Source organism: Perna viridis, chromosome 14 (genome assembly GCF_037379345.1).
Source record: "Perna viridis isolate PV_CMFRI_1.1 ecotype Kerala chromosome 14, ASM3737934v1, whole genome shotgun sequence".
Taxonomy (NCBI): domain Eukaryota; kingdom Metazoa; phylum Mollusca; class Bivalvia; order Mytilida; family Mytilidae; genus Perna; species Perna viridis.
In genome coordinates, this window is record NC_142458.1 from 193,222 (window position 1) to 458,654 (window position 265,433).

Sequence of the window (265,433 nt, forward strand, 5' to 3'; positions counted from 1 at the left end):
AAAAAAACCAAATTATGCCATAATTTGTTTAAAAATGACAAAATCATGCCATATTTCTTTTAAAAAATGACCAAATTAAGCCATATTTCTTGAAAAAAATGACCAAATTATGCCATAATTTGTATAAAAATGACAAAATTATGCCATATTTCTTTAAAAAAATGACATAATTAAGCCATATTTGTTTAAAAAATGACCAAATTATGCCATATTTCTTTAAAAAATAACCAAATTATCCCATATTTCTTTAAAAAATGACAAAATTAAGCCATACTTCTTTAAAAAGATGAAAAATTATGCCATAATTTGATTAAAAATGACCAAATTATGCCATATTTCTTTAAAAAATGACCAAATCATGCCATATTTCTATAAAAATTACCATATTATGCCATATTTTGTTTAAAAATGACCAAAATATGCCATAATTCTTTTAAAAAAAATGACCAAATTATGCCATATTTCTTTAAAGAATGACAAAATTATGCCATATTTTGTTTAAAAATGACAAAATTATGCCATATTTCTTTAAAAAATGACCAAATTATGCCATATATTGTCTAAAAATGACCAAATTATGCCATATTTCTTTACAAAATGACCAAATTATGCCATATTTCCTTCAAAAATGACCAAATTATGCCATATATTGTCTAAAAATAACCAAATTATGCCATATTTCTTTACAAAATGACAAAATTATGCCATATTTCCTTCAAAAATGACACAATTATGCCATATATCGTCTAAAAATGACCAAATTATTGCATATTTCTTTACAAAATGACCAAATTATGCCATATTTCCTTGAAAAATGACCAAATTATGCCATATATATTGTCTAAAAATGACCAAATTATGCCATATATATTGTCTAAAAATGACCAAATTATGCCATATTTTGTTCAAAAATGACCAAATTATGCCACATATTGTTCAAAAATAAACAAATTATGCCATATTTTGTTCAAAAATGACAAAATTAAGCCATACTTCTTTAAAAAAATGACCAAATTATGCCATATTTCTTTCAAAAATGACCAAACTATGCAATATTCCTCTAAAAAAATGACCAAATTATGCCATATTTCTTCACAAAATGTCCAAATTATGCCAAATTTTGTTCAAAAATGACCAAATTATGCCATATATTGCTCATAAATAACCAAATTATGCCATATTTTGTTCAAAAATGACCAAATTATGCCATATATTGTTCACAAATAACCAAATTATGCCATATATTGTCTAAAAATGACCAAATTATGCCATATTTTGTTTAAAAATGACCAAATTATGCCATATATTGTCTAAAAATGACCAAATTATGCCATATTTCTTTACAAAATGACCAAATTATCCCATATATTGTCTAAAAATGACCAAATTATGCCATATTTCCTTCAAAAATGACCAAATTATGCCATATATTGTTCAAAAATAACCAAATTATGCCATATATTGTCTAAAAATGACCAAATTATGCCATATATTGTTTAAAAATGAGCAAATTATGCCATATTTCTTTAAAAAATGACCAAATTATGCCATATATTGTTCAAAAATAACCAAATTATGCCATATTTTGTTCAAAAATGACCAAATTATGCCATATATTGTCTAAAAATGACCAAATTATGCCATATTTCTTTCCAAAATGACCAAATTATGCCATATTTCTTTAAAAAAATGACCAAATTATGCCATATTTCTTTAAAAAATGACCAAACTATGCAATATTCCTCTAAAAAAATGACAAAATTATGCCATATTTCTTTAAAAAATGACCAAATTATGCTATAATTTGTTTAAAAATGACCAAATTATGCCATATTTCCTTAAAAAATGACAAAATTATGCCCTATTTCTTGAAAAAATGACAAAATTATGCCATATTTTGTTCAAAAATGATCAAATTATGCCATATATTGTCTCAAAATGACCAAAGTATGCCAGATTTCTTTCAAAAATTATCAAATTATGCCATATATTGTTCAAAAATAACCAAATTATGCCATATTTTGTTCAAAAATGGCCAAATTATGAAATATTTCTTGAAAAAATGACCAAATTATGCCATATTTCTTTAAAAATGACCAAATTATGCCATATCCTGTTTAAAAATGACAAAATTCTGCCATATTTCTTTAAAAAAATGACCAAATCATGCCATATTTCTTTCAAAAATGACCAAACTATGCAATATTCCTCTAAAAAAATGACCAAATTATGACATATTTCTTTAAAAAATGACCAAATTATGAAATATTTCTTAACAAAAATGACCAAATTATGCCTTATTTCTTTAAAAAAATGACCAAATTATGCCTTATTTTGTTTAAAAATGAACAAATTACGCCATCTTCCTTTAAAAAATGACAAAATTAAGCTATATTTCTTTTAAAAATGACCAAATTATGCCATAATTTGTTTAAAAATGACAAAATTATGCCATATTTCTTTAAAAAAATGACATAATTAAGCCATATTTGTTTAAAAAATGACCAAATTATGCCATATTTCTTTAAAAAATAACCAAATTATACCATATTTCTTTAAAAAATGACAAAATTAAGCCATACTTCTTTAAAAAGATGAAAAATTATGCCATAATTTGATTAAAAATGACCAAATTATGCCATATTTCTTTAAAAAATGACCAAATTATGCCATATTTCTTTAAAAAATGACAAAATTATGCCATATTTTGTTTAAAAATGACCAAATTATGCCATATTTCTTTAAAAAATGACCAAATTATACCATATCTCTTTAAAAAATGACAAAATTATGCCATATTTCTTTAAAAAATGACAAAATTATGCCATATTTTGTTTAAAAATGACAAAATTATGCTATATTTCTTTAAAAAATGACAAAATTATGCCATATTTTGTTTAAAAATGACCAAATTATGCCATATTTCTTTAAAAAATGACCAAATTATGCCATATTTCTTTAAAAAATGACCAAATTATGCCATATTTTGTTCAAAAATGACCAAATTATGCCATATTTCTTTACAAAAAGACAAAATTATGCCTTTTTTACTTCAAAAATGACCAAATTATGCCATATATTGTCTAAAAATGACCAAATTATGCCATATTTCTTTACAAAATGACCAAATTATGCCATATCTTGTTTAAAAATGACAAAATTCTGCCATATTTCTTTAAAAAATGACCAAATTATGCCATATTTCTTTAAAAAATAACCAAATTATCCCATATTTCTTTAAAAAATGACAAAATTAAGCCATACTTCTTTAAAAAGATGAAAAATTATGCCATAATTTGATTAAAAATGACCAAATTATGCCATAATTCTTTAAAAAATGACCAAATCATGCCATATTTCTATAAAAATTACCATATTATGCCATATTTTGTTTAAAAATGACCAAAGTATGCCATAATTCTTTTAGAAAAAAATGACCAAATTATGCCATATTTTTTTAAAAAATGACAAAATTATGCCATATTTCTTTAAAAAATGACAAAATTATGCCATATTTTGTTTAAAAATGACAAAATTATGCCATATTTCTTTAAAAAATGACAAAATTATGCCATATTTTGTTTAAAAATGACCAAATTATGCCATATTTCTTTAAAAAATGACCAAATTATGCCATATTTCCTTCAAAAATGACCAAATTATGCCATATATTGTCTAAAAATGACCAAATCATGCCGTATTTCTTTACAAAAAGACAAAATTATGCCATGTTTCCTTCAAAAATGACACAATTATGCCATATATTGTCTAAAAATGACCAAATTATGCCATATTTCTTTACAAAATGACCAAATTATACCATATCTTGTTTAAAAATGACAAAATTCTGCCATATTTCTTTAAAAAATGACCAAATTATGCCATATTTCTTTAAAAAAATAACCAAATTATGCCGTATTTTGGAAAATTAAGCCATATTTTGTACAAAAATTACAAAATTATGCCATATTTATTACAAAAATTACAAAATTATGCCATATTTTGTGCAAGAATTACAAAATTATGCCATATTTCTCTAAAAAATGACCAAATTATGCAATATTTCTTTAAAAAATGACAAAATTATGCCATATTTCTTTAAAAAATGACCAAATTATGCCATATTTTGTTTAAAAATGACCAAATTATGCCATATTTCTTTAAAAAATGACAAAATTATGCCATATTTTGTTTAAAAATGACAAAATTATGCCATATTTCTTTAAAAAATGACCAAATTATGCCATATTTCTTGAAAAAATTACAAAATTATGCCATATTCCTTTCAAAAACTACAAAATTAAGCCATATTTCTTGATAAAAATGACCAAATTATGCCATAATTTGTTTTAAAATGAAAAAATTATGCCATATTTCTTGAACAAATGACAAAATTGAGCCATATTTCTTTAAAAAATCACCAAATTAAGCCATATTACTTTAAAAAATGACCAAATTATACCATTTTCCTTTAAAAGATGACCAAATTATGCCATATTTCTTTAAAAAATGTAAAAATTATGCCATATTAAATTAAAAAATTTCAAAATTAACCCATATTTCTTTAAAAAATGACCAAATTATGCCATATTTTGTTTAAAAATGACCAAATTATGCCATATTTCTTTAAAAAATGCCCAAATTATGCCATATTTCTTTAAGAAAATAACCAAATTATGCCGTATTTTGGAAAATTAAGCCATATTTTGTACAAAAATTACAAAATTATGCCATATTTATTACAAAAATTACAAAATTATGCCATATTTTGTGCAAGAATTACAAAATTATGCCATATTTCTCTAAAAAATGACCAAATTATGCAATATTTCTTTAAAAAATGACGAAATTATGCAATATTTCTTTAAAAAAATGACCAAATTAAGCCATATTTCTTTTAAAAAATGATAAAATTAAGCCATATTTCCTAAAAAAATGACCAAACTATGCCATATTTTGTTTAAAAATGACCAAATTATGCCATCTTCCTTTAAAAAATGACCAAATTAAGCCATATTTCTTAAAAAAAAATGACCAAATTATGCCATAATTTGTTTAAAAATGACCTATTATCCCATATTTCTTTATAAAATGACAAAATTATGACATATTTCTTTAAGAAATGACCAAATTATGCCATAATTTGTTTAAAAATGACCAAATTATGCCATATTCCTTTCAAAAATGACCAAATTAAGCCATATATCTTTAAAAAATCACAAATTATGCCATATTTTGTTTAAAAATGACCAAATTATGCCATATTTCCTTAAAAAATGACCAAATTATGCTATAATTTGTTTAAAAATGACCAAATTATGCCATATTTCCTTAAAAAATGACAAAATTATGCCATATTTCTTGAAAAAATGACAAAATTATGCCATATTTTGTTTAAAAATGACCAAATTATGCCATATTTCTTTAAAAAATGACCAAATTATACCATATTTCTTTAAAAAATGACAAAATTATGCCATATTTTGTTTAAAAATGACCAAATTATGCCATATTTCTTTAAAAAATGACCAAATTATGCCGTATTCCTTTAAAAAATGACCAAATTTAGCCATATTTCTTTAAAAATTGACCAAATTATGCCATATTTTGTTTAAAAATAACAAAATTATGCCATATGTCTCTAAAAAATGACAAAATTAAGCCATATTTCTTCATAAAATGACCAAATTATGCCATCTTTCTTTAAAAAATGACCAAATTATGCCGTATTTTGGAAAATTAAGCCATATTTTGTACAAAAATTACAAAATTATGCCATATTTATTACAAAAATTACAAAATTATGCCATATTTTGTGCAAGAATTACAAAATTATGCCATATTTCTTTAAAAAATGACCTAAGTATGCAATATTTCTTTAAAAAATGACCAAATTAAGCCATATTTCTTTAAAAAAATGACCAAATTATGCCATAATTTGTTTAAAAATGACAAAATTATAAGATATTTCTTTAATAAATGACAAAATTATGCCATATTTCTTTAAAAAATGACAAAATTAAGCCATATTTCTTTAAGAAAATGACCAAATTATGCCATATTTCTTTAAAAAAATGCCCAAATTATGCCATATTCCTTTCAAAAATGACCAAATTAAGCCATATATCTTTAAAAAATCACAAATTATGCCTTAATTTGTTTAGAAATGACCAAATTATGCCATATTTCTTTATAAAAATGCCCAAATTATGCCATATTCCTTTCAAAAATGACCAAATTAAGCCATATATCTTTAAAAAATCACAAATTATGCCTTAATTTGTTTAGAAATGACCAAATTATGCCATATTTCTTTAAAAAATGACAAAATTATGCCATATTTTCTTTAAAAATGACCAAATTACGCCATCTTCCTTTAAAAAATGACCAAATTAAGCCATATTTCTTAAAAAAAAATGACCAAATTATGCCATAATTTGTTTAAAAATGACCTATTATCCCATATTTCTTTATAAAATGACAAAATTATGACATATTTCTTTAAGAAATGACCAAATTATGCCATAATTTGTTTAAAATTACCAAATTACGCCATAATTTGTTTAAAAATGACCAATTATGCCATACTTCTTTAAAAAATGACAAAATTAAGCCATATTTCTTTAAGAAAATGACCAAATTATGCCATATTTCTTTAAAACAATGCCCAAATTATGCCATATTCCTTTCAAAAATGACCAAATTAAGCCATATATCTTTAAAAAATCACAAATTATGCCTTAATTTGTTTAGAAATGACCAAATTATGCCATATTTCTTCAAAAAATGACAAAATTATGCCATATTTTGTTTAAAAATGACCAAATTATGCCATATTTCTTTAAAAAATGACCAAATTATGCTATATTTCTTTACAAAATGACAAAATTATGCCATAATTTGTTTAAAAATGACCAATTATGCCATACTTCTTTAAAAAATGACAAAATTAAGCCATATTTCTTTAAGAAAATGACCAAATTATGCCATATTTCTTTAAAAAAATGCTCAAATTATGCCATATTTCTTTAAAAAATGACAAAATTATGCCATATTTCTTTAAAAAATGACAAATATATGCCATATTTTGTTTAAAAATGACCAAATTATGCCATATTTCTTTAAAAAATGACCAAATTATGCCATATTTCTTTAAAAAATGACAAAATTATGCCATATTTTGTTTAAAAATGACCAAATTATGCCATATTTCTTTAAAAAATGACAAAATTATGCCATATTTTGTTTAAAAATGACCAAATTATGCCATATTTTGTTTAAAAATGACCAAATTATGCCATATTTCTTTAAAAAATGACAAAATTATGCCATATTTCCTTAAGAAATGACCAAATTATGCCATATTTTGTTCAAAAATGACCAAATTATGCCATATTTTGTTTAAAAATAACAAAATTATGCCATATGTCTCTAAAAAATGACAAAATTAAGCCATATTTCTTCATAAAATGACCAAATTATGCCATATTTCTTTAAAAAATGACCAAATTATGCCGTATTTTGGAAAATTAAGCCATATTTTGTACAAAAATTACAAAATTATGCCATATTTATTACAAAAATCACAAAATTATGCCATATTTTGTGCAATAATTACAAAATTATGCCATATTTCTTTAAAAAATGACCTAAGTATGCAATATTTCTTTAAAAAATGACCAAATTAAGCCATATTTCTGTAAAAAAATGACCAAATTATGCCATAATTTGTTTAAAAATGACAAAATTATGAGATATTTCTTTAATAAATGACAAAATTATGCCATATTTCTTTAAAAAATGACACAATTATGCCATATTTTGTTTAAAAATGACAAAATTATGCCATATTTCTTTAAAAAATGACCAAATTATGCCATATCTTGTTTAAAAATGACAAAATTCTGCCATATTTCTTTAAAAAATGACCAAATTATGCCATATTTCTATAAAAAATGACCAAATTATGCCATATTTCTATAAAAAATGACCAAATTATGTCATATTCCTTTAAAAAATTGACAAAATTATGCCATATTTTGTTTAAAAATGACAAAATTTAGCCATATTTCTTTAAAAAATGACCAAATTATGCCATATCTAGTTTAAAATTGACAAAATTCTGCCATATTTCTTCAAAAAAAATGACCAAATTATGCCATATTTTGTTTAAAAATAACAAAATTATGCCATATTTCTTTAAAAAGTGACAAAATTAAGCCATATTTCTTTAAAAAATGACCAAATTATGCCATATTTCTTTAAAAAATGACCAAATTATGCCATATTTCTTGAAAAAATGACCAAATTATGCCATATTTTGTTCAAAAATGACCAAATTATGCCATATTTCTTTAAAAAATGACCAAATTATGCCATATTTCTTTAAAAAATGACCAAATTATGCCATATTTCTTTAAAAAATGACAAAATTATGCCATATTTCTTTAAAAAATGACCAAATTATGCCATATTTTGTTTAAAAATGACCAAATTATGCCATATTTTGTTCAAAAATGACCAAATTATGCCATATTTCTTTAAAAAATGAGCAAGTTATGCCATATTTCCTTAAAAAATGACCAAATTATGCTATAATTTGTTTAAAAATGACCAAATTATGCCATATTTCCTTAAAAAATGACCAAATTATGCCATATTTTGTTTAAAAATGACCAAATTATGCCATATTTCCTTAAAAAATGACCAAATTATGCCATATTTTGTTCAAAAATGACCAAATTATGCCATATTTCTTTAAAAAATGACAAAATTATGCCATATTTCTTCAAAAAATGACCAAATTATGCCATATTTCTTTAAAAAAATAACCAAATTATGCCGTATTTTGAAAAATTAAGCCATATTTTGTACAAAAATTACAAAATTATGCCATATTTATTACAAAAATTACAAAATTATCCCATATTTTGTGCAAGAATTACAAAATTATGGCATATTTCTCTAAAAAATGACCAAATTATCCAATATTTCTTTAGAAAATTACCAAATTATCCAATATTTCTTTAGAAAATTACCAAATTATGCAATATTTCTTTCAAAAATAACCAAATTATGCCATATTTCCTAAAAAAAAATACCAATTTATGCCTTTTTTCTTTAAAAATGACCAAATTATGCCATATTTCTATAAAAAATGACCAAATTATGTCATATTCCTTTAAAAAATTGACAAAATTATGCCATATTTTGTTTAAAAATGACAAACTTTAGCCATATTTCTTTAAAAAATGACCAAATTATGCCATATCTAGTTTAAAATTGACAAAATTCTGCCATATTTCTTCAAAAAAAATGACCAAATTATGCCATATTTTGTATAAAAATAACAAAATTATGCCATATTTCTTTAAAAAGTGACAAAATTAAGCCATATTTCTTTAAAAAATTACCAAATTATGCCATATTTCTTTAAAAAATGACCAAATTATGCCATATTTCTTTGAAAAAATGACCAGATTATGGCATATTTTGTTCAAAAATGACCAAAGTATGCCATATTTCTTTAAAAAAAATGACCAAATTATGCCATATTTCTTTAAAAAATGACCAAATTATGCCATATTTGTTTAAAAAATGACAAAATCATGCCATATTTCTTTAAAAAATGACCACATTATGCCATATTTTGTTTAAAAATGACCAAAGTATGCCATATTTCTTTAAAAAAATGACCAAATTATGCCATATTTCTTTAAAAAAAATGACCAAATTATGCCATAATTTGTTTAAAAATGACCTATTATCCCATATTTCTTTATAAAATGACAAAATTATGACATATTTCTTTAAGAAATGACCAAATTATGCCATAATTTGTTTAAAATTACCAAATTACGCCATAATTTGTTTAAAAATGACCAATTATGCCATACTTCTTTAAAAAATGACAAAATTAAGCCATATTTCTTTAAGAAAATGACCAAATTATGCCATATTTCTTTAAAACAATGCCCAAATTATGCCATATTCCTTTCAAAAATGACCAAATTAAGCCATATATCTTTAAAAAATCACAAATTATGCCTTAATTTGTTTAGAAATGACCAAATTATGCCATATTTCTTCAAAAAATGACAAAATTATGCCATATTTTGTTTAAAAATGACCAAATTACGCCATATTTCTTTAAAAAAATGACCAAATTATGCTATATTTCTTTACAAAATGACAAAATTATGCCATAATTTGTTTAAAAATGACCAATTATGCCATACTTCTTTAAAAAATGACAAAATTAAGCCATATTTCTTTAAGAAAATGACCAAATTATGCCATATTTCTTGAAAAAAATGCTCAAATTATGCCATATTCCTTTCAAAAATGACCAAATTAAGCCATATATCTTTAAAAAATCACAAATTATGCCATAATTTGTTTAGAAATGACCAAATTATGCCATATTTCTTCAAAAAATGACCAAATTATGCCATATTTCTTTAAAAAATGACAAAATTATGCCATATTTTGTTTAAAAATGACCAAATTACGCCATATTTCTTTAAAAAATGACCAAATTATGCCATATATTGTCTAAAAATGACCAAATTATGCCATATTTTCTTTAAAAATGGCCAAATTATGCCATATTTCTTTAAAAAATGACCGAATTATGCCGTATTCCTTTAAAAAATGACCAAATTAAGCCATATTTCTTTAAAAATTGACCAAATTATGCCATATTTTGTTTAAAAATAACAAAATTATGCCATATGTCTCTAAAAAATGACAAAATTAAGCCATATTTCTTCATAAAATGACCAAATTATGCCATATTTCTTTAAAAAATGACCAAATTATGCCGTATTTTGAAAAATTAAGCCATATTTTGTACAAAAATTACAAAATTATGCCATATTTATTACAAAAATCACAAAATTATGCCATATTTTGTGCAATAATTACAAAATTATGCCATATTTCTTTAAAAAATGACCTAAGTATGCAATATTTCTTTAAAAAATGACCAAATTAAGCCATATTTCTGTAAAAAAATGACCAAATTATGCCATAATTTGTTTAAAAATGACAAAATTATGCCATATTTCTTTAAAAAATGACAAAATTATGCCATATTTCTTTAAAAAATGACAAAATTATGCCATATTTTGTTTAAAAATGACAAAATTATGCCATATTTCTTTAAAAAATGACCAAATTATGCCATATTTTGTTTAAAAATGACAAAATTATGCCATATTTCTTTAAAAAATGACCAAATTATGCCATATTTCTATAAAAAATGACCAAATTATGTCATATTCCTTTAAAAAATTGACAAAATTATGCCATATTTTGTTTAAAAATGACAAAATTTAGCCATATTTCTTTAAAAAATGACCAAATTATGCCATATCTAGTTTAAAATTGACAAAATTCTGCCATATTTCTTCAAAAAAAATGACCAAATTATGCCATATTTTGTATAAAAATAACAAAATTATGCCATATTTCTTTAAAAAGTGACAAAATTAAGCCATATTTCTTTAAAAAATTACCAAATTATGCCATATTTCTTTAAAAAATGACCAAATTATGCCATATTTCTTTAAAAAAATGACCAAATTATGCCATATTTTGTTCAAAAATGACCAAATTATGCCATATTTCTTTAAAAAATGACCAAATTATGCCATATTTCTTTAAAAAATGACCAAATTATGCCATATTTCTTTAAAAAATGACAAAATTATGCCATATTTCTTTAAAAAATGACCAAATTATGCCATATTTTGTTTAAAAATGACCAAATTATGCCATATTTCTTTAAAAAAATGACCAAATTATGCCATATTTCCTTAAGAAATGACCAAATTATGCCATATTTCCTTAAAAAATGACCAAATTATGCTATAATTTGTTTAAAAATGACCAAATTATGCCATATTTCCTTAAAAAATGACCAAATTATGCCATATTTTGTTTAAAAATGACCAAATTATGCCATATTTCTTCAAAAAAAATGACCAAATTATGCCATATTTTGTTTAAAAATAACAAAATTATGCCATATTTCTTTAAAAAATGACAAAATTAAGCCATATTTCTTTAAAAAAATTACCAAATTATGCCATATTTCTTTAAAAAAATAACCAAATTATGCCGTATTTTGAAAAATTAAGCCATATTTTGTACAAAAATTACAAAATTATGCCATATTTATTACAAAAATTACAAAATTATCCCATATTTTGTGCAAGAATTACAAAATTATGGCATATTTCTCTAAAAAATGACCAAATTATCCAATATTTCTTTAGAAAATTACCAAATTATCCAATATTTCTTTAGAAAATTACCAAATTATGCAATATTTCTTTCAAAAATAACCAAATTATGCCATATTTCCTAAAAAAAAATACCAATTTATGCCTTTTTTCTTTAAAAATGACCAAATTATGCCATATCCCTTTAAAAAATTACCAAATTAAGCCATATTTCTTCAAAAAAAGACCAAATTATGCCATATTTTGTTTAGAATTGATCAAATTATGCCATATTTCTTTAAAAAAGGACAAAATTATGCCATATTTCTTGAAAAAATGACCAAATTATGCCATATTTCTTTGAAAAATGACCAAAGTATGCCATATTTTGTTTAAAAATGACAAAAATTATGCAATATTTCTTTAAAAAATGACAAAATTAAGCCATATTTCTTTATAAAATGACCAAATTATGCCATATTTCTTCAAAAAATGACCAAATTATGCCGTATTTTGGAAAATAAAGCCATATTTTGTACAAAAATTCCAAAATTAAGCCATATTTTGTGCAAGAATTACAAAATTATGCCATATTTCTTTCAAAAAATGACCAAATTATGCCATTTTTCCTAAAAAAATGACCAAATTATGCCATATTTTTTTGAAAAAATGACCAGATTATGCCATATTTTGTTTAAAAATGACCAAAGTATGCCATATTTCTTTAAAAAAAATGACCAAATTATGCCATATTTCTTTTTTAATCAATATATGGCATAATTTGGTCATTTCTTAAAGAAATATCGCTTAATTTGGTCATTTTTTAAAGAAATATGGCATAGTTTGGTCATTTTTAAAAGAAATATGGCTTAATTTTTATTTATTAATTAATTAATTAATTAAGAAATGACCAAATTATGCCATATTTTGATTAAAAATGACAAAAGTATGCCATGTTGTTTTTAAAAAATGACCAATTAAGCCATATTTCTTTAACAAATGACCAAATTATGCCATATTTCTTTCAAAAATGACCAAATTATGCCATATTTCTTTCAAAAATGACCAAATTATGCCATATTCCTTTAAAAAATGACCAAATTATGCCATATTTCTTTAAAAAAATGACCAAATTATGCCATATTTCTTTCAAAAATGACTAAATTATGCCATATTTCTTTCAAAAATGACCAAATTATGCCATATTCGTTTAAAAAAAATGACCAAATTATGCCATCTTTCTTTAAAAAATGACCAAATTATGCCATATTTTGTTTAAAAATGACCAAATTATGCCATATTTCTTTAAAAAATGACCAAATTATGCCATATTTCTTTAAAAAATGACAAAATTATGCCATATTTTGTTTAAAAATGACAAAATTATGCCATATTTCCTTACGAAATGACCAAATTATGCCATATCTTGTTTAAAAATGGCAAAATTGTGCCTTTTTTGTACAAAAATTTCAAAATTATGCCATATTTTGTACAAAACTGACAAAATTATCCATCATATTGTACAAAAATGACAAAATTATCCATCATTTTGTAGAAAAATTTCGAAATTATGGCATATTTTGGACAAAAATTTCAAAATTATCCATCATTTTGTACCAATATTACAAAATTATCCCATATCTTGTTTAAAAATGACAAAATTGTGCCATGTTTTGTACAAAAATAACAAAATTATGCCATATTTTGTAAAATAAAAAATATATAATTATGCCATATTTTGTACAAAAATTACAAAATTATCCATCATTTTGTACGAAAACTGAAAAATTATGCAATATTTTGTACAAAAATTACAAAATTGTGCCATATTTCTAACAAAAGTGAAAAGTTATGCCGTATTTGATAAAAATAACAAAATTATGCCATATTTCTTTAAAAAATGACAAAATTAAGCCATATTTCTTTAAAAGAATTACCAAATTATGCCATATTTCTTTAAAAAAATAACCAAATTATGCCGTATTTTGAAAAATTAAGCCATATTTTGTACAAAAATTACAAAATTATGCCATATTTATTACAAAAATTACAAAATTATCCCATATTTTGTGCAAGAATTACAAAATTATGGCATATTTCTCTAAAAAATGACCAAATTATCCAATATTTCTTTAGAAAATTACCAAATTATCCAATATTTCTTTAGAAAATTACCAAATTATGCAATATTTCTTTCAAAAATAACCAAATTATGCCATATTTCCTAAAAAAAAATACCAATTTATGCCTTTTTTCTTTAAAAATGACCAAATTATGCCATATTTCTATAAAAAATGACCAAATTATGTCATATTCCTTTAAAAAATTGACAAAATTATGCCATATTTTGTTTAAAAATGACAAAATTTAGCCATATTTCTTTAAAAAATGACCAAATTATGCCATATCTAGTTTAAAATTGACAAAATTCTGCCATATTTCTTCAAAAAAAATGACCAAATTATGCCATATTTTGTATAAAAATAACAAAATTATGCCATATTTCTTTAAAAAGTGACAAAATTAAGCCATATTTCTTTAAAAAATTACCAAATTATGCCATATTTCTTTAAAAAATGACCAAATTATGCCATATTTCTTTGAAAAAATGACCAGATTATGCCATATTTTGTTCAAAAATGACCAAAGTATGCCATATTTCTTTAAAAAAAATGACCAAATTATGCCATATTTCTTTAAAAAATGACCAAATTATGCCATATTTGTTTAAAAAATGACAAAATCATGCCATATTTCTTTAAAAAATGACCACATTTTGTTTAAAAATGACCAAAGTATGCCATATTTCTTTAAAAAAATGACCAAATTATGCCATATTTCTTTAAAAAATGACCAAATTATGCCATATTTCCTTAAAAAATGACCAAATTATGCCATATTTTGTTTAAAAATGACCAAATTATGCCATATTTCCTTAAAAAATGACCAAATTATGCCATATTTTGTTCAAAAATGACCAAATTATGCCATATTTCTTTAAAAAAATGACCAAATTATGCCATATTTTGTTTAAAAATAACAAAATTATGCCATATTTCTTTAAAAAATGACAAAATTAAGCCATATTTCTTTAAAAAAATTACCAAATTATGCCATATTTCTTTAAAAAAATAACCAAATTATGCCGTATTTTGAAAAATTAAGCCATATTTTGTACAAAAATTACAAAATTATGCCATATTTATTACAAAAATTACAAAATTATCCCATATTTTGTGCAAGAATTACAAAATTATGGCATATTTCTCTAAAAAATGACCAAATTATCCAATATTTCTTTAGAAAATTACCAAATTATCCAATATTTCTTTAGAAAATTACCAAATTATGCAATATTTCTTTCAAAAATAACCAAATTATGCCATATTTCCTAAAAAAAAATACCAATTTATGCCTTTTTTCTTTAAAAATGACCAAATTATGCCATATCCCTTTAAAAAATTACCAAATTAAGCCATATTTCTTCAAAAAAAGACCAAATTATGCCATATTTTGTTTAGAATTGATCAAATTATGCCATATTTCTTTAAAAAAGGACAAAATTATGCCATATTTCTTGAAAAAATGACCAAATTATGCCATATTTCTTTGAAAAATGACCAAAGTATGCCATATTTTGTTTAAAAATGACAAAAATTATGCAATATTTCTTTAAAAAATGACAAAATTAAGCCATATTTCTTTATAAAATGACCAAATTATGCCATATTTCTTCAAAAAATGACCAAATTATGCCGTATTTTGGAAAATAAAGCCATATTTTGTACAAAAATTCCAAAATTAAGCCATATTTTGTGCAAGAATTACAAAATTATGCCATATTTCTTTCAAAAAATGACCAAATTATGCCATTTTTCCTAAAAAAATGACCAAATTATGCCATATTTCTTTGAAAAAATGACCAGATTATGCCATATTTTGTTTAAAAATGACCAAAGTATGCCATATTTCTTTAAAAAAAATGACCAAATTATGCCATATTTCTTTTTTAATCAATATATGGCATAATTTGGTCATTTCTTAAAGAAATATCGCTTAATTTGGTCATTTTTTAAAGAAATATGGCATAGTTTGGTCATTTTTAAAAGAAATATGGCTTAATTTTTATTTATTAATTAATTAATTAATTAAGAAATGACCAAATTATGCCATATTTTGTTTAAAAATGACAAAAGTATGCCATATTACTTTAAAAATGACAAAATTATGCCATATTTCTTTAAAAAATGACAAAATTAAGCCATATTTCTTTAAAAAATGACCAAATTATGCCATATTTCTTTAAAAAATGACAAAATTATGCCATATTCCTTTAAAAAATTACAAAATTAAGCCGTATTTCTTTTAAAAAAATGACCAAATTATGCGATATTTCTTTACAAAATTATGCCATATTTCCTTACAAAATGACCAAATTATGCTATAATTTGTTTAAAAATGACCAAATTATGCCACATTTCCTTAAAAAATGACAAAATTATGCCATATTTTGTTCAAAAATGACCAAATTATGCCATATTTCTTTAAAAAATGACCAAATTATCCCATATTTCTTCAAAAAATGACAAAATTATGCCATATTTTGTTTAAAAATGACAAAATTATGCCATATTTTGTTTAAAAATGACCAAATTATGCCATATTTTGTTTAAAAATGACAAAATTATGCCTTTTTTGTACAAAAATTTCAAAATTATGCCATATTTTGTACAAAACTGACAAAATTATCCATCATATTGTACAAAAATGACAAAATTATCCATCATTTTGTAGAAAAATTTCGAAATTATGGCATATTTTGGACAAAAATTTCAAAATTATCCATCATTTTGTACCAATATTACAAAATTATCCCATATCTTGTTTAAAAATGACAAAATTGTGCCATGTTTTGTACAAAAATAACAAAATTATGCCATATTTTGTAAAATAAAAAATATATAATTATGCCATATTTTGTACAAAAATTACAAAATTATCCATCATTTTGTACGAAAACTGAAAAATTATGCAATATTTTGTACAAAAATTACAAAATTGTGCCATATTTCTAACAAAAGTGAAAAGTTATGCCGTATTTGATAAATATAACATAATTACGCCATCTTTTGTATAAAAATAACAAAATTATGCCATATCTATCACAAAAATTACAAAATTATGCCATATTTTGTACAAAAATCACAAAATTATGCCATAATTATTACAAAAATTAAAAAATTATGCCATGTTTTGTACAAAAATTACAAAATTATGCCATATTTTGTTAAAAAAAAATAGAAAATTATGCCATATTTTGTACAAAAATTACAAAATTATGCCATATTTTGTACAAAAATTTCAAAATTATCCATCGTTTTGTACAAAAATTACAAAATTATCCCTTATCATTTTTAAAATGACAAAATTGTGCCATGTTTTGTACAAAAATTACAAAATTTTGCCATATTTTGTAAAAAAAAAATACAGAATTATGCCATATTTTGTACAAAAATTACAAAATTATCCATCATTTTGTACAAAAATTACAAAATTATGCCATATTTTGTACAAAAATTACAAAATTATGCCATATTTATTACAAAAATTTCAAAATTATGCCATGTTTTCTACAAAAATTACAAAATTATCCATCATTTTGTAGAAAAATTACAAAATTATGCCATATCTTGTTTAAAAATGACAAAATTATTCCATGTTTGTTTCCAAAATAACAAAATTATGCCATATTTTGTAAACAAATACCAAAATTATGCCATTATTTGTACAAAAATTACAAAATTATGCCATACTTTTTCAAAAATTATAAAATTATTCCATCTTTTGTTCAAAAATGACAAAATTATGCCATATTTTGTACAAAAATTACAAAATTATGCCATATTTTGTGCAAGAATTACAAAATTATACCATATTTTTACCAAAATTTCAAAATTATCCCATATTTTGTACAAAAATTTCAAAATTATGCCATATTTTACCAGATAAAGAGCGGTGGTACTTACCGCTTTTCGGTGTTTATCACCCACACAAGTTAGACAGAATACGCGGGGTATTCGACTCGTCTGCTACGTACCAAGGCATCTCACTTAACTCTCAACTTCTACAAGGGCCAGATCTTATAAATTGTCTCTTGGGCATACTCATCAGGTTTAGAAAAGAAATGATCGCCATAGTCGCAGATATTGAACAAATGTTCCATTCGTTCTTGGTCAACGAGCAAGATCGTGATTACCTCAGGTTTTTGTGGCAACAGCCCCTCTCCGGCAATCGCAATGTATGGTCTTAGACGCATAGGCAGCTTAGCAGAGGAGACACATGGAAGCGATGTTAAGGACTTTATTATCAACCATTTTTACGTTGATGATGGACTGGTGTCTTTTTCAACAGCTGACGAAGCTATCGACTTAGTTTCTAGGACACAGGATGCAATGAAAGTACATGGACAATTAATACTCCATAAATTCGCCTCAAATAGTGGAGAAGTAATGAGCTCATTCAAATCCGAAGACATCGCTAAAGGCTTGGTAAATCTTGACTTTGAAAAGGACACTCTCACTCAGCGTAGTCTAGGACTATTGAGGGATTTAGGCTCAGATACCTTTAAGATCAGTATATCGACAGACGAAAAACCTGCAACTCGTCGAGGCATTCTGTCTGTAGTGAATAGTCTCTTTGACCCTCTTGGGTTCATATCACCTGTCACCATTAGTGGAAAGATAATCTTGAGGAAAATAGTAGCAATTACGGTTGATTGGGACGAACCGTTAACCGAAGATCAACTTCAAGAGTGGTACAAATGGAAGGAAAACTTACATTATCTTGAATCGCTTCAAATTCCAAGAGTAATAGTTCCTTACCTTAGTGAAACCGTAAGTCGAGAGTTACTTACTTATTGTGATGCGTCAGAACTTGCAATTCCTGCTGTTTCATACTTACATGTTACTTATCGGAACAACTCAACCAAAGTTGGATTCGCATTAGGAAAATCCAAAGTCACACCCCGCAGTGGACACACGATACCAAGATTAGAGCTGTGTGCAGCTGTGCTCGCTATAGAGGTTAGTCAGATAGCGATCGATCAATTACAACTCGAACTCGACCAGGTTAAATTCTTCAGTGATAGTCGTGTGGTCTTGGGGTACATAAACAACAATCAGGGACGATTTTTCGTTTACGTCGGAAACCGTGTTGCACACATCAGAAAGCTCAGTGATCCATCTCAGTGGTTTTATGTTCGTAGTGAGGAAAATCCAGCAGATGTTGGAACAAGAGGGATCAACCCAATTGACATGCAACATAGTACTTGGTTATGTGGACCGAAGTTGGCAAATTCTGATCAGGACACTCACCGCCTAATTAATCCGGACGAGGATTCTGAGATTCGTTGTAACAAGGTGACATCAAGGCGGATGTAACAGATCCAGTTCAAGGTTTTAATGATGACTTGTATTCTAGATTTTCTGATTGGGATAGACTTGTAAGATCATTAGTGACGATTCGTAAATTCATAAAGAAACACAAGGATGAGCACTCTGGTAAATGCAATGATATTGATTTGATTCGCAGTACTGAATGTGTTATAATCGTGGACGTTCAAAGGAAGTTCTTTTCTACTGAGATCGAGAATCTGACACTCTCAAAACCAATTGATAAAAACAGCAAAATCTATCAGTTGGACCCGTATTTGAACAAGGATGGACTTTTGTGCGTAGGAGGTCGACTAAGGAAAGCGAGTGGTTTAGAAGGTCAACTCAAACATCCGATCATTCTTCCTGGAAAACATCCAGCAACTACATTGATTGTCCGTAAATTCCACATTGAAGTCAAACATCAAGGACGTCACACGACAGAGGGTCGAGTCAGATCAGCTGGATATTGGATTTTAGGCGGGAAGAAACTTGTTTCGTCAATTATCTTCAAATGTGTCACATGTCGTAAGTTAAGGTCAGAACCGAGTAGTCAGAAAATGTCTGATCTCCCAGAAGAAAGGTTGAGTTATGGGGAGCCACCGTTCTCATACGTAGGTGTGGATATCTTTGGATCTTTCGAAGTAGTAACCCGACGCACACGTGGAGGATCGGCTAATAATAGTAAGAGATGGGGTGCTTTGTTTACATGCTTAACGACTAGAGCGACACACATAGAGGTAGTCGAGGAAATGACTACATTGTCATTTGTCAACGCACTCAGAAGGTTTACATCTATCCGAGGCAGTGTTAAGGTCATTCGTTCTGATAAAGGAACTAACTTTGTGGGTACGGTAAACGAGCTGAGATTGAGTTGCATCAACGTTGATGACACTCACATGCGCAAGTATTTGAACACACAAGGAACGACTTGGATTTTCAATTTTCCCCATTCTTCCCACATGGGAGGAGTGTGGGAAAGAATGATAGCTATTACACGTCGAATATTTGAGTCTATGATGTTGGAATATGGATCACGTAATCTAAGTCATGAGGTTCTTACTACCTTCTTCGCAGAAGCTTCAGCTATAATGAACTCTAGACCACTCATCCCGATATCAACAGATCCAGAAAATCGATACGTTTTATCTCCTTCAATGATACTTACCCAGAAATCACCAGTTCCACCAAGCGTTGTCGATGGAATGGATAATTCTGCAGATGTAGATTATGATATGAAAGTCGATCGTGTTTCATTGTTTCGTAAACAGTGGGAACGTGTTAAGCATCTTTCTGCAATCTTTTGGAAGCGATGGAAAGTGGAATACATAAATACTCTTCAGAAGCGTCGTAGGTGGAATTTATAAGTAGAAAACATAAAATTAGGAGATTTAGTTCTAGTGCGGGACAAAGAATTATCTAGATCAGCTTGGCCTATGGGTCTCATTGTGAAATCAATTCCTAGTGATGATGGATTAGTTCGCAAAGTCGTAGTTCGTGTAGTCGTCAATGGAGAAGCAAAGACATACACGCGTCCAATTCATGAAGTCATTCTTTTGTTGCCAGAATAACTACATTGTCAATCTTTTGTTAATGCCATTTGTCATGTTATATGCCTTTTGACGGTTTATACATTCAAGTTTTGTATTTGTACTTTGAACTATAAGGGTATCAAGTTCAATTTTTGAATTTATTTTTCTTTATCATTTTTTCTTTGATGAAAAACTCATTTTGAGACCAAATTATGGTTATATAGCCTAACTTTTAAATTCACTCTGAATATTGTTATTTTGAAAAGAGTGATATTTTTAATATCAGGCGAGGAGTGTGCTGTATCTTATTTGATACATTTTTATTAAATTTTACTAATTAAGTTTAATTCCAAAAAATGCTTCACACATTATTTAAATTTTGTGCTATATGTTATAATCGAATTTTGTCTTCCGGGTTTTAGTATTTTCATTCGATTATTTACATTTCCTGTTGACATCCACGTGAAATTTTTTGTAGCACTTTGTGCTTTTTTAGCCATAATGGGACACAGTGTAAGTAATCATTTGTTTCTTTATCATATTTGAGTAATGTTTTATCCATTCAACAAGCCCCACCCTTCAAAGTCAACGATAAAGTAGTTTTTCAAAACTTTGAAATTGTCAGAATCAAGGTTGACCGAAAAGTTGGTATGCATTTCCGATCTTGGACCCTTTTGTCCATGATGGTAAAATTTATAAGAAATTATTTTTGAGAAATTTTGAGGTTTATTCTTTATGATAAATTGTTGAAATATATTTGCAAGTGTGTCATGATATTTGGTAGAGTTTATTCCACATAATTCATATAATTATTGATTTTTTATGACATGTTTGTTTAACCTTTATTTGAGTGAAACTTCCTTCACTTTTACATGTATATGTACATATAGATATTTTATGCATTTTTCAACTTGTAAAATAGAGTAGAGTGTTATCCTTATCTGACCATTGCAGGGCTACTTTGCTGCTCATAATTAACCAATCCAAAGTTTGTATGGAATTTCATGACTGCTTACACATACATGTATGTCCAATTACATATAACTGCGAGTTTATTTACAGTAACAAGTCTCATATGCGTCACCAAATTATTGCGTGGTAAGTCTCATATGTGTTCACCAAATTAATAGGTTATCTCGACTAGCATAGATTAGATAAGCTTCTTTGTATAGTGGATATGGAATATTTGCCTACCGAAACCAATCAAAACATGCAATACAAACACATTCACTTCGACATGTTTTTTTTATGATTATAATATTGTACATGTATGTTTTATTGTGCTTTTTCTAATGTTTATAGAGCTTTTGTCATTCATACATGTCACATGGTCTAGATTACATGAGTTTTTTCTCTTTTCTTTTGTAGCTTTTCACCACATACACATACAATTTGAGTACAATAAACTATTCAACAATTGTATTGGTTAGCTATCTGCAAATACATATACATTCAACCGAATACACATGTTAAAGACAGAACACCTTTTAAGGGCTACCTAATATATTTCCAAAAGTAAAAAAATGGCATAAAAAGGGTCCCCTTACTGTAGTTTTGTCCCTTCAAACTAATAAATCGCATGTACCATACATGTATCATCTCCGAATTTCTGAGGGAAAACACTGAAAGCCTTTTTATTAGTCAATGGAAGTATGTTAATTCGAACTTACTATACTAGTAACTTTTCTTCATGTATAAACTACATGTACATGTACCAGGTTGAAATTTGAGCCCAATCCAATAATTTTAATGTGTCGATATGCACAGGCACATAATGTAATACTGACCGAATTGTGTATTATGCTTTTACTGCACGACTCATTTTCAAAGCACAAGCTTGGTACATGTGCTTCTTACAATCATACATGTATGTTAATGTAGGAGGAATAGGGCATATTCTGTAAAGAGCCTTATATTATTTGTTTACATTTTGTTTTGTTTCCATATTACCCAACAATACCGTTAAACAACTCATATACACGTAATCAATGTGTATAGATCTTTTGGAGTCGTGAACACTGCTCACTTTCTGTCCCGTCCATTTTATTAGATCTCTAACTATCATCAATAAAAGCTAAGCCCTGCCCAAGTTCAAATGTATCTCAAAATATCCGCCTTTTGCATATAAAGTATATCAAACTAGCTCGATTCATTATATATATGGGCCGTTATGAGGGAAAAAGCAACATACGTAGATACGTGTAACGGTGGTCAACGATGTACATGTACAACACTATAACGCTCTTGGAAACTTCACCTGCAGCCTACTTTTATCACGGCCTTGATTGTAAACATATTGTGTTTTGTTTTTTTCGTCGGTCCTGATCGCCATACAGTTAAGGAAGCAGTTAGCTGGTGCACGGGGATGCGTCACCAGGTGAGTGAAGGAACTAATGTTTTAGGAAAACGAAGCAAAAGACACATCAAGAAAATGATTCGTGGTAAAATCCATGGTGCATCCGTAAAATCCGTGGAGAGACCAAACCAGCAGATTTCCAAACAGCGTCACTTTTTATGACAGAATCATCGAAATATTTCAAAAACATTCTTAAATTGATAGTTCCAATAAAACTCATAAGGAGAGTAGCCCCGCTTTATACAAGTTTCTAGTTACATGTATGTGCACTAGCACTGATAATTACAAAAGACCCCACATTACTTTTTGAAATTTTTTATGCTGCAATCACATCTTAAATCATTAAAAAACAAATAAATAAGTGAATAAATTCTATTTGCTTCAGAGCTTCAGAGAAACACTTAAATTACAAATTCCTTCACTTAGGCAAATCGGCACATTTTCTGTCCATTCAACGGCGAATGTTACACCTTTTTTTTTTAATCAGTACAGATAGCCGCTTTACGCTGGTTTACTTATAAAGCAAACAATTGTACTAGTATCTTTGTATTTACAAGCCCAGAAGTACTATATTAGAAGTAAGTTGCCGCCAAATTACTCTTTACTCTACATGATAGAACAGTATTTCTGTTTAGTTGAAATTTCCACTGAAATTTCAATCCGTGGTATAAAAGAAAGAAACTGTGCATAGACAGTGTTCAATGTCATACAGAGAATGAATTGGTAAAGCAGTCTCCAGAGGTGGAAAACGAGAGAAACCAACTCCTAGATTCTCGTACCTGAATACTCTTGAGGGAAGTCAATTAGCTCGGAGTGGTGAACTACCAGCTTTTGTGCCATACAAACCAAGAAGAGATATTTACTTAGATGCCAAAGAACATCCATTCAGTCAGAAGGTCGCAGACTCCGAGAACATGCCAGATTTTCATACATAAAACAGCCCTTTTAAGGGCTACCTAATATATTTCAAAAAGATTCTTAAATTGAAAAAAAAAACCAAAGTAAAAAAATGGCATAAAAAGGGTCCCCTTACTGTAGTTTTGTCCCTTCAAACTAATAAATCGCATGTACCATACATGTATCATCTCCGAATTTCTGAGGGAAAACACTGAAAGCCTTTTTATTAGTCAATGGAAGTATGTTAATTCGAACTTACTATACTAGTAACTTTTCTTCATGTATAAACTACATGTACATGTACAAGGTTGAAATTTGAGCCCGATGCATTAATTTTAATGTGTCGATATGCACAGGCACATAATGTAATACTGACCAAATTGTGTATTATGCTTTTACTGCACGACTCATTTTCAAAGCACAAGCTTGGTACATGTGCTTGTTACAATCATACATGTATGTTAATGTAGGAGGAATAGGGCATATTCTGTAAAGAGCCTTATATTATTTGTTTACATTTTGTTTTGTTCCCATATTACCCAACAATACCGTCAAACAACTCATATACACGTAATCAGTGTGTATAGATTTTTGAGTCGTGAACACTGCTCACTTTCTGTCCCTTCCATTTTATTTATTTTTTTATTTTTTTTTTTTACTTACTTACTTTTATTTAGAAAAACACTCAGCCGTAGTTCATGCTACGGAACAGGAGCGAATATATATATACAATTTACAATGGAAACGAAATGAGTAGACAACAGACAATATTTTTAAATACACAAAAACAAAATACACTAATTCATTGTCACACAAATGTATTGAAATTCAAAAGTACATTTAGCCTTATCATCACCGGAAATTATATCACGTGGTTTGTATTTTACAACACGTTTATAAAAGAAAGTCAAACTCTCATATAGGTTTAGCGGATTAATGTGACAATATGTGTACTAGTATACAATTTAAAAAAATATATTTATATATGGGATTACTGTGTGCCTACAAAAGTTTTGCAACTTTTGCGATGAAGATAGAAAGGTTAGTCAATACATTTGTGTTACAATACATTATCATTCCATACAATTTATTAACATTCGGATTGGCTGTATAGTAACCTGGAATATACTTATTTCTAAGTTCGGTTACAAGATCATGATTGCACAAAGCAACATAATGAAACTCATCCCCCAGACCTGTTCGACATAAAGTGCAGACCCGTTCATGTTGTGGTGTTCCGTACCATCTTCCTGTTTCCATAGGAAATTTTATATTACATGTTCGAAGTTTACATATAACTGTTCTGTGATATTTTTTGAGTCTCAGTAAGTATGGCTCGAGACGAAACTCAACTTTAAACTTCGAATAAAAATTTCCTCTGGACGAAACATCAATATCAGAATACCATTTCTGTATGAACTGGTCTTGCAAGATCTGTTTCACAAGAAGTTTAAGAAAATTGATATTAACATTCCCTTGTATATTCCAAATTTCACTATATCCAATATCATCAAAAATTGATTTTATGTAACATATCCATTTGAAAGATCGATCACCGTTTTCATACATATTGAACATAAGATTATACAATTTACCAGATAATTTATCTGTGTTATTTACAAGTTTAAACCAGAAATATATCATTTTAAGCTTGATGCTGATTTCAATAGGATATCGTCCTAACTCTTCATACACCATAAAATTTGGAGTAGATGAACGGAGATTTAGGATTTTCTTGCAAAATTGAAGTTGAATTTTTTCTATATTTGACTTATTTTCAAAGCCCCATATTTCTGAAGAATAGGTTAAAATAGGGGCTACTAATGAGTCAAATAATTTCAATTGCAAATCTATGGGAATACTTATGTTATTTACCTTGTAATAAAGAGCATAAAGAGCTTTTTGTGCCTGCTCTACGAGTTTGTTTCTGGACTTATAAAAATTACCATTATAATTGAATATAAGACCCAGATATGTATACGAATCACATATTTCTATATTCTGCTCAAAAATATTAAAATGTACCCTTCTAGTAGATTTCCGCTTAGAAAAAATTATAATTTTTGTTTTTGAAACGTTCACAGTCAGCTTCCAAGTTGCACAATATTGTTCAAATACATCTAAAGCAGTTTGTAATTCCTCAGGTGTATCCGCAAAAATTACAGTGTCATCTGCATATAGAAGTATAAACAATTTAATATAAAATCCTATATTTTCTAAACTTTTTGTATCTAGATATTGTAAACTTGAAATAGAGTTTTCGGTAAAAAACTCTTCCAGATCGTTTAGATACAAGGCAAACAGAAATGGAGAGAGTTTTTCCCCTTGACGGACCCCTATTTCACATGGGAAATATTCTGTTTTAAGTTCTCCCATTTTAACACATGATTTAATATTAGTGTACATGTTCAAAATGACATTAAACACTTTCCCACTAATATTATTTTTTAATAATTTTTGAAATAATCCAACTCTCCAAACTGTGTCAAAAGCTTTCCTGAAATCAATGAAAGCACAGTACAATTTTTTACCTGATGAAAGATATAGAGAAATGAGGGAGTGAAGAATAAATATATTGTCCTGTGCACTATAACCTTTCCTGAAACCACCTTGAGAGTCAGATATAAGTCGAAATTCATCAGACATCTTATTGAGTCTAGTATTTATCACAGAGGTAAACACTTTACCCAAGTTGGATGTAAGACAAATTGCTCTATAATTATCTAAATCATCCCGATCACCTTTGTTTTTGTATATGGGTTTAATAATTCCAGACAACCAAGTATCAGGTATCAAGCCCGTATCTAAAACAATATTGAACAATTTTACATATATTGGCAACATATTGGCAATAGAACTTTTTATAAATTCATTGACAATGTCATCGTCACCTGACGCTTTACCATTTTTTAAAGATTTAATTGCCAACTTGATTTCATCTTCAGTAATAGGACAATCCAAAATGGCAATCACATCTTCATCAACATTAAAACTATCAGCATCAGGATCAAACTCCGTATCATCGTCATTTTTATTTAACGATTTAAAGTATTCGTACAATTGCTCAATAGTGATTTTATTATGAGCATTTGTTCCTCCTTTTCTTACTCGATTCAAAATTTTCCAAAGTTTTTTTGAATCTTTCTTGGAGGTTAGACGTAAATCTTGTTCGAATCTGTGCTGATAATTTTGGTAACTCGTATTCATTTGCGATTTGTACTGTTTACTCGCATTTTTAAGAGCCTCCCGGTTTTCTCTATTCTTAATAAAACTATACCGATTCCGTGCCTTATGAAATTTTGCACGTGATTCGGCACACTTTTTATCGAACCAAACTTTATGATTTTCTTTTTCGGTACTACGGCGCTTTGGTTTGCCAAATGAAGACAATGCCGATTTTTTAAACAAAGCAGCAATTTGACGGACAACTTCGTTTAAACTATCAACAGACACTTCACCTTGACCCTGTGACCGAATTTCTTCCAATTTTGTTTGTAACTCAGTTAGACATGTGACGTCATTATTAATCGATTCAATAAACCGGTTCTCCTTATTACTCACCCATCTAGGGACATGCGTAGGTGAGTTATAAGGTGGAGGCGTGGGATTTATAGTAACTGTGCGCACTGAAGCATTGAGACAAAACGTAATACAATTATGTACGTCAGAAAATAACGGATCAAAGTCATTCACATTAAAAAAACTAAACAATTCAAAACAATGCGAAGACAATAATACATAGTCAATTAATGAAACATTTTTACAAGTTTTAATACCGACTTGGTTGTCATTTCCTGGTAATCTACCATTACCTATATACAAATTATTTCTTTTACAAAACTCAATCAATTTATACCCAAAATTATTTGGAGCTGACTGATCTGTAGAATACCTTTGTAAAGGAATATTATTTTGTACTAACACCTGATAATCATATACATAAGACAATAGGTCATCATCATCTACAATTTCATCTAATATTTCAAAGAGAGAGTCTTCTGGTATAACCACATCATTCAGAAGCTTAGTTTTAGCATTAAAATCACCAACAAGACAGACATTACAATCTGTTTTACTGTTTAACACCAACATTTCATTTTCTATATCTGTAAATGCTTCATTAGAAGCATACTTAGTATTTTCAGGAGGTATATAAATTCCATCCAATAATAAATTTTTGTCACTACTCAAAATTTCTGATTGGATTTCCACCCACTGAACAAAATCACAATTTGTAATATGAAATTTTAAAAAATCTTTTAGCCCTTCTCGATAAACAATTACAATTCCACCTGATTTCTTTACAAATTTCGACCTATATTTTGAAAAACATAAATAACCTTTTGGCAAATTGCCTTCAATATCATCATAACTATCAGTTTTTGTTTCTACAAAAATTAAAATGTCATTTGTCTTTATTAAATTACAAAATTCTGGACACAACAATTTGGACTTGAGCCCACAGACATTTAAACACGATACGTGTATGTTTTTTAACACATCACTACCAACGTTCACAGTTCGACTCCTGTTAGCGAGTTCCTAGCTACCCCCAGCGGGAGGGGGGATGCAAAAGTCACCACGTTGGTTTCCGGGCTGACCAAAGAATTGCGGAGGTGGTTCCCTGGACACTTGAGTTGGAGGAGGTATAGTAGGTTGTCTACTAGTAGATGGACGTTGATTGTCCATAGGAAATGCCTGTTCATTAAGGGGGTTGTTGAATAACTGGTTCCCAACGTACAGTTTATCCAATACTAGTCGTACATTACGATTACCCTGCTGCTTAAGCTCAATCATTTTCGGGATAAGTTCTTTTCTCCTGTTGCTTATTTCAGTGGGGTATTGTTGGAAAACTGCAACGCCCCTTCTCCCTTTGAGTTTATCAATGGCAGCTGACCTTACCCGTTCATGGTCACTATACTTAGCAAACTTGGCAATAATGTTCCTGGGCTTTCTGTCAACCCTTTGTCTAAGCCTATGAACATTACAGAATTCAATATTTTGAGCATTGTCAATACCAAGTTCAGTATGTATAAAGTTTTTAACAACCTATTAGATCTCTAACTATCATCAATAAAAGCTAAGCCCTGCCCAAGTTCAAATATATCTCAAAATATCCGCCTTTTGCATATAAAGTATATCAAACTAGCTCGATTCATTATATATATGGGCCGTTATGAGGGAAAAAGCAACATATGTAGATGCGTGTCACAGTGGTCAACGATGTACATGTACAACACTATAATGCTCTTGGAAACTTCACCTGCAGCCTGCTTTTATCACGGCCTTGATTGTAAACATATTGTGTTTTGTTTTTTTCGTCGGTCCTGATCGCCATACAGTTAAGGAAGGAGTTAGTTGGTGCACGGGGATGCGTGACCAGGTATGTGAAGGAACTAATGATATAGGAAAACGAAGCAAAAGACACATCAAGATGATGCATGGTACAATCCATGGTGCATCTGTAAAATCCGTGGAGAGACCAAACCAGCAGATTTCCAAACAGCGTCACATTTTATCACAGAATCATCGAAATATTTCAAAAACATTCTTAAATTGATAGTTCTAATAAAACTCATAAGGAGAGTAGCTCCGCTTTATACAAGTTTCTAGTTACATGTATGTGCACCAGCACTGATAATAACAAAAGACCCCACATTACTTGTTGAACTTTTTATGCTGCAATCACATCTTAAATCATTAAAAAACAAATAAATAAGTGAATAAATTCTATTTGCTTCACAGCTTCAGAAACACACTTAAATTACAAATTCCTTCACTTTGGCTAATTGGCACATTTTCTGTCCATTCAACGGCGAATGTTACACCCTTTTCTTTTTGTTTTTTTTATCAGTACATCCGGCGATTCACGATGGTTTACTTATCAAGCAATTAATTGTGCTAGTATCTTTGTATTTACAAGCCCAGAAGTACTATATTAGAAGTAATTTGCCGCCAAAATACTCTTTACTCTACATGATAGAACAGTAATTCTGATTAGTTGAAATTCCCACTGAAATTTCAATCCATGGTATAAAAGAAAGAAACTGTGCATAGACAGTGTTCCATGTCATACAGAGTATGAATTGGTAAAGCAGTCTCCAGGGGTGGAAAATGAGAGAAACCAACTCCTAGATTCTCGTACCTGAATACTCTTGAGGGAAGGCAATTAGCTCGGACTGGTGAACTACCAGCTTTTGTGCCATACAAACCAAGAAGAGATATTTACTTAGATGCCAAAGAACATCCATTCAGTCAGAAGGTCGCAGACTCCGAGAACATGCCAGATTTTCATACATAAAACAGCCCTTTTAAGGGCTACCTAATATATTTCAAAAAGATTCTTAAATTGACAAAAAAAAACCGAAGTAAAAAAATGGCATAAAAAGGATCCCCTTACTGTAGTTATTTCCCTTCAAACTTATAAACTACATGTACCATACATGTATCATCTCCGAATTTCTGAGGGAAAACACCGAGAGCCTTTTTATCAGTCAATGGAAGTATGTAAATTCGAACTTACTATACTTTTAACTTTTCTTTATGTATAAACTACATGTACATGTACAAGGTTGAAATTTGAGCCCGATGCATTAATTTTAATGTGTCGATATGCACAGGCACATAATGTAATACTGACCGAATTGTGTATTATGCTTTTACTGCACGACTCATTTTCAAAGCACAAGCTTGGTACATGTGCTTCTTACAATCATACATGTATGTTAATGTAGGAGGAATAGGGCATATTCAGTAAAGAGCCTTATGTTATTTGTTTACATTTTTTTTTTGTTTCCATATTACCCAACAATACCGTTAAACAACTCATATACACGTAATCAGTGTGTATAGATCTTTTGGAATCGTGAACAATACTCACTTTCTGTCCCTTCCATTTTATTAGATCTCTAACTATCATCAATAAAAGCCAAGCCCTGCCCAAGTTCAAATGTATCTCAAAATATCCGCCTTTTGCATATAAAGTATATCAAACTAGCTCGATTCATTATATATATGGGCCGTTATGAGGGAAAAGGCAACATACGTAGATACGTGTAACGGTGGTCAACGATGTACATGTACAACACTATAACGCTCTTGGAAACTTCACCTGCAGCCTGCTTTTATCACGGCCTTGATTGTAAACATATTGTGTTTTGTTTTTTTCGTCGGTCCTGATCGCCATACAGTTAAGGAAGGAGTTAGTTGGTGCACGGGGATGCGTGACAAGGTGAGTGAAGGAACTCTAATGTTATAGGAAAACGAAGCAAAAGACACATCAAGATGATGCATGGTACAATCCATGGTGCATCTGTAAAATCCGTGGAGAGCCCAAACCAGCAGATTCCCAAACAGCGTCACATTTTATCACAGAATCATCGAAATCTTTCAAAAACATTCTTAAATTGATAGTTCTAATAAAACTCATAAGGAGAGTAGCTCCGCTTTATACAAGTTTCTAGTTACATGTATGTGCACTAGCACTGATAATTACAAAAGACCCCACATTACTTTTTGAACTTTTTATGCTGCAATCACATCTTAAATCACTAAAAAAACAAATAAATAAGTGAATAAATTCTATTTGCTTCAGAGCTTCAGAAAAACACTTAAATTACAAATTCCTTCACTTTGGCTATTCGGCACATTTTCTATCCAATCAACGGCGAATGTTACACCTTTTTTTTTGTTTTTTTTAATCAGTACAACCGGCGATTTACGGTGGTTTACTTATCAAGCAATTAATTGTGCTAGTATATTTGTATTTACAAGCCCAGAAGTACTATATTAGAAGTAAGTTGCCGCCAAAATACTCTATACTCTACATGATAGAACAGTAATTCTGATTAGTTGAAATTCCCACTGAAATTTCAATCCGTGGTATAAAAGAAAGAAACTGTGCATAGACAGTGTTCCATGTCATACAGAGTATGAATTGGTAAAGCAGTCTCCAGAGGTGGAAAATGAGAGAAACCAACTGCTAGATTCTCGTACCTGAATACTCTTGAGGGAAGTCAATTAGCTCGGAGTGGTGAACTACCAGCTTTTGTGCCATACAAACCAAGCAGAGATATTTACTTAGATGCCAAAGAACATCCATTCAGTCAGAAGGTCGCAGACTCCGAGAACATGCCAGATTTTCATACATAAAACAGCCCTTTTAAGGGCTACCTAATATATTTCAAAAAGATTTTTAAATTGAAAAAAAAACAAAGTAAAAAAATGGCATAAAAAGGGTCCCCTTACTGTAGTTTTTTCCCGTCAAACTTATAAACTACATGTACCATACATGTATCATCTCCGCATTTCTGACGGAAAACACCGAGAGCCTTTTTATCAGTCAATGGAAGTATGTAAATTCGAACTTACTATACTTGTAACTTTTCTTTATGTATAAACTACATGTACATGAACAAGGTTGAAATTTGAGCCCGATGCATTAATTTTAATGTGTCGATATGCACAGGCACATAATGTAATACTGACCGAATTGTGTATTATGCTTTTACTGCACGACTCATTTTCAAAGCACAAGCTTGGTACATGTGCTTGTTACAATCATACATGTATGTTAATGTAGGAGGAATAGGGCATATTCTGTAAAGAGCCTTATATTATTTGTTTACATTTTGTTTTGTTTCCATATTACCCAACAATACCGTTAAACAACTCATATACACGTAATCAATGTGTATAGATCTTTTAGAGTTGTGAACACTACTCACTTTCTGTCCCTTCCATTTTATTAGATCTCTAACTATCATCAATAAAAGCCAAGCCCTGCCCAAGTTCAAATGTATCTCAAAATATCCGCCTTTTGCATATAAAGTATATCAAACTAGCTCGATTCATTATATATATGGGCCGTTATGAGGGAAAAAGCAACATACGTAGATACATGTAACGGTGGTCAACGATGTACATGTACAACACTATAACGCTCTTGGAAACTTCACCTGCAGCCTGCTTTCATCACGGCTTTGCTTGTGTTTTGTTTTTTCGTCGGTCCTGATCGCCATACAGTTAAGGAAGGAGTTAGCTGGTGCACGGGGATGCGTGACCAGGTGATTGAAGGAACTCTAATGTTATAGGAAAACGAAGAAAAAGACACATCAAGAAGATGATGCGTGGTAAAATCCATGGTGCATCCGTAAAATCCGTGGAGAGACCAAACCAGCAGATTTCAAAACAGCGTCACTTTTTATGACAGAATCATCGAAATATTTCAAAAACATTCTTAAATTGATAGTTCTAATAAAACTCATAAGGAGAGTAGCCCCGCTTTATACAAGTTTCTAGTTACATGTATGTGCACTAGCACTGATAATTCCAAATGACCCCACATTACTTTTTGAACTTTTTATGCTGCAATCACATCTTAAATCATTAAAAAACAAATAAATAAATGAATAAATTCTATTTGCTTCACAGCTTCAGAGAAACACTTAAATTACAAATTCCTTCACTTTGGCTAATCTGCACATTTTCTGTCCATTCAACGGCGAATGTTACACCTTTTTTTTTTAATCAGTACAGATAGCCGCTTTACGCTGGTTTACTTATAAAGCAAACAATTGTACTAGTATCTTTGTATTTACAAGCCCAGAAGTACTATATTAGAAGTAAGTTGCCGCCAAATTACTCTTTACTCTACATGATAGAACAGTATTTCTGTTTAGTTGAAATTTCCACTGAAATTTCAATCCGTGGTATAAAAGAAAGAAACTGTGCATAGACAGTGTTCAATGTCATACAGAGAATGAATTGGTAAAGCAGTCTCCAGAGGTGGAAAACGAGAGAAACCAACTCCTAGATTCTCGTACCTGAATACTCTTGAGGGAAGTCAATTAGCTCGGAGTGGTGAACTACCAGCTTTTGTGCCATACAAACCAAGAAGAGATATTTACTTAGATGCCAAAGAACATCCATTCAGTCAGAAGGTCGCAGACTCCGAGAACATGCCAGATTTTCATACATAAAACAGCCCTTTTAAGGGCTACCTAATATATTTCAAAACGATTCTTAAATTGAAAAAAAAAGAACCAAAGTAAAAAAAATGGCATAAAAAGGGTCCCCTTACTGTAGTTTTGTCCCTTCAAACTTATAAACTACATGTACCAGACATGTATCATCTCCGATTTTCTGGGGAAAACACCGACTAGGACTGTTTAACGTCATATATATATAATAGCGAAATATGAGATTAAAGCCCAATAAAGAATATAGATAAACGATATTCTGTTTTTCGGAGCAGATTAGCTAAAAAGTCAGCCTCATTAGAGAGAAGGAATAGATCAGCAAATAGAGGAGCACAATTTATTTGCATTGTAATTCCGAACGATTGTTCAAAAACGCGTCCACTACATAGGACGATCCAAAATTACAGCACTTTGCAAACATCTTAGAACTTCTGTATATTTGGAAGATGATTTAGAATTATTTTTAACAAAATATTAGGAATCTCTACCAAGAAATATATATATATGTGTGTATTCAAACAACAATGTATAACGTTTTTAAACAACGATGTATAAAGTCGGGATTTTAACTTAGTATGGGGAATAGACGTACTGAAAGAGATTTTGTAGTACATGTACATTTAACTTGCTCGGCTGAAGTCAATTCATCTACAATGTATTTTTAGATATTATATGTACATGTCCCATTTAATTCGGTGTGCTGCATGACCACACAGATATGCGAGAAAATTACAATAGTTAGTTTTAATTAGATTGCATTTACATGTAATTAGGCAACTACTGCATTTTATAAATAGAATCGATTACTAAGATCAGTAATGGCTATAAATATCTTATGACGTTTGTTATATTTAAAAAGACCTGCCGTTATATTATTGGATGTTTAAAATATATCCGTTATAAATATCAATACACGTCATGGTGATTCCCTATAATGTATATAAACAAATCTACTGAAGTATTTCATCATTACTTTTAAATCAATGAGAAACAGAGAGGGATCATACCGCTAGACAACCGAGCCACCCACCGATGACTAATTCACAGCCACCACACCGTACACACCACCGACGATCGCCCATGAAGCGGTCCTCGCGTCGACATCGTTTTTTCACTCACTCGCCGCACCACCGGGTCTCCCCTAAATGCCGGCCTCAACACGAAGAGAGGGACTTTATGCCGCTCCTCATTGCATGGAGGAATAACCCTCGAATTGGAAAAGAAAAATCATACTTACCAAAAGCAGAAAAGTGTTGAACATGAGCCGTTTAATATGTATATAGGAGAAAATTTCAATGTTTCATTTCATCAAAATTTTTACTTCTGGAAGTACCTCGACAATAAAATTACTGGGGGATTGATTCACTCAGAGTTCATTCCTAACAAACTATTCGCCAACATGATGATTTCTGACTCTGCGCAAAAGATTATGGATGTACCAAACGCGGGAGGGAATTCTGTAATATCAGAAGTATTATCGTTCGAATTCCTCAACAAGACTTTCAAAGCCGAGCTTGTGAAGGTAGGTACCAAAGGTTAAACAAAGAGGGGGTCAACGCTATTATTTATTCATTGTTTTGACACATTTTTCACAGAATTGACAAAATTTTCCAATGAAAGGGGGTTCAACCCATGCAACACCCGACCTGGAAATAGACCCGCCACTGATCTAAATAACTGGTCTATATCCAAAACTCAAACTGTATTGAATTAATTTTGAAATCTTTACGAACGTCACTATAAAAGGGGAGGTTTGACTAACTACAGCCTTATCAAGTTCGAAGACAGAAACTTGTTTGATACATAGCTTCGCTTTTTGTATGCAGGTGTTGTTTAATTTATATAAATATCACTTTCAGCAAGGGTCCCTGTTTTCAGTGAAAGACCGATATATCGCTGTGGATTCCCACTATGGGAAAACCCTTGGATTTAGTCAGTCGTAGGCAAAATTATCTATAGTTTCATTTTTCAGACTGAGATGGAGGTTTCATATTTTCCTGAAGGGGGCTCAATAACAGACTATGTATGCAGAATCTCTGACAAAAAAGTGGGCGTGTCTGTGACACGTGCAATGAAATATCAGGCAGCTTTTACTGAAGAGGATGCCCATCACCTCCTTTCCAAGAAATTAAGAGGTTTGTATTTGTATGGTCATAGTAAATGAGAGTTGGCCATAAGAAGACGACGTACCTTTTAATATTGAAAGAGTGATTGGAAGATTTCTTTGTATAAAATCAGTTTTTTTCACCGTGTTGACGGTTATTATTAGAATATTTATTTTTGCATTCTCGAATCGATATTTTTGTTGTTGTATATGTAAGAGTATAATGTTTAGATCAGGATTCTATGATATGATCAACATATTTTTTTGCCATTCTTCAAAATCAAAATATATACTTTTATCAAGGTTTGAGTCAAATTAGTTTATCAATCCTCTCAAAATCAAATTTATTTCAATACATATGACTTTGTGTATATAATTTTTGTGGATCTGGCTAAATGATTAATTGCGAGTTTTTTCTATGAAGTTGATATATTTATTATGGTTATCTTTCATTTCCTATAAAATATTTTTGTTAACTTTGCTATCTCATTTTAAAGTTGTACTGTTTGAGTTTTGCCTCTTCATAATAATCGATTATGCAAGGGGATCCAGAATACTTTTATTAGGGGAGGGTTCAAAAAAAGAATTTCATGCTAATATTTCGCTCAATTTTGCAAAAAATACGCATCAACGAAATTTTCCAACAAAATTTGGGTGTCCGATTCGCCCCCTGCTTATGCTACTATAATATCATACATTTGTAACTTTGGGTCATTTGTATTGTATAATAAGTTAATACATCAGAAGAGGGTGTCTTAAAAATTAGTTTTCAATGCTTAATTGTTTATAGGTGTTAATCAGTCATCACGAAATACACTGGAGAAATGGAGCAAGCAAATTCTACATATATGGGCGCCAAATAGCCACACAGCCAATGTTATTACCATGGTATACTATCAGCTGCCAGATGACATCCGGTCTAATACAATCGTCATGGTTACCAAGTCATCTCGGTCACCTTTTATTTACAGAAACAAATGAGAAGAAAAAGTTAAAATGGAATCTTAAAACCACTTTGTCTTAATGAAATAAATGTGTAACTGGATGAGCAATAGATAATTGATAGTAGACGTTTATCTATACAACCAGCATAAAACTAGTGATGGAGGTATTTAATTATTAAACCACATTTCTATAAATTATATATATTTTGAATGTTCTTAATTGAGGTATTTCATGTGTATTCTAAAAAAAGTCACTAAAGGTCTTTGAATGCATACATTGAAAGTGACAGCTTTCAGAGTGTAACATTATGTGCTACATGTATTTCCGACGTGTGAATTAATGCAAATCAATTCAAACGCCAGTTGATCTTTTCATTCTCTTTCATGATACTTTCTTAATACAACAAAAGGCATAAGCATCTATAAACAATGAAACAACGTGTCTGTGAATTATAGCCGTGAGGTGTTGTGAGCACTTCTCACCCCTATCCCCCTATAAGTATTTTAACTGAAAGACTTGTCCATTTGGTAAACTCTCTGTCAGCTACCCGGAACGTTGATATCTTCCATAGCATCGATTCATTACTAATACGAAAAGTCGCAGACGGCAATGAATTAAATATCTGCACGTGCAATACTTAGTGATATCATATGCACCATGCACAACTTGAAGGTCCGACTCAAATAAAATCAAACTTGACCGATTAAAACTTTCTTACATGTATGTATAATGCAAAGGAGAACCGAAAACACGCGGAGTGTACATTTTCCTGCATATACGTTCTGTTAGATTACCTTGCATACAAGTACATGTATATGCACGATAAGGAAATTTCAGATAATGGAGTTTTGATAAAAGAATTCGGTTCATTTCATAAAAATATCAATATTGCTTACATGTAAAGGAGAAAGGAGAAAGGAATTGTTTTTTTTTTCAAAACGTACGTGCGCCTCCGTCATTTGCTGGAAATAAAAACAATCGTGAAGTCAAATTCACTGATCAACGTCATAGAAATTGTGTATTCATATTAGTACATGTAATGCCGCTCCCGTTGGGTTCGTTGGTAATTAAGTATTGTTTGCACTGTGTACTTTTTATTTTTATTATTTAATTTGTAGTTTTTAGACTAAGTTCATACCACCCCTATATATCTTTTAATTTTTAATTTATATATAAATGTAAAAAAACCGCTCTAATTTTGTTCTAATATTTGTTTTTATTTTTTCTTAAAACATAAAATAAATATCCGCCATAAATCGCATTTATTTTGATTAATATTTTCTTTCTTTCAAAACAGGAGATTTGATCATTTTTTTATTAATTGATTATTAATTATGGCTAGTCTTAAAAGAAAAGACAGAAGCCCAACAGGCACTTCACCAGAAATGCCTATCAAAAAGGCCAATTTCAACGGCTACAATAAAAAGAAGTTTGAACTGCTTCCCAGAAGAAGAAGCAATAATTCTTAGCTCAAAGGCTAAGAAGTGTATTACCTTGACAGTACAAACTTTGCACTATCTCCTTGTTTTGGCTCTGGGAGATATAAACAAAGAAGCAATATCTATCAACTCTCTCAAAAAGAGTTTCTTGCTACATGTGCCTTCTAAAACTAAAAGATCAAAACTCTTATTTTTAAATAAATTAGGTTCATTTACGGTAAACTTTTCCAAATATGATAAGGATCATAAACATATAGTTCAAACTCGCACCACACTTCAAGGTGATAAAATTAACTCTCATAAAAGCATAATTAAAGTCATTTGGAATCCCATTCAGGTACAATTTTTAAACTTTAAACAGCAAGAAAACTTGTTGAGACAAACTGGAGTTGACATTAAACTTAACATTGGCAGTAATCCAAAATTTATTTTGGCTAGTCTGGATTACAAGCACAAGGATTTGTCTACTATACCATTAGGACACTTTCAAGATTACACGCTCAGCCCCTATAAACCTAATCCAAAATTCTGTACTTCTTGTGCTAAGTTGGGACATTTTAAAAAGGAATGCAACAAGACCAGCCCTACTTGTATTAAATGTGCAGGAAAACATATAACATCTATGCACTAGTCAAATAATAAAATGCACCACTCCTTATTTCAACATGTAAGACCCCTGTAAAAACTACACCACAGGCAGACAGAAAAACATTAAAAGGCAGCTGAAAGCTTATTACAAAGGATAGCACAAAAAAACAATATCTGACCACTGCCAACAGTTAATTACACAGTTACTTGAAATAGACGATTCTGGTATAGACAGATTCCTTGTGCAAGTTTTAGTAACTTTTTTGCAAAACATGGGTGTCAAAATTCAGCTTCAGCAGTAAGCACCTTTGTGCATGCTTTTTTTATTCTATTTTAACAAATTATTTTTAATATAATTTTTTTAATGATCAATGGGTCTAAAAATTCTACTAAAAACAAGGGTAAAAGAAAACAAAAAGGCGGCAGTGTTGCCATATATGTAGCAAAAGATTTAAATTTTACTTAACTATCTCTTAGCACAAATTTTATCGAATCCATTGGTATTGCAGTTAACTGTCAAGATAAAATTATCAATATTATTATTATTTATAGACCCCAGATCAAGATCTTAAATTAGAAGATTATGCAAATGTTATTGATAAGGCTAAAGACAATATTGTCATTGTTGGAGATTTTAATTCCAAATCCTCGTTATGGGGGTCAACATCAACCGATAAAAATGGTAACATTTTAGAAAATCTTATTGAACATAATAGTTTTGAATGACGGTACAGACACACACTGCTGCCATGATGGTTCACTTTCACATATTGATTTAAGCTTAACATCTCCTCTTTTGGCGAACAATTCACCTTTTTATGTGCATTCTGACTCCTTAGGTTCAGATCATTTTCCTATTTTGACCACTTTATATGCCAAACCTATCAAGACAAATATATGCACAGCCAAACGTTGGCAATTTCATAAAGCAGATTGGCAACTTTTTTCAACTTTATGTCAAGATGTCGATCCTAATGACATCATCAGTCAAAACATTGACTTCTTTAATCAAAACTTATGTCAAGCAATTACAAATATAGTAGATGCTGCAATACCAAAAACCAACGGCACTGTTCATGAAAGGGTAAACTGTCCGTGGTGGACTCACGCTAAAAAAAGAAAAACGTAATAAAGAACGTATTTTCAATAAGTCAAAATCCGAAAATGATCACCAAGAATATAAAAAAGAACTTAAGTCGTTTCAAAAACTATAGAAAATGCTAGAAAAGACTATTGGCAAAACTTTTGTTCCAAATTGAACCACAAGTCCAACGTATAACAAGTATGGACTGTGGTTAAGGGCCTAAAAGGTAACAGGATAGCAATATTCCTACACTTCCTGTTGATAACTTTCAAGCAGTTTCCAATAAGGACAAAGCAAATCTTTTGGCTCGCACATTCGCTATCGCATCAAGCGACCAAAACCTTGATCCAGAATTCAAAGTTCACAAGAACAATTTTGAAGCTTCAAATACAATTCATAAGGATAACTGTCATGCTAACAATCAATCAAAATACAATCTACCCTTTAGAATAGAGGAGATGTGTAACATAATTAGAAATAAAAAAGCGTCAGCACCAGGTGATGACAGAATATCATATGAAAACATATGTCCGAAAATATGCAAAAATTGTTTTTAGATTTGATAAATACAATTTTGAAAAGTGGTAAATTACCAGATTCATGGAAGCAAGCCAACATTATTCCTGTTCCTAAGCCTAACAAAAATAAATCTGATCCAAAATCATACTGTCCTATTTCTTTAACTTCTAATCTTTGTAAACTTATGGAAGGTATGGTTAATGAAAGACTCAAATTTCTTCTCGAAGAGAAAAATATAATTAAAGATACACAAAGCAGCTTTAGGCTGGGTCGGTCTACTCTAGACCATTTGTTAACGCTTGAGGATGATATCAAAAAGGCTGAAGTTACAAAAAAAAAATCTTTTAGCAGCTTTCCTAGACATTGAAAAGGCATTTGACCTAGTTTGGAAACCAGGATTGTTATGTAAATGCAAATCATATTGCATCAATGGGCATATGTTTAACTTCATAGCTAATTTTCTCCAAGATAGAAAAATCAAAGTAAAAGTTAATCAAGAAGAATCAGATCAATTTGAGTTAGAAAATTGTATTCCCCAAGGTACCGTTATAAGACCTACACTTTTTAATATCATGATAGATGACTTGGTTTCCCAATCTCAAACCACCACTTAATCACAATTTGCCGACGACAGTGCCATGTGGTTAAGGGGTTATGATCTTAAAGCTCTTACTCAAAAATTGCAGCTAACCCTTAACAGCATTAGTAAGTGGTCAGAAAAATGGGGCTTTAAAATATCCCAAAGCAAAACAGTGGGAATTATATTTGGCGATAAAAAAGTGACCTCTGTCAGCTTATTTTTAGACAATAAACCAATCTCATTTCAAACACATATCAAATTTTTAGGTCTCATTTTTGACAAACATCTTACATGGAATAAGCATGTGCTATATATACCAATATAAACCAATTTTGAACTTACTGACATATGTTAAAGCAAATAATTTTGGCATGGGAACAGATTCCTTACTATTACTTAACCGGTCTCTATTAAGGTCAATTCAAGACTACGGGTGTTTAGCATTTAATTTTGCCCTTCCAAATGTTAAAGAAAAATTAGACCGCATTCAATCTAGGGGACTTAAAATTGTTTAGATTGATTGATTGATTGTTGGGTTTAACGTCCGAGCAGCAATATTTCAGCTATATTCAGACGATGAACATGAAACGGATGATAAAATGAACATGAAATGATGATGAAATGAAAAACGGGATGGGACACAAGGACAGTAGGGTCGACAAATTTTGATTGCCACTAGCAAAAGGGAGGGATGGGTAAGGTCGGGCAATTTAGCCTCCTGTGGCGGAGCGAAAGGTTCCTACTCCTATCGAATACCACAGCAGGGTTCTTTAACGTGCGAGGAACGTGGCATCTTTCCCAACACGGTGCACTACTAGAAAAAGTTTAGAAAAAATTCTAGCAGAAGCAGGTGAACTCCCTTTACAGCTCAGAAGAGATCAACTGAGTCTTAAATATTATGCTAGATGTAAACAAAATTCTTCAAATCCAGCCAATAAGATAACCGAACAATGCTCGGAATATACTAAAAGATATTCACATAAGTGGAAAAAAATGACTGCTCATATGAGTACGTCAATTTCTCTCAGAGACTGATTTAGACACAATAGATATCGTTCAAAACAAATAACCAGAACATGCCCCCTGGATAATTGGTACGGCTAACACATCTGAGTGTATTAAAATAAAACAGGCGGACAAAGAAGACAATCCGCATTTGATTTAATCAACTGTTATGCAAATTATAGATGAAAAATATAGAAACTTTTTAAAAATATATACAGATGGCTCCAAGGATCCTGCTTCTGGTAAAACGTCAAATGGATGCTTTATCCCTGGTAAAAAGAAGTATCATTATCTACTCGATTGACTGATAATATTTCCGTTTATTCAACAGAAATGACTGTAATAAATCGCTTTCGTTAAAATGGATAATTGATCAAAATTATCAAGACAAAAACATTGTCATCCTCACGGATTCTTCTAGTTATTTTCAATCTATTAATAACAATAAATCTAGCAGACCAGACTTGTTAAATTCTATTCAACTATACGCAACATTTCTAAAACAGAAAAATAAAAGTGTAATTATAGAATGGATTCCGGCACATGTCGGTATTCCGGGTAATGATATAAGCGACAGACTGGCAAAACAAGCTCTATCAAACCTTACTAGTGGTGTCATAATTAGGTTAAGTTCAAAAGAATTTATTTCTATTATTTCCAAAATCTTTAAACAGACAAGCTGGGACAATTCGAATCACATTTGGTATAGACAGCTAAAACCTAATGTTAATGTAAAACCAGCATTTTACAGTGGTAAAAGGCATCACGCAAAAACAATTACTAGACTCAGACTGGGCACAACCATGCTACCAGGTCAAATAGGATAGTATGTTAAAGATATATCGCCTTTATGCCAAAAATGTGGAGTTTCAGAGGACATTAAGCACGTCCTTATAAGTTGTTTAGAACACCATCAAGCATGTTTGGAACTTTAAAAAAATATCCACAAATTAGGTCTCCACACTCTTTCGGAACTAAACCTTAACCCACCAAAATCAGTTCAGCAACAAGTCTGGTCAGCATTAGCGCAATTTATTTCTGTCATTGGTTATCATAATAAAATATAGCATACTTTTGTTTAAATTCGGTAATTGTCCATAAAAAAAGCCCTATATATATTTTTTTCTTTTTATTTCAAGTTGGATAATCCACACCCTATATATCAAGTGTAGTTGCACTGATTTCAGCCGAGCAGTTTCAGGTGGTCGTGCGACACACTTATAAATATGTAGGGTCAATATCTAACGTAATAAAACCATAACCAACATATTCATACAGTACCATTTATCTAAAATAATATCATCTTTCATTTTTCAATAAAAAAAACAATAATATACAATTGAATTAAAATAAAATTAATCACCTGATATGGTGTTCCACAGTGCAATACATTTATACACATAGTCTCTCATTTTATTTATTTATTTTATACTATTATTATTTATCATTTTTTTACTTTTGTTAATCATATACGCATATGCTTATGAAACATATCTACCGCGCCGATAGCTCCAGCCGTGTGTAGTGTAATGTCGCGTGCGTTCTTCTTCTAAAAATTCCGGTTTATACATAGTCATAAAGCTAAACTCCAAAATAAAAAAAATATTTTATTTTTTATATTATTTTCCTTATTTTACTATCTTTTATCTGACTACTTTGGCTTATAAATACATTTTTTATTTGTTTCTTTGGCTAAACTTTTGGCTGTTGTTAAGTCCACGTGTAAATTTTGTATCTACATTTACACTTGTAATATTCTATTGATCCCAATCTAACCAATGATAAACAATCCAGTTTCCAAACTTATTAAAAAAATTGGTCAACCCATTCACCAGAAGCATGAGCTGGAACGGTCTCGTGTGGCGTTATTAAAACTGCGTAATAACGTTGTGTGCTAGCACGGTAAAATCCGGGAACTGCGCCCGGCTAGAGAAGGCAGTCTAAATTTACATACACTTTTGGCTCGGCATAAACTTTTCGGAATTAAAAAAAAAAGCATACACCTTTGGTAACTAAAACTCTAACATTATCAATTATTAAATTTGCACTTCGCCTTTGGATATTCAACAAACCACACCCATTCATCTTATATAACTTATATACCTTTGAGAGTCGCCATCCCGGCTGTGACGAAGACTAGAATCCCTAGACAGTGAACATGTACATGTGCCTCAGATGTCAGTTTCCACATATTTAAACGGCCCTTTTGAGGGCCATCAAGATATTTCAAAAAGATTCTTAGGTCTGAATTATGTTTTAATAACACAAAATTAAAAACAAATACATTCTTGCCCCTATGTAATTACCCACCTATACATGTACATGTACATGAACATGCAGGTCAGAATAACATATTTACTACTTGCATATTCTAAAAAAGTCACTAAAGGTCTTTGAATGCATACATTGAAAGTGACAGCTTTCAGAGTGTAACATTATGTGCTACATGTATTTCCGACGTGTGTATTAATGCAAAGCAATTCAAAGGCCAGTTGATCTTTTCATTCTCTTTCATGATCCTTTCTTAATACAACAAAAGGCATAAGCATCTATAAACAATGAAACAACGTGTCTGTGAATTATAGCCGTGAGGTGTTGTGAGCACTTCTCACCCCTATCCCCCTATAAGTATTTTAACTGAAAGACTTGTCCATTTGGTAAACTCTCTGTCAGTTACCCGGAACGTTGATATCTTCCATAGCATCGCTTCATTACTAATACGAAAAGTCGCAGACGGCAATGAATTAAATATCTGCACGTGCAATACTTAATGATTTCATATGCACCATGCACAAAATGTAGGTCTGACTAAAATAAAATCAAACTTGACCGATCAAAACTTTCTTACATGTATATATAATGCCAATATGGTTAGTACTATATGTACATGTGTATCTGTTCGACTGTCCACAATTTTGGCCACTACTATAACCGTATCTTACCTGAATATAATCTTCATACATTAGTCACTGGCCAAGTCAGTATTTCTTCAATCATTTAATATGGAGCTAAAATATAAAAATATTGAAATGAGTATTGTAATTTTTTCATGCCTAGATCTTATTTGCTGTTCATGCTGTTGTTGTTGTTATATTTATCTTATTTATTCTATCAAATGTAAGCTATAGTTTCTGAATACGGCAATTGTTTTCTACAAACAGTGCCTAAAATTGCAAAATACACTTGACCCGTTATGACATAATCTCTTTTTTTAAATCAAGTTACTAAAGGGTTTTTGACTGTTTTCTATGAATTCAGAACAGAACCACTGAAAAATCAGTAAAGCAACTAGTTATTAACTTTAAAAACGGAAGGAATTGAAAATCTCACATGTAAATGTTGTATTCTATGCTTAAAAACTGACAATATACAAAAACTTGAAAAGAACTTAAGGAATACTTAATTAAAATATCTAGCATTACACAATTAACATTTTATATATTCCTGAACATGAAATGAAATTGAAAGATTGATAGAATGAAGTTGAAAATACTGGATCTTTATGCTCACAGTCGCCAAAACAACAACCTGCGGTAATGTGTTTAATTATTCTAACGCCTACACAAACTAACGCCTACACCAACTAACGCCTACACCAATCAGTTATTTCTCTTTCCCCAATACATGCCTAGAAGAGTAACATTTTCTACAAATACAAAAAACGTCCACAATCAAGGTGAGCTTCCTACCAGGAGGTTCATCATCTAAACTGAAAGAAGAATAGTTTAAAATGTAATAATAAAAATATACGTTCAAAAAATCAGCTTATCTCTTCTTTGTGCATTAAAATTGAAATATAATTCTCAGTAACAGTAACTAGTCTAACTATAAAACAATAAAGTGTAAACAGAAGAAATTGAAACTGTCACATGAAAATGTGATAAAAAAGTAAACAAAAAGTAGACTGCAAATGCCATCCATGATGATGTTAGCTAAGCTCAATAAAGTGTTCTTGATACAATGATTCTGATAAGCATACACAACGACTGAGCGTTTTAGGAATGTCAAAGTGGACAAAAAATTATAATGGAACATTGAAGCTGTACTTGGACACATGTGTAAAAACAGCCCATTTAAAAAAATCACTTTTGGTGAAATGACGAACATATGGTAGTTTTAGACTAGTTGTTTAAGCTCTAGTAAGTGATTTGGAAAACTGGTCAATTTACAGCCAATTGGATCTTATCATCACAAATAGTTTTAACATTATATTTATTTACATTTGTTCAAACGGTTTCCAACAGGTCAGAATATAGGCCCTGTTCCACACACTTTGAAAACTTGGAATGCGAGTCCAATTTGTAAGTTTTATATGTAGAGAATTCAGAACTTTATATAGAACATCAGATGTTAAATAAAAAATAACATACCTATTAACCTTTTATATGTTCAATAGTAGGGAGATCACCCTTTTCTCAGCTTTTTCTGAGATTTAGTGTAACGACCTTTTTCGAAAATAAAAAGGATAATTTTGCTAGAAATCCAAGTACAATATACAAAGATGAGACAAAATATAAAATCTATGATAATCTCATTAATCTATTAAGGGTTTTAATAATAGTTTGAGTAATTAGTACAAAAAAGGACCACATATTTGTTGATAGGTTCTCAATGCTTATGTTACATGTACATCAACATTGTATTTATAACCATTTAATACGCCATTTAGAACATGATTTGTGCAATATATCTGCTAAGAGGGAGATTCTTTTTTTTTGGGGGGGGGGGGGGGTGGGGGTAGAATGTTGGGAAAGAGGGAGATCTGTGTCCCCCATATGGGAGACTTTCTCAGAGGAAGATTAAAAAAGAAAACTACATTTAAAACAATATTTTTGGCACATTATTTTGATTTTTCACAATTTCTACCCTCCATAATTTCTTGCCTTGTTTCACCCATCCTGTAGTTCTTGGATTATGCAGAGAGAAATGTTATCCAGATTATGTAAATAATCATGGCGATTGCCGAGGCATTTCTAAACACGTTTTTTTAACAGATTAAAAGCCTATGCTATAAGAAAAAAATACATTTTCGTCTTCCTTGACTCGTGGAGAAAACCATTATATACCCTTCGCTGCCGTTCTTACAAGTTACATGTTACAGAACAGCTAAATCCATTGACCTGAATATTGTTCCGATCCCATACCTGCAGATTGCAGTATTATATTTAAAGTTGATATTCCCATAAGATAATGAAAGGATTGATTGATTGATTGATTGATTGATTGGGTTTAACGTCCGAGCAGAAATATTTCAGCTATATTCAGACGATGAACATGAAGTGGATGATAAAATGAACATGAAATGATGATGAAATGAAAAATGGGATGGGACACAAGGATAATGGGGTCCACAAATTTTGATTGCCACTGGAAGTAGGGAGAGGTGGGTAGGGTCGGGCACCTATGGCGGAGCCCTATGGTTCCTACTCCGAGAGAATACCACAGTAGGGTTTTTTAACGTGCGAGGAACGTGGCATCTTTCCCAACACGGTGCAGGTTTTCCGTATCATAGCCTGACAACCCCAGCATGTAACACACCAGGGGTACCCCATTCCACCACCTGGGGCACACAACCCAGTTGCTCTGTGGGCAGAGCGCCCTAGCCCCCGGCTAAGGTTTTAAGCACTGTTTAGTCGCCTTTTACGAAAAGCTTAGCGCTGCTGCAGGCCTATTCTTTTAGCACCCGGACCTGCACGGGTATATAATGAAAGGAATCTTCAAAAATAAAATTTTAACCTTTTAATACGATATTTATTGTCGGATTGCTAGATCGGGTAAATGTAAACAAAAAGAAAAGAAAACATGCACAGTGGCGAGTCCAGAGGGAGGGGCTTGCGGAGTGATCCCCTCTTTAGAAAAGAAAAATGTTGAAAAATTGTCTGTGTTAAATCATGAAAAACGCTCACTTCCAGGGGCGGATCCAGGATTTTAGATTGGGGGCGCACAGTTAAAATTTCGCGGAGCGGAGCGAGGCGAAAATTTCTTTTTGTGGATAATATTTTGGCATATCCTTCGAGTGTGGGTGCAACCCATGTTTTAATAATTCTAGGGGGGGTGCACGCCCGCAACGCCCCCGCCTGAAGCTGCCCCTGACTTCGTAATCCTCACCGGTGATTTTTTTTTTTTTTTTGGGGGGGGCACCCTTACATAAAACTCTAAATCCGGCTTTTGGTATATTTTTAGTTTGACATGTGTTCTGGAAATGGTTTTTCGTTTTTATTTAAATTGAAATGGATATTACTTTTACTTGGTAACTCCAAGGACATAAATATACAAAAATGTGAACATTTTAATTGAAAATTTTGCATTAGAGGTAATGGAAATCTTTTTTTTTCATTTTTTGATAAAAAGTTTTGGGTATTTTAAAGTTCTACGTTAAGCAGAGATATAAATATACAATTATGTCTCTGATGTTAAACTAACCACGGACTGAGTAAATTTTTTAAGATGTATATGTTCACTTTCATGCACGTACAATACGGAGAATAATTAAGAAAAAAAACATGAAGCGACTGGATTGTTACTTCTATCACAATGTCCATGCAGGGTGTGTATTTTACAAAACCGTATCCATAGGCCTCTTGTGAATTCAGTTGACACTCCTGTGTAATGGTGTCTTCCTCGAATGCCAACATTTCATATGTTACCTATTCCTTGAATGCCAATAAAAATATTTCAATAGATGTTTATATTATAATACATTATAACAATTAAAATGTTTTTTTTATAAGTGTTTAACTGTTGAGATTAATTAGTGAAGTTGATAAATGGAACATTGTATACATTTCTTATATGGAAAACAGCAGATTTAAAAAAAAAATGTAAGAATATAATAAAATTGAATTATTAAAAAAATGTAAATGTAATGAAATTTTAACATTTCTTAACTTTTATTTTAAGAAATGTATAAATTATATACAAAAATATTACAGAAATTCAGAAATTTAACATCAATAAACATTATTCCAAACTCTGAACTTTATGTTAATGATTTAGTTCATTCTTTATCATTCTAACGTTTTAACTAATTAATATGAATATATTTATTAAGTATAAAATTGGATAGTTATCAAATCATAGAAATAATCCTTACAAAACAACCAAGACCAAACACAATATACCACGAACCAATCGTAAAAAAAGCAACAGAATATTATTACATATACCAAAAACAAAACTATTCTGAACAAAAAATATAAACCACTTACAGGAAAAACAGAAATTTCTACAGTGTGTAGCAATTACAAACATTTTATTAAACTGAACAAATACCTTATATTTAGTCACTATACTAATACTATTATTCCTACGTAAAGAAGAATGATAATTTGAAATATCTTCAAATTATTGAAATATAAAAATAATTCAAAAGTCTATTGTGCTATATATGTACATGTATGATTTTGTAAAGAAATGCTTAAATAGAAACAGCCAAAAAAAAAAGATTTTAACAACTGGAATAACTACCTGAAATATTAACAGAAATAAGTCACCTGTAATTTACCTATCTGTTAATTAGTATGAACGCTTTGATACCTTTGTTGTGGTAACCATTGACACCTATTCTTTACAGGTAAACTGTCCAGATTCTTATAAATGAATTATTCTTGTTTCGTCGGAAGTTTGAACTCATTCCAAAGGCACAGGCAGGGTTTAGAAAAGGATATAGTACTGTTGATAATATTGTTGTACTGCAAAGGCACAGGCAGGGTTTAGAAAAGGATATAGTACTGTTGATAATATTGTTGTACTGCAAAGGCACAGGCAGGGTTTAGAAAAGGATATAGTACTGTTGATAATATTGTTGTACTACAAAGGCACAGGCAGGGTTTAGAAAAGGATATAGTACTGTTGATAATACTTTTGTACTACAAATGCTTATAGAATTCAATTTTCATAATCATAAAAAAATCTAGTGTACTTTTGTAGATTTCCGTAAAGCGTTCGATACTGTTTGGAGGTTGGGGTTGTGGAAAAAACTTATTGATAGTAAAATTACTGGTAAAATTTTGAGAGTTATACATAATATGTATGGAAGTATAAAGTCGTGTGTTAAAAATGGGAATGATTTATCTGGATTTTTTGCTTGTGAAGTTTGGGTCAGGCAGGGGGAAAATTTATCTCCTTTTCTTTTTTCGGTGTTTTAGGCAGATCTAGAGTCATTTTTTTTAATAATATTTCAGGTCTCCAAACATTATCCAAAGAACTTTTAGAAGACATTAATTGTTTCTTACTTATATTCATTCTTTTATATGCAGATGATACAATAATTATAGCAGAATCTGTTGAAAATATGCAAAATTGTTTGAAAGTTTTTGAAGAATATTGTAACATATGTACTTGTAAGAGATAAACACTTCATTGACGGCAAGTTGTACCATCCACCAGATGAAAGAACAAACACTACTCCACAGCGGACAATTAGCTACCGTGATACATTATTAAAAACACCGAGAGAACATGAGAGGCCTTTCAAAAGACAACGACCAAGTTCGGACTCTTCACCCCAGACTAGTGGGACAAATAGTTACTAGGACCGCCTTGGAACACAAGACAATTTAAATTTGCAAAACACTGAATTGCAAATCTTGCGCCGCTTTTTCTTCAACCTACCATGTCATGTGAGTAACCATTGGATGCAGATTCGCATGGGATTTAATGAAATGCATTTTATTTTACAATTTTTGATAAAATAAACTCATAGTTTCAATTTAAAAATCATGGAATTTTTTTATCTCATGGGATTCTTCATTATCCCATGGGATTTTTTTTCTCCCATGGGAATTTTTTTGTCCCATGGGATTTTTTGTTTGTAAATCAATACAGTTAGAAACATATAAAAATGGGTACATGTGTATGAAGAGGTATTATGATAAGATACCAGAAAGTACAAATGTGTGTCTAGATTGAATGAAGCTATAGAATTTAAATAATTTTACATCTCTATTATTTATAAGCAAGTAATAACCAATGCGTTCTCACTTTTAGTAAGTATATTTACTACTATATTAAATTTTATAAGGAATATGCATGTTTTATGTATTAAATTATTCAACTTAAAAAAGAATTGAAGCTAAATTATCTTGATAAGTGTTATTTCTTGAACATGCTTTATAACAAAATATAGTTCATTTTTTTTTGCATTGCAAAAGTACTGATATTGTTGATAAACTAAAAAAAGGTTAGTCTTTCATAACATTTCATAACCATATCCACATTCAACACAAAAGTATCTGTTTTTTTTTTGGGCATTTTATGTCCATTCTTAAACAAAAAGTGTTAAAATGCAAAATCAACTTTAATTTAATACACCCCCCCCTTTTGTGTAAAACCTGGGTTGATTTTGTGCAGAAGTTTGGCACAAATGAGCAAATTAACGCCTAAACCTTCTTTCATAATTTCTAAGGATATGAAATAGATGCCCATGCAATTTGACAGGAATTAAATGTCTGAAATAAAGTCTAACTTATCATTTTGAACCTTATATCATGGGCAGGAATCACAGTTCATATAAACTATTCCAATCTGGCTAACATAGACATAATAAAAACACCTAATATTGTCATGAATGTAAACAGATATAAAATTACTTTAACAGAAAATGAATGCTTGATACATATTACAGCACAACAAATCATAGTAAGGTACAATAATGTATGTTCCAAGTTTTTCCTGAATCGACAGACATTTATTAATGATTATTTAAAAAAAAATAAAATCTTTTTTGCAATGGTAGGGTTTTGAATAAAATGAATTGATTTCTTCTGATGAATAAACGTGTAACTACATTCCTATTTCAAAATTTACATGTTTGTTGCTTATGTCTAAACCCCTATAGTTTCCTCCAATTTTACCCTTCTGTGAAGAAGGCTGATACATCTAAACTATTTCTTGAATGTCAACACTTTAGCTTCAGTGGGAATAATATTAGCAGTCACAAGTACATGTATGTACATATATCATATTTAGGTAGCAATGATGATTTATTTACAACTGTACTCCAGTATCACCAAAAGAATATTCTCAATTTCTCATTTGATGGTAATAATAGTAAAAGCTCATGTTATGAACTGTACACTTTGTAGTGATGATCTGATCATGATAGTGTTGCTCTTAAATATAATGTGAAAATCCTCCTAAAATTTTGCAGGAATTTCTTGCTGTATACCAGTAGCTATTCTGACCATAGAATCCCAACCAATAATGATACCTAAAAAATAGTTAAGAACTAAAAATGTCATGGTATTGGGTGGATTTTTAATTAAAAAAAATGCAAACAAAGCACAAAAATGTGATGTCAAGGTCAATGGTAATTAACCCTAGAGCATGTAGAAGGCTATACATCTTACAACTGCTTAACAACTTGCCAATTATCAAAAACCTACCTTGAAAGATAATAAAGTAACAACCTAGTGTAAACATGATTTGTGTTACTGGCTGACTAATTACTGAGGGTGATTGGTCAGTTTCAGCAGGCAACAACCACCCCCTCACTTTTCAAAGCCATGCAAAGCATAATCTGTAGGTCTTCAACTCTTAAAGGTTTCTTACAAATATTTATAACTTGTTAATGTATTCTGATTTATATGGAACTCATTCATGTATAAAGACAGAACTTAATGTGCTAAGTTGAAAAACTAACTACAAGTAATATGCTTCTTGTGCTCAATTAACTAACAGAGTGCACAACATTAATAACAATTTGAAGTAAACTGATTACCTAAAAAAAACATCAAAATCATGTACAAGTAATGCTTTACCATGCATATATAGGAATACCTGTAATTACAAGTTATCACATGTTGCTCTCACTACAGGATCCAAACCCAATCCATCAGGTTGGTCAATGTATTGATAGTCATTTGGCATTATCAGCTTGTCCCTACAACATACAAAGCTAAAAGTACTGCATTGAATCTCTACTGATGCATTTCTTCACATAATTATTTTTTAAAAATACCTTGAGTGGTTTTGGAGGAGCTGTGCTAACAAGGTTTTCACATTAAAAACCAATCAGTTTAATTATCTCCCTTTATGGGTCTAGTGCATATTTTATATCTTTACATAAAGCCTAACTTTCCAATTTTAATAATATAAAAAATTAGATGACTTTTTAATCATTCAAACAGTATGTGTGAAAGTTTCTGATAGTCTGTGAAACGAAAAACAAAATCAAACATCTCCACTACTATTTTGCGAGTTTAAGTGTGCTTTCCATTAAAATGTGCGTCATGAAAGCTTCATGTGTATTCAAAGCAAAACTGTTTCAGCCTATTGACAATGTCATCAAGATTATGTTAAAAAATGCATATCTGTGGATGAAAAAAAATTGTTTAATTATTTAATAATCACTGAGTATTGCATGTATAAGTACTTACTGCTACAGTAATTGTGTCAACTGATAATCACCCTTTTTAATTGGTCAATATTCTTCTCTAAGAAGTGTGTAAGTGTCTCTCTTTTAAATACAAGTCTTCACTTAAAGTTCTGAAAAAACAAAAATACAGCTAGACAAATTTAGTTGTACAAGTATTAAAATGCCAGCCACATGTGTAAAGATTGAGTTAAATATGGTTCTGTTGAAAAATTTCTGTTGGTATTGAACCCTCCCCCTCCAAAAAAAAAAACCCAAAAAAAAACAAAAAAACAAATGCCAATCAACATATTTCAATCTTTGCACACAGCATATCTTATCTTAAGTTCTATTTAAGAACTTTTAAGAACTAACATGTATTAGGAACACATACTAAGCAACAAATCCAGTTAAAACTTTTTGCAGGATTGTCAGGAAGTGCCTGTTTTGTACTATAAGTAAACAAATTGTAAGTCTATTCTACTGACTGAAAACTCGTGACTTGTTCTTGTAATTAATGTTCAAATGAGGTTGAATTGATTACAAATACTTTAATTCTTCTTTGACAGATAAGTAGCTATATGCTGGGCAGATCCAGAAATTTGTAAAAAGGACTGGGTGTTCTTTTTATCACTAAATAAGTATAGCTGAAAAAAAACTCCCCATTAATTAACAAGACATATTTTCAAATAGAAATATTGATTTTGCTTGCTGGTTAAATATAAATAAAAATATTGCACTTGCGAAGCAAAAATTATCATCCGGGTCGTCCCCCCCCCCTTCCCCCCGCTTTGTAATGTCCATTATTATTTTTATCAGACCTGCACAGACGGTACATATACAGTAAAGCTCATGGTGCTCGCTGACTTAGGCAATGCCTACTCCATATTATAAACTTGGTAAAGAGTGACCAGTCCCTGTAATATAAATTCCCAGACCACGGTAACTTTAATCATTAAATATTACAATTACAGTGAACCTAATTCAAAAAAGGATTCTTCAGATACAATAAATATTCCCCCTTCAAATAAAATACTAAAAAAAATCTAATTTTATAATGGGTAAACACCGCACGAGAATTCAGCTGTAGTTCCCAACTTGTGACTGTGGAGGGAGGAGACTGTTTCAGGAGCAGAGTAGTCAGAGCAAATCATGCAGATTTTCTGGAGCAGTACAACTCCTAACTTACTGTAGTCGGAACTTGACGTATGCATTCATTGCTGTATTGGATTCGTTAGTTTCTGAACGACTGCAGCATCAAGGTACCAGTATCGTATTGCATATCCCTGAGCAGGTGTACGTCAAAAGATGGATGCTATAAAAATATAGTGCATTTTCTTTTTGCCTCTCTACAAACTAATATTTTGTCAAAAGATATGAACAATGACTTATAAAATAGAGCAAACATCACACTGTAAGATGAAGAACTTTTTTAAAAAAAAATCTAACATAATATCATAAAAATGTTCCACTGAAAAGGTTGGTTTGGTGAGTGCAAAACGAAAGTGAAAGTAGGGAAAATGGCTATTTATAGTTCGAGACTACTTTTCTGTCCGATCTTCGTGGACTCACCCTATTTTCTTTGCGGGAAATTATTTTTTCACATGTCCTTAGAAATGCTACATAAGTGAAAGTTTTATTGAATCAATTTACATATTTTTTTAAAAATCCTAAAAATATGCACTTCACTATAGAAGTCTATGGGAAAATTAATACGATACTGAGACCTAGTAAGCCAGTTTTTCAAGTAAAGTTGGATATTCAGCAAGTGGTCTTTACCAGCTGAAAAAGTAGTACCCCAATGCAGGTAACACTTTTAAGATGAATTAGCCAACTTTTGAACCTGATTTTTTATGGTAGCTCTGGTTTTTTGCATTTATGGTTAATCTTTACCAAATTTGGAAATGCATTTTGTTTTCATGAATTTGTATAATATCAGTTCAATAAAATTATTATCTTGACTGTTTATGATGAGCATATCTATATTCATGTAACCTAAAGCAAGTAATACTCCTGCATAAAGGATAGTTTTTAAGTTACAACACATTTTTAAGTATGTGGTTAGGACTTGAAAATAGTCATTTTCCATACATTGCCTCTTATATATGAAAAAATGAATATTTTTTTTATTTTTTGTTTTTCTTTCAAATAAATAGCTAAAGTGAGTTGCCATATAACTGTGTGGTTGATTTAAACACAGAAATGTCACAAAAGTCAACAGCCAATTTTTCAGTGGACTTTTTTTAGTGGTTCAAATGGACAGATTCTAATGCGGCAAGAAAAATAAAGGTGTTTTTTCATATAAAAACTGAATTTTTTCAAAAAGTATCTAAAGCAGACAGTTGTTATTATAATATTTATACCACAAAACTATTTTTCTTGCATCATAGCTATCTGTTTTAAAGAAAAAGTCCTTTTCCTGTCATATTGAGGTCCTTTTGTATCTGCCTGGGGTACCAAAATGGCTTAAAATCTGTATTTTCTGCATATGAAAAGCTATATTTTTTTAAAACTATGATATTGGTATAATTTTTTTTGGATTTATTATAATTGAAATGACCATATCTATAGTTTAAAACAGTTGGTTGTACCAGTCATTATACTTTACTTTAAACAAGAGGCTCCCTTGAGTTAAAGACAAAAAGGGAGGTTCGAATATTAATATTTCCATATATGGAAGTCACAAGTGGGGATTAAATAATGATTTGGAACTCATAGTACAGCTCATGTATCTACCATGTCAGAATAAACCACAAATTTGCTTAGCTTGACTAATGCAGCAGCTTTTTATCAAACGTAATATTTTCTGGCTAACACTGAGATATTAGTCTCATGCCTGGAATAGGGTACCTATATAAAAATTTTAACAGAAAACTCATGTTTATAGTAGAGCAATGATGTTCTGAATTTTCAGTATGAAAATGAATACTCTAGCAGAAAAACAACAACTTTTATGATTATATTGAAATGTTTATTAGTAATAGGTACCAGTATCGTATTGCATATCCCTGAGCTGGTGTACGTCAAAAGATGGATGCTATAAAAATATAGTGCATTTTCTTTTTGCCTCTCTACAAACTAATATTTTGTCAAAAGATATGAACAATGACTTATAAAATAGAGCAAACATCACACTGTAAGATGAAGAACTTTTTTAAAAGAAAATCTAACATAATATCATAAAAATGTTCCACTGAAAAGGTTGGTTTGGTGAGTGCAAAACGAAAGTGAAAGTAGGGAAAATGGCTATTTATAGTTCGAGACTACTTTTCTGTCCGATCTTCGTGGACTCACCCTATTTTCTTTGCGGGAAATTATTTTTTCACATGTCCTTAGAAATGCTACATAAGTGAAAGTTTTATTGAATCAATTTACATATTTTTTTCAAAATCCTAAAAATATGCACTTCACTATAGAAGTCTATGGGAAAATTAATACGATACTGAGACCTAGTAAGCCAGTTTTTCAAGTAAAGTTGGATATTCAGCAAGTGGTCTTTACCAGCTGAAAAAGTAGTACCCCAATGCAGGTAACACTTTTAAGATGAATTAGCCAACTTTTGAACCTGATTTTTTATGGTAGCTCTGGTTTTTTGCATTTATGGTTAATCTTTACCAAATTTGGAAATGCATTTTGTTTTCATGAATTTGTATAATATCAGTTCAATAAAATTATTATCTTGACTGTTTATGATGAGCATGTCTATATTCATGTAACCTAAAGCAAGTAATACTCCTGCATAAAGGATAGTTTTTAAGTTACAACACATTTTTAAGTATGTGGTTAGGACTTGAAAATAGTCATTTTCCATACATTGCCTCTTATATATGAAAAAATGAATATTTTTTTTATTTTTTGTTTTTCTTTCAAATAAATAGCTAAAGTGAGTTGCCATATAACTGTGTGGTTGATTTAAACACAGAAATGTCACAAAAGTCAACAGCCAATTTTTCAGTGGACTTTTTTTAGTGGTTCAAATGGACAGATTCTAATGCGGCAAGAAAAATAAAGGTGTTTTTTCATATAAAAACTGAATTTTTTCAAAAAGTATCTAAAGCAGACAGTTGTTATTATAATATTTATACCACAAAACTATTTTTCTTGCATCATAGCTATCTGTTTTAAAGAAAAAGTCCTTTTCCTGTCATATTGAGGTCCTTTTGTATCTGCCTGGGGTACCAAAATGGCTTAAAATCTGTATTTTCTGCATATGAAAAGCTATATTTTTTTAAAACTATGATATTGGTATAATTTTTTTTTTGGATTTATTATAATTGAAATGACCATATCTATAGTTTAAAACAGTTGGTTGTACCAGTCATTATACTTTACTTTAAACAAGAGGCTCCCTTGAGTTAAAGACAAAAAAGGAGGTTCGAATATTAATATTTCCATATATGGAAGTCACAAGTGGGGATTAAATAATGATTTGGAACTCATAGTACAGCTCATGTATCTACCATGTCAGAATAAACCACAAATTTGCTTAGCTTGACTAATGCAGCAGCTTTTTATCAAACGTAATATTTTCTGGCTAACACTGAGATATTAGTCTCATGCCTGGAATAGGGTACCTATATAAAAATTTTAACAGAAAACTCATGTTTATAGTAGGGCAATGATGTTCTGAATTTTCAGTATGAAAATGAATACTCTAGCAGAAAAACAACAACTTTTATGATTATATTGAAATGTTTATTAGTAATAGGTACCAGTATCGTATTGCATATCCCTGAGCTGGTGTACGTCAAAAGATGGATGCTATAAAAATATAGTGCATTTTCTTTTTGCCTCTCTACAAACTAATATTTTGTCAAAAGATATGAACAATGACTTATAAAATAGAGCAAACATCACACTGTAAGATGAAGAACTTTTTTAAAAGAAAATCTAACATAATATCATAAAAATGTTCCACTGAAAAGGTTGGTTTGGTGAGTGCAAAACGAAAGTGAAAGTAGGGAAAATGGCTATTTATAGTTCGAGACTACTTTTCTGTCCGATCTTCGTGGACTCACCCTATTTTCTTTGCGGGAAATTATTTTTTCACATGTCCTTAGAAATGCTACATAAGTGAAAGTTTTATTGAATCAATTTACATATTTTTTTAAAAATCCTAAAAATATGCACTTCACTATAGAAGTCTATGGGAAAATTAATACGATACTGAGACCTAGTAAGCCAGTTTTTCAAGTAAAGTTGGATATTCAGCAAGTGGTCTTTACCAGCTGAAAAAGTAGTACCCCAATGCAGGTAACACTTTTAAGATGAATTAGCCAACTTTTGAACCTGATTTTTTATGGTAGCTCTGGTTTTTTGCATTTATGGTTAATCTTTACCAAATTTGGAAATGCATTTTGTTTTCATGAATTTGTATAATATCAGTTCAATAAAATTATTATCTTGACTGTTTATGATGAGCATGTCTATATTCATGTAACCTAAAGCAAGTAATACTCCTGCATAAAGGATAGTTTTTAAGTTACAACACATTTTTAAGTATGTGGTTAGGACTTGAAAATAGTCATTTTCCATACATTGCCTCTTATATATGAAAAAATGAATATTTTTTTTATTTTTTGTTTTTCTTTCAAATAAATAGCTAAAGTGAGTTGCCATATAACTGTGTGGTTGATTTAAACACAGAAATGTCACAAAAGTCAACAGCCAATTTTTCAGTGGACTTTTTTTAGTGGTTCATATGGACAGATTCTAATGCGGCAAGAAAAATAAAGGTGTTTTTTCATATAAAAACTGAATTTTTTCAAAAAGTATCTAAAGCAGACAGTTGTTATTATAATATTTATACCACAAAACTATTTTTCTTGCATCATAGCTATCTGTTTTAAAGAAAAAGTCCTTTTCCTGTCATATTGAGGTCCTTTTGTATCTGCCTGGGGTACCAAAATGGCTTAAAATCTGTATTTTCTGCATATGAAAAGCTATATTTTTTTAAAACTATGATATTGGTATAATTTTTTTTTTGGATTTATTATAATTGAAATGACCATATCTATAGTTTAAAACAGTTGGTTGTACCAGTCATTATACTTTACTTTAAACAAGAGGCTCCCTTAAGTTAAAGACAAAAAAGGAGGTTCGAATATTAATATTTCCATATATGGAAGTCACAAGTGGGGATTAAATAATGATTTGGAACTCATAGTACAGCTCATGTATCTACCATGTCAGAATAAACCACAAATTTGCTTAGCTTGACTAATGCAGCAGCTTTTTATCAAACGTAATATTTTCTGGCTAACACTGAGATATTAGTCTCATGCCTGGAATAGGGTACCTATATAAAAATTTTAACAGAAAACTCATGTTTATAGTAGGGCAATGATGTTCTGAATTTTCAGTATGAAAATGAATACTCTAGCAGAAAAACAACAACTTTTATGATTATATTGAAATGTTTATTAGTAATAGGTACCAGTATCGTATTGCATATCCCTGAGCAGGTGTACGTCAAAAGATGGATGCTATAAAAATATAGTGCATTTTCTTTTTGCCTCTCTACAAACTAATATTTTGTCAAAAGATATGAACAATGACTTATAAAATAGAGCAAACATCACACTGTAAGATGAAGAACTTTTTTAAAAAAAAATCTAACATAATATCATAAAAATGTTCCACTGAAAAGGTTGGTTTGGTGAGTGCAAAACGAAAGTGAAAGTAGGGAAAATGGCTATTTATAGTTCGAGACTACTTTTCTGTCCGATCTTCGTGGACTCACCCTATTTTCTTTGCGGGAAATTATTTTTTCACATGTCCTTAGAAATGCTACATAAGTGAAAGTTTTATTGAATCAATTTACATATTTTTTTAAAAATCCTAAAAATATGCACTTCACTATAGAAGTCTATGGGAAAATTAATACGATACTGAGACCTAGTAAGCCAGTTTTTCAAGTAAAGTTGGATATTCAGCAAGTGGTCTTTACCAGCTGAAAAAGTAGTACCCCAATGCAGGTAACACTTTTAAGATGAATTAGCCAACTTTTGAACCTGATTTTTTATGGTAGCTCTGGTTTTTTGCATTTATGGTTAATCTTTACCAAATTTGGAAATGCATTTTGTTTTCATGAATTTGTATAATATCAGTTCAATAAAATTATTATCTTGACTGTTTATGATGAGCATATCTATATTCATGTAACCTAAAGCAAGTAATACTCCTGCATAAAGGATAGTTTTTAAGTTACAACACATTTTTAAGTATGTGGTTAGGACTTGAAAATAGTCATTTTCCATACATTGCCTCTTATATATGAAAAAATGAATATTTTTTTTATTTTTTGTTTTTCTTTCAAATAAATAGCTAAAGTGAGTTGCCATATAACTGTGTGGTTGATTTAAACACAGAAATGTCACAAAAGTCAACAGCCAATTTTTCAGTGGACTTTTTTTAGTGGTTCAAATGGACAGATTCTAATGCGGCAAGAAAAATAAAGGTGTTTTTTCATATAAAAACTGAATTTTTTCAAAAAGTATCTAAAGCAGACAGTTGTTATTATAATATTTATACCACAAAACTATTTTTCTTGCATCATAGCTATCTGTTTTAAAGAAAAAGTCCTTTTCCTGTCATATTGAGGTCCTTTTGTATCTGCCTGGGGTACCAAAATGGCTTAAAATCTGTATTTTCTGCATATGAAAAGCTATATTTTTTTAAAACTATGATATTGGTATAATTTTTTTTTTTGGATTTATTATAATTGAAATGACCATATCTATAGTTTAAAACAGTTGGTTGTACCAGTCATTATACTTTACTTTAAACAAGAGGCTCCCTTGAGTTAAAGACAAAAAAGGAGGTTCGAATATTAATATTTCCATATATGGAAGTCACAAGTGGGGATTAAATAATGATTTGGAACTCATAGTACAGCTCATGTATCTACCATGTCAGAATAAACCACAAATTTGCTTAGCTTGACTAATGCAGCAGCTTTTTATCAAACGTAATATTTTCTGGCTAACACTGAGATATTAGTCTCATGCCTGGAATAGGGTACCTATATAAAAATTTTAACAGAAAACTCATGTTTATAGTAGGGCAATGATGTTCTGAATTTTCAGTATGAAAATGAATACTCTAGCAGAAAAACAACAACTTTTATGATTATATTGAAATGTTTATTAGTAATAGGTACCAGTATCGTATTGCATATCCCTGAGCAGGTGTACGTCAAAAGATGGATGCTATAAAAATATAGTGCATTTTCTTTTTGCCTCTCTACAAACTAATATTTTGTCAAAAGATATGAACAATGACTTATAAAATAGAGCAAACATCACACTGTAAGATGAAGAACTTTTTTAAAAGAAAATCTAACATAATATCATAAAAATGTTCCACTGAAAAGGTTGGTTTGGTGAGTGCAAAACGAAAGTGAAAGTAGGGAAAATGGCTATTTATAGTTCGAGACTACTTTTCTGTCCGATCTTCGTGGACTCACCCTATTTTCTTTGCGGGAAATTATTTTTCACATGTCCTTAGGAATGCTACATAAGTGAAAATTTTATTGAATCAATTTACATATTTTTTTAAAAATCCTAAAAATATGCACTTCACTATAGAAGTCTATGGGAAAATTAATACGATACTGAGACCTAGTAAGCCAGTTTTTCAAGTAAAGTTGGATATTCAGCAAGTGGTCTTTACCAGCTGAAAAAGTAGTACCCCAATGCAGGTAACACTTTTGAGATGAATTAGCCAACTTTTGAACCTGATTTTTTATGGTAGCTCTGGTTTTTTGCATTTATGATTAATCTTTACCAAATTTGGAAATGCATTTTGTTTTCATGAATTTGTATAATATCAGTTCAATAAAATTATTATCTTGACTGTTTATGATGAGCATATCTATATTCATGTAACCTAAAGCAAGTAATACTCCTGCATAAAGGATAGTTTTCAAGTTACAACACATTTTTAAGTATGTGGTTAGGACTTGAAAATAGTCATTTTCCATACATTGCCTCTTATATATGAAAAAATGAATATTTTTTTTATTTTTTGTTTTTCTTTCAAATAAATAGCTAAAGTGAGTTGCCATATAACTGTGTGGTTGATTTAAACACAGAAATGTCACAAAAGTCAACAGCCAATTTTTCAGTGGACTTTTTTTAGTGGTTCAAATGGACAGATTCTAATGCGGCAAGAAAAATAAAGGTGTTTTTTCATATAAAAACTGAATTTTTTCAAAAAGTATCTAAAGCAGACAGTTGTTATTATAATATTTATACCACAAAACTATTTTTCTTGCATCATAGCTATCTGTTTTAAAGAAAAAGTCCTTTTCCTGTCATATTGAGGTCCTTTTGTATCTGCCTGGGGTACCAAAATGGCTTAAAATCTGTATTTTCTGCATATGAAAAGCTATATTTTTTTAAAACTATGATATTGGTATAATTTTTTTTTTGGATTTATTATAATTGAAATGACCATATCTATAGTTTAAAACAGTTGGTTGTACCAGTCATTATACTTTACTTTAAACAAGAGGCTCCCTTGAGTTAAAGACAAAAAAGGAGGTTCGAATATTAATATTTCCATATATGGAAGTCACAAGTGGGGATTAAATAATGATTTGGAACTCATAGTACAGCTCATGTATCTACCATGTCAGAATAAACCACAAATTTGCTTAGCTTGACTAATGCAGCAGCTTTTTATCAAACGTAATATTTTCTGGCTAACACTGAGATATTAGTCTCATGCCTGGAATAGGGTACCTATATAAAAATTTTAACAGAAAACTCATGTTTATAGTAGGGCAATGATGTTCTGAATTTTCAGTATGAAAATGAATACTCTAGCAGAAAAACAACAACTTTTATGATTATATTGAAATGTTTATTAGTAATAGGTACCAGTATCGTATTGCATATCCCTGAGCTGGTGTACGTCAAAAGATGGATGCTATAAAAATATAGTGCATTTTCTTTTTGCCTCTCTACAAACTAATATTTTGTCAAAAGATATGAACAATGACTTATAAAATAGAGCAAACATCACACTGTAAGATGAAGAACTTTTTTAAAAGAAAATCTAACATAATATCATAAAAATGTTCCACTGAAAAGGTTGGTTTGGTGAGTGCAAAACGAAAGTGAAAGTAGGGAAAATGGCTATTTATAGTTCGAGACTACTTTTCTGTCCGATCTTCGTGGACTCACCCTATTTTCTTTGCGGGAAATTATTTTTTCACATGTCCTTAGAAATGCTACATAAGTGAAAGTTTTATTGAATCAATTTACATATTTTTTTCAAAATCCTAAAAATATGCACTTCACTATAGAAGTCTATGGGAAAATTAATACGATACTGAGACCTAGTAAGCCAGTTTTTCAAGTAAAGTTGGATATTCAGCAAGTGGTCTTTACCAGCTGAAAAAGTAGTACCCCAATGCAGGTAACACTTTTAAGATGAATTAGCCAACTTTTGAACCTGATTTTTTATGGTAGCTCTGGTTTTTTGCATTTATGGTTAATCTTTACCAAATTTGGAAATGCATTTTGTTTTCATGAATTTGTATAATATCAGTTCAATAAAATTATTATCTTGACTGTTTATGATGAGCATATCTATATTCATGTAACCTAAAGCAAGTAATACTCCTGCATAAAGGATAGTTTTTAAGTTACAACACATTTTTAAGTATGTGGTTAGGACTTGAAAATAGTCATTTTCCATACATTGCCTCTTATATATGAAAAAATGAATATTTTTTTTATTTTTTGTTTTTCTTTCAAATAAATAGCTAAAGTGAGTTGCCATATAACTGTGTGGTTGATTTAAACACAGAAATGTCACAAAAGTCAACAGCCAATTTTTCAGTGGACTTTTTTTAGTGGTTCAAATGGACAGATTCTAATGCGGCAAGAAAAATAAAGGTGTTTTTTCATATAAAAACTGAATTTTTTCAAAAAGTATCTAAAGCAGACAGTTGTTATTATAATATTTATACCACAAAACTATTTTTCTTGCATCATAGCTATCTGTTTTAAAGAAAAAGTCCTTTTCCTGTCATATTGAGGTCCTTTTGTATCTGCCTGGGGTACCAAAATGGCTTAAAATCTGTATTTTCTGCATATGAAAAGCTATATTTTTTTAAAACTATGATATTGGTATAATTTTTTTTTTTTGGATTTATTATAATTGAAATGACCATATCTATAGTTTAAAACAGTTGGTTGTACCAGTCATTATACTTTACTTTAAACAAGAGGCTCCCTTGAGTTAAAGACAAAAAAGGAGGTTCGAATATTAATATTTCCATATATGGAAGTCACAAGTGGGGATTAAATAATGATTTGGAACTCATAGTACAGCTCATGTATCTACCATGTCAGAATAAACCACAAATTTGCTTAGCTTGACTAATGCAGCAGCTTTTTATCAAACGTAATATTTTCTGGCTAACACTGAGATATTAGTCTCATGCCTGGAATAGGGTACCTATATAAAAATTTTAACAGAAAACTCATGTTTATAGTAGGGCAATGATGTTCTGAATTTTCAGTATGAAAATGAATACTCTAGCAGAAAAACAACAACTTTTATGATTATATTGAAATGTTTATTAGTAATAGGTACCAGTATCGTATTGCATATCCCTGAGCTGGTGTACGTCAAAAGATGGATGCTATAAAAATATAGTGCATTTTCTTTTTGCCTCTCTACAAACTAATATTTTGTCAAAAGATATGAACAATGACTTATAAAATAGAGCAAACATCACACTGTAAGATGAAGAACTTTTTTAAAAGAAAATCTAACATAATATCATAAAAATGTTCCACTGAAAAGGTTGGTTTGGTGAGTGCAAAACGAAAGTGAAAGTAGGGAAAATGGCTATTTATAGTTCGAGACTACTTTTCTGTCCGATCTTCGTGGACTCACCCTATTTTCTTTGCGGGAAATTATTTTTTCACATGTCCTTAGAAATGCTACATAAGTGAAAGTTTTATTGAATCAATTTACATATTTTTTTAAAAATCCTAAAAATATGCACTTCACTATAGAAGTCTATGGGAAAATTAATACGATACTGAGACCTAGTAAGCCAGTTTTTCAAGTAAAGTTGGATATTCAGCAAGTGGTCTTTACCAGCTGAAAAAGTAGTACCCCAATGCAGGTAACACTTTTAAGATGAATTAGCCAACTTTTGAACCTGATTTTTTATGGTAGCTCTGGTTTTTTGCATTTATGGTTAATCTTTACCAAATTTGGAAATGCATTTTGTTTTCATGAATTTGTATAATATCAGTTCAATAAAATTATTATCTTGACTGTTTATGATGAGCATATCTATATTCATGTAACCTAAAGCAAGTAATACTCCTGCATAAAGGATAGTTTTTAAGTTACAACACATTTTTAAGTATGTGGTTAGGACTTGAAAATAGTCATTTTCCATACATTGCCTCTTATATATGAAAAAATGAATATTTTTTTTATTTTTTGTTTTTCTTTCAAATAAATAGCTAAAGTGAGTTGCCATATAACTGTGTGGTTGATTTAAACACAGAAATGTCACAAAAGTCAACAGCCAATTTTTCAGTGGACTTTTTTTAGTGGTTCAAATGGACAGATTCTAATGCGGCAAGAAAAATAAAGGTGTTTTTTCATATAAAAACTGAATTTTTTCAAAAAGTATCTAAAGCAGACAGTTGTTATTATAATATTTATACCACAAAACTATTTTTCTTGCATCATAGCTATCTGTTTTAAAGAAAAAGTCCTTTTCCTGTCATATTGAGGTCCTTTTGTATCTGCCTGGGGTACCAAAATGGCTTAAAATCTGTATTTTCTGCATATGAAAAGCTATATTTTTTTAAAACTATGATATTGGTATAATTTTTTTTTTTTGGATTTATTATAATTGAAATGACCATATCTATAGTTTAAAACAGTTGGTTGTACCAGTCATTATACTTTACTTTAAACAAGAGGCTCCCTTGAGTTAAAGACAAAAAAGGAGGTTCGAATATTAATATTTCCATATATGGAAGTCACAAGTGGGGATTAAATAATGATTTGGAACTCATAGTACAGCTCATGTATCTACCATGTCAGAATAAACCACAAATTTGCTTAGCTTGACTAATGCAGCAGCTTTTTATCAAACGTAATATTTTCTGGCTAACACTGAGATATTAGTCTCATGCCTGGAATAGGGTACCTATATAAAAATTTTAACAGAAAACTCATGTTTATAGTAGGGCAATGATGTTCTGAATTCTCAGTATGAAAATGAATACTCTAGCAGAAAAACAACAACTTTTATGATTATATTGAAATGTTTATTAGTAATAGGTACCAGTATCGTATTGCATATCCCTGAGCTGGTGTACGTCAAAAGATGGATGCTATAAAAATATAGTGCATTTTCTTTTTGCCTCTCTACAAACTAATATTTTGTCAAAAGATATGAACAATGACTTATACAATAGAGCAAACATCACACTGTAAGATGAAGAACTTTTTTAAAAGAAAATCTAACATAATATCATAAAAATGTTCCACTGAAAAGGTTGGTTTGGTGAGTGCAAAACGAAAGTGAAAGTAGGGAAAATGGCTATTTATAGTTCGAGACTACTTTTCTGTCCGATCTTCGTGGACTCACCCTATTTTCTTTGCGGGAAATTATTTTTTCACATGTCCTTAGAAATGCTACATAAGTGAAAGTTTTATTGAATCAATTTACATATTTTTTTAAAAATCCTAAAAATATGCACTTCACTATAGAAGTCTATGGGAAAATTAATACGATACTGAGACCTAGTAAGCCAGTTTTTCAAGTAAAGTTGGATATTCAGCAAGTGGTCTTTACCAGCTGAAAAAGTAGTACCCCAATGCAGGTAACACTTTTAAGATGAATTAGCCAACTTTTGAACCTGATTTTTTATGGTAGCTCTGGTTTTTTGCATTTATGGTTAATCTTTACCAAATTTGGAAATGCATTTTGTTTTCATGAATTTGTATAATATCAGTTCAATAAAATTATTATCTTGACTGTTTATGATGAGCATATCTATATTCATGTAACCTAAAGCAAGTAATACTCCTGCATAAAGGATAGTTTTTAAGTTACAACACATTTTTAAGTATGTGGTTAGGACTTGAAAATAGTCATTTTCCATACATTGCCTCTTATATATGAAAAAATGAATATTTTTTTTATTTTTTGTTTTTCTTTCAAATAAATAGCTAAAGTGAGTTGCCATATAACTGTGTGGTTGATTTAAAAACAGAAATGTCACAAAAGTCAACAGCCAATTTTTCAGTGGACTTTTTTTAGTGGTTCAAATGGACAGATTCTAATGCGGCAAGAAAAATAAAGGTGTTTTTTCATATAAAAACTGAATTTTTTCAAAAAGTATCTAAAGCAGACAGTTGTTATTATAATATTTATACCACAAAACTATTTTTCTTGCATCATAGCTATCTGTTTTAAAGAAAAAGTCCTTTTCATGTCATATTGAGGTCCTTTTGTATCTGCCTGGGGTACCAAAATGGCTTAAAATCTGTATTTTCTGCATATGAAAAGCTATATTTTTTTAAAACTATGATATTGGTATAATTTTTTTTTTGGATTTATTATAATTGAAATGACCATATCTATAGTTTAAAACAGTTGGTTGTACCAGTCATTATACTTTACTTTAAACAAGAGGCTCCCTTGAGTTAAAGACAAAAAAGGAGGTTCGAATATTAATATTTCCATATATGGAAGTCACAAGTGGGGATTAAATAATGATTTGGAACTCATAGTACAGCTCATGTATCTACCATGTCAGAATAAACCACAAATTTGCTTAGCTTGACTAATGCAGCAGCTTTTTATCAAACGTAATATTTTCTGGCTAACACTGAGATATTAGTCTCATGCCTGGAATAGGGTACCTATATAAAAATTTTAACAGAAAACTCATGTTTATAGTAGGGCAATGATGTTCTGAATTTTCAGTATGAAAATGAATACTCTAGCAGAAAAACAACAACTTTTATGATTATATTGAAATGTTTATTAGTAATAGGTACCAGTATCGTATTGCATATCCCTGAGCAGGTGTACGTCAAAAGATGGATGCTATAAAAATATAGTGCATTTTCTTTTTGCCTCTCTACAAACTAATATTTTGTCAAAAGATATGAACAATGACTTATAAAATAGAGCAAACATCACACTGTAAGATGAAGAACTTTTTTAAAAGAAAATCTAACATAATATCATAAAAATGTTCCACTGAAAAGGTTGGTTTGGTGAGTGCAAAACGAAAGTGAAAGTAGGGAAAATGGCTATTTATAGTTCGAGACTACTTTTCTGTCCGATCTTCGTGGACTCACCCTATTTTCTTTGCGGGAAATTATTTTTTCACATGTCCTTAGAAATGCTACATAAGTGAAAGTTTTATTGAATCAATTTACATATTTTTTTCAAAATCCTAAAAATATGCACTTCACTATAGAAGTCTATGGGAAAATTAATACGATACTGAGACCTAGTAAGCCAGTTTTTCAAGTAAAGTTGGATATTCAGCAAGTGGTCTTTACCAGCTGAAAAAGTAGTACCCCAATGCAGGTAACACTTTTAAGATGAATTAGCCAACTTTTGAACCTGATTTTTTATGGTAGCTCTGGTTTTTTGCATTTATGGTTAATCTTTACCAAATTTGGAAATGCATTTTGTTTTCATGAATTTGTATAATATCAGTTCAATAAAATTATTATCTTGACTGTTTATGATGAGCATATCTATATTCATGTAACCTAAAGCAAGTAATACTCCTGCATAAAGGATAGTTTTTAAGTTACAACACATTTTTAAGTATGTGGTTAGGACTTGAAAATAGTCATTTTCCATACATTGCCTCTTATATATGAAAAAATGAATATTTTTTTTATTTTTTGTTTTTCTTTCAAATAAATAGCTAAAGTGAGTTGCCATATAACTGTGTGGTTGATTTAAACACAGAAATGTCACAAAAGTCAACAGCCAATTTTTCAGTGGACTTTTTTTAGTGGTTCAAATGGACAGATTCTAATGCGGCAAGAAAAATAAAGGTGTTTTTTCATATAAAAACTGAATTTTTTCAAAAAGTATCTAAAGCAGACAGTTGTTATTATAATATTTATACCACAAAACTATTTTTCTTGCATCATAGCTATCTGTTTTAAAGAAAAAGTCCTTTTCCTGTCATATTGAGGTCCTTTTGTATCTGCCTGGGGTACCAAAATGGCTTAAAATCTGTATTTTCTGCATATGAAAAGCTATATTTTTTTAAAACTATGATATTGGTATAATTTTTTTTTTGGATTTATTATAATTGAAATGACCATATCTATAGTTTAAAACAGTTGGTTGTACCAGTCATTATACTTTACTTTAAACAAGAGGCTCCCTTGAGTTAAAGACAAAAAAGGAGGTTCGAATATTAATATTTCCATATATGGAAGTCACAAGTGGGGATTAAATAATGATTTGGAACTCATAGTACAGCTCATGTATCTACCATGTCAGAATAAACCACAAATTTGCTTAGCTTGACTAATGCAGCAGCTTTTTATCAAACGTAATATTTTCTGGCTAACACTGAGATATTAGTCTCATGCCTGGAATAGGGTACCTATATAAAAATTTTAACAGAAAACTCATGTTTATAGTAGGGCAATGATGTTCTGAATTTTCAGTATGAAAATGAATACTCTAGCAGAAAAACAACAACTTTTATGATTATATTGAAATGTTTATTAGTAATAGGTACCAGTATCGTATTGCATATCCCTGAGCAGGTGTACGTCAAAAGATGGATGCTATAAAAATATAGTGCATTTTCTTTTTGCCTCTCTACAAACTAATATTTTGTCAAAAGATATGAACAATGACTTATAAAATAGAGCAAACATCACACTGTAAGATGAAGAACTTTTTTAAAAGAAAATCTAACATAATATCATAAAAATGTTCCACTGAAAAGGTTGGTTTGGTGAGTGCAAAACGAAAGTGAAAGTAGGGAAAATGGCTATTTATAGTTCGAGACTACTTTTCTGTCCGATCTTCGTGGACTCACCCTATTTTCTTTGCGGGAAATTATTTTTTCACATGTCCTTAGAAATGCTACATAAGTGAAAGTTTTATTGAATCAATTTACATATTTTTTTCAAAATCCTAAAAATATGCACTTCACTATAGAAGTCTATGGGAAAATTAATACGATACTGAGACCTAGTAAGCCAGTTTTTCAAGTAAAGTTGGATATTCAGCAAGTGGTCTTTACCAGCTGAAAAAGTAGTACCCCAATGCAGGTAACACTTTTAAGATGAATTAGCCAACTTTTGAACCTGATTTTTTATGGTAGCTCTGGTTTTTTGCATTTATGGTTAATCTTTACCAAATTTGGAAATGCATTTTGTTTTCATGAATTTGTATAATATCAGTTCAATAAAATTATTATCTTGACTGTTTATGATGAGCATATCTATATTCATGTAACCTAAAGCAAGTAATACTCCTGCATAAAGGATAGTTTTTAAGTTACAACACATTTTTAAGTATGTGGTTAGGACTTGAAAATAGTCATTTTCCATACATTGCCTCTTATATATGAAAAAATGAATATTTTTTTTATTTTTTGTTTTTCTTTCAAATAAATAGCTAAAGTGAGTTGCCATATAACTGTGTGGTTGATTTAAAAACAGAAATGTCACAAAAGTCAACAGCCAATTTTTCAGTGGACTTTTTTTAGTGGTTCAAATGGACAGATTCTAATGCGGCAAGAAAAATAAAGGTGTTTTTTCATATAAAAACTGAATTTTTTCAAAAAGTATCTAAAGCAGACAGTTGTTATTATAATATTTATACCACAAAACTATTTTTCTTGCATCATAGCTATCTGTTTTAAAGAAAAAGTCCTTTTCATGTCATATTGAGGTCCTTTTGTATCTGCCTGGGGTACCAAAATGGCTTAAAATCTGTATTTTCTGCATATGAAAAGCTATATTTTTTTAAAACTATGATATTGGTATAATTTTTTTTTTGGATTTATTATAATTGAAATGACCATATCTATAGTTTAAAACAGTTGGTTGTACCAGTCATTATACTTTACTTTAAACAAGAGGCTCCCTTGAGTTAAAGACAAAAAAGGAGGTTCGAATATTAATATTTCCATATATGGAAGTCACAAGTGGGGATTAAATAATGATTTGGAACTCATAGTACAGCTCATGTATCTACCATGTCAGAATAAACCACAAATTTGCTTAGCTTGACTAATGCAGCAGCTTTTTATCAAACGTAATATTTTCTGGCTAACACTGAGATATTAGTCTCATGCCTGGAATAGGGTACCTATATAAAAATTTTAACAGAAAACTCATGTTTATAGTAGGGCAATGATGTTCTGAATTTTCAGTATGAAAATGAATACTCTAGCAGAAAAACAACAACTTTTATGATTATATTGAAATGTTTATTAGTAATAGGTACCAGTATCGTATTGCATATCCCTGAGCAGGTGTACGTCAAAAGATGGATGCTATAAAAATATAGTGCATTTTCTTTTTGCCTCTCTACAAACTAATATTTTGTCAAAAGATATGAACAATGACTTATAAAATAGAGCAAACATCACACTGTAAGATGAAGAACTTTTTTAAAAGAAAATCTAACATAATATCATAAAAATGTTCCACTGAAAAGGTTGGTTTGGTGAGTGCAAAACGAAAGTGAAAGTAGGGAAAATGGCTATTTATAGTTCGAGACTACTTTTCTGTCCGATCTTCGTGGACTCACCCTATTTTCTTTGCGGGAAATTATTTTTTCACATGTCCTTAGAAATGCTACATAAGTGAAAGTTTTATTGAATCAATTTACATATTTTTTTCAAAATCCTAAAAATATGCACTTCACTATAGAAGTCTATGGGAAAATTAATACGATACTGAGACCTAGTAAGCCAGTTTTTCAAGTAAAGTTGGATATTCAGCAAGTGGTCTTTACCAGCTGAAAAAGTAGTACCCCAATGCAGGTAACACTTTTAAGATGAATTAGCCAACTTTTGAACCTGATTTTTTATGGTAGCTCTGGTTTTTTGCATTTATGGTTAATCTTTACCAAATTTGGAAATGCATTTTGTTTTCATGAATTTGTATAATATCAGTTCAATAAAATTATTATCTTGACTGTTTATGATGAGCATATCTATATTCATGTAACCTAAAGCAAGTAATACTCCTGCATAAAGGATAGTTTTTAAGTTACAACACATTTTTAAGTATGTGGTTAGGACTTGAAAATAGTCATTTTCCATACATTGCCTCTTATATATGAAAAAATGAATATTTTTTTTATTTTTTGTTTTTCTTTCAAATAAATAGCTAAAGTGAGTTGCCATATAACTGTGTGGTTGATTTAAACACAGAAATGTCACAAAAGTCAACAGCCAATTTTTCAGTGGACTTTTTTTAGTGGTTCAAATGGACAGATTCTAATGCGGCAAGAAAAATAAAGGTGTTTTTTCATATAAAAACTGAATTTTTTCAAAAAGTATCTAAAGCAGACAGTTGTTATTATAATATTTATACCACAAAACTATTTTTCTTGCATCATAGCTATCTGTTTTAAAGAAAAAGTCCTTTTCCTGTCATATTGAGGTCCTTTTGTATCTGCCTGGGGTACCAAAATGGCTTAAAATCTGTATTTTCTGCATATGAAAAGCTATATTTTTTTAAAACTATGATATTGGTATAATTTTTTTTTTGGATTTATTATAATTGAAATGACCATATCTATAGTTTAAAACAGTTGGTTGTACCAGTCATTATACTTTACTTTAAACAAGAGGCTCCCTTGAGTTAAAGACAAAAAAGGAGGTTCGAATATTAATATTTCCATATATGGAAGTCACAAGTGGGGATTAAATAATGATTTGGAACTCATAGTACAGCTCATGTATCTACCATGTCAGAATAAACCACAAATTTGCTTAGCTTGACTAATGCAGCAGCTTTTTATCAAACGTAATATTTTCTGGCTAACACTGAGATATTAGTCTCATGCCTGGAATAGGGTACCTATATAAAAATTTTAACAGAAAACTCATGTTTATAGTAGGGCAATGATGTTCTGAATTTTCAGTATGAAAATGAATACTCTAGCAGAAAAACAACAACTTTTATGATTATATTGAAATGTTTATTAGTAATAGGTACCAGTATCGTATTGCATATCCCTGAGCAGGTGTACGTCAAAAGATGGATGCTATAAAAATATAGTGCATTTTCTTTTTGCCTCTCTACAAACTAATATTTTGTCAAAAGATATGAACAATGACTTATAAAATAGAGCAAACATCACACTGTAAGATGAAGAACTTTTTTAAAAGAAAATCTAACATAATATCATAAAAATGTTCCACTGAAAAGGTTGGTTTGGTGAGTGCAAAACGAAAGTGAAAGTAGGGAAAATGGCTATTTATAGTTCGAGACTACTTTTCTGTCCGATCTTCGTGGACTCACCCTATTTTCTTTGCGGGAAATTATTTTTTCACATGTCCTTAGAAATGCTACATAAGTGAAAGTTTTATTGAATCAATTTACATATTTTTTTCAAAATCCTAAAAATATGCACTTCACTATAGAAGTCTATGGGAAAATTAATACGATACTGAGACCTAGTAAGCCAGTTTTTCAAGTAAAGTTGGATATTCAGCAAGTGGTCTTTACCAGCTGAAAAAGTAGTACCCCAATGCAGGTAACACTTTTAAGATGAATTAGCCAACTTTTGAACCTGATTTTTTATGGTAGCTCTGGTTTTTTGCATTTATGGTTAATCTTTACCAAATTTGGAAATGCATTTTGTTTTCATGAATTTGTATAATATCAGTTCAATAAAATTATTATCTTGACTGTTTATGATGAGCATATCTATATTCATGTAACCTAAAGCAAGTAATACTCCTGCATAAAGGATAGTTTTTAAGTTACAACACATTTTTAAGTATGTGGTTAGGACTTGAAAATAGTCATTTTCCATACATTGCCTCTTATATATGAAAAAATGAATATTTTTTTTATTTTTTGTTTTTCTTTCAAATAAATAGCTAAAGTGAGTTGCCATATAACTGTGTGGTTGATTTAAACACAGAAATGTCACAAAAGTCAACAGCCAATTTTTCAGTGGACTTTTTTTAGTGGTTCAAATGGACAGATTCTAATGCGGCAAGAAAAATAAAGGTGTTTTTTCATATAAAAACTGAATTTTTTCAAAAAGTATCTAAAGCAGACAGTTGTTATTATAATATTTATACCACAAAACTATTTTTCTTGCATCATAGCTATCTGTTTTAAAGAAAAAGTCCTTTTCCTGTCATATTGAGGTCCTTTTGTATCTGCCTGGGGTACCAAAATGGCTTAAAATCTGTATTTTCTGCATATGAAAAGCTATATTTTTTTAAAACTATGATATTGGTATAATTTTTTTTTTGGATTTATTATAATTGAAATGACCATATCTATAGTTTAAAACAGTTGGTTGTACCAGTCATTATACTTTACTTTAAACAAGAGGCTCCCTTGAGTTAAAGACAAAAAAGGAGGTTCGAATATTAATATTTCCATATATGGAAGTCACAAGTGGGGATTAAATAATGATTTGGAACTCATAGTACAGCTCATGTATCTACCATGTCAGAATAAACCACAAATTTGCTTAGCTTGACTAATGCAGCAGCTTTTTATCAAACGTAATATTTTCTGGCTAACACTGAGATATTAGTCTCATGCCTGGAATAGGGTACCTATATAAAAATTTTAACAGAAAACTCATGTTTATAGTAGGGCAATGATGTTCTGAATTTTCAGTATGAAAATGAATACTCTAGCAGAAAAACAACAACTTTTATGATTATATTGAAATGTTTATTAGTAATAGGTACCAGTATCGTATTGCATATCCCTGAGCAGGTGTACGTCAAAAGATGGATGCTATAAAAATATAGTGCATTTTCTTTTTGCCTCTCTACAAACTAATATTTTGTCAAAAGATATGAACAATGACTTATAAAATAGAGCAAACATCACACTGTAAGATGAAGAACTTTTTTAAAAGAAAATCTAACATAATATCATAAAAATGTTCCACTGAAAAGGTTGGTTTGGTGAGTGCAAAACGAAAGTGAAAGTAGGGAAAATGGCTATTTATAGTTCGAGACTACTTTTCTGTCCGATCTTCGTGGACTCACCCTATTTTCTTTGCGGGAAATTATTTTTTCACATGTCCTTAGAAATGCTACATAAGTGAAAGTTTTATTGAATCAATTTACATATTTTTTTCAAAATCCTAAAAATATGCACTTCACTATAGAAGTCTATGGGAAAATTAATACGATACTGAGACCTAGTAAGCCAGTTTTTCAAGTAAAGTTGGATATTCAGCAAGTGGTCTTTACCAGCTGAAAAAGTAGTACCCCAATGCAGGTAACACTTTTAAGATGAATTAGCCAACTTTTGAACCTGATTTTTTATGGTAGCTCTGGTTTTTTGCATTTATGGTTAATCTTTACCAAATTTGGAAATGCATTTTGTTTTCATGAATTTGTATAATATCAGTTCAATAAAATTATTATCTTGACTGTTTATGATGAGCATATCTATATTCATGTAACCTAAAGCAAGTAATACTCCTGCATAAAGGATAGTTTTTAAGTTACAACACATTTTTAAGTATGTGGTTAGGACTTGAAAATAGTCATTTTCCATACATTGCCTCTTATATATGAAAAAATGAATATTTTTTTTATTTTTTGTTTTTCTTTCAAATAAATAGCTAAAGTGAGTTGCCATATAACTGTGTGGTTGATTTAAACACAGAAATGTCACAAAAGTCAACAGCCAATTTTTCAGTGGACTTTTTTTAGTGGTTCAAATGGACAGATTCTAATGCGGCAAGAAAAATAAAGGTGTTTTTTCATATAAAAACTGAATTTTTTCAAAAAGTATCTAAAGCAGACAGTTGTTATTATAATATTTATACCACAAAACTATTTTTCTTGCATCATAGCTATCTGTTTTAAAGAAAAAGTCCTTTTCCTGTCATATTGAGGTCCTTTTGTATCTGCCTGGGGTACCAAAATGGCTTAAAATCTGTATTTTCTGCATATGAAAAGCTATATTTTTTTAAAACTATGATATTGGTATAATTTTTTTTTTGGATTTATTATAATTGAAATGACCATATCTATAGTTTAAAACAGTTGGTTGTACCAGTCATTATACTTTACTTTAAACAAGAGGCTCCCTTGAGTTAAAGACAAAAAAGGAGGTTCGAATATTAATATTTCCATATATGGAAGTCACAAGTGGGGATTAAATAATGATTTGGAACTCATAGTACAGCTCATGTATCTACCATGTCAGAATAAACCACAAATTTGCTTAGCTTGACTAATGCAGCAGCTTTTTATCAAACGTAATATTTTCTGGCTAACACTGAGATATTAGTCTCATGCCTGGAATAGGGTACCTATATAAAAATTTTAACAGAAAACTCATGTTTATAGTAGGGCAATGATGTTCTGAATTTTCAGTATGAAAATGAATACTCTAGCAGAAAAACAACAACTTTTATGATTATATTGAAATGTTTATTAGTAATAGGTACCAGTATCGTATTGCATATCCCTGAGCAGGTGTACGTCAAAAGATGGATGCTATAAAAATATAGTGCATTTTCTTTTTGCCTCTCTACAAACTAATATTTTGTCAAAAGATATGAACAATGACTTATAAAATAGAGCAAACATCACACTGTAAGATGAAGAACTTTTTTAAAAGAAAATCTAACATAATATCATAAAAATGTTCCACTGAAAAGGTTGGTTTGGTGAGTGCAAAACGAAAGTGAAAGTAGGGAAAATGGCTATTTATAGTTCGAGACTACTTTTCTGTCCGATCTTCGTGGACTCACCCTATTTTCTTTGCGGGAAATTATTTTTTCACATGTCCTTAGAAATGCTACATAAGTGAAAGTTTTATTGAATCAATTTACATATTTTTTTAAAAATCCTAAAAATATGCACTTCACTATAGAAGTCTATGGGAAAATTAATACGATACTGAGACCTAGTAAGCCAGTTTTTCAAGTAAAGTTGGATATTCAGCAAGTGGTCTTTACCAGCTGAAAAAGTAGTACCCCAATGCAGGTAACACTTTTAAGATGAATTAGCCAACTTTTGAACCTGATTTTTTATGGTAGCTCTGGTTTTTTGCATTTATGGTTAATCTTTACCAAATTTGGAAATGCATTTTGTTTTCATGAATTTGTATAATATCAGTTCAATAAAATTATTATCTTGACTGTTTATGATGAGCATATCTATATTCATGTAACCTAAAGCAAGTAATACTCCTGCATAAAGGATAGTTTTCAAGTTACAACACATTTTTAAGTATGTGGTTAGGACTTGAAAATAGTCATTTTCCATACATTGCCTCTTATATATGAAAAAATGAATATTTTTTTTATTTTTTGTTTTTCTTTCAAATAAATAGCTAAAGTGAGTTGCCATATAACTGTGTGGTTGATTTAAACACAGAAATGTCACAAAAGTCAACAGCCAATTTTTCAGTGGACATTTTTTAGTGGTTCAAATGGACAGATTCTAATGCGGCAAGAAAAATAAAGGTGTTTTTTCATATAAAAACTGATTTTTTTCAAAAAGTATCTAAAGCAGACAGTTGTTATTATAATATTTATACCACAAAACTATTTTTCTTGCATCATAGCTATCTGTTTTAAAGAAAAAGTCCTTTTCCTGTCATATTGAGGTCCTTTTGTATCTGCCTGGGGTACCAAAATGGCTTAAAATCTGTATTTTCTGCATATGAAAAGCTATATTTTTTTAAAACTATGATATTGGTATAATTTTTTTTTTGGATTTATTATAATTGAAATGACCATATCTATAGTTTAAAACAGTTGGTTGTACCAGTCATTATACTTTACTTTAAACAAGAGGCTCCCTTGAGTTAAAGACAAAAAAGGAGGTTCGAATATTAATATTTCCATATATGGAAGTCACAAGTGGGGATTAAATAATGATTTGGAACTCATAGTACAGCTCATGTATCTACCATGTCAGAATAAACCACAAATTTGCTTAGCTTGACTAATGCAGCAGCTTTTTATCAAACGTAATATTTTCTGGCTAACACTGAGATATTAGTCTCATGCCTGGAATAGGGTACCTATATAAAAATTTTAACAGAAAACTCATGTTTATAGTAGGGCAATGATGTTCTGAATTTTCAGTATGAAAATGAATACTCTAGCAGAAAAACAACAACTTTTATGATTATATTGAAATGTTTATTAGTAATAGGTACCAGTATCGTATTGCATATCCCTGAGCTGGTGTACGTCAAAAGATGGATGCTATAAAAATATAGTGCATTTTCTTTTTGCCTCTCTACAAACTAATATTTTGTCAAAAGATATGAACAATGACTTATAAAATAGAGCAAACATCACACTGTAAGATGAAGAACTTTTTTAAAAGAAAATCTAACATAATATCATAAAATGTTCCACTGAAAAGGTTGGTTTGGTGAGTGCAAAACGAAAGTGAAAGTAGGGAAAATGGCTATTTATAGTTCGAGACTACTTTTCTGTCCGATCTTCGTGGACTCACCCTATTTTCTTTGCGGGAAATTATTTTTTCACATGTCCTTAGAAATGCTACATAAGTGAAAGTTTTATTGAATCAATTTACATATTTTTTTCAAAATCCTAAAAATATGCACTTCACTATAGAAGTCTATGGGAAAATTAATACGATACTGAGACCTAGTAAGCCAGTTTTTCAAGTAAAGTTGGATATTCAGCAAGTGGTCTTTACCAGCTGAAAAAGTAGTACCCCAATGCAGGTAACACTTTTAAGATGAATTAGCCAACTTTTGAACCTGATTTTTTATGGTAGCTCTGGTTTTTTGCATTTATGGTTAATCTTTACCAAATTTGGAAATGCATTTTGTTTTCATGAATTTGTATAATATCAGTTCAATAAAATTATTATCTTGACTGTTTATGATGAGCATATCTATATTTATGTAACCTAAAGCAAGTAATACTCCTGCATAAAGGATAGTTTTTAAGTTACAACACATTTTTAAGTATGTGGTTAGGACTTGAAAATAGTCATTTTCCATACATTGCCTCTTATATATGAAAAAATGAATATTTTTTTTATTTTTTGTTTTTCTTTCAAATAAATAGCTAAAGTGAGTTGCCATATAACTGTGTGGTTGATTTAAACACAGAAATGTCACAAAAGTCAACAGCCAATTTTTCAGTGGACTTTTTTTAGTGGTTCAAATGGACAGATTCTAATGCGGCAAGAAAAATAAAGGTGTTTTTTCATATAAAAACTGATTTTTTTCAAAAAGTATCTAAAGCAGACAGTTGTTATTATAATATTTATACCACAAAACTATTTTTCTTGCATCATAGCTATCTGTTTTAAAGAAAAAGTCCTTTTCCTGTCATATTGAGGTCCTTTTGTATCTGCCTGGGGTACCAAAATGGCTTAAAATCTGTATTTTCTGCATATGAAAAGCTATATTTTTTTAAAACTATGATATTGGTATAATTTTTTTTTTGGATTTATTATAATTGAAATGACCATATCTATAGTTTAAAACAGTTGGTTGTACCAGTCATTATACTTTACTTTAAACAAGAGGCTCCCTTGAGTTAAAGACAAAAAAGGAGGTTCGAATATTAATATTTCCATATATGGAAGTCACAAGTGGGGATTAAATAATGATTTGGAACTCATAGTACAGCTCATGTATCTACCATGTCAGAATAAACCACAAATTTGCTTAGCTTGACTAATGCAGCAGCTTTTTATCAAACGTAATATTTTCTGGCTAACACTGAGATATTAGTCTCATGCCTGGAATAGGGTACCTATATAAAAATTTTAACAGAAAACTCATGTTTATAGTAGGGCAATGATGTTCTGAATTTTCAGTATGAAAATGAATACTCTAGCAGAAAAACAACAACTTTTATGATTATATTGAAATGTTTATTAGTAATAGGTACCAGTATCGTATTGCATATCCCTGAGCTGGTGTACGTCAAAAGATGGATGCTATAAAAATATAGTGCATTTTCTTTTTGCCTCTCTACAAACTAATATTTTGTCAAAAGATATGAACAATGACTTATAAAATAGAGCAAACATCACACTGTAAGATGAAGAACTTTTTTAAAAGAAAATCTAACATAATATCATAAAAATGTTCCACTGAAAAGGTTGGTTTGGTGAGTGCAAAACGAAAGTGAAAGTAGGGAAAATGGCTATTTATAGTTCGAGACTACTTTTCTGTCCGATCTTCGTGGACTCACCCTATTTTCTTTGCGGGAAATTATTTTTTCACATGTCCTTAGAAATGCTACATAAGTGAAAGTTTTATTGAATCAATTTACATATTTTTTTAAAAATCCTAAAAATATGCACTTCACTATAGAAGTCTATGGGAAAATTAATACGATACTGAGACCTAGTAAGCCAGTTTTTCAAGTAAAGTTGGATATTCAGCAAGTGGTCTTTACCAGCTGAAAAAGTAGTACCCCAATGCAGGTAACACTTTTAAGATGAATTAGCCAACTTTTGAACCTGATTTTTTATGGTAGCTCTGGTTTTTTGCATTTATGGTTAATCTTTACCAAATTTGGAAATGCATTTTGTTTTCATGAATTTGTATAATATCAGTTCAATAAAATTATTATCTTGACTGTTTATGATGAGCATATCTATATTCATGTAACCTAAAGCAAGTAATACTCCTGCATAAAGGATAGTTTTTAAGTTACAACACATTTTTAAGTATGTGGTTAGGACTTGAAAATAGTCATTTTCCATACATTGCCTCTTATATATGAAAAAATGAATATTTTTTTTATTTTTTGTTTTTCTTTCAAATAAATAGCTAAAGTGAGTTGCCATATAACTGTGTGGTTGATTTAAACACAGAAATGTCACAAAAGTCAACAGCCAATTTTTCAGTGGACTTTTTTTAGTGGTTCAAATGGACAGATTCTAATGCGGCAAGAAAAATAAAGGTGTTTTTTCATATAAAAACTGAATTTTTTCAAAAAGTATCTAAAGCAGACAGTTGTTATTATAATATTTATACCACAAAACTATTTTTCTTGCATCATAGCTATCTGTTTTAAAGAAAAAGTCCTTTTCCTGTCATATTGAGGTCCTTTTGTATCTGCCTGGGGTACCAAAATGGCTTAAAATCTGTATTTTCTGCATATGAAAAGCTATATTTTTTTAAAACTATGATATTGGTATAATTTTTTTTTTGGATTTATTATAATTGAAATGACCATATCTATAGTTTAAAACAGTTGGTTGTACCAGTCATTATACTTTACTTTAAACAAGAGGCTCCCTTGAGTTAAAGACAAAAAAGGAGGTTCGAATATTAATATTTCCATATATGGAAGTCACAAGTGGGGATTAAATAATGATTTGGAACTCATAGTACAGCTCATGTATCTACCATGTCAGAATAAACCACAAATTTGCTTAGCTTGACTAATGCAGCAGCTTTTTATCAAACGTAATATTTTCTGGCTAACACTGAGATATTAGTCTCATGCCTGGAATAGGGTACCTATATAAAAATTTTAACAGAAAACTCATGTTTATAGTAGGGCAATGATGTTCTGAATTTTCAGTATGAAAATGAATACTCTAGCAGAAAAACAACAACTTTTATGATTATATTGAAATGTTTATTAGTAATAGGTACCAGTATCGTATTGCATATCCCTGAGCTGGTGTACGTCAAAAGATGGATGCTATAAAAATATAGTGCATTTTCTTTTTGCCTCTCTACAAACTAATATTTTGTCAAAAGATATGAACAATGACTTATAAAATAGAGCAAACATCACACTGTAAGATGAAGAACTTTTTTAAAAGAAAATCTAACATAATATCATAAAAATGTTCCACTGAAAAGGTTGGTTTGGTGAGTGCAAAACGAAAGTGAAAGTAGGGAAAATGGCTATTTATAGTTCGAGACTACTTTTCTGTCCGATCTTCGTGGACTCACCCTATTTTCTTTGCGGGAAATTATTTTTTCACATGTCCTTAGAAATGCTACATAAGTGAAAGTTTTATTGAATCAATTTACATATTTTTTTCAAAATCCTAAAAATATGCACTTCACTATAGAAGTCTATGGGAAAATTAATACGATACTGAGACCTAGTAAGCCAGTTTTTCAAGTAAAGTTGGATATTCAGCAAGTGGTCTTTACCAGCTGAAAAAGTAGTACCCCAATGCAGGTAACACTTTTAAGATGAATTAGCCAACTTTTGAACCTGATTTTTTATGGTAGCTCTGGTTTTTTGCATTTATGGTTAATCTTTACCAAATTTGGAAATGCATTTTGTTTTCATGAATTTGTATAATATCAGTTCAATAAAATTATTATCTTGACTGTTTATGATGAGCATATCTATATTCATGTAACCTAAAGCAAGTAATACTCCTGCATAAAGGATAGTTTTCAAGTTACAACACATTTTTAAGTATGTGGTTAGGACTTGAAAATAGTCATTTTCCATACATTGCCTCTTATATATGAAAAAATGAATATTTTTTTTATTTTTTGTTTTTCTTTCAAATAAATAGCTAAAGTGAGTTGCCATATAACTGTGTGGTTGATTTAAACACAGAAATGTCACAAAAGTCAACAGCCAATTTTTCAGTGGACTTTTTTTAGTGGTTCAAATGGACAGATTCTAATGCGGCAAGAAAAATAAAGGTGTTTTTTCATATAAAAACTGATTTTTTTCAAAAAGTATCTATAGCAGACAGTTGTTATTATAATATTTATACCACAAAACTATTTTTCTTGCATCATAGCTATCTGTTTTAAAGAAAAAGTCCTTTTCCTGTCATATTGAGGTCCTTTTGTATCTGCCTGGGGTACCAAAATGGCTTAAAATCTGTATTTTCTGCATATGAAAAGCTATATTTTTTTAAAACTATGATATTGGTATAATTTTTTTTTTGGATTTATTATAATTGAAATGACCATATCTATAGTTTAAAACAGTTGGTTGTACCAGTCATTATACTTTACTTTAAACAAGAGGCTCCCTTGAGTTAAAGACAAAAAAGGAGGTTCGAATATTAATATTTCCATATATGGAAGTCACAAGTGGGGATTAAATAATGATTTGGAACTCATAGTACAGCTCATGTATCTACCATGTCAGAATAAACCACAAATTTGCTTAGCTTGACTAATGCAGCAGCTTTTTATCAAACGTAATATTTTCTGGCTAACACTGAGATATTAGTCTCATGCCTGGAATAGGGTACCTATATAAAAATTTTAACAGAAAACTCATGTTTATAGTAGGGCAATGATGTTCTGAATTTTCAGTATGAAAATGAATACTCTAGCAGAAAAACAACAACTTTTATGATTATATTGAAATGTTTATTAGTAATAGGTACCAGTATCGTATTGCATATCCCTGAGCTGGTGTACGTCAAAAGATGGATGCTATAAAAATATAGTGCATTTTCTTTTTGCCTCTCTACAAACTAATATTTTGTCAAAAGATATGAACAATGACTTATAAAATAGAGCAAACATCACACTGTAAGATGAAGAACTTTTTTAAAAGAAAATCTAACATAATATCATAAAAATGTTCCACTGAAAAGGTTGGTTTGGTGAGTGCAAAACGAAAGTGAAAGTAGGGAAAATGGCTATTTATAGTTCGAGACTACTTTTCTGTCCGATCTTCGTGGACTCACCCTATTTTCTTTGCGGGAAATTATTTTTTCACATGTCCTTAGAAATGCTACATAAGTGAAAGTTTTATTGAATCAATTTACATATTTTTTTAAAAATCCTAAAAATATGCACTTCACTATAGAAGTCTATGGGAAAATTAATACGATACTGAGACCTAGTAAGCCAGTTTTTCAAGTAAAGTTGGATATTCAGCAAGTGGTCTTTACCAGCTGAAAAAGTAGTACCCCAATGCAGGTAACACTTTTAAGATGAATTAGCCAACTTTTGAACCTGATTTTTTATGGTAGCTCTGGTTTTTTGCATTTATGGTTAATCTTTACCAAATTTGGAAATGCATTTTGTTTTCATGAATTTGTATAATATCAGTTCAATAAAATTATTATCTTGACTGTTTATGATGAGCATATCTATATTCATGTAACCTAAAGCAAGTAATACTCCTGCATAAAGGATAGTTTTTAAGTTACAACACATTTTTAAGTATGTGGTTAGGACTTGAAAATAGTCATTTTCCATACATTGCCTCTTATATATGAAAAAATGAATATTTTTTTTATTTTTTGTTTTTCTTTCAAATAAATAGCTAAAGTGAGTTGCCATATAACTGTGTGGTTGATTTAAACACAGAAATGTCACAAAAGTCAACAGCCAATTTTTCAGTGGACTTTTTTTAGTGGTTCAAATGGACAGATTCTAATGCGGCAAGAAAAATAAAGGTGTTTTTTCATATAAAAACTGAATTTTTTCAAAAAGTATCTAAAGCAGACAGTTGTTATTATAATATTTATACCACAAAACTATTTTTCTTGCATCATAGCTATCTGTTTTAAAGAAAAAGTCCTTTTCCTGTCATATTGAGGTCCTTTTGTATCTGCCTGGGGTACCAAAATGGCTTAAAATCTGTATTTTCTGCATATGAAAAGCTATATTTTTTTAAAACTATGATATTGGTATAATTGTTTTTTTGGATTTATTATAATTGAAATGACCATATCTATAGTTTAAAACAGTTGGTTGTACCAGTCATTATACTTTACTTTAAACAAGAGGCTCCCTTGAGTTAAAGACAAAAAAGGAGGTTCGAATATTAATATTTCCATATATGGAAGTCACAAGTGGGGATTAAATAATGATTTGGAACTCATAGTACAGCTCATGTATCTACCATGTCAGAATAAACCACAAATTTGCTTAGCTTGACTAATGCAGCAGCTTTTTATCAAACGTAATATTTTCTGGCTAACACTGAGATATTAGTCTCATGCCTGGAATAGGGTACCTATATAAAAATTTTAACAGAAAACTCATGTTTATAGTAGGGCAATGATGTTCTGAATTTTCAGTATGAAAATGAATACTCTAGCAGAAAAACAACAACTTTTATGATTATATTGAAATGTTTATTAGTAATAGGTACCAGTATCGTATTGCTTATCCCTGAGCTGGTGTACGTCAAAAGATGGATGCTATAAAAATATAGTGCATTTTCTTTTTGCCTCTCTACAAACTAATATTTTGTCAAAAGATATGAACAATGACTTATAAAATAGAGCAAACATCACACTGTAAGATGAAGAACTTTTTTAAAAGAAAATCTAACATAATATCATAAAAATGTTCCACTGAAAAGGTTGGTTTGGTGAGTGCAAAACGAAAGTGAAAGTAGGGAAAATGGCTATTTATAGTTCGAGACTACTTTTCTGTCCGATCTTCGTGGACTCACCCTATTTTCTTTGCGGGAAATTATTTTTTCACATGTCCTTAGAAATGCTACATAAGTGAAAGTTTTATTGAATCAATTTACATATTTTTTTAAAAATCCTAAAAATATGCACTTCACTATAGAAGTCTATGGGAAAATTAATACGATACTGAGACCTAGTAAGCCAGTTTTTCAAGTAAAGTTGGATATTCAGCAAGTGGTCTTTACCAGCTGAAAAAGTAGTACCCCAATGCAGGTAACACTTTTAAGATGAATTAGCCAACTTTTGAACCTGATTTTTTATGGTAGCTCTGGTTTTTTGCATTTATGGTTAATCTTTACCAAATTTGGAAATGCATTTTGTTTTCATGAATTTGTATAATATCAGTTCAATAAAATTATTATCTTGACTGTTTATGATGAGCATATCTATATTCATGTAACCTAAAGCAAGTAATACTCCTGCATAAAGGATAGTTTTCAAGTTACAACACATTTTTAAGTATGTGGTTAGGACTTGAAAATAGTCATTTTCCATACATTGCCTCTTATATATGAAAAAATGAATATTTTTTTTATTTTTTGTTTTTCTTTCAAATAAATAGCTAAAGTGAGTTGCCATATAACTGTGTGGTTGATTTAAACACAGAAATGTCACAAAAGTCAACAGCCAATTTTTCAGTGGACTTTTTTTAGTGGTTCAAATGGACAGATTCTAATGCGGCAAGAAAAATAAAGGTGTTTTTTCATATAAAAACTGATTTTTTTCAAAAAGTATCTATAGCAGACAGTTGTTATTATAATATTTATACCACAAAACTATTTTTCTTGCATCATAGCTATCTGTTTTAAAGAAAAAGTCCTTTTCCTGTCATATTGAGGTCCTTTTGTATCTGCCTGGGGTACCAAAATGGCTTAAAATCTGTATTTTCTGCATATGAAAAGCTATATTTTTTTAAAACTATGATATTGGTATAATTTTTTTTGGATTTATTATAATTGAAATGACCATATCTATAGTTTAAAACAGTTGGTTGTACCAGTCATTATACTTTACTTTAAACAAGAGGCTCCCTTGAGTTAAAGACAAAAAAGGAGGTTCGAATATTAATATTTCCATATATGGAAGTCACAAGTGGGGATTAAATAATGATTTGGAACTCATAGTACAGCTCATGTATCTACCATGTCAGAATAAACCACAAATTTGCTTAGCTTGACTAATGCAGCAGCTTTTTATCAAACGTAATATTTTCTGGCTAACACTGAGATATTAGTCTCATGCCTGGAATAGGGTACCTATATAAAAATTTTAACAGAAAACTCATGTTTATAGTAGGGCAATGATGTTCTGAATTTTCAGTATGAAAATGAATACTCTAGCAGAAAAACAACAACTTTTATGATTATATTGAAATGTTTATTAGTAATAGGTACCAGTATCGTATTGCATATCCCTGAGCAGGTGTACGTCAAAAGATGGATGCTATAAAAATATAGTGCATTTTCTTTTTGCCTCTCTACAAACTAATATTTTGTCAAAAGATATGAACAATGACTTATAAAATAGAGCAAACATCACACTGTAAGATGAAGAACTTTTTTAAAAGAAAATCTAACATAATATCATAAAAATGTTCCACTGAAAAGGTTGGTTTGGTGAGTGCAAAACGAAAGTGAAAGTAGGGAAAATGGCTATTTATAGTTCGAGACTACTTTTCTGTCCGATCTTCGTGGACTCACCCTATTTTCTTTGCGGGAAATTATTTTTTCACATGTCCTTAGAAATGCTACATAAGTGAAAATTTTATTGAATCAATTTACATATTTTTTTAAAAATCCTAAAAATATGCACTTCACTATAGAAGTCTATGGGAAAATTAATACGATACTGAGACCTAGTAAGCCAGTTTTTCAAGTAAAGTTGGATATTCAGCAAGTGGTCTTTACCAGCTGAAAAAGTAGTACCCCAATGCAGGTAACACTTTTAAGATGAATTAGCCAACTTTTGAACCTGATTTTTTATGGTAGCTCTGGTTTTTTGCATTTATGGTTAATCTTTACCAAATTTGGAAATGCATTTTGTTTTCATGAATTTGTATAATATCAGTTCAATAAAATTATTATCTTGACTGTTTATGATGAGCATATCTATATTCATGTAACCTAAAGCAAGTAATACTCCTGCATAAAGGATAGTTTTCAAGTTACAACACATTTTTAAGTATGTGGTTAGGACTTGAAAATAGTCATTTTCCATACATTGCCTCTTATATATGAAAAAATGAATATTTTTTTTATTTTTTGTTTTTCTTTCAAATAAATAGCTAAAGTGAGTTGCCATATAACTGTGTGGTTGATTTAAACACAGAAATGTCACAAAAGTCAACAGCCAATTTTTCAGTGGACATTTTTTAGTGGTTCAAATGGACAGATTCTAATGCGGCAAGAAAAATAAAGGTGTTTTTTCATATAAAAACTGATTTTTTTCAAAAAGTATCTATAGCAGACAGTTGTTATTATAATATTTATACCACAAAACTATTTTTCTTGCATCATAGCTATCTGTTTTAAAGAAAAAGTCCTTTTCCTGTCATATTGAGGTCCTTTTGTATCTGCCTGGGGTACCAAAATGGCTTAAAATCTGTATTTTCTGCATATGAAAAGCTATATTTTTTTAAAACTATGATATTGGTATAATTTTTTTTGGATTTATTATAATTGAAATGACCATATCTATAGTTTAAAACAGTTGGTTGTACCAGTCATTATACTTTACTTTAAACAAGAGGCTCCCTTGAGTTAAAGACAAAAAAGGAGGTTCGAATATTAATATTTCCATATATGGAAGTCACAAGTGGGGATTAAATAATGATTTGGAACTCATAGTACAGCTCATGTATCTACCATGTCAGAATAAACCACAAATTTGCTTAGCTTGACTAATGCAGCAGCTTTTTATCAAACGTAATATTTTCTGGCTAACACTGAGATATTAGTCTCATGCCTGGAATAGGGTACCTATATAAAAATTTTAACAGAAAACTCATGTTTATAGTAGGGCAATGATGTTCTGAATTTTCAGTATGAAAATGAATACTCTAGCAGAAAAACAACAACTTTTATGATTATATTGAAATGTTTATTAGTAATAGGTACCAGTATCGTATTGCATATCCCTGAGCTGGTGTACGTCAAAAGATGGATGCTATAAAAATATAGTGCATTTTCTTTTTGCCTCTCTACAAACTAATATTTTGTCAAAAGATATGAACAATGACTTATAAAATAGAGCAAACATCACACTGTAAGATGAAGAACTTTTTTAAAAGAAAATCTAACATAATATCATAAAAATGTTCCACTGAAAAGGTTGGTTTGGTGAGTGCAAAACGAAAGTGAAAGTAGGGAAAATGGCTATTTATAGTTCGAGACTACTTTTCTGTCCGATCTTCGTGGACTCACCCTATTTTCTTTGCGGGAAATTATTTTTTCACATGTCCTTAGAAATGCTACATAAGTGAAAGTTTTATTGAATCAATTTACATATTTTTTTAAAAATCCTAAAAATATGCACTTCACTATAGAAGTCTATGGGAAAATTAATACGATACTGAGACCTAGTAAGCCAGTTTTTCAAGTAAAGTTGGATATTCAGCAAGTGGTCTTTACCAGCTGAAAAAGTAGTACCCCAATGCAGGTAACACTTTTAAGATGAATTAGCCAACTTTTGAACCTGATTTTTTATGGTAGCTCTGGTTTTTTGCATTTATGGTTAATCTTCACCAAATTTGGAAATGCATTTTGTTTTCATGAATTTGTATAATATCAGTTCAATAAAATTATTATCTTGACTGTTTATGATGAGCATATCTATATTCATGTAACCTAAAGCAAGTAATACTCCTGCATAAAGGATAGTTTTCAAGTTACAACACATTTTTAAGTATGTGGTTAGGACTTGAAAATAGTCATTTTCCATACATTGCCTCTTATATATGACAAAATGAATATTTTTTTTATTTTTTGTTTTTCTTTCAAATAAATAGCTAAAGTGAGTTGCCATATAACTGTGTGGTTGATTTAAACACAGAAATGTCACAAAAGTCAACAGCCAATTTTTCAGCGGACTTTTTTTAGTGGTTCAAATGGACAGATTCTAATGCGGCAAGAAAAATAAAGGTGTTTTTTTCATATAAAAACTGAATTTTTTCAAAAAGTATCTAAAGCAGACAGTTGTTATTATAATATTTATACCACAAAACTATTTTTCTTGCATCATAGCTATCTGTTTTAAAGAAAAAGTCCTTTTCCTGTCATATTGAGGTCCTTTTGTATCTGCCTGGGGTACCAAAATGGCTTAAAATCTGTATTTTCTGCATATGAAAAGCTATATTTTTTTAAAACTATGATATTGGTATAATTTTTTTTGGATTTATTATAATTGAAATGACCATATCTATAGTTTAAAACAGTTGGTTGTACCAGTCATTATACTTTACTTTAAACAAGAGGCTCCCTTGAGTTAAAGACAAAAAAGGAGGTTCGAATATTAATATTTCGAGATATGGAAGTCACAAGTGGGGATTAAATAATGATTTGGAACTCATAGTACAGCTCATGTATCTACCATGTCAGAATAAACCACAAATTTGCTTAGCTTGACTAATGCAGCAGCTTTTTATCAAACGTAATGTTTTCTGGCTAACACTGAGATATTAGTCTCATGCCTGGAATAGGGTACCTATATAAAAATTTTAACAGAAAACTCATGTTTATAGCAGGGCAATGATGTTCTGAATTTTCAGTATGAAAATGAATACTCTAGCAGAAAAACAACAACTTTTATGATTATATTGAAATGTTTATTAGTAGTAAGCCAGTTTTTCAAGTAAAGTTGGATATTCAGCAAGTGGTCTTTACCAGCTGAAAAAGTAGTACCCCAATGCAGGTAACACTTTTAAGATGAATTAGCCAACTTTTGAACCTGATTTTTTATGGTAGCTCTGGTTTTTTGCATTTATGGTTAATCTTTACCAAATTTGGAAATGCATTTTGTTTTCATGAATTTGTATAATATCAGTTCAATAAAATTATTATCTTGACTGTTTATGATGAGCATATCTATATTCATGTAACCTAAAGCAAGTAATACTCCTGCATAAAGGATAGTTTTCAAGTTACAACACATTTTTAAGTATGTGGTTAGGACTTGAAAATAGTCATTTTCCATACATTGCCTCTTATATATGAAAAAATGAATATTTTTTTTATTTTTTGTTTTTCTTTCAAATAAATAGCTAAAGTGAGTTGCCATATAACTGTGTGGTTGATTTAAACACAGAAATGTCACAAAAGTCAACAGCCAATTTTTCAGTGGACTTTTTTTAGTGGTTCAAATGGACAGATTCTAATGCGGCAAGAAAAATAAAGGTGTTTTTTTCATATAAAAACTGAATTTTTTCAAAAAGTATCTAAAGCAGACAGTTGTTATTATAATATTTATACCACAAAACTATTTTTCTTGCATCATAGCTATCTGTTTTAAAGAAAAAGTCCTTTTCCTGTCATATTGAGGTCCTTTTGTATCTGCCTGGGGTACCAAAATGGCTTAAAATCTGTATTTTCTGCATATGAAAAGCTATATTTTTTTAAAACTATGATATTGGTATAATTTTTTTTGGATTTATTATAATTGAAATGACCATATCTATAGTTTAAAACAGTTGGTTGTACCAGTCATTATACTTTACTTTAAACAAGAGGCTCCCTTGAGTTAAAGACAAAAAAGGAGGTTCGAATATTAATATTTCCATATATGGAAGTCACAAGTGGGGATTAAATAATGATTTGGAACTCATAGTACAGCTCATGTATCTACCATGTCAGAATAAACCACAAATTTGCTTAGCTTGACTAATGCAGCAGCTTTTTATCAAACGTAATATTTTCTGGCTAACACTGAGATATTAGTCTCATGCCTGGAATAGGGTACCTATATAAAAATTTTAACAGAAAACTCATGTTTATAGCAGGGCAATGATGTTCTGAATTTTCAGTATGAAAATGAATACGCTAGCAGAAAAACAACAACTTTTATGATTATATTGAAATGTTTATTAGTAATAGGTACCAGTATCGTATTGCATATCCCTGAGCAGGTGTACGTCAAAAGATGGATGCTATAAAAATATAGTGCATTTTCTTTTTGCCTCTCTACAAACTAATATTTTGTCAAAAGATATGAACAATGACTTATAAAATAGGGCAAACATCACACTGTAAGATGAAGAACTTTTTTAAAAGAAAATCTAACATAATATCATAAAAATGTTCCACTGAAAAGGTTGGTTTGGTGAGTGCAAAACGAAAGTGAAAGTAGGGAAAATGGCTATTTATAATTCGAGACTACTTTTCTGTCCGATCTTCGTGGACTCACCCTATTTTCTTTGCGGGAAATTATTTTTTCACATGTCCTTAGAAATGCTACATAAGTGAAAGTTTTATTGAATCAATTTACATATTTTTTTAAAAATCCTAAAAATATGCACTTCACTATAGAAGTCTATGGGAAAATTAATACGATACTGAGACCTAGTAAGCCAGTTTTTCAAGTAAAGTTGGATATTCAGCAAGTGGTCTTTACCAGCTGAAAAAGTAGTACCCCAATGCAGGTAACACTTTTAAGATGAATTAGCCAACTTTTGAACCTGATTTTTTATGGTAGCTCTGGTTTTTTGCATTTATGGTTAATCTTTACCAAATTTGGAAATGCATTTTGTTTTCATGAATTTGTATAATATCAGTTCAATAAAATTATTATCTTGACTGTTTATGATGAGCATATCTATATTCATGTAACCTAAAGCAAGTAATACTCCTGCATAAAGGATAGTTTTCAAGTTACAACACATTTTTAAGTATGTGGTTAGGACTTGAAAATAGTCATTTTCCATACATTGCCTCTTATATATGAAAAAATGAATATTTTTTTTTATTTTTTGTTTTTCTTTCAAATAAATAGCTAAAGTGAGTTGCCATATAACTGTGTGGTTGATTTAAACACAGAAATGTCACAAAAGTCAACAGCCAATTTTTCAGTGGACTTTTTTTAGTGGTTCAAATGGACAGATTCTAATGCGGCAAGAAAAATAAAGGTGTTTTTTCATATAAAAACTGAATTTTTTCAAAAAGTATCTAAAGCAGACAGTTGTTATTATAATATTTATACCACAAAACTATTTTTCTTGCATCATAGCTATCTGTTTTAAAGAAAAAGTCCTTTTCCTGTCATATTGAGGTCCTTTTGTATCTGCCTGGGGTACCAAAATGGCTTAAAATCTGTATTTTCTGCATATGAAAAGCTATATTTTTTTAAAACTATGATATTGGTATAATTTTTTTTGGATTTATTATAATTGAAATGACCATATCTATAGTTTAAAACAGTTGGTTGTACCAGTCATTATACTTTACTTTAAACAAGAGGCTCCCTTGAGTTAAAGACAAAAAAGGAGGTTCGAATATTAATATTTCCATATATGGAAGTCACAAGTGGGGATTAAATAATGATTTGGAACTCATAGTACAGCTCATGTATCTACCATGTCAGAATAAACCACAAATTTGCTTAGCTTGACTAATGCAGCAGCTTTTTATCAAACGTAATATTTTCTGGCTAACACTGAGATATTAGTCTCATGCCTGGAATAGGGTACCTATATAAAAATTTTAACAGAAAACTCATGTTTATAGCAGGGCAATGATGTTCTGAATTTTCAGTATGAAAATGAATACTCTAGCAGAAAAACAACAACTTTTATGATTATATTGAAATGTTTATTAGTAGTAAGCCAGTTTTTCAAGTAAAGTTGGATATTCAGCAAGTGGTCTTTACCAGCTGAAAAAGTAGTACCCCAATGCAGGTAACACTTTTAAGATGAATTAGCCAACTTTTGAACCTGATTTTTTATGGTAGCTCTGGTTTTTTGCATTTATGGTTAATCTTTACCAAATTTGGAAATGCATTTTGTTTTCATGAATTTGTATAATATCAGTTCAATAAAATTATTATCTTGACTGTTTATGATGAGCATATCTATATTCATGTAACCTAAAGCAAGTAATACTCCTGCATAAAGGATAGTTTTCAAGTTACAACACATTTTTAAGTATGTGGTTAGGACTTGAAAATAGTCATTTTCCATACATTGCCTCTTATATATGAAAAAATGAATATTTTTTTTATTTTTTGTTTTTCTTTCAAATAAATAGCTAAAGTGAGTTGCCATATAACTGTGTGGTTGATTTAAACACAGAAATGTCACAAAAGTCAACAGCCAATTTTTCAGTGGACTTTTTTTAGTGGTTCAAATGGACAGATTCTAATGCGGCAAGAAAAATAAAGGTGTTTTTTCATATAAAAACTGATTTTTTTCAAAAAGTATCTAAAGCAGACAGTTGTTATTATAATATTTATACCACAAAACTATTTTTCTTGCATCATAGCTATCTGTTTTAAAGAAAAAGTCCTTTTCCTGTCATATTGAGGTCCTTTTGTATCTGCCTGGGGTACCAAAATGGCTTAAAATCTGTATTTTCTGCATATGAAAAGCTATATTTTTTTAAAACTATGATATTGGTATAATTTTTTTTGGATTTATTATAATTGAAATGACCATATCTATAGTTTAAAACAGTTGGTTGTACCAGTCATTATACTTTACTTTAAACAAGAGGCTCCCTTGAGTTAAAGACAAAAAAGGAGGTTCGAATATTAATATTTCCATATATGGAAGTCACAAGTGGGGATTAAATAATGATTTGGAACTCATAGTACAGCTCATGTATCTACCATGTCAGAATAAACCACAAATTTGCTTAGCTTGACTAATGCAGCAGCTTTTTATCAAACGTAATATTTTCTGGCTAACACTGAGATATTAGTCTCATGCCTGGAATAGGGTACCTATATAAAAATTTTAACAGAAAACTCATGTTTATAGCAGGGCAATGATGTTCTGAATTTTCAGTATGAAAATGAATACTCTAGCAGAAAAACAACAACTTTTATGATTATATTGAAATGTTTATTAGTAGTAAGCCAGTTTTTCAAGTAAAGTTGGATATTCAGCAAGTGGTCTTTACCAGCTGAAAAAGTAGTACCCCAATGCAGGTAACACTTTTAAGATGAATTAGCCAACTTTTGAACCTGATTTTTTATGGTAGCTCTGGTTTTTTGCATTTATGGTTAATCTTTACCAAATTTGGAAATGCATTTTGTTTTCATGAATTTGTATAATATCAGTTCAATAAAATTATTATCTTGACTGTTTATGATGAGCATATCTATATTCATGTAACCTAAAGCAAGTAATACTCCTGCATAAAGGATAGTTTTCAAGTTACAACACATTTTTAAGTATGTGGTTAGGACTTGAAAATAGTCATTTTCCATACATTGCCTCTTATATATGAAAAAATGAATATTTTTTTTTATTTTTTGTTTTTCTTTCAAATAAATAGCTAAAGTGAGTTGCCATATAACTGTGTGGTTGATTTAAACACAGAAATGTCACAAAAGTCAACAGCCAATTTTTCAGTGGACTTTTTTTAGTGGTTCAAATGGACAGATTCTAATGCGGCAAGAAAAATAAAGGTGTTTTTTCATATAAAAACTGAATTTTTTCAAAAAGTATCTAAAGCAGACAGTTGTTATTATAATATTTATACCACAAAACTATTTTTCTTGCATCATAGCTATCTGTTTTAAAGAAAAAGTCCTTTTCCTGTCATATTGAGGTCCTTTTGTATCTGCCTGGGGTACCAAAATGGCTTAAAATCTGTATTTTCTGCATATGAAAAGCTATATTTTTTTAAAACTATGATATTGGTATAATTTTTTTTGGATTTATTATAATTGAAATGACCATATCTATAGTTTAAAACAGTTGGTTGTACCAGTCATTATACTTTACTTTAAACAAGAGGCTCCCTTGAGTTAAAGACAAAAAAGGAGGTTCGAATATTAATATTTCCATATATGGAAGTCACAAGTGGGGATTAAATAATGATTTGGAACTCATAGTACAGCTCATGTATCTACCATGTCAGAATAAACCACAAATTTGCTTAGCTTGACTAATGCAGCAGCTTTTTATCAAACGTAATATTTTCTGGCTAACACTGAGATATTAGTCTCATGCCTGGAATAGGGTACCTATATAAAAATTTTAACAGAAAACTCATGTTTATAGCAGGGCAATGATGTTCTGAATTTTCAGTATGAAAATGAATACTCTAGCAGAAAAACAACAACTTTTATGATTATATTGAAATGTTTATTAGTAGTAAGCCAGTTTTTCAAGTAAAGTTGGATATTCAGCAAGTGGTCTTTACCAGCTGAAAAAGTAGTACCCCAATGCAGGTAACACTTTTAAGATGAATTAGCCAACTTTTGAACCTGATTTTTTATGGTAGCTCTGGTTTTTTGCATTTATGGTTAATCTTTACCAAATTTGGAAATGCATTTTGTTTTCATGAATTTGTATAATATCAGTTCAATAAAATTATTATCTTGACTGTTTATGATGAGCATATCTATATTCATGTAACCTAAAGCAAGTAATACTCCTGCATAAAGGATAGTTTTCAAGTTACAACACATTTTTAAGTATGTGGTTAGGACTTGAAAATAGTCATTTTCCATACATTGCCTCTTATATATGAAAAAATGAATATTTTTTTTATTTTTTGTTTTTCTTTCAAATAAATAGCTAAAGTGAGTTGCCATATAACTGTGTGGTTGATTTAAACACAGAAATGTCACAAAAGTCAACAGCCAATTTTTCAGTGGACTTTTTTTAGTGGTTCAAATGGACAGATTCTAATGCGGCAAGAAAAATAAAGGTGTTTTTTCATATAAAAACTGAATTTTTTCAAAAAGTATCTAAAGCAGACAGTTGTTATTATAATATTTATACCACAAAACTATTTTTCTTGCATCATAGCTATCTGTTTTAAAGAAAAAGTCCTTTTCCTGTCATATTGAGGTCCTTTTGTATCTGCCTGGGGTACCAAAATGGCTTAAAATCTGTATTTTCTGCATATGAAAAGCTATATTTTTTTAAAACTATGATATTGGTATAATTTTTTTTGGATTTATTATAATTGAAATGACCATATCTATAGTTTAAAACAGTTGGTTGTACCAGTCATTATACTTTACTTTAAACAAGAGGCTCCCTTGAGTTAAAGACAAAAAAGGAGGTTCGAATATTAATATTTCCATATATGGAAGTCACAAGTGGGGATTAAATAATGATTTGGAACTCATAGTACAGCTCATGTATCTACCATGTCAGAATAAACCACAAATTTGCTTAGCTTGACTAATGCAGCAGCTTTTTATCAAACGTAATATTTTCTGGCTAACACTGAGATATTAGTCTCATGCCTGGAATAGGGTACCTATATAAAAATTTTAACAGAAAACTCATGTTTATAGCAGGGCAATGATGTTCTGAATTTTCAGTATGAAAATGAATACTCTAGCAGAAAAACAACAACTTTTATGATTATATTGAAATGTTTATTAGTAGTAAGCCAGTTTTTCAAGTAAAGTTGGATATTCAGCAAGTGGTCTTTACCAGCTGAAAAAGTAGTACCCCAATGCAGGTAACACTTTTAAGATGAATTAGCCAACTTTTGAACCTGATTTTTTATGGTAGCTCTGGTTTTTTGCATTTATGGTTAATCTTTACCAAATTTGGAAATGCATTTTGTTTTCATGAATTTGTATAATATCAGTTCAATAAAATTATTATCTTGACTGTTTATGATGAGCATATCTATATTCATGTAACCTAAAGCAAGTAGTACTCCTGCATAAAGGATAGTTTTCAAGTTACAAGACATTTTTAAGTATGTGGTTAGGACTTGAAAATAGTCATTTTCCATACATTGCCTCTTATATATGAAAAAATGAATATTTTTTTTTATTTTTTGTTTTTCTTTCAAATAAATAGCTAAAGTGAGTTGCCATATAACTGTGTGGTTGATTTAAACACAGAAATGTCACAAAAGTCAACAGCCAATTTTTCAGTGGACTTTTTTTAGTGGTTCAAATGGACAGATTCTAATGCGGCAAGAAAAATAAAGGTGTTTTTTCATATAAAAACTGAATTTTTTCAAAAAGTATCTAAAGCAGACAGTTGTTATTATAATATTTATACCACAAAACTATTTTTCTTGCATCATAGCTATCTGTTTTAAAGAAAAAGTCCTTTTCCTGTCATATTGAGGTCCTTTTGTATCTGCCTGGGGTACCAAAATGGCTTAAAATCTGTATTTTCTGCATATGAAAAGCTATATTTTTTTAAAACTATGATATTGGTATAATTTTTTTTGGATTTATTATAATTGAAATGACCATATCTATAGTTTAAAACAGTTGGTTGTACCAGTCATTATACTTTACTTTAAACAAGAGGCTCCCTTGAGTTAAAGACAAAAAAGGAGGTTCGAATATTAATATTTCCATATATGGAAGTCACAAGTGGGGATTAAATAATGATTTGGAACTCATAGTACAGCTCATGTATCTACCATGTCAGAATAAACCACAAATTTGCTTAGCTTGACTAATGCAGCAGCTTTTTATCAAACGTAATATTTTCTGGCTAACACTGAGATATTAGTCTCATGCCTGGAATAGGGTACCTATATAAAAATTTTAACAGAAAACTCATGTTTATAGCAGGGCAATGATGTTCTGAATTTTCAGTATGAAAATGAATACTCTAGCAGAAAAACAACAACTTTTATGATTATATTGAAATGTTTATTAGTAGTAAGCCAGTTTTTCAAGTAAAGTTGGATATTCAGCAAGTGGTCTTTACCAGCTGAAAAAGTAGTACCCCAATGCAGGTAACACTTTTAAGATGAATTAGCCAACTTTTGAACCTGATTTTTTATGGTAGCTCTGGTTTTTTGCATTTATGGTTAATCTTTACCAAATTTGGAAATGCATTTTGTTTTCATGAATTTGTATAATATCAGTTCAATAAAATTATTATCTTGACTGTTTATGATGAGCATATCTATATTCATGTAACCTAAAGCAATTAATACTCCTGCATAAAGGATAGTTTTCAAGTTACAACACATTTTTAAGTATGTGGTTAGGACTTGAAAATAGTCATTTTCCATACATTGCCTCTTATATATGAAAAAATGAATATTTTTTTTATTTTTTGTTTTTCTTTCAAATAAATAGCTAAAGTGAGTTGCCATATAACTGTGTGGTTGATTTAAACACAGAAATGTCACAAAAGTCAACAGCCAATTTTTCAGTGGACTTTTTTTAGTGGTTCAAATGGACAGATTCTAATGCGGCAAGAAAAATAAAGGTGTTTTTTCATATAAAAACTGAATTTTTTCAAAAAGTATCTAAAGCAGACAGTTGTTATTATAATATTTATACCACAAAACTATTTTTCTTGCATCATAGCTATCTGTTTTAAAGAAAAAGTCCTTTTCCTGTCATATTGAGGTCCTTTTGTATCTGCCTGGGGTACCAAAATGGCTTAAAATCTGTATTTTCTGCATATGAAAAGCTATATTTTTTTAAAACTATGATATTGGTATAATTTTTTTTGGATTTATTATAATTGAAATGACCATATCTATAGTTTAAAACAGTTGGTTGTACCAGTCATTATACTTTACTTTAAACAAGAGGCTCCCTTGAGTTAAAGACAAAAAAGGAGGTTCGAATATTAATATTTCCATATATGGAAGTCACAAGTGGGGATTAAATAATGATTTGGAACTCATAGTACAGCTCATGTATCTACCATGTCAGAATAAACCACAAATTTGCTTAGCTTGACTAATGCAGCAGCTTTTTATCAAACGTAATATTTTCTGGCTAACACTGAGATATTAGTCTCATGCCTGGAATAGGGTACCTATATAAAAATTTTAACAGAAAACTCATGTTTATAGCAGGGCAATGATGTTCTGAATTTTCAGTATGAAAATGAATACTCTAGCAGAAAAACAACAACTTTTATGATTATATTGAAATGTTTATTAGTAGTAAGCCAGTTTTTCAAGTAAAGTTGGATATTCAGCAAGTGGTCTTTACCAGCTGAAAAAGTAGTACCCCAATGCAGGTAACACTTTTAAGATGAATTAGCCAACTTTTGAACCTGATTTTTTATGGTAGCTCTGGTTTTTTGCATTTATGGTTAATCTTTACCAAATTTGGAAATGCATTTTGTTTTCATGAATTTGTATAATATCAGTTCAATAAAATTATTATCTTGACTGTTTATGATGAGCATATCTATATTCATGTAACCTAAAGCAAGTAGTACTCCTGCATAAAGGATAGTTTTCAAGTTACAAGACATTTTTAAGTATGTGGTTAGGACTTGAAAATAGTCATTTTCCATACATTGCCTCTTATATATGAAAAAATGAATATTTTTTTTTATTTTTTGTTTTTCTTTCAAATAAATAGCTAAAGTGAGTTGCCATATAACTGTGTGGTTGATTTAAACACAGAAATGTCACAAAAGTCAACAGCCAATTTTTCAGTGGACTTTTTTTAGTGGTTCAAATGGACAGATTCTAATGCGGCAAGAAAAATAAAGGTGTTTTTTCATATAAAAACTGAATTTTTTCAAAAAGTATCTAAAGCAGACAGTTGTTATTATAATATTTATACCACAAAACTATTTTTCTTGCATCATAGCTATCTGTTTTAAAGAAAAAGTCCTTTTCCTGTCATATTGAGGTCCTTTTGTATCTGCCTGGGGTACCAAAATGGCTTAAAATCTGTATTTTCTGCATATGAAAAGCTATATTTTTTTAAAACTATGATATTGGTATAATTTTTTTTGGATTTATTATAATTGAAATGACCATATCTATAGTTTAAAACAGTTGGTTGTACCAGTCATTATACTTTACTTTAAACAAGAGGCTCCCTTGAGTTAAAGACAAAAAAGGAGGTTCGAATATTAATATTTCCATATATGGAAGTCACAAGTGGGGATTAAATAATGATTTGGAACTCATAGTACAGCTCATGTATCTACCATGTCAGAATAAACCACAAATTTGCTTAGCTTGACTAATGCAGCAGCTTTTTATCAAACGTAATATTTTCTGGCTAACACTGAGATATTAGTCTCATGCCTGGAATAGGGTACCTATATAAAAATTTTAACAGAAAACTCATGTTTATAGCAGGGCAATGATGTTCTGAATTTTCAGTATGAAAATGAATACTCTAGCAGAAAAACAACAACTTTTATGATTATATTGAAATGTTTATTAGTAGTAAGCCAGTTTTTCAAGTAAAGTTGGATATTCAGCAAGTGGTCTTTACCAGCTGAAAAAGTAGTACCCCAATGCAGGTAACACTTTTAAGATGAATTAGCCAACTTTTGAACCTGATTTTTTATGGTAGCTCTGGTTTTTTGCATTTATGGTTAATCTTTACCAAATTTGGAAATGCATTTTGTTTTCATGAATTTGTATAATATCAGTTCAATAAAATTATTATCTTGACTGTTTATGATGAGCATATCTATATTCATGTAACCTAAAGCAAGTAATACTCCTGCATAAAGGATAGTTTTCAAGTTACAACACATTTTTAAGTATGTGGTTAGGACTTGAAAATAGTCATTTTCCATACATTGCCTCTTATATATGAAAAAATGAATATTTTTTTTAGTTTTTGTTTTTCTTTCAAATAAATAGCTAAAGTGAGTTGCCATATAACTGTGTGGTTGATTTAAACACAGAAATGTCACAAAAGTCAACAGCCAATTTTTCAGTGGACTTTTTTTAGTGGTTCAAATGGACAGATTCTAATGCGGCAAGAAAAATAAAGGTGTTTTTTCATATAAAAACTGAATTTTTTCAAAAAGTATCTAAAGCAGACAGTTGTTATTATAATATTTATACCACAAAACTATTTTTCTTGCATCATAGCTATCTGTTTTAAAGAAAAAGTCCTTTTCCTGTCATATTGAGGTCCTTTTGTATCTGCCTGGGGTACCAAAATGGCTTAAAATCTGTATTTTCTGCATATGAAAAGCTATATTTTTTTAAAACTATGATATTGGTATAATTTTTTTTGGATTTATTATAATTGAAATGACCATATCTATAGTTTAAAACAGTTGGTTGTACCAGTCATTATACTTTACTTTAAACAAGAGGCTCCCTTGAGTTAAAGACAAAAAAGGAGGTTCGAATATTAATATTTCCATATATGGAAGTCACAAGTGGGGATTAAATAATGATTTGGAACTCATAGTACAGCTCATGTATCTACCATGTCAGAATAAACCACAAATTTGCTTAGCTTGACTAATGCAGCAGCTTTTTATCAAACGTAATATTTTCTGGCTAACACTGAGATATTAGTCTCATGCCTGGAATAGGGTACCTATATAAAAATTTTAACAGAAAACTCATGTTTATAGCAGGGCAATGATGTTCTGAATTTTCAGTATGAAAATGAATACTCTAGCAGAAAAACAACAACTTTTATGATTATATTGAAATGTTTATTAGTAGTAAGCCAGTTTTTCAAGTAAAGTTGGATATTCAGCAAGTGGTCTTTACCAGCTGAAAAAGTAGTACCCCAATGCAGGTAACACTTTTAAGATGAATTAGCCAACTTTTGAACCTGATTTTTTATGGTAGCTCTGGTTTTTTGCATTTATGGTTAATCTTTACCAAATTTGGAAATGCATTTTGTTTTCATGAATTTGTATAATATCAGTTCAATAAAATTATTATCTTGACTGTTTATGATGAGCATATCTATATTCATGTACCCTAAAGCAAGTAATACTCCTGCATAAAGGATAGTTTTCAAGTTACAACACATTTTTAAGTATGTGGTTAGGACTTGAAAATAGTCATTTTCCATACATTGCCTCTTATATATGAAAAAATGAATATTTTTTTTATTTTTTGTTTTTCTTTCAAATAAATAGCTAAAGTGAGTTGCCATATAACTGTGTGGTTGATTTAAACACAGAAATGTCACAAAAGTCAACAGCCAATTTTTCAGTGGACTTTTTTTAGTGGTTCAAATGGACAGATTCTAATGCGGCAAGAAAAATAAAGGTGTTTTTTCATATAAAAACTGAATTTTTTCAAAAAGTATCTAAAGCAGACAGTTGTTATTATAATATTTATACCACAAAACTATTTTTCTTGCATCATAGCTATCTGTTTTAAAGAAAAAGTCCTTTTCCTGTCATATTGAGGTCCTTTTGTATCTGCCTGGGGTACCAAAATGGCTTAAAATCTGTATTTTCTGCATATGAAAAGCTATATTTTTTTAAAACTATGATATTGGTATAATTTTTTTTGGATTTATTATAATTGAAATGACCATATCTATAGTTTAAAACAGTTGGTTGTACCAGTCATTATACTTTACTTTAAACAAGAGGCTCCCTTGAGTTAAAGACAAAAAAGGAGGTTCGAATATTAATATTTCCATATATGGAAGTCACAAGTGGGGATTAAATAATGATTTGGAACTCATAGTACAGCTCATGTATCTACCATGTCAGAATAAACCACAAATTTGCTTAGCTTGACTAATGCAGCAGCTTTTTATCAAACGTAATATTTTCTGGCTAACACTGAGATATTAGTCTCATGCCTGGAATAGGGTACCTATATAAAAATTTTAACAGAAAACTCATGTTTATAGCAGGGCAATGATGTTCTGAATTTTCAGTATGAAAATGAATACTCTAGCAGAAAAACAACAACTTTTATGATTATATTGAAATGTTTATTAGTAGTAAGCCAGTTTTTCAAGTAAAGTTGGATATTCAGCAAGTGGTCTTTACCAGCTGAAAAAGTAGTACCCCAATGCAGGTAACACTTTTAAGATGAATTAGCCAACTTTTGAACCTGATTTTTTATGGTAGCTCTGGTTTTTTGCATTTATGGTTAATCTTTACCAAATTTGGAAATGCATTTTGTTTTCATGAATTTGTATAATATCAGTTCAATAAAATTATTATCTTGACTGTTTATGATGAGCATATCTATATTCATGTAACCTAAAGCAAGTAATACTCCTGCATAAAGGATAGTTTTCAAGTTACAACACATTTTTAAGTATGTGGTTAGGACTTGAAAATAGTCATTTTCCATACATTGCCTCTTATATATGAAAAAATGAATATTTTTTTTTATTTTTTGTTTTTCTTTCAAATAAATAGCTAAAGTGAGTTGCCATATAACTGTGTGGTTGATTTAAACACAGAAATGTCACAAAAGTCAACAGCCAATTTTTCAGTGGACTTTTTTTAGTGGTTCAAATGGACAGATTCTAATGCGGCAAGAAAAATAAAGGTGTTTTTTCATATAAAAACTGAATTTTTTCAAAAAGTATCTAAAGCAGACAGTTGTTATTATAATATTTATACCACAAAACTATTTTTCTTGCATCATAGCTATCTGTTTTAAAGAAAAAGTCCTTTTCCTGTCATATTGAGGTCCTTTTGTATCTGCCTGGGGTACCAAAATGGCTTAAAATCTGTATTTTCTGCATATGAAAAGCTATATTTTTTTAAAACTATGATATTGGTATAATTTTTTTTGGATTTATTATAATTGAAATGACCATATCTATAGTTTAAAACAGTTGGTTGTACCAGTCATTATACTTTACTTTAAACAAGAGGCTCCCTTGAGTTAAAGACAAAAAAGGAGGTTCGAATATTAATATTTCCATATATGGAAGTCACAAGTGGGGATTAAATAATGATTTGGAACTCATAGTACAGCTCATGTATCTACCATGTCAGAATAAACCACAAATTTGCTTAGCTTGACTAATGCAGCAGCTTTTTATCAAACGTAATATTTTCTGGCTAACACTGAGATATTAGTCTCATGCCTGGAATAGGGTACCTATATAAAAATTTTAACAGAAAACTCATGTTTATAGCAGGGCAATGATGTTCTGAATTTTCAGTATGAAAATGAATACTCTAGCAGAAAAACAACAACTTTTATGATTATATTGAAATGTTTATTAGTAATAGGTACCAGTATCGTATTGCATATCCCTGAGCAGGTGTACGTCAAAAGATGGATGCTATAAAAATATAGTGCATTTTCTTTTTGCCTCTCTACAAACTAATATTTTGTCAAAAGATATGAACAATGACTTATAAAATAGAGCAAACATCACACTGTAAGATGAAGAACTTTTTTAAAAGAAAATCTAACATAATATCATAAAAATGTTCCACTGAAAAGGTTGGTTTGGTGAGTGCAAAACGAAAGTGAAAGTAGGGAAAATGGCTATTTATAATTCGAGACTACTTTTCTGTCCGATCTTCGTGGACTCACCCTATTTTCTTTGCGGGAAATTATTTTTTCACATGTCCTTAGAAATGCTACATAAGTGAAAGTTTTATTGAATCAATTTACATATTTTTTTAAAAATCCTAAAAATATGCACTTCACTATAGAAGTCTATGGGAAAATTAATACGATACTGAGACCTAGTAAGCCAGTTTTTCAAGTAAAGTTGGATATTCAGCAAGTGGTCTTTACCAGCTGAAAAAGTAGTACCCCAATGCAGGTAACACTTTTAAGATGAATTAGCCAACTTTTGAACCTGATTTTTTATGGTAGCTCTGGTTTTTTGCATTTATGGTTAATCTTTACCAAATTTGGAAATGCATTTTGTTTTCATGAATTTGTATAATATCAGTTCAATAAAATTATTATCTTGACTGTTTATGATGAGCATATCTATATTCATGTAACCTAAAGCAAGTAATACTCCTGCATAAAGGATAGTTTTCAAGTTACAACACATTTTTAAGTATGTGGTTAGGACTTGAAAATAGTCATTTTCCATACATTGCCTCTTATATATGAAAAAATGAATATTTTTTTTATTTTTTGTTTTTCTTTCAAATAAATAGCTAAAGTGAGTTGCCATATAACTGTGTGGTTGATTTAAACACAGAAATGTCACAAAAGTCAACAGCCAATTTTTCAGTGGACTTTTTTTAGTTGTTCAAATGGACAGATTCTAATGCGGCAAGAAAAATAAAGGTGTTTTTTTCATATAAAAACTGAATTTTTTCAAAAAGTATCTAAAGCAGACAGTTGTTATTATAATATTTATACCACAAAACTATTTTTCTTGCATCATAGCTATCTGTTTTAAAGAAAAAGTCCTTTTCCTGTCATATTGAGGTCCTTTTGTATCTGCCTGGGGTACCAAAATGGCTTAAAATCTGTATTTTCTGCATATGAAAAGCTATATTTTTTTAAAACTATGATATTGGTATCATTTTTTTTGGATTTATTATAATTGAAATGACCATATCTATAGTTTAAAACAGTTGGTTGTACCAGTCATTATACTTTACTTTAAACAAGAGGCTCCCTTGAGTTAAAGACAAAAAAGGAGGTTCGAATATTAATATTTCCATATATGGAAGTCACAAGTGGGGATTAAATAATGATTTGGAACTCATAGTACAGCTCATGTATCTACCATGTCAGAATAAACCACAAATTTGCTTAGCTTGACTAATGCAGCAGCTTTTTATCAAACGTAATATTTTCTGGCTAACACTGAGATATTAGTCTCATGCCTGGAATAGGGTACCTATATAAAAATTTTAACAGAAAACTCATGTTTATAGCAGGGCAATGATGTTCTGAATTTTCAGTATGAAAATGAATACTCTAGCAGAAAAACAACAACTTTTATGATTATATTGAAATGTTTATTAGTAATAGGTACCAGTATCGTATTGCATATCCCTGAGCAGGTGTACGTCAAAAGATGGATGCTATAAAAATATAGTGCATTTTCTTTTTGCCTCTCTACAAACTAATATTTTGTCAAAAGATATGAACAATGACTTATAAAATAGAGCAAACATCACACTGTAAGATGAAGAACTTTTTTAAAAGAAAATCTAACATAATATCATAAAAATGTTCCACTGAAAAGGTTGGTTTGGTGAGTGCAAAACGAAAGTGAAAGTAGGGAAAATGGCTATTTATAGTTCGAGACTACTTTTCTGTCCGATCTTCGTGGACTCACCCTATTTTCTTTGCGGGAAATTATTTTTTCACATGTCCTTAGAAATGCTACATAAGTGAAAGTTTTATTGAATCAATTTACATATTTTTTTAAAAATCCTAAAAATATGCACTTCACTATAGAAGTCTATGGGAAAATTAATACGATACTGAGACCTAGTAGGCCAGTTTTTCAAGTAAAGTTGGATATTCAGCAAGTGGTCTTTACCAGCTGAAAAAGTAGTACCCCAATGCAGGTAACACTTTTAAGATGAATTAGCCAATTTTGAACCTGATTTTTTATGGTAGCTCTGGTTTTTTGCATTTATGGTTAATCTTTACCAAATTTGGAAATGCATTTTGTTTTCATGAATTTGTATAATATCAGTTCAATAAAATTATTATCTAGACTGTTTATGATGAGCATATCTATATTCATGTAACCTAAAGCAAGTAATACTCCTGCATAAAGGATAGTTTTCAAGTTACAACACATTTTTAAGTATGTGGTTAGGACTTGAAAATAGTCATTTTCCATACATTGCCTCTTATATATGAAAAAATGAATATTTTTTTTATTTTTTGTTTTTCTTTCAAATAAATAGCTAAAGTGAGTTGCCATATAACTGTGTGGTTGATTTAAACACAGAAATGTCACAAAAGTCAACAGCCAATTTTTCAGTGGACTTTTTTTAGTTGTTCAAATGGACAGATTCTAATGCGGCAAGAAAAATAAAGGTGTTTTTTTTTCATATAAAAACAGAATTTTTTCAAAACGTATCTAAAGCAGACAGTTGTTATTATAATATTTATACCACAAAACTATTTTTCTTGCATCATAGCTATCTGTTTTAAAGAAAAAGTCCTTTTCCTGTCATATTGAGGTCCTTTTGTATCTGCCTGGGGTACCAAAATGGCTTAAAATCTGTATTTTCTGCATATGAAAAGCTATATTTTTTTAAAACTATGATATTGGTATAATTTTTTTTGGATTTATTATAATTGAAATGACCATATCTATAGTTTAAAACAGTTGGTTGTACCAGTCATTATACTTTACTTTAAACAAGAGGCTCCCTTGAGTTAAAGACAAAAAAGGAGGTTCGAATATTAATATTTCCATATATGGAAGTCACAAGTGGGGATTAAATAATGATTTGGAACTCATAGTACAGCTCATGTATCTACCATGTCAGAATAAACCACAAATTTGCTTCGATTGACTAATGCAGCAGCTTTTTATCAAACGTAATATTTTCTGGCTAACACTGAGATATTAGTCTCATGCCTAGAATAGGGTACCTATATAAAAATTTTAACAGAAAACTCATGTTTATAGCAGGGCAATGATGTTCTGAATTTTCAGTATGAAAATGTATACTCTAGCAGAAAAACAACAACTTTTATGATTATATTGAAATGTTTATTAGTAATAGGTACCAGTATTGTATTGCATATCCCTGAGCAGGTGTACGTCAAAAGATGGATGCTATAAAAATATAGTGCATTTTCTTTTTGCCTCTCTACAAACTAATATTTTGTCAAAAGATATGAACAATGACTTATAAAATAGAGCAAACATCACACTGTAAGATGAAGAACTTTTTTAAAAGAAAATCTAACATAATACCATAAAAATGTTCCACTGAAAAGGTTGGTTTGGTGAGTGCAAAACGAAAGTGAAAGTAGGGAAAATGGCTATTTATAGTTCGAGACTACTTTTCTGTCCGATCTTCGTGGACTCACCCTATTTTCTTTGCGGGAAATTATTTTTTCACATGTCCTTAGAAATGCTACATAAGTGAAAGTTTTATTGAATCAATTTACATATTTTTTTAAAAATCCTAAAAATATGCACTTCACTATAGAAGTCTATGGGAAAATTAATACGATACTGAGACCTAGTAAGCCAGTTTTTCAAGTAAAGTTGGATATTCAGCAAGTGGTCTTTACCAGCTGAAAAAGTAGTACCCCAATGCAGGTAACACTTTTAAGATGAATTAGCCAACTTTTGAACCTGATTTTTTATGGTAGCTCTGGTTTTTTGCATTTATGGTTAATCTTTACCAAATTTGGAAATGCATTTTGTTTTCATGAATTTGTATAATATCAGTTCAATAAAATTATTATCTTGACTGTTTATGATGAGCATATCTATATTCATGTAACCTAAAGCAAGTAATACTCCTGCATAAAGGATAGTTTTCAAGTTACAACACATTTTTAAGTATGTGGTTAGGACTTGAAAATAGTCATTTTCCATACATTGCCTCTTATATATGAAAAAATGAATATTTTTTTTTATTTTTTGTTTTTCTTTCAAATAAATAGCTAAAGTGAGTTGCCATATAACTGTGTGGTTGATTTAAACACAGAAATGTCACAAAAGTCAACAGCCAATTTTTCAGTGGACTTTTTTTAGTGGTTCAAATGGACAGATTCTAATGCGGCAAGAAAAATAAAGGTGTTTTTTTCATATAAAAACTGAATTTTTTCAAAAAGTATCTAAAGCAGACAGTTGTTATTATAATATTTATACCACAAAACTATTTTTCTTGCATCATAGCTATCTGTTTTAAAGAAAAAGTCCTTTTCCTGTCATATTGAGGTCCTTTTGTATCTGCCTGGGGTACCAAAATGGCTTAAAATCTGTATTTTCTGCATATGAAAAGCTATATTTTTTTAAAACTATGATATTGGTATAATTTTTTTGGATTTATTATAATTGAAATGACCATATCTATAGTTTAAAACAGTTGGTTGTACCAGTCATTATACTTTACTTTAAACAAGAGGCTCCCTTGAGTTAAAGACAAAAAAGGAGGTTCGAATATTAATATTTCCATATATGGAAGTCACAAGTGGGGATTAAATAATGATTTGGAACTCATAGTACAGCTCATGTATCTACCATGTCAGAATAAACCACAAATTTGCTTCGATTGACTAATGCAGCAGCTTTTTATCAAACGTAATATTTTCTGGCTAACACTGAGATATTAGTCTCATGCCTGGAATAGGGTACCTATATAAAAATTTTAACAGAAAACTCATGTTTATAGCAGGGCAATGATGTTCTGAATTTTCAGTATGAAAATGTATACTCTAGCAGAAAAACAACAACTTTTATTATTATATTGAAATGTTTATTAGTAATAGGTACCAGTATCGTATTGCATATCCCTGAGCAGGTGTACGTCAAAAGATGGATGCTATAAAAATATAGTGCATTTTCTTTTTGCCTCTCTACAAACTAATATTTTGTCAAAAGATATGAACAATGACTTATAAAATAGAGCAAACATCACACTGTAAGATGAAGAACTTTTTTAAAAGAAAATCTAACATAATATCATAAAAATGTTCCACTGAAAAGGTTGGTTTGGTGAATGCAAAACGAAAGTGAAAGTAGGGAAAATGGCTATTTATAGTTCGAGACTACTTTTCTGTCCGATCTTCGTGGACTCACCCTATTTTCTTTGCGGGAAATTATTTTTTCACATGTCCTTAGAAATGCTACATAAGTGAAAGTTTTATTGAATCAATTTACAGATTTTTTTAAAAATCCTAAAAATATGCACTTCACTATAGAAGTCTATGGGAAAATTACTACGATACTGAGACCTAGTAAGCCAGTTTTTCAAGTAAAGTTGGACATTCAGCAAGTGGTCTTTACCAGCTGAAAAAGTAGTACCCCAATGCAGGTAACACTTTTAAGATGAATTAGCCAACTTTTGATCCTGATTTTTTATGGTAGCTCTGGTTTTTTGCATTTATGGTTAATCTTTACCAAATTTGGAAATGCATTTTGTTTTCATGAATTTGTATAATATCAGTTCAATAAAATTATTATCTTGACTGTTTATGATGAGCATATCTATATTCATGTAACCTAAAGCAATTTATACTCCTGCATAAAGGATAGTTTTCAAGTTACAACACATTTTTAAGTATGTGGTTAGGACTTGAAAATAGTCATTTTCCATACATTGCCTCTTATATATGAAAAAATGAATATTTTTTATATTTTTTGTTTTTCTTTCCAATAAATAGCTAAAGTGAGTTGCGATATAACTGTGTGGTTGATTTAAACACAGAAATGTCACAAAAGTCAACAGCCAATTTTTCAGTGGACTTTTTTTAGTTGTTCAAATGGACAGATTCTAATGCGGCAAGAAAAATAAAGGTGTTTTTTCATATAAAAACTGAATTTTTTCAAAAAGTATCTAAAGCAGACAGTTGTTATTATAATATTTATACCACAAAACTATTTTTCTTGCATCATAGCTATCTGTTTTAAAGAAAAAGTCCTTTTCCTGTCATATTGAGGTCCTTTTGTATCTGCCTGGGGTACCAAAATGGCTTAAAATCTGTATTTTCTGCATATGAAAAGCTATATTTTTTTAAAACTATGATATTGGTATAATTTTTTTTGGATTTATTATAATTGAAATGACCATATCTATAGTTTAAAACAGTTGGTTGTACCAGTCATTATACTTTACTTTAAACAAGAGGCTCCCATGAGTTAAAGACAAAAAAGGAGGTTCGAATATTAATATTTCCATATATGGAAGTCACAAGTGGGGATTAAATAATGATTTGGAACTCATAGTACAGCTCATGTATCTACCATGTCAGAATAAACCACAAATTTGCTTAGCTTGACTAATGCAGCAGCTTTTTATCAAACGTAATATTTTCTGGCTAACACTGAGATATTAGTCTCATGCCTGGAATAGGGTACCTATATAAAAATTTTAACAGAAAACTCATGTTTATAGCAGGGCAATGATGTTCTGAATTTTCAGTATGAAAATGAATACTCTAGCAGAAAAACAACAACTTTTATGATTATATTGAAATGTTTATTAGTAATAGGTACCAGTATCGTATTGCATATCCCTGAGCAGGTGTACGTCAAAAGATGGATGCTATAAAAATATAGTGCATTTTCTTTTTGCCTCTCTACAAACTAATATTTTGTCAAAAGATATGAACAATGACTTATAAAATAGAGCAAACATCACACTGTAAGATGAAGAACTTTTTTAAAAGAAAATCTAACATAATATCATAAAAATGTTCCACTGAAAAGGTTGGTTTGGTGAGTGCAAAACGAAAGTGAAAGTAGGGAAAATGGCTATTTATAGTTCGAGACTACTTTTCTGTCCGATCTTCGTGGACTCACCCTATTTTCTTTGCGGGAAATTATTTTTTCACATGTCCTTAGAAATGCTACATAAGTGAAAGTTTTATTGAATCAATTTACATATTTTTTTAAAAATCCTAAAAATATGCACTTCACTATAGAAGTCTATGGGAAAATTAATACGATACTGAGACCTAGTAAGCCAGTTTTTCAAGTAAAGTTGGATATTCAGCAAGTGGTCTTTACCAGCTGAAAAAGTAGTACCCCAATGCAGGTAACACTTTTAAGATGAATTAGCTAACTTTTGAACCTGATTTTTTATGGTAGCTCTGGTTTTTTGCATTTATGGTTAATCTTTACCAAATTTGGAAATGCATTTTGTTTTCATGAATTTGTATAATATCAGTTCAATAAAATTATTATCTTGACTGTTTATGATGAGCATATCTATATTCATGTAACCTAATGCAATTTATACTCCTGCATAAAGGATAGTTTTCAAGTTACAACACATTTTTAAGTATGTGGTTAGGACTTGAAAATAGTCATTTTCCATACATTGCCTCTTATATATGAAAAAATGAATATTTTTTTTATTTTTTTGTTTTTCTTTCCAATAAATAGCTAAAGTGAGTTGCCATATAACTGTGTGGTTGATTTAAACACAGAAATGTCACAAAAGTCAACAGCCAATTTTTCAGTGGACTTTTTTTAGTTGTTCAAATGGACAGATTCTAATGCGGCAAGAAAAATAAAGGTGTTTTTTCATATAAAAACTGAATTTTTTTCAAAAAGTATCTAAAGCAGACAGTTGTTATTATAATATTTATACCACAAAACTATTTTTCTTGCATCATAGCTATCTGTTTTAAAAAAAAAGTCCTTTTCCTGTCATATTGAGGTCCTTTTGTATCTGCCTGGGGTACCAAAATGGCTTAAAATCTGTATTTTCTGCATATGAAAAGCTATATTTTTTTAAAACTATGATATTGGTATCATTTTTTTTGGATTTATTATAATTGAAATGACCATATCTATAGTTTAAAACAGTTGGTTGTACCAGTCATTATACTTTACTTTAAACAAGAGGCTCCCATGAGTTAAAGACAAAAAGGAGGTTCGAATATTAATATTTCCATATATGGAAGTCACAAGTGGGGATTAAATAATGATTTGGAACTCATAGTACAGCTCATGTATCTACCATGTCAGAATAAACCACAAATTTGCTTAGCTTGACTAATGCAGCAGCTTTTTATCAAACGTAATATTTTCTGGCTAACACTGAGATATTAGTCTCATGTCTGGAATAGGGTACCTATATAAAAATTTTAACAGAAAACTCATGTTTATAGCAGGGCAATGATGTTCTGAATTTTCAGTATGAAAATGAATACTCTAGCAGAAAAACAACAACTTTTATGATTATATTGAAATGTTTATTAGTAGTAAGCCAGTTTTTCAAGTAAAGTTGGATATTCAGCAAGTGGTCTTTACCAGCTGAAAAAGTAGTACCCCAATGCAGGTAACACTTTTAAGATGAATTAGCCAACTTTTGAACCTGATTTTTTATGGTAGCTCTGGTTTTTTGCATTTATGGTTAATCTTTACCAAATTTGGAAATGCATTTTGTTTTCATGAATTTGTATAATATCAGTTCAATAAAATTATTATCTTGACTGTTTATGATGAGCATATCTATATTCATGTAACCTAAAGCAAGTAATACTCCTGCATAAAGGATAGTTTTCAAGTTACAACACATTTTTAAGTATGTGGTTAGGACTTGAAAATAGTCATTTTCCATACATTGCCTCTTATATATGAAAAAATGAATATTTTTTTTATTTTTTGTTTTTCTTTCAAATAAATAGCTAAAGTGAGTTGCCATATAACTGTGTGGTTGATTTAAACACAGAAATGTCACAAAAGTCAACAGCCAATTTTTCAGTGGACTTTTTTTAGTGGTTCAAATGGACAGATTCTAATGCGGCAAGAAAAATAAAGGTGTTTTTTCATATAAAAACTGAATTTTTTCAAAAAGTATCTAAAGCAGACAGTTGTTATTATAATATTTATACCACAAAACTATTTTTCTTGCATCATAGCTATCTGTTTTAAAAAAAAAGTCCTTTTCCTGTCATATTGAGGTCCTTTTGTATCTGCCTGGGGTACCAAAATGGCTTAAAATCTGTATTTTCTGCATATGAAAAGCTGTATTTTTTTAAAACTATGATATTGGTATAATTTTTTTTGGATTTATTATAATTGAAATGACCATATCTATAGTTTAAAACAGTTGGTTGTACCAGTCATTATACTTTACTTTAAACAAGAGGCTCCCTTGAGTTAAAGACAAAAAAGGAGGTTCGAATATTAATATTTCCATATATGGAAGTCACAAGTGGGGATTAAATAATGATTTGGAACTCATAGTACAGCTCATGTATCTACCATGTCAGAATAAACCACAAATTTGCTTAGCTTGACTAATGCAGCAGCTTTTTATCAAACGTAATATTTTCTGGCTAACACTGAGATATTAGTCTCATGCCTGGAATAGGGTACCTATATAAAAATTTTAACAGAAAACTCATGTTTATAGCAGGGCAATGATGTTCTGAATTTTCAGTATGAAAATGAATACTCTAGCAGAAAAACAACAACTTTTATGATTATATTGAAATGTTTATTAGTAATAGGTACCAGTATCGTATTGCATATCCCTGAGCAGGTGTACGTCAAAAGATGGATGCTATAAAAATGTAGTGCATTTTCTTTTTGCCTCTCTACAAACTAATATTTTGTCAAAAGATATGAACAATGACTTATAAAATAGAGCAAACATCACACTGTAAGATGAAGAACTTTTTTAAAAGAAAATCTAACATGATATCATAAAAATGTTCCACTGAAAAGGTTGGTTTGGTGAGTGCAAAACGAAAGTGAAAGTAGGGAAAATGGCTATTTATAGTTCGAGACTACTTTTCTGTCCGATCTTCGTGGACTCACCCTATTTTCTTTGCGGGAAATTATTTTTTCACATGTCCTTAGAAATGCTACATAAGTGAAAGTTTTATTGAATCAATTTACATATTTTTTGAAAAATCCTAAAAATATGCACTTCACTATAGAAGTCTATGGGAAAATTAATACGATACTGAGACCTAGTAAGCCAGTTTTTCAAGTAAAGTTGGACATTCAGCAAGTGGTCTTTACCAGCTGAAAAAGTAGTACCCCAATGCAGGTAACACTTTTAAGATGAATTAGCCAACTTTTGAACCTGATTTTTTATGGTAGCTCTGGTTTTTTGCATTTATGGTTAATCTTTACCAAATTTGGAAATGCATTTTGTTTTCATGAATTTGTATAATATCAGTTCAATAAAATTATTATCTTGACTGTTTATGATGAGCATATCTATATTCATGTAACCTAAAGCAATTTATACTCCTGCATAAAGGATAGTTTTCAAGTTACAACACATTTTTAAGTATGTGGTTAGGACTTGAAAATAGTCATTTTCCATACATTGCCTCTTATATATGAAAAAATGAATATTTTTTTTATTTTTTGTTTTTCTTTCCAATAAATAGCTAAAGTGAGTTGCCATATAACTGTGTGGTTGATTTAAACACAGAAATGTCACAAAAGTCAACAGCCAATTTTTCAGTGGACTTTTTTTAGTTGTTCAAATGGACAGATTCTAATGCGGCAAGAAAAATAAAGGTGTTTTTTCATATAAAAACTGAATTTTTTCAAAAAGTATCTAAAGCAGACAGTTGTTATTATAATATTTATACCACAAAACTATTTTTCTTGCATCATAGCTATCTGTTTTAAAGAAAAAGTCCTTTTCCTGCCATATTGAGGTCCTTTTGTATCTGCCTGGGGTACCAAAATGGCTTAAAATCTGTATTTTCTGCATATGAAAAGCTATATTTTTTTAAAACTATGATATTGGTATAATTTTTTTTGGATTTATTATAATTGAAATGACCATATCTATAGTTTAAAACAGTTGGTTGTACCAGTCATTATACTTTACTTTAAACAAGAGGCTCCCTTGAGTTAAAGACAAAAAAGGAGGTTCGAATATTAATATTTCCATATATGGAAGTCACAAGTGGGGATTAAATAATGATTTGGAACTCATAGTACAGCTCATGTATCTACCATGTCAGAATAAACCACAAATTTGCTTAGCTTGACTAATGCAGCAGCTTTTTATCAAACGTAATATTTTCTGGCTAACACTGAGATATTAGTCTCATGTCTGGAATAGGGTACCTATATAAAAATTTTAACAGAAAACTCATGTTTATAGCAGGGCAATGATGTTCTGAATTTTCAGTATGAAAATGAATACTCTAGCAGAAAAACAACAACTTTTATGATTATATTGAAATGTTTATTAGTAGTAAGCCAGTTTTTCAAGTAAAGTTGGATATTCAGCAAGTGGTCTTTACCAGCTGAAAAAGTAGTACCCCAATGCAGGTAACACTTTTAAGATGAATTAGCCAACTTTTGAACCTGATTTTTTATGGTAGCTCTGGTTTTTTGCATTTATGGTTAATCTTTACCAAATTTGGAAATGCATTTTGTTTTCATGAATTTGTATAATATCAGTTCAATAAAATTATTATCTTGACTGTTTATGATGAGCATATCTATATTCATGTAACCTAAAGCAAGTAATACTCCTGCATAAAGGATAGTTTTCAAGTTACAACACATTTTTAAGTATGTGGTTAGGACTTGAAAATAGTCATTTTCCATACATTGCCTCTTATATATGAAAAAAAATGAATATTTTTTTTATTTTTTGTTTTTCTTTCCAATAAATAGCTAAAGTGAGTTGCCATATAACTGTGTGGTTGATTTAAACACAGAAATGTCACAAAAGTCAACAGCCAATTTTTCAGTGGACTTTTTTTAGTTGTTCAAATGGACAGATTCTAATGCGGCAAGAAAAATAAAGGTGTTTTTTCATATAAAAACTGAATTTTTTCAAAAAGTATCTAAAGCAGACAGTTGTTATTATAATATTTATACCACAAAACTATTTTTCTTGCATCATAGCTATCTGTTTTAAAGAAAAAGTCCTTTTCCTGCCATATTGAGGTCCTTTTGTATCTGCCTGGGGTACCAAAATGGCTTAAAATCTGTATTTTCTGCATATGAAAAGCTGTATTTTTTTAAAACTATGATATTGGTATAATTTTTTTTGGATTTATTATAATTGAAATGACCATATCTATAGTTTAAAACAGTTGGTTGTACCAGTCATTATACTTTACTTTAAACAAGAGGCTCCCTTGAGTTAAAGACAAAAAAGGAGGTTCGAATATTAATATTTCCATATATGGAAGTCACAAGTGGGGATTAAATAATGATTTGGAACTCATAGTACAGCTCATGTATCTACCATGTCAGAATAAACCACAAATTTGCTTAGCTTGACTAATGCAGCAGCTTTTTATCAAACGTAATATTTTCTGGCTAACACTGAGATATTAGTCTCATGTCTGGAATAGGGTACCTATATAAAAATTTTAACAGAAAACTCATGTTTATAGCAGGGCAATGATGTTCTGAATTTTCAGTATGAAAATGAATACTCTAGCAGAAAAACAACAACTTTTATGATTATATTGAAATGTTTATTAGTAGTAAGCCAGTTTTTCAAGTAAAGTTGGATATTCAGCAAGTGGTCTTTACCAGCTGAAAAAGTAGTACCCCAATGCAGGTAACACTTTTAAGATGAATTAGCCAACTTTTGAACCTGATTTTTTATGGTAGCTCTGGTTTTTTGCATTTATGGTTAATCTTTACCAAATTTGGAAATGCATTTTGTTTTCATGAATTTGTATAATATCAGTTCAATAAAATTATTATCTTGACTGTTTATGATGAGCATATCTATATTCATGTAACCTAAAGCAAGTAATACTCCTGCATAAAGGATAGTTTTCAAGTTACAACACATTTTTAAGTATGTGGTTAGGACTTGAAAATAGTCATTTTCCATACATTGCCTCTTATATATGAAAAAAATGAATATTTTTTTTATTTTTTGTTTTTCTTTCAAATAAATAGCTAAAGTGAGTTGCCATATAACTGTGTGGTTGATTTAAACACAGAAATGTCACAAAAGTCAACAGCCAATTTTTCAGTGGACTTTTTTTAGTGGTTCAAATGGACAGATTCTAATGCGGCAAGAAAAATAAAGGTGTTTTTTCATATAAAAACTGAATTTTTTCAAAAAGTATCTAAAGCAGACAGTTGTTATTATAATATTTATACCACAAAACTATTTTTCTTGCATCATAGCTATCTGTTTTTAAAAAAAAGTCCTTTTCCTGTCATATTGAGGTCCTTTTGTATCTGCCTGGGGTACCAAAATGGCTTAAAATCTGTATTTTCTGCATATGAAAAGCTGTATTTTTTTAAAACTATGATATTGGTATAATTTTTTTTGGATTTATTATAATTGAAATGACCATATCTATAGTTTAAAACAGTTGGTTGTACCAGTCATTATACTTTACTTTAAACAAGAGGCTCCCTTGAGTTAAAGACAAAAAAGGAGGTTCGAATATTAATATTTCCATATATGGAAGTCACAAGTGGGGATTAAATAATGATTTGGAACTCATAGTACAGCTCATGTATCTACCATGTCAGAATAAACCACAAATTTGCTTAGCTTGACTAATGCAGCAGCTTTTTATCAAACGTAATATTTTCTGGCTAACACTGAGATATTAGTCTCATGTCTGGAATAGGGTACCTATATAAAAATTTTAACAGAAAACTCATGTTTATAGCAGGGCAATGATGTTCTGAATTTTCAGTATGAAAATGAATACTCTAGCAGAAAAACAACAACTTTTATGATTATATTGAAATGTTTATTAGTAATAGGTACCAGTATCGTATTGCATATCCCTGAGCAGGTGTACGTCAAAAGATGGATGCTATAAAAATGTAGTGCATTTTCTTTTTGCCTCTCTACAAACTAATATTTTGTCAAAAGATATGAACAATGACTTATAAAATAGAGCAAACATCACACTGTAAGATGAAGAACTTTTTTAAAAGAAAATCTAACATAATATCATAAAAATGTTCCACTGAAAAGGTTGGTTTGGTGAGTGCAAAACGAAAGTGAAAGTAGGGAAAATGGCTATTTATAGTTCGAGACTACTTTTCTGTCCGATCTTCGTGGACTCACCCTATTTTCTTTGCGGGAAATTATTTTTTCACATGTCCTTAGAAATGCTACATAAGTGAAAGTTTTATTGAATCAATTTACATATTTTTTGAAAAATCCTAAAAATATGCACTTCACTATAGAAGTCTATGGGAAAATTAATACGATACTGAGACCTAGTAAGCCAGTTTTTCAAGTAAAGTTGGACATTCAGCAAGTGGTCTTTACCAGCTGAAAAAGTAGTACCCCAATGCAGGTAACACTTTTAAGATGAATTAGCCAAACTTTTGAACCTGATTTTTTATGGTAGCTCTGGTTTTTTGCATTTATGGTTAATCTTTACCAAATTTGGAAATGCATTTTGTTTTCATGAATTTGTATAATATCAGTTCAATAAAATTATTATCTTGACTGTTTATGATGAGCATATCTATATTCATGTAACCTAAAGCAATTTATACTCCTGCATAAAGGATAGTTTTCAAGTTACAACACATTTTTAAGTATGTGGTTAGGACTTGAAAATAGTCATTTTCCATACATTGCCTCTTATATATGAAAAAATGAATATTTTTTTTATTTTTTGTTTTTCTTTCCAATAAATAGCTAAAGTGAGTTGCCATATAACTGTGTGGTTGATTTAAACACAGAAATGTCACAAAAGTCAACAGCCAATTTTTCAGTGGACTTTTTTTAGTTGTTCAAATGGACAGATTCTAATGCGGCAAGAAAAATAAAGGTGTTTTTTCATATAAAAACTGAATTTTTTCAAAAAGTATCTAAAGCAGACAGTTGTTATTATAATATTTATACCACAAAACTATTTTTCTTGCATCATAGCTATCTGTTTTAAAGAAAAAGTCCTTTTCCTGCCATATTGAGGTCCTTTTGTATCTGCCTGGGGTACCAAAATGGCTTAAAATCTGTATTTTCTGCATATGAAAAGCTATATTTTTTTAAAACTATGATATTGGTATAATTTTTTTTGGATTTATTATAATTGAAATGACCATATCTATAGTTTAAAACAGTTGGTTGTACCAGTCATTATACTTTACTTTAAACAAGAGGCTCCCTTGAGTTAAAGACAAAAAAGGAGGTTCGAATATTAATATTTCCATATATGGAAGTCACAAGTGGGGATTAAATAATGATTTGGAACTCATAGTACAGCTCATGTATCTACCATGTCAGAATAAACCACAAATTTGCTTAGCTTGACTAATGCAGCAGCTTTTTATCAAACGTAATATTTTCTGGCTAACACTGAGATATTAGTCTCATGTCTGGAATAGGGTACCTATATAAAAATTTTAACAGAAAACTCATGTTTATAGCAGGGCAATGATGTTCTGAATTTTCAGTATGAAAATGAATACTCTAGCAGAAAAACAACAACTTTTATGATTATATTGAAATGTTTATTAGTAGTAAGCCAGTTTTTCAAGTAAAGTTGGATATTCAGCAAGTGGTCTTTACCAGCTGAAAAAGTAGTACCCCAATGCAGGTAACACTTTTAAGATGAATTAGCCAACTTTTGAACCTGATTTTTTATGGTAGCTCTGGTTTTTTGCATTTATGGTTAATCTTTACCAAATTTGGAAATGCATTTTGTTTTCATGAATTTGTATAATATCAGTTCAATAAAATTATTATCTTGACTGTTTATGATGAGCATATCTATATTCATGTAACCTAAAGCAAGTAATACTCCTGCATAAAGGATAGTTTTCAAGTTACAACACATTTTTAAGTATGTGGTTAGGACTTGAAAATAGTCATTTTCCATACATTGCCTCTTATATATGAAAAAAATGAATATTTTTTTTATTTTTTGTTTTTCTTTCAAATAAATAGCTAAAGTGAGTTGCCATATAACTGTGTGGTTGATTTAAACACAGAAATGTCACAAAAGTCAACAGCCAATTTTTCAGTGGACTTTTTTTAGTGGTTCAAATGGACAGATTCTAATGCGGCAAGAAAAATAAAGGTGTTTTTTCATATAAAAACTGAATTTTTTCAAAAAGTATCTAAAGCAGACAGTTGTTATTATAATATTTATACCACAAAACTATTTTTCTTGCATCATAGCTATCTGTTTTAAAAAAAAAGTCCTTTTCCTGTCATATTGAGGTCCTTTTGTATCTGCCTGGGGTACCAAAATGGCTTAAAATCTGTATTTTCTGCATATGAAAAGCTGTATTTTTTTAAAACTATGATATTGGTATAATTTTTTTTGGATTTATTATAATTGAAATGACCATATCTATAGTTTAAAACAGTTGGTTGTACCAGTCATTATACTTTACTTTAAACAAGAGGCTCCCTTGAGTTAAAGACAAAAAAGGAGGTTCGAATATTAATATTTCCATATATGGAAGTCACAAGTGGGGATTAAATAATGATTTGGAACTCATAGTACAGCTCATGTATCTACCATGTCAGAATAAACCACAAATTTGCTTAGCTTGACTAATGCAGCAGCTTTTTATCAAACGTAATATTTTCTGGCTAACACTGAGATATTAGTCTCATGCCTGGAATAGGGTACCTATATAAAAATTTTAACAGAAAACTCATGTTTATAGCAGGGCAATGATGTTCTGAATTTTCAGTATGAAAATGAATACTCTAGCAGAAAAACAACAACTTTTATGATTATATTGAAATGTTTATTAGTAATAGGTACCAGTATCGTATTGCATATCCCTGAGCAAGTGTACGTCAAAAGATGGATGCTATAAAAATGTAGTGCATTTTCTTTTTGCCTCTCTACAAACTAATATTTTGTCAAAAGATATGAACAATGACTTATAAAATAGAGCAAACATCACACTGTAAGATGAAGAACTTTTTTAAAAGAAAATCTAACATAATATCATAAAAATGTTCCACTGAAAAGGTTGGTTTGGTGAGTGCAAAACGAAAGTGAAAGTAGGGAAAATGGCTATTTATAGTTCGAGACTACTTTTCTGTCCGATCTTCGTGGACTCACCCTATTTTCTTTGCGGGAAATTATTTTTTCACATGTCCTTAGAAATGCTACATAAGTGAAAGTTTTATTGAATCAATTTACATATTTTTTGAAAAATCCTAAAAATATGCACTTCACTATAGAAGTCTATGGGAAAATTAATACGATACTGAGACCTAGTAAGCCAGTTTTTCAAGTAAAGTTGGACATTCAGCAAGTGGTCTTTACCAGCTGAGAAAGTAGTACCCCAATGCAGGTAACACTTTTAAGATGAATTAGCCAACTTTTGAACCTGATTTTTTATGGTAGCTCTGGTTTTTTGCATTTATGGTTAATCTTTACCAAATTTGGAAATGCATTTTGTTTTCATGAATTTGTATAATATCAGTTCAATAAAATTATTATCTTGACTGTTTATGATGAGCATATCTATATTCATGTAACCTAAAGCAATTTATACTCCTGCATAAAGGATAGTTTTCAAGTTACAACACATTTTTAAGTATGTGGTTAGGACTTGAAAATAGTCATTTTCCATACATTGCCTCTTATATATGAAAAAATGAATATTTTTTTTATTTTTTGTTTTTCTTTCCAATAAATACCTAAAGTGAGTTACGATATAACTGTGTGGTTGATTTAAACACAGAAATGTCACAAAAGTCAACAGCCAATTTTTCAGTGGACTTTTTTTAGTTGTTCAAATGGACAGATTCTAATGCGGCAAGAAAAATAAAGGTGTTTTTTCATATAAAAACTGAATTTTTTCAAAAAGTATCTAAAGCAGACAGTTGTTATTATAATATTTATACCACAAAACTATTTTTCTTGCATCATAGCTATCTGTTTTAAAGAAAAAGTCCTTTTCCTGCCATATTGAGGTCCTTTTGTATCTGCCTGGGGTACCAAAATGGCTTAAAATCTGTATTTTCTGCATATGAAAAGCTATATTTTTTTAAAACTATGATATTGGTATAATTTTTTTTGGATTTATTATAATTGAAATGACCATATCTATAGTTTAAAACAGTTGGTTGTACCAGTCATTATACTTTACTTTAAACAAGAGGCTCCCTTGAGTTAAAGACAAAAAAGGAGGTTCGAATATTAATATTTCCATATATGGAAGTCACAAGTGGGGATTAAATAATGATTTGGAACTCATAGTACAGCTCATGTATCTACCATGTCAGAATAAACCACAAATTTGCTTAGCTTGACTAATGCAGCAGCTTTTTATCAAACGTAATATTTTCTGGCTAACACTGAGATATTAGTCTCATGCCTGGAATAGGGTACCTATATAAAAATTTTAACAGAAAACTCATGTTTATAGCAGGGCAATGATGTTCTGAATTTTCAGTATGAAAATGAATACTCTAGCAGAAAAACAACAACTTTTATGATTATATTGAAATGTTTATTAGTAATAGGTACCAGTATCGTATTGCATATCCCTGAGCTGGTGTACGTCAAAAGATGGATGCTATAAAAATATAGTGCATTTTCTTTTTGCCTCTCTACAAACTAATATTTTGTCAAAAGATATGAACAATGACTTATAAAATAGAGCAAACATCACACTGTAAGATGAAGAACTTTTTTAAAAGAAAATCTAACATAATATCATAAAAATGTTCCACTGAAAAGGTTGGTTTGGTGAGTGCAAAACGAAAGTGAAAGTAGGGAAAATGGCTATTTATAGTTCGAGACTACTTTTCTGTCCGATCTTCGTGGACTCACCCTATTTTCTTTGCGGGAAATTATTTTTTCACATGTCCTTAGAAATGCTACATAAGTGAAAGTTTTATTGAATCAATTTACATATTTTTTGAAAAATCCTAAAAATATGCACTTCACTACAGAAGTCTATGGGAAAATTAATACGATACTGAGACCTAGTAAGCCAGTTTTTCAAGTAAAGTTGGACATTCAGCAAGTGGTCTTTACCAGCTGAAAAAGTAGTACCCCAATGCAGGTAACACTTTTAAGATGAATTAGCCAACTTTTGAACCTGATTTTTTATGGTAGCTCTGGTTTTTTGCATTTATGGTTAATCTTTACCAAATTTGGAAATGCATTTTGTTTTCATGAATTTGTATAATATCAGTTCAATAAAATTATTATCTTGACTGTTTATGATGAGCATATCTATATTCATGTAACCTAAAGCAATTTATACTCCTGCATAAAGGATAGTTTTCAAGTTACAACACATTTTTAAGTATGTGGTTAGGACTTGAAAATAGTCATTTTCCATACATTGCCTCTTATATATGAAAAAATGAATATTTTTTATATTTTTTGTTTTTCTTTCCAATAAATAGCTAAAGTGAGTTGCGATATAACTGTTTGGTTGATTTAAACACAGAAATGTCACAAAAGTCAACAGCCAATTTTTCAGTGGACTTTTTTTAGTGGTTCAAATGGACAGATTCTAATGTGGCAAGAAAAATAAAGGTGTTTTTTCATATAAAAACTGAATTTTTTCAAAAAGTATCTAAAGCAGACAGTTGTTATTATAATATTTATACCACAAAACTATTTTTCTTGCATCATAGCTATCTGTTTTAAAGAAAAAGTCCTTTTCCTGTCATATTGAGGTCCTTTTGTATCTGCCTGGGGTACCAAAATGGCTTAAAATCTGTATTTTCTGCATATGAAAAGCTATATTTTTTTAAAACTATGATATTGGTATAATTTTTTTTGGATTTATTATAATTGAAATGACCATATCTATAGTTTAAAACAGTTGGTTGTACCAGTCATTATACTTTACTTTAAACAAGAGGCTCCCTTGAGTTAAAGACAAAAAAGGAGGTTCGAATATTAATATTTCCATATATGGAAGTCACAAGTGGGGATTAAATAATGATTTGGAACTCATAGTACAGCTCATGTATCTACCATGTCAGAATAAACCACAAATTTGCTTAGCTTGACTAATGCAGCAGCTTTTTATCAAACGTAATATTTTCTGGCTAACACTGAGATATTAGTCTCATGCCTGGAATAGGGTACCTATATAAAAATTTTAACAGAAAACTCATGTTTATAGCAGGGCAATGATGTTCTGAATTTTCAGTATGAAAATGAATACTCTAGCAGAAAAACAACAACTTTTATGATTATATTGAAATGTTTATTTGGTAAAGCAGTCTCCAGAGGTGGAAAATGAGAGAAACCAACTGCTAGATTCTCGTACCTGAATACTCTTGAGGGAAGTCAACTAGCTCGGACTGGTGAACTACCAGCTTTTGTGCCATACAAACCAAGAAGAGATATTTACTTAGATGCCAAAGGACATACATTCAGTCAGAAGGTCGCAGACTCAGAGAAGATGCCAGATTTTCATACATAAAACAGCCCTTTTAAGGGCTACCTAATATATTTCAAAAAGATTCTTAAATTGAAAAAAAGCCAAAGTAAAAGAATGGGATAAAAAGGGTCCCCTTACTGTAGTTTTGTCCCTTCAAACTTATAAACTACATGTACCATACATGTATCATCTCCGAATTTCTGAGGGAAAAAACTGAAAGCCTTTTTATCAGTCAATGGAAGTATGTAAACTCAAACTTACTATACTTGTAACTTTTCTTTATGTATAAACTACATGTACATGTACAAGGTTGAAATTTGAGCCCGATGCATTAATTTTAATGTGTCGATATGCACAGGCACATAATGTAATACTGACCGAATTGTGTATTGTGCTTTTACTGCACGACTCATTTTAAAAGCACAAGCTTGGTACATGTGCTTGTTACAATCATACATGTATGTTAATGTAGGAGGAATAGGGCATATTCTGTAAAGAGCCTTATATTATTTGTTTACATTTTGTTTTGTTTCCATATTACCCAACAATACCGTTAAACAACTCATATACACGTAATCAGTGTGTATAGATCTTTTAGAGTTGTGAACACTGCTCACTTTCTGTCCCGTCCATTTTATTAGATCTCTAACTATCATCAATAAAAACTAAGCCCTGCCCAAGTTCAAATGTATCTCAAAATATCCGCCTTTTGCATATAAAGTCTATCAAACTAGCTCGATTCATTATATATATGGGCCGTTATGAGGGAAAAAGCAACATACGTAGATACGTGTAACAGTGGTCAACGATGTACATGTACAACACTATAACGCTCTTGAAAACTTCACCTGAAACCTGCTTTTGTTTTATCACGGCTTTGATTGTAAACATATTGTGTTTTGTTTTTTTCGTCGGTCATGATTACCATACAGTTAAGGAAGGAGTTAGCTGATGCACGGGGATGCGTGACCAGGTGAGTGAAGGAACTCTAATGTTATAGGAAAACGAAGCAAAAGACACATCAAGAAGATGATGCATGGTAAAATCCATGGTGCATCGGTAAATTCCGTGGAGAGACCAAACCAGCAGATTCCCAAACAGCGTCACATTTTATGACAGAATCATCGAAATCTTTCAAAAAGATTCTTAAATTGATAGTTCTAATAAAACTCATAAGGAGAGTAGCCCCGCTTTATACAAGTTTCTAGTTACACGTATGTGCACTAGCACTGATAATTACAAAAGACCCCACATTACTTTTTGAAGTTTTTATGCTGCAATCACATCTTAAATCATTAAAAAAGAAACAAATAAATAAATAAATAAATAAATAAATTCTATTTGCGACACAGCCTCAGAGAAACACTTAAATTACAAATTCCTTCACTTTGGCTAATCGACACATTTTCTGTTCATTCAACGGCGGACGTTACACCTTTTTTTGTTTTTTTTGTTAATCAGTACACATAGCCGCTTTGCGGTCGTTTACTTATAAAAGAAACAATTGTGCTTGTATTCTGTAATGTTCTTAGGCTTAGACAAAGGGTTGACAGAAAGCCCAGGAACATTATTGCCAAGTTTGCTAAGTATAGTGACCATGAACGGGTAAGGTCAGCTGCCATTGATAAACTCAAAGGGAGAAGGGGCGTTGCAGTTTTCCAACAATACCCCACTGAAATAAGCAACAGGAGAAAAGAACTTATCCCGAAAATGATTGAGCTTAAGCAGCAGGGTAATCGTAATGTACCACTAGTATTGGATAAACTGTACGTTGGGAACCAGTTAGTCAACAACCCCCTTAATGAACAGGCATTTCCTATGGACAATCAACGTCCATCTACTAGTAGACAATCTACTATACCTCCTCCAACTCAAGTGTCCAGGGAACCACCTCCGCAATTCTTTGGTCAGCCCGGAAACCAACGTGGTGACTTTTGCATCCCCCCTCCCGCTGGGGGTAGCTAGGAACTCGCTAACAGGAGTCGAACTGTGAACGTTGGTAGTGATGTGTTAAAAAACATACACGTATCGTGTTTAAATGTCTGTGGGCTCAAGTCCAAATTGTTGTGTCCAGAATTTTGTAATTTAATAAAGACAAATGACATTTTAATTTTTGTAGAAACAAAAACTGATAGTTATGATGATATTGAAGGCAATTTGCCAAAAGGTTATTTATGCTTTTCAAAATATAGGTCGAAATTTGTAAAGAAATCAGGTGGAATTGTAATTGTTTATCGAGAAGGGATAAAAGAGTTTTTAAAATTTCATATTACAAATTGTGATTTTGTTCAGTGGGTGGAAATCCAATCAGAAATTTTGAGTACTGACAAAAATTTATTATTGGGTGGAATTTATATACCTCCTGAAAATACTAAGTATGCTACTAATGAAGCATTTACAGATATAGAAAATGAAATGTTGGTGTTAAACAGTAAAACAGATTGTAATGTCTGTCCTGTTGGTGATTTTAATGCTAAAACTAAGCTTCTGAATGATGTGGTTATACCAGAAGACTCTCTCTTTGAAATATTAGATGAAATTGTAGATGATGATGACCTATTGTCTTATGTATATGATTATCAGGTGTTAGTACAAAATAATATTCCTTTACAAAGGTATTCTACAGATCAGTCAGCTCCAAATAATTTTGGATATAAATTGATTGAGTTTTGTAAAAGAAATAATTTGTATATAGGTAATGGTAGATTACCAGGAAATGACTACCAAGTCGGTATTAAAACTTGTAAAAATGTTTCATTAATTGACTATGTATTATTGTCTTCGCATTGTTTTGAATTGTTTAGTTTTTTTTAATGTGAATGACTTTGATCCGTTATTTTCTGACGTACATAATTGTATTACGTTTTGTCTCAATGCTTCAGTGCGCACAGTTACTATAAATCCCACGCCTCCACCTTATAACTCACCTACGCATGTCCCTAGATGGGTGAGTTATAAGGAGAACCGGTTTATTGAATCGATTAATAATGACGTCACATGTCTAACTGAGTTACAAACAAAATTGGAAGAAATTCGGTCACAGGGTCAAGGTGAAGTGTCTGTTGATAGTTTAAACGAAGTTGTCCGTCAAATTGCTGCTTTGTTTAAAACATCGGCATTGTCTTCATTTGGCAAACCAAAGCGCCATAGTACCGAAAAAGAAAATCATAAAGTTTGGTTCGATAAAAAGTGTGCCGAATCACGTGCAAAATTTCATAAGGCACGGAATCGGTATTGTTTTATTAAGAATAGAGAAAACCGGGAGGCTCTTAAAAATGCGAGTAAACAGTACAACTCGCAAATAATACGAGTTACAAAAATTATCAGCACAGATTCGAACAAGATTTACGTCTAACCTTCAAGAAAGATTTAAAAAAACTTTGGAAAATTTTGAATCGAGTAAGAAAAGGAGGAACAAATGCTCATAATAAAATCACTATTGAGCAATTGTACGAATACTTTAAATCGTTAAATAAAAATGACGATGATACGGAGTTTGATCCTGATGCTGATAGTTTTAATGTTGATGAAGATGTGATTGCCATTTTGGATTGTCCTATTACTGAAGATGAAATCAAGTTGGCAATTAAATCTTTAAAAAATGGTAAAGCGTCAGGTGACGATGAAATTGTCAATGAATTTATAAAAAGTTCTATTGCCAATATGTTGCCAATATATGTAAAATTGTTCAATATTGTTTTCGATACGGGCTTGATACCTGGTACTTGGTTGTCTGGAATTATTAAACCCATATACAAAAACAAAGGTGATCGGGATGATTTAGATAATTATAGAGCAATTTGTCTTACATCCAACTTGGGTAAAGTGTTTACCTCTGTGATAAACACTAGACTCAATAAGATGTCTGATGAATTTCGACTTATATCTGACTCTCAAGGTGGTTTCAGGAAAGGTTATAGTGCACAGGACAATATATTTATTTTTCACTCCCTCATTTCTATATATCTTTCATCAGGTAAAAAATTGTACTGTGCTTTCATTGATTTCAGGAAAGCTTTTGACACAGTTTGGAGAGTTGGATTATTTCAAAAATTATTAAAAAATAATATTAGTGGGAAAGTGTTTAATGTTATTTTGAACATGTACACTAATATTAAATCATGTGTTAAAATGGGAGAACTTAAAACAGAATATTTCCCATGTGAAATAGAGGTCCGTCAAGGGGAAAACTCTCTCCATTTCTGTTTGCCTTGTATCTAAACGATCTGGAAGAGTTTTTTACCGAAAACTCTATTTCAAGTTTACAATATCTAGATACAAAAAGTTTAGTAAATATAGGATTTTATATTAAATTGTTTATACTTCTATATGCAGATGACACTGTAATTTTTGCGGATACACCTGAGGAATTACAAACTGCTTTAGATGTATTTGATCAATATTGTGCAACTTGAAAGCTGACTGTGAACGTTTCAAAAACAAAAATTACAATTTTTTCTAAGCGGAAATCTACTAGAAGGGTACATTTTAATATTTTTGAGCAGAATATAGAAATATGTGATTCGTATACATATCTGGGTCTTATATTCAATTATAATGGTAATTTTTATAAGTCCAGAAACAAACTCGTAGAGCAGGCACAAAAAGCTCTTTATGCTCTTTATTACAAGGTAAATAACATAAGTATTCCCATAGATTTGCAATTGAAATTATTTGACTCATTAGTAGCCCCTATTTTAACCCATTCTTCAGAAATATGGGGCTTTGAAAATAAGTCAAATATAGAAAAAATTCAACTTCAATTTTGCAAGAAAATCCTAAATCTCCGTTCATCTACTCCAAATTTTATGGTGTAAGGAGAGTTAGGACGATACCCTATTGAAATCAGCATCAAGCTTAAAATGATATGTTTCTGGTTTAAACTTGTAAATAACACAGATAAATTATCTGGTAAATTGTATAATCTTATGTTCAATATGTATGAAAACGGTGATCGATCTTTCAAATGGATATGTTACATAAAATCAATTTTTGATGATATTGGATGTAGTGAAATTTGGAATATACAAGGGAATTTTTATTCGAAGTTTAAAATTGAGTTTCGTCTCGAGCCATACTTACTGAGACTCAAAAAATATCACAGAACAGTTATATGTAAACTTCGAACATGCAATATAAAATTTCCTATGGAAACAGGAAGATGGTACGGAACACCACAACATGAACGGGTCTGCACTTTGTGTCGAACAGTGCTGGGGGATGAGTTTCATTATGTTGCTTTGTGCAATCATGATCTTGTAACCGAACTTAGAAATAAGTATATTCCGAATGTTAATAAATTGTATGGAATGATAATGTATTGTAACACAAATGTATTGACTAACCTTTCTATCTTCATCGCAAAAGTTGCAAAACTTTTGTAGGCACACAGTAATCCCATATATACATATATTTTTTTAAATTGTATACTAGTACACATATTGTCACATTAATCCGTTAAACCTATATGAGAGTTTGACTTTCTTTTATAAACGTGTTGTAAAATACAAACCACGTGATATAATTTCCGGTGATGATAAGGCTAAATGTACTTTTGAATTTCAATACATTTGTGTGACAATGAATTAGTGTATTTTGTTTTTGTGTATTTAAAAATATTGTCTGTTGTCTACTCATTTCGTTTCCATAGTAAACTGTATATATATATTCGCTCCTGTTCCGTAGCATGAACTACGGCTGAGTGTTTTTCTGAATAAAGTTGTTGTTGTTGTTGTATCTTTGTATTGACAAGCCCAGTAGTACTATATTCTCGTACTGAATACTCTTGAGGGAAGTCAACTAGCTCGGTCTGGTGAACTACCAGCTTTTGTGCCATACAAACCAAGAAGAGATATTTACTTAGATGCCAAAGAACATCCATTCGGTCAGAAGGTCGCAGACTCCGAGAAGATGCCAGATTTTCATACAAAAAACAGCCCTTTTAAGGGCTACCTAATATATTTCAAAAAGATTCTTAAATTAAATAAAAACCAAAGTAAAAAAATGGGATAAAAAGGGTCCCCTTACTGTAGTTTTGTCCCTTCAAACTTATAAACTACATGTACCATACATGTATCATCTCCGAATTTCTGAGGGAAAAAACTGAAAGCCTTTTTATCAGTCAATGGAAGTATGTAAACTCGGAACTTACTATACTTGTAACTTTTCTTCATGTATAAACTACATATACATGTACAAGGTTGAAATTTGAGCCCGATGCATTAATATTAATGTGTCGATATGCACAGGCACATAATGTAATACTGACCGAATTGTGTATTATGCTTTTACTGCACGACTCATTTTCAAAGCACAAGCTTGGTACATGTGCTTGTTACAATCATACATGTATGTTAATGTAGGAGGAATAGGCCATATTCTGTAAAGAGCCTTATATTATTTGTTTACATTTTGTTTTGTTTCCATATTACCCAACAATACCGTTAAACAACTCATATACACGCAATCAGTGTGTATAGATCTTTTAGAGTTGTGAACACTGCTCACTTTCTGTCCCTTCCATTTTATTAGATCTCTAACTATCATCAATAAAAGCTAAGCCCTGCCCAAGTTCAAATGTATCTCAAAATATCCGCCTTTTGCATATAAAGTCTATCAAACTAGCTCGATTCATTATATATATGGGCCGTTATGAGGGAAAAAGCAACATACGTAGATACGTGTAACAGTGGTCAACGATGTACATGTACAACACTATAACGCTCCTGAAAACTTCACCTGAAACCTGCTATTGTTTTATCACGGCTTTGATTGTAAACATATTGTGTTTTGTTTTTTTCGTCGGTCCTGATCGCCATACAGTTAAGGAAGGAGTTAGCTGATGCACGGGGATGCGTGACCAGGTCAGTGAAGGAACTCTAATGTTATAGGAAAACGAAGCAAAAGACACATCAAGATGATGCGTGGTAAAATCCATGGTGCATCGGTAAAATCCGTGGAGAGACCAAACCAGCAGATTCCCAAACAGTGTCACTTTTTATGACAGAATCATCGAAATCTTTCAAAAAGATTCTTAAATTGATAGTTCTAATAAAACTCCTAAGGGGAGTATCCCCGCTTTATACAAGTTTCTAGTTACATGTATGTGCACTAGCACTGATAATTACAAAAGACCCCACATCCTAGTAAAAACTGTACCAGTTACATTTTTACATAGTGACCATCTAAGCAGTAATCATTTAAAACCTATTTCTCTCAAAGGAAATTTTAAAATAAGCATCGATTTAAAATTTCCTATTAGGAAAAAGTGTTTCCTTAAGGAGATATATGAAATTTAAATTTCGTTTGAGGAAATTCTATCACTTTAAATTTCCTTAAAGGAAAAACTAGGGAAGAACTTTTTCCTGAAGGAAAGTTATTGTGTACAAATTTCCTAAAGGAAATTTCATCTCGTTTAGTTTCCTGTGCGGAAATTTCCTAACTTGGAATTTCGTTAAAGGGAAAAAATAGGTCTTCAGAAAATGCACCATAACAAAATGTCTTTTGCAAAAATTCTATTTGTGGAAAATTCAAATGAAATTTTAGAGTAACAAGCTTCAAGAAGAAGTTTTATTTTAAGAAAGATGTTTAAATTTTTTACATTATGTATATCAATACTTTATATTTTTATGAGCTGAGCAGCAAATTTCAGAGTATTTTTTGTAGTATTTATACACTAAAACTCAAAGTTTACCTTTTCATTGAAATTTATTAGTTGTACTGGTTACATCAAAACAAGGAATCATTTTGATTTTGTTATAAGTGATCTGTCTATAAATGGATTTTACATATAAACTATAAATTCTAATAAGCATTCAAACAAATGTCCTGCTGGGTTTGATGGTTAGCAGGTTAATGACTGGGCTTGATCATTTTAGCTGGTGTGTCCTCTGAAATTGTTTAAGATAGAGCTGTAACAGTGGATGAGTGGAGATCAATCAGGTGATGGAATTAGCTTGGCCTTGGAAACACTGTATTTCAGGTAATTGGTTTGATCAATATCTGATGCTGGTTTGTGTCAGATGTTATAACACAGTCACCTGTTTACAACAAATTCCTGTAAAGTAATGAAGTCGTGGTTTTAAATTATTTGGAAGAGTGTAATTTTAAGACATGATTTGAATAATGATATGTTTAAGTCACTTGTTTTAGTTATAGATACAAATTACAATAAACAACTTTCTGGAATTTTCAGAATGTAATGGGAGCCTAAAACAACAAAACCAACAATTCAAAGTTCCATTTCCTTTTTATCTTAAAAGGCATACAGAGGGAATACATAAAAACTCTCTGTTCCTCATTACATTGCATCTCACAAAGTTTGATGAAACACAAAACATGACTTCAGGATATTCAATGAAAGTAATATAAATTCAAAAACTGATGAACACTAATACATGTATTCAAACTGATAAACACTAATACATGTATTCAAACAGCAATAATTCTGCGTAAAAATGTTCTGTTAGATTTGCTTTCTCTCTTCAAAGTACTAGTACTATTTTGGTTTGTCAAATGATTAAAATAAATGCATGAAACACCAGAACAACTGCAAGAAGCCTTGAACAAGTTTATAAACTATTGGGAGACATGGAAGATGAAAGTTAATGTTAACAAAACTAAGATAGTTATTTTCTCAAAAGGAAGAACAAATTATCCAAATTTCTACTACAACGGAGGTCAAATCAAAGTATTAAACAACTTTAATTATTTAGGAATCACCTTTAGTAAATTTGGCAGTTTTAAACAATGCAAACAGCAACTCAAGGACAAAGCAACTTGTGCTATGTATGAAGTTCTAATTCTAATGGAAGTCTAAATTCAGGTCCATAATCAGCTTTTTGGCACTTCTTTTTCTTCTTGGTCAGCTTCAACCCATGAAACATGCTTCCTTTCTCGTCTCTGTAGAATAAAACAAGTAAAAATCTTTATGCAAACAAAATATATAAAATATTTTACAATATCATTTTATTTGTAATTAAAGTGATCGTATTTTTTCTTACTTGATATATGTTCATTTCTAATATCAACAGCTGAAATTACTTGCAATCAGACATCTAAAAGATAACATGAACAGACAGACACGCAGATAAAGTGCTTTCTAGATAAGTTGGTGGCAGCACTTTTGATTTATTGTGCAAAGTATGAAGAACAGATGGACGGACACCAGTATGCCATAATATGTCCCTTCTCAAAAAGCATTAGCTATCAAGTTTGCATATACTGAATTAGTCATTCACCATAGAGGCAAGCAGGTGGCTGGTCCCTGAAATGGTGAAAAACAATTCTGCATGATAATACATATGGTACATTTAAATTTAGTTGAATTAATTTTCATTGCAAGCATCCTTAAAGCAGTTAACATTTCAAAATATCCATAGAAACAAGATGGTGGATAAACAATACATTCAATGAAAAATTCTAGTAGGAAAAATAATTTTTTTTCAATCTCGGAGGTAAGAACGAAAAATAATTGTAAGGAAATCGTAGTACAGAACGACATGAATAAAATGGCAAGTTTTTGAAAGGAACTGTCGAGTAATTACAAAAATAAACTAAAAAAACCGCAAACAATCTAAGCTGACTTGGAGTACTCGGGGATGAATGATACAAACCTGTTTCTATTTTGGAAAGAACGAGTTTAAAATATTAATTGCATCCAAGATTTTGAATGCAGTGAAAGTTCTTATCCTCGCGTGCTTATTTGAAGTTATTCTCATGCGAAGAGTTGGTACCAGTATCGTATTGCATATCCCTGAGCGGGTGTACGTCAAAACATGGATGCCATAAAAATATAGTGCATTTTCTTTTTGCCTCTCTACAAACTAATGTTTTGTCAAAAGACATGAACAATGACTTAAAAAATAGAGCAAACATCACACTGTAAGATGAAGAACTTTTTTAAAAGAAAATCTAACATAATATCATAAAAATGTTCCACTGAAAAGGTTGGTTTGGTGAGTGCAAAACGAAAGTGAAAGTAGGGAAAATGGCTATTTATAGTTCAAGACTACTTTTCTGTCCAATCTTCGTAGACTCACCCTATTTTCTTTGCGGGAAATTATTTTTTCACATGTTCTTAGAAATGCTACATAAGTGAAAGTTTTATTGAATCAATTTACATATTTTTTTAAAAATCCTAAAAATATGCACTTCACTATAGAAGTCTATGGGAAAATTAATACGATACTGAGACCAGTTTCTCAATGAGTTTGGAAATACAGGGGAAAGAAACGAATTATGGCGTAATGTGACAAGTTATGATTTGACCACGGACCAAAAGGTAACAACACATGGAAACGTTCTATCGTGCACCACATTTCACACTCCTAGTATTTTAATCGAAAGTACATTTTTTTATCAGGCTTTCTGAGAATCAGACAGCACGTCAAAAAAACAACCCAATTTAATTTTACTTCTTGTTTAGAAACAGTTACTGATCACATAACCAGTCTTAGTTTTTTATTTGTTTGTTGCGCTCAGTAGAGAAAAAGTATGTACAAAAATGTAGATTGTAAATGAAATTTGCACAGAAGCATCGTTTGTTTGGTAGGTTTTTCTTCACCGTGAATTACTTTTTATCCAACATGAACCACTTCTCCATTAGCAGTGTCTGAATTTTATGTTGACTGGTACTCAACATTTGATCTAAACGGAACCTTTCAGGGCTGTCCTAAGTGTTATTTGTAGAACTTTGTTGTTGAATTTGTACCAAGTCTGCAAAAATATTTAACAAAACGGACTTGTTACAAAAAATGCCTTACTAGATGTAAACTAAGATAATCATCACATTCCTTGTTTATTGAAACTGGGGGTTACTATGGTATAGAGATGTCAAATAGATAGTGTGCTTTGTGCGCAATGAAAAGTGTCGAGGATGAATTTCATTTTGTATCGAGTTGTGACGCCAGTATGTCTAGCCTTATTATTTTAGAAGCCCCTCTTCTTTCAAAATATAGTACATGCATATATTTCAAAATCACTGGAAATTTCAAGGTGATGCGTAATTTATGTAGGTTCCTATTCCATGCATTTTACAATCTTAACTTATAAATACTTTAATTATGATTGTGTATTTGCAATTGTAACGTGTATATCTTCTGTTCAGTTGTTAGAATACTTGAATATGTACTGTTGTTTGTTGTAACATTGTACTGGTGAGCATGATTGCCTTACTTAACTTATACAGAAATTGATTTTAATTGATCTTTACAATTAACTTAAAAAATCAAAATCTGCAGTCAAAATGTATACGTAAAACTCAAATTTTCGTTTATTACGAGAAAATGACTACAGGTATTAAGGTTACAGACCACCAATTCAACCAATGAGCATTTGGAACGTACGCAAAAATAGTCCTACGCAGAAATTACCCCTGTTCCTCATAGTGCTGTGAAAAACGTTCTCATCTCATTTAAAAAAATTAAACAGTTTCTGAAAGGAAAAACATTTCTGTGTATTTTATAGGTGCATTTTGCTTCTTGTGATGTGAAGCCTAATCTCCATAATAATTTCTAAATATACTCCTATCTTGTGAAAACGCTGGGATTTCCCATGCTATTTATAGACACTTCACTTCCAGTGAACAGTACTGCACTGCAAGTCTGCTAACCCCACATGCCATTCTGAGGATTGTGAGCTGACATATGTAGAATCATGCTGATATATAGTCCTCTGCAGGTTAAAGTTAAGGTAAAGTCCAGAGAAGCCATTGAATATTGTGAAATTAGCATAGAAGCCTATGGGAAGTGGAATTAGTGGTTTCTAGCCTTAACAGCTCGATATTCCGTTTTACTGTTAATTAAGTACAATATACAGGAAGTGGTCGGTTTAGCTGGGGGCACTTATAATCTAGGTAACAAATACATCCCGTAATATGGCTTCGTACGTGTTTCGTGTGGCAGATCAAGAGATTTACAAAATAGGAGCTGACATAGGACTCTAAATTTACCCCAAAAAATTATGAAAATGATGCATTCTATTCACTTTTGTCGAAGCAACTATTTGTTTGATTATTTCTTATGCACAAATGTCACATTAAAAAATCAATTGATAAGGGGACCAAGGACAGCCACGATGACCATTGCAATGGTTGCAAACTTTCCGGTTGTACTTTGATAATACCATTTAAATTTTATGCAGACTTTTCATTTTGACTCTTGTATAGAGTTTATCACTTCGATACCTTTGTTAATAACCATTCATTTGGTATGGACAAATATTCATGTATGCCTCTCACCTTCTGTTTTACGGTAATATCCTACACATGGCACAGAAAGCTCGATACTCGCCCAATAAATAAACTAAACTGTTGAATAGGCTTATTCGTAATGGATATAATGTTATGATATTCTTGTCAGATCTTTAAGGATGACATTGTTTTTGGTTTTTCATTGATTCGCTCATGGAGTATTTAAATAGAAATTGGACCACTATAGGAGAGTTCGCCAATCTCATTAGTGATGTCATATTCACTAATTTTCATATCATTAAGTGTCAAATTGGTTGGCAAATGAACAACGAAATTAGCAAATTCATGATTAGAATCCCAATTTTCAAAACTTTATCACTTTGTTATTTTATATCCAATTTTGGTTCCGTAAAATGTTTCATTTAAATCAAATAATTTATATTTTGTGTGTAAATTTTTTACTCTTTTACTTAAAAAATAAATTTGAAATGATATTTATATGTAAACCTCTATTATCATTAAAATTATTCTAAATTTTTTATGCTCACATAGTCTAATTACTGAATATTTATTTTACAATTCTGTGGATAAAAAGAGTATTATTGGCAATGTAGAGAACCAACAGAATTTTTCAATTATCTTAAAGGACGAAAACGTTATGATGATGTAAAGTTGATGACCCATGCCACTCTAGAGATTTTTTGCCAACCAAATCCAAATCACGAAGAACTCTCCTATATTTCAAAACAGTTTTTGGCATGACATGGGTTGTGTCCTTACTGTATGACGTGTGAATCACCGTGGCTCAGCTGCGCATGGGAAGAATTGAAATTGATTTTACATATGATAGGGACATCCAGACTTGGGACCGGCGAGTTATCCGGGCAGAGTTAATGTTCATTTAAAAGATTTTTCAATACTAGATCCGATACAAGGTAAATCTATTTAAGTGTAGATTACATCTTTTTGGCATTTTTTGGATATATATATTCTTAACTTCTATTTTATTTTCATATTTTTATGAAATATTTGATATCACTACCTTTTACAGATAAACTAACACAATCAATGCCAGTCTTTTTAAGCACAATTCAACCACGGGGAAATATGTTGGGACAATTAAACTAGTTTTTATCCATTTGGCGCAAAAGTTGAATCGTAAAACGCGCAATGTACACTTTCCTTGAACTTCAAAGTGTAGACACTTGGTAACCAATATGAACTGTACAAATAGTATGTTCAGTGTACACCAGGTATAGATTGTACATATAGATTCCACCGTATAGTGTTTCGAAAAGTAGAATGGGTGAATCTAATTAAACGTATGTACAATACAGTTTAATGCATATCATATAAATTATAGCTATCACCAGAGGTATGACAAACTTTAGAGCTTCAGTTTCCCTACATGTATGTAGGCTATTTTGAAAGTATACAATTAAGGATTTTTACTGTAATGTTGGAATATACTAGTATACCTTTGTCATCATCTCATCTGTAAAAGCTTCTTGTATATAACAGGAACGCACTTTTGTACACAATATACACACGGATGATCAGAACTGTAAGGGAACGAACATCTTGCATACTGCAATATTGGACAGGTAAATCCTGTCATCTGTTGAGTCACCTGTTCTGTCTGAGCCATAAAACAATTATTTTTTTTAAAAATTACCTAAGGGCGATTCTATTCGTCATCTGGCCTGTGTAGTGTCGTACGTAAACTTTAGTGGGTTCTAAAAGGGGTGGGGGTCTAGAAAAAAGGGGTATGTCATAGTATAATATTCCCTCATTTTCACCAAAATATTGCATGAAATTATCCACATTAATCCAATTATATCATTTTTAATACTTCTTTTTTGGATATAACACCAAAGGATTTTGATAGGCTATTATAAAAGTCCTTGTATATAATTATATTTACTGAAAGGATCTGCTTACTAGTGAATGATTTTTTTCTTTTAATATATGTAAGGTTTTTATAATTTTACTAGCGAATTAAAACCGTACATGTAACAGGGAGTTATAATGAATTACAGGTCTATGCGTGTAACTGTCACCAATGATTTTACAGTACATGCTTTAATTTACATTGCAAAACCGAATTACTGCAGCCCGTGAAAGAGGTTCGCTTGCATGGAAGTTATTTTCTGATATGGCACCATCCTATGGACGAACGAAAATGCCAGCATCTTAGTAGTCTGGGTATTAAAATGTACACGTACTATGTTTAATCAAGAAAGTGCAGTTTCATTCGTTAGCCCAATGATTTATATTTTATATAGCATTTACCTAAATTTAACTCTTTCGCTAGCTATGAAATAACTTTTTGTACAACTATTTACTACGTTACTGGAATGCTCATCTTATGCGTTCCTGCATCGATAAAACAACAAGTGTTATACGAAAGGATAATTACAGAGAAAACCTCGGATATGTATTGTCAGTCAGTGGCGAAATCACGCATGACACAAGACGCTTTTGTATACGGTTCATTCCCCGCTATGACCTCGTCCAAGCAGCAAGATAAGTGTTGATGCTGCAGTCGTTCAGAAACTAACGAATTCAATACAGCAATAAATGCATACGTCAAGTTCCGACTACAGTAAGTTAGGAGTTGCACTGCTCCAGAAAATCTGCATGATTTGCTCTGACTACTCTGCTCCTAAAACAGTCTCCTCCTGTCCACAGTCACAGGTTAGGAACTACAGCTGAATTCTCGTGCGGTGTTTACTTATTATAAAATTAGATTTTTTTTTAGTATTTCATTTGAAGGGGGAATATTTATTGTATCTGAAGAATCTTTTTTGAATTAGGTTCACTGTAATTGTAATATTTAATGATTAAAGTTACCCGGATGAAAATTTTTGCTTCGCAAGTGTAATATTTTTATTCATATTTAACCATCAAGCAAAATCAATATTTCTATTTGAAAATATGTCTTGTTAATTAATGGGGAGTTTTTTTCAGCTATACTTATTTAGCGAAAAAGTGAACACCCAGCCGTTTTTACAAATTTCTGGATCTGCCCAGCATATAGCTACTTATCTGTCAAAGAAGAATTAAAGTATTTGTAATCAATTCAACCTCATTTGAACATTAATTACAAGAATAAGTCACAAGTTTTAAGTCAGTAGAATAGACTTACAATTTGTTTACTTATAGTACAAAACGGGCACTACCTGACAATCCTGCAAAAAGTTTTAACTGGATTTGTTGCTTAGTATGTGTTCCTAATGCATGTTAGTTCTGAAAAGTTCTTAAATAGAACTTAAAATAAGATATGCTGTGTGCAAAGATTGAAATATGCTGATTGGCATTTGTCTTTATTTTTTTTTTACCAACAGAAATTTTTCAACAGAACAATATATAAACTCAATCTTTAACTCAATCTTTACACATATGGCTGGCATTTTAACACTTGTACAAACTAAATTTGTCTAGCTATATTTTTATTTTTTCAGAACTTTAAGTGAAGACTTGTATTTAAAAGAGAGACACTTACACATTTCTTAGAGAAGAATATTGACCAATTAAAAAGGGCGATTATCATTTGACACATTTACTGTAGCAGTAAGTACTTATACATGCAATACTCAGTGATTATTAAATAATTAAACATTTTTTTTCATCCACAGGTATGCATTTTTTAACATAATCTTGATGACATTTCCAATAGGCTGAAACAGTTTTGCTTTGAATACACAGGAAGCTTTCATGACGAGCATTTTAATAGAAAGCACACTTAGTAGTGGAGATGTTTGATTTTGTTTTTCGTTTCACAGACTATCAGAAACTTTCACGCATACTGTTTGAATGATTAAAAAGTCATCTAATTTTTTATATTATTAAAATTGGAAAGTTAGGCTTTATGTAAAGATATAATATATGCACTAGACCCATAAAGGGAGATAATTAAACTGATTGGTTTTTAATGTGAAAACCTTGTTAGCACAGCTTCTCCAAAACCACTCAAGGTATTTAAAAAAAAATATGTGAAGAAATGCATCAATAGAGATTCAATGCAGTACTTTTAGCTTTGTATATTGTAGGGACAACCTGATAATACCAGATGACTATTAATACATTGACCAACCTGATGGATTGGGTTTGGATCCTGTAGTGAGAGCAACATGTGATAACTTGTAATTACAGGTATTCTTATATATACATGGTAAAGCATTAGTTGTACATGATTTTGATGTTTTTTTTAGGTAATCAGTTTACTTCAAATTGTTATTAATGCTATGCACTCTGTTAGTTAATTGAGCACAAGAAGCATATTACTTGTAGTTAGTTTTTCAAGTTAGCACATTAAGTTCTGTCTTTATACATGAATGAGTTCCATATAAATCAGAATATATTAATAAGTTATAAATATTTGTAAGAAACCTTTAAGAGTTGAAGACCTACAGATTATGCTTTGCATGGCGTTGAAAGTTGTCTGCTGAAACTGACCAATCACCCTCATAGTAATTAGTCAGCCAGTAACACAAATCATGTGTACACTAGGTTGTTACTTTATTATCTATCATGGTAGGTTTTTGATAATTGGCATGTTGTTAAGCATTTTTAAGATGCATAGCCTTTTACATGCTCTAGGGTTAATTACCATTGACCTTTACATCACATTTTTGTGCTTTGTTTGCATTTTTTTTTATTATTATTTTAGTTCTTAACTGTTTTTTAGGTATCATTATTGGTTGGGATTCTATGATCAGAATAGGTACTGGTATACAGCAAGAAATTCCTGCAAAATTTTAGGAGAATTTATTTTCACATTATATTTAAGAGCAACACTATCATGATCAGATCATCACTACAAAGTGTGCAGTACATAACATGAGCTTTTACTATTATTACCATCAAATGAGAAATTGAGAATCTTCTTGGTGATACTGGAGTACAGTTGTAAAGAAATCATCATTGCTACCTAAATATGATATATGTACATACATGTACTTGAGACTGCTAATATTATTCCCACTGAAGCTAAAGTGTTGACATTCAAGGAATAGTTTATATGTATCAGCCTCATTCCCAGAAGGGTAAAACTTGACGAAACTATAGGGGTTTAGACATAAGCAACAAACATGTAAATTTGGAAATAGGAATGTAGTTACACGTTTATTCATGAGAAGAAATCAATTCATTTTATTCAAAACCCCACCATTGCAAAAAAGGTTTTAATTTTTTTGAATAATCATTAATAAATGTCTGCCGATTCAGGAAAAACTTTGAACTTACATTATTGTACCTTACTATGGTTTGATGTGCTGTAATGTGTATCAAGCATTCATTTTCTGTTAAAGTAATTTTATATCTGTTTACATTCATGACAATATTAGGTGTTTTTATTAAGTTTATGTTAGCCAGATTGGAATAGTTTATATGAACTGTGGTTCTTGCCCATGATATAAGGTTCAAAATGATGAGTTAGACTTTGATTCAGACATTTAATTCCTGTCAAATTGCATGGGCATCTATTTCATATCCTTAGAAATTATGAAAGAAGGTTTAGGCGTTAATTTGCTCATTTTTGCCAAAAGTTTACACAAAATCAACCCAATTTTTACACAAAAGGGGTATGTATTAAATGAAGTTGATTTTGCATTTTAACACTTTTTGTTTAAGAATGGACATAAAATGTAAAAAAAAATACAGATACTTTTGTGTTGAATGTGGATATGGTTATGAAATGTTATGAAAGACTAACCTTTTTGTAGTTTATAGTTTGTATATCAGTACTTTGAAGTTCAGTAAGTTGAATAATTTAATACATAAAAACATGCATATTCCTTATAAAATTTAATAAAATAATAAATATACTTCCTAAATGTGAGAAGCATTGGTATTACTTGCTTATAAATAATAGAGATGTAAAATTATTTAAATTCTATAGCTTCATTCAATTTACACATACATTTGTACTTTCTGGTATCTTATTATAATATCTCTTCATACACATGTACCCATTTTTACATGTTTATAGCTGTATTGATTTACAAACAAAAAATCCTATGGGTAAAAAAAATCCCATGGGACAAAAATAATCCCATGGGAGGGAAAAAATCCCATGGGATTCTATGAAAATCCCATAGGATAATTAAGAATCCCATGGGATAAAAAAATCCCATGATTTTTAAATTGAAACTTTAAGTTTATTTTATCAAAAATTGTAAAATAAAATGCATTTCATTAGATCCCATGCAAATCTGCATCCAATGGTTACTCACATGACATGGTAGGTTGAAGAAAAAGCAGTGCAAGATTTGCAATTCAGTGTTTTGCAAATTTAAATTGTCTTGTGTTTATTACTATATGGATATGAAATATGGGGATTTGAAAATATTGACATTTTGGAAAGAGTACAATTAAAATTTTATAAGATCCTCTTACACCTAAAATCATCGACTCAGAATGATGTGATTTATGGAGAATTGGGTTGTTTTTCGTTATACATAGACATACAAACCAAAATGATGTCGTTTTGGACAAAACTGATAAAAGGAAAAGAAAAGAAAATTGCTTCAATTATATTTAAATACCTATTTAGATTAACACAAATATCTACATTTAGATCCCGACTTCTAGACAAGATGAAAAATATTCTTGATATTTGTGGATTTTCGTATCTTTGGACTTTTCAAAATACAACTAATATAAAACACGTAATAAAACAAAGACTAGAGGACCAGTATAAGCAGAAATGGGCAGGAAACATCAACAATTCACCAAAAACTATTAACTATCGGTTATTCAAGAATTCACATAACTACGAACAATATTTTAACATACTAAATGACAAAGATTTATTACATTTTCGAAGTTTAGGACAACGAACCACAAACTATCAATAGAAAGCAGCAGATGGCAAAATATAGAGCGTAATCAAGGAACATGCCCTGTATGCAGAGGCCATTGGTGATGAATACCATTACCTGATGGAATGTCCAAATTTTCGAAACGATAGAAAGCTTTACATTGATAAAGAAATCATATCTAACTGTAATATTTTAAAATTAAGTGCTGTTATGAATAAACAACAGCAATTCAAACTAAGAAAATTGTGCAAATTCATTAGAATTATAAATGACACTCTGGATTCTCTCTAGCCTCTAAAAACTATGATTGTATTTCCCTCCGCAACTGCACAACTTTGTATTACATTGGTTTTATCAGAATAAATTATATATATAGAAGTTATCTCCCTTATGTCAAAGTTCATAATGCTAGAAAGACTTCTCACTGCAAACTACAGGCCTTGATATTGAGAAAACAGTAAGAAATAAGTGCATACATACAGCATATGAAATGAACCTCTCGATAAGCCCTACATTTTGAGACAAAATTTCAACGGTCAGACCGTCTGTTCAAATGTTATGACAATTTAAATGATTTGAAGAATCTGGTTTGTGACCTTGCCCTTGTAAGTTTTTTTTTAAGGTCGGGTAATCCTAAGATGTATGGTGGTAGTTTCATGTCTCTAGGACTTCCGGTTCTGGAGTTTGTTATTGCATCATATTTTAATAATCATTGGGCTCAAAATGGGCTCCAATATTGCCCAAATTATTTTGTAATTTTGTTGTATATGTTCTGGAAATTATCATGCAGTTTTCTGATTTGACACATCTTGTCTAGTTTTAGATCTATTGAAATTTTAAGTTTTAAGAGCGGGGGGTACATATTTTAAAATCCACAGCAGACACACAAATGGTCATTCTACAGAATGAAAGATCTGCACAAGTACAACTGTTTCATAAAATACCAAGAACCAATATAAAAAACCAATGATACTACAACAACTTCAAATTTTCATATTTTCCAATGGTTTCATATATTTCATCAATACCTATTTATTGATTTGATATTGCATCATTTTTTCAACTTTGTCAAAGGGGGTCATGTGACATATCATTTTGAAAGTCTAAATGAGCACATATCGAAAATGAAAGTTTCAACCATGGTAAGTAATACATGTTAAAATAGTAGGGTCATTAAGTGCAAAAATTTAAAGTTCTTAGAGGGTAAGGTTGTTGCATATCAAATGAAAGGTCTTAAAGCTACATCTGAAATATCAATGTTTTGTCTCGAAATAAATGACTTGGTGAGGTCATAATGTGTACATCTCAAATTTCAATTTATTTATATAGAAAAAGAACCCAGTTGGGGTTAATGAGTGCAAAATTCAAAAGTTCTCAGAAAGTAGGGTTGTTGTATATCTAATGAAAGGTTGTCGAGTTGACATTACAAAAGTCATGATGGGAACATCGACAATTGCATTTGACAAGGTCACCAAGTGCAAAAAGTCAAACTGTTGTAGATGTTTTAATGTGTATTTTACAAAGAGAAAGTATTCAAAGGAAAGACCTTTCAATTGTTTAACAAACAATTGACATACTAGTTTTTGTTGTTTTGTTAATCTTTTAATGTTAAATTGATAAATTAAGTCGAAAAGGGATGTTTTTTCGGGCCAATTAGCTGTTTTTCCCCAACAACATTGATATACTTCTATTAAAGCCATGTTCCCCACTAAAACCACTCATTGTCTATAAGATTGTAAATTTGTTAAAATATTATATTGGTTGAACAGAATGAATGCTTTTAGTTTTGTTAGAAAAAATCTCTCTTTATGTTGTACTTATTATAAAACTGAGCTTCTAGAATGTACACAAAAATGGTGCTCAAGACTAAACAATTTTTTGTGCATTTGTGTAATATCACTGTGGAAAAAGTCAAATCTACAATAGTGAACCTATTTTAAGACGTAAATTACACTTTCTTTACTTGTATAGCATAATTAAAGGTGCATTAGCTGCCAAATTTGTCCAGTTTTGATTCTTAGAACTGAATTTTGTTGATTCAATGAAATAAGTTAGTAGTAATGCAATTGAAGCAATAAATGTTAATAATACCTACAAAATATGGTGAAAACAACATTTTTAATATCAGAGAAGATCGATAGCTCTGATCTCATTATTTTTGGCCATTACTTACTAAGATCGCCAACAAGACATTCACCTGGGTTAAAAATACTTTAACATTTGTAAAAAAAATAACAATAAGGGATACACAGGTAAGCATGTGTCATGTTTTCATTTCATTTTATCTACTTCTTGATTAGTTTTCAAATAAAAAATGACCATATTTGAGCCACATTATGTCACAATAGGTAAATTTCAAAAGGATCCTTGCGTTATATATTCAAACTTTTTTCTTTTACTGCTTGAGTCCGTCGGTCTTCCTTACCATTGAAAAACCACTTTAACTTTGCAATCAGATTTGTTATGAGAGAGGCAACTCTTACAGCACATGCGCGGATTAAGGTCACACGAAGTCACATGAATACAGATTTTTTGTCTTGCAAGACAATAAATATATAGACACCTATTCCATGTATTTAATGCATTTTATTTGTGGATATCAAATGAAGTTATACAGGAAAAGTACAGTTTAGTAGAAATAATTCAAAGTTAAGGTATATTTCAACAGAAACAAAAATTTACGAAAATGACAGCTAATGCAGCTTTAATGGCCACTGCAATGTACTGAATTTAATTTTTTTTTAGTTTTGCTAGTTCTATAGCATAAAACCACGCATTTTATGTTTATCTTTCATGTTTTCATCGGATATTTTCATTTTTTGTTTATAGTTTGTTTGTTTGTTTGTTTGTTGGGGTTTAACGTCCGAGCAGTAATATTTCAGCTATATTCAGACGATGAACATGAAATGATGAAATGGAAAAGGGGTGGGACACAAGGAAATGGGGTCGACAAATTTTGATTGCCAATGAAAATGGGGAGAGGTGGGTAGCGTCGGGCAATTTAGCCTCCTGTGGCGTAGCCCGATGGTTCCTACTCCGGGAATACCACAGTAGGGTTCTTTAACGTGCGAGGAACGTGGCATCTTTCCCAACACGGTGCACCACTATGGTTTGGGTCAGGTTTTCCGTATTATAGCCTGACAACCCCAGCATGTAACACGCCAGGGGTACCCCATTCCACCACCTGGGGCACACATCCCAGTTGCTCTGTGGGCAGAGCGCCCTAGCCCCCGGCTAGGGTTCTGAGCACTATTTAGTCGCCTTTTACGACAAGCTTAGCGCTGCTGCAGGCCTATTCTTGTAAAAAAACATGAAAGATAAACATAAAATGCAATGTTTTATATTATAGAACTACAGTTTTGCATGAAGACCTATTTTTTTTAAAGAAATGTAGGGGAATTTCTGTTTTATTTTTAGCTCACTGACTACGGCACTTCAAGGTTGTAAACCTTCTATGATATTTTACAGAGTTAGTTAGTTAGTTATTTTACAGCATATTGATACATACATATGTGAATTTACTTCGTTTTGCAGAAAAAAAGATGCTCCATGGACCCTAAATAGCTCACCTAGTTATTTTTTTTTTCAAGGACAACAACTCTAACAAGGAGCTGTCCAACAATTTTCACTCAATGAACACTTTGGTAGGACTTATCAATTGAAAGTTTCATTCTATCTATTATAGTTTTCAAAATATTGGCTGAAAACTGCTAAAGACATATTCTTTTGTCTTTCAAGGGCACAAAATTTAACAAGGAGTCATGCAACAAGTTTGATCCCCACAAACATTTGTAGGTCGTGTCATAAGGATCATTTAAACAATTTAAAGTTTTATTTCATCTATCGTAGTTTTCAAGATATTGGCTAAAATTTGTAAAAAAAATCATTTTTCACCTTTCAAGTGCAATAACTCTAACAAGGAAACGTTTTCTCCCTGGATACTTTAGTAAGCCTTATAATAAGGATCATTTCAGCAATAAAAAGAATTTGGCAAACCCTAACGGTTTTGGGGATATATGCAAAAAAAATATTGTCTGACCTCTATGTACTATTATTAGTAACGGCGGCCATGTTTTTCGACGAAACAAGAATCCCAATTTCGGTTCTATGGAGAATACCACAAGAAACATTCATACCAAGTTTGGTTCTAATTGGTTGAGTAGTTTCAGAGGAGAAGAGTTTTGTATAATTGTAAACGACGACGGACGGCGACGGACGCCAAGTGATGGCAATAGTTCACATGGTCTTTGGACAGGTGAGCCAAAATTTTTTTTGTCTCAACGAGGTATAAAAAGTAGCCAAAAATACTAAAAAAGTATTGTTTTGAATTGAGCAGATATGTTGAGTAAATCATTATCTTAATTATGAATGTATAAAATATGAGTTTCACAATGTCGGTATGCTATGAATGAAAATTATGTTTGATACTGGGACCAGTTTTCTAGGGGTAGGGGTAATATTTTTAACATTTTTTGAAAATTCTTTCTTGAAAATTAATTTTGGTGGTTTATTAATGTAGAAAATTAAATTTATTCACGCAATAACTTGTAGAGTCGAATGTTTATGGAATTAAAAAATATGTTCTGACTACGAAAATCGTCACAAGTCATCAAAAGAGTCCCAGGTGTATCAATTGTGATGATATTGAACGTAAATAACAAATAAGCTATTTTTTTACAATAAAATAAATACTCTAGGGTGACTGGATAGACTACCCAAGTGTATTTCGTTCAGCATTTTTCTAATAGGCGTTGTGACGTCTATTTTGCCTTTTACGGACTGATTTGAAGTTTACACCGGATCGAAAAGTTCCGGGGTCACACGTCATCATGGAATTTTTGTCCACATCACGTAAAGAAGAAACCACATCACGTAAAGAAGAAATCACTGCACGTAAAGAAAAGAAAATGCACATAAAGTATTTAGAGATCGACATAACGTAAAGATGAAACGACCTCACGTTATAAGAAAACCACTGCGCGTAAAGATAAATCCACATAATATAAATATATGTTGACATAACGTAATCATAAAACGACAGAATGTAAAGACGAAATGGCAGAACGTAAAGACAAAACGACATAATGTAAAGATGTTCCTACATAACGTAAATACAAAATGACCACATGTAATTATAAAACCACAGCAAGTAATATAAAGTTGACAACATGTAAACAAATGTGTATGTCATCAGACAGTTTAGGCATTCCATAGAATTCGCTTCCCGGTATATTTACTTCAATTGTCTATTATTGACAACAGACGTGAATGTGTAGATTCCCTTTGAGATGATTAAGGCTTCACCTGATCTCGAATTTGAAGAGTATGCTAAAGGGTTTACAGCTAGTTGAAATTAACCAGTTCCAATTTCAATACAAGTCTAGCTAGGCTAGTTAGTATTTTAAATAGCTCTCTAGTTAAAGAAATCTGCTCCAAATTATACTGATGTGTCCTACCTAACTACAACAGAACACCTGTGTGATCTCTTAGACACTGTCTTTTAATTTTGTGTCGTTATCCGTATGATGACCTTCACCTTTAAATTTTCCATCCACCATCATAATTGGAGCTATTCAAAATTATAAGACATTTGGTGTCCAAAAGATCACACAGGTGTTCTGTAGTAGTTAAGTGGGACACAATGGTATAATGTAGGGCAGATTTGTACCTAGAAAGCTATTTAAATTACTCACTAGCCTACCAAAATTTGTATTGAAATTGGAACTGGTCTATATCAGCTAGCTGGGAATCATCGGGGCCTTTTTGTGTATGATACATAATTCTAGTCTACATTATCGAGTACATGTTGTGTGCTTGAAACGTGCTGAGCCACTGTTCAGATAATGCACATATATCAACTCGTAATTTCGAAAGTTGTTTATGAAAGAAAATACTGGAATACAGTTCCAGCACATCAAAATCAATTCAGATTCAGTATTACCGTATTCATAGTAGTAGTTTGAACCTCTTTCATTCTAAATTTTTCCCACGGTAGCCATGGTTTCATGAAAATTCCTTCCGGATAAAAGTTCCGTTGGACGACTAGTTGTTCGTCTTCCATCTGTATATGCAATTGAACCGCTGCCGTCAGTTTACCAGGGCGACAAAACTATTTCATGTTGAAAACGCATCATGGACACTAGATGAGCATGTCTCGTCTATTCCACCTGTGTAAAATTTTCTTATTTGTTTTTGTTTCTGCTTACGTACGACATATTTAAAATCTAGGTTTGTTTGATTGCATACAGACGACCAAAAATGACTAGAGGTTTATTATCAATCCATTGGCGAATTCAGGCGGGGCGTGGTGGGCGTGCCCCCCCCCCCCAAAAAAAAATCGTAAAGCATGCGTTGCAGGGGTAGATTTAGGCGGTTTAAGGTTGAAACATTAGTTTCTCGCAAATTTTACCACAAAAGATAACTTTGTTGCACCAACTCTAGGACAATATTTAAAAAAATTAATATCAATGTATTGGCCCCTGATGTAGGGTGTATGAGGGTTATATTCGACTGGGAAAATTTCTTAGAATATAACGGGCCAGAGACCTATGATATAATTACATTAATTTAATTACTGGTCTATGAACGGGCAGATCCGGGATTTCGGGTTAACGGGCGTGTATAGAATAATGCCGGTACAAGAAAATTTGGGTGTGTGTATAAAAAGAGATTTCATGCAAAAAACAAATCCCACACTTTATGTCCGTCCTTGGATTAGCGCTTGGAAATGTGAAATAACGGATATAGGGATGTTAACACTTTCCTGGATTTTGATATTTATTGTGGTGTTCTCTGAAAATATATATATTTCTTTTTCCTGTAAAATTGTTATACGCTGGTGCATTTTTTTTTTTGCGAGTTACCCAGGAGTTAAATATATTATAAAGATCTTCGGTCTTACCATAGACCTGTAATTAACTACAGGTCTATGGTTTTACCACATCCGTTCTTTTTTCTATTGATAGTATAAGGTGTGTAGTTCGAAGCATTTTAATTGCTGAATGTCATTCAATACGGTCCGTCTATACACCGCAAAGACCGGTCTTAGTGCACTAAGAACATAATAGTTGCACTATGACCAATAAAATGACATATTTCTGGAGTAAAAGTACTACCATTGGTTCGTTTTTAATCTCAAGAACAAGTAATTACGCAACGCAATTTGTGTCTGTTTGTTGTTTTCTAGTTATACCCCATAAACCTGATTTGTCATATATCGCTACAGTTCAGTGAATAGTCGAACACTACTCAAATGATATTGTTGTTGGTCATGTTAGAAATTGTTGCGTGGTTTGACGAAAAATTGTTAGTACAGTTGACGGCTACAGATGATAACTTAAAAAAGCAAAAGTTAGAAAAAGAAAAACGGAAACTTAAAGAAGAGCTCAGCAAGAAGCAGTTAGAGTTACAGAAAGACCAAGATGTTTTGAATCCTGTTTGTAAGAGAGTTTTGGTTTTCACAGACTCTATTGGAAAATATTTGGAACACATTTTTTTACATGGATCTACTTGCTATCAGGGGAGCTAAGATAAACACTAAGAAGCATATGATTAAGAATAGAGAGATTTCTTTGTCCAATTATTCTCATGTCATTGTTCACTTTGGCATTAATGATGTTGTTAATAATCCTGTTGATAAGATTTTAGCAGATTTTCGAGAATTATTTTTTTTGATTAAATCCTCCTCAGGTTGTATTCGTATATTCTTTTCATCTATTTTACCTAGACCAAAATTATTAATTCACAGCTATGTAATTTTTGTAGTTCGTACAGTGTTCATTTCGTTCGTTCTTATGAGATTTTTTTTACAATATTCCTATCGGGTCTTTATTTGCTATCAAGGATGGTGGGCTCCACCTTAATGAAGCTGGCCAGTATGAGCTTCGTAGACGTTTTCAACATGTCATCAATCATATGTAGATGTATGTTTTATTATATTATCTTTATGTTTTATTATATTATCTTTATGTTGTTTTATTATATTATCTTTATGTTTTATTATATTATCTTTATTTTTTATTATATTTTTCTTTTCATTTTGTCTTATCCATTTATTTATTTGCTCATAAACCTTTACGAGTTCAATTCCTTAGGTTTGTAGAACTCTCAGGGGAGTGTTTCATCCCTTGGATTCTATTTGGTGGCTGTTTTAGGGTCACTACTGTCAGGAAAGTATTTGCGCCTCATTTCCTGGGTAGTTGAGGCAGTTGAAGAAGTGTTCTATTCTTTCTGATTGGAGACTAATTTTCAAGAAATCGAGTGTCTCATCTTTGGATTTGTCCTTCCTCAGTTTGATGTTATTCTTGTTATTTACTATATTTATTTATTGCTCGTTTGGTGGATTTTTTATTATGTGGCCCGCCAGAAGCTTGTAATTTGTCGTATGTACTTGTATGTATACATGTATTTCTGCTTTTGTCCTTATGTGATATCTTGTACATGTATGTTATTCTTTTTCGGCCAAAATAAATATTTTTTGTTGTATCTAATTTCTATTAAGCCTAGTAATTACATAAAATACACTAAATTTAGTGTCAGTCTTTGTATCGATAGATTTGTAGTCTTTTGTGCTAAAATTTGCGGCACGTGTCAGCAATCCTATGTGTAACTGACCATGACCGACTGAGTGAACACTGTCGTGGTTAACATTGTATTTATGTGTGATTACTAAGTAGTATTCTGTTGGTATTTCTATAGACAATGAAGTGTGCACTTATCGTAGAAAATTATTAAATAAACAAATTTAATATCATGTATTTATAAGATTAGAAAGAAGATTATTTGTCAATTTATAGTAGTAACGATATTTTCTTTCCTGTATTACATCAAATTTACAACGAAAACATTTTCATAAATTTCACACAATTAATAGAAATACATGTATATGTACTTCTATTATAAAAAAAAGGTGTTACCCAGTCAGCAACAATTGACACAAAATATTATTTTTTCTATTCTTTTAAATAAGTAATAATAAATATGTCTATTGAACAATTTTTTTACCCGAACAACATTGGGACAATCATCTATGAACTTTCAAAATTGAGACAATTGAGAGATTTGGTAATTACGCAAATCAACCTGGTGGAATGTTGCTCTAATTAATCATTTCGCCCCTCGGCTGGGATTAACTATACATTACATTACACAGGGTTTATTCCTCGAATGCCAACATACTTTCATCTACCAAGATTTTCAAGATTTCAAGATTTATTTATTCACTCTGACAGTATAAACTGTTGCAAGAGGCAAATACATATAACATATATTACAATGGCGAACTAGGTAAAAAATTTACCATATAATGCAATACAAAGATTTACAAATCGAACACACCTAACAAAACTAGAGTAGTGAAACTGCATAGATATGTTATATTTTGTGTAGTTCATAATGTTTATAATATAATGATACAAACAAGAACCAAGTTGGTAAGTATATAATTAAAAGGTATTTCATAAGTTTTTTTAACATATACTGATAAATTACGTAATATTTTGACATTACAAAATCGTATCATTCCTTGAAGTTTGGGTAAAGATGGATAGGTAAAATAGTATTTTGGAATATATAATTATCTTCGCCTCACAATATCTGCATTACAACAAATAAACATATAATGAAATTCATCACCCACTAAACCCATCTGACTCAAATTACAAACACGGTTTTCTCTTACAATACCCATCCATCTCCCAACTTCGATCGGAAATTTTATGTTCGAACACCTAAGTTTTGTTATGTATAACCTGTGACCTCTGTCTAATTTAAGTAAATATTTTTCACAACAAAAATCTTTTTTGAAGAGTGAATTTAACTGACCTCTAGACGAGTTATCTTTTTCACTATGCCATCTTTGTACAAACTGATCTTGTAATATTTGCTTTACAACTGTTTTTATTTCCAGTTTACTCAAAACTGACTGACTCTCCCATACATACAAAACTGACAGACTCTCCCATACATACAAAACTGACTGACTATCCCATACATACGATAAGCCTGACTGACTATCCCATACATACAAAACTGACTGACTATCCCATACATACGATAAGCCTGACTGACTATCCCATACATACAAAACTGACTGACTATCCCATACATACAAAACTGACAGACTCTCCCATACATACAAAACTGACTGACTATCCCATACATACGATAAGCCTGACTGACTATCCCATACATACAAAACTGATTGACTATCCCATACATACGATAAGACTATGTTATTTAGTATAGATTGTATAAAAACTATCCATTGTGAATGAAATATATCAGAACAATGCATATTGTACATTAATTTATACATAATACCAGACAGTTTGGATTCATTTAACAGATTTTTTATCCAAAAATTTAACATTCTAAGTTTTACATCAGTTTCTAATGGATACTTTCCAGTTTCGCCGTACACCATGAAGTTTGGTGTACTTGATCTTACAGAGAGCACTTGTTTCAAAAATTTTAAATGTACCCGTTTCAAAACTTGCAAATTTTCGAAACCCCGGATTTCACACCCATATAATAATATCGGTTAAACTAATGTATCACATAAATGTAACTGTAAATCCACTGGAAAAATTTCTTATTTTTCTTTGTAATGCAAACAGTGCTTTCTGTTCTTGCTCTGCAAGTTTTTTTTTTGGCTACAGTGAATTTACCATTATAGTTAAAAAGTAAACCTAGATTTGAATGCATATCAACTATTTCAATATTAGAGTCATATAATCTAAATATATCATTATCCTTGTATTTTCTCTCAGAAAACACCATAACTTTTGTTTTATCAACATTGACAGAAAACTTCCTATTATATATCTTTATTTCTCACATATCCAATGCATTGCACTGGTACAGAGACAACATACAAATACAAACAAGACTATTTACAATATATACAAACAAATAACACAAAAAGGATGAGAGAGGTTCTGCAGATATCTAGCCAGGAGGGTAAACACATGAGTTTGTACATCTAATTAATTTCCAAAGCTTCAACAGGACTGGTTTTCGTTTGTTTGTAAAAAGTAAAAAAATTAAGTATATTCGGTCTGTTAGTAAAAGTTTTCGAAATATGTTCTGTGCGTTTATCAGAGAAATAATTACATTCTAAAATGTAGTGGAATTCATCCCCAATACTGTTAGTATTACATAATAGACATATACGGTTTTGTCGCATTACATTTTGCCATCTCCCAGTTTCGATCGGTAGCTTATGATTAGTAGTTCTAAATCTACAAAAAACAATAGCATTTTTGATATCTAAAATATTGAAATATTCCTCAAATTTCAATTCGGTTTTAAATATTCGATAATTAGTAGACTTTGGAGAATTTTGAACAGGAGAATACCAATCCTGTAGAAATTGGTCAATTAACCTTTGTTTAACTATTGATTTCAACCAGTTTTAATTTATAAAATTCTGTGTTTCCCATACATGATTAAAACCACAAGTATTAAATATATTTTTCACATTTTCAATCCATTTGATTCGTACATTTTGATTTGTATTCAGACAAGATAATAGATTATATAAAACACGAGAAAAATTTTCTTGTTTACTGTTTAATAATCTAGCCCAAAACATCACTGTTCTGACCTTAATATCAATGTCAATAGGATGTCGGCCTAGTTCCCCATATACCATAAAGCTGGGTGTTGGTTGTTTCAAGTTCAAAAGTACTTTACAAAACTTTAAGTGAATTTTCTCTAATAGCTGATTATCACCAAACCCCCATATCTCGCAACCGTATAGTAATATCGGCAAAATCATTTTATCGAATAAGTCAAGTTGAAGTTTTACAGACAGGTTATACGTCCTTCCGAATTTTAAAATTTCATACATAGCTATTAAAGCCTTGTCTGCTAGATATTTCTTATTTAGTCCAAAATTTCCAGTTTCCAGACGCCAAGATAATTAAACTCCTTAACAATTTCTATTTCTATGTTATTATAGCTAAAGTTAATGTTTGGTAGAATTCTACCCATACCAAATATCATGACTTTTGTTTTACCTACATTAATCTTTAATTTCCATTTAGTACAATATTCATAGAAGTAATTGAGTTGGTCTTGGAGATCTGTGGGCGTCTCTGCTAATAGAACGGTATCGTCAGCATATAACATAATGAAAATTTTAATGTATGTATCTAATTCATGTTCTATGTTTTCAGTAATGATATTTAATCCAACAATATTTTTACTGATTAAATAATCTTCCAAGTCATTTAGAAAAATGGAGAATAGAAAAGGAGACAAATTTTCTCTCTGTCTGACGCCATTTTCACAAGGAAAGTAATCTGATTTAAAATTATTATCTGAAATACAAGATTTTATACTACTATACATGCTTAGAATCACATTGTACATTTATCCATGAATATTATTAAGTAACATCTTGTAGAAAAGGCCTTCTCTCTACACGGTATCGAAGGCCTTTTCAAAATCTATAAAAGCACAGTACAGTTTCTTTTTCTTACATTTCATAATTTCAAATAACATATACAAAGTAAATATACTGTCAAGAGTTGAATAGTTTTGACGAAATCCACATTGGTTTTCTTTTATAATACAATACTCATTTGAAAATTCATTTAGTGTATTACACAAAACGGAAGTGAAAAGTCTTCCCAGACAACTAACAATAGTGATTGGTCTGTAATTCTTCGGGTCATTGAAATCACCCTTATTTTTATAAATAGGTTTTATGGTTCCAATAACCCAACTTTTTGGGATCAGTCCTGTGTCAAATATAATATTGAAAAGTTTTTCATATATTCCAATAAACTGGTCCGATGTGGATTTAATATATTCATTAACAATGTGGTCTTCTCCACAAGCCTTGTCATTTTTAAGTTTTCTAATACAATTGTAAATTTCGTCTCGTATAATATATGAATTAAGGTCGTTATTAATACGATCTACATCAGGAATATCGATATCGGGTAATTCATCTCTGTCATCATATTGAGGAGCGGTATTCAAATTTTTGAAGAATTCATAAAGTTTTGAAATGTCAATATTTGGTTGACATTTCTTTTTAGAATTTTTCAAAAACCTCCAGAATTCTTCCGAATTGTTAGACTTCATATCATTAATATTTTTTGATAAATTTTTACAATACAACTTATATTTTTCATCCAGAGTCTTTTTATAACGTGCTTCTGCTTGTTTCATATTATTATAATTACTACGAGACCTATTAGTCTTAAATTTTCTCTTAAGTTTACGAAAATTCTTACGGGCAAATTTACAATCCACGTCGAACCATGGTTTATTATCCCTCTTATGTTTTTCTTGGGTACTTTTACTACTTCTTATGGGTGTTGTACCAAAAGTAACCTTTCCAGATGAGATAAAAATACCACATAACTCATCTAACAAAGCATCAACTGACATTTGATTTATTACATCTACATTATCATTCACTACACTTAGATTTGATTCTAATTCTCTTACTTTTACACTATCAATATTGTTGAAAAATTCTCCACACTTCAAAGGGTCCTTTTTTTTTATTTTAAAGTCATCCTTGACTGTAGCATTACCAATATTTTCATGATTTATTATTTGTATAGAGCCATTTTCACCAAGGAGAGACAAAGAAAGAGGCGAATGAACGTCCGACAGTAATTTACTAGACTCCAGTATATCAAAATATACAATTGATCTAAATAAATGTGCAGAACTTATACAATAATCTACTTCGCTAGATTCTCTACAAGTAAATTTCCCAATATCTTTATCACCGCCTACTCTACCGTTAACAATAAACAATTTATTACTCTTACATAGATTTAGCAAAAGGCCACCGTACCGGTTTTTGCCACTGTCCATACTCTTTCTGTGTACAGGGATCGACACAGATTTTAATACATCTATTATCATTATCAACAAATTCTGTAATATTATTATCCCCGTGCTATCTTTCATTTAATTCGACAAAATCAGCGTCTGTACCTGTTCTAGCATTAAATTCCCCTAAAAGGCAGAAATATTCCGTAGAGTTTTGAAAGGATACTCTCTTTCAATTTCAGTAAAAGCTTCATCAGAAGTGTATTTGGTGTATTCTGGGGGTATATAAACAACTCCAACTATTACCGGTTGATCTAACTGAAATTATTTACCATCACACTTAAACCAGAGTACAAATTTACAGTCAGTGTTTTTAAATTCTATCAAATTAGACAGCTCATTCTTGTAACCAACCATAATACAACCAGACCGCCTATTTGAAATATTTTTCCTATTGTTCATTTTGAATTGATACCCAGAAAAATCTATTGAGTCCAGGTCATCGGTTTTAGTCTCTAATAAACAAATAATATCGTGTTTTCGTATCATATTACCAAATTCCGGATAGTTAAGTCTGGTCCTAATACCACAGCAAATCAAACAGACATAATTTACAGGATCTAAACTCAAATTTCTATTAAAAGGTCTATCCACACTACTACTAATACATGTACTATCAGTAACACTATTACATTCAGTACAATTAGAACTATTTAAATTAACACTTTCGTGACTTGTGTCCTCCACAGGTTCTGTGTTATTACTATTGAGATTACTAACATAAAATTCATATGTAACATTATAATATTCACATACTTCATTTAGAACTAGAAAATAATCATGTAAATTTTCCTCAATCCGCGAACTACATGTCATATAATCAGATTTTGTTCTAAATAAAGCCTGATAAAAATCAAAAATACATTTATTATATTTTTCTTCAGCGTTTACTACATCATTATGATCTGATAATATATAGTTGTTTGAAGAATTCGCATTTTCATTTAAAGAATTATTAATACAAAAACAGTTTTTACTCTTAGGATATGTTTCATTTACACCTGGATTTAATAGCTTTTTATTAGTGTCCTTTAAAGAATTTTCATTTAATTCCACACACAAATATTGATCATTCACATTGTCATACTTATTTGAAATAATATTTCCAAGTTTCTGTTTCCCCCCAAGAACACAGGACAATTTAAATTTGCAAAACACTGAATTGCAAATCTTGCGCCGCTTTTTCTTCACCCTACCATGGCATGTGAGTAACCATTGGATGCAGATTTGCATGGGATTTAATAAAATGCATTTTGTTTTACAATATTTACTAAAATAAATTTGTAGTTACAATTTGAAATTCATGGGATTTTTTTATCCCATGGGATTTTCATAGAATCCCATGGGATTTTTTTGTGTCCCACGGGATTTTTTTTCTCCCATGGGATATCTTGTGTTAAAATACAATGATAGTCATAGAGAGTGTATGCCTTACATATTCACTTAGTGCATTTTTCTTCTGTGCAGTATGAATAAAAAAGCTGAATGACTAAAAGAGAGAGGTTTTTTGTATTGTTTTGGGATGTTTTTGAAGTTTTTAATCTTTTATAGCTTTGAAATGAAATCACTTTGAAAATTCACTTATCAACCACAAATGTAAAACAACGAAATAGAAAAAAATATTCAAAGACATTCTGACTATAAATATGCTGGTTAAGAATATAAACTTAGAATGCTATATGAGCAGTACTTTTATCTTAGTATTTAAATAAATTATAAAAATTCTAATGGAAGTCTAAATTTAGGTCCATAATCAGCTTTTTGGCACTTCTTTTTCTTCTTGGTCAGCTTCAACCCATGAAACATGCTTCCTTTCTCGTCTCTGTAGAATAAAACAAGTAAAAATCTTTATGCAAACAAAATATATAAAATATTTTACAATACCATTTTATTTGTAATCACAGTGATCTTATTTTTTCGTACTTGATATATGTTCATTTATAATATCAACAGCTGAAATTACTTGCAATCAGATATCTAAAAGATAACATGAACAGACAAACAGACACACAGATAAAGTGCTTTCTATATAAGTTCATGGCAGCACTTTTGATTTATTGTGCAAAGTATGAAGAACAGATGGACGGACACCAGTATGCCATAATATGTCCCGTCTCAAAAAGCAGGAGTACAAAAATTCTGAAGAACAGTGTATACCTGATATGATAAGCTATCAAGTTTGCATATACAGAATTAGTCATTCACCATAGAGACAAGCAGGTGGCTGGTCCCTGAAATGGTGAAAAACAATTCTGCATGATAATACATATGGTACCTTTCAATTTAGTTGAATTAATTTTCATTGCAAGCATACTTAAAGCAGTTATCTTGTAATGCACATAAGTAACATTCAATGTTAAGTCCAACATGCTGGGGGTAAGTTTAATCAAAATTAATTAAGAGATTGTGGAGAAAGCTGTCCTTGAACTTTCAAAAAAATGTAACAAGTTTAGTGTATTCTGAGTTGCTCATTTGCTTTTGTTACTTTGTATGTATGATTTTAGTTACTTTATGTTCTTTGTTGTGTATGTCTGTTTTCCATGTCTGGTCTTTGTCCCTGAATTACATTCCTTTGATTGCCGCTATTACCTTGGTTCCCTTGATTACCTTTGAAACACAAGGTATGTTAGTGGTGCAAAGAGAAGAGCTTAAAAAATAATGGTCCAGTTCAACTATAATTTTAGAATAGGACTTGACAAACTCTATTTGCAGTTGAATCTTCACACAATAAAGATATTTGTTTTTGGCTTAATCATATAACAAAAGCATCTGTATATAAAAAGAGATATCTCCTGATAGCAAGTAATAGTGATTTTTACCAGAACTTAACATCTAGCTAGAGCTTGTTTATCTTTCCTCAGACATAGTTGGTTTAATATTTAATTTTGCAAGTTCTTTATACGTCACTCACCTTTTACGAGTCATTACTAAGAATCCTTTCATGCATCCTCTAATCTCTCTTGAGCAACATAGAGCACCTTCAAAACAAAATTATACTCATTATGCATTATTTCAAAATTAGATAACTTTCAGATTCTGTATATAGACAGTAAAATGGAGTTATAAACATGTAAATGAAACAGGGGCTGCACTGGCTTCCAAAATTCTGTCACCATTTTTTTTTATCAATGTTCAGAAATAAGAGCAAAAAGTGGTGCCAAAAACAAATATTCCAATTTTTTAAAATATGACAGTACTAAGTCCCCTGATGAAAGTCCATGAGAAGAAAAAATGAAATCAGTACAACTTATATGCCATATATATACAATTTCCAAATCGTAACACAATCTCTCTTCAAACACAAGAAATCTGACACCCCAATTCCCACTAATGAAAACTTGCATCCAATCTTCAGTGTGTGATGGACAGGTTGAAAAACTAAACTAGTATTTTCATAATTAAAATGCTAAAATCAAAACTCTGTACTACATTAGGGTCTAGAAGCACTGAATCTATTATGGTTTCAAATGATCATATCTATATTGTTAATTTCAAATTTAAAGCCTTTCTGAATTGTTAATACAGAAGATTAACAACATAAACAAGTTACATTTGTACCCATAACTATCCATATCTACATTTTAACAAAGAAAAAAACAACATTTGTACAGTATCTTATGTGAGACAGTACCTACCTCTATCTAGTTTGTCTTACTGTGTGCACAGATAAACTTATGGAACATATACAAAATGTATTATTCCAGCATTCAAAAATGGTCATTGCTTATACTGTTTTAGTCACATTTTTCACTCAATATTTATTCCATCACTTGTAGAAGAATTACCATTGCAGTACATAAATAAAAAATCATTGCTTAAAATATGCAAACTATGAAGTTTGACTCTGCCACATTTGCCCAAAAAATGGCAAAATATTGAAAAAAAAATCCAACAAAAAAAAAGGGGTGTCTAATCCAGACCATACCCTTTGAAAAGCCATCATGTTTACATGGCTTTAGTAAACATTATCTGGAAATGAGACCTGCTGTTGTTGTCCAGTACATGCAGCCCCACTTGTAGCAGTAAAATGGTTATGACTGACTGATCCTTCAACTCGCGTTTATTTCCGTTTAGTAAACGACAATATTGAATACTCGGGAATGAATGATACTAACCTGTTTCTATTTTGGAAAGAACGAGTTTAAAATATTAATTGCATCCAAGATTTTGAAAGCAGTGATAGTTCTTATTCTCGCGTGCTTATTCTCATGCGAAGAGTTTCTCAATGAGTTTGGAAATACAAGGGAAAGAAACGAATTATGGTGTAATGTGACAAGTTATGATTTGACCACGGACCAAAAACGTAACAACATATGGAAACGTTCTACCGTGCACCACATTTCACACTCGTAGTATTTTAATCGCAAGTACATTTTTTATCAGGCTTTCTAAAAATCAGACAGCACGTCAAAAACCAACCCAATTTAATTCTATTTCTTGTTTAGAAACAGTTACTGACCACATAACCAGTCTTAGTTTTGTATTTGTTTGTTGCGCTAAATAGAGAAAAAGAAGCATCGTTTGTTTGGTAGGTTTGTCTTCACCGTGAATTACTTTATATCCAACATGAATCACTTTTCCATTAGCAGTGTCTGAATTTTATGTTGACTGGTACTTAACATTTGATCTAAACGGAACCTTTCAGGGCTCTCCTAAGTGTTATTTGTACAAATTTGTTGTTGAATTTGTACCAAGTCTGCAAAAATATTTAACAAAACGGACTTATTACAAAAAATGCCTTACTAGATGTAAACTAAGATAATCATCACATTCCTTGTTTGTTGAAACTGGGGGTTACTATGGTATAGAGATGTCAAATAGATAGTGTGCTTTGTGCACAATGGAGGATGAATTTCATTTTGTATCGAGTTGTGACGCCAGTATGTCTAGCCTTATTATTTTAGAAGCCCCTCCTCTTTCAAAATATAGTGCATGCATATATTTCAAAATCACTGGAAATTTCAAGGTGATGCGTAATTTATGTAGGTTCCTTTTCCATGTATTTACAGTCTTAACTTAATTACTTTAATTATGATTGTGTATTTGCATTTGTAACGTATATCATCTTCTGTTCAGTTGTTAGAATACTGGGATATGTACTGTTGTTTGTTGTAACATTGTACTGGTGAGCATGATTGCCTTACTTAACTTATACAGATATTGATTTGACTTGATCTTCATAATGAATTTAAAAAATCAAAATCTGCCGTCAAAATGTATCCGTAAAACTTAAATTTTCGTTTATTACGAGAAAATGACTACAGGTATTAACAGCTCGATATTCCGTTTTACTGTTAATTAAGTACGATATACAGGAAGTGGTCGGTTTAGCTGGGGGCACTTATAATCTAGGTAATAAATACATCCCGTAATATGGCTTCGTATGTGTTTCGTGTGGCAGATCAAGATATTTACAAAATTGGAGCTGACATAGGACCCTAAATTTACCCAAGAAAATCATGAAAATGATACATTCTATTCACTTTTATCGAAAATATGTGAAGCAACTATTTGTTTGATTATTTCTTATGCACAAATGTCACATTAAAAAAATCAATTTATAAGGGGACCAAGGACAGCCGCCATAAAACCTGGTTTAATCCTCAATGTCCAAAGGAAATGCCTGTACCGAGTGACGATGACCATTGCAATGGTTGCAAACTTTCCGGTTGTACTTTGATAATACCATTTAAATTTTATGCAGACTTTTCATTTTGACTCTTATATAGAGTTTATCACTTCGATAACTTTGTTAATAACCATTCATTTGTTATGGACAAATATTCATGTTTGTCTCTCACCCTTTGTTTTACGGTAATATTCTACACATAGCACGGAAAGCTCGATACTCGCCCAATAAGTAAACTAAACTGTTGAATAGGCTTATTCGTGAGGGATATGTTATGATATTCTTGTCAGATCTTTAAGGATGACATTTTTTTGGTATTTCATTGATCCGCTCATGGAGTCTTCAAATAGAAATTGGACCACTATAGGAGAGTTCGCCAATCTCATTAGTGATGTCATATTCACTAATTTTCATATCATTAAGTGTCAAATTGGTTGGCAAATAAACAACGAAATAAACAATTAGCAAATTCATGATTAGAATCCCAATTTTCAAAACTTTGTAACTTTGTTATTTTATATCCAATTTTGGTTCTGTAAAATGTTTCATTTAGATAAAATAATTCATATTTTGTGTGTAAATTTTTTCCCTCTTACTTAAAAAATAAATTTGAAATGATATTTATATGTAAACCTCTATTATCGTTAAAAAATATTTTAAATTTTGTATGCTCACATAGTCTAATTACTGAATATTTATTTTAAAATTCAGTGGATAAAAAGAGTATCATTGGCAGTGTAGAGAACCAAAAGAATTTTTCAATTATCTTAAAAAACGAAAACGTTATGATGATATTAAGTTGATGCCCCATGCCACTCAAGGGATTTTTTGCCAACCAATTCCAAATCACAGGTAAGTGATGACATCACGAAGAACTCTCCTATATTTTAAAACAGTTTTTGGCATGACATGGGTTGTGTCCTTACTGTATGGCGTGTGAAGCACCGTGGCTCAACCGCGCATGGGAAGAATTGAAATTGATTTTACATATGATAGGGACATCCAGACTTGGGACCGGCAAGTTATCCGGGCGGAGTTAATGTCCATTTAAAAGATTTTTCAATATTAGATCCAATACAAGGTAAATCTATTTAAGTGTAGATTACATCTTTTTGGCATTTTTTGGATATATATATTCTTAACTTCTATTTTATTTTCATATTTTTATGAAATATTTGATATCACTACCTTTTACAGGTAGACTGACACAATTAGTGCCAGTCTTTTTAAGCGCAATTCAACCACGGGGAAATATGTTGGGACAATTAAACTAGTTTTTTATCCAGTTGGCGCAAAAGTTGAATCGAGAAACGCGCAATGTACACTTTCATTGAACTTCAACGTGTAGACACTTGGTAACCAATATGAACTGTACAAAATAGTATGTTCAGTGTACACTAGGTATAGATTGTACATATAGATTCCACCGTATAATGTTTCGAAAAGTAGAATGGGTGAATCTTATTACACGTATGTACAATGCAGTTTAATGCATATCATATAAATTGTAGCTATAACCAGAGGTATGACAAACTTTAGAGCTTCAGTTTCCCTACATGTATGTAGGCGATTTTGAAATTATACAATTAAGGATTTTTACTGTAATGTTGGAATATACTAGTATACCATTATCATCATCTCATCTGTAAAAGCTTCTTGTATATAACAGAAACGCACTTTTGTACACTATATACACGCGGATGATCAGAACTGTAAGGGAACGAACATCTTCTACTGCAATATTGGACAGTTGAATCCTGTCACCCGTTGAGTCACCTGATCTGTCTAAGCCATAAAACAATTAATTTTTTAAAAAATACCTCAGGGCGATTCTATTCGTCACCTGGCCTGTGTAGTGTCGTACGTAAACTTAACCGAGATTTTGAAAGTGGGTTCTAAAAGGGGTGGGGGTCTAGAAAAAGGGGCATATCATAGTATAATATTTCCTCATTTTCACCAAAATATTGCATGAAATTATCCACATTAATCCAATTATATCATTTTAATACTTCTTGTTTGAATATAACAACCAAACGATTTTGATAGGCTATTATAAAAGTCCTTGTATATAATTATATTTACTGAAAGGATCTGCTTACTAGTGAATGAGTTTTTTTTTCTTTTAATTTATATAAGGTTTTTATAATTTTACTAACGAATTAAAACCGTACATGTAACAGGGAGTTAAAATTAATTACAGGTCTATGCGTGTAACTGTCACCAATGATTTTACAGTCCATGCTTTAATTTAAATTACACTACTGAATTACTGCAGCCCGTGAAAGAGGTTCGCTTGCATGGAAGTTATTTTCTGATATGGCACCATCCTATGGACGAACGGAAATGCCAGCATCTTAGTATTCTGGGTATTAAAGTCTCGAGGAAGTGCAGTTTCATTCGTTAGCCCAAGGATTTATATTATATATAGCGTTTACCTAAATTTAACTCCTTCGCTAGCTATGAAATAACTTTTTGTACAACTATTTACTACGTTACTGGAATGCTCATCTTGTGCGTTCCTGCATCGATAAAACAACAAGTGTTATACGAAAGGATAATTACAAAGGAAACCTCGGATATGTATTGTCAGTCAGTGGCGAAACGGGGTGCCGAAATCACGCATGACACAAGACGATTTTGTATACGGTTCATTCCCCGCTATGACCTCGTCCTAGCAGCGAGATAAGTGTTGAGGTCTCAGTATCGTATTAATTTTCCCATAGACTTCTATAGTGAAGTGCATATTTTTAGGATTTTTAAAAAAATATGTAAATTGATTCAATAAAACTTTCACTTATGTAGCATTTCTAAGGACATGTGAAAAAATAATTTCCCGCAAAGAAAATAGGGTGAGTCCACGAAGATCGGACAGAAAAGTAGTCTCGAACTATAAATAGCCATTTTCCCTACTTTCACTTTCGTTTTGCACTCACCAAACCAACCTTTTCAGTGGAACATTTTTATGATATTATGTTAGATTTTCTTTTAAAAAAGTTCTTCATCTTACAGTGTGATGTTTGCTCTATTTTATAAGTCATTGTTCATATCTTTTGACAAAATATTAGTTTGTAGAGAGGCAAAAAGAAAATGCACTATATTTTTATAGCATCCATCTTTTGACGTACACCTGCTCAGGGATATGCAATACGATACTGGTACCTATTACTAATAAACATTTCAATATAATCATAAAAGTTGTTGTTTTTCTGCTAGAGTATTCATTTTCATACTGAAAATTCAGAACATCATTGCCCTGCTATAAACATGAGTTTTCTGTTAAAATTTTTATATAGGTACCCTATTCCAGGCATGAGACTAATATCTCAGTGTTAGCCAGAAAATATTACGTTTGATAAAAAGCTGCTGCATTAGTCAAGCTAAGCAAATTTGTGGTTTATTCTGACATGGTAGATACATGAGCTGTACTATGAGTTCCAAATCATTATTTAATCCCCACTTGTGACTTCCATATATGGAAATATTAATATTCGAACCTCCTTTTTTGTCTTTAACTCAAGGGAGCCTCTTGTTTAAAGTAAAGTATAATGACTGGTACAACCAACTGTTTTAAACTATAGATATGGTCATTTCAATTATAATAAATCCAAAAAAAATTATACCAATATCATAGTTTTAAAAAAATATAGCTTTTCATATGCAGAAAATACAGATTTTAAGCCATTTTGGTACCCCAGGCAGATACAAAAGGACCTCAATATGACAGGAAAAGGACTTTTTCTTTAAAACAGAGAGCTATGATGCAAGGAAAATAGTTTGTTGGTATAAATATTATAATAACAACTGTCTGCTTTAGATACTTTTTGAAAAAAATCAGTTTTTATATGAAAAAAGACCGTTATTTTTCTTTCCGCATTAGAATCTGAAAAAAAGTCCACTGAAAAATTGGCTGTTGACTTTTGTGACATTTCTGTGTTTAAATCAACCACACAGTTATATGGCAACTCACTTTAGCTATTTATTTGAAAGAAAAACAAAAAATAAAAAAAAATATTCATTTTTTCATATATAAGAGGCAATGTATGGAAAATGACTATTTTCAAGTCCTAACCACATACTTAAAAATGTGTTGTAACTTGAAAACTATCCTTTATGCAGGAGTATTACTTGCTTTAGGTTACATGAATATAGATATGCTCATCATAAACAGTCAAGATAATAATTTTATTGAACTGATATTATACAAATTCATGAAAACAAAATGCATTTCCAAATTTGGTAAAGATTAACCATAAATGCAAAAAACCAGAGCTACCATAAAAAATCAGGTTTAAAAGTTGGCTAATTCATCTTAAAAGTGTTACCTGCATTGGGTACTACTTTTTCAGCTGGTAAAGACCACTTGCCGAATATCTAACTTTATTTGAAAAACTGGCTTACTTCTAATAAACATTTCAATATAATCATAAAAGTTGTTGTTTCGCTGCTAGAGTATTCATTTTCATACTGAAAATTCAGAACATCATTGCCCTGCTATAAACATGAGTTTTCTATTAAAATTTTCATATTGGTACCCTATTCCAGGCATGAGACTAATATCTCAGTGTTAGCCAGAAAATATTACGTTTGATAAAAAGCTGCTGCATTAATCAAGCTAAGCAAATTTGTGGTTGGTAGATACATGAGCTGTACTATGAGTTCCAAATCATTATTTAATCCCCACTTGTGACTTCCATATATGGAAATATTAATATTTCGAACCTCCTTTTTTGTCTTTAACTCAAGGGAGCCTCTTGTTTAAAGTAAAGTATAATGACTGGTACAACCAACTGTTTTAAACTATAGATATGGTCATTTCAATTATAATAAATCCAAAACAAATTATACCAATATCATAGTTTTAAAAAAATATAGCTTTTCATATGCAGAAAATACAGATTTTAAGCCATTTTGGTACCCCAGGCAGATACAAAAGGACCTCAATATGACAGGAAAAGGACTTTTCCTTTAAAACAGAGAGCTATGATGCAAGGAAAATAGTTTGTTGGTATAAATATTATAATAACAACTGTCTGCTTTAGATACTTTTTGAAAAAATTCAGTTTTTATATAAAAAAGACCGTTATTTTTCTTTCCGCATTAGAATCTGAAAAAAAGTCCACTGAAAAATTGGCTGTTGACTTTTGTGACATTTCTGTGTTTAAATCAACCACACAGTTATATGGCAACTCACTTTAGCTATTTATTTGAAAGAAAAACAAAAAATAAAAAAAATATTCATTTTTTCATATATAAGAGGCAATGTATGGAAAATGACTATTTTCAAGTCCTAACCACATACTTAAAAATGTGTTGTAACTTGAAAACTATCCTTTATGCAGGAGTATTACTTGCTTTAGGTTACTTGAATATAGATATGCTCATCATAAACAGTCAATATAATAATTTTATTGAACTGATATTATACAAATTCATGAAAACAAAATGCATTTCCAAATTTGGTAAAGATTAACCATAAATGCAAAAAAACAGAGCTACCATAAAAAATCAGGTTCAAAAGTTGGCTAACTCATCTTAAAAGTGTTACCTGCATTGGGGTACTACTTTTTCAGCTGGTAAAGACCACTTGCTGAATATCCAACTTTACTTGAAAAACTGGCTTACTACTAATAAACATTTCAATATAATCATAAGAGTTGTTGTTTTTCTGCTAGAGTATTCATTTTCATACTGAAATTTCAGAACATCATTGCCCTACTATAAACATGAGTTTTCTGTTAAAATTTTTATATAGGTACCCTATTCCAGGCATGAGACTAATATCTCAGTGTTAGCCAGAAAATATTACGTTTGATAAAAAGCTGCTGCATTAGTCAAGCTAAGCAAATTTGTGGTTTATTCTGATATGGTAGATACATGAGCTGTACTATGAGTTCCAAATCATTATTTAATCCCCACTTGTGACTTCCATATATGGAAATATTAATATTTCGAACCTCCTTTTTTGTCTTTAATTCAAGGGAGCCTCTTGTTTAAAGTAAAGTATAATGACTGGTACAACCAACTGTTTTAAACTATAGATATGGTCATTTCAATTATAATAAATCCAAAACAAATTATACCAATATCATAGTTTTAAAAAAATATAGCTTTTCATATGCAGAAAGTACAGATTTTAAGCCATTTTGGTACCCCAGGCAGATACAAAAGGACCTCAATATGACAGGAAAAGGACTTTTTCTTTAAAACAGATAGCTATGATGCAAGAAAAATAGTTTTGTGGTATAAATATTATAATAACAACTGTCTGCTTTAGATACGTTTTGAAAAAATTCTGTTTTTATATGAAAAAACACCTTTATTTTTCTTGCCGCATTAGAATCTGTCCATTTGAACAACTAAAAAAAGTCCACTGAAAAATTGGCTGTTGACTTTTGTGACATTTCTGTGTTTAAATCAACCACACAGTTATATGGCAACTCACTTTAGCTATTTATTTGAAAGAAAAACAAAAAATAAAAAAAATATTCATTTTTTCATATATAAGAGGCAATGTATGGAAAATGACTATTTTCAAGTCCTAACCACATACTTAAAAATGTGTTGTAACTTGAAAACTATCCTTTATGCAGGAGTATTACTTGCTTTAGGTTACTTGAATATAGATATGCTCATCATAAACAGTCAACATAATAATTTTATTGAACTGATATTATACAAATTCATGAAAACAAAATGCATTTCCAAATTTGGTAAAGATTAACCATAAATGCAAAAAACCAGAGCTACCATAAAAAATCAGGTTCAAAAGTTGGCTAATTCATCTTAAAAGTGTTATCTGCATTGGGGTACTACTTTTTCAGCTGGTAAAGACCACTTGCTGAATGTCCAACTTTACTTGAAAAACTGGCTTACTAGGTCTCAGTATCGTATTAATTTTCCAATAGACTTCTATAGTGAAGTGCATATTTTTAGGATTTTTAAAAAAATATGTAAATTGATTCAATAAAACTTTCACTTATGTAGCATTTCTAAGGACATGTGAAAAAATAATTTCCCGCAAAGAAAATAGGGTGAGTCCACGAAGATCGGACAGAAAAGTAGTCTCGAAATATAAATAGCCATTTTCCCTACTTTCACTTTCGTTTTGCACTCACCAAACCAACCTTTTCAGTGGAACATTTTTATGATATTATGTTAGATTTTCTTTTAAAAAAGTTCTTCATCTTACAGTGTGATGTTTGCTCTATTTTATAAGTCATTGTTCATATCTTTTGACAAAATATTAGTTTGTAGAGAGGCAAAAAGAAAATGCACTATATTTTTATAGCATCCATCTTTTGACGTACACCTGCTCAGGGATATGCAATACGATACTGGTACCTATTACTAATAAACATTTCAATATAATCATAAAAGTTGTTGTTTTTCTGCTAGAGTATTCATTTTCATACTGAAAATTCAGAACATCATTGCCCTGCTATAAACATGAGTTTTCTGTTAAAATTTTTATATAGGTACCCTATTCCAGGCATGAGACTAATATCTCAGTGTTAGCCAGAAAATATTACGTTTGATAAAAAGCTGCTGCATTAGTCAAGCTAAGCAAATTTGTGGTTTATTCTGACATGGTAGATACATGAGCTGTACTATGAGTTCCAAATCATTATTTAATCCCCACTTGTGACTTCCATATATGGAAATATTAATATTCGAACCTCCTTTTTTGTCTTTAACTCAAGGGAGCCTCTTGTTTAAAGTAAAGTATAATGACTGGTACAACCAACTGTTTTAAACTATAGATATGGTCATTTCAATTATAATAAATCCAAAAAAAATTATACCAATATCATAGTTTTAAAAAAATATAGCTTTTCATATGCAGAAAATACAGATTTTAAGCCATTTTGGTACCCCAGGCAGATACAAAAGGACCTCAATATGACAGGAAAAGGACTTTTTCTTTAAAACAGAGAGCTATGATGCAAGGAAAATAGTTTGTTGGTATAAATATTATAATAACAACTGTCTGCTTTAGATACTTTTTGAAAAAAATCAGTTTTTATATGAAAAAAGACCGTTATTTTTCTTTCCGCATTAGAATCTGAAAAAAAGTCCACTGAAAAATTGGCTGTTGACTTTTGTGACATTTCTGTGTTTAAATCAACCACACAGTTATATGGCAACTCACTTTAGCTATTTATTTGAAAGAAAAACAAAAAATAAAAAAAAATATTCATTTTTTCATATATAAGAGGCAATGTATGGAAAATGACTATTTTCAAGTCCTAACCACATACTTAAAAATGTGTTGTAACTTGAAAACTATCCTTTATGCAGGAGTATTACTTGCTTTAGGTTACATGAATATAGATATGCTCATCATAAACAGTCAAGATAATAATTTTATTGAACTGATATTATACAAATTCATGAAAACAAAATGCATTTCCAAATTTGGTAAAGATTAACCATAAATGCAAAAAACCAGAGCTACCATAAAAAATCAGGTTTAAAAGTTGGCTAATTCATCTTAAAAGTGTTACCTGCATTGGGTACTACTTTTTCAGCTGGTAAAGACCACTTGCCGAATATCTAACTTTATTTGAAAAACTGGCTTACTTCTAATAAACATTTCAATATAATCATAAAAGTTGTTGTTTCGCTGCTAGAGTATTCATTTTCATACTGAAAATTCAGAACATCATTGCCCTGCTATAAACATGAGTTTTCTATTAAAATTTTCATATTGGTACCCTATTCCAGGCATGAGACTAATATCTCAGTGTTAGCCAGAAAATATTACGTTTGATAAAAAGCTGCTGCATTAATCAAGCTAAGCAAATTTGTGGTTGGTAGATACATGAGCTGTACTATGAGTTCCAAATCATTATTTAATCCCCACTTGTGACTTCCATATATGGAAATATTAATATTTCGAACCTCCTTTTTTGTCTTTAACTCAAGGGAGCCTCTTGTTTAAAGTAAAGTATAATGACTGGTACAACCAACTGTTTTAAACTATAGATATGGTCATTTCAATTATAATAAATCCAAAACAAATTATACCAATATCATAGTTTTAAAAAAATATAGCTTTTCATATGCAGAAAATACAGATTTTAAGCCATTTTGGTACCCCAGGCAGATACAAAAGGACCTCAATATGACAGGAAAAGGACTTTTCCTTTAAAACAGAGAGCTATGATGCAAGGAAAATAGTTTGTTGGTATAAATATTATAATAACAACTGTCTGCTTTAGATACTTTTTGAAAAAATTCAGTTTTTATATAAAAAAGACCGTTATTTTTCTTTCCGCATTAGAATCTGAAAAAAAGTCCACTGAAAAATTGGCTGTTGACTTTTGTGACATTTCTGTGTTTAAATCAACCACACAGTTATATGGCAACTCACTTTAGCTATTTATTTGAAAGAAAAACAAAAAATAAAAAAAATATTCATTTTTTCATATATAAGAGGCAATGTATGGAAAATGACTATTTTCAAGTCCTAACCACATACTTAAAAATGTGTTGTAACTTGAAAACTATCCTTTATGCAGGAGTATTACTTGCTTTAGGTTACTTGAATATAGATATGCTCATCATAAACAGTCAATATAATAATTTTATTGAACTGATATTATACAAATTCATGAAAACAAAATGCATTTCCAAATTTGGTAAAGATTAACCATAAATGCAAAAAAACAGAGCTACCATAAAAAATCAGGTTCAAAAGTTGGCTAACTCATCTTAAAAGTGTTACCTGCATTGGGGTACTACTTTTTCAGCTGGTAAAGACCACTTGCTGAATATCCAACTTTACTTGAAAAACTGGCTTACTACTAATAAACATTTCAATATAATCATAAGAGTTGTTGTTTTTCTGCTAGAGTATTCATTTTCATACTGAAATTTCAGAACATCATTGCCCTACTATAAACATGAGTTTTCTGTTAAAATTTTTATATAGGTACCCTATTCCAGGCATGAGACTAATATCTCAGTGTTAGCCAGAAAATATTACGTTTGATAAAAAGCTGCTGCATTAGTCAAGCTAAGCAAATTTGTGGTTTATTCTGATATGGTAGATACATGAGCTGTACTATGAGTTCCAAATCATTATTTAATCCCCACTTGTGACTTCCATATATGGAAATATTAATATTTCGAACCTCCTTTTTTGTCTTTAATTCAAGGGAGCCTCTTGTTTAAAGTAAAGTATAATGACTGGTACAACCAACTGTTTTAAACTATAGATATGGTCATTTCAATTATAATAAATCCAAAACAAATTATACCAATATCATAGTTTTAAAAAAATATAGCTTTTCATATGCAGAAAGTACAGATTTTAAGCCATTTTGGTACCCCAGGCAGATACAAAAGGACCTCAATATGACAGGAAAAGGACTTTTTCTTTAAAACAGATAGCTATGATGCAAGAAAAATAGTTTTGTGGTATAAATATTATAATAACAACTGTCTGCTTTAGATACGTTTTGAAAAAATTCTGTTTTTATATGAAAAAACACCTTTATTTTTCTTGCCGCATTAGAATCTGTCCATTTGAACCACTAAAAAAAGTCCACTGAAAAATTGGCTGTTGACTTTTGTGACATTTCTGTGTTTAAATCAACCACACAGTTATATGGCAACTCACTTTAGCTATTTATTTGAAAGAAAAACAAAAAATAAAAAAAATATTCATTTTTTCATATATAAGAGGCAATGTATGGAAAATGACTATTTTCAAGTCCTAACCACATACTTAAAAATGTGTTGTAACTTGAAAACTATCCTTTATGCAGGAGTATTACTTGCTTTAGGTTACTTGAATATAGATATGCTCATCATAAACAGTCAACATAATAATTTTATTGAACTGATATTATACAAATTCATGAAAACAAAATGCATTTCCAAATTTGGTAAAGATTAACCATAAATGCAAAAAAACAGAGCTACCATAAAAAATCAGGTTCAAAAGTTGGCTAACTCATCTTAAAAGTGTTACCTGCATTGGGGTACTACTTTTTCAGCTGGTAAAGACCACTTGCTGAATATCCAACTTTACTTGAAAAACTGGCTTACTACTAATAAACATTTCAATATAATCATAAGAGTTGTTGTTTTTCTGCTAGAGTATTCATTTTCATACTGAAATTTCAGAACATCATTGCCCTACTATAAACATGAGTTTTCTGTTAAAATTTTTATATAGGTACCCTATTCCAGGCATGAGACTAATATCTCAGTGTTAGCCAGAAAATATTACATTTGATAAAAAGCTGCTGCATTAGTCAAGCTAAGCAAATTTGTGGTTTATTCTGATATGGTAGATACATGAGCTGTACTATGAGTTCCAAATCATTATTTAATCCCCACTTGTGACTTCCATATATGGAAATATTAATATTCGAACCTCCTTTTTTGTCTTTAACTCAAGGGAGCCTCTTGTTTAAAGTAAAGTATAATGACTGGTACAACCAACTGTTTTAAACTATAGATATGGTCATTTCAATTATAATAAATCCAAAACAAATTATACCAATATCATAGTTTTAAAAAAATATAGCTTTTCATATGCAGAAAATACAGATTTTAAGCCATTTTGGTACCCCAGGCAGATACAAAAGGACCTCAATATGACAGGAAAAGGACTTTTTCTTTAAAACAGATAGCTATGATGCAAGAAAAATAGTTTTGTGGTATAAATATTATAATAACAACTGTCTGCTTTAGATACATTTTGAAAAAATTCTGTTTTTATATGAAAAAACACCTTTATTTTTCTTGCCGCATTAGAATCTGTCCATTTGAACCACTAAAAAAAGTCCACTGAAAAATTGGCTGTTGACTTTTGTGACATTTCTGTGTTTAAATCAACCACACAGTTATATGGCAACTCACTTTAGCTATTTATTTGAAAGAAAAACAAAAAATAAAAAAAATATTCATTTTTTCATATATAAGAGGCAATGTATGGAAAATGACTATTTTCAAGTCCTAACCAATACTTAAAAATGTGTTGTAACTTGAAAACTATCCTTTATGCAGGAGTATTACTTGCTTTAGGTTACATGAATATAGATATGCTCATCATAAACAGTCAAGATAATAATTTTATTGAACTGATATTATACAAATTCATGAAAACAAAATGCATTTCCAAATTTGGTAAAGATTAACCATAAATGCAAAAAACCAGAGCTACCATAAAAAATCAGGTTCAAAAGTTGGCTAATTCATCTTAAAAGTGTTACCTGCATTGGGGTACTACTTTTTCAGCTGGTAAAGACCACTTGCTGAATATCCAACTTTACTTGAAAAACTGGCTTACTAGGTCTCAGTATCGTATTAATTTTCCCATAGACTTCTATAGTGAAGTGCATATTTTTAGGATTTTGAAAAAAATATGTAAATTGATTCAATAAAACTTTCACTTATGTAGCATTTCTAAGGACATGTGAAAAAATAATTTCCCACAAAGAAAATAGGGTGAGTCCACGAAGATCGGACAGAAAAGTAGTCTCGAACTATAAATAAGCATTTTCCCTACTTTCACTTTCGTTTTGCACTCACCAAACCAACCTTTTCAGTGGAACATTTTTATATTATGTTAGATTTTCTTTTAAAAAAGTTCTTCATCTTACAGTGTGATGTTTGCTCTATTTTATAAGTCATTGTTCATATCTTTTGACAAAATATTAGTTTGTAGAGAGGCAAAAAGAAAATGCACTATATTTTTATAGCATCCATCTTTTGACGTACACCTGCTCAGGGATATGCAATACGATACTGGTACCTATTATTAATAAACATTTCAATATAATAATAAAAGTTGTTGTTTTTCTGCTAGAGTATTCATTTTCATACTGAAAATTCAGAACATCATTGCCCTGCTATAAACATGAGTTTTCTGTTAAAATTTTTATATAGGTACCCTATTCCAGGCATGAGACTAATATCTCAGTGTTAGCCAGAAAATATTACGTTTGATAAAAAGCTGCTGCATTAGTCAAGCTAAGCAAATTTGTGGTTTATTCTGACATGGTAGATACATGAGCTGTACTATGAGTTCCAAATCATTATTTAATCCCCACTTGTGACTTCCATATATGGAAATATTAATATTCGAACCTCCTTTTTTGTCTTTAACTCAAGGGAGCCTCTTGTTTAAAGTAAAGTATAATGACTGGTACAACAAACTGTTTTAAACTATAGATATGGTCATTTCAATTATAATAAATCCAAAAAAAATTATACCAATATCATAGTTTTAAAAAAATATAGCTTTTCATATGCAGAAAATACAGATTTTAAGCCATTTTGGTACCCCAGGCAGATACAAAAGGACCTCAATATGACAGGAAAAGGACTTTTTCTTTAAAACAGATAGCTATGATGCAAGAAAAATAGTTTTGTGGTATAAATATTATAATAACAACTGTCTGCTTTAGATATTTTTTGAAAAAATTCAGTTTTTATATGAAAAAACACCTTTATTTTTCTTGCCGCATTAGAATCTGTCCATTTGAACCACTAAAAAAAGTCCACTGAAAAATTGGCTGTTGACTTTTGTGACATTTCTGTGTTTAAATCAACCACACAGTTATATGGCAACTCACTTTAGCTATTTATTTGAAAGAAAAACAAAAAATAAGAAAAATATTCATTTTTTCATATATAAGAGGCAATGTATGGAAAATGACTATTTTCAAGTCCTAACCACATACTTAAAAATGTGTTGTAACTTGAAAACTATCCTTTATGCAGGAGTATTACTTGCTTTAGGTTACTTGAATATAGATATGCTCATCATAAACAGTCAAGATAATAATTTTATTGAACTGATATTATACAAATTCATGAAAACAAAATGCATTTCCAAATTTGGTAAAGATTAACCATAAATGCAGAAAACCAGAGCTACCATAAAAAATCAGGTTCAAAAGTTGGCTAATTCATCATAAAAGTGTTACCTGCATTGGGGTACTACTTTTTCAGCTGGTAAAGACCACTTGCTGAATATCCAACTTTACTTGAAAAACTGGTTTACTACTAATAAACATTTCAATATAATCATAAAAGTTGTTGTTTTTCTGCTAGAGTATTCATTTTCATACTGAAAATTCAGAACATCATTGCCCTGCTATAAACATGAGTTTTCTGTTAAAATTTTTATATAGGTACCCTATTCCAGGCATGAGACTAATATCTCAGTGTTAGCCAGAAAATATTACGTTTGATAAAAAGCTGCTGCATTAGTCAAGCTAAGCAAATTTGTGGTTTATTCTGATATGGTAGATACATGAGCTGTACTATGAGTTCCAAATCATTATTTAATCCCCACTTGTGACTTCCATATATGGAAATATTAATATTTCGAACCTCCTTTTTTGTCTTTAATTCAAGGGAGCCTCTTGTTTAAAGTAAAGTATAATGACTGGTACAACCAACTGTTTTAAACTATAGATATGGTCATTTCAATTATAATAAATCCAAAACAAATTATACCAATATCATAGTTTTAAAAAAATATAGCTTTTCATATGCAGAAAATACAGATTTTAAGCCATTTTGGTACCCCAGGCAGATACAAAAGGACCTCAATATGACAGGAAAAGGACTTTTTCTTTAAAACAGATAGCTATGATGCAAGAAAAATAGTTTTGTGGTATAAATATTATAATAACAACTGTCTGCTTTAGATACGTTTTGAAAAAATTCTGTTTTTATATGAAAAAACACCTTTATTTTTCTTGCCGCATTAGAATCTGTCCATTTGAACAACTAAAAAAAGTCCACTGAAAAATTGGCTGTTGACTTTTGTGACATTTCTGTGTTTAAATCAACCACACAGTTATATGGCAACTCACTTTAGCTATTTATTTGAAAGAAAAACAAAAAATAAAAAAAATATTCATTTTTTCATATATAAGAGGCAATGTATGGAAAATGACTATTTTCAAGTCCTAACCACATACTTAAAAATGTGTTGTAACTTGAAAACTATCCTTTATGCAGGAGTATTACTTGCTTTAGGTTACTTGAATATAGATATGCTCATCATAAACAGTCAACATAATAATTTTATTGAACTGATATTATACAAATTCATGAAAACAAAATGCATTTCCAAATTTGGTAAAGATTAACCATAAATGCAAAAAAACAGAGCTACCATAAAAAATCAGGTTCAAAAGTTGGCTAACTCATCTTAAAAGTGTTACCTGCATTGGGGTACTACTTTTTCAGCTGGTAAAGACCACTTGCTGAATATCCAACTTTACTTGAAAAACTGGCTTACTACTAATAAACATTTCAATATAATCATAAGAGTTGTTGTTTTTCTGCTAGAGTATTCATTTTCATACTGAAATTTCAGAACATCATTGCCCTACTATAAACATGAGTTTTCTGTTAAAATTTTTATATAGGTACCCTATTCCAGGCATGAGACTAATATCTCAGTGTTAGCCAGAAAATATTACATTTGATAAAAAGCTGCTGCATTAGTCAAGCTAAGCAAATTTGTGGTTTATTCTGATATGGTAGATACATGAGCTGTACTATGAGTTCCAAATCATTATTTAATCCCCACTTGTGACTTCCATATATGGAAATATTAATATTCGAACCTCCTTTTTTGTCTTTAACTCAAGGGAGCCTCTTGTTTAAAGTAAAGTATAATGACTGGTACAACCAACTGTTTTAAACTATAGATATGGTCATTTCAATTATAATAAATCCAAAACAAATTATACCAATATCATAGTTTTAAAAAAATATAGCTTTTCATATGCAGAAAATACAGATTTTAAGCCATTTTGGTACCCCAGGCAGATACAAAAGGACCTCAATATGACAGGAAAAGGACTTTTTCTTTAAAACAGATAGCTATGATGCAAGAAAAATAGTTTTGTGGTATAAATATTATAATAACAACTGTCTGCTTTAGATACATTTTGAAAAAATTCTGTTTTTATATGAAAAAACACCTTTATTTTTCTTGCCGCATTAGAATCTGTCCATTTGAACAACTAAAAAAAGTCCACTGAAAAATTGGCTGTTGACTTTTGTGACATTTCTGTGTTTAAATCAACCACACAGTTATATGGCAACTCACTTTAGCTATTTATTTGAAAGAAAAACAAAAAATAAAAAAAATATTCATTTTTTCATATATAAGAGGCAATGTATGGAAAATGACTATTTTCAAGTCCTAACCAATACTTAAAAATGTGTTGTAACTTGAAAACTATCCTTTATGCAGGAGTATTACTTGCTTTAGGTTACATGAATATAGATATGCTCATCATAAACAGTCAAGATAATAATTTTATTGAACTGATATTATACAAATTCATGAAAACAAAATGCATTTCCAAATTTGGTAAAGATTAACCATAAATGCAAAAAACCAGAGCTACCATAAAAAATCAGGTTCAAAAGTTGGCTAATTCATCTTAAAAGTGTTATCTGCATTGGGGTACTACTTTTTCAGCTGGTAAAGACCACTTGCTGAATGTCCAACTTTACTTGAAAAACTGGCTTACTAGGTCTCAGTATCGTATTAATTTTCCAATAGACTTCTATAGTGAAGTGCATATTTTTAGGATTTTTAAAAAAATATGTAAATTGATTCAATAAAACTTTCACTTATGTAGCATTTCTAAGGACATGTGAAAAAATAATTTCCCGCAAAGAAAATAGGGTGAGTCCACGAAGATCGGACAGAAAAGTAGTCTCGAAATATAAATAGCCATTTTCCCTACTTTCACTTTCGTTTTGCACTCACCAAACCAACCTTTTCAGTGGAACATTTTTATGATATTATGTTAGATTTTCTTTTAAAAAAGTTCTTCATCTTACAGTGTGATGTTTGCTCTATTTTATAAGTCATTGTTCATATCTTTTGACAAAATATTAGTTTGTAGAGAGGCAAAAAGAAAATGCACTATATTTTTATAGCATCCATCTTTTGACGTACACCTGCTCAGGGATATGCAATACGATACTGGTACCTATTACTAATAAACATTTCAATATAATCATAAAAGTTGTTGTTTTTCTGCTAGAGTATTCATTTTCATACTGAAAATTCAGAACATCATTGCCCTGCTATAAACATGAGTTTTCTGTTAAAATTTTTATATAGGTACCCTATTCCAGGCATGAGACTAATATCTCAGTGTTAGCCAGAAAATATTACGTTTGATAAAAAGCTGCTGCATTAGTCAAGCTAAGCAAATTTGTGGTTTATTCTGACATGGTAGATACATGAGCTGTACTATGAGTTCCAAATCATTATTTAATCCCCACTTGTGACTTCCATATATGGAAATATTAATATTCGAACCTCCTTTTTTGTCTTTAACTCAAGGGAGCCTCTTGTTTAAAGTAAAGTATAATGACTGGTACAACCAACTGTTTTAAACTATAGATATGGTCATTTCAATTATAATAAATCCAAAAAAAATTATACCAATATCATAGTTTTAAAAAAATATAGCTTTTCATACGCAGAAAATACAGATTTTAAGCCATTTTGGTACCCCAGGCAGATACAAAAGGACCTCAATATGACAGGAAAAGGACTTTTTCTTTAAAACAGATAGCTATGATGCAAGAAAAATAGTTTTGTGGTATAAATATTATAATAACAACTGTCTGCTTTAGATACTTTTTGAAAAAATTCAGTTTTTATATGAAAAAACACCTTTATTTTTCTTGCCGCATTAGAATCTGTCCATTTGAACAACTAAAAAAAGTCCACTGAAAAATTGGCTGTTGACTTTTGTGACATTTCTGTGTTTAAATCAACCACACAGTTATATGGCAACTCACTTTAGCTATTTATTGGAAAGAAAAACAAAAAATATAAAAAATATTCATTTTTTCATATATAAGAGGCAATGTATGGAAAATGACTATTTTCAAGTCCTAACCACATACTTAAAAATGTGTTGTAACTTGAAAACTATCCTTTATGCAGGAGTTTTACTTGCTTTATGTTACATGAATATAGATATGCTCATCATAAACAGTCAAGATAATAATTTTATTGAACTGATATTATACAAATTCATGAAAACAAAATGCATTTCCAAATTTGGTAAAGATTAACCATAAATGCAAAAAACCAGAGCTACCATAAAAAATCAGGTTCAAAAGTTGGCTAATTCATCTTAAAAGTGTTACCTGCATTGGGGTACTACTTTTTCAGCTGGTAAAGACCACTTGCTGAATGTCCAACTTTACTTGAAAAACTGGCTTACTAGGTCTCAGTATCGTATTAATTTTCCCATAGACTTCTATAGTGAAGTGCATATTTTTAGGATTTTTAAAAAAATATGTAAATTGATTCAATAAAACTTTCACTTATGTAGCATTTCTAAGGACATGTGAAAAAATAATTTCCCGCAAAGAAAATAGGTGAGTCCACGAAGATCGGACAGAAAAGTAGTCTCAAAATATAAATAGCCATTTTCCCTACTTTCACTTTCGTTTTGCACTCACCAAACCAACCTTTTCAGTGGAACATTTTTATGATATTATGTTAGATTTTCTTTTAAAAAAGTTCTTCATCTTACAGTGTGATGTTTGCTCTATTTTATAAGTCATTGTTCATATCTTTTGACAAAATATTAGTTTGTAGAGAGGCAAAAAGAAAATGCACTATATTTTTATAGCATCCATCTTTTGACGTACACCTGCTCAGGGATATGCAATACGATACTGGTACCTATTACTAATAAACATTTCAATATAATAATAAAAGTTGTTGTTTTTCTGCTAGAGTATTCATTTTCATACTGAAAATTCAGAACATCATTGCCCTGCTATAAACATGAGTTTTCTGTTAAAATTTTTATATAGGTACCCTATTCCAGGCATGAGACTAATATCTCAGTGTTAGCCAGAAAATATTACGTTTGATAAAAAGCTGCTGCATTAGTCAAGCTAAGCAAATTTGTGGTTTATTCTGACATGGTAGATACATGAGCTGTACTATGAGTTCCAAATCATTATTTAATCCCCACTTGTGACTTCCATATATGGAAATATTAATATTCGAACCTCCTTTTTTGTCTTTAACTCAAGGGAGCCTCTTGTTTAAAGTAAAGTATAATGACTGGTACAACCAACTGTTTTAAACTATAGATATGGTCATTTCAATTATAATAAATCCAAAAAAAATTATACCAATATCATAGTTTTAAAAAAATATAGCTTTTCATATGCAGAAAATACAGATTTTAAGCCATTTTGGTACCCCAGGCAGATACAAAAGGACCTCAATATGACAGGAAAAGGACTTTTTCTTTAAAACAGATAGCTATGATGCAAGAAAAATAGTTTTGTGGTATAAATATTATAATAACAACTGTCTGCTTTAGATACTTTTTGAAAAAATTCAGTTTTTATATGAAAAAACACCTTTATTTTTCTTGCCACATTAGAATCTGTCCATTTGAACCACTAAAAAAAGTCCACTGAAAAATTGGCTGTTGACTTTTGTGACATTTCTGTGTTTAAATCAACCACACAGTTATATGGCAACTCACTTTAGCTATTTATTTGAAAGAAAAACAAAAAATAAAAAAAATATTCATTTTTTCATATATAAGAGGCAATGTATGGAAAATGACTATTTTCAAGTCCTAACCACATACTTAAAAATGTGTTGTAACTTGAAAACTATCCTTTATGCAGGAGTATAACTTGCTTTAGGTTACATGAATATAGATATGCTCATCATAAACAGTCAAGATAATAATTTTATTGAACTGATATTATACAAATTCATGAAAACAAAATGCATTTCCAAATTTGGTAAAGATTAACCATAAATGCAAAAAACCAGAGCTACCATAAAAAATCAGGTTCAAAAGTTGGCTAATTCATCTTAAAAGTGTTACCTGCATTGGGGTACTACTTTTTCAGCTGGTAAAGACCACTTGCTGAATGTCCAACTTTACTTGAAAAACTGGCTTACTAGGTCTCAGTATCGTATTAATTTTCCCATAGACTTCTATAGTGAAGTGCATATTTTTAGGATTTTTAAAAAAATATGTAAATTGATTCAATAAAACTTTCACTTATGTAGCATTTCTAAGGACATGTGAAAAAATAATTTCCCGCAAAGAAAATAGGGTGAGTCCACGAAGATCGGACAGAAAAGTAGTCTCGAACTATAAATAGCCATTTTCCCTACTTTCACTTTCGTTTTGCACTCACCAAACCAACCTTTTCAGTGGAACATTTTTATGATATTATGTTAGATTTTCTTTTAAAAAAGTTCTTCATCTTACAGTGTGATGTTTGCTCTATTTTATAAGTCATTGTTCATATCTTTTGACAAAATATTAGTTTGTAGAGAGGCAAAAAGAAAATGCACTATATTTTTATAGCATCCATCTTTTGACGTACACCTGCTCAGGGATATGCAATACGATACTGGTACCTATTACTAATAAACATTTCAATATAATAATAAAAGTTGTTGTTTTTCTGCTAGAGTATTCATTTTCATACTGAAAATTCAGAACATCATTGCCCTGCTATAAACATGAGTTTTCTGTTAAAATTTTTATATAGGTACCCTATTCCAGGCATGAGACTAATATCTCAGTGTTAGCCAGAAAATATTACGTTTGATAAAAAGCTGCTGCATTAGTCAAGCTAAGCAAATTTGTGGTTTATTCTGACATGGTAGATACATGAGCTGTACTATGAGTTCCAAATCATTATTTAATCCCCACTTGTGACTTCCATATATGGAAATATTAATATTCGAACCTCCTTTTTTGTCTTTAACTCAAGGAAGCCTCTTGTTTAAAGTAAAGTATAATGACTGGTACAACCAACTGTTTTAAACTATAGATATGGTCATTTCAATTATAATAAATCCAAAAAAAATTATACCAATATCATAGTTTTAAAAAAATATAGCTTTTCATATGCAGAAAATACAGATTTTAAGCCATTTTGGTACCCCAGGCAGATACAAAAGGACCTCAATATGACAGGAAAAGGACTTTTTCTTTAAAACAGATAGCTATGATGCAAGAAAAATAGTTTTGTGGTATAAATATTATAATAACAACTGTCTGCTTTAGATACTTTTTGAAAAAATTCAGTTTTTATATGAAAAAACACCTTCATTTTTCTTGCCACATTAGAATCTGTCCATTTGAACCACTAAAAAAAGTCCACTGAAAAATTGGCTGTTGACTTTTGTGACATTTCTGTGTTTAAATCAACCACACAGTTATATGGCAACTCACTTTAGCTATTTATTTGAAAGAAAAACAAAAAATAAAAAAAATATTCATTTTTTCATATATAAGAGGCAATGTATGGAAAATGACTATTTTCAAGTCCTAACCACATACTTAAAAATGTGTTGTAACTTGAAAACTATCCTTTTTGCAGGAGTATAACTTGCTTTAGGTTACATGAATATAGATATGCTCATCATAAACAGTCAAGATAATAATTTTATTGAACTGATATTATACAAATTCATGAAAACAAAATGCATTTCCAAATTTGGTAAAGATTAACCATAAATGCAAAAAACCAGAGCAACCATAAAAAATCAGGTTCAAAAGTTGGCTAATTCATCTTAAAAGTGTTACCTGCATTGGGGTACTACTTTTTCAGCTGGTAAAGACCACTTGCTGAATGTCCAACTTTACTTGAAAAACTGGCTTACTAGGTCTCAGTATCGTATTAATTTTCCCATAGACTTCTATAGTGAAGTGCATATTTTTAGGATTTTTAAAAAAATATGTAAATTGATTCAATAAAACTTTCACTTATGTAGCATTTCTAAGGACATGTGAAAAAATAATTTCCCGCAAAGAAAATAGGGTGAGTCCACGAAGATCGGACAGAAAAGTAGTCTCGAACTATAAATAGCCATTTTCCCTACTTTCACTTTCGTTTTGCACTCACCAAACCAACCTTTTCAGTGGAACATTTTTATGATATTATGTTAGATTTTCTTTTAAAAAAGTTCTTCATCTTACAGTGTGATGTTTGCTCTATTTTATAAGTCATTGTTCATATCTTTTGACAAAATATTAGTTTGTAGAGAGGCAAAAAGAAAATGCACTATATTTTTATAGCATCCATCTTTTGACGTACACCTGCTCAGGGATATGCAATACGATACTGGTACCTATTACTAATAAACATTTCAATATAATCATAAAAGTTGTTGTTTTTCTGCTAGAGTATTCATTTTCATACTGAAAATTCAGAACATCATTGCCCTGCTATAAACATGAGTTTTCTGTTAAAATTTTTATATAGGTACCCTATTCCAGGCATGAGACTAATATCTCAGTGTTAGCCAGAAAATATTACGTTTGATAAAAAGCTGCTGCATTAGTCAAGCTAAGCAAATTTGTGGTTTATTCTGACATGGTAGATACATGAGCTGTACTATGAGTTCCAAATCATTATTTAATCCCCACTTGTGACTTCCATATATGGAAATATTAATATTCGAACCTCCTTTTTTGTCTTTAACTCAAGGGAGCCTCTTGTTTAAAGTAAAGTATAATGACTGGTACAACCAACTGTTTTAAACTATAGATATGGTCATTTCAATTATAATAAATCCAAAAAAAATTATACCAATATCATAGTTTTAAAAAAATATAGCTTTTCATATGCAGAAAATACAGATTTTAAGCCATTTTGGTACCCCAGGCAGATACAAAAGGACCTCAATATGACAGGAAAAGGACTTTTTCTTTAAAACAGATAGCTATGATGCAAGAAAAATAGTTTTGTGGTATAAATATTATAATAACAACTGTCTGCTTTAGATACTTTTTGAAAAAATTCAGTTTTTATATGAAAAAACACCTTCATTTTTCTTGCCGCATTAGAATCTGTCCATTTGAACAACTAAAAAAACTCCACTGAAAAATTGGCTGTTGACTTTTGTGACATTTCTGTGTTTAAATCAACCACACAGTTATATGGCAACTCACTTTAGCTATTTATTTGAAAGAAAAACAAAAAAATAAAAAAAATATTCATTTTTTCATATATAAGAGGCAATGTATGGAAAATGACTATTTTCAAGTCCTAACCACATACTTAAAAATGTGTTGTAACTTGAAAACTATCCTTTATGCAGGAGTATAAATTGCATTAGGTTACATGAATATAGATATGCTCATCATAAACAGTCAAGATAATAATTTTATTGAACTGATATTATACAAATTCATGAAAACAAAATGCATTTCCAAATTTGGTAAAGATTAACCATAAATGCAAAAAACCAGAGCTACCATAAAAAATCAGGTTCAAAAGTTAGCTAATTCATCTTAAAAGTGTTACCTGCATTGGGGTACTACTTTTTCAGCTGGTAAAGACCACTTGCTGAATATCCAACTTTACTTGAAAAACTGGCTTACTAGGTCTCAGTATCGTATTAATTTTCCCATAGACTTCTATAGTGAAGTGCATATTTTTAGGATTTTTAAAAAAATATGTAAATTGATTCAATAAAACTTTCACTTATGTAGCATTTCTAAGGACATGTGAAAAAATAATTTCCCGCAAAGAAAATAGGGTGAGTCCACGAAGATCGGACAGAAAAGTAGTCTCGAACTATAAATAGCCATTTTCCCTACTTTCACTTTCGTTTTGCACTCACCAAACCAACCTTTTCAGTGGAACATTTTTATGATATTATGTTAGATTTTCTTTTACAAAAGTTCTTCATCTTACAGTGTGATGTTTGCTCTATTTTATAAGTCATTGTTCATATCTTTTGACAAAATATTAGTTTGTAGAGAGGCAAAAAGAAAATGCACTATATTTTTATAGCATCCATCTTTTGACGTACACCTGCTCAGGGATATGCAATACGATACTGGTACCTATTACTAATAAACATTTCAATATAATCATAAAAGTTGTTGTTTTTCTGCTAGAGTATTCATTTTCATACTGAAAATTCAGAACATCATTGCCCTGCTATAAACATGAGTTTTCTGTTAAAATTTTTATATAGGTACCCTATTCCAGGCATGAGACTAATATCTCAGTGTTAGCCAGAAAATATTACGTTTGATAAAAAGCTGCTGCATTAGTCAAGCTAAGCAAATTTGTGGTTTATTCTGACATGGTAGATACATGAGCTGTACTATGAGTTCCAAATCATTATTTAATCCCCACTTGTGACCTCCATATATGGAAATATTAATATTCGAACCTCCTTTTTTGTCTTTAACTCAAGGGAGCCTCTTGTTTAAAGTAAAGTATAATGACTGGTACAACCAACTGTTTTAAACTATAGATATGGTCATTTCAATTATAATAAATCCAAAAAAAATTATACCAATATCATAGTTTTAAAAAAATATAGCTTTTCATATGCAGAAAATACAGATTTTAAGCCATTTTGGTACCCAAGGCAGATACAAAAGGACCTCAATATGACAGGAAAAGGACTTTTTCTTTAAAACAGATAGCTATGATGCAAGAAAAATAGTTTTGTGGTATAAATATTATAATAACAACTGTCTGCTTTAGATACTTTTTGAAAAAATTCAGTTTTTATATGAAAAAACACCTTTATTTTTCTTGCCGCATTAGAATCTGTCCATTTGAACCACTAAAAAAAGTCCACTGAAAAATTGGCTGTTGACTTTTGTGACATTTCTGTGTTTAAATCAACCACACAGTTATATGGCAACTCACTTTAGCTATTTATTTGAAAGAAAAACAAAAAATAAAAAAATATCCATTTTTTCATATATAAGAGGCAATGTATGGAAAATGACTATTTTCAAGTCCTAACCACATACTTAAAAATGTGTTGTAACTTGAAAACTATCCTTTATGCAGGAGTATTACTTGCTTTAGGTTACATGAATATAGATATGCTCATCATAAACAGTCAAGATAATAATTTTATTGAACTGATATTATACAAATTCATGAAAACAAAATGCATTTCCAAATTTGGTAAAGATTAACCATAAATGCAAAAAAACAGAGCTACCATAAAAAATCAGGTTCAAAAGTTGGCTAATTCATCTTAAAAGTGTTACCTGCATTGGGGTACTACTTTTTCAGCTGGTAAAGACCACTTGCTGAATGTCCAACTTTACTTGAAAAACTGGCTTACTAGGTCTCTGTATCGTATTAATTTTCCCATAGACTTCTATAGTGAAGTGCATATTTTTAGGATTTTTAAAAAAATATGTAAATTGATTCAATAAACTTTCACTTATGTAGCATTTCTAAGGACATGTGAAAAAATAATTTCCCGCAAAGAAAATAGGGTGAGTCCACGAAGATCGGACAGAAAAGTAGTCTCGAACTATAAATAGCCATTTTCCCTACTTTCACTTTCGTTTTGCACTCACCAAACCAACCTTTTCAGTGGAACATTTTTATGATATTATGTTAGATTTTCTTTTAAAAAAGTTCTTCATCTTACAGTGTGATGTTTGCTCTATTTTATAAGTCATTGTTCATATCTTTTGACAAAATATTAGTTTGTAGAGAGGCAAAAAGAAAATGCACTATATTTTTATAGCATCCATCTTTTGACGTACACCTGCTCAGGGATATGCAATACGATACTGGTACCTATTACTAATAAACATTTCAATATAATCATAAAAGTTGTTGTTTTTCTGCTAGAGTATTCATTTTCATACTGAAAATTCAGAACATCATTGCCCTGCTATAAACATGAGTTTTCTGTTAAAATTTTTATATAGGTACCCTATTCCAGGCATGAGACTAATATCTCAGTGTTAGCCAGAAAATATTACGTTTGATAAAAAGCTGCTGCATTAGTCAAGCTAAGCAAATTTGTGGTTTATTCTGACATGGTAGATACATGAGCTGTACTATGAGTTCCAAATCATTATTTAATCCCCACTTGTGACTTCCATATATGGAAATATTAATATTCGAACCTCCTTTTTTGTCTTTAACTCAAGGGAGCCTCTTGTTTAAAGTAAAGTATAATGACTGGTACAACCAACTGTTTTAAACTATAGATATGGTCATTTCAATTATAATAAATCCAAAAAAAATTATACCAATATCATAGTTTTAAAAAAATATAGCTTTTCATATGCAGAAAATACAGATTTTAAGCCATTTTGGTACCCCAGGCAGATACAAAAGGACCTAAATATGACAGGAAAAGGACTTTTTCTTTAAAACAGATAGCTATGATGCAAGAAAAATAGTTTTGTGGTATAAATATTATAATAACAACTGTCTGCTTTAGATACTTTTTGAAAAAATTCAGTTTTTATATGAAAAAACACCTTTATTTTTCTTGCCGCATGAGAATCTGTCCATTTGAACCACTAAAAAAAGTCCACTGAAAAATTGGCTGTTGACTTTTGTGACATTTCTGTGTTTAAATCAACCACACAGTTATATGGCAACTCACTTTAGCTATTTATTGGAAAGAAAAACAAAAAATATAAAAAATATTCATTTTTTCATATATAAGAGGCAATGTATGGAAAATGACTATTTTCAAGTCCTAACCACATACTTAAAAATGTGTTGTAACTTGAAAACTATCCTTTATGCAGGAGTATAAATTGCTTTAGGTTACATGAATATAGATATGCTCATCATAAACAGTCAAGATAATAATTTTATTGAACTGATATTATACAAATTCATGAAAACAAAATGCATTTCCAAATTTGGTAAAGATTAACCATAAATGCAAAAAACCAGAGCTACCATAAAAAATCAGGTTCAAAAGTTGGCTAACTCATCTTAAAAGTGTTACCTGCATTGGGGTACTACTTTTTCAGCTGGTAAAGACCACTTGCTGAATATCCAACTTTACTTGAAAAACTGGCTTACTAGGTCTCAGTATCGTATTAATTTTCCCATAGACTTCTATAGTGAAGTGCATATTTTTAGGATTTTTCAAAAAATATGTAAATTGATTCAATAAAACTTTCACTTATGTAGCATTTCTAAGGACATGTGAAAAAATAATTTCCCGCAAAGAAAATAGGGTGAGTCCACGAAGATCGGACAGAAAAGTAGTCTCGAACTATAAATAGCCATTTTCCCTACTTTCACTTTCGTTTTGCACTCACCAAACCAACCTTTTCAGTGGAACATTTTTATGATATTATGTTAGATTTTCTTTTAAAAAAGTTCTTCATCTTACAGTGTGATGTTTGCTCTATTTTATAAGTCATTGTTCATATCTTTTGACAAAATATTAGTTTGTAGAGAGGCAAAAAGAAAATGCACTATATTTTTATAGCATCCATCTTTTGACGTACACCTGCTCAGGGATATGCAATACGATACTGGTACCTATTACTAATAAACATTTCAATATAATCATAAAAGTTGTTGTTTTTCTGCTAGAGTATTCATTTTCATACTGAAAATTCAGAACATCATTGCCCTGCTATAAACATGAGTTTTCTGTTAAAATTTTTATATAGGTACCCTATTCCAGGCATGAGACTAATATCTCAGTGTTAGCCAGAAAATATTACGTTTGATAAAAAGCTGCTGCATTAGTCAATCTAAGCAAATTTGTGGTTTATTCTGACATGGTAGATACATGAGCTGTACTATGAGTTCCAAATCATTATTTAATCCCCACTTGTGACTTCCATATATGGAAATATTAATATTCGAACCTCCTTTTTGGTCTTTAACTCAAGGGAGCCTCTTGTTTAAAGTAAAGTATAATGACTGGTACAACCAACTGTTTTAAACTATAGATATGGTCATTTCAATTATAATAAATCCAAAAAAAATTATACCAATATCATAGTTTTAAAAAAATATAGCTTTTCATATGCAGAAAATACAGATTTTAAGCCATTTTGGTACCCCAGGCAGATACAAAAGGACCTCAATATGACAGGAAAAGGACTTTTTCTTTAAAACAGATAGCTATGATGCAAGAAAAATAGTTTTGTGGTATAAATATTATAATAACAACTGTCTGCTTTAGATACTTTTTGAAAAAATTCAGTTTTTATATGAAAAAACACCTTTATTTTTCTTGCCGCATTAGAATCTGTCCATTTGAACAACTAAAAAAAGTCCACTGAAAAATTGGCTGTTGACTTTTGTGACATTTCTGTGTTTAAATCAACCACACAGTTATATGGCAACTCACTTTAGCTATTTATTGGAAAGAAAAACAAAAAATATAAAAAATATTCATTTTTTCATATATAAGAGGCAATGTATGGAAAATGACTATTTTCAAGTCCTAACCACATACTTAAAAATGTGTTGTAACTTGAAAACTATCCTTTATGCAGGAGTATTACTTGCTTTAGGTTACATGAATATAGATATGCTCATCATAAACAGTCAAGATAATAATTTTATTGAACTGATATTATACAAATTCATGAAAACAAAATGCATTTCCAAATTTGGTAAAGATTAACCATAAATGCAAAAAACCAGAGCTACCATAAAAAATCAGGTTCAAAAGTTGGCTAATTCATCTTAAAAGTGTTACCTGCATTGGGGTACTACTTTTTCAGCTGGTAAAGACCACTTGCTGAATATCCAACTTTACTTGAAAAACTGGCTTACTAGGTCTCAGTATCGTATTAATTTTCCCATAGACTTCTATAGTGAAGTGCATATTTTTAGGATTTTTCAAAAAATATGTAAATTGATTCAATAAAACTTTCACTTATGTAGCATTTCTAAGGACATGTGAAAAAATAATTTCCCGCAAAGAAAATAGGGTGAGTCCACGAAGATCGGACAGAAAAGTAGTCTCGAACTATAAATAGCCATTTTCCCTACTTTCACTTTCGTTTTGCACTCACCAAACCAACCTTTTCAGTGGAACATTTTTATGATATTATGTTAGATTTTCTTTTAAAAAAGTTCTTCATCTTACAGTGTGATGTTTGCTCTATTTTATAAGTCATTGTTCATATCTTTTGACAAAATATTAGTTTGTAGAGAGGCAAAAAGAAAATGCACTATATTTTTATAGCATCCATCTTTTGACGTACACCTGCTCAGGGATATGCAATACGATACTGGTACCTATTACTAATAAACATTTCAATATAATCATAAAAGTTGTTGTTTTTCTGCTAGAGTATACATTTTCATACTGAAAATTCAGAACATCATTGCCCTGCTATAAACATGAGTTTTCTGTTAAAATTTTTATATAGGTACCCTATTCCAGGCATGAGACTAATATCTCAGTGTTAGCCAGAAAATATTACGTTTGATAAAAAGCTGCTGCATTAGTCAATCTAAGCAAATTTGTGGTTTATTCTGACATGGTAGATACATGAGCTGTACTATGAGTTCCAAATCATTATTTAATCCCCACTTGTGACTTTCATATATGGAAATATTAATATTCGAACCTCCTTTTTTGTCTTTAACTCAAGGGAGCCTCTTGTTTAAAGTAAAGTATAATGACTGGTACAACCAACTGTTTTTAACTATAGATATGGTCATTTCAATTATAATAAATCCAAAAAAAAATTATACCAATATCATAGTTTTAAAAAAATATAGCTTTTCATATGCAGAAAATACAGATTTTAAGCCATTTTGGTACCCCAGGCAGATACAAAAGGACCTCCATATGACAGGAAAAGGACTTTTTCTTTAAAACAGATAGCTATGATGCAAGAAAAATAGTTTTGTGGTATAAATATTATAATAACAACTGTCTGCTTTAGATACTTTTTGAAAAAATTCAGTTTTTATATGAAAAAAACACCTTTATTTTTCTTGCCGCATTAGAATCTGTCCATTTGAACCACTAAAAAAAGTCCACTGAAAAATTGGCTGTTGACTTTTGTGACATTTCTGTGTTTAAATCAACCACACAGTTATATGGCAACTCACTTTAGCTATTTATTTGAAAGAAAAACAAAAAATAAAAAAAATATTCATTTTTTCATATATAAGAGGCAATGTATGGAAAATTACTATTTTCAAGTCCTAACCACATACTTAAAAATGTGTTGTAACTTGAAAACTATCCTTTATGCAGGAGTATTACTTGCTTTAGGTTACATGAATATAGATATGCTCATCATAAACAGTCAAGATAATAATTTTATTGAACTGATATTATACAAATTCATGAAAACAAAATGCATTTCCAAATTTGGTAAAGATTAACCATAAATGCAAAAAACCAGAGCTACCATAAAAAATCAGGTTCAAAAGTTAGCTAATTCATCTTAAAAGTGTTACCTGCATTGGGGTACTACTTTTTCAGCTGGTAAAGACCACTTGCTGAATATCCAACTTTACTTGAAAAACTGGCTTACTAGGTCTCAGTATCGTATTAATTTTCCCATAGACTTCTATAGTGAAGTGCATATTTTTAGGATTTTTAAAAAAATATGTAAATTGATTCAATAAAACTTTCACTTATGTAGCATTTCTAAGGACATGTGAAAAAATAATTTCCCGCAAAGAAAATAGGGTGAGTCCATGAAGATCGGACAGAAAAGTAGTCTCGAACTATAAATAGCCATTTTCCCTACTTTCACTTTCGTTTTGCACTCACCAAACCAACCTTTTCAGTGGAACATTTTTATGATATTATGTTAGATTTTCTTTTAAAAAAGTTCTTCATCTTACAGTGTGATGTTTGCTCTATTTTATAAGTCATTGTTCATATCTTTTGACAAAATATTAGTTTGTAGAGAGGCAAAAAGAAAATGCACTATATTTTTATAGCATCCATCTTTTGACGTACACCTGCTCAGGGATATGCAATACGATACTGGTACCTATTACTAATAAACATTTCAATATAATCATAAAAGTTGTTGTTTTTCTGCTAGAGTATTCATTTTCATACTGAAAATTCAGAACATCATTGCCCTGCTATAAACATGAGTTTTCTGTTAAAATTTTTATATAGGTACCATATTCCAGGCATGAGACTAATATCTCAGTGTTAGCCAGAAAATATTACGTTTGATAAAAAGCTGCTGCATTAGTCAAGCTAAGCAAATTTGTGGTTTATTCTGACATGGTAGATACATGAGCTGTACTATGAGTTCCAAATCATTATTTAATCCCCACTTGTGACTTCCATATATGGAAATATTAATATTCGAACCTCCTTTTTTGTCTTTAACTCAAGGGAGCCTCTTGTTTAAAGTAAAGTATAATGACTGGTACAACCAACTGTTTTAAACTATAGATATGGTCATTTCAATTATAATAAATCCAAAAAAAATTATACCAATATCATAGTTTTAAAAAAATATAGCTTTTCATATGCAGAAAATACAGATTTTAAGCCATTTTGGTACCCCAGGCAGATACAAAAGGACCTCAATATGACAGGAAAAGGACTTTTTCTTTAAAACAGATAGCTATGATGCAAGAAAAATAGTTTTGTGGTATAAATATTATAATAACAACTGTCTGCTTTAGATACTTTTTGAAAAAATTCAGTTTTTATATGAAAAAACACCTTTATTTTTCTTGCCGCATTAGAATCTGTCCATTTGAACCACTAAAAAAAGTCCACTGAAAAATTGGCTGTTGACTTTTGTGACATTTCTGTGTTTAAATCAACCACACAGTTATATGGCAACTCACTTTAGCTATTTATTTGAAAGAAAAACAAAAAATAAAAAAAATATTCATTTTTTCATATATAAGAGGCAATGTATGGAAAATGACTATTTTCAAGTCCTAACCACATACTTAAAAATGTGTTGTAACTTGAAAACTATCCTTTATGCAGGAGTATTACTTGCTTTAGGTTACATGAATATAGATATGCTCATCATAAACAGTCAAGATAATAATTTTATTGAACTGATATTATACAAATTCATGAAAACAAAATGCATTTCCAAATTTGGTAAAGATTAACCATAAATGCAAAAAACCAGAGCTACCATAAAAAATCAGGTTCAAAAGTTGGCTAATTCATCTTAAAAGTGTTACCTGCATTGGGGTACTACTTTTTCAGCTGGTAAAGACCACTTGCTGAATATCCAACTTTACTTGAAAAACTGGCTTACTACTAATAAACATTTCAATATAATCATAAAAGTTGTTGTTTTTCTGCTAGAGTATTCATTTTCATACTGAAAATTCAGAACATCATTGCCCTACTATAAACATGAGTTTTCTGTTAAAATTTTTATATAGGTACCCTATTCCAGGCATGAGACTAATATCTCAGTGTTAGCCAGAAAATATTACGTTTGATAAAAAGCTGCTGCATTAGTCAAGCTAAGCAAATTTGTGGTTTATTCTGACATGGTAGATACATGAGCTGTACTATGAGTTCCAAATCATTATTTAATCCCCACTTGTGACTTCCATATATGGAAATATTAATATTCGAACCTCCTTTTTTGTCTTTAACTCAAGGGAGCCTCTTGTTTAAAGTAAAGTATAATGACTGGTACAACCAACTGTTTTAAACTATAGATATGGTCATTTCAATTATAATAAATCCAAACAAAATTATACCAATATCATAGTTTTAAAAAAATATAGCTTTTCATATGCAGAAAATACAGATTTTAAGCCATTTTGGTACCCCAGGCAGATACAAAAGGACCTCAATATGACAGGAAAAGGACTTTTTCTTTAAAACAGATAGCTATGATGCAAGAAAAATAGTTTTGTGGTATAAATATTAACAACTGTCTGCTTTAGATACTTTTTGAAAAAATTCAGTTTTTATATGAAAAAACACCTTTATTTTTCTTGCCGCATTAGAATCTGTCCATTTGAACCACTAAAAAAAGTCCACTGAAAAATTGGCTGTTGACTTTTGTGACATTTCTGTGTTTAAATCAACCACACAGTTATATGGCAACTCACTTTAGCTATTTATTTGAAAGAAAAACAAAAAATAAAAAAAAATATTCATTTTTTCATATATAAGAGGCAATGTATGGAAAATGACTATTTTCAAGTCCTAACCACATACTTAAAAATGTGTTGTAACTTGAAAACTATCCTTTATGCAGGAGTATTACTTGCTTTAGGTTACATGAATATAGATATGCTCATCATAAACAGTCAAGATAATAATTTTATTGAACTGATATTATACAAATTCATGAAAACAAAATGCATTTCCAAATTTGGTAAAGATTAAACATAAATGCAAAAAACCAGAGTTACCATAAAAAATCAGGTTCAAAAGTTGGCTAATTCATCTTAAAAGTGTTACCTGCATTGGGGTACTACTTTTTCAGCTGGTAAAGACCACTTGCTGAATATCCAACTTTACTTGAAAAACTGGCTTACTACTAATAAACATTTCAATATAATCATAAAAGTTGTTGTTTTTCTGCTAGAGTATTCATTTTCATACTGAAAATTCAGAACATCATTGCCCTACTATAAACATGAGTTTTCTGTTAAAATTTTTATATAGGTACCCTATTCCAGGCATGAGACTAATATTTCAGTGTTAGCCAGAAAATATTACGTTTGATAAAAAGCTGCTGCATTAGTCAAGCTAAGCAAATTAGTGGTTTATTCTGACATGGTAGATACATGAGCTGTACTATGAGTTCCAAATCATTATTTAATCCCCACTTGTGACTTCCATATATGGAAATATTAATATTCGAACCTCCTTTTTTGTCTTTAACTCAAGGGAGCCTCTTGTTTAAAGTAAAGTATAATGACTGGTACAACCAACTGTTTTAAACTATAGATATGGTCATTTCAATTATAATAAATCCAAAAAAAAATTATACCAATATCATAGTTTTAAAAAAATATAGCTTTTCATATGCAGAAAATACAGATTTTAAGCCATTTTGGTACCCCAGGCAGATACAAAAGGACCTCAATATGACAGGAAAAGGACTTTTTCTTTAAAACAGATAGCTATGATGCAAGAAAAATAGTTTTGTGGTATAAATATTATAATAACAACTGTCTGCTTTAGATACTTTTTGAAAAAATTCAGTTTTTATATGAAAAAACACCTTTATTTTTCTTGCCGCATTAGAATCTGTCCATTTGAACCACTAAAAAAAGTCCACTGAAAAATTGGCTGTTGACTTTTGTGACATTTCTGTGTTTAAATCAACCACACAGTTATATGGCAACTCACTTTAGCTATTTATTTGAAAGAAAAACAAAAAATAAAAAAAATATTCATTTTTTCATATATAAGAGGCAATGTATGGAAAATGACTATTTTCAAGTCCTAACCACATACTTAAAAATGTGTTGTAACTTGAAAACTATCCTTTATGCAGGAGTATTACTTGCTTTAGGTTACATGAATATAGATATGCTCATCATAAACAGTCAAGATAATAATTTTATTGAACTGATATTATACAAATTCATGAAAACAAAATGCATTTCCAAATTTGGTAAAGATTAACCATAAATGCAAAAAACAAGAGCTACCATAACAAATCAGGTTCAAAAGTTGGCTAATTCATCTTAAAAGTGTTACCTGCATTGGGGTACTACTTTTTCAGCTGGTAAAGACCACTTCCTGAATATCCAACTTTACTTGAAAAACTGGCTTACTACTAATAAATATTTCAATATAATCATAAAAGTTGTTGTTTTTCTGCTAGAGTATTCATTTTCATACTGAAAATTCAGAACATCATTGCCCTGCTATAAACATGAGTTTTCTGTTAAAATTTTTATATAGGTACCCTATTCCAGGCATGAGACTAATATCTCAGTGTTAGCCAGAAAATATTACGTTTGATAAAAAGCTGCTGCATTAGTCAAGCTAAGCAAATTTGTGGTTTATTCTGACATGGTAGATACATGAGCTGTACTATGAGTTCCAAATCATTATTTAATCCCCACTTGTGACTTCCATATCTGGAAATATTAATATTCGAACCTCCTTTTTTGTCTTTAACTCAAGGGAGCCTCTTGTTTAAAGTAAAGTATAATGACTGGTACAACCAACTGTTTTAAACTATAGATATGGTCATTTCAATTATAATAAATCCAAAAAAAATTATACCAATATCATAGTTTTAAAAAAATATAGCTTTTCATATGCAGAAAATACAGATTTTAAGCCATTTTGGTACCCCAGGCAGATACAAAAGGACCTCAATATGACAGGAAAAGGACTTTTTCTTTAAAACAGATAGCTATGATGCAAGAAAAATAGTTTTGTGGTATAAATATTAACAACTGTCTGCTTTAGATACTTTTTGAAAAAATTCAGTTTTTATATGAAAAAACACCTTTATTTTTCTTGCCGCATTAGAATCTGTCCATTTGAACCACTAAAAAAAGTCCACTGAAAAATTGGCTGTTGACTTTTGTGACATTTCTGTGTTTAAATCAACCACACAGTTATATGGCAACTCACTTTAGCTATTTATTTGAAAGAAAAACAAAAAATAAAAAAAATATTCATTTTTTCATATATAAGAGGCAATGTATGGAAAATGACTATTTTCAAGTCCTAACCACATACTTAAAAATGTGTTGTAACTTGAAAACTATCCTTTATGCAGGAGTATTACTTGCTTTAGGTTACATGAATATAGATATGCTCATCATAAACAGTCAAGATAATAATTTTATTGAACTGATATTATACAAATTCATGAAAACAAAATGCATTTCCAAATTTGGTAAAGATTAACCATAAATGCAAAAAACAAGAGCTACCATAAAAAATCAGGTTCAAAAGTTGGCTAATTCATCTTAAAAGTGTTACCTGCATTGGGGTACTACTTTTTCAGCTGGTAAAGACCACTTGCTGAATATCCAACTTTACTTGAAAAACTGGCTTACTACTAATAAACATTTCAATATAATCATAAAAGTTGTTGTTTTTCTGCTAGAGTATTCATTTTCATACTGAAAATTCAGAACATCATTGCCCTACTATAAACATGAGTTTTCTGTTAAAATTTTTATATAGGTACCCTATTCCAGGCATGAGACTAATATCTCAGTGTTAGCCAGAAAATATTATGTTTGATAAAAAGCTGCTGCATTAGTCAAGCTAAGCAAATTTGTGGTTTATTCTGACATGGTAGATACATGAGCTGTACTATGAGTTCCAAATCATTATTTAATCCCCACTTGTGACTTCCATATATGGAAATATTAATATTCGAACCTCCTTTTTTGTCTTTAACTCAAGGGAGCCTCTTGTTTAAAGTAAAGTATAATGACTGGTACAACCAACTGTTTTAAACTATAGATATGGTCATTTCAATTATAATAAATCCAAAAAAAATTATACCAATATCATAGTTTTAAAAAAATATAGCTTTTCATATGCAGAAAATACAGATTTTAAGCCATTTTGGTACCCCAGGCAGATACAAAAGGACCTCAATATGACAGGAAAAGGACTTTTTCTTTAAAACAGATAGCTATGATGCAAGAAAAATAGTTTTGTGGTATAAATATTAACAACTGTCTGCTTTAGATACTTTTTGAAAAAATTCAGTTTTTATATGAAAAAACACCTTTATTTTTCTTGCCGCATTAGAATCTGTCCATTTGAACCACTAAAAAAAGTCCACTGAAAAATTGGCTGTTGACTTTTGTGACATTTCTGTGTTTAAATCAACCACACAGTTATATGGCAACTCACTTTAGCTATTTATTTGAAAGAAAAACAAAAAATAAAAAAAAATATTCATTTTTTCATATATAAGAGGCAATGTATGGAAAATGACTATTTTCAAGTCCTAACCACATACTTAAAAATGTGTTGTAACTTGAAAACTATCCTTTATGCAGGAGTATTACTTGCTTTAGGTTACATGAATATAGATATGCTCATCATAAACAGTCAAGATAATAATTTTATTGAACTGATATTATACAAATTCATGAAAACAAAATGCATTTCCAAATTTGGTAAAGATTAACCATAAATGCAAAAAACCAGAGCTACCATAAAAAATCAGGTTCAAAAGTTGGCTAATTCATCTTAAAAGTGTTACCTGCATTGGGGTACTACTTTTTCAGCTGGTAAAGACCACTTGCTGAATATCCAACTTTACTTGAAAAACTGGCTTACTAGGTCTCAGTATCGTATTAATTTTCCCATAGACTTCTATAGTGAAGTGCATATTTTTAGGATTTTGAAAAAAATATGTAAATTGATTCAATAAAACTTTCACTTATGTAGCATTTCTAAGGACATGTGAAAAAATAATTTCCCGCAAAGAAAATAGGGTGAGTCCACGAAGATCGGACAGAAAAGTAGTCTCGAACTATAAATAGCCATTTTCCCTACTTTCACTTTCGTTTTGCACTCACCAAACCAACCTTTTCAGTGGAACATTTTTATGATATTATGTTAGATTTTCTTTTAAAAAAGTTCTTCATCTTACAGTGTGATGTTTGCTCTATTTTATAAGTCATTGTTCATATCTTTTGACAAAATATTAGTTTGTAGAGAGGCAAAAAGAAAATGCACTATATTTTTATAGCATCCATCTTTTGACGTACACCTGCTCAGGGATATGCAATACGATACTGGTACCTATTATTAATAAACATTTCAATATAATAATAAAAGTTGTTGTTTTTCTGCTAGAGTATTCATTTTCATACTGAAAATTCAGAACATCATTGCCCTGCTATAAACATGAGTTTTCTGTTAAAATTTTTATATAGGTACCCTATTCCAGGCATGAGACTAATATCTCAGTGTTAGCCAGAAAATATTACGTTTGATAAAAAGCTGCTGCATTAGTCAAGCTAAGCAAATTAGTGGTTTATTCTGACATGGTAGATACATGAGCTGTACTATGAGTTCCAAATCATTATTTAATCCCCACTTGTGACTTCCATATATGGAAATATTAATATTCGAACCTCCTTTTTTGTCTTTAACTCAAGGGAGCCTCTTGTTTAAAGTAAAGTATAATGACTGGTACAACCAACTGTTTTAAACTATAGATATGGTCATTTCAATTATAATAAATCCAAAAAAAAATTATACCAATATCATAGTTTTAAAAAAATATAGCTTTTCATATGCAGAAAATACAGATTTTAAGCCATTTTGGTACCCCAGGCAGATACAAAAGGACCTCAATATGACAGGAAAAGGACTTTTTCTTTAAAACAGATAGCTATGATGCAAGAAAAATAGTTTTGTGGTATAAATATTATAATAACAACTGTCTGCTTTAGATACTTTTTGAAAAAATTCAGTTTTTATATGAAAAAACACCTTTATTTTTCTTGCCGCATTAGAATCTGTCCATTTGAACCACTAAAAAAAGTCCACTGAAAAATTGGCTGTTGACTTTTGTGACATTTCTGTGTTTAAATCAACCACACAGTTATATGGCAACTCACTTTAGCTATTTATTTGAAAGAAAAACAAAAAATAAAAAAAATATTCATTTTTTCATATATAAGAGGCAATGTATGGAAAATGACTATTTTCAAGTCCTAACCACATACTTAAAAATGTGTTGTAACTTGAAAACTATCCTTTATGCAGGAGTATTACTTGCTTTAGGTTACATGAATATAGATATGCTCATCATAAACAGTCAAGTTAATAATTTTATTGAACTGATATTATACAAATTCATGAAAACAAAATGCATTTCCAAATTTGGTAAAGATTAACCATAAATGCAAAAAACCAGAGTTACCATAAAAAATCAGGTTCAAAAGTTGGCTAATTCATCTTAAAAGTGTTACCTGCATTGGGGTACTACTTTTTCAGCTGGTAAAGACCACTTGCTGAATATCCAACTTTACTTGAAAAACTGGCTTACTACTAATAAACATTTCAATATAATCATAAAAGTTGTTGTTTTTCTGCTAGAGTATTCATTTTCATACTGAAAATTCAGAACATCATTGCCCTACTATAAACATGAGTTTTCTGTTAAAATTTTTATATAGGTACCCTATTCCAGGCATGAGACTAATATCTCAGTGTTAGCCAGAAAATATTACGTTTGATAAAAAGCTGCTGCATTAGTCAAGCTAAGCAAATTTGTGGTTTATTCTGACATGGTAGATACATGAGCTGTACTATGAGTTCCAAATCATTATTTAATCCCCACTTGTGACTTCCATATATGGAAATATTAATATTCGAACCTCCTTTTCTGTCTTTAACTCAAGGGAGCCTCTTGTTTAAAGTAAAGTATAATGACTGGTACAACCAACTGTTTTTAACTATAGATATGGTCATTTCAATTATAATAAATCCAAAAAAAAATTATACCAATATCATAGTTTTAAAAAAATATAGCTTTTCATATGCAGAAAATACAGATTTTAAGCCATTTTGGTACCCCAGGCAGATACAAAAGGACCTCAATATGACAGGAAAAGGACTTTTTCTTTAAAACAGATAGCTATGATGCAAGAAAAATAGTTTTGTGGTATAAATATTATAATAACAACTGTCTGCTTTAGATACTTTTTGAAAAAATTCAGTTTTTATATGAAAAAACACCTTTATTTTTCTTGCCGCATTAGAATCTGTCCATTTGAACCACTAAAAAAAGTCCACTGAAAAATTGGCTGTTGACTTTTGTGACATTTCTGTGTTTAAATCAACCACACAGTTATATGGCAACTCACTTTAGCTATTTATTTGAAAGAAAAACAAAAAATAAAAAAAAATATTCATTTTTTCATATATAAGAGGCAATGTATGGAAAATGACTATTTTCAAGTCCTAACCACATACTTAAAAATGTGTTGTAACTTGAAAACTATCCTTTATGCAGGAGTATTACTTGCTTTAGGTTACATGAATATAGATATGCTCATCATAAACAGTCAAGATAATAATTTTATTGAACTGATATTATACAAATTCATGAAAACAAAATGCATTTCCAAATTTGGTAAAGATTAAACATAAATGCAAAAAACCAGAGTTACCATAAAAAATCAGGTTCAAAAGTTGGCTAATTCATCTTAAAAGTGTTACCTGCATTGGGGTACTACTTTTTCAGCTGGTAAAGACCACTTGCTGAATATCCAACTTTACTTGAAAAACTGGCTTACTACTAATAAACATTTCAATATAATCATAAAAGTTGTTGTTTTTCTGCTAGAGTATTCATTTTCATACTGAAAATTCAGAACATCATTGCCCTACTATAAACATGAGTTTTCTGTTAAAATTTTTATATAGGTACCCTATTCCAGGCATGAGACTAATATCTCAGTGTTAGCCAGAAAATATTACGTTTGATAAAAAGCTGCTGCATTAGTCAAGCTAAGCAAATTTGTGGTTTATTCTGACATGGTAGATACATGAGCTGTACTATGAGTTCCAAATCATTATTTAATCCCCACTTGTGACTTCCATATATGGAAATATTAATATTCGAACCTCCTTTTCTGTCTTTAACTCAAGGGAGCCTCTTGTTTAAAGTAAAGTATAATGACTGGTACAACCAACTGTTTTTAACTATAGATATGGTCATTTCAATTATAATAAATCCAAAAAAAAATTATACCAATATCATAGTTTTAAAAAAATATAGCTTTTCATATGCAGAAAATACAGATTTTAAGCCATTTTGGTACCCCAGGCAGATACAAAAGGACCTCAATATGACAGGAAAAGGACTTTTTCTTTAAAACAGATAGCTATGATGCAAGAAAAATAGTTTTGTGGTATAAATATTATAATAACAACTGTCTGCTTTAGATACTTTTTGAAAAAATTCAGTTTTTATATGAAAAAACACCTTTATTTTTCTTGCCGCATTAGAATCTGTCCATTTGAACCACTAAAAAAAGTCCACTGAAAAATTGGCTGTTGACTTTTGTGACATTTCTGTGTTTAAATCAACCACACAGTTATATGGCAACTCACTTTAGCTATTTATTTGAAAGAAAAACAAAAAATAAAAAAAATATTCATTTTTTCATATATAAGAGGCAATGTATGGAAAATGACTATTTTCAAGTCCTAACCACATACTTAAAAATGTGCTGTAACTTGAAAACTATCCTTTATGCAGGAGTATTACTTGCTTTAGGTTACATGAATATAGATATGCTCATCATAAACAGTCAAGATAATAATTTTATTGAACTGATATTATACAAATTCATGAAAACAAAATGCATTTCCAAATTTGGTAAAGATTAACCATAAATGCAAAAAACCAGAGCTACCATAAAAAATCAGGTTCAAAAGTTGGCTAATTCATCTTAAAAGTGTTACCTGCATTGGGGTACTACTTTTTCAGCTGGTAAAGACCACTTGCTGAATATCCAACTTTACTTGAAAAACTGGCTTACTACTAATAAACATTTCAATATAATCATAAAAGTTGTTGTTTTTCTGCTAGAGTATTCATTTTCATACTGAAAATTCAGAACATCATTGCCCTACTATAAACATGAGTTTTCTGTTAAAATTTTTATATAGGTACCCTATTCCAGGCATGAGACTAATATCTCAGTGTTAGCCAGAAAATATTACGTTTGATAAAAAGCTGCTGCATTAGTCAAGCTAAGCAAATTTGTGGTTTATTCTGACATGGTAGATACATGAGCTGTACTATGAGTTCCAAATCATTATTTAATCCCCACTTGTGACTTCCATATATGGAAATATTAATATTCGAACCTCCTTTTTTGTCTTTAACTCAAGGGAGCCTCTTGTTTAAAGTAAAGTATAATGACTGGTACAACCAACTGTTTTAAACTATAGATATGGTCATTTCAATTATAATAAATCCAAAAAAAATTATACCAATATCATAGTTTTAAAAAAATATAGCTTTTCATATGCAGAAAATACAGATTTTAAGCCATTTTGGTACCCCAGGCAGATACAAAAGGACCTCAATATGACAGGAAAAGGACTTTTTCTTTAAAACAGATAGCTATGATGCAAGAAAAATAGTTTTGTGGTATAAATATTATAATAACAACTGTCTGCTTTAGATACTTTTTGAAAAAATTCAGTTTTTATATGAAAAAACACCTTTATTTTTCTTGCCGCATTAGAATCTGTCCATTTGAACCACTAAAAAAAGTCCACTGAAAAATTGGCTGTTGACTTTTGTGACATTTCTGTGTTTAAATCAACCACACAGTTATATGGCAACTCACTTTAGCTATTTATTTGAAAGAAAAACAAAAAATAAAAAAAATATTCATTTTTTCATATATAAGAGGCAATGTATGGAAAATGACTATTTTCAAGTCCTAACCACATACTTAAAAATGTGTTGTAACTTGAAAACTATCCTTTATGCAGGAGTATTACTTGCTTTAGGTTACATGAATATAGATATGCTCATCATAAACAGTCAAGATAATAATTTTATTGAACTGATATTATACAAATTCATGAAAACAAAATGCATTTCCAAATTTGGTAAAGATTAACCATAAATGCAAAAAACCAGAGCTACCATAAAAAATCAGGTTCAAAAGTTGGCTAATTCATCTTAAAAGTGTTACCTGCATTGGGGTACTACTTTTTCAGCTGGTAAAGACCACTTGCTGAATATCCAACTTTACTTGAAAAACTGGCTTACTAGGTCTCAGTATCGTATTAATTTTCCCATAGACTTCTATAGTGAAGTGCATATTTTTAGGATTTTGAAAAAAAATATGTAAATTGATTCAATAAAACTTTCACTTATGTAGCATTTCTAAGGACATGTGAAAAAATAATTTCCCGCAAAGAAAATAGGGTGAGTCCATGAAGATCGGACAGAAAAGTAGTCTCGAACTATAAATAGCCATTTTCCCTACTTTCACTTTCGTTTTGCACTCACCAAACCAACCTTTTCAGTGGAACATTTTTATGATATTATGTTAGATTTTCTTTTAAAAAAGTTCTTCATCTTACAGTGTGATGTTTGCTCTATTTTATAAGTCATTGTTCATATCTTTTGACAAAATATTAGTTTGTAGAGAGGCAAAAAGAAAATGCACTATATTTTTATAGCATCCATCTTTTGACGTACACCTGCTCAGGGATATGCAATACGATACTGGTACCTATTACTAATAAACATTTCAATATAATCATAAAAGTTGTTGTTTTTCTGCTAGAGTATTCATTTTCATACTGAAAATTCAGAACATCATTGCCCTACTATAAACATGAGTTTTCTGTTAAAATTTTTATATAGGTACCCTATTCCAGGCATGAGACTAATATCTCAGTGTTAGCCAGAAAATATTACGTTTGATAAAAAGCTGCTGCATTAGTCAAGCTAAGCAAATTTGTGGTTTATTCTGACATGGTAGATACATGAGCTGTACTATGAGTTCCAAATCATTATTTAATCCCCACTTGTGACTTCCGTATATGGAAATATTAATATTCGAACCTCCTTTTTTGTCTTTAACTCAAGGGAGCCTCTTGTTTAAAGTAAAGTATAATGACTGGTACAACCAACTGTTTTAAACTATAGATATGGTCATTTCAATTATAATAAATCCAAAAAAAATTATACCAATATCATAGTTTTAAAAAAATATAGCTTTTCATATGCAGAAAATACAGATTTTAAGCCATTTTGGTACCCCAGGCAGATACAAAAGGACCTCAATATGACAGGAAAAGGACTTTTTCTTTAAAACAGATAGCTATGATGCAAGAAAAATAGTTTTGTGGTATAAATATTATAATAACAACTGTCTGCTATAGATACTTTTTGAAAAAAATCAGTTTTTATATGAAAAAACACCTTTATTTTTCTTGCCGCATTAGAATCTGTCCATTTGAACCACTAAAAAATGTCCACTGAAAAATTGGCTGTTGACTTTTGTGACATTTCTGTGTTTAAATCAACCACACAGTTATATGGCAACTCACTTTAGCTATTTATTTGAAAGAAAAACAAAAAATAAAAAAAATATTCATTTTTTCATATATAAGAGGCAATGTATGGAAAATGACTATTTTCAAGTCCTAACCACATACTTAAAAATGTGTTGTAACTTGAAAACTATCCTTTATGCAGGAGTATTACTTGCTTTAGGTTACATGAATATAGATATGCTCATCATAAACAGTCTGTAGTATGGCCTGTAATACATGTAATAGGAGTATGATTTTAATCAACTCAAAAAGCTAAATAATTTTCATAATGAGGGTTTCTCTACTATAAATGGGAAAAAACAATATTTTAATTGTGAAAACTTTTTTATTGATGCAGACCATATATAATGCATATACAACATGAACATGTATGAGATTATTGAAGAAAAAAAACAAAATACATACAAAAAAATTCAGTCACATTCATGTAAGTTATTATATTTTACTATTTGTTGTGTTTTAGGCAGAAAGATTTGCTAATTTCTTGAAAAGTGAGTTTTAAATTAAGATATATGTGGAAACTTATGGTTACAATACATTTTTATTCAAATTGTCTACCCTTTGAAAGAGAGAAGACCTAATTTCACTGAAGTTTAGAGGAGTTATCAACAAGACAGAAATAAAATCTTGAGCTATTCTCAATCCAAATGTTCTTGTTTATTTTTGTTTGAAGATTGGCACTATTTGGTAGTTATTTCCCTTAAAGTGCAACTTAAAGTTAGTTATATTTTTGTTCAGACATAGATATTTGATACATTTATAAAGTTATAACCTTTGATTACCTTGTTTTTCATCAGGAACATTTCAATATGAATGGTGTCGAAATTATGTGATTTTTAGAAATTTTGATGAATTTCAGGGGCCAAAGAGGGGGACCAAGAGATGGTCCTCATTTTAGCCTCTTATTATTGAGAAGAATAAAAAATGAAATGTTACCCAAGCTTTGCTTAATTTAGGTACTATTTGGTGAAATTCAGTATACCTTGATGTATCGACTTCTACCTGGGCCTATTATAGAATGTCGATCGGCGACCAGGTGATTCAATATGTAAAATGCACGCTATATACAGCGTTGTATAGACTACAGTAGCATTTGCTGAATCTTTGACCCAGCAAAAATACTTTTTTGGGATAAAATCAGCACTTTCCGGTGCATGTAAGACTGATATTGGTGCATGCCAGTCAATTGACGAGAAATTTCCCAGGCAGAAAAAATAATGTTATGTTTTCGAGAACTATTCTAAAATTTAGTAGGGTCGGTATGTAGGAATTTTTATTTTCATTTGATATTTTTGAAATGACATAAGTCATACAGATACAATGAAAACTAAATATGCAAAGACTAAACATATGATAGACTCAGTCCACAGTCTAATCGCTTTAGGGATTTGGCCCATGAGTAATTTTTTTCTGTTTTGACGGAGGTGGTAAAAACAAAAAATATCTATAGTGCCGAATTACGAAACAGGGATTATCCACGACCAAGAGTACACTTATGGCACGGGTGTTTTCAATTTTCTTCTTTTTTCTGGAAGACAATCGGCAGAATTTTTACGTAATTTTTTTCTTCAAAATTTCAAATCAAAATTTATGAGTTGGGGGCCTGAAAGAGGGTCAGTAGGCCTAGGGCGATCGGAAACATTTTTAGGTCTAAACGGATGGTCTGTTTATTACTCCAGTAGTGCTAGAGGTTGCCTGGCAAGCTTTTTTTCTGACTTGATAAATGATATTGGCAGTGCCTCTTGAAATATTTTATACAGCTGCATAACAAGTATAGTTTTCCTCCAAGGAAACATTTTTCAGACTACTAATGTATGTGACTATTTAGAATTAGATAAAATTGTTTGATACAAGATTTAGTTGAAAGTTTGATTTTGAAGTGTTAAATTTGAGTCAGTACCCATGGATTTAGCCTTGAAGTCCTTTATATACCAGTATTTTATTTTTGTTTCATAAGAATTTCTAATATATATGCGTGTGTGTTTAATATAATAGAGTTACCGAAATAGTGCTGACAGCGTCGTCATCGTCGTCGTCGTCCATATTCACTTGATTTTCGTGCGATGACTTTATGGTTATGGTTGTCTAATTGTTATGAAATTTTGATATGATTTTACTAAATATTAATTAATGATTGCGTCTATTTAATTTTTTAGTTTATGGCCCCTACCATTTTTAAAATAGGGCCATCCATGTAACTGACACACCACACTGTCGGTTTCTGTTAATAAAAAAAAACAAAACAAAACAAAAAAACTGAGAGCCCAGAATTTTACCAAGCTAACCTATAGCTACATAAAGTAAATGTCCAATCATTATTAACATGACATAGCAAGTTAATTCTACACATCCATGCAAGTACACCTTCAAGGAAGAATATGTATATGACATGTCCTATGGTTGTGGCATGTCATATTGTGTAATGCTATTTTTCTTTTAAAATTTAAATTAGACCGGTAAAATCAATCCAGCAATGAAATTTTAAAAAAGAAACATGCAAAAAAGTTTGAATAGAAGCAATGTGAAGTCTAAACTAGTGGATACCCGACATAAATTCAACATAGTAGATTTGTTCCTTTTCAGTTCATCTTGATTGGCTATAAACAAACTAAAAAGGTAACAGTTTCAGTCAATGATATTTTATTTGTTGTCATTAAACAAACTAACATTCCATATACATTTTTAATTGATTTTTAATTGCTATTCGATAAATTCATCACAAAATGCAGGGAAAAAAGAAACAATGCTTTTGTTTTGAAAAGAATGAAAGTTTTAAGTTAAAGGAGCAAAAAAATAATTATATCTTCTCTTCGTTATTTTTTTCCCTTTTTTGTGATTCTTTCTTTTTTCTTTTTTTTTTGTTAAAGTTTTCACATGAATGAAAATACACTCTTTCATTGGCGATGAATGCCACCCAGGAAAAACCACGCTAAAAAACAATTCGATTTTTAAAAAAAGCGATGGAAACCTGTGACTCGAGGTAATGCCGACACCGCCTCCAGAGTAGGCGTTCAAGTCCTACGCCTTGGAAAAAAAAATAACAGAAATATAACAATAACTTCAACAACAATAACAATAACAATAATTATAACTTCACACATATTTACAAATCTTGTTCCATTTCACCTTTTGCTCAATTTTTTTTTAAAAAACCTGTCCAAAATTTAATTTGCCGTCACATCCATCACTATTTCAATGTAGTATTATCCCACACTGTAATTACATACTTATATGGAACCAATTTCAGCCCAAGAAAATAATTCCCACGATCAATATAACATTTTCATACCTCGACACTTTTTATCAATTTGAATGTTCCCACAAATTTTACTTGCTTGAACTCCCTGTTTATTAATCATAAAACATTAATGATATGATGGAGATTTAAACATCTTTCTAGGCTGAAAGGAGTCCTTCAAATCTTCAGCTCATTATTAAGCTTGAGCTAAACAATTGCCAGAAATTATTTAGACAAGATCATATTGAGCTGAATAATTGCCAGAAACATATTTAGACTAGACCTTATTCAGCTGAATAATTGCCAGAAAAATATTTAGACTGCGTCTTGCTGAGTTATTGATCTTATTGAGCTGAATAAGTGCCAGAAACATAGACTAGGTCTTGCTGAGCTTAATGATTGCTAGAAACATATTTACAGGTTACAAAGATGTATTCAATGATATAAAAGAATTATATTTTTGTGTAGTGTTCAGAAACAGTAGGAAAGTTCCTGGCATGAACCAGAAACATAAGGTATTTTGATACTAAAGGATCAATAACCAAAAAATAATGTAAAAAATATCTTTTTTCCTTCTTTTCTCTTCTATTTCTATTGCTTTACTTTTCTGAACTTTTGAATTCATTTGTCTTTTATCTTATTTTTGTTGTTGCTTTTTTGTACATTGATCATCATCATTTAACAATGTCAATTCCAGTGTCTTAATTCTGATCACAAATTAACTCGTTCTTTTATCGCCAAGTTCATGCTCCAGTCGCCACTTGTTGACCTGCAGCTTCTGTCTATTGCTTTTGACCTGCAGTTTATTTCATTTCACCGCTTTTTGACCCACAGTGTGTTTTTCCTGTAAATGACTGAAAAAAAAAATAAAAAGAAATAAAACAGACAAGGAAGAATATGAACATTTACTGTTATAATCAACAAATAATAAACTAGTGAAAGCATCAAAAAAGGGCAATAGCTTAATAGATTTACATGAAAAATTAACCACAAAATTTTGATTAAGGTTTATTAAGTTTTATTAAGTTTTGGAGATATATATTGGCCAATCAAAAACTAATACAGCCTCTGGCAGCCTTCTTGTTAAATCAAGTTTAACAAAAATCATCTAAGTTGTCCCTTTTATTATTTCTGCCAAGTATGGTCTCCATTGGCTAAAAGAATGCAAAGATACATCGTTTTTCAGTGACTTTCAGTGGCCACAGCCACCCGATGAGCCACTCAAGCCACACAAAAAGTGGACCTTTGTACAAAGCATTCAGGTCATTAACCCTATCAAGTTTGGCACATGTGATTTCTGAGGAGTTGATCTTTGAAAATTGGCCGATCAGAAGCTTAAATAGTCTCTGGGGACCATCTTGTTTAATCAAGAGGAACCAAAAGTGGATCCTGCATATATCCTATTTGCCAAGTTAGGTTAAAGTTGGTCAAGGGGTTTTCATGTAATTTAGCAAAATGTGAAAAGTTGACAACAGATGCAATAATGAAATAATCCTTTGAGCTACATGAGCTTAAAAGCATGTATGACCTCTTTCATTGTACATTAGTATACATACCTTCTGAAGATGTGACTATGTATACTGGAGCTATCTTTTGTGATCTTTCCCCAAGGACAGACATCCACTGATTACCCCCGCCAAATATAGATATGCCAAAGTCCTCACAAGAAATCTCCCCAGATTTCTTGCAAGAAGTCTCCCTCTCATTCAGGGTTAAGTGCATGTGAATTAGTAAGGGGTTAAATGTGAGTTACATTAGTCTTATGAGTATTTTTTAGTACTTGTTAGGGTCGTTAGGGTTGAATGATATTATGGAAGACAAATTTGAATGGATTTTGAATATTTACTTCCCTCCCAAAAAATCCCCAAAAAGAAAAAAATTAGATCAAGAACCAGTTTCCGAATGTCCTGGGCTTCAGCTGGAAGTTTTGCTGTTCTGAGTAAAGCTGTTCTGAAATCACAAAAAGTTTATCATAGAGAAAAGCATATTAGAAAAGGTACATCTGCTATAAGTATTCAGTTGCTTTGAAATTTATGTATATAATAACTAGAGATGTCAAAGAATACTCGAGTATTCAAGTATTGCTCGATAGGTCCGAGAATCAAGCAGCAATTTAGCTACCAGGGTACTCTTATAAAAGTACGTGTTTTCGTGTTTTTCCCCATCCTTGCTACAGCTATAAGTATTCAAGAGCTTTGAAATTTAATTTCTATCTAAAGTCAAGTTTGTTCCATTGATTAAAATTTCTCAAATATGTGATCTGCCATTTTACCTCAATCAATCAACATGATTTCAGAGGAAATGTATTCAAAAGGTTGTAAAATGTAGAGAAACTCAGATGGAAAGATTCAAACAATGGAGCAATAAAGGTGGTGCATTTGTTTTTGGCAGATGCACTAGATTCTTGGACAGGGTTAATGGTGATATATGATTACCTTCAAACTTATTAAATTTATTACTTACCTTACCAATTTGGAAGGACTACATCACCTCTGTAATTCCTGCTGGGTACCTATAGCAGTGAGGCTACTGCCTGTTTGTGTATACAAGCCCTTCACAAAACTGAAAGAGTACAAAACAAAGAGCTAATTTTTCATTGCCCTTGAATAATTTGCATTTGACAAAGAGTATTTTTAACTAGAAATATGTGAGCAAGCTCACAAAAAGAATAATGTTAGACATTTGTTGGATTATCTCCTTTGGCTTCATCCAACAATAATTATATTCCTTCATGCCTTTCTGCATATGAGACCCAGCCTTCATATAAAAATATCCCTTGAGAAGTTCAGGTGGAGTTAGGCCTGAGGTCTTAACCTTGATTTGGATTATCTCCCTTTGGAGAAATCTGAGAGTTATGACTTTCCTGCACCATGAAGTTTAATAGTCATCATGAACTTCTGAATCAATACAGTGTATCCATCTGCACCATGAAAATCGATTTGTTCAACTTGTCTTAGAAAAGCTGAGGATGCTTTCCCTATCAGTGCATGTGGTCCATGCTCTCAGTTTTTAGTGGAGTCTGTGTTGCTCATTTACTTTCGTTCCTTTATATAAATTTTGGTTATTTTGTTTGTTGTGGGTGTTTTTTTTTGCCATGCCTGAGTTTTGCCCCTGCCCTTTCAATTTCCGCTCGAATCTAGGTCCTTGGATTACCTTTCATGCTCATCTACATGTGATACCCAACCTTCCTCCCTTGATTGGTTTAGTTGTGCTTACAAGAAATGTAGACAGACGGACGGATGGACAGACAGAGCGATTTGTATACACCCCCTTTAAACTTTGTTTGCGGGTGTATAAAAATATACAAACTCAGCCTGAATAGTATTGTGTATTATTTTCAGTGTCTTTCAATTTAAAATAGCAGAAAAATATACCTAGGTGATACATCTTTGAGCCAATCCATATTCTGCAAATAAATGCCCCATAAAAATCAAATGCAGTGGAACATTGTTCAATTTTATTTTTATCAAGGCAGAATTCATTTTTAAAACAACAACTGTACCTTCCATAAACTGGGAAATACTTCCAAATACATGTTCCAAAATGATACATGTATGTACTGTTCAGTGTTGACCTTTACATAAACAGCCTTTAGTTCTTTACCTGTAAAAATTACACAATTAATTCAAGCTGACAAAATTACACCTCATAAAATAATACATTGCTGGAAAATTCATGACCTCTATCAAATCTTAATGTTTAAAACTGTCATCTGGTAAATGGGCAGATCTTTGGGTGTTTTCAGGCTGTTATTTGACCATTCTTTGTACAAAATAAACAAAATTCTAGGAGCAATGGCACTGTACATCGTAAAAACTGTGACCGAAAAAAAGGGTTCAAAACACACAGTAACACAGACAAGGGTAAAACAGTATACCTCACTCTCCTTTTGAGCAGGGGTATAAGGGGGTAGTAACACCTCTGGAACCCCCATTGGAACCGCCACTATGGTATTGTTAATATAAAAATATCTACACGTCCTGGATATTAAAAAAAACTATCATTATAAATACTATCAATAAAAGAACAGAGTGAAAGTAGAAACCTTCTACTAGGTTGAACTCTTCTTCATACAATACATTCTGTTTACTGTTTCTTGACCTTCAGTAAACATCCATTGGTTCTGGTGACCTGTAAAACATACACAATATCTAAATAAAGTACACAATTTTGGTTATATACAGTGGATTCCGCTTAATTGCATAGCCTATTTGCCAGTCAAAATTATGCAAATAACCGGGCTATTCTTATAACCGAAATTACGATTTTACCGGAAGTGTGAGTTCAGGTAAGACGACGATACTGTGGATCAACCAGGGATATCACTGTTCAACATTTCTGATCTGGTATTTAATTGTTATAGAGCTTCTCATTGTATTGTTCTTTTATCAATAAATAATAATATGTATTGTGTTTGTCTTATTGACCTTCTTTACGTTGTGTGTATTTATAAGTAAAACCACGTGTTTCTCATCTATTAATAGTCAAGTAATTTCCTGACCTTTCTACGAAAGAAAATCCCATATTTCATATTTCAGCCAGGATTCAGTGTAATATTCATCAATGTTTGCAGTTTGTGGGCTTTTGAAATGGTCTGTGTGTTTTTATTCCTCTGTTCATTGTACACTGATAGTTGTGTATTATACGCATCATTGACCTCGATATATTCCTATGAAGTGTGGATAGTATGGGGCACCTTAGGGTAGTTGAATTTCATTAGACATTGTACTGAATGAATGACTTTTAATTTTCGTATGATATTTATGCCTAGTAACCCAAGCTCACTCAAAACTGCTCAGCTCATTAAATAAAATTAAATTTATATTGATAATCATTTGTAGTCAGAAGAATTTAAATAGGGACAAAAAATACCCCAAGCCGAACCTCAAGCCGCATCATAAGGTGATGTTCGGCATGTTGTCAGAAGTCATTGTTCACCTAGGTGCTTGGGTGTTCTATTTTAATGTAATTAGAAATCATTTATATTGTCTTTTATGTCAATTATTTTTTTAATCCATTATTAACACCTCCTGATTGATGATAATCTAGTTTTTACAACAATAAATATGATTGACATATTTATGACCCAAAGGCTTAAAATAGAATTTGGGAAAACCTGTCTTTACCTGGACGAGGCAAAATTCTCTATGCAATAAACCGAAATGCACCTCCAAGGCCTATGCAAATAAGCGATTTTTTCCCTAATAGAATAATAGGAAATGGTTTTGTGCAGGAGAAAATTATGCTAATAACCGAAATATGCAATAAAGCCATATGCGATTAAGTGGAGTCGACTGTATAATAAGCCTAGGATGACAAATATAACAGATTGTTACATTACAATTGCATTTGGTAGCAATGTACTGGATTTAATTCTGCAACCAGAATTTAATTCTTTGTATCAATTTCTGTCTAAACTTCTTCTATGGCTTTCTAAACAAAGATCATAGATTTTTTTAAACCATTAGTTCTTGTCCAACCTCCTAATGTTAAATCTGACTTGGAAGGATTCATGAAAATAAAATGCTTTCTACTGGATACTTATTGTAAACAGACTGGTAGACACCAATTTCCTTGTTAGGCTTGTATAAATCAAAGATTACTTACGTCTTGACCAATGTAAAGTATCTGTAATCGTGTTGCTCCTGCTTTGTGATATATTGACCAGTATCCTCTGGAGGCCTTGTTGAGAGGTTATATCACATTGAGCAGGGTACCTTGGTATGTAGTTAAGCTTTACTACATACAGAAGGGCAGTATCACTGAAATCTGTGGACCATAATTTCAGTGAAGATAGCCAATCATTTGAGGTATTGTGTTGGCAGAAATCCTTCCTTGCTTTACTCGGGCAACACGATTTTCCCCCTCAAGCACAACATGGAAGATATAGCCTGCAGCAAATTAAAGTGAAGTGTTAGTGCATTTTTTTGGTTTTTGTTTGCATCATTGAATGACAACTCAAAAGTGATAAAGAACATTTATTTGAATACATATCTGTTATTTTATATTTATTTTTTCAATATGAACTTTAATCTTAATGATTGTTTTCTCATTATCAATTATTAAAACAAAAACTTGTTTTGTGGAAAAAAATTAATATAAGCACAATATCACATACAATATGTACTCAAATTTTACAAAACACTTCCAAGACTAATGTTAACTGACCCAACGTGGTGACATACTGTGTATCTTCTTCATTTGTCTTTTTATCTTTATTTTGTATTTTTTTTGTACAATGATCAGTTAACAATGTTTATTCAATTGTCTTAGTTTGATCACAAAATAAGTTGGTTTTTTACCTCCATGTTCATGCTCCAGTAGCCACTTGTTGACCGGAGGCTTCTCTACACTGCTTTTGACCTACAGTTCATTCCATTTCACCACTTTAAACCTAGTTTTCTTCCTTTTCTTTCTGCTTTTGACCTGCAAATTTTCATTTTTATACTATACATATACCTTCTGATGATTTAACTTCACTTATACTGGAGCTATCTTATTTTATCTTTTCCCAAGGACAGACATCCACTGATTACCCCCGCAAAAGATGGTTTTGGAGATATATGCAAAAAAACTACTGTACGACCCCTATGTTCTATCATGCTGAGTATTAACTATTATCCGATATCAAAATTTGGCTAAAGCTAACGGTTTTGGAGATATATGCAAAAATCTGCTCTCTGACCCCTATGTTCTATTTTCAGTAACGGCGGCCATGTTTTTTAACCGATCAAAAATCTAAAGTCATTTTGTTAAGGATACCCTAAAAAACAAAAATACCAACTTCAATTGAATTTTGTGCAGTAGTTTTTGAGAAAAAAAACTCAGGAAACTTTACCTAGGTTTCACATTCCATCCAAACAAATGCAAACCTAGCTGTAAACAGTTAAGTAGATAAACAATTAAGTTAAGTGTAATAATAATAACTCCTGATGTTTAATCTATACATAAGTGGAACAACTCATGCTGAATTACATACATACTGACTTTGAAATTATTTACATGAATTTCTAACTTTAAGCTGACAAAATGTGAAAGGTGGGTATTGGCCTTAATTGACATATTACAATTGAATTATGATTAAATATGAAATCACTGAGCACATATATTATTAAAACAAGTACTGTACCTTCCATAAACTGGGAAATACCTAAAATACATGTACCAAAATGATACATGTATGTACTGTTTAGTGTTGACCTTCTCATAAACAGCCTTTGTTCTTAACCTGTAAAAAAGTACATACAACTGTCCTTACACAAACACTTTTTTTTCAAAATAAGAGGCTCCCAGGAGCTTGAATGGCTCACCTGTTTTTCTTGTCTTTCAAGGGCAATAAATTTAACAAAGAGTTGTCCAACAATTTTGATTCAAGAAGACTTGGGTAGAACTATCATAAGATCATTTCAGTGATAGAAAGTTTCTATCTATTATAGTTTTCAAGATATTGGCTGAAAACTGTAAAAAAAACCTGTCATCTTTCATCTTTCAAGGGCAATAACTCTTAAAAGGAGTCATCTGACAACTTTGATTCCTGAGGACTTTTGAAGGCCTTATAATAAGGGTCATTTCAACTATAGAAATAATTTTGCTAAACCTAACTGTTTTGGAGATACATGCAAAATACTACTGTCTGACCCATTTGTTCTATTTTTAGTAAAAGCGGCCATGTTTTTCGAAAAATCAAAAATCCCCACATCAGTTCTATGCAGGAAACCAAAAGGAACATTCATACCAACTTCAATAGTGACAGAGGAGAAGATTTTTGAAAGAGATTACATTAAAAACAACAAAAAAAAAAAAAAAAACCATCAAAAAAGGGCAATAGCATGGCTTCACAGATTACATTGAAGAAGTGACCACAGATAGATCTCATCATGCTGAACACAGTCAGAATTTGGCTAGACCTAACGGTTTTGGAGATATATGTGAAAAACTATTTTCTGACCCCTATGTTCTATTTTTTAGTAACGGCAGCCATGTTTTTTAGACAAATAAAAAATCCCAACACTCAGTTCTATGCAGGATACCCGAAGGAACTGTCATACCACCTTTGGTTCCAATTGGTCTAATAGTGTCAGAGAAGAAGATTTTTTAAATAAATAACAAAAATTAGCAAAAAATGTTTATAAAGGGCAATAACTCCAACATGGGTTAATGGATTAGAATGAAAATTTGACTACAGATAGATCTCATCATGCTGAACAGTTTTACCCTGTCAGAATTTAGCTAAACCTAACAGTTTTGGAGATATATGTGAAAAACTACTGTCTGATTGTTCTATTTTTAGTAATGGTGACCATGTTTTACAACACATCAAAAATCCCCACAACAGTTCTATGCAAGATATCCCAAGGAACATTCATATCAAGGTCGGTTCCAACTGGTCAAGTAGTGTAAGAGGTGAAGACTTTTTTTGAAAAATTGTTAACGACGATGACAACGGACGCCAAGTGATGGCAATAGCTCACATGGCCTTCAGCCAGTTGAGCTAAAAAAACAAATAAATCAAGCCAACAAATTACACCTTATGAAATAATACATTCATTGCTAGAACATTCTATGGGTTTATTTATGTTTAGGACTTACCTCAAATAAATATGACGTACATGGGCAGGTCTTGGAGGGGTCCCATTTTCCCATTTATGCTCAAATTTTGCACAATTGCACAAAATGAACAAAATATTTGAAAGAAGGGGGTCCACCATTGCAGTATTATTGATTTAAATATCTACACTTCCTTGATTTCAAAAAAACTTTTATCATTATAAACACTATCAAAAAAGGAAAATAGGTAAAGTAGAAACCTTCTGCTAGGTTGAACTGCTCTCCATACAATAAATTCTGTTTACTGTTTCTTGACCTTCAGTAAACATCCATTGGTTCTGGTGACCTCTGAAATATACACAATACCTAAATAAAGTATACTTTTTTGGTTGTATAAATTACAACTAGGATTATAAGCAAAACAGATTGTTACATTACAGTTGCATTTGGCAGCCAAACTGCTGTCTATGGCTTTCTAAACCATGATCATGGTTTTTTTTAACCATTAGTTCTTGTCCAATCTCCTTATTTTAAGATAGCCAATCATTTGAGACATTATTTCTGCAGAAATCCTTCCTTGCTTTACTCAGGCAACACAATTTCCCCCCTCAAGCACAACATGGAAGATTTAGCCTGCAGCAAATTAAAGTGAAGTGGAAGTGCACTTTTGTTTGTTTGCTTCACTGAATGACAACTCTGAAGTGCTATAGAAAATTTATTTTTTAATATAAACTTTAATCTAAATTACCGTCTTCCTTTGACAATTATTAAAACAAAAACTTGCTTTATGAGGAGAAAAAATCAAAATAAGATTTGACAACATAACCAAATGTAAGTACAATATAACATACAATATGTACTCACATTTTACAGAACACTTCTAAGACTAATGTTAACTGATCCAACGTGGTGACATGCTATGAATCTTCCTCATTTGTCTTTTTATCTGTATTTTCTATTTTTCTTTTTGTACATTTATCATTATCATCAGTTAACAATGTTTATTCTATTGTCTTAGTTCTGATCACAAATTAACTTGGTTTTTGACCTCCAAGTTCATGCTCCAGTAGCCACTTTTTGACCGGAGGCTTCTTGCCACTGCTTTTTGGTTTATTTCATTTCAACCATTTTTGACCTACAGATTTCTTCCTTTTTTCCTCTTTTTTGGGGTTCTTTTGTCCCTTTCTCATCATCAGATTAACTTGTCAATTCTAATGTCACAATTCTGATCATAAAACAACTTGGTTTCTGGCTCCCAAGTCCTGCTCAAGTGACCACTTTTTGACATACAGTTTATTTCATTCCACCATTTTTCACCAAGGCTTATCTCTACTGCTTTTGACCAGCAGTTTATTTAATTTCACCTCCTCTTGACCAATGGTAGCTTTTCTTTTAATTGACTGAAAACAATAAAATAGGCAAGAATAAATGGGAATACATCCTGTTGCATGCAGTAAATAATTAACCAGAATTAACTGCGTTTCATATTAAGTGAAACAAGCATTCTGACAGTATTGCTGATGCAACACAGTGTCCCCTTTCGGCCTTTGAACTCATTGCCTTTGTGAGATTTTTTTTATATACATGTATGTGAACTAAAATGGATGGCGTTATTTTTTTAACAGTCAAGAGAAAATGACTCTTGAACAGCAAAAGCAAATTCCATCAAAATCAAACCTGAGCTTCATTTTACAGTAATAACATTTTTGCATTACAGAAAGCTGCATAAAGACATTCTCTTTCTATCACCTGGAAAGTTGAAAAAAACTTCGTTATTATGAATTAAAGGGCAAATAACTCTAGAATGACAGCAGCAATTTGCATCAAAATGACGAAACATAAAATTTTATGTAATTTTCTATGTCAAAGGGCCACAAGTTCCATATAACCATTTTACCCAATGATATTTAAATTTAATTTGTCACTTGTCAAGATAAGACTAGCTAACAAATATGAAATCAATTGGATGAGGCATTACAAAGGAAAGTCTGGAAAACATAAACTTTAATGAAATTTTCTATGTCCAAGGGACACAACTTCTGTAAAAATCATTCAACCGTAACATCATTCGAACTTAACTTGTCATGATAAGACTATATACCAAATATGAAATCAACTGGATAAGGCATTACAAAAAAACCAAGTGTGAGTGATGGACTGACAGACTGACGTACAGCAAATCTAAGTTCCCTTCGGCATTTGCCGAAAGGGGACAAAAAAACATTTCTCTTTCATCAGTTAGCGAAAGAGTAATCAAGGGAACCAAGGTTATAGCGGTAATCAAAAGAATGTAATCCAGGGACAAAGACCAGACATGGAAAACAGACATACACAACAAAGAACACAAAGTAACTAAATTCATACATACAAAGTAACAAAAGCAAATGAGCAAATCGTAATCCACTTAAAACTGGGAGCATGGACCAGGTGCACCGGTAGTGTAAGCGTCCTCTGCTTTTCTAGAAACATCCGCAGTGATGAAAATAAAGTGATGAAATAAGTGTAGTTCAGAAATATAAAAGGGGGCATCCCAATAGGATCCACCTAATTTTCTGATTACTATAGGTCCGGGTGTTAAAAGAATAGGCCTGCAGCAGCGCTAAGTTTGTCGTAAAAGGCGACTAAATAGTGCTCAGAACCCTAGCCGGGGGCTAGGGCGCTCTGCCCACAGAGCAACTGGGATGTGTGCCCCAGGTGGTGGAATGAGGTACCCCTGGCGTGTTACATGCTGGGGTTGTCAGGCTATAATACGGAAAACCTGACCACAAACCATAGTGGTGCACCATGTTGGGAAAGTGCCACGTTCCTTGCACGTTACAGAACCCTACTGTGGTATTCTTCCGGAGTAGGTACCATAGGACTCCACCACAGGAGGCTAAATTGCCCGACCCTACCCACCTCTCCCTATTTCCAGTGGCAATCAAAATTTGTTTACCCCATTGTCCTTGTGTCCCATCCCTTTTTCATTTCATCATCATTTCACATTCATTTTATCATCCATTTCATGTTCATCGTCTGAATATAGCTGAAATATTGCTGCTCGGACGTTAAACCCCAACAAACAAACAGATTACTACAACAAAAAGAGGGAGGTAAAAGCAATAATGTAAAGCCAATTAAGATTTATTTTTAGAATAAAAACATAGATAGATCTGGTCATGTTGAAACTTTCACCAAGGCCGGATTTTCAAAAAACCTTACAGTTTTAAACATATGTGCGAAAAATGTCTGCCATTTTAAGAAATGATGGCCGTATTTTTTGTGGGATCATACATCTCCATATAGTTCTATGCAGAATTCCTTCAGGAACATCCATACTGTTTGGTTCTAATTGGTAAGTTGTGTCAGGAGATTATTTTAATTTAATAACATCAAAATAGGGAAAAAAAACATTAAAAAAGGCTCCAACATGGCTTAACAGATTTACATGAAAATTTTACAAGATAGATCTCATCATAGTAAAAGTGTTAAGCCTGATGAGATCTATGTCAAAATTTTGATAAACCTAATGATTTTGGAGATATTATCCTTTGGGCTAAGTGAGCTAAAAGCGTATCTGATCTGTTTCTTTATAAAATAATATACATACCTTCTGATGATTTGACTTTACACAAACTGGAGCTATCTTTTGTGATCTTTCCCCAAGGACAGACATCCACTGATTACCCCCGCCAAAGATAGATATGCCAAAGGCCTCACAAGAAATCTCCCCAGATTTCTTGCAAGAAGTCTCCCTCTCATTCAGGAGTTAGTAAGGGGTTAAATGTGAGTACATTAGTTTTATGAGTATTTTTTAGTACTTGTTAGGGTTGTTAGGGTTGAATGATATTATGGAAGACAAATTTGAATGGATTTTGAATATTTACTTCCCTCCCAAAAAATCCCCAAAAAGAAAAAAATTAGATCAAGAACCAGTTTCCGAATGTCCTGGGCTTCAGCTGGAAGTTTTGCTGTTCTGAGTAAAGCTGTTCTGAAATTACAAAAAGTTTATCATTGAGATAAGCCAATAAGAACATGTGATATATGAAGTTTCTTATGTATACAATGTATGTAATTTCAGGAGTCAATCTTAGAAATTTTCAAAAGATCACTTGTATTTGCTTAGTATTGCAAGATACAGCAACATGTCCCTAGTGTTGATGTCACCCAAATTCCATAACTCTTGCAAAATTTGTTAAAATTCTATTGAGTCCAAATATGTCTCAGTGGATTAAATAATGTTACACTGAATTTTCATCAACATCATTCAACTGAGGAGACCATGCTTACTATATAAACCAAATATTATTGAAATCAAAGATATAATAAAAATTAGCCGGGAAGTGGCAGACTTTCAAGACTATTATCTGAATATAATAGCATTAAAACCTATGATTTTTCAACACTGTATACTTCTATTCCCCATACTCAGTTAAAATCCTGACTTAAAAACATTATACATTGTTGTTTTTCCAAAAACGATGGTACACCTAGATACAAATATATAGTTCTTGGTAGAGATTTCTCGTACTTTGTAAGAAATAATTCCGAATCATCTTCCAAATATAGAGGAAGATGTTTACAAAATGCTGGAATTTTTAATCAACAACATATTTGTCCAGTGAGGACGTGTTTTTCAACAAACGGTCAGCATTCCAATGGGAACAAAATGTGCTCCTTTACTGGCTCTGATCCGAAATATGTTCTACAGAAGTTTTATAGTCATCATGAACTCATGGATTGTTATGGTGTATCCATCTGCACCATGAAAATTGATTTATTCAACGGGTCAAAGTTTTCCTTTCCTCGTTTGTCTACCCCGGACTTGACTTTTTATGAGCAACTTGGCGGGAGTTTCTATAAAAACAGAGGACATTTACCCTACCAGTGCACTTGGTCCATGCTCCCAGTTTTTAGTGGTCTGAGTTGCTCATTTGCTTTTGTTACTTTGTAAGTATGATTTTAGTAACTGGTGAATTTGGTCACAAAATGGCAGCAATTTTAAAAATAGCCACCTAAAAAACATTTCAATGTTGCCAGTCTACTCAGAATATCAAGATTATTTTATTAATGGCGCTCATCTTCAATATTCTTCTATGGTGGAGGAAATAATAACAAAATAGCAAAAATAGTATTTTGACCCCAATGTTCTATTTTTAGTAATGATGGATATGTTTTTTGACTGAAGAAAATGTTTTGTGTAGGATACCCTAAAAAACAATTAGGCAAAATTTCATTAAATTTTGTCGTATTGTTTCAGGAGAAGATTTTTGAAGTTGTACTCATGAAATACGACAAAAAATCTGTTTCACGGGCCATTACTCCTACATCATGCAACAAATCATTTTGAAAATTTTGGCATAGGTCCGTCTGATGGGGAATAATATGTAGCTCATCAAAATTTTGTACAATTCATTATTTTTTTTAATTATTTGCAGAAAAATTGTTTGATCCCTATGTTCTATTTTTAGTAACGGGGGCATGCTTTTCCCTGTGTCGAAACAGAATACCCTAAGAAACATTCAAATAAAGTTTCATCTGATTCTGAATAGTAGTTTCAAATAACAGGAGGATCCCAGGAGCCTTAATTGCTCACCTGGTTGAATTTTGTCTTTCAAGGGCAGTAAATTTAAGAATTTCTATCATAGTTTTCAAGATGATAGGTGAAAACTGTAAAAAAAAAACCTGTCATTTTTCTCTTTTCAAGGGCAATAACTCTAACAAGGAATCATCAGACAAATTTTATCCTTCAAGACTTTTTTAGCCCTAATAATATGAATCATTTCAGATATTAGAAGAATTTGGCTAAACCTAACGGTTTTGGAGATATATCCAAAAAACTATTGTCTGACCCCTGTTCTATTTTTTGTAACAGCAGCCATGTTTTTCAACATATCAAAAATCCCCACATCAGTTCTATACCCTAAGGAACATTCAACCAAGTTTGGTTCCAATTGGTCAAGTAGTGTCAGAGGAGAAGATTTTTGAAAGAAATAACATGAAAAATTGCAAAAAATGTTTATAAAGGGCAATAACTACAACATGGCTTACCGGATTAAAGTGAAAATTTAGATAGATCTAATAATGCTGAACACTTTAACCCAGTCAAAATTTAGCCAAACCTAACAATTTTGGAGATATATGCGAAAAAACTATTGTCTGACTGTTCTATTTTTAGTAATGGCAGCCATGTTTTTCAACAAATCAAAAATCCCCACATCAGTTCTATGCAGGATACCTCAAGGAACATTCACACCAAGTTTAGTTCAAATTGGTCAAGTAGTGTCAGAGGATAAAAGTTTTGAAAAATTGTTAATAACGACGGAGACGGACGCCAAGTGAGCTAAAAATGTCGAAAAAAGGGCAATAACTCACACATCAGTAGACATATTTTCATGAGAATAACAACTCAGACAGCTCTCATCATGCTGAATACTTTTATCCTGTCAGAATTTGGCTTAACATACGGTTTCGAAGATATATGTGAAAAACTGCTGTCTGACCCCTATCTTCTATTTTATTTATGGCAGCCATGTTTTTCAGCAGAGTCTAAATCAAAGCAAAAACTTTGTGCAGGATACCCTACGGAACAATCGTTTTAAGTGTCATCCTAATCCATTCAGTTGTCTCAGATGATAAGACTTTTGAGAAATTGTTAACGATGACAATGACGGTGGACGCCAAGTGAAGGCAATAGTTCACATGCCCTACTAATTTATTACTTACCTGACCAATAAGGAAGGACTGCATCACCTCTGTAATCACTGCTGGGTACCTATAGCAGTGAGGCTACTGCCTGTATATATACTGTATACAAGCCCTTCACAAAACTGTAAGATGCAAAAAAAAAAGCTTTAATATTTCAGTGTCCTTGAATGAAAAAAAAACTCAGGAAACTTTAAGCTGACAAAATGTGAAAGGTGGGTAGTGGCCTTAATTGACATATTACAATTGAATTAAGATTAAATGTGAAATTACTGAGCACATACTGAGTATTTTCCGGACTATAAGTCGATATTTTTTTTTCAGCAAAGTGTCAGCCATGACTTATCGTCCACTTATAAGGATTTTTCAAGAAAAAATGTTCATTTACAATGCATTTCATTAGATTTGTTCAGTTCACTTTTGATTGCTTTAATTCAAAATTTTGAGTAAACTGCAATCAACGAAAGCTGTCACTCAAACTGTCAAACCGGCAATCGAACTTTAAGATCAGTGCTGCTTTCCATTTTGAATGAATACCATGATAAATAATAAAAACTTTGAAACCGTAAAAATATATAAAATATTAACAAACACAAGATGATACGTTTTTTAACTGGAAAGACATTATTGAGTGTTCCGGAGTTATCCGTCCTTTGATATGCAAATTTATACCCATTTACGGTATGTCGTAACACATAAGTAACATCGCTAGAATATATACTGTTAAAAACAAACTACTCAACTCGGATCACAGCTAACACCTACAATATACATGTACATGTCTGACCCTCGATTTATCTGCCGAATTCGACTTTTTTTCGTTGATTTTGGTCAAAATGAGGCAATTCGACTTGTACTCCACATTGACTTATAGTCCGGAAAATATGGTATATTATTAAAACAAGTACTGTACCTTCCATAAACTGGGAAATACTTCCAAATACATTTTCCAAAATGATACATGTATGTCCTGTTTAGTGGTGACCTTCACATTAACAGCCTTTAGTTCTAAACCTGTAAAAAAAATACATACAATTGTCCATACACAAACATCATTTTTCATAAAAACAAATAAATCTAGCCAACAATAACATTTTATCAAATAATACATTCATTGCTAGAAAATTCTTATGGGCAGGTCTTGGAGGGGGGCCCATTTGCCCATTTATACCCAAATTTTGCAGTATTATAAATATAAAAAAAAATTCCACTTCCTTGATTTTAATCAACTTTTATCATTATAAACACCATAAAAAAAGGAAAATATGAAAAGTAGAAACCTTCTACTAGGTTGAACTGTTCTTCAAACAATAACTTCTGTTTACTGTTTCTTGACCTTCAGTAAACATCCATTGGTTCTGGTGACCTGTAAAATATACACAAAACCTAAATAAAGTACACACTTTTATATCAATTAAGCTTAGGATTATAAGTAAAACTGATTCTTACATTACAATTACAATTACAATTGTTAGCAATGTACTGGATTTAATTCTTTGTATCAATTTCTGTCAAAACTGCTGTCTATGGCTTTCTAAAAAGGGATCATAGTTTTTGTTTTAACTATTAGTTCTTGTCCAACTTCCTTATTTTGAATCTGACTAGGAAGGATTCATGAAAATAAAATACTCTCTACTTGATACTTGTTGTGAACAGACTGGGAGACACCAATTTCCTCGTTAGGTTTTTATAAATTTAAGATTACTTACGTATTGACCAATGTAAAGAATCTGTAATCGTGTTGCTCCTGCTTTGTGATATATTGACCAGTATCCTCTGGGGGCCATGTTGAGAGGTTATATCACATTGAGCAGGGTACCTTGGTATGTAGTCAAGACTTACTACATACAAAAGGGCAGTATCACTGAAATCTGTGGACCATAATTTCAGTGAAGATAGCCAATCATTTGAGGCATTGTTTCCGCAGAAATCCTTCCTTGCTTTACTCTGGCAACACGATTTTCCCCCTCAAGCACAACATGAAAGATATAGCCTGCAGCAAAGGTAAGTGAAGTGTAAGTGCATATTTTTGTATTAATTACTTTCATTGAATGATCATTCAGAAGTGATATAGAATGCTGATTGATTTTTAATTTGAATACATGTCTGTCAAGCTAAATTATACTTTAATCTTGAAAAAAAATTAAAAAGCAGAGGACGCTTACCCTACCGGTGCACCTGGTCCATGCTCCCAGTTTTTAGTGGAGTCCAAGTTGCTCATTTGCTTTTGTTGCTTTGTATGTATGGTTTTGGTTACTTTATGTTCTTTGTTGTGTATGTCTGTTTTCCATGTCTGGTCTTTGTCCCTGGATTACATTCTTTTGATTACCACTATAATATTGGTTCCCTTGATTACTCTTATATCTAATAATTATTTTATCATTGGCGGCATAACTGTAAGATTAAGAACAATATCACATACAATAAATACTCACATTAAACCGTATTTTGGTGTGCATTGTGCGCACTTTTTTTTACCAGGAAACTAACTTCAGAACACGGGGTGTGTATAATACACCCATACATCGTTTCAACACATTTTTACAGACCTTAGATCAGTCCAAAATTAACGACCTCGAGGGAGTCAATATTGAATCAGAGACCAGTTATGAGCTGCAAAAGCATATTTATGGATTTTTCATGAGTTTTTCGTTGACTTGTTACCTTTGTAAGCATTGATTGTCAATAAAATCTTCTTGAACAAAATCTGGTTTTGATTTATAACCTCCCAAAAGAACATGGCAGACTATGTTTACAACTGCCATACTTTTATTTTTGTGTATCGAATAACAATATAATATGTATATAATTATGTCTTTACGATGTATACGACTATTCCTGACTTGTGGACCAACATTTTGTCAACATTTATCTCCCTTTGGAGCGGGTGACTATTTGGAACATGCAAGGTTTTCCATCCGATATCAACGATACTTTAGAAAATCTCGAAAGTCAAAAGGGAATTTCTCATTCTACTGACCCTGCCATAAATTTTCTTTACCCGGAATACAAATGAAAATCATCCTTATGTAACCTACCAACAAAATGAAACACCCTGTAAATTTTAGAAACACTGTTGTGTTTGTTTGCTGGGGATTCCATTTTCATTTCAGTTACCTCTTTTTTCTGCACCCGAATCCAAACATCGATTAGAGAGACTTCGAAATTATACCTGCTCTTACGGGAGGTAATTCTGCAAAAACAGGATAAAATATGCCTGCATCCCCAGCTCCATAATAGGGAATACAACTTGTTAACGATTTGAAATAAGTAATTAAAATACACACAAGTTTTAACAATTTAATTACTAAATAACAAAATCTTCGGCACATTGCTCATAGAGCCCTAAAATATTTCCATTGGACAAAGTAGTCGGTTATAAAAATATATTGTTATTTACGCATAGTATTGAACTCTACTTCATAGTTATTGGATATTCTACTTTTTGAAAACATTGACTTTCTTTTTTCATTGAACTAATATCAAAATCCTTATCCAGTGTAAATACTATAATTTTTTAACACAAACCCTTTATGTATCCCCGACACACATCAGAGAAAATCCTGCATCTCATTATCACGCTTGGCCGAGCTATCAACACACATGCCCTATTTGATGACCGTCTGCATTGTTCACTCAGACCCCTTAATTGATTGTAGTAAAAACAGTCCTTTTTCTAGAATTAGCAATTTTCAGAAATTGATTACTCTCAATAGAAACTTTTCAAAGGTAATCAAAACGTATGTCCAAGACAATTTCAGCTATTGTCTACGTTACGTATTTCTTACTCGAACAGTAAATGAATACACATAAACACTGACAAAACAGATAAATACAAAAGTAACAAAAACAATATTCTTTAATGAAATAAATACACAAAACAGACGAAATGGTCCCTTCTATTTAAAAATAAAATAAAGCCAGTAATGTTCGTGGTTCTATACATACATCGGTAAAAAAGTTTTTTACATCAACTTTTAAAGGAAAACAACCCTGCGCATTATACACAAATGCGCACTATACACACCAAAATACCGTAAAACACATCTAAGACTAATGTTACCTGATCCAATGTTGTGACATGCTGTATATCTTCATCTGTGTCTTCATCTGTTTCTTCATCTGTGACTTCATCTATTTCTTCTGGCTGTATCATAAAACTTTGGTGTTATGCTCAGGAAAACAAAATCATTTTTACAAAGTACAAATTCGAAGTGTATAATTCTACCTACAAATCATGCAGGGAACCAAGCAAGTAGTCCTGCTGGAGCTTTCAGTCCCTTTATAAGACCAAATAAAGGCGGCTAATGAAAGAAACACTACAAAGTACCAGAAACTTGTAGATTGTTGCATGCAGCAGGATGGAGTCCATGGTGACTTGAAATAGAAGTTGTATAAAGAGGCTTTGCAGGGCAGTCATTGTGGACCTTGGTATTGGTAGGGACTGATTATAGAAATGTGCAGAGAGACATCCCAATGGACTTGGAGGAAGAAAGAAAATGTGTGGGAAAGTGCAGAGTACTGATGAACAGTTATAGTAAAAAGAAAGTGCAGTGTACAAGTGAACAGTTATAGTAAAGAGAAAATATGTGAGAAAGTGCAGTGTAATTGTGAACAATTATGGTAAAATGAAAATGGAAAAAAACACTCAGTAACTTAAGAACATAATAGCAATTACACCAGGAGAATCAGAATCATGTAGGCCATCCAGTTCCAGGTTCAGACTGGTCACCTGAGCAGGCGCACCTCTGGATGTTGTGGAATATCACTGAACAGCCAAGGAAGAAGGACGCTATCTGGTGATGGAATAGGATTAGCATCCATAAGTAGTTATAAAGGTAGAGGAAGACAATAAATGATTCACGTTTACCAGTGTAACACAATATTTTGACAGAACTCTATAGATCCCAGGTTTTTTTTCCTGGATTTTGAATGCTTTAGTCACTTTAACGTGAGAAAATGAGGCCCATTTTAATGGTATATTTTTAAAGTAGTATTTGACATAAGATATTTCAGTATCATCTGTTATTTACAGCACTGTGAAAAGACATTAAATAAAACTTAAATATACATTACATATGAGTAAAGCACATTATTTTTTTTTACTATCATGTAAGCATGTTTTCCAGACAATCCAAATAGCAAATATACCTGAGACTAAAAAAAAAACCAAACTCCCCACCCTTTAAGAATCATCAAAAATAGAAATCATTTTAGGACACTCTTACACTTAATCGGGGACTATATATGCGACGAGACTATTCACTACACTGCTCCATCGGATCAAATTGATATAGCCTAGCTGGCCGAGTGGTCTAGGGCGCTGAGCTTTGTGCAGGCGGTGTTGCCATAGATGTCACAGCGGTATATATATAGCAAGATTTCAACTGTGCTTTTGGGATCCAGAGCGAGTTATATGACAATTTCACAGTTATATTCAGTATTGGTCTCTGAGGAGTTTATTGATATTGCCAATATGTAACTACAAAATGGAGTAACACCTGAGTACTCGTCATTATTGTCATTCTGAAATCTTTCATCAATGACAGTAATGACGAGTACTAGAAAAATCACTGAATCTTTTAAACCACGTTTTCAGCAGTTTAAGTAGTACATGTATTAAATTTAGCAGAAATATAAAAAAATTAAGACCAGTCACAAATTACCTGCATATCTATACATGGATAATTATATTTATTAAAAAGAATTATTTTTAAGTGTTGTTTAGTCAAACTTATCTTCAATACTTAAAGCTAAATATCTAATAGGCAACAAATCACAAATTTGGGACTTTTCCCCTATAATTTCAACCCAAAATAAATAGAAGAAACTGAGGCACAACATGCAAGCAAATGTCAGACATCATTGACGAACAACGGGATTTGCAGCCAGATGACTAGTATTGTAAGGAAAATCTTATGGCTACTTCCGAAGAATGTTCATGTTGCTGGTAAAAAAAATTATAGAACATTTCGTGCAATTGCAAGCTTGACAAGTCATCACGTTTTGGTGATTAGATAAATATGATCGTAGAAATATTCACGGAATATTCTTTGTTTATATATTATTTGCAGTACTTGTATAAGTACCAAACCAACGTCACGAGCCAATCGGAATCTATTGGAAAAAAATAAATAAACTCTGGCTATGGTCTTCCTGCAAATAGGAGAGTTCTAGAAGATGGCTATCCACTTAAATTTCAAGGATTTCAAACTTTGCATAGCCTTGAGCATTTTATAAAAGCGCATTTTGTATTTAAGGTTATTTATTTTTGTTTACGTGGGTATGATTTAGCATAAGAGTCTAATTTAATGCAAAGGTGGTCTTTCCCTTCAAGTTTTGAGAACTTTAGGTTTGTGTGAAATGATCCGTAAAAATCAGCTTTAAGGTTTCTGAGAATTCCAACCAAATCTGAGCATTTAAAATTTTTGGCAAAAAAAATCAGTTGCCATGGCAACTGGCAACATATCTTTCCATTTTTTTGCATAAATTGTTCAGCATGCAAAACACTATCTTTGTACCAAATTTCTGGTTCCTAACCAAATATTTTTCCAAAATAATGCAATGTCCTATATTTCATACATGTGAACCTACATTGGTAGGAAAATCTACCGCACCATAAACAAAGTGTCCCAAATTGTCAAATTCATGTTTTTCCTAATTATTGCACTTGATCCTAATAATTGTTTTGTAATTCGAGATTATCCCCGTACTAGTGAATTTTTATGATTTGGTTTGTCTAGGTTCACTTACAAATTCACAAGTTCAATACGTAAGTACATATACTTTTAAAGTTTGTAATAAATCAATAGACCATGACTACAGGGGCATATACATGAAAATGATATGGAATTTTAATTTTCTTTGTGATGCTAATGCAACTTAACAAAATACCATTGACCTGGCATGAGGAGTTAACCGACCTAATAAAAAAACTTAACATTAAAATTTTAACATGAAATTTCAACGTCAATAAAACATCAAAAAGATATGCAACTGTATACCTAGCAAAAGTTATACAGTGATTCATGTTTAACTGACTTAAAATGTATGAGAAATCTTACCCTAAAATTTTAACAGACTCTGACTGGGGCATAAAAATTGATTACAAGAGACAGATTGTGATGTAATGACACTGACACTAAAAAACCATACTTTAGTCCATAAGTGATACAAAAATTCCTAATATAAGAAAATCAATAGACAAATAATGGTACCTGTATGTATATATTCTACCTAAAGAATTTGTGAAATTCTGAATTAATTAATTTGAGACAAATACTGTAATCTGATTGGTTAAAATAATTTTGTTATATCTCAATGGATAAAAAAAATATTGACACGCCCCTATTCAGTTAAATTCAGAGACACTTTTCTCATGTTTAAAGATAAAAATATGTTTTAAAATTAATTTATAAGAATTGGCTATGAAAAAAATTTTGTCTATTGAAAAAGAACAAATTTTCCATGTGCATATTTTGTTTATTGCACTTCCTGCAATAAACAATATGTACATGTATTTACGTTATTTTTCAATAGACAAATTTTTTATCATAGGCAATTCTCAAATAGCTCTGAGTTATCCAGCAACATTGTTTATTTCTTATAACCTAACTAAAAATTTCTGACATCAGTCTAGATACTTCATGGAGCGAAATGAAAATAAATAGTATTACTCTGATATGGTTGAATATAAATTTTCTGACCCTCCTCAGAATCAGATCGTCATCCCAAAGTTTGCACAGATCCATTCTGTCAGGCATGACAAGAAGCATCATTATTGTTTGTTGTGTGATATAAAAATTATTTGTAATTAAGTTTCACTTACTGGCACAAATCCACCTAAGTGCAGTTCCCCCGTCTTCTCAATGTGGTTCAGCTATAAATTAAAAGAAAAAAATGGATACATATGTCATAAAAAGCCAGGAAATCTGATGCTACAATATACCAGATAAAAACATTATTTGTACACATACAATGTATGTACTTGGCTTAACATGTACTTAATTACAAATCTAATGTCTTATGTCACTTGCACCGAACACCCTGGCTACTCTTCGTGAAAGGATAGAATTATCTTCCTTGTATCTTATTACTTTCAATATCTTCAAACATGACCTCTTTTAAGCAAAATTAAGATTTACGAGGGCCTAAACATGCTTTAAAAACCTGCTAATCCCATGTCTTTCTTAGGAAAACATTGTCACAGTTATTACAATCTTGATTCTATCATCCCCATCTGCATACATGTATTTATATTGCCTAGCAGTTTGATATTGATGTAATGATAAAAAAAAAAATATTTCAGAGGTTTATTACCAAAATGAATAGATGGACAAATCTATATGGTAATTTCTTCTACCCCTAACTTAGAAGGGTATTAAAAAATAATATATGTAGTTAATAAACTGTTACTGAACATATTCATATATAATAACTGACAAAACAAGCTTAGCAGCATTGTTACTAACCTTGACCTGCTGGTATCCACACCAGTGTTTCCACAGTGTCAGAACCACTGTGTAAGAATTGCATCAACCTATCATAAAAAATAGAACTTCATTACCTTTTAATTGAGAACAGCAGACATGTGATCCTTTAGAAAACAAAAATAAAACAAGTGTGCATGTATACATGTATATTAAACAGCTGATAGAGAATACAAATTGATTTATATTTATGTATCAATAAATATCAACAAACCTTTTTATGAAAGGGTCTACTCTTTCAGCAATTATGATGATTTGCTGTCTTTGGAACCGTGGGATGCAATTCTGTAGCTGTCTTTCCCCAGGAATCAGACTGAATCTTCTCCCGCCAAAGACCTCACAAGAAATCCCCCCAGATTATCTTGCAAGTAGGCTCACCACCCCATTCAAGGTTAGTGGTTTTAGTAGTATTAGTTGAATGAGAATGGACGAGTGTTTTGAAATGAAGAATTCAGTCAGAGGGTCCTGTAACCTATGGGAACTTGGCTTCCGAAGCTTGCTGTTCTGAGTACAGCTGCCATTTTCTGAAATAAATAAATCATCTTGTAATTTTGGAAAACCATTCAATAACATGATTGTTGGGGTTCAAAGCCCGAGCAGCAATATTTCAGCCATATTCAGGTGATCATTCAACAACATGTATTAATTGTAAATGAAATGATGCAAATTCAAATGTTACCTTAAATATATATATATATATAAGCTGGTACATTTATATTTTAAGGTCAAAAATTCTAATAGGGAGACAAACAACCTCAACTCAATGAATATCTTACTTAGTATAATCATATGGATATTTTTTTCAATTAAAAGCTTTTTTCTAAAACTACAAGATTTTAAATTATACACATTAGAAGCAGCTTAAAAGTGCTAATTGCTACATTTAGCCTCTTCACAGGCAATAACTCAAATTTGGAGTTGCCACACAAGTTGGACTCAATAATGAATACAAATGTATTTCAAGGGCTTAAGCTGAAAAAGCATTTGTCACATTTTATTTTCCAGAATTGATAATTTTTATTGATAAAAGTTGTCATCAGCATACTAATGACACAGTTTAAGTACATACCTTGATACATTTGGTGACAATCCACTGAGTAGTTAGAAATGAAAATAATTTAAAGTAGGTTAACTACAACAGATGATGACAATACATGTACATTTAGCTCAGGTGGACTGTAAGCTGAAAAATGCAACAGTGAATACTTTACCTGACGTATAAGCTTCTTTGACCATAAGACAATGGCTGACCTACAGGAGGGTAGGCTGACCCTTTCTATTGTACATGGTGGACTGCAGGGGCTTCCACCTCACACCACTCAGAATGTACCTTTAAAACAAAAAAAAACTTTTTCAATTTACAAGGTGTAAAAATCAGTATTATGAATGCACTGCTGTGTGAAGTGAGCTCCACAGACTGAAAACATACGTTTGTGAACATGTACATCTGACAGCACAATTTGTGGAACCAACAAAAATAGAATAAAATACACACATGTAGCCATCCACACATGCATGTGCCGGTACATGTAGTAGTATTTGTTCATGTTTACTCCTAATGTACATGTAAGTTTTTGTAATGTACTATGCCATGACAATTTAATGAAAATGTGTGTCAGCAAATAAAATATTCAATATTAAATACAATAACTTCATGCTTATTTTCTATGACAAGTTCACAATTATGTGTGCATGTGTGTATGTGGTGGGAGCTATGCTCTAAAAGTCTTGATAATAAACAATTTGTATCATATTATAAATTGGAAAGAAAACTGGAGTGCCCCCTTTTGGGCATTTTCAGATTATTTATCATACAAGGATTTTTACAGTCTACTGTAAAAATCCTTGGTACATACATGTACATGTATAGATGTATACATTTACATAAAGTAGGGTCTACTAAAATTTCTTCAAGTACATATGTAGTTAGGGAATTTATATTAATACACACTCCCTGATGAAGTCAAGATTAGAAATTTCATATCACCAAATACCCAGTAAAAATTTGTTTTATTAAGCTATTGAGCCATGAAATAAATATGATCTTACTTCATGCTAGTGACAAAAAAAATTAAATTAACCACTTGGAAGGAGTGATTTAAATTTCTGTTAGCGATAGCTCACCAATTAAAATTTTCAAAGTTATCTATACATACATGTATTTCATGGGAGAAACCGGCTCTCCTGAAGCAAATTTCTTTTTGTTTTTAATGATTGAAAAATAAATGTTACAGTTTCCAAACTTTCAACTTTACATTATACATTAATCTGTATTTTGAGTGCCATAGCCGGGCCAAAGCAATGTGGAAGTCTTTCATAGCACAGAAAAGGGGGAATGACTTCTCGAAATTGAAATTTTAACTTACTAAATAACCAATACTCACAGTGACATCGCCTTAAAACAAATCATTTATAAATATAAACAAACAAGTGACAGATAAAATCACTTACCTTTGAAGCCAAGTGACAGCGCTGTAAATTTCTTTTTTATACAACATGTTTCCTACTCCTTTAATTACTACTGCCTTGTACGATAGCAGATGGCCAACTGACATAATAGCGGGAAATTTGTAGATAGAAATTACAGGAGCCAATAGAATTGCAACAGTGCTAGTGCGGTCCAATAAGAATTAAGATTATTTGAAATAAGGCCCGACATAAACCGAAAATGACCGAATTAAGACGATAGGTTCAGTTGTTTTCCTACGGAAACTGATACGAATTCGTGGCCTGGAGATAAATTAAATATTGCCCGAAATCAGGTCATAAAAAATCCAACTCAACATAACCCCCAACAGGCAAAAATGACCTGCAGATAGTAGCCTGACGGACGTATTGCTTTTCCGAAAATTTTGGGAGAGTCAGTTTTTTTGGCTTTTCCGAAAATTCTGGTTTTTGTTTTACTTTTCCGATTTTTGTTTTGTTTTTGTTTTTTTGTTTTTTGTTTTTGTTTTTGTGAAAATTATTTGCAGGTGAGATACATGTATTGGCAATACGAATTTTTATAGAAATTCCATTTATCTTTTCATCAAGATGTTACGAAATGGTTGAATATTACATATACTATAACACATATTACCAATGGCAGCATTTATTATTGTAACATGAATCTTCTTTTTTCCTTTGATCTTTTTATGGAATAACATAGAGACGACAAGCATGTACCAAAATGTATGCTCTAAATTGAAGCAACCAAATAATATTGCATGAAAGGTCACATGGGCCTATATAATGCAATGAGGAAACAGCCATGAAATAACCAAAACACTAAAACCAATATTGCATGGGTAAGCTCCGCCTCTTTGGGAAAAGATTACGCCTACAAAAAAGCACACATACAAATGTCAATTTTATTAGGTTTCATATAATAAAATACAAATCTTTAAATCTCTGCAGGTTTTCTTTGCCAGACAGTGTTTGCGTTCGTTTGAGACGATATCAGCTTTTCTATATCCTCATCTGAAACGGGTGCGATGAAACGCTCCGGTTCGACATTCTCATCTTTGAAGTCGGTTAGTAAGAAATCTCCAAGCCCAAACGTGCCCAAGTGGTAATAATCCACAGCTTGCGAAACACTCATGTCATAAAATGGTTCAATATTTTGATGAATTTGCGACAATCTAATATTCTCCTCTATTGTTGCCAACGCATCTGCTAATGATATATCTTCCTCGACATCTTGAAGAACCTGCAAAACAGTAAACAATCGTTTTAAAAAAATGAAATATCTATATTTCCAAAAATTAAGGGCCAATATAGGGCATATAAATGACATCACATCGGAGAAAAATTTCACCGATTTCCGATCAAAAGCACAGGTATTTTGGGCATGGACCCTCCCCCCTTTTTGGGTCCCAAGGTAAAACAATAAAATCTTTTCACTTGCGGATCGTGTGGATAGTAGAAAAGGTATTGTAATCGACTGGTTATGGAGTTTTGAGACTTGTTATATGCCTACATATTGTAGAAAATTGTAAATATGGAAAAATAAATAGATTTTTTTTACATTTGGGCCTAAAAAGGGGGTCCATGCCCCGAATAGTTGTGTTTAAAAGCCTTCAAAAAGACAATAAGCGTAAATCTGTCTAATTCAATTAAAAAATACACACCTGAGAGAGAACCAAATCATCGCTTTCTACATTTTCAATGTCAAGCCAATCTGGTAGAGAGAATGCGTCTGCCATACTGCCTACTGTGCGGGTTATTAGATTTTCCCGCCAAACGTTATTTTTTTTCTGCACGGACTGTCATGGGCGTGTCATTCATGTTATAAATCATTTATAGCAACGCCTTCCTCGTTAGCCAAATGAACTTCTCACGCTGCGCGTTCGAAAGTTTATTTGTCTAACTCGGAATACTATGCTATAAATATAACGTTCATACAAAGTAAACTACTATATCATTAACCACAAAAAAAAAGACGGGATATTTTGACATTCGAATCTATTTACTGATTAATTACGTTTCCTCACCGTAACCGTAACATTATTAGTTTATTTATCTGGTCGCCATTTTGAACAGTCTACGAGTAGAAATACGTCCTCCAAAAATCATGTTTAAATTTGAAAAAAATAGACACGTTAATTTAATAAAATAACTTTGAATCATAACAAGTTATATACCATCCATCATTGCTTTTGTTTATTTAAATGCAAATAAATAGCTATTTAACTCCTTCACATCACCAGACTTTGCGAACTGATCGCGCGACAATGTCTAGATGCAGATCTATGAATAAATATCCAGAATAGTAGTTGATATATTATTTTCAATGGTCACATAGAAAAATAAACACTATATAGATACTAAGAAACATTTATTTACTCAAATAATTCCAAATTACGTGCTCTCTACCACTCTTTGTGTAGTAGGACCGTTTTGAAATGTTAAGTCAATGGACTTGTGTGCCCAAGTCTAAAGTACACTCTAAAAATGACCAAAATCCCGAGTCAAAATGGGGATGATACCCTAATAAAATAACCGTGTTAAAATGATACGTGTTACTTTTGCGATTTCAGGAAGTAAACTTAGTGAGTATTGTACGCATGCGTACATGCCTTTCATTTTTTTTAACGGGAGGCTTTTAAACTACTTTATTTAAATGAAAAACCCCGTGCAGGTCCGTGTGTTCAAAGAATAGGCCTGCAGCAGCTCTAAGCTTGTCGTAAAAGGCGACTAAATATTGTTCAGAACCCTAGCCGGGGGCTAGGGCGCTCTGCCCACAGAGCAACTGGGATGTGTGCCCCAGGCCGTGGAATGGGGTACCCCTGGCGTGTTACATGCTGGGGTTGTCAGGCTATAACACGGAAAGCCTGACCGCAAACCATAGTGGTGCACCGTGTTGGGAAAGATGCCACGTTCCTCGCACGTTAAAGAACCCTACCGTGGTGTTCTCCCGGAGTAGGAACCATAGGGCTCCGCCACAGGAGGCTCAATTGCCCGACCCTACCCACCTCTCCCTATTTCCAGTGGTAATCAAAATTTATCGACCCCATTGTCCTTGTGTCCCATCCCTTTTTCATTTCATCATCATTTCATGTTCATTTTATCATCAATTTCATGTTCATCGTCTGAATATAGCTGAAATATTGCTGCTCGGACGTTAAACCCCAACAAACAAACAAACAAACATTTAAATGAAAAACTGATAAATTTGTCAGATATTTGTTCAACTGGTAACAGTCATGGATGAAATGGGAAAGCTGAAAGTCGGTGTCAAAGTCGACATTCAAAGAACGGACGGTAATCTGCACTTATCCATATGACCTAAAGCGGTTGCTAATAACTCCCCAGCATGACTGGGCTTTTCGTCATTTACCATTTAAGCTAAGCATGTTGATTTATGTGCACTGTACAGTAGACTTGTTATAGAAACGAATGTGACGAACGTGTCTATTTGTTTCGTTGGTTTAAATTAAACAGGTTGGAGTAACTTTCAATTTATGATGCATCAGCCTGATGGGCCTTCAGGGATTTGATGTTACAGCTAATACTAGATACTGGGACTGGTCACTCCTTACAAAGTCTATATAATGTACAAAAGTAAATATGGCTCCCGGTCTAAATACTGGGTCAACTTAAAACATGAGATTTATATTTGACTTAAGCATACTGGGGAGATAGAAATTATTCAGGATTTTAGTTACAGAAGTTAATTATATTAGGAAGGCAATGACCTTGGCTTAAGTGCAAGCGAAGTCTGAAGCAAAAGTATCTGGTTCCCTTTTTAACAAATTTGAAATTTATGCCTTTTATCATTTTGCCACCTTTTGTTAGGAATTTTTCATCAGTAATAAATGGGAGACGGCAAAGGGAATTCCAAATATTTGTAAAATAATTGGAAGAACCAGGAATGTCAATAGAAGCCATCAACCAGCAAAAATGGAAGGTTACTAGTTCATCTATTGACTGCTACTCTATTTTTAAAAATGGGTGAACTCTTACAAAAGTTTCATCAGTTTACTTCCTACTTATTATATTATTCATGCTACTTAAAATACTACTGATATCCCACAGAACTGTTCCCGGTTCAGTGTAAATTGCAGGGTTTTATCAAGATCCAACTTGAAGTAGCTTTTCTAGATGTCTTTTAAACTATTATCTAGCCTACATTTTTACTATTTCTGACGCTTTAATAATACAGTATGTATCCCGATAAAGTGTTTTGCTTAGACAAAAGTTTCTCAGGTGTCAGTATAATGAATTTTAGACAAATTTCTATACATTTATGAGCTGGCTTATAGAATTAACAAACTTATTATGACAAAGTTATGATGGAAATACTGAGGTAGGGTGTGTCCACAAAACACTAAAATATAATAAAAATTTCAAAATTTTCCTGTAAAAATCAATAATTACTTATTAGTTTTCAGTAATTGCCCCTGAGAAAATTAATGAAATTAGTCGCCTTCTAACTTAATAATCCTCTTACTGACAAGCAGACATATGTGTCCATCACCAGCTCGTTGCCAAGCAGATATATATATCCTTTTTAAATGAAAAGGAACTTGTATCTTTAAATCTCTTTCTTTCCTTGCTATCAATGCATTAAGGTGTAGTGAAATGCACGTATGACTGTTTAAATATATAATAGAGTAATCAAGGGAACCAAGGTTATAGCGGTAATCAAATGTAATCCAGGGACAAAGACCAGACATGGAAAACAGACATGCACAACAAAGAACATAAAGTAACTAAAATCATACATACAAGGTAACAAAAGCAAATGAGCAACTCGGACTCCAACATAAACTGGAATCATAGACCAGGTGCACCTGCAGGGTAAGCGTCCTTTGCTTTTTCTAGAAACATCCGCCGAGTTGCTCATAAAAAGTCAAGTACATAAACATGATTACATAATTTCATTAATTACGTCATGAACGCTGACTTCCAAAGATCTACAAAGTATTGACACTTTCAGAATTTAAACTTGACAATGTCTGACTTTGATGACTGATGGTTTTTGACTTAGGACAACAGAAAAGGTGGTGAGGTTGATGTTGATGAGCCAGGCAATAAGACCTGAGTCACTCACCTTTGGAAATCAGACAAACTTATATGATGATTAATCCATTCAAAGTGCAGATGTCAGTCCACATCTGAAAAAATCCTTGTGCAGAGATAAAGCCTTCTTCATATGGGTATTATGAAAAAACCGACGTTGAATCAAATCATAGTTTCATACATGTGTACTGGCAGAAAGGATATAAATTTCAATTATTCAACATGCCAGCGCGTGGCTTGGTATTGAGAGAAAATCAACACATTTCAGAATATGTGTAATAAAAATTTGCCCTTATATACTCAAGTATAAGTTGATCCCTCCAAAAATTGGACCCCCTTTCAGTCTCAAATTTCTGGAACTTAGTCTTGTCCCGCTTATAAGTCGGGCTGATATTTGGCAGTTGCATTGCTAATATTCCTGAGTTACAATGAGTATACCTGTTTGTTTTGCTAACTTCAATAAATGTTGAAATAAATTAAATGGTCAATTGTTACAGAACAATTGAAAGGTCTTTCCCACCAATTCTCTCTTGACAACTATCATGTTCATGAGAAATGATCTTTGTTTCACGGCTAATGGCTTATTGTGTTCTAGCCGGCTCGATCTATTTCTTGTATATGTTCTAAAAGGCGAGGTTTTTGACAATTATTAAATTTGCAAAACAGCTCTGATTCTTATAAGAACGATGAATTCTGCAGTAACTGTGTTGTAATAAACTATTTTTTCCTGTCAATTCCATCAATACAATCAGTTGAGAACAAAATGAACTTGTGATTTTCATGAAAATAGATAAATTCAAAGGGAGATAATTATAAAGTATTGCAAAGCAAAAGGTCTCAATCGTCACTTCCAGGTCAAATGGCCACCCCTCTATGAAGTACTAAAACACACTTAACCTAGAATTATGCATTGTAAAGGTATTACTTGAGTGTGTATTGAACAAATGTGGTCAAAATTAAACTCAGATTGTAAACTCTTATTTCGTACTATTAAGTCTCTACAAAAGTATGAGTATTTTGTATAAGTGTGAATAATGTGCCTCCATTGTGTAAGTTGGAACAACAATATCGGAAGAAAGTGATTTTACAAAATTACTGTCCAATAACTGTTTAAATATTTTGATAACCAAGAAGTCGGTCTCTGTTCTTGCTATTTTAAGGCAACTTACAGAGTAAATGAAAATTGATTCAGTACAGGAGTACTTTGATTTTCCTATTTAAATGACAATTGAAAATTATTAATACATATTTATTTGTCGTGATATTCTCGCTATGCTGTTGTTTAAATGTTAGGCCATACATGGGATTGTTTTGCATTTAATGATCGTAAATAGTGGTTTTTACTGTTAAATAGCTGGACACTCCCGATTTAGGTGCCCATGATATGTCTAAGGCCACTTTTTAAAATTAATCCATTAAGCCTTGTTGGAGTTATTGCCCATTTTTTGACATTTTTTACTATTTTATAATGTTATTCCTTTCAATTTCCTTGACCAATTAGAATCAAACTTGGTATGAATATTCCTTGAGACAAAAGCTGTGTTTAGATTTTTGATTCACCTAAAGACATGGCTGCTGTCACTAAAAATAAAACATAGGGGTTAGATAGCAGTTTTTTGCATATATCTCCAAAACCGTTTGGTTTAGCCAAATTCTTTCAATTGCTGAAATGATCCTTATTATAAGGCCTAGAAAAGTCTCCAGGGATCAAATTCATCAGGTGACTACTTGTAAGAGTTATTGCCCTTGAAAGATTAAAAATGTCTTTTTACAGTTTAAAGCCAATATCTTGAAAACTATAGTTGCTGTTTTATGAGATAATGAGGTACGAAGTGATGCATGAATGCACCCTGAACCAAACCTTATATACCTTAATTGAATTTTAAGATATTGTGTCCAAATGAGTTGTTGTGTCCATTATAAAATGGGATTCCCTATGTTTAGTATGTCAAAATCTTGCCTGAAATAAACAGAGAACAGCAGAACTGCAGTTGTGTCGAGCTTGGCTCGTCAAAGCTTTGTATGTGACATTGTTGTTCTTCATCTTAAGACATTTTGGTGTCTGGACAATTACTTGAGTATAAATTTTACCAAGAGATCTACATGAAATTCTTCCACAGGGGCCATTCACCAATAACAGATTGACTGGCAAGTTTTAGGAATAATGGCCAAAAAAGGGACCACTTCAATGCCGGTCAAAGTTGTATTCTGTGCCAAATGTCTGATTGCAATATAAAGTCAAAGCCATATCAAGCCATACTCTCCTCAACTATTCATTATTCAACCTCTGTAGTTTTGTTAAGCTGTGCCCTGCTTAGAATTGTTTTGGCTTCTACTTTAGGTAAGAAGTTCATAGAAGGAACTATTGCTGTAGTCCTCGCAGAAATAACTTCAAAAGTTACAGAAACAGAAACTGTTGAATACTTCTAGCAGAGTACAGCAACTTGAACAAGTAAGAATTCTAATAGAATCAAGAGAAATTTTTATATAAGAATATTCAGGAGAAGTTACTTAAAAGGTTACTTCAGATAATCCCTTTACAACAAACAATGCAAGTGAGATGCTTTGTTCATTTGTTTAACCATTTACCTCACAGCACTTTCTGAGCTCTGCAATGGAGTTTACTTTGAAAAACCAAACAGAAAGATTACATGCAAATGACTGATTCGGAACGAAGAATATCTGAATGTACAAGGATTATTTTGAAAGTAGCCACTAGTAAATTAAAAATTAGCCAAAATAATGTATCAGTGTACTTAACTTGCCCCTACTGCCCCCACTAAAAAAAATAAGAATTATGACCGACCCGTTAAAATCTAGGGAGTTTTATGCACAGCAACATTGGAGAGATTACTTTTATATTTAGTGTATTGTATTGACATCATGGCTTGCACTGTTTCTCCTTTTTCCAGATTTCTCACACACATCTATTTCCTGTTTACCATATCAGTGCCTTACAGCAGGTATCAAAGACGCAGATTTAATCCCAATAAACGGAAACATCGTAATAACAATATAATAACCTGATTATAATTTCTAAAAACAATGGCCGTCATCAACTGCTAACCAAATTATGTTCAATACCAGTCACTAAATTACACACTAGAGGAATGTTCAATACCAGTCGCCAAATTACACACTAGAGAAATGTTCAATACCAGTCACCAAATTACACACTAGAGAAATGTTCAATACCAGTCACCAAATTACACACTAGAGGAATGTGATAATCTTTAGTTCAGCAGCACAAAATATAAAATTGTTCAAATTAGAATATCTTTCTTTTATTATAATAAATTGATTGTCCAGAAAATCACAAACAGTACTTTCTACAAATATAAATATTTTAATAAAGGTTTTAATTTTATTAACATTGCCGGTGTCATATGATATTTTGACCCCACACGAAATATTGACCCCAGGGTTAAAATGTCAAGTGATATCTTAACCCTGGGGTAAATATATTGTATGAAATATTGACCCCGGGGGTTATTTCATCATAACCCCCTTATATTTTAACCCCCTAGAGGATGTTTATATATCACAGCAGGAGGTAAAAATATCATTATGGGGGGGGTTAAAATATCGCAGCAGGGGGGTTAAATATCATAATTGTGGTTAATTTATCGCAGCAGGGGGTTAAAATATTGCAGCAGAGGGTGAAAATATAACAAGGGTTCTAATTTATTGTAGCAGGAGGGATAGAACATTGCAGCAGGGGGTTAATTTATCACACCAGTTTGGGTTAAAATATCACAGCAGGGGGACTTCTATAGATATGCTTACAGCACAAGAATTTCTGCTAGACAATATTTCTATTTGCTTTGGCAATACTATTTTACTCATATTTGTAACAATGCTTTGGATTTCAACAACAGTATTTTTTTTTTTAAATAACTGAGAAATTACTGCATTAACTTTTTTGACAAATATCACAAGCTCAAAAATAACATTCACAATTTTGTTTAACCAGTACAAGGTACTCATTCTCAAAAACAGATGTAAACAATTGTAATGTGGGGGAATCAATTCTCACATGATATTTTATGGTCATATTATTCATAAAACACAAAAAGCTGAGTACTCACCCAATTAGTTTACTAAACCGTTGAGTAGGATCTTCATACCCGCTGCAGGCTGCAAACGATGTTTGGGGCCAAATTGGGGGTATATTTCACCCTGTCTGTCTGCCCACAGCTTTTTTCTAAGAAGCCTGCAACACTTATGAAACTTTGTGGGATGTAATATAACCACATGGAGATGTGCATACTATCAGAATTTGAGTTGGGCAAAAATATAGAAATGTTGGCTGATAGATTTTTTTCAGCAAAACTCGGTCTGAAGCTTTGTCATCAACACCCCCTCAGTGACTTGCAGGGTTGTTATGAAACTTGGTGTTATGTAAAATTACCATATTGGGATGTGCATATTGTCAGGAATTTATGTTTGGGCAAAAATTGTAGAAATTTAAGTCATTATTATGCAAATCTTGGGTTGGATGCGTTGTCGGCCACTCTTCCTTAATGACTTGCTGGATTGTTATGAAAATTGATGGCATTTTTAATTACTACATGTATATTGATATGTGCATATTGTCTGTAATTTATGTTTGGGCAAGAAATTGTAGAAATTAGAGCTGTTGAACCGAGGTGTTTTGAAGCAAATCTTTAGTCAGATACATTGTCTGCAACTACTCCTGAATGACTTGTAGGATTGTAATGAAACTCGATGGGGTGTTAGATTACCACAGAGGTGTGTGAATATTGTCAGGAATTTATGTTTAAAGTCAATTTGTAGTCATATTCTTTTATTGTTTCTGTTTACCCTACATGTATCTTATATCTTTTTTTATAAACTTATTATTCTTTTAATAAAACTCCTTGTATCAAACTAGGGGAGATAATTTACACACAGTTGAATCACTTGGCTAATAATTAATCATAAAAGTTAGATTACATACATGTATCTCTATTGTTTTAATCTGATAAATAAATGATATTACTTTTTTTCATTTATAAAATCTGTTCAATTTTTCAGAAAAATCAAGAGAATACAGCATGTATTAGCAGATTAGAAAAACAGATGGGTATAAGATAAACAAGTACATGTATGTACTTTCATCGATAATACCTACCATTACTTGTTGGTGTTTTTCTTGCACAACTCTGATAAACTTTGAACCCTTATTTTGAAGTAGATATGCACATTTCGGAAACCATCCGGCGTGTTCTACCCATGGATCATCTCCAGCCTCCCAATTCCGAAAACCTCAACCACAAAAGAAGCACCGTGTGTAATCATTATATCCAGCGTAAAGGAAACCAGCTGTAGCCATCATTTTCGGTGTCTGGTCTAAATAACCAGGCCAGTTTTGGTAGGAACTGATTCGCACCTGAATTGGGGCATAGTTTGGATATTTTGGTTTTTCTAAATTGACACCTAAATTGTGTACGTCTTCTAGATCTTCGGGCTTGCAGATATTTGAAGCAGCCATAGATTGGTTTGTTTGCGTTAAGTCATTTCCACTGATGTTTGAAGTCCGGTGGAATTCACTTCTTTCGGTCTGCTCGTGGTATCCACTTTTTCTGGCAAATGACATTGAGTTACTTGTTTCATTCCTTGCATTCTCATATTGAGAACAACACGCTTCAACGCCATTTTGTGTTTGTGTTCCTGTATTTATGTCGGTTGAACTCTGCGTCGAATTATTTTTTATTTCATTTTGTAGGTCATTGACTGTACACGTAATCGCGGGATTGTGTGTATCTCCGATTCCTTTAGGAATCTGCCCAATACAGTTGTTCTGTATGGTCCCTGTTTCATCCTTTTTTATCACCAGTTCGTGTATTTTGTGCAATACTTGTATCCATCTTTTCCATTGAATTTCGTTCAGAGGTACCCCGAAAGGTCCCATTTCCTTTGACAGTTGACACTGTAGTTCGAGTAATATTTTGAGGAGAAACGTTTCGTAAATGGGGAGAGTTTGGGCTTAATCGCTTATGGATTTTGAGTGGATCGTCGCCTGAAGTCGAATTACTATGACTAACTCTACACGCATAACACATAACTGTATCAGATGGTCCCGTAAAATAAAAACCTGCTGATGCAAAACGACTAGAAAATATATTTACATGACGCGGAAACGTACTAAATGACGAAAGACGTAGCAAGTTATTTGACATTGATTCAGCTACCCCAATAGTGCTCCCGGAAGAAAGACTATCAAAGTAAGACGTGAGAGACACAGGCATAGCATGGCAAGTAATGTTTGGTATAGTTTCCAATACAAATAAGTTATCAAGGTGCGCAGAACCGAACTTGTTTTCAGTCATAGTTCCAAGCTTTGTTTTAGCGTTTTCGTTTGCATTTAAAAATGCACCTGGTTTTTCAAAGCATTTCCTAACAGTTGAGGTTATCCCTTTTCCTCGTTTGAGATTTTTATCTACTATTTCATTACTTTTTTCGAGCACTGACTTAATTTCTCGAAGTTCAGAAATAAAAACATGCGTTTTACAACTCCTCGCACTTTTGACATCTCCCTTAATGTCGATTTGTAGAAGACTAGTGTTATTGTTTGTTTCCTCTGTTGGTGCTAAACTTGCAACCTTTTGCCTCACTTTCTCGAAAACGTTTTTTAAACTGTCAACTTCCTGTGATAAAACTAGTTTCTCAAGATCTGTGTTAGTTGCAGGCCATGACATGAATCTTGTCCTTTTATAATGATAAACTTTGGTATTGTAGCTTTTTCCAAATAGGCACATATTTTACTTACAGTCTCTGTAGTCAAGCGTCCAATATGGTCTTCTTTTCTGTTGCAAAAAAGATGAAAATGCAATTTTTTCTCATTTTTCACGATTTTTATAAAGGAACTGCATAAGATTCATTGACGTTTTGCATGCATATGTTATCATTGCAGTTCTAGTTGTTTCATTTTGTATGTCTGTTTTTAAATTTTAATTTTTAATTTAACGAACTTGCTTCCTGCAACAAAAAAATATAAATGTTTGTTCTAGAAAAAATACATTTAATATTACATTGATCTGATACAACCATGCTTTAAGCGAGCATAGCATGGTGTTTGGCTATTTTTTACCCAAACTTTGCACAAAATTAACACATATTTCCGACAATAGAAAATAAACATGTGGTAGAAAGAGAATTCTACTGCTTCTGTTCTGTACAAATGGAAACGGTTCCTTGATGTATTCAACAAGGGCTTGCTCTTGATATTAACTATTACCCGGATTGTGTCAAACAAGTACATTGTGGTTTATTTCATAGTGGATGCAAATCCCTGTGCGTCATGCATTATATGTTGATAAAGTGTCAGTTAAAAGAATAATGTGCAGTGCATATGTAGAAAATACAGTGTTGGTTTTTAGCACTTTCATGACAACCACACTAGCTAAAGTAAGTTTATCCGGAAGTTAACCACTGTGTACAGGGGCTACATGTACATGTACATGCAATATTGTAAGAAATGGGAGATCAACCCATGCAGTACGACAGAATATGTCGCAAGCTTTTCGTTGTACACACATGTAGTCTATACAATATACATCAATTTTAATAAACACCTGACCTTGCATAGTCAAAATTGTTCCTTGGTTTTACTAGTTAAAGCCAGGTAGTTTAATTATAAAGTATGACGCGGTAACAGGGTGAAACATAACGAAACGTATTAATACATCTGCTTAATCATGCATATGCTAAATTCGGTTTATGTCCATACTAAATTCGGTTTATGCATACGTTAAAATCGAATTCTGTGTATGCTGAATTATTTTAGCATAATTATGTTTTATTCGAGCTAATTATAAGGATATGCTTTAATATTTTAACATAAGCAAAATTATAATTATACCTATGGTTAAATATTTATGCATATTAGGCATAAATTAATTATTGAATATGCTTAAATGGGACTGATATTTCTGCAATCTGCTATCCAATCAGATCGAGTGTTACTTTTTATCCTAATTTGACGAAGTGGAGGTTTGGAATGATGGAACGCAGCGAATAAAACAAAAATAAAAGCCCCGAAAGGCTGAAGATCATATACACAGGTTATAAAAAAAATCCCCACAACGTGTACATGTATCCTTCCAGAACATTTTTTTTTAAGTTAATGATAAATAATTAAAAAAAATGATTAAAATTATCTTACCGAAGAACAACTATTTAAAACAATTTTTTTTTATTGGTCAACTGAACGGAATAATGCATTACTATACAAAGTTCGAATTGTGCCTATGCTATATGTACATTATTTATGCATATGAATAAATAATTAAGTTAAGGCAAAGTACGAATTTAGCGAATGCATGAATAATAAAGCATGTCATCATTTTGCATTTAACAAAATTTCTCAAACCTATGATCCACCAATTTAAACTCCTGGCGCGTTATATCAATTATGTTAAAAGAAGTTCTTTCGATAAATAATGTACAGCAACATGACTGTTCTTTGAATCAAATATGGAATTGCTTAGACGATGATTATAAAATTTTGGTATGAACATGTGATCAACAATGAAAATAATATCTAGATACTAAACAAGTCCGTAAATGAACGACATTGTGATAGTTGAGCAGAAACACACACACACACACACATACAAACACACACACACACATACGCACGCACGCACGCACACACACACACACACACACACACACACACACACACACACACACACACAGTTCTAATAAAACTCCTAAGGGGAGTAGCCCCGCTTTATACAAGTTTCTAGTTACATGTATGTGCACTAGCACTGATAATTACAAAAGACCCCACATTACTTTTTGAACTTTCTATGCTGCAATCACATCTTAAATCATTAAAAAAGAAACAAACAAATCAATAAATAAATAAATTATATTTGCTACCCAGCTTCAGAGAAACACTTAAATTATAAATTCCTTCACTTTGGCTAATCGACACATTTTCTGTCCATTCAACGGCGAATGTTATACCTTTTTTTGTTTTTTTTGTTAATCAGTACAGATAGCCGCTTTACGGTGGTTTACTTATAAAGGAAACAATTGTGCTAGTATCTTTGTATTGACAAGCCCAGTAGTACTATATTGGAAGTAAGTTGCCGCCAAAATACTCTTTACTCTACATGATAGAACAGTAATTCTGATTAGTTGAAATTCCCACTGAAATTTCAATCCGTGGTATAAAAGAAAGAAACCGTGCATAGACAGTGTTCCATGTCATATAGCATACAGAGTATCGTTTGGTAAAGCAGTCTCCAGAGGTGGAAAATGAGAGAAACCAACTGCTAGATTCTCGTACCTGAATATTCTTGAGGGAAGTCAACTAGCTCGGTCTGGTGAACTACCAGCTTTTGTGCCATACAAACCAAGAAGAGATATTTACTTAGATGCCTAAGAACATCCATTCAGTCAGAAGGTCGCAGACTCCGAGAAGATGCCAGATTTTCATACATAAAACAGCCCTTTTAAGGGCTACCTAATATATTTCAAAAAGATTCTTAAATTGAAAAAAAACCAAAGTAAAAGAATGGGATAAAAAGGGTCCCCTTACTGTAGTTTTGTCCCTTCAAACTTATAAACTGCATGTAGCTCCGACTGGTGAACTACCAGCTTTTGTGCCATACAAACCAAGAAGAGATATTTACTTAGATGCCAAAGAACATCCATTCAGTCAGAAGGTCGCAGTCTCCGAGAAGATGCCAGATTTTCATACATAAAACAGCCCTTTTAAGGGCTACCTAATATATTTCAAAAAGATTCTTAAATTGAAAAAAAAACCAAAATAAAAAAATGGGATAAAAAGGGTCCCCTTACTGTAGTTTTGTCCCTTCAAACTTATAAACTACATGTACCATACATGTATCATCTCCGAATTTCTGAAGGAAAAAACTGAAAGCCTTTTTATCAGTCAATGGAAGTATGTAAACTCGAACTTACTATACTTGTAACTTTTCTTCATGTATAAACTACATATACATGTAGAAGGTTGAAATTTGAGCCCGATGGATTAATTTTAATGTGTCGATATGCACAGGCACATAATGTAATACTGACCGAATTGTGTATTATGCTTTTACTGCACGACTCATTTTCAAAGCACAAGCTTGGTACATGTGCTTGTTACAATCATACATGTATGTTAATGTAGGAGGAATAGGGCATATTCTGTAAAGAGCCTTATATTATTTGTTTCATTTTGTTTTGTTTCCATATTACCCAACAATACCGTTAAACAACTCATATACACGTAATCAGTGTGTATAGATCTTTTAGAGTTGTGAACACTGCTCACTTTCTGTCCCTCATTCCATTTTATTAGATCTCTAACTATCATCAATAAAAGCTAAGCCCTGCCCAAGTTCAAATGTATCTCAAAATATCCGCCTTTTGCATATAAAGTCTATCAAACTAGCTCGATTCATTATATATATGGGCCGTCATGAGGGAAAAAGCAACATACGTAGATACGTGTAACAGTGGTCAACGATGTACATGTACAACACTATAACCTCTTGAAAACTTCACCTGCAGCCTGCTTTTATCACGGCCTTGCTTGTAAACATATTGTGTTTTGTTTTTTTCCTCGGTCCTGATCGCCATACAGTTAAGGAAGGAGTTAGCTGATGCACGGGGATGCGTGACCAGGTGAGTGAAGGAACTCTAATGTTATAGGAAAACGAAGCAAAAGACACATCAAGTAGATGATGCGTGGTAAAATCCATGGTGCATCGTTACAATCCGTGGAGAGACCAAACCAGCAGATTCCCAAACAGCGTCACTTTTTATGACATAATCATCGAAATCTTTCAAAAAGATTCTTAAATTGATAGTTCTAATAAAACTCCTAAGGGGAGTAGCCCCGCTTTATACAAGTTTCTAGTTACATGTATGTGCACTAGCACTGATAATTACAAAAGACCCCACATTACTTTTTGAAGTTTTTATGCTGCAATCACATCTTAAATCATTAAAAAAGAAACAAACAAATAAATAAATAAATAAATAAATTCTATTTGCTACCCAGCTTCAGAGAAACACTTAAATTATAAATTCCTTCACTTTGGCTAATCGACACATTTTCTGTCCATTCAACGGCGAATGTTACACCTTTTTTTGTTTTTTTTTGGTTAATCAGTACAGATAGCCGCTTTACGGTGGTTTACTTATAAAGGAAACAATTGTGCTAGTATCTTTGTATTGACAAGCCCAGTAGTACTATATTAGAAGTAAGTTGCCGCCAAAATACTCTTTACTCTACATGATAGAACAGTAATTCTGATTAGTTGAAATTCCCACTGAAATTTCAATCCGTGGTATAAAAGAAAGAAACCGTGCATAGACAGTGTTCCATGTCATATAGCATACAGAGTATCATTTGGTAAAGCAGTCTCCAGAGGTGGAAAATGAGAGAAACCAACTGCTAGATTCTCGTACCTGAATATTCTTGAGGGAAGTCAACTAGCTCGGTCTGGTGAACTACCAGCTTTTGTGCCATACAAACCAAGAAGGGATATTTACTTAGATGCCAAAGAACAATCATTCAGTCAGAAGGTCGCAGACTCCGAGAAGATGCCAGATTTTCATACATAAAACAGCCCTTTTAAGGGCTACCTAATATATTTCAAAAAGATTCTTAAATTGAAAAAAAAACCAAAGTAAAAAAATGGGATAAAAAGGGTCCCCTTACTGTAGTTTTGTCCCTTCAAACTTATAAACTACATGTACCATACATGTATCATCTCCGAATTTCTGAGGGAAAAAACTGAAAGCCTTTTTATCAGTCAATGGAAGTATGTAAACTCGAACTTACTATACTTGTAACTTTTCTTTATGTATAAACTACATGTACATGTACAAGGTTGAAATTTGAGCCCGATGCATAAATTTTAATGTGTCGATATGCACAGGCACATAATGTAATACTGACCGAATTGTGTATTATGCTTTTACTGCACGACTCATTTTCAAAGCACAAGCTTGGTACATGTGTTTGTTACAATCATACATGTATGTTAATGTAGGACGAATAGGGCATATTCTGTAAAGAGCCTTATATTATTTGTTTACAGTTTCTTTTCTTTCCATATTACCCAACAATACCGTTAAACAATTCATATACACGCAATCAGTGTGTATAGATCTTTTAGATTTGTGAACACTGCTCACTTTCTGTCCCTCATTCCATTTTATTAGATCTCTAACTATCATCAATAAAAGCTAAGCCCTGCCCAAGTTCAAATGTATCTCAAAATATCCGCCTTTTGCATATAAAGTCTATCAAACTAGCTCGATTCATTATATATATGGGCCGTTATGAGGGAAAAAGCAACATACGTAGATACGTGTAACAGTGGTCAACGATGTACATGTACAACACTATAACGCTCTTGAAAACTTCACCTGCAGCCTGCTTTTATCACGGCCTTGCTTGTAAACATATTGTGTTTTGTTTTTTTCGTCGGTCCTGATCGCCATACAGTTAAGGAAGGAGTTAGCTGATGCACGGGGATGCGTGACCAGGTCAGTGAAGGAACTCTAATGTTATAGGAAAACGAAGCAAAAGACACATCAAGAAGATGATGCGTGGTAAAATCCATGGTGCATCGGTAAAATCCGTGGAGAGACCAAACCAGCAGTTACCCAAACAGCGTCACATTTTATGACAGAATCATCGAAATCTTTCAAAAAGATTCTTAAATTGATAGTTCTAATAAAACTCATAAGGGGAGTAGCCCCGCTTTATACAAGTTTCTAGTTACATGTATGTGCACTAGCACTGATAATTACAAAAGACCCCACATTACTTTTTGAAGTTTTTATGCTGCAATCACATCTTAAATCATTAAAAAAGAAACAAACAAATAAATAAATAAATATATTCTATTTGCTACACAGCTTCAGAGAAACACTTAGATTTCAAATCCCTTCACTTTGGCTAATCGACACATTTTCTGTTCATTCAACGGCGGATGTTACACCTTTTTTTGTTTTTTTGTTAATCAGTACAGATAGCCGCTTTACGGTGGTTTACATATAAAGGAAACAATTGTGCTAGTATCTTTGTATTGACAAGCCCAGTAGTACTATATTAGAAGTAAGTTGCCGCCAAAATACTCTTTACTCTACATGATAGAACAGTAATTCTGATTAGTTGAAATTCCCACTGAAATTTCAATCCGTGGTATAAAAGAAAGAAACCGTGCATAGACAGTGTTCCATGTCATACAGCATACACAGTATGAATTGGTAAAGCAGTCTCCAGATGTGGAAAATGAGAGAAACCAACTGCTAGATTCTCGTACCTGAATACTCTTGAGGGAAGTCAACTAGCTCGGACTGGTGAACAACCAGCTTTTGTGCCATACAAACCAAGAAGAGATATTTACTTAGATGCCTAAGAACATCCATTCAGTCAGAAGGTCGCAGACTCCGAGAAGATGCCAGATTTTCATACATAAAACAGCCCTTTTAAGGGCTACCTAATATATTTCAAAAAGATTCTTAAATTGAAAAAAAACCAAAGTAAAAGAATGGGATAAAAAGGGTCCCCTTACTGTAGTTTTGTCCCTTCAAACTTATAAACTGCATGTAGCTCCGACTGGTGAACTACCAGCTTTTGTGCCATACAAACCAAGAAGAGATATTTACTTAGATGCCAAAGAACATCCATTCAGTCAGAAGGTCGCAGACTCCGAGAAGATGCCAGATTTTCATACATAAAACAGCCCTTTTAAGGGCTACCTAATATATTTCAAAAAGATTCTTAAAGTGAAAAAAGACAAAGTAAAAGAATGGGATCAGAAGGGTCCCCTTACTGTAGTTTTGTCCCTTCAAACTTATAAACTACATGTACCATAGGTGTATCATCTCCGAATTTCTGAGGGAAAAAACTGAAAGCCTTTTTATCAGTCAATGGAAGTATGTAAACTCGAACTTACTATACTTGTAACTTTTCTTTATGTATAAACTACATGTACATGTACAAGGTTGAAATTTGAGCCCGATGCATTAATTTTAATGTGTCGATATGCACAGGCAAATAATGTAAAACTGGCCGAATTGCGTATTATGCTTTTACTGCACGACTCATTTTCAAAGCACAAGCTTGGTACATGTGCTTGTTACAATCATACATGTATGTTAATGTAGGAGGAATAGGGCATATTCTGTAAAGAGCCTTATATTATTTGTTTACATTTTGTTTTGTTTCCATATTACCCAACAATACCGTTAAACAACTCATATACACGCAATCAGTGTGTATAGATCTTTTAGAGTTGTGAACACTGCTCACTTTCTGTCCGGTCCATTTTATTAGATCTCTAGCTATCATCAATAAAAGCTAAGCTCTGCCCAAGTTCAAATGTATCTCAAAATATCCGCCTTTTGCATATAACGTCTATCAAACTAGCTCGATTCATTATATATATGGGCCGTTATGAGGGAAAAAGCAACATACGTAGATACGTGTAACAGTGGTCAACGATGTACATGTACAACACTATAACGCTCTTGAAAACTTCACCTGCAGCCTGCTTTTATCAAGGCCTTGCTTGTAAACATATTGTGTTTTGTTTTTTTCGTCGGTCCTGATCGCCATACAGTTAAGGAAGGAGTTAGCTGATGAACGGGGATGCGTTACCAGGTCAGTGGAGGAACTCTAATATTATAGGAAAACGAAGCAAAAGACACATCAAGAAGATGATGCGTGGTAAAATCCATGGTGCAATGGTCCAATCCATGGAGAGACCAAACCAGCAGATTCCCAAACAGCGTCACATTTTATGACAGAATCATCGAAATCTTTCAAAAAGATTCTTAAATTGATAGTTCTAATAAAGCTCCTAAGGAGAGTAGCCCCGCTTTATACAAGTTTCTAGTTACATGTATGTGCACTAGCACTGATAATTACAAAAGACCCCACATTACTTTTTGAAGTTTTTATGCTGCAATCACATCTTAAATCATTAAAAAAGAAACAAATAAATAAATAAATAAATAAATAAATTCTATTTGCTACACAGTTTCAGAGAAACACTTAGATTTCAAATCCCTTCACTTTGGCTAATCGACACATTTTCTGTCCATACAACGGCGGATGTTACACCTTTTTTTGTTTTTTTGTTAATCAGTACAGATAGCCGCTTTACGGTGGTTTACATATAAAGGAAACAATTGTGCTAGTATATTTGTATTGACAAGCCCAGTAGTACTATATTAGAAGTAAGTTGCCGCCAAAATACTCTTTACTCTACATGATAGAACAGTAATTCTGATTAGTTGAAATTCCCACTGAAATTTCAATCCGTGGTATAAAAGAAAGAAACCGTGCATAGACAGTGTTCCATGTCATACAGCATACACAGTATGAATTGGTAAAGCAGTCTCCAGATGTGGAAAATGAGAGAAACCAACTGCTAGATTCTCGTACCTGAATACTCTTGAGGGAAGTCAACTAGCTCGGACTGGTGAACTACCAGCTTTTGTGCCATACAAACCAAGAAGAGATATTTACTTAGATGCCTAAGAACATCCATTCAGTCAGAAGGTCGCAGACTACGAGAAGATGCCAGATTTTCATACATAAAACAGCCCTTTTAAGGGCTACCTAATATATTTCAAAAAGATTCTTAAATTGAAAAAAAAACAAAGTAAAAGAATGGGATAAAAAGGGTCCCCTTACTGTAGTTTTGTCCCTTCAAACTTATAAACTACATGTACCATACATGTATCATCTCCGAATTTCTGAGGGAAAAAACTGAAAGCCTTTTTATCAGTCAATGGAAGTATGTAAACTCGAACTTACTATACTTGTAACTTTTCCTTATGTATAAACTACATGTACATGTACAAGGTTGAAATTTGAGCCCGATGCATTAATTTTAATGTGTCGATATGCACAGGCACATAATGTAATACTGACCGAATTGTGTATTATGCTTTTACTGCACGACTCATTTTCAAAGCACAAGCTTGGTACATGTGCTTGTTACAATCATACATGTATGTTAATGTAGGAGGAATAGGGCATATTCTGTAAAGAGCCTTATATTATTTGTTTACATTTTGTTTTGTTTCCATATTACCCAACAATACCGTTAAACAACTCATATACACGCAATCAGTGTGTATAGATCTTTTAGAGTTGTGAACACTGCTCACTTTCTGTCCCGTCCATTTTATTAGATCTCTAACTATCATCAATAAAAGCTAAGCCCTGCCCAAGTTCAAATGTATCTCAAAATATCCGCCTTTTGCATATAAAGTCTATCAAACTAGCTCGATTCATTATATATATGGGCCGTTATGAGGGAAAAAGAAACATACGTAGATACGTGTAACAGTGGTCAACGATGTACATGTACAACACTATAACGCTCTTGAAAACTTCACCTGCAGCCTGCTTTTATCACGGCCTTGCTTGTAAACATATTGTGTTTTGTTTTTTTCGTCGGTCCTGATCGCCATACAGTTAAGGAAGGAGTTAGCTGATGCACGGGGATGCGTGACCAGGTGAGTGAAGGAACTCTAATGTTATAGGAAAACGAAGCAAAAGACACATCAAGAAGATGATGCGTGGTAAAATCCATGGTGCATCGTTACAATCCGTGGAGAGACCAAACCAGCAGATTCCCAAACAGCGTCACATTTTATGACAGAATCATCGAAATCTTTCAAAAAGATTCTTAAATTGATAGTTCTAATAAAACTGCTAAGGAGAGTAGCCCCGCTTTATACAAGTTTCTAGTTACATGTATGTGCACTAGCACTGATAATTACAAAAGACCCCACATTACTTTTTGAAGTTTTTATGCTGCAATCACATCTTAAATCATTAAAAAAGAAACAAATAAATAAATAAATAAATAAATTCTATTTGCTACACAGCTTCAGAGAAACACTTAGATTTCAAATCCCTTCACTTTGGCTAATCGACACATTTTCTGTCCATACAACGGCGGATGTTACACCTTTTTTTGTTTTTTTGTTAATCAGTACAGATAGCCGCTTTACGGTGGTTTACATATAAAGGAAACAATTGTGCTAGTATATTTGTATTGACAAGCCCAGTAGTACTATATTAGAAGTAAGTTGCCGCCAAAATACTCTTTACTCTACATGATAGAACAGTAATTCTGATTAGTTGAAATTCCCACTGAAATTTCAATCCGTGGTATAAAAGAAAGAAACCGTGCATAGACAGTGTTCCATGTCATACAGCATACACAGTATGAATTGGTAAAGCAGTCTCCAGATGTGGAAAATGAGAGAAACCAACTGCTAGATTCTCGTACCTGAATACTCTTGAGGGAAGTCAACTAGCTCGGACTGGTGAACTACCAGCTTTTGTGCCATACAAACCAAGAAGAGATATTTACTTAGATGCCTAAGAACATCCATTCAGTCAGAAGGTCGCAGACTCCGAGAAGATGCCAGATTTTCATACATAAAACAGCCCTTTTAAGGGCTACCTAATATATTTCAAAAAGATTCTTAAATTGAAAAAAAACCAAAGTAAAAGAATGGGATAAAAAGGGTCCCCTTACTGTAGTTTTGTCCCTTCAAACTTATAAACTACATGTACCATACATGTATCATCTCCGAATTTCTGAGGGAAAAAACTGAAAGCCTTTTTATCAGTCAATGGAAGTATGTAAACTCGAACTTACTATACTTGTAACTTTTCCTTATGTATAAACTACATGTACATGTACAAGGTTGAAATTTGAGCCCGATGCATTAATTTTAATGTGTCGATATGCACAGGCACATAATGTAATACTGACCGAATTGTGTATTATGCTTTTACTGCACGACTCATTTTCAAAGCACAAGCTTGGTACATGTGCTTGTTACAATCATACATGTATGTTAATGTAGGAGGAATAGGGCATATTCTGTAAAGAGCCTTATATTATTTGTTTACATTTTGTTTTGTTTCCATATTACCCAACAATACCGTTAAACAACTCATATACACGCAATCAGTGTGTATAGATCTTTTAGAGTTGTGAACACTGCTCACTTTCTGTCCCGTCCATTTTATTAGATCTCTAACTATCATCAATAAAAGCTAAGCCCTGCCCAAGTTCAAATGTATCTCAAAATATCCGCCTTTTGCATATAAAGTCTATCAAACTAGCTCGATTCATTATATATATGGGCCGTTATGAGGGAAAAAGAAACATACGTAGATACGTGTAACAGTGGTCAACGATGTACATGTACAACACTATAACGCTCTTGAAAACTTCACCTGCAGCCTGCTTTTATCACGGCCTTGCTTGTAAACATATTGTGTTTTGTTTTTTTCGTCGGTCCTGATCGCCATACAGTTAAGGAAGGAGTTAGCTGATGCACGGGGATGCGTGACCAGGTGAGTGAAGGAACTCTAATGTTATAGGAAAACGAAGCAAAAGACACATCAAGAAGATGATGCGTGGTAAAATCCATGGTGCATCGTTACAATCCGTGGAGAGACCAAACCAGCAGATTCCCAAACAGCGTCACATTTTATGACAGAATCATCGAAATCTTTCAAAAAGATTCTTAAATTGATAGTTCTAATAAAACTGCTAAGGAGAGTAGCCCCGCTTTATACAAGTTTCTAGTTACATGTATGTGCACTAGCACTGATAATTACAAAAGACCCCACATTACTTTTTGAAGTTTTTATGCTGCAATCACATCTTAAATCATTAAAAAAGAAACAAATAAATAAATAAATAAATAAATTCTATTTGCTACACAGCTTCAGAGAAACACTTAGATTTCAAATCCCTTCACTTTGGCTAATCGACACATTTTCTGTCCATACAACGGCGGATGTTACACCTTTTTTTGTTTTTTTGTTAATCAGTACAGATAGCCGCTTTACGGTGGTTTACATATAAAGGAAACAATTGTGCTAGTATATTTGTATTGACAAGCCCAGTAGTACTATATTAGAAGTAAGTTGCCGCCAAAATACTCTTTACTCTACATGATAGAACAGTAATTCTGATTAGTTGAAATTCCCACTGAAATTTCAATCCGTGGTATAAAAGAAAGAAACCGTGCATAGACAGTGTTCCATGTCATACAGCATACACAGTATGAATTGGTAAAGCAGTCTCCAGATGTGGAAAATGAGAGAAACCAACTGCTAGATTCTCGTACCTGAATACTCTTGAGGGAAGTCAACTAGCTCGGACTGGTGAACTACCAGCTTTTGTGCCATACAAACCAAGAAGAGATATTTACTTAGATGCCTAAGAACATCCATTCAGTCAGAAGGTCGCAGACTCCGAGAAGATGCCAGATTTTCATACATAAAACAGCCCTTTTAAGGGCTACCTAATATATTTCAAAAAGATTCTTAAATTGAAAAAAAACCAAAGTAAAAGAATGGGATAAAAAGGGTCCCCTTACTGTAGTTTTGTCCCTTCAAACTTATAAACTACATGTACCATACATGTATCATCTCCGAATTTCTGAGGGAAAAAACTGAAAGCCTTTTTATCAGTCAATGGAAGTATGTAAACTCGAACTTACTATACTTGTAACTTTTCCTTATGTATAAACTACATGTACATGTACAAGGTTGAAATTTGAGCCCGATGCATTAATTTTAATGTGTCGATATGCACAGGCACATAATGTAATACTGACCGAATTGTGTATTATGCTTTTACTGCACGACTCATTTTCAAAGCACAAGCTTGGTACATGTGCTTGTTACAATCATACATGTATGTTAATGTAGGAGGAATAGGGCATATTCTGTAAAGAGCCTTATATTATTTGTTTACATTTTGTTTTGTTTCCATATTACCCAACAATACCGTTAAACAACTCATATACACGCAATCAGTGTGTATAGATCTTTTAGAGTTGTGAACACTGCTCACTTTCTGTCCCGTCCATTTTATTAGATCTCTAACTATCATCAATAAAAGCTAAGCCCTGCCCAAGTTCAAATGTATCTCAAAATATCCGCCTTTTGCATATAAAGTCTATCAAACTAGCTCGATTCATTATATATATGGGTCGTTATGAGGGAAAAAGAAACATACGTAGATACGTGTAACAGTGGTCAACGATGTACATGTACAACACTATAACGCTCTTGAAAACTTCACCTGCAGCCTGCTTTTATCACGGCCTTGCTTGTAAACATATTGTGTTTTGTTTTTTTTCGTCGGTCCTGATCGCCATACAGTTAAGGAAGGAGTTAGCTGATGCACGGGGATGCGTGACCAGGTCAGTGAAGGAACTCTAATGTTATAGGAAAACGAAGCAAAAGACACATCAAGAAGATGATGCGTGGTAAAATCCATGGTGCATCGTTACAATCCGTGGAGAGACCAAACCAGCAGATTCCCAAACAGCGTCACATTTTATGACAGAATCATCGAAATCTTTCAAAAAGATTCTTAAATTGATAGTTCTAATAAAACTCCTAAGGAGAGTAGCCCCGCTTTATACAGGTTTCTAGTTACATGTATGTGCACTAGCACTGATAATTACAAAAGACCCCACATTACTTTTTGAAGTTTTTATGCTGCAATCACATCTTAAATCATTAAAAAAGAAACAAATAAATAAATAAATAAATAAATAAATTCTATTTGCTACACAGCTTCAGAGAAACACTTAGATTTCAAATCCCTTCACTTTGGCTAATCGACACATTTTCTGTCCATACAACGGCGGATGTTACACCTTTTTTTGTTTTTTTGTTAATCAGTACAGATAGCCGCTTTACGGTGGTTTACATATAAAGGAAACAATTGTGCTAGTATATTTGTATTGACAAGCCCAGTAGTACTATATTAGAAGTAAGTTGCCGCCAAAATACTCTTTACTCTACATGATAGAACAGTAATTCTGATTAGTTGAAATTCCCACTGAAATTTCAATCCGTGGTATAAAAGAAAGAAACCGTGCATAGACAGTGTTCCATGTCATACAGCATACACAGTATGAATTGGTAAAGCAGTCTCCAGATGTGGAAAATGAGAGAAACCAACTGCTAGATTCTCGTACCTGAATACTCTTGAGGGAAGTCAACTAGCTCGGACTGGTGAACTACCAGCTTTTGTGCCATACAAACCAAGAAGAGATATTTACTTAGATGCTTAAGAACATCCATTCAGTCAGAAGGTCGCAGACTCCGAGAAGATGCCAGATTTTCATACATAAAACAGCCCTTTTAAGGGCTACCTAATATATTTCAAAAAGATTCTTAAATTGAAAAAAAACCAAAGTAAAAGAATGGGATAAAAAGGGTCCCCTTACTGTAGTTTTGTCCCTTCAAACTTATAAACTACATGTACCATACATGTATCATCTCCGAATTTCTGAGGGAAAAAACTGAAAGCCTTTTTATCAGTCAATGGAAGTATGTAAACTCGAACTTACTATACTTGTAACTTTTCCTTATGTATAAACTACATGTACATGTACAAGGTTGAAATTTGAGCCCGATGCATTAATTTTAATGTGTCGATATGCACAGGCACATAATGTAATACTGACCGAATTGTGTATTATGCTTTTACTGCACGACTCATTTTCAAAGCACAAGCTTGGTACATGTGCTTGTTACAATCATACATGTATGTTAATGTAGGAGGAATAGGGCATATTCTGTAAAGAGCCTTATATTATTTGTTTACATTTTGTTTTGTTTCCATATTACCCAACAATACCGTTAAACAACTCATATACACGCAATCAGTGTGTATAGATCTTTTAGAGTTGTGAACACTGCTCACTTTCTGTCCCGTCCATTTTATTAGATCTCTAACTATCATCAATAAAAGCTAAGCCCTGCCCAAGTTCAAATGTATCTCAAAATATCCGCCTTTTGCATATAAAGTCTATCAAACTAGCTCGATTCATTATATATATGGGCCGTTATGAGGGAAAAAGAAACATACGTAGATACGTGTAACAGTGGTCAACGATGTACATGTACAACACTATAACGCTCTTGAAAACTTCACCTGCAGCCTGCTTTTATCACGGCCTTGCTTGTAAACATATTGTGTTTTGTTTTTTTCGTCGGTCCTGATCGCCATACAGTTAAGGAAGGAGTTAGCTGATGCACGGGGATGCGTGACCAGGTCAGTGAAGGAACTCTAATGTTATAGGAAAACGAAGCAAAAGACACATCAAGAAAATGATGCGTGGTAAAATCCATGGTGCATCGGTAAAATCCGTGGAGAGACCAAACCAGCAGATTCCCAAACAGCGTCACATTTTATGACAGAATCATCGAAATCTTTCAAAAAGATTC

General features: G+C 31.2%; 4 protein-coding genes, 2 long non-coding RNA genes and 1 pseudogene across 13 annotated transcripts; 4 read left to right on the top strand and 3 right to left on the bottom strand.

Moving 5' to 3' along the window:
• Window positions 1-18,523: 18,523 nt before the first annotated feature.
• LOC148597647 (uncharacterized) lies at window positions 18,524-21,024 on the top strand. Its single transcript, XM_088562051.1, has 2 exons — window positions 18,524-19,572; window positions 19,707-21,024. Exons 1-2 carry the CDS (start codon window positions 18,524-18,526, stop codon window positions 21,022-21,024), a joined length of 2,367 nt encoding a protein of 788 aa, XP_088418177.1.
• Window positions 21,025-21,614: 590 nt separating this feature from the next.
• On the top strand, window positions 21,615-52,404 carry LOC148597648 (AAC-rich mRNA AAC4 protein-like). 4 transcript variants are annotated; one of them, XR_015918730.1, is made up of 4 exons: window positions 35,315-35,944; window positions 36,395-36,557; window positions 37,317-37,634; window positions 50,260-52,404. XR_015918730.1 is itself a non-coding variant. In XM_088562315.1 (3 exons), exons 1-3 carry the CDS (start codon window positions 21,691-21,693, stop codon window positions 37,505-37,507), a joined length of 366 nt encoding a protein of 121 aa, XP_088418441.1. In that variant the 5' UTR covers window positions 21,615-21,690; the 3' UTR covers window positions 37,508-37,571. The 4 variants fall into 4 exon arrangements, 3 of the variants coding, with proteins under 3 accessions (XP_088418441.1, XP_088418440.1, XP_088418442.1); XM_088562315.1 differs by lacking the exons at window positions 35,315-35,944; window positions 50,260-52,404 and adding an exon at window positions 21,615-21,702 and having other exon boundaries at window positions 37,317-37,571; XM_088562314.1 differs by lacking the exon at window positions 50,260-52,404 and having other exon boundaries at window positions 37,317-37,668.
• A 125-nt stretch (window positions 52,405-52,529) lies between these two features.
• LOC148597649 (uncharacterized) lies at window positions 52,530-132,038 on the bottom strand. 2 transcript variants are annotated; one of them, XR_015918732.1, is made up of 4 exons: window positions 131,747-132,038; window positions 54,065-54,173; window positions 53,466-53,568; window positions 52,530-52,896 (listed from the first exon to the last, which is right to left on the bottom strand). It is a non-coding gene; the product is annotated as an uncharacterized LOC148597649 (long non-coding RNA). The 2 variants fall into 2 exon arrangements; XR_015918731.1 differs by lacking the exon at window positions 131,747-132,038 and adding an exon at window positions 55,229-55,400.
• A 9,072-nt stretch (window positions 132,039-141,110) lies between these two features.
• Window positions 141,111-143,606, top strand: LOC148597650 (uncharacterized). Its single transcript, XR_015918603.1, has 4 exons — window positions 141,111-141,196; window positions 142,056-142,164; window positions 142,644-142,746; window positions 143,282-143,606. It is a non-coding gene; the product is annotated as an uncharacterized LOC148597650 (long non-coding RNA).
• Window positions 143,607-152,685: 9,079 nt separating this feature from the next.
• LOC148597651 (uncharacterized) lies at window positions 152,686-153,335 on the top strand (annotated as a pseudogene).
• Window positions 153,336-154,556: 1,221 nt separating this feature from the next.
• On the bottom strand, window positions 154,557-163,538 carry LOC148597652 (uncharacterized). 3 transcript variants are annotated; one of them, XM_088561121.1, is made up of 4 exons: window positions 163,391-163,538; window positions 162,187-162,253; window positions 161,433-161,506; window positions 154,557-161,097 (listed from the first exon to the last, which is right to left on the bottom strand). In XM_088561121.1, exon 4 carries the CDS (start codon window positions 159,351-159,353, stop codon window positions 157,839-157,841), a length of 1,515 nt encoding a protein of 504 aa, XP_088417247.1. In that variant the 5' UTR covers window positions 159,354-161,097; window positions 161,433-161,506; window positions 162,187-162,253; window positions 163,391-163,538; the 3' UTR covers window positions 154,557-157,838. The 3 variants fall into 3 exon arrangements, with proteins under 3 accessions (XP_088417247.1, XP_088417249.1, XP_088417246.1); XM_088561123.1 differs by lacking the exon at window positions 162,187-162,253; XM_088561120.1 differs by lacking the exon at window positions 161,433-161,506.
• Window positions 163,539-210,918: 47,380 nt separating this feature from the next.
• On the bottom strand, window positions 210,919-240,042 carry LOC148597653 (uncharacterized). Of its 2 annotated transcripts, XM_088562333.1 has the most exons (23): window positions 239,755-240,042; window positions 238,097-239,333; window positions 236,857-236,975; window positions 235,860-236,169; window positions 235,628-235,695; window positions 234,985-235,035; window positions 231,220-231,303; window positions 228,866-229,149; window positions 228,437-228,522; window positions 228,070-228,170; window positions 227,178-227,281; window positions 224,062-224,442; window positions 223,408-223,545; window positions 221,337-221,872; window positions 220,733-220,820; window positions 219,055-219,153; window positions 218,228-218,351; window positions 217,533-217,816; window positions 215,971-216,056; window positions 215,428-215,528; window positions 214,389-214,487; window positions 213,482-213,875; window positions 210,919-212,779 (listed from the first exon to the last, which is right to left on the bottom strand). In XM_088562333.1, the coding sequence occupies exons 1-2, from the start codon at window positions 239,827-239,829 to the stop codon at window positions 239,028-239,030; spliced, it is 381 nt and encodes a 126-aa protein (XP_088418459.1). In that variant the 5' UTR covers window positions 239,830-240,042; the 3' UTR covers window positions 210,919-212,779; window positions 213,482-213,875; window positions 214,389-214,487; window positions 215,428-215,528; window positions 215,971-216,056; window positions 217,533-217,816; window positions 218,228-218,351; window positions 219,055-219,153; window positions 220,733-220,820; window positions 221,337-221,872; window positions 223,408-223,545; window positions 224,062-224,442; window positions 227,178-227,281; window positions 228,070-228,170; window positions 228,437-228,522; window positions 228,866-229,149; window positions 231,220-231,303; window positions 234,985-235,035; window positions 235,628-235,695; window positions 235,860-236,169; window positions 236,857-236,975; window positions 238,097-239,027. The 2 variants fall into 2 exon arrangements, with proteins under 2 accessions (XP_088418459.1, XP_088418458.1); XM_088562332.1 differs by lacking the exon at window positions 223,408-223,545.
• Window positions 240,043-265,433: the final 25,391 nt, after the last annotated feature.

What these genes read in the sequence shown, in the direction of transcription:
- LOC148597647 (XM_088562051.1), top strand. Translation starts at nt 18,524, where the DNA reads ATGTATGGTCTTAGACGCATAGGCAGCTTAGCAGAGGAGACACATGGA. An exon ending in ACTTGGTTATGTGGACCGAA is followed by an intron (nt 19,573 to 19,706) that starts GTTGGCAAATTC and finishes CTTGTATTCTAG; the next exon opens with ATTTTCTGATTGGGATAGAC.
- LOC148597648 (XM_088562314.1), top strand. Translation starts at nt 35,696, where the DNA reads ATGTATATAGGAGAAAATTTCAATGTTTCATTTCATCAAAATTTTTAC. An exon ending in TCAAAGCCGAGCTTGTGAAG is followed by an intron (nt 35,945 to 36,394) that starts GTAGGTACCAAA and finishes TTCATTTTTCAG; the next exon opens with ACTGAGATGGAGGTTTCATA. An exon ending in CCTTTCCAAGAAATTAAGAG is followed by an intron (nt 36,558 to 37,316) that starts GTTTGTATTTGT and finishes AATTGTTTATAG; the next exon opens with GTGTTAATCAGTCATCACGA.
- LOC148597652 (XM_088561123.1), bottom strand. Translation starts at nt 159,353, where the DNA reads ATGAAAGATAGCACGGGGATAATAATATTACAGAATTTGTTGATAATG.
- LOC148597653 (XM_088562332.1), bottom strand. Translation starts at nt 239,829, where the DNA reads ATGGCAGACGCATTCTCTCTACCAGATTGGCTTGACATTGAAAATGTA. An exon ending in ATGATTTGGTTCTCTCTCAG is followed by an intron (nt 239,334 to 239,754) that starts GTGTGTATTTTT and finishes ACTGTTTTGCAG; the next exon opens with GTTCTTCAAGATGTCGAGGA.